The sequence below is a fragment of the Podarcis raffonei genome, chromosome 14 (genome assembly GCF_027172205.1).
Source record: "Podarcis raffonei isolate rPodRaf1 chromosome 14, rPodRaf1.pri, whole genome shotgun sequence".
Lineage (NCBI taxonomy): Eukaryota > Metazoa > Chordata > Lepidosauria > Squamata > Lacertidae > Podarcis > Podarcis raffonei.
In genome coordinates, this window is record NC_070615.1 from 6,167,300 (window position 1) to 6,381,789 (window position 214,490).

General features: G+C 41.5%; 2 protein-coding genes across 13 annotated transcripts; one reads left to right on the plus strand and one right to left on the minus strand.

The window, feature by feature from the left end:
• Nucleotides 1-7,616: 7,616 nt before the first annotated feature.
• Nucleotides 7,617-147,660, minus strand: TCF12 (transcription factor 12). Of its 8 annotated transcripts, XM_053365390.1 has the most exons (22): nt 147,558-147,660; nt 146,015-146,150; nt 145,143-145,215; nt 103,154-103,227; nt 99,635-99,703; nt 94,802-94,904; nt 72,821-72,885; nt 66,096-66,228; nt 63,850-63,902; nt 43,921-44,023; nt 42,257-42,396; nt 40,565-40,712; nt 37,784-37,848; nt 35,254-35,332; nt 31,389-31,462; nt 29,393-29,464; nt 27,980-28,186; nt 19,261-19,375; nt 16,328-16,499; nt 15,201-15,433; nt 11,412-11,565; nt 7,617-9,290 (listed from the first exon to the last, which is right to left on the minus strand). In XM_053365390.1, exons 2-21 carry the CDS (start codon nt 146,132-146,134, stop codon nt 11,423-11,425), a joined length of 2,241 nt encoding a protein of 746 aa, XP_053221365.1. In that variant the 5' UTR covers nt 146,135-146,150; nt 147,558-147,660; the 3' UTR covers nt 7,617-9,290; nt 11,412-11,422. The 8 variants fall into 8 exon arrangements, with proteins under 8 accessions (XP_053221365.1, XP_053221366.1, XP_053221370.1 ...); XM_053365391.1 differs by lacking the exon at nt 99,635-99,703; XM_053365395.1 differs by lacking the exons at nt 99,635-99,703; nt 147,558-147,660 and adding an exon at nt 147,047-147,077 and having other exon boundaries at nt 27,980-28,183; nt 146,054-146,150.
• A 12,123-nt stretch (nt 147,661-159,783) lies between these two features.
• ZNF280D (zinc finger protein 280D) lies at nt 159,784-198,299 on the plus strand. Of its 5 annotated transcripts, none has more exons than XM_053365377.1 (22): nt 159,784-159,928; nt 160,887-161,017; nt 166,528-166,676; nt 167,373-167,438; nt 167,536-167,834; nt 169,561-169,654; nt 170,466-170,489; nt 173,374-173,505; nt 178,782-178,885; nt 179,996-180,222; nt 180,767-180,924; nt 181,479-181,579; nt 181,679-181,825; nt 184,942-185,076; nt 185,846-186,147; nt 187,740-187,877; nt 189,088-189,150; nt 189,825-189,943; nt 190,037-190,073; nt 193,140-193,188; nt 194,225-194,289; nt 195,028-198,299. In XM_053365377.1, exons 3-22 carry the CDS (start codon nt 166,532-166,534, stop codon nt 197,327-197,329), a joined length of 4,707 nt encoding a protein of 1,568 aa, XP_053221352.1. In that variant the 5' UTR covers nt 159,784-159,928; nt 160,887-161,017; nt 166,528-166,531; the 3' UTR covers nt 197,330-198,299. The 5 variants fall into 5 exon arrangements, with proteins under 5 accessions (XP_053221352.1, XP_053221353.1, XP_053221354.1 ...); XM_053365378.1 differs by having other exon boundaries at nt 160,934-161,017; XM_053365379.1 differs by lacking the exon at nt 160,887-161,017.
• The last annotated feature ends 16,191 nt before the right edge of the window (nt 198,300-214,490 follow it).

Sequence of the window (214,490 nt, forward strand, 5' to 3'; positions counted from 1 at the left end):
GGAGACTCCCGACTGAAGGCCAGAAATCAAAGCAACTTTGGGGAGCAGCTTAGGCAGGTGGGTATTTATCAAGCCGCCTGCTGGAAGAAACAAAAAAGCGGGGGAGCTATTTGCCTGTTGCTTTGAGAAATGTGCAGTCATAAATGCTTTCCCAGGGGAACACAGCAAAAGCAAAAGCAGAATTAATTTTGCAGTTGTTAAGCAGAGAAGCTGACAGGATCTGGAAGTCCCAGAAGGAATTTCTCTCTTTGTCTCTCTCTCTCACACACACAGTCTAGGGTTGCAATATTTTGAAGAACAAAAAAGAGGACACATTTGCCAACTTCTGCTTTTAACTATGGATCACCATCATGACTCTCATTTTACATACCCATGAAAAAGAGGACATGTCCTGGAAAAAGAGGACATGCGTGCGCGCACACACACACACACACACACACACACACACACACAGTGTTGGCACTGGCTTTTTGGTGTCATGTGTTATAAGAATTCTAAGGTCTCAGATATAGAATAAATGTTCATAAATGCACAAGGCAATCACACATACATGAGTATATAAACCACATGTCTGAAATAGTACAAGAGAGCAATCCCGAAGCCATTTTGGCTCTCCCAAATTGACCTCAGATATTCCTCTGCAGTAAGGGAGGCAAATGGGCTCAGCCTTCCCATTGTCTTTTCGCTTACAAATCCTGTCTTAAGGGCGTATTTGTGCATGAAAAGGGTGAGCCTGCGACCTGAATTCAGAAACTAAAGCATTCAACCATCACAAAAGAATGGCCAGACCGTCCAGGTAATGTAACCAGTGACCATTATCAGGTCTCCTCTGCTGTAGATCACCTCCTTCTGTGATGTACCCTATGTATGAAGTTTTTTTGGGGGGGGTCTTGGGCTACAGGGTGGGCAGTTTCAAAAGTCTATATAAGGGCTTGCGCACCATTGTTCTGGGTTCAGCCCGCCCTCCTGCATGTGAGGAGTAGGGACCCTGTTGCAACAGTTAATAAAGATCAGGCTTACTAGCCGATTTGCTTCTCAATATACCATACTCTGGTTGGCCTCTGTTATTTTCTCCTATCAATAGGGAACCCACTTAAGGACTCTATAACAGGCTCTTGGATACCCCTTAAGGGAAAAGGAGTTTTTTCTTGTAGCGCATGAATCCGATTCTCACTTTTGACATAGAAGCCTGTCAAAGAACACAGGAATGTCTGAGTCCTTTAGCTCTCCATCCACACAGGTGACATAACAAGAAGAAGAGAAGAGTTTGGATTTGATATCCCGCTTTATCACTACCCGAAGGAGTCTCAAAGCGGCTAACATTCTCCTTTCCCTTCCTCCCCCACAACAAACACTCTGTGAGGTGAGTGAGGCTGAGAGACTTCAGAGAAGTGTGACTGGCCCAAGGTCACCCAGCAGCTGCATGTGGAGGAGCGGAGATGCGAACCCGGTTCTCCAGATTACGAGACTACCGCTCTTAACCACTACACCACAAAAGTGTGGCCTTCCATTTTGTGACCAATAGCTCCTGCTGCATAATGTAACCAGTCTTCTCTGTCGTTTAGCACATGGTTTCACATCACTTGTATCTTTTTTTTAAAAAAAGAAAAGCAGGAAGAGATCGAGATAATGGCACATGCAGAGGGTTTTGAACAGATTCCTCCTCTACTTGAGTCCCAGAGAATATCACCCCCACCTTCGTAAAGCTGCTATTTGACACAAGAGGACTCTCCTCCCTGGGATAACAAGGGCGTAGCCAGGATTGGGGGCGGGACGGACAGGCATTATGGTGGGGGGCGGGAAGAACCGAGTTATCTGCAACGCAGTTGGTCAGTCAGTTAAGTATTAAGAATAGCCCCTCTTTATGTTTCATATTTCCAAGTGGAGAAGGGCTCAAGCAGTAGCTGGCCTCATCACCAGTTCCAGAATCCAACAAGCTCAGAGCCAGCTCTAGGGCAGGTTGCCCCATCCTGCAAGGGGTCCTGTGATCTGCTGAATGTGGCTACCTGTAGGTTTTAACCTGGTGGTCTTGTTCTGGCAGTTTATAGGCTTGTGGGGGTGTTAGTAAAAGCTAGCAGCACAGCTGAAAAGATATACAGTTGGTACCTGATTCTGTAGAATGAATGCTGATTTTTTCCCCTTTTGGTATGTACACCCTGTGCTGTTTTACAAACAGTGGCTCAGGAAAAGGTCTTCCTTATTCCCTACAGAACAGCTGTGAAGGCTGCAATTGACAGAGAACTGCCCTCCTCCATTCTAAGCTATTGCTTTGGATGCTATGTTGCTAGGATCAGAATTCCAGAACTACACTGTCCCGTTGACTTCAAGGCTCCCTGCAGCTTCTTCATTGTCTGAATCAGTTCACCGTTCTCTTTCCACTGAGCCCCCCCCCAAGTCATTCTCATTAGTAATCAGGAGCTTGTCTGTTTACATTAAAATCTGTTGTGAAATAACAAGCAACAGTCATTTGAAGAGAGCAGCAAGGAGAAGATCAAACATCATCGGTATTCTTTAACCCTCCATAGTAGAGCTGGTGGCAGGTTCACAGGGTGTAAATCCATCACCAGTGGGAACAGGATGCCCCAAGGCTTGGCATCTCCCAGGGGGCCAGACCCCAGCAGGAGCTCCCCTTACAGTGAGGAGGTAGATTCACAGAGGGAGGGTGTATTCTGAAAGGCCCATCGAAATCTAGAGCTGACAATGTGGCAGAATTTCAGATACCCTTGCAAAATAAACAAGTTCTAAGGCAAACAAGCTGTCCGGGAAGGTAGCCCTCTGGCCCCACTTCCTCCTCATCCTTTCTGTGGTCTTAGAGCAGGTGGGCAGACAGGGTGCTCTATCGGTGCAGCACCCACCAAGCCAAGCTGCCTGCCTCCTCTTCCTTTTTTCTTTAATAATTTTTATTAGTTTTTCATTAATAACAATCCAATATAGACCATATTAATACAATACCAAATCATAATTCAATTAAAGAAGCCAATTGTCAGATTCCAAATTAAACATTTTGGTTGACTTCCCATGTTCTGATTTTAGTTTTTTAGGACTGCTCCAATTCCTGCTCCAATCCGCTTATTTAATCCAAATAATACAGTTCCGATGTTGATCCTTTATTTTAACAGCCATTGATGTGTTGACTTTCGTTCGTTTTAAATTGTTCCATATCCTTTAATTTGCAAGAGGAGTTTATATCTGGTAACTTTCTGTGTGGAATGTTTTTTTTTTAATGTTTGACTTTCCTTTCTTGTTGCAATCAATCATTTTCAACATTCCTCCCCGCCCCCCACTCCAAGGACTCAATTTTACTGCGTAGTGACCTTTCGCCATCTTGCTTTTCTCAAAACCGAAAGTGGTCTGGCGTCTGGTGAATGGCCATTACTCCGGGCAGACTTCCAGAGTTTTCTTTGAAAACTTTCCCATCCGATAACAAGCTGATATCTTGCCAACACCATAATAAATCAAAGTTACGAGTTCTCCGTAAGAGGGTATTGCCACAGAACATCCCAATATTTTCCACACAATTCCATTGTTTCAGTTAATCCATAAGCATTATAAAGTTCTTGCTGATTCCCTCTTGCAGTCCATTAATAATTGCAATCCATTAATAATTACAATCCATTAGTAGCTAATTTTTTCTTCGGTGAAGAGCTGCCAAATCATAAAACAGCATAGTGAATATATAAAGAGAAAACAAAGGCTTCTCTCTACCACATACCAATCCAATTATGACAAAAATCTTCTCCAGATAGAGACCTTGGCACTCAGTGGCTGATTCATTTAGCAAGTTAACTTGTCTCCTTCTTCCAGAACATGCCTGTTTCTTAAGTCCAAATTCTGATATATCTTAAAAAACAGAAGCATCTCTGCTCACGTTTCCGATGTGTGCAGTGCTATGCACTCAGCGTCCCCTCCCCCCTGCCTGCCTGCTCTTTCTGAGACGCTCCAGCCTCATATGTGCGAGGGCTGTCCTCTGGGCCCACATTATATTCAGCAGTAAGTAACAAGACATGGGCTGAATATGGGTGTTTCTGAGCACAATAAGAGTTCCATTCCCCACTCTGCAAGCAGCTCCGGGAAGCCCCAGGGTTGAGAAGTTCTGGGAAGCTTTGAGCAAAGAAGTGTAGCTTCTAGAAGGCCCTCTGGAGTTGACTGCTAATCGAAGGATGCAGGCAATTTCATTTCTCAAGGTTTTGTTTTTCTTGCATATTGTAATTGTTGTTAATAAATTATTTTTATTTTTATTATTACTATATGACTTTCTTTTGGCACCCTCAAAGCAACCGTTCTAGCTAGCTACAAAGTACCTCAGAACAGGCTCCCTGGTGGTGCTCACATCTTTTGAAACCCACCACAGAGAAGCCAAGAATGCAGGGATATTTTTCATCGTCAAGAACTTTGTGGTTCTTAATAGCTGCCAAATGAGTTCTGCTTGCAGTCCTTTGATGAAGGTGGCCTTTTGCTATGAGAGGGGTGAGGAAGGGGGCTGCACATTTCTGCTGCTCCGGAACCTGTTTCTTCTGGCCAACCTTTGCCTTTCCTGATTCGTGCAATGAAAAAGCACATAAAATAGAAAAGCTAAACTTTTAACTGTTCCAGGATTCAGCTATGCTCTCTGGCTAGTTGCTGTTGCTACAGAACATTTCACAGAGAGCTGGCTCTACATCTGTGCTTCTAAGATTCTCACCCACCTTAATCTCAAACACTTTTGCCCATATTTCAGTGAGGTTGGGGCCCAATCCAACCTTTTGTCATATGTGGTGGACCTGTAGAGTAGCTGAGGAATATTGGGAAATGATACATAATGAGTTGAAAAAAATATTTAAAGTGGGGGTGGAGGTTGTTGGGTCAGGTTAGCCATATTGATTTGTATGTGTGTGGGGTTTTTTTTGGGGGGGGAGATATGTCATTGTCCTGTTGTGCTGGGTATGTGATTAAGGGGAACCACACCAGGGTGAAGGCATCCTTTTGGCTTGTCCCTGTGCTAATTTAAATTTGTTAGTTACCTTTTCTAGTAGGCAGTTTCCCATACATTTTGGTACCAGTGGTCTATGTTCACTCCTGATAGGTCTTTCCAGTGTCTAGTGTTTCTTGCTGCTGAAGAGTAAGCAACTTATGAGTTCCTTGTTATGTGTGTGTACATTGTTGTTCTGGAAGATATTTAATAAGGTTAGTTCTGGAGTTACGTCTATTATGTGTTTTGCTATTGTGGAGATTTCCTGCAGCTCTGATATCCAAAAGGATTGAACTTTGGGGCATTCCCACCACATGTGGAGGTATGTGCCTATGAAGGTGCAGCCTCTCCAGCATTCTGAGAAACCCATGGTGAGTTTTAGTAATCACAGCATCCTGACTGACCGAACCCAAAGGGTGCTCATCAATGGTTCCTCTTCATCCTGGAGAAGAGTGACTAGTGGGGTGCCACAGGGTTCTGTCTTGGGCCCGGTCTTATTCAACATCTTTATCAACGACTTGGATGATGGACTCAAGGGCATCCTGATCAAATTTGCAGATGACACCAAACTGGGAGGGGTGGCTAACACCCCAGAGGACAGGATCACACTTCAAAACGACCTTGACAGATTAGAGAACTGGGCCAAAACAAACAAGATGAATTTTAACAGGGAGAAATGTAAAGTATTGCACTTGGGCAAAAAAAATGAGAGGCACAAATACAAGATGGGTGACACCTGGCTTGAGAGCAGTACATGTGAAAGGATCTAGGAGTCTTGGTTGACCACAAACTTGATATGAGCCAACAGTGTGACGCGGCAGCTAAAAAAGCCAATGCAATTCTGGGCTGCATCAATAGGAGTATAGCATCTCCTATAGCATCTAGATCAAGGGAAGTAATAGTGCCACTGTATTCTGCTCTGGTCAGACCTCACCTGGAGTACTGTGTCCAGTTCTGGGCACCACAGTTCAAGAAGGACACTGACAAACTGGAACGTGTCCAGAGGAGGGCAACCAAAATGGTCAAAGGCCTGGAAACGATGCCTTATGAGGAACGGCTAAGGGAGCTGGGCATGTTTAGCCTGGAGAAGAGGAGGTTAAGGGGTGATATGATAGCCATGTTCAAATATGTAAAAGGATGTCACATAGAGGAGGGAGAAAGGTTGTTTTCTGCTGCTCCAGAGAAGCGGACATGGAGCAATGGTTCCAAACTACAAGAAAGAAGATTCCACCTAAACATTAGGAAGAACTTCCTGACAGTAAGAGCTGTTCGACAGTGGAATTTGCTGCCAAGGAGTGTGGTGGAGTCTCCTTCTTTGGAGGTCTTTAAGCAGAGGCTTGACAACCATATGTCAGGAGTGCTCTGATGGTGTTTCCTGCTTGGCAGGGGGTTGGACTCGATGGCCCTTGTGGTCTCTTCCAACTCTATGATTATATGATCCTTTTCTAAGTGCTCATAGTCTGTCTAATTATCTGTTCTAGGATCTTTCCTGTATTGTGTCAAGCCCACACTTGAGACTGCTCTTACATCCATCCCCATGATGAATGCCCTCCATCATTCATCATTCTTAGGTAAAAGTGGAAATTGGTCTTAGCATGAATTCTGTTTACTGAGAATGATGAATGACATTCCACCCACCTCTCCTTCTTCTGTTGGCAAGCTGAGGGGTGTGGGTTTTGACTCTTGCCACAGCCATACATATGGTTAGGAGTTTTGCCTGTCAGTGTATGTTCCATTCATTGGGGGGGTATCTGTTCTACTTTGCTGTGGATAAGCCCTTTTTATGCTTCTCTGTTTAGCGCTGGTTTCTCTTTTGCTGTTCAGTACAGTTTCTCAACTGCTAGGTTTCAGTCAATGGCAGAGTTAAAGTTGAAATGTTGGTGTGGGGTCAAGTTGTCCGTTCTGCTAGGCAATCTGATGTGAGGCATAACGTCTGCCCCTGGGGAGGAGGCAAAAAGCTTCAGTGGCCCCTGCCTGTTCCTCCCAGGAGGAGGCATGTCCCTTTGAGGAATGTTATCAATCATTCCCAGTAAACAGAAAAATTCAGGGTAAGACCAATTTCTTTCTTTTTCTTTCTTTCTTTCTTTCTTTCTTTCTTTCTTTCTTTCTTTCTTTCTTTCTTATAAATCAAACACACAACAGCATAAGAAAAGTGTTAAAATAACTGATTTACAAAGGCTTTTTTTTAAAAAAAAGATGGCACATTTATTGCTACATAAATGTTATATACATAGTGTTTTCTGTTACATTTGACAGAAAAAATGTTGAACTTCTTTCTGCTGGTTGAAAAAGTTTATCAGTAACATCCTGAAATTTGACACAGGGTACAAATTTTCAATAAACCAACAATGGAAACCGGGTAACAAGATGAGAAGCAATTCATCTCGGACAAGTAGCTCTTACAATACTCCATAAGGTACTACACAGTATGCTAGAACCCTACTATGCTCTTACAATGCTATTGTAAATTTATGGTATTAATGGACAGATTACGGTAAATAACCCTACATTTTTTACTACCTAATATAGTAAAATAAAGTAAGAAATTTTTTTTACTGAAAACTTTTTTGATTTCAAAAATCTAGAAAGAGTAATATTTAGAATTCAAGACACTTTCTTACAAGATTATTGTATAAAAGACTAGCTACAGTGAAAAATAAGCCAAATGTTTTCTTTTTCTCTCTCTCTTTCTATTTTATGAAGGAAAGCTTCTGGGCATACCACAAATTCTAATACAGCCAAGAGACAACAAGCTTGGAAGGAAAAAGGTCAGGCAGCGGCAGGTGAGCACTTTCACATGTCATCATAAGCAGAAGTTCATTGAGACAAGAAGCACTGAAATGAAGAACAAGGCCACAGAAGTTGGGTCAGGTGTTACTGGAGAACTGATAAATAATCCAGTCAGTCACTTCACAAACCAGTTGATTTTCTAGGAACCATCTAAGACGTGATCTAAAATTCTTAAGCCTGTTGTAGCAACATTTTTGTTCTTTCAAATGTGGTGAGATTATTCAGATGGCTAGTTGATCTATTTCTTTAGTGAGTACAAGCAGATGGCAGCCAGGAAGAGAGTTAGGAAAGTTGTGTTTTGATTGTCCCTTCCTCTCTGCCACACTCTGGGGTGCTACAGTGGAAGACAGCTTTTATGGAAGTTCAAAAGAGCTGGGATATCCCCAAAAGAGGGAGCAAGAAGGGAAGACTTAAGGACCACTCAGGTCAAGCTGCAGCATATTCTGAGATTGCTGTTGCAGCTTATTTTCTAGGACAAAGACGTATGGCAAGAAGTTGATAGGATCCCATCCCAACCTTCTCTGCAGGTAAACTAGATGATAATTTTTAAGCTAAAGTGTAAGGACAGACTGGCTGTTGCTCTTGTATCCCAGTGGTCAGATCCACTCACCCTACTCCTGCCACAACAAACTTCAGATCGGACTGCTCACCAGACTTTACAACAGGTAAGTAAGTCTCCTTTGCATTTTAATATATTTTATGCTTACAACCATTTACTTATACTTACTGCTTAGAAAACAAAGCAGTTCTAAGTTGGTTGTCCCCCCCCAATTTACACATTGTAAGTTATACTAGGAACCCCAACTGTCTAAAGGGTTTGAGAAATCAATAGTACATCACTTCTTTTCATTCCAAGAATGCTGTGACCATAGTATGGTTCATGCCTTGCACTTGGAACAGGAACACCTTTGCAATAAGGAACTGTGCCTGAGAGGGCTGGCAAGCATTTAAAAATAAAAAGACATACTAAGGAAAACATGCACCAAACAGCCAAAGGAATGGGAAGAATGACAGAAGCCCTTGTCCCTTCTTTCTTTTAAGACATTCACAAGTATGCTGGGAATGTGAAGGGTTAGAAGTTTTTGTAGTTTTGCTCTCTTAACACCAACCTCTCAGCTGAACTCCCATCAGCTTCGAACAGCTTAACATTTCCCTTCATATGTAGACCTTCACAGTTCCATTACAAATAAATAACAATTTGTAGTTACAATGCATTTGTCAATTCAGTTTAGGCACAAGGCAACTTCCACGGCGAGTGGAGGAATCAAAGAGTCTCTGATTGTGCTGGAGCGGCATGCTGCTTGCAAGAGGACAAGGAGGAGGAGGAGGAGGAGGAGAAGCACAGAATATTTCTGGTGCTGAAATTCTATCAGGAGGAGATGCTGTTGGCATCATCACACTGACGCAGTTGGTCACCAGTTACTTTAACCATATAATTGCGTTTGGGTTTCTTGTGTCTCCTATCAGATGTGTCTTTGTTCAATTTTGAGTCTGTGTCCTTGTGAAGAAAAGCAGGTCACCTTCTAGGTTTCCTCCCCATGATTCTGGAATTCTGGTGTGAAAATCATAGAAAATATTAGCAAAGGATGGTGGCACCATGAATGTCTGCTAAATCTACTAATAGTTACTATTTTCACCAGCAAAGCCTGGCTGATCTGCAGCTGGCCGAAACACCAGCCAGCCCCAGCAAGCCATGTAGGACAGCATCCAGTTTTATGTGGAAGATCAGATTCTGTTTCTCTTGAAGCAGTTTATCCCATAGCACTGAGGCCCAATGGCCCCAGCCAAGAAACTAGAGGCAGATCTACACTAAACATTAAAACCATATCCAACACACATTTAGCCCCCCCCCCCAAATCCTGTGAACAGCTCCCATGATTTGGGGGGGAAGTCATGTGCTTTGAAAGTGCACTGAATGTGCTTTAAATGTATAGTGTGGATCTGCCCCGCATAGAAATTGGTCTATTGCACTAGCCAATAGATCAAGTAGGACTTGAAATGGCTTGACTTCCTTCCATTTTGTGTGGAGGTAGAGCAAAGTCAGCACCAAAGCATCAACTTATACTTATACCGACCTGGCCACAGTGATCCATGCGACGGTCATCTCCAGGCTTGACTACTGTAATTCGCTCTACGCGGGGCTGCCCTTGAAGCTGTCCCAGAAACTCCAGCGGGTACAGAATGCTGCAGCGAGGCTCCTCACGGGGTCTCTGCCATGGGAGCATATTCACCCAGTGCTTTTCAAGCTGCACTGGCTCCCGGTGGAGTACAGGGTCAGATTTAAGGTGCTGCTTTTGACCTTTAAAGCCCTTCACGGCCTAGGACCCTCGTACCTACGGGACCGCCTCTCCCGGTATGCCCCACGGAGAGCCTCAAGGTCCATAAATAACAACACTCTAGTGGTCCCGGGCCCTAAGGAAGTTAGATTGGCCTCAACCAGAGCCAGGGCCTTTTCAACACTGGCTCCGGCCTGGTGGAACGCCCTGCCTCACGAGACCAGGGCCCTGCAGGATCTGATTTCTTTCCGCAGGGCCTGTAAGACAGAGTTGTTCCACCTGGCCTTTGGCTTGGAGCCAATTTGATTCCCTCCTTCCCTCTCTTTCTTTTTTCTTTTCCTACATTTTAATATTTTAATGTTCCATTATTTTAATGTTGTATTTTATTTTTGTTTTTAAGTTGTAATCATTCATCTTGTTTTTATTATTGCTTGTAAGCCACTCTGAGCCCGGCCTTGGCTGGGGAGGGCGGGGTATAAATAAAATATTATTATTATTATTATTATTATTATTATTATTATTAATATTATTATTAACTGTGCAAAGGAAAATACTCTACTCAAAAGAATCTCTCTGTCATGACAAGCTCATGGAGAAAATATGCCCAAGAGCCCATTTGCATTACCAGCTACTGGTCTATTTGCAGATGACCCCCTCAAAACTGGATGGACCACCTGCTGTAACCAAGACAGGCACACAACAGAGACCATTCCTATACTAAGCAATCAGTCTAGTTTGCATGGACAGAATTTTAGCCTTGGTCTACCCTCTTCAAAACTGTTCTGTCTTCACAATATATACATACTTTGTGGTTAATCCTCACAATGAGTTTTACAGTAGCACAAAAGAGCCAGGTGACAAAATGCTTGGCACTCAGCTACTTTTGTGCAAAACTGATGTAGCAAGGGGGAAAGTGAAGGATGCCATAATAACAAAACAGCTACATCAAGTCATGAGGGCCAATCGGGGAGCTCACTTGGATGTTTCTTCCACAAAATTGGTTCTTTTGTGATTGTTTTTAGTTGCGTCTCTCATCTCTCCCGGCTAAAAAGTGGTACAAGTGACTTACGCAAACACCTACACAGGCTGAAGATCCGGTGCTTCTTAAGGTGAGCTCTCAGTAGATTTTTAGTAATGGCAAGTCCTAAAGGTTTTTGTTGAGTATTGCTATTCATTTTAACAAAACTATATTAGATGTGGTAAAATGGTAAAGGACTTTATAGCATTTGAAAACAACAACTAGATCTGGGTCTCATGGCAATATTTAAAACAAGCACAAAGAGTAGTCAAATCATTTTCATACTTTAACTATGTCCTGTGTCCTACACCCAAATTTCAATTCTAGATATTCAAAAGAGCTTTCTTTAACTCACACAGATGTGCAATGTTTCACTTACCTGGCTGGTGTTTACATATGACCCATAGGGTTGGTAGTTTCACTAAGTCCAGGGTGGCTTCCTGGATGTGATGCTGGTGGCTCTGCCGATACGGCAGAAACTTTTTCTTCTTCCCTTCTCTTAAGGCAGGCTGCTTTTGGGTTTAGGTTCCTCTCTAAGAGTAACATAAAAAACACCACCTCTGTTAATGCATGAAAGGCATGGTTTTGATTGGTGACTAGTTCTCAATATGGAAGCAAACCAAAGATCTATCTACCTGGCATTATCAAGCATGCTGAACTCCACAGATAGTTCTTACAGATGTTTATTTATTTTAATCTAGATATGCCATCTTTCTGAGCCAAGGCATTGCAAGGCAGCTTGTATAATGGCATTTGAAATACATTGTTTTATGATTCACCAATTTTGCACAAAACAACAGTTTCAAAAATAAAAAATCTGTTTCTTTGCTGTACTCAGCCCCAACCAGATAGAGAACCAGCAGTCCACCAAGAGTTCAGAGATAGCCTGGGAAGTTTCCACAGAAGCTCTGCACATTTCTAGTGGCATCTGATTCTGGTGTGGAAACTCATGGTGCAAAACAGAAGGACCATGTTGATTTACTGTTTTTCACATTTATACCCCAAATATGGTTTCAGCTGGTCCCTGAGGCAGTACAAGTCACAACTAAAAACTTTTAAAACAGTATTTAATAAAACAAACAACACCATGTTAAACATTTTTCATAAGATACTCCAAAACACAATGGAGACATTGTGACGTGTTACTGGGTTGTTGTTTTAATTTTGATTATATATTATATAGTTTTGCTAATGAAGCTTAAATTCACATTAGCTTTTTTTGCATCTGTATCACACTAGTGACTCATGTGCAGCTTGTGATTGATTAAAACCTCAATAACCCTTTCAGATATACAGTGGTTAAGTACTTAATTCGTTCGGGTTATACCTCGGGTTAAGTACTTAATTCGTTCCTGAGGTCCGTTCTTAACCTGAAACTGTTCTTAACCTGAAGCACCACTTTAGCTAATGGGGCCTCCTGCTGCCGCCACACCGCCAGAGCCCGATTTCTGTTCTTATCCTGAAGCAAAGCTCTTAACCTGAAGCACTATTTCTGGCTTAGTGGAGTGTGTAACCTGAAGCGTATGTAACCTGAAGTGTATGTAACCCAAGGTACCACTGTACCAGTGTCAAGATATTCTCCAATCTATATATCTGTGTATTTTATTGATTTTTGTCTAAATGCAGAAGTTTGCATTTGGTTCTGTTGAATTTCATTTTGTTAGTTTTGGCTCAGATTTCCATTTTGTCAAGATCAGGACTGTTTTCTACACTTGATCTTAGCTGATAGGCTAGGCGATTCCTGTTTTCTGAGATATTACTGATTCCTCCCAGTTTCATTTCTCATGTACAAATCTGCTAAGGATTCCATTCACCTGTTCATTCAAGTCGGCCATCCTCAACTTTGTGCCCTCAAATATGTTTGAGACTACAACTTCCATAAATCCCAACCAGCACAGCTGTGTGGTTCATCTGGAGGGCACCAGGTTGGGGAAGCCTGATCTAAGCCATTGATATAAATACTGCTATTGAATATTCCATTTCCATGTTCAGCTGTTAATTCCGTCACTTCCAAGATAAACACTCTCATCCTTGTTTTCTTACAACGTAACAGAAAAAAAGAATACAAAATGAGGCCCAAGTTGCTGGCATAAGCAACAGAACAGATGAGATGTCACTTGGTGATTTAGACCACTGAGCAGATATTAATGTTGACACCTTCTGCATCTCGAAGACATTTATATGTACACCCTGGAAATGCATCAGATGAGAAAGCACAATACAAAACACAGCTGTGTCCAGGCGGCCCACAAGGAGAAATAAACAAGGGAGGGAGAAACACATCCTCTTTAGTGGGAGATGGTGTGGCTCTGATGTCCGTTTCATCATTTCTTTGACACAGATATAAAAGGAGTTGCATACGAGAGGTCAACAGTCGCTCCAGTTCGACAGGAGAATGTGATTATAAAGAACTGTGCTTATTTTATAACCCAACCTCAAGAGAGGACTTTTCAAGGTTGACATGGATATGGATTTGTTGCTAAGGGTTAACTCTGCTTCCAGTGGCAGCTGGTGCCCCCTCAAAGTCAGGCAAACCCCATAAGGATTATGATAAATGGACTTGACAGAATGTAATTTAAATAAAAAATTATCGCCTATGGTTAGGATTTAAAGCACTCAGGGCATTGGTGTGCACACAGAGCTCAGCAGGAACATTCCTGACACGGAAGACAAGGGGACAGCCCTTCCTTGCACAGAGCTCCAGGCACGCAGTGGATCCTCCTCCTATGAACCCGCACTGCAAACACCACACAAGCTGAATTCATGATCATTAGTGAAGATTATCAATGTATTTTCAGTTGCATCTATCCTTTGCTTTCTTTATTCAGCTTTAGTATTTCGATTTGTAGATATAGCCAAACACCCAGAGGTTAGGGAGGACTTGGACCTGAGAGAGGAAGCTTAAATTCTCAGTTCAGTCATGAAGCTCCTAGCCTGCCTTGGGCAAGTAGATCAACATCTAAAATTGCCTGCCTGCATCATGGGAACGGTGGTGGCTGGCACAAGAGTGCTGCTCACCTGCCTTCCCAGCATGGAGGTTGCTGCCAGGAGCTAAGGGAGCAGGGAGGTCGGTGTTGTGGGGGTATAGCTGCAGAGCCAATCAGATAATCCCGGGGCCATGTTCTGCACCTCGCCGCCACCCCCCCGCCCCGGTTACCAGCAGTGACCTCTGCATTGGGCAGCCAGGTCAGCAATGGTGCTCCACCCTGTTTTGCCAGCTACTCCTGCCTGGGAATAACAACTGACCTTATGTTAACTTACGTTTACTGATATCATGCCTGCAGTAACAATGAAATAAGCCCAGACAGAAAATCACCACAGAGTGACTGCATGAAGTAACTGTGAAGCCCTAGCACACACTTTGAAGGAAGAATGAGGTACACAAACCAAAAAAATCACAAATGGACCTACAAAGACTTTATGGTAAACATAAATTGAATTATAAAAGCAAAACAATTATACAAAACACACAGCACATAAATAGTATAACACTAATGGAGAAGAAAATACATGCTCCCCCCGCATGGCACTTTACCCCCCTTTTCCTGAAAAAGAGCCCCAATCATAACTGATAAAATGCTACCGCCTGCTTATAGAGAAGGGGAACTGAGGCAGGGGGCTGCTGGCCTTGGCTTAAAGTTACTGCGCTCTGCCCCAAGCAGCACCAGGCCAACCCCAGAGGGTCCAGATGCCTGTGCTGAACTGTGATTTATTTATTTAAAAAAATTATATACCACTTCATTGTTAAAGAAATCTCTAAGCGGTTTACAACAATATTAAGCAGTATGTGATACATGGGCATTTTCTTGCCTCTGTGATATTTCTGGGGGACGGGGTGGGGTTTGGGGGAGAAGCAGATACAGTAGCCTGGGCCCTTTTGTTAAAAAGCAATAAAATCTGAGTGCGTTCCCAGGTTTATGTTGCATCTTACTGAAAAATGGAACTCTTAAAAGTTATACATGCTCAGTTCTCCCACTAAATATGCTGGAACTCAAAAAGGGTTAGGTCTGGCCATCCTAAGTTTATACACAACAAATGCAAATTTGTTACACAATGCAAATTAGAACATGGCTTAAGGAATGACATTCAAACTTGGATGAAGAAGGCAACACAAAAACTGGGACAAAGAAGGAAAGAAGAGACACACACTGTGCCCAGCCAAGCTCACCTCTGACTTGCTGCTCGAGACTGAGGATGACTGCCACAGCCTGGTGAAGAATAAGCAGCTTGGTCTGAGGTTTCTCACTCTTCAGATGAAGCTGACACATCCGGCCCAGCTCTTTGAATGCTTCGTTAATATCTCGGACCCGCAAGCGCTCACGAGCGTTGTTGGCCATCCGCCTCTCTCGCTCCCGCTCCAGCTTTTGTTCCGGATTTAAGTCCTCATCTTCATTAGTGCTGCTGTTGAAACACAGGCAGGTAAAGTGCCTGGAGTAAGCACCCTGGCAATCATCCCTGTTCATATCATATCACAGAACTTTTTACTGCTGCCTGCATTCCTCCTTTTCAAGTGTCTTCCATGCAAGGAATTGGCCTCTGCAAACCAGAACAATGAGCCCTAATTTCTCACTCTAACCCCACCCCCACCCCGCTTTTGCACTTTTGGCCAACCTGTCTCTCACACAAGTAGAACATTTGCATGAATAGTGTAGCCTGCAGTGAGGTTATGGCAACCTGAAGACAGTGTTCCAAAAATGTTGCCAGAGTTGAGATCTGTGAGCAACCTGGCTTTTAGTTTATGCAAGCATGTTGTGAGCAAGTTCACCCCAAAGTAATTAACAAGAGAAATTACTGCCGCCAAGGTGAATTTGCTGAAGTGATCCTTCTTTTTGCCTTACTAGTCATTCCCTCCAAACCAGAAGCAGATCTTTCAGAGGTTCACGAAGCTCACATGAACAGTTCAGGATGGAAGGTATACACAACAAAGACTCAGGGCTTACTTAAGAATGACAGCTTATCAGGAAGAGCAAAAAATACCTACACCTGGCAACTCACTCCTGACTTGAAAAGCTGCCCACTTCTCCATGTGTGGTGCCTGTCATCCTTTGTGGTGTTACCAGAAATAGTGGACCTTATTCTGAGGGGTCAATAACAGTTTGCATGAACTACTGAGCCTTAGAAGACACTGAAAGAAAACTTCCATATTGAACTTTCCGTTATTTGTACACTGAACTGACACCTGAAATCATATATGCTCTTTTTGATTATGCCCCCCAAATCACTCTAAGAGTTTTTCTCACCCCAGGCAGAGGGTACTGACAGAGAACCTGACCTCTGAGGAGTGGGCTGCTATACCTTGTTCTTCCTCTTGATGAGATTTTGATATCCTTTTGGGAGGACTCATCATCAGATTTCATATCATCAGAGGAGGCAGGTTCATGTGTGTTTTCATCTTTCTCCTTGTGCTCTGACTTGATCTCAGCCGGACCTAATGCCACTGAGTGGTTCGGCAACCCAGATGACAGCACTGCATGCAAACACAACAAAGTGTAACTGGCAATAAGAAGACCACCACCTCCCTTATTTTTGTCCAAAGACAACCTGGCTAAGAAAATGGGTAGCAAGTGGCTCCCACCCAGATAGAGAAGACATAGGAAAATGTTGAAAAAGGAACTAAGCTCAGGAGGAAGGTCATAAGGTAGTATTAGAAACGCCTCCCTTCTTTTGCTCCAAACTAAACATAAGTGTTTCAAGGTGACAATGTGGGAGGCTCTAATGTTGAGTCCATTAGCGGTCTGAAATAGCTACTTGATGGGTTGGGTGCATTTGTGTTTTGTGGGGAAGATGATGCAATTTAATATAATAGATACAAACAGTTTGCTTTTTCACTTGAACTCCAACACTGATGCTTTTATTGGCTGCTCAACATGCCACCCATTAGACTTTTTTCTTGATAAAAAAACCCCCAAAACTTGCAGCTTTTAGTTAAGAGTCTCTCACAATTCCAGAAAATCTTTGAAATGTAATTGCTGTCTACAATAAATTAGAGGTCCATTCCAGAACAGAAGAAATTTAAGACCGTGCTTATTTCAGCAAGTGTCACTAAAGACCAGGACCAGTTCACAACAATTCTGAAGTGAGAAAAAGAGCCTCTAGGAACTCTGCTGGATACTTCTGGCTTGCCCCTGTTTTGGCTTCAAATAAGTGATCATGTAAAGCCCTGGGCAATAATAATTCTCCTTGCAAAGACAAAAGCAAATTGCTTTGGGAGGGGGAGGTAGGAACTTTCCCAGATTCCAGTCGCCTTGCCCTGCTAGCATCATGGGCACGTCTCAAGTGGAACTAAGTGTGGCTCTCATCCCAAACCCTTTTCAGTGCAACATGAATGGTTCTCATTTCCCCATATCCCTACTCTTGAGAACCTGAAATACATGGCACAGGTCCATATGCACCGCCTCCTGCAGCAGACTCATATTAAGTGATCCTTGAGGGGATATAACCTCTCCATAGTGCCCTACTGTCTATGAGAAATGTTGAGAGAATAAAACATTTTTGTGATGTACCTAATAAATGATTACTGCAGGTTGAAAGGCAAAGGGTAAGAAATTATTCAGTATTTACATGATATGGGGCAGCGGGTAGGGTAGGGAACAAGCAGAGATCTTATTAGCTGTAAGAGTAACGACTCTTGGTGTTGACCAAGCACACAGACTATCGTTCTTTTCAGGACCCACAACCCAAATCACTGTGCTTTGGATTTATAAGATGCCATTCAAAGAAATATTATTTTAAGAGACCATTTGGAGAATTGTTGGCAAACACCATATGAATAAATCAGGGACCAGAATGGGCAGTCCTTGTGCACTGTGGCTGTAAGTTCCAACTAGTCCAGAAAATGACGCATTCTACCCCCTCTGTGCATAAGACCTACTCAAAGAAGCCATCTGTGGTACTGCTCATTTTACTGTGTGATCTAAAGGGAAAAAGGAGGGAATCCATCCATTCAGGCCAGCAAAACTTCTCATGCCTTAGCTTGTTTCAGCTGAGAATTGAAAGTGCTCTTAAAGGTACCTGCTATGAATGGGTGTGTTCTGCCAAGGCTGGGATATCAGTTCAGCTTGTTACTGTATAAACATCATTTTTAAGAACAGGAAGTCTACACAAGTCCATTTCAGTTTATAGGGAACCACTTCTGCAGGTGGAAAACTATCTCCAAAAGTGGTTGTGCAGATTTAATCCCCTTCTTTAAAAATTTAATAGATAGGCTGACACATGCAGTTTGGAATGAAAGACAGACAACTATTATGGGGAATGCTACATTAATTTACTAACTTGCATCCACATGGCCGTGTGTGTGTGTGTGTGCGCGCGCGCACTTAAGCAGAAGTGGGGAACTTCCAGCATGCACATCAAACTTAGCCTAACTAAACTCCCCATTTGGCCCCCAAGGTCATTTTGGCCAAGCCATTCCCATGTGCCCTACACCTGATATCATATAGGATGTCAGGTGTGGAGCAGGTAACGGTGGGGTTAAAAGAGGCATCCCACAATCAGCTGGTTGTTGGGCTTATTACTGATTGAGAAGTATGTGCAAAGTACTTATTGAGCTCAGCACTGCCCAAACACCAACTAGAGCAGAGCTTTCCAAACTGTGTGTCTGACCTGTTAGTGTGTCGGCTGCAATGTGAGGTGAATGCTCTTATAAGGGGTTAGTTTAACCTCCGGTTTGCTACTAAAACTGAATCACTGTGAGCGAAATGAAACATATCTAAAAAGTGTCACCAACATGAAAAGTTTGGAAAGCTCTGGACTAGAGGGTTTGCAAAGCACCTTGTGCAGCAATTCTGAAGCAACCAGCTGATTGTTGGGTGCTTAGTAAACTCTGCACAAGGGTTATGCTTTGACAGGTCCTGTCTACTTGTCCAAGATGGCCTGCACAGGTGGAGTGGGGAGAAGATACAAGATCTGGCTTACCGGGACAAAAATGTTTCCCATCACTGTTTAAGACAGGTATACAAAGATTGCCAAAGCATGCCTGGGATCACAACAAACAGCAACCCAAACACAAGTTTTTAGGGAGAGGAATCAGTGGGGTTTACATGAAGAATTTTACTGCATATCACAAAGATTCCTCCAGCTACAGTATATTTCTCATTCATGAAGAGACAATTAAATACAGGCAAGTTTGTAGATTAGACTCCATAGGATGCTTAGATGGACTAGTCACCCAGAGTCCTGGGTTAGGAAAAATCCAGCTGGAATTCATCTTACCTCTGTACTTTTCTTACCTCTGTAGCTTTCTTGTGCTTTGTGGTTTAGTTCAGAATTCTGAGCAGAAAGGGCACTGGACAATCCCGAATGACTGCCACTGAGGCTGACACTGTCTTCTCGGTGCGCACTGACCTAGGACAAAAGAAGCACAATCACAGATAATCAGTCAGGCAATAGAAGCAGTCAACCCAAGGTCTTTCTCAGTGGCAGTGGCTCCTAGCACTGCTGACACAGGTTCTTCAACTAGTGGAACGGGGAATGAGTAGTGAGGTGGTTATGTTTGCTGATGATACTAAATTGTTCAATAAAACAAAAAGTGATTGTGAAGAGCTCCGAAAGGACATATCCAAACTGACCAAATGGGCAGTAAAATGGAATTCAGTGTAAATTCAATGTAAACAAGTGTAAAGTGATGTATGTAATGGCGGGGGGGATCATAATTGCACAAACAAAATAATCTGAACTGCCAGTGACTGACCAGGAATGAGACCTTGGAGTAAAAGTAGATAGCTCAACAAAGATGCTGACCCAGTGTGCAGCAGCTGTGAAAAAGGCAAATTCCACGCTGGAGTTAAGAAAAGAATTGAATTTGGAATACTTTGTACAGTTGCAGTCACCTCATCCCAAAAACAATATTGTAGTTGGAAAATGTTCAGAACAGGGTAACAAAATGATAAAGGGATAACAACTCCCTGTGAGGAAACATGGGAGGATTTTGGGCTCTTCAGCCCAGAGAAAAGGCAAATAAGAGGTTACATGATAGGTGTTTATGAATTATGTATGGTATGGAGAAGGAAGAAGAAAAGTTTTTCTTCTTGCATAGCACTAGAACTTGTGTACATTCAATAAAGCTGAATATTGGAAGATTTGGGACAGAAGAAAGTACTTCTTCACATACTGCATAGTTAATCTGCTATTGAATTTACACAACAAGAGGTAGTGATGGTCACCCAATTAAATGGCTTTAAAAGATAAATTCACGGAGGACAAAGCTATCAGTAGCTACTAGCCATGATGGCTATGCTCTGCCTTCACAGTCAGAGGCAATAATGTTTCTGAATGCCAGCTGCTGGAAACCACAAGAGAGGAGAGTGCTGTTGGGCTTGAATCCTCCTTGCAGTTTTTCACAAGTGTTTGGTTGGCCACTGTGAGAACAGGATGCTGGCCTAGATGGGCCATTAGCCTGATCTAGCAGGCTGTTCTGATGTTCTGCCAATGCAGAGTTATGGCTCCCCTCCTATGACACAATGCTTCTACCATTAATTGAAGAAGATCCAAGAGAAGTGAAGTTAAAAGTACCGTAAATGGGAAGGGAAATAATATCACTTCTCACAGCCAAGGTCCTGTTCTTATTCTTATTATAATTTATATACCGCCCTATACCTGCTGGTCTCAGAATATAAAACCACAAGGTACATAATCAAAATAGAATCATAGAATCATAAAAACAACAACCCCCCAACAACCCCCCCAAACATATTTTAAAAGGGCATAGGCTGTCAATCAAATAAACCAAAGGCCTGGTTAAAGAGGTGTATAATGAAGGCTCCAGGCCAACCTCCCTGGGGAGAGCATTCCATAGACGGGGAGCCACAGCCGAAAAGGCCCGTTCTCGTGTTGCCACCCTCTGGGTCTCTCTTGGAGGAGGTGGGTTCATATGGAAAGAGGCGGTCCTTGAGGTATAATGGTCCTGAGCACTTTAAGGCTTTATAGGTCAAAACCAGCACTTTGAATTGGGCCCGGAAAATAATTGGGAGCCAGTGCAGTCGACCAGGATTGGTGTAATACGCTCAAACCGTCTCACTGGCCTTGCAACAACAAACATTTGATTATTTGTACCCCACGCATCTGATGGGGTTGTATAGGCAGCTTCCACCATATACAAAAGCATAATTAAGCATTAAAAGCATTAAATATTAAGCACTTCCCGATACAGGGCTGCCTTCAGAGGTCTTCTAAAGGTTGTAACATATCTCAAGGGTTGAGAGTTGGGTTGGAACAGTTTGCCTCCTCACCCCTCATGAGAGATCCCTTCTTGCAACATCAGTGTCAATATCATACATTTTTTGCTGATTTGATGCCAGGATTGATGACGTGCTTCACAATGAACCCTTGGTTGCTGGGACTGGAAGGCCTATGCTAATAAGTTTGGCAGGTCAAAGGTCATCCCCCTCCTCCCCTTTAACACACGTATTCATGGGAGAATGAACAACAAATGCAAACCTGAAAGGTGGGGCATGCAATCAAGCACTACTATAGAGATGAAGCTTTTTTATAGGAATAAATAGCAGAGAACAGCAGCTAAAAGATTAAGCCTTTAATTAAATAGGTTTATTGCCCACAGTTACACATGAGAACCCCTGCTTTTCAATAAATCCTTCAAGCCTAGTAAACTGCTGAGCTTTGAATCCCTCTTGAGTAATTAATGCAGCTTTTCTCTTTAACATTTAGTGTGGGTTTTACTGAGACAGAGATAAATACCCTTATGCAAGTTCATGCTTTAATTTACTGTTTCCTGTGAACTCCAATTCATCCTGATTTGTTGTATTACTTTCCAAATGCAAGATTCTTCCACAAAGACAGATGCATACTAGTCAAATATTTTCTAGATGCTCTTATTTTCCTTTTAACATAGAACCGTGCCTCAGGTTAGTGTAAAGTTTCACAAGAATATCAATAGTCACCAGATAGAAATAGAAATACAAACAAGTTTCTATATGAAGAAAGTGTGAAACTCTCCGGGGGGGGGGGAGGGTTAAAAATAAAACTTTGTTAAATTCTGCCCTAGAAGTTTTGTATATCTTTATTCTAGTTGTGCTCAAATCCAAATAACATTCAAGCTGCTAATCATGAGATGTCTTAGGGGCGAAGTAGCTACAAAATATTATTAAATTTTTATTCTTCAAGCAATGTCCAAACCTAACAGCTACCAGATTCTTGATAATGTTAAAATCTAAGACTAATCCAACAATGACAGACAGATCAAATCTTAGATTCAGAAAACAGTCTGGAAACTTTGAAAGTGAAGTTGAACTTCTAGGAACATATGATAGGGGACTCAAGAAAATAATTTAGATTAAATATTTTGCCAGGAATGTCACTACACAGCAATGTAAGACATAGAATCATAGAATTGTGGAGTTGGAAGGGATGCTAAGGATCATCTAGTCCAACCCCCTGCAATGCAGGAATATGCAGCTGTCCCATATGGGGATCAAACTTGCAAGCACCATGCTCTAACCAACTGAACCACCCAGGCATGTTAACCAAGTACAATATCAAATCAACTTAAATGAGTTCTCAGGTTGATAACTAAACCCCATTAGATCATCAACTGAATTCAAACAGTTACTTTCTTAATAAGATACTTCAGGAAATACTAATTTTTGGAATTTCAAAACCTGGCCAGAATGTTAACTTTGCAACAATACTGGCAGTGTTTAGACATCACACTAAGCCACAGTTTAAGGTAAAGGTACCCCTGCCCATACGGGCCAGTCTTGACAGACTCTAGAGTTGTGCGCTCATCTCACTCTAAAGGCCGGGAGCCAGCGCTGTCCGCAGACACTTCCGGGTCATGTGGCCAGCGTGACGAAGCTGCTCCGGCGAACCAGCACCAGAGCAGCGCACAGAAATGCCATTTACCTTCCCGCTGGAGCGGTACCTATTTATCTACTTGCACTTTGATGTGCTAGGTGGGCAGGAGCTGGGACCGAAAGACGGGAGCTCACCCCGCCATGGGGATTCGAACCGCCGACCATGCGATCGGCAAGTCCTAGGCACTGAGGTTTTACCCACAGCGCCACCCGCGTCCCATAGTTTAGAGCAAACTTAGTCTGGATTACTCAGCTCTCACTCTAATGTAGCAATCCTAAAGTAACTGACACTGAAACCAGTAGGTTTCACATCTGATCAAGCTGACAAAAAGAGAGAGCAAAGGACAACTCCCCTGTTGAAAACAATCCTGGCATCCAACAAAATGAGGGCCCATTTAAGGGGGCACTTCCATGTAGGCAAAGCCAAGCCTATGAACACAAGGATCAAGCATAAAGAACCAACTGTCTCCCATGCATCAGAGATTTTTGAGGGGATATTTACTGAAACCTTATCAGGTGCGACACGAAACACCAGCAGGAGCACTAGCACCTGTGGGTGCTGCACTGGCAACCCCTGCACTATACATTTCTTGCAGCGGACTGAGAAAAGTACAGCATGTCCAAGCAGCTTGCAAAATAGGACTCTAACTTGTTATTGAGTACCGAGTACAAAAGGAAATACGTCAAAGAATAGAGAGACAGCCAACTTACTTGAAAGTGCTCAACATGTCTGGCAAGAGAGCTAGTGAAGGACTCTGCTCCCTACTTTAGCTTAAAGTTATTGTAGTTCATGCCAATGCCAGGCTTCTCCCAAAAAGCACAATGGAATCTAACAGTAATGTATGCTTCAAAACATGAAATAGAATGCAAAATGGTGGGTTGCTTTTAAGATTTAAAATGTTCATTGAGTAAAGAGCAGGGAAAGTGTAACAGCCAGCACAACAGAACACACCAAAACAACAATTAAGCAGAGATGCAGGAAATGGTTTTTTTAAAGCTGGCAGAAAACTTAAGCAAGTGTTACAATAAAACCATGCCTGGTTATGCAAGTCATAAAAAATAAGACTTACATTACTCATTTCCTTGTTTCTTCTGCCAAGGACATTTTCAAGGAAATTTAATTATTTTTTCTAAGAGTTAAGAAGTTAAAATGAGCTGCAATGGGATGTCCAAAATATATTGCTAAATCTTAATGAACTTTTTTTGGCCAAGGTTTACTCAGAAGGGCAAACTTTCCTACTTCATCAGTGCTTCAGTCAACATACATGATCTTCCCCAACCTAGTGTTCTCCAGATGTTTAGAACTGCAACTCCTTTCAGACCCAGCCAGCATAGAAGGCTTTGTCCTATGCATTCTATCGACTGAGAGCAGTCAGAATTCCATCAACAAAAATTATATGGAGAAGAAACTACTAGGCACCCATCCTTCACTCAGGCCAAGGGATTCAGATTGCTCAGCTGTGGATGCCTCCATATCCGACTGGTGAACCCTCCACAGTTTCTTCTTAGAGAGCAAGCTAGAATGAGAAAACCTTAGCTCTTCCTCCCTGGTGCTTCAGAGGTGATGAGAGGGGCAAGGAGGTTTGACCTTATAAAATTATTACTTTCATAATGTTATATTTGATTAAGAGCTATACTCGTAATGTTCACCAATTTTAGCATGTCTACTTGCACTAGTCAGCCAGCCCAACAAATCTGAGCACATTTTCTATCTCACCACTGAAGACAATCCTATACCAGACCCACCAGTCTGTTTCTCCCTTAGTACCTATGATGTAGAGCCCATCATTTCTGAATTAAATGGGGATTCAGGACAAGTTTCCAGTGATACACACAGACCATGACTGCATCTTCTACATAAATCACAATCTCTACACCCAATAAGTAGTTCAAAAAAATGAAATTGGTTCTTACTATTTCTATTTGCAGATTAGGTTGGAAGACATTTTATCTTGAGTATGCCACTTCCTACTGGATTTGATAGGCAGGGACCTAAGAATCTTTTGCCTCTTCCAGGGGGAGGAGTCATCTTGCCCCTCCAGATCAAACTGGCAGAGCAGAAATAACTCCTCAACCCTAAAAATCAAAACACAAAAACAGAACCATGCAAGGGAATAGGAAAGAGAAAACAATAACAGAAAGAAACAAGCTGAACAAACAGCATCACTAAGCACTGTGTACAGATTGAAGGATGCAGGTTGCAGCCATGATGCCCAAACACCGCAGAAGAGGGATGCAAAGTGTTTGCGAATATGGCAAACACTTACCGGTACTCCACAAAGACACCTTTTATAAGAATTACACAAAAACAAAAATCATCTGAATTAGGACTTTGGTAGCAGTCCAAGAATATCAAGTTAGAAGAGTATTAAAATTTAATTGTCAAGGGTAAGAAGCCTGATATCCACAAGAATATCAGAGTTTGACATTTTGCTCTTTGCTGACCACAACAAATGCAGCTTCTCTCTCTTCTTCTGTATTTCAGTGATTAGTTTGTTCCACCAGAGCACATCTGCAATGAATGGATACACAGCTGGCTGAGTTCCAGAAAATCTCAATATCCTTTCTACAAATGGCCAGGACAACATGGACCAATAGAAACAAAAAGGAATCCAGTTAGGGGTACCAGAAGAAACAAACTCTTAGGATATATGCAGAGAGGGGCAAAGTGGAAGGCGAGAATATACCCAGAGCCTTGCATAAGATTAAGAACAGTCTTTTACTTCCCATATAAGCCTGGTCAGTGAGTTTCATAAACTCAAAACCAAGTCCCCCATTTAACCTACTTTTCCAGTGTGAAGTGTTTGGTTCGCCCCCCCCACACTTTATTTCCTTCTTCATTATAGCTTCTCTCTGCACCAAAATGCATGAATAACAAAGGCATTCTAGTTTCAAGACAATCATACAGGAAGGAGGGAGGAATGGCATTATATGTACAGGATGTGTACACCTGTGAATAGATCCATGACCTGGAGCATGGAAAGCAGATTGAGAGAATATAGGTAAAAACTGTAGGAGAGAGAAACAACAGTGACCTTACTGTGGGTGTCTGCTATAGACCGCCAAGCCAGACTCAAGTCTTGGATGGTGCCTTTCTAGAGCAGATTACCAAACATTTGAAAAGGAGAAATACAGTGGTCATGGTAGACTTCAACTTCCCCGATATTGTTGGAACTCAAACACTGCCAAGAATGTAAGGACTGAAAAATTCCTCCATTGCCTTGCTATCAATTTCATTTCCCAGAAGGTGGAAGAAGCAACAAAGGAATCATCTATCTTGGACCTGGTCCTCACCAACAAGGAGGAACTATTCAACGAAATGGAAGTACAGTGGTACCTCACTTTAAGAACAGTCCGGTTTAAGAACGATTCGGTTAACAAACTCTGCAAAACTGGAAATAGTGTCCCGGTTTGAAAACTCTACCTCGGTCTAAGAACGGAATCCAAACGGTGGGAGGGCACCAGCGGCGGGAGGCCTCATTAGGGAAAGCACGCCTCAGTTTAAGAACCGTTTTGATTTAAGAATGGACTTCCGGAACAGATTAAGTTCATAAACCAAGGTACCACTGTACTGGGAAACTTGAGAGGAAGTGATCATGTCCTCCTGGGTTTCGTGATACAGAGGCAAGGAAAAGCTGAGTGTAGTTGCATGCACTCTGGACTTCAAGAAGGCCCAATTTCAAAAGCTTAAGGAACTACTGGATGAGATCCCATGGTCAGAAAAGAGAGTCCAAAATGGATGGGAGCTTCTTCAAGTTGAAATATTGAAGGCCCAAATGCAGACAATTCCAACAAGAAAGAATATTGGGAGGCATCTAAGGAAACCAGTGTTGATGTGTAAGTTTCTGACAGTAAGAGCTGTTCCGACAGTGGAATGGTCTGCCTCGGGTGTTTGTGGTCTCTCTTTCCATGGCGCTTTTTAAACAAAGGCTGGATGGCCATCTGCCAAAGATGCTTTTGTTGAGATTTCTGCATCACAGGGGGTTGGACTAGATGATCCTCAGGGACCCTTCCAACTCTAGAATCATAAATTTCCAACTCTAGAATCATAAACTTAGCCTGCTGATAATGTCTATCATGAAATTATATGAATGCCTGAAGCCAAACATGCCACTGGGGGGTGGAGTTTAACAGGAAACCAGCTAGTCTCCTTGATGCTTAACAGTATTAATATAAATGGAAGTGAAAGCCGTTCTGTTTTATATATTGTACCCCTTCACCAACTACTTTGATGGGAGGTGAAATCCTGCCTTCATTAAGAAATACCCAGCTGTGAACCTGTTTAAAAGGAAACATTCTCAGAATAGCCAGCAGCTTTGAAAACCAGACTGTAAACAAGCCACCCTAAACTGTTTGAGGGGAGAAATGAACAGAAGCAAATCTGCGATATCATTTTCTTACACAATGATTTCAGCGTCTCACTCTCATTCATGGCTGTCTTAAATCCATTTATGTAGAATGATTCATATATGTATTACTGACAGTGAGATATTTCTCTCTTCTGGGGATGAGGGAGAAGATTAGTCTAAGGACTTTGCTTTCCCATTGTTACATAAACTACAGTTGTGCTCAAAGTCATTACATTTACATTCTGAGTTTGGGCACAACCTGGTTTCACATACCAGCAGCTTCTTTCCAGGCTGGTTTGCCAGCATCTGTTACTAGAAGCTGGTTGCATTTTATAACCATTTTCCCAACCCAGAACACTTGAGACCAATTCCATCCTCCTTGACTGCTTTCCCAGTTCAATCTCCATGTTTGCTACTTCAAGCAGAACATGGCCTGCCAATTATTAAACATCTGGAAAAATCATATGTATAAGCTCAAGTACTATTAGCAAAAGTCTCCGGTTTCTGTATCGGTCAAAGCAGCAGGATTTTACGGAGCGTTCACCAGGCGAACCACTTTAGCTGTTCCCCTCTTTCTGCCCTCCCTTCCCCACCCTCTACATTCCTTCCAAATGGGAACTACCAGCAGATGCATCAGGCTGCCATTTCTTCTTCCACAATCACTATCACTAGTTTGGTTTCTGACAGACATTACTGATGCATGACATCAAATCTTCAAGCTTCAGTTCTACTAAAAATTAAATCAAGAGTCAGTCAGTTTAACACATTCAGTAGATTAAATAGCTACTTACTATTGAGGCTTGCCGACTGGTGGTTACAAGGCTGGATGCTCCATAATTTGAGTTCAAACTACTAACAGGCCCATTGTGGGAAGATCCCAGTAAACTATGTATCTCTCCATGGGCGCTCGGCAGGCTCGTTGAAGGCCCCACCGCATGGCTCCTCAGCACATTGATGGCATCATCGAGTCTGTCCAAGCGATCCTCCATCCGGGACTGCTGTTAGGATTTAGAAGGAGCACAAAGGTCATTTATTGTACACATCTGCTAAATCCATTATATACTGTCATGCTTTCTACAATGGAAGACATGAAAGGCAAGTGAAATGCAATATCAAAAGGATTTCAAACGCAGCTAAGCAGCACTATAAACAAATAGGTGGGTAGTGGGGGCAGGTAGCTGATCGGAGAGGATGTGGAATTACTTCTGTCTAAAAAAAGAAAAGGATGTTTTTCAACATTCGGTTATTTGTAAGATTAATGCTATTTGATATTTTAGGATGCAACTTGAAGAAAGAAAATCCAGCAAAAATGTCAAAATCCCAATTTGGATTTAAAAATAAAATTGCTGCATAATTTTGCTGAAATGAAATGTTGGCCTTTTCAGTCAAATGTTGGCCTTTTAGTCAGCAAATGACTGGTGGAGTAGATAAAATACTGAAGACCCAGGTACAAATCCTACCCACCCTACAAACTCCCTCCCAACTAAGCCACAAAGATCAAAAACCGTCCTTAAGACAACTCACAGTCCTTTAGCCCTAAACCCCAACTCATTTGATAGCTATGATAAAGCAAACATTTTAGAAATTAATCTGAGCTCAATCCAAATACAATTTACATACCAGAAGGAAATTTGGATTTCTCCCCCCGCCCCTTTTTTAAAAGGAAGTTTGGATTTCTTATTTCAATTTATCACTTTCCCAAAGAGCTCAGTATTTCAGTATTTCAAAACTACCATCCTGTAAAGTAGGTGAGGCTGAAATAGTAGCTTGCATTAGGCTAAGTGAATTTTGTGGCAGTGTGGGGATTTTGAATCTAGATTTTCTGTATCGAAAACCAACACTCTAGCCACTGCACCAACTATGGCGTTTTACTGTCCTTAACTTAGGTTTATTGTTTATTTAAACAGAGTAGACAAAAATCAGCTTAACCTTGGAAACTCTCTACAAAGTGACATAACAAAATGGTTGAAGGAAATGTGTTATCTACAGCTTTCACCAAACTAGCACCCTCCACATGTTTTGGAGCACCAATTCCCCAAGATGGCTAGGACTGATAGGTGTTCTAGTCCAAAATATCTGAAGGGCAGCTGGTTGGCAAAGGTTACCATACTATACTATATGGTATTTACTGCTACTTTAGGAAAGAATCTGTAAGTAGTGTTAACTGGAAAAATAAAAAGGCACCATCTAAAGAGAAATAGTACCTCACAGACATCCTTTAAGAATGACATAGCATCTTGCAAATGCTCGTGAAGTTGTTGCTCAACTCGATTTTTCTGGCAAAGTCAAGACAGAACAAGAAGCAAAGCACAGGTTAAGTAATTTTAAAGAGGTGAGATCAACAGCTAGTATGTGTGACAGCCTCAGTGGTTAGTTAAGTTAATTCAACAAAGATTTAAATTATACTGAGAAATGAGAAGATACAATACTGAATACTGTAGTAACATTGGAAACCTAATTTCCACATACTGCTTACATTTATTAGTAAAACGTATGGCAGTAACATAATACTCTTATTTGTTAGTTGCATGGAAAATGTTATTATTATTTTTTATCATTGTAGGTCTTTGTTCCATCCCCCCCCCCATTAGGAAATGGTACAGTGGTACCTCAGGTTACAGACGCTTCAGGTTACAGACTCCGCTAACCCAGAAATAGTACCTCGGGTTAAGAACTTTGCTTCAGGATAAGAACAGAAATCGCGCGGCGGCAGTGGGAGGCCCCATTAGCTAAAGTGGTGCTTCAGGTTAAGAACAGTTTCAGGTTAAGAACGGACCTCCAGAACGAATTAAGTTCTTAACCCGAGGTACCACTTTACTTTCAGCTAGACTTGATTACTGGTTGCCTGCAAGTGAATGTCCTCAGAATCCCGACCAAAGGCTATGTGCCATTTCTATGTAGCACACAACACAGAAGAATAGATGAGAAAAAAGCCCTACTCATTCTAGCAATCTGTTTCTCACAGGGCTAAACAGAGGCCTATGGGAATCTCCAGGCAGGCAAGGGAGCAATAAACTGCTCCTGATGTTATTCCCCAACTAGTATTCAGAAGTAGGCTGCCTCTGATCTTGGAGATAAAATGTGCCATCATGACTTGTAGCCACCGATAGTTTTATCCTCCATTAATATGTCTAGTCCCTTTTAAAGCCATTCAAGTTGAAGGCCATTACCACATTGTGTGGTAGCAAATTCCATAGTTTAACATTGTGTTGTGCAAACTAGTGCTTCCTCTTTGCATCTTCCACTATTCAGCTTTATTGGATGACCCTGGATTCTAGTTTCAAGAGGGAGGGAGAAAAACCTCAACAGCCACTTTCTTTACTTTTTTTGTTTACCATGGCATTTGCCTTCTTTTCTAAACCAAAAAACTCTAAATGCAACTTTTTCTCATATGAAAGTTGTTCTCATCACCTAATCACTTTGATTATCCATGTCCAACTCTATATTATTCTTGTTGAGATAAGTGCTCTGTAGATACGGCAGGTGATAAAAAAATATCAGAGATGGAAGTCACAGCAGCAGCGAAGGAAAGTTAGAATCCATCATCTCTATACCAATTTCCATATCAAATTATCAAGCCCTTATTTCCTAAATAAAGAGTTATCATACTTTTTTGTAGCAAGATGAGCAAGACATATTTTAATACTTTTCATAGAAACACAGAATAGTAGAATTGGAAGGAACTCCAAGGGTCATCATCATCTAGTCTAATCCCCTGCAATGCAGGAATCTCAACACACAGTTCCCCATCCAATTTGAAACCATACCAGACCCTGCTTAGCTTTGCAAATGTGCTAGCAGTTTTACTGCTGCACCACTAGTTCCATTGTTATGACAGTTTCATAGTCAAACACTGAAGACAAAAACAAAAAATGCAAGAATTTTTTTTTTTAATTGTGAAGTATTTGCACACCTTTTTTCTTGCATGAATTTGCTGATGGGTTACAAAAAGGTAGCATAATTTCTAACAAGACTATCACATAAGCTGTCTTTAATACAGAAGCTTGATGCCCAGCAAACAGATGGCCAAAGACCCACCCTACATATTTGGTATTGTTCATTTAAAGACAGCCATTTTTGTTAGCAAAAAATCAATTTGTAATGCTGTACTACTGCTTCCTTTAAGGACTGTAGAATTTATTAAAATTAAAGTGCTATCTTTTGGCAATGAAGTCATAACTAGCTTTAAATAATTCTTACCAAAGAGTGCAGAGAATTTTCATAGTTTGGAGAGGAAGGGGCTTGTCCTCCAGTCCTTGACCACTGACTGGCACCTGTCAAAATCAACCAGAAGTAATTCTGATGCAGGCAGGAGAAACAGGAAACAAAAAAGGCAATTTACTGTAGCAAAGTGAAGTTCCACATCATTTGTAACACAAGACTTCTTAGCTTCTAAAACTTGAGCTTTGGGAAGGACTGTAGTTCAGTGGCAGAGCACGTGCTTTGCTGGTAGAAGGTCCCAGGCTCAATCACCAGTGGGATCTCCAGGTAGAGCTTGGATATGCTCCTTCCTGAAACCATGGAGAGCTGTTGCTGGTTTGAGTACACAATACTGAGTGCTAGATGGCCTAGTGGTCTAATTCTGTATGACGCAGCTTCCTATGTCCTAGAATTCTATCACAGATGCTAGGAGTTTCCTAGATAGTATGGTAGTTTCCCAAGAGAGACAAATACGCGCCAACACAAATGTTATTTACTTATTTAGAAAACAATGGATGCTGCACATCGAGAGGGAGGGAGGAAATCATATAGAATCATAGAGTTGGAAGAGACCACAAGGGCCATCGAGTCCAACCCCCTGCCAAGCAGGAAACACCATCAGAGCACTCCTGACATATGGTTGTCAAGCCTCTGCTTAAAGACCTCCAAAGAAGGAGACTCCACCACACTCCTTGGCAGCAAATTCCACTGTCAAACAGCTCTTACTGTCAGGAAGTTCTTCCTAATGTTTAGGTGGAATCTTCTTTCTTGTAGTTTGGATCCATTGCTCCGTGTCCGCTTCTCTGGAGCAGCAGAAAACAACCTTTCTCCCTCCTCTATGTGACATCCTTTTATATATTTGAACATGGCTATCATATCACCCCTTAACCTCCTCTTCTCCAGGCTAAACATGCCCAGCTCCCTTAGCCGTTCCTCATAAGGCATCGTTTCCAGGCCTTTGACCATTTTGGTTGCCCTCCTCTGGACACGTTCCAGTTTGTCAGTGTCCTTCTTGAACTGTGGTGCCCAGAATTGGACACAGTACTCCAGGTGAGGTCTGACCAGAGCAGAATACAGTGGCACTATTACTTCCCTTGATCTAGATGCTATACTCCTATTGATGCAGCCCAGAATTGCATTGGCTTTTTTAGCTGCCGCGTCACACTGTTGGCTCATGTCAAGTTTGTGGTCAACCAAGACTCTTAGATCCTTTTCACATGTAGTGCTCTCAAGCCAGCATCTCAATCTTAGGGCAGTTTACAATAAAATAATAAAAGCAGATGGGGAAGCAATGAATATTCTAGTAGAGTTAGCAACTGAACATCTAGTGATGTTTCCCAAATGCTGGATACTCTTCGCTATGACCCTAAATCGAGGCAGATGAAATAACCTCCTGAGAGCCTAACATGGAATAAGATCAGATTGGCATGAAATCAGGAGTTCCTTTAAATAGCATGAATTATTTTAAATGAACGCAGCACTCAAAGCCAACATATTACATCAGAAAAGTTATGACTCTGCTGAAAACAGGAATCCTATGTAGAAATTAGCCTTGTCAAAAGACTCCCCCTTGCAGCCTCTTTCTTAGTGGTGGCTGGAAGCAGAGTTAAGGAGGATGCTACAGAATCCTCAGGACTCAGCGACTGAATCCTTCTGAATAAATGAAACAAAAACATTTTCTACCCAGACCCTGGAAAACTTCTCAACAAGAGAGATTCTATCCTCTGTCCAACTTGTTTAATTACTGCCACATTTTTATACCCATAACACCATTTGGGGGGAAAGACAGGCAATATAAGAAGAGTAAAGCAATCTATTACACCCCACACCCATAATAGATCAGGATTATTGTTAGGCTTCAGCATAGCAGACATCAGCTATTTTGTGTGGACATTTCACCAAGCAGCAAATGCAATACAGAGATTGCTATAAATTTTTTTGTATAAATTGTACGGACTATATACTTTAAGAGTTACATCATCCTGCCATTAGTTCTAATTCCTTGTTAAATAACAAATTTAAGTAAATTGGGCTTTCATAAGTATTCTCTGTGTGTTGAACAGCTGTTCAACATTTACTTGGCAGCTGAGGCCCTAGTATCAATGGAAGCAATGGTATCTGCTAAGAATGATGCAGCTGCCGAGAGTACCTCTCCCACACTAGACAACACTCAACCCGCTCCTGCAAGCAATTCACAAAACTCCTTTAGAGTATTTTGTTTTAAGGGCACAATAATGTAACACCCACAGCATTCTCTCTTCCCTTTCCAGAACACAGCAGCAAGGAGTAGAAATTAAACACACACACACATTTCACAGAAACACTTTTTCAAAAGGAAACTCAAGGTTTGTGTAGCATTATTAAAAGCAATCTCACCATCTTGTGTTGTTTATGCAAGGTTTTCCTGAAATGCCTCTAAATTCAAACAGGAGTAGTACTAAGTGTTAGTCCTACTCAGGGTAGATCCACCGAACATGACTAAATTAGGTTAATTTCAATGAGTCTACTCTGAGTAGGACTAAGTTGAAGATAATTTTTGATTTTTGTAAGTTACTTCATTATACAGCAATTTTAAGCAGCCAATGAACTAAAAAGTAGCTAACTATGCTATCCTAATGCATGCTGACTCAAAAGTAAATCCCATTGAATTAAATGATGTTTACCCTCAACTAAGTGTGTTTAGCACTGTAGCCCCAAGGTCTTTAAAATGTAGGTCTTTCTATTATCAAAAACGGTCATTATGACAGTTACATCTTGATTTTGCTTCATTTAATTAAGATTAGGAAAACTGTGAAAGAACAAATCATACAAACAAAAAAATCCATCAGCACAGAATCTATCAAGTCAAACTACCTAGGGTGAAACCAGAACCCTGGAAAGCAAGGTTGTTGCAATGGCCCCATTGTGTTAAGTTATGCCTGGGCCCCTTACAGTCTGGCTGAGCATGGCAGATCTCTGGGCTCTCCTTGTCAGGCTTGCGTCTATGGCTGTGATATCAGCAGAGAAACCAAATCAGCTGGCAGCCTGTCGGAAATTTGGCACACAGTGTAGCTCTGTGAAACCAGACTGCAACATCCAAATTTCTCTTAAGAAATAAACATATACCCATCCTTAAGAAGGATATGCAGAATACAATAAAGAGTAAAATGGGTAATCTAATCAGGAAGACATTAACTAAAAACTGTGAGCAGGGCTGGGCGATATCAGCTTTCCAACATCGCAGTATATCTGGAGATAGACCACAATGTTGAAAAAACAAGCTGCATTGACCCCTGCCCACAAGGTGCCGGGTGAAACTGTTGCAGCTCTCACTGCAGGAGCTGAGGCGGTTTCACCCCAGTGCTTCGTGGGCTGGGCAGCTTGTTTGCATGGCTCAACTGGGGTGCAGAAGGGCTCCGGATCCCCAGCTGAGCCAATCTCAGTGTTCCCCCTGCTTGCACACGATCCAGTGCTGGGCCGGGGGCTCCTTGATCTGCTCGGCTGATGGGAGTGGCAACCACGCTCCCCTCAGCTGAGTAGTTTCACGGAGCCCCCACCCAGTCGCCAGCCCATGCAGATGGGGGCTCCGTAAATCTGTTCAGCTCAGGCAAGGACAGCTTCACGTTCCTCAGCTGAGCAGTTTAAAGATGCAGAGGGAGTAACAAGCTGTATCACACTGTATGAGGGCAGAGTGGTATGGCGGTTACACCCAGCATGAGGAGTCAAGAGTCTTGACTTCCTCCAGTGGGCATTGCTAGCAGAGGGACTCAGGAGCGGCGGTGGTTTCACCAGCGATATAGCTGAGTGAAGCTGACATTGCAGTCTGCTCCTCATACTGGTCCTGAGCGATATATCACCCAGACCTAGCTGTGAGAGGTGACCTTACCTGTGAGAGGTGATGGTGATCCAACAGGTGTTGAAGGATTTGAAGGGAAACTACTGCTAGTGTGGTCAGGCGAATAAATCTAAAGGAGAAAAGGCACAAATGCAGTAATCTGAACTAATTATTATACATTAGCAAACTGTCAGTACATACAAGGTCATAGTTTCTGTTTGAACATTTTTGAAAGCATGTATTGATATATCACCCAGCCCTACCATGCAACTGATCTAGCACAATGAAGTGAATAACCAGAGTTGCACCATAGCTCTCATTCACTGAGACAGAGTCAGAATTTTCTAGTGCCAGTGTTCAAAACTCCCATTGTTCTAGGCACATTTTGCAAAGGACCAGACCATGTGAAAAATGAACATAATATTTTAGCTGCAGTTCATTCATTTTCAGCTTTGTATTCTTGTTATTAAAAAAGCGCACATAGACATTCCATTGTTGCGCCCAAAAACTAGGTTTAAGGTGCCATTTAGCTCCTAGCTTTCATATCTTGGTTCTTATCTCTGTCTTAGTGCATAGTGCCCTGTAAGTTTCGGATGCATAATACTCACTTTATAGTCTTTCTAATAAGCATCTAAGAAACTTGGGAAGGCAGAACAAAGCCTAATATAACCACAATCGGATAAGACATGATGCTTTTAAAAAATAGAAGAAAGAAAATGTGTATTTTTAAAAGCCCACAGTTAAAAGAGACCAATATTTCTTATGCAAGTGAGGGCTGCTACTTTTGCTGCTGATGACCAATGAGGAGGAATTTTCTGGGGCATTCTGCCTCTAACACCTTTTCTTGCAACAAATAAGAGCCCTCTTTTGATTAGTCATGGTCCATTCTAACCAGTGGGATGCCAATATGCCTGGCCAAATGAAAAGCCCTGCACACAAAGCCTAAACAACTGAGAGCCTGCAGCACCAAGCCTTAGAGCTGTTAGCACACTGTTTTAAAACACTTCAGAGTACATTTCAGTTAAGCTTTGTCATGCTAATGTCACTGGGCCTCAAGCAACAAAAGCCATTCAGGAATTACTTGGAAAAGTCAACTTCCAAACATTTTCTCCTCCTTTGTTCAAGGACTACTGGCCATTTAGCTATCTAAGCGGCACAAAGGCTGTTTCCCCCCTGGTTTGGAGGTAGGAATCAAAACACAGGTTCTGACAAAGAGATTTGATATAATCAACAAAGTTAAACAGCTCTCCACTTTGATCTCCTTTAAATTAAAGACCAAGTGTTTTGATTTGGCATTAAGCACTGAAATAAACCAGATGTTTCTCCTGCCATATAACCCTCCATGGGCACAATCTTAAAAAGGTTATTGTTTGGCAAATGTTCAGGGAAACACATTACAAATGGCACAAATACCCAGATTTTCTTTGCTTTCTATCTACACTGGTTCATTATCCAAACCAATGCATAATCCGTTGGGCTTTGGGAACTTTGTGTAAATACTTTCATGTACAATTCTCTTTCTTGCCTACTCTGAGATTAAGACCACAATTATCCAGGCTTAAACCTAAAATAAAAGAACCTTTGCAAACGTATTATCTGGCCTTACATGTTTAATCACATAGTGGTCTGTATGGTCTTTAATACTTAAACTGAGGGAGAATGTTGTATCTTCTGATGATTCACACATGAAAGGCTTTTGTTTTTGAAATGATGCACACCACCCGAATTTTACAATTAGACACTCTTTTTGTTGCTACTAACAATATTCAAAAGCTAGTAAAAAGAAGCAGAATTTCAAGAAGATTTAACTACTTCAGCAACAGTTCATAGTGCTATGAACCAGGTTAAAAAGAAAACTCAAGAACAAACACACCGTGATCCCTTTATATTACTATCTACTTCCTGAAGTATAGCTTGCATGACACTGTTTGGGTCAGTGGGAGCAGGTGGAGAAATACCAGAATTCCAAGTGTGCAGACGTTAGCATGAACTGTTGGAGGAGATGGAATGCATCACCATCAGCTATGACAGAAATGGTTTATGGAATGACCTACCAAGAACAGCACAGGATGGGAGACCTAAGTTACCACGACAACTGAAGTCCACCCTTCAGTTACATATACTTCTTCTTTCATCCAAACACAATAAATCTACACCCCTGCCACCTCCTGTCCTCTGTCCAACTGCCTAACAATACAAGCTAAGGTTACTTTGGGGGTTTGGGTTAGGAACTTGGCCTACTCCCTCCCATTTTTCCCCCAGAGGGCCTTGTTAGCCAAACTAGTAGCTGGGCAGGGATCAAATTCTGACCAACCCAAGCAAAAATGGCCTCTGTCAGAATAGCTAACTGGAGCCCAGGACAGCAAACAACAGGAGATAAAACAAGAAAAACAAATTTAAACAATTTCAATACAAATGCAGAATAAGAAAGATATCCACTTCAAATGCTTGCTGGAAGAGGAAGGACAACAGAGATGGCGGCAGTCTAATATTCAATGCATATGCCTGATATAAACAAAAGGACAAGAACTTGCATGCAGCTTAAATTATTCCAGAAAGTGCTTCAGATAGTATTGCTTACAGATGCCAAGGCTTTTCCAAGAGCATCCCCAGTCTGTGAGCTTCCGGCAGCATTGCCTCTGTTGACTGTAAAGAAAACACAATGTGAATGTGCAGAAGATAATTGTGGTATGCTGCTATTTAATACTCATGCTCTTTCAAAAGGATTACTATGATTTAAAAAGCAAAAATATGGGGAAGACCATAAGGGAAAATTGGATTCACTGGTGAATTGTTCTTCTCAGTGGTACAGGGGTGTGGGAGTCTTAATATTTGGGAACATACCTCATCTTAGTTGTGTTAGGTAGATTTAGGCTGTAAATACCAAGAGAAGGTATGGAGAGCTTTCCTTACCTATACACAAAACCCCAATAGGATTGACAAACTTCAGAATAGTTATAAAAGCCACCAGACTGTGTCAGCAAGTGAAAAACCATGAAGAGGATAGGACATATGGCCATCCCCAGGACTCTTAGATAGTTAGCCTATAACCCAGAGCCAGGTCAGTTCAACTTGGGTATTATATTCACTGTTATGTGGGATCAGGTGGCCTCCACCATCCTGATTCTACTGAGAACAGAAATTCAAATGCAAGACCAATCTTCCCTTTCTCCAGTGGTGCAGTCTTCATATCTGGAATATACTCACTCCTTTAGACAGCTAGAAAGCTACGTTTTTCCAATTATTAGGAGCCAGTCTTTGCAACATTTTCCTCCCAAATGCAGCACTGTAGACAATATACCTTTTAATGCTTTATACTTGTAAGTAGTACTAGCACCATGTAGTGAACACTGTCCAATAGCATTGCATGCTCAATCAGATTAAAATTTCCAGGAGATTGGAACTGTAGACATAATACCATCTGAGTAACTTGGAAAGACAGGCGAACTAATGTCAGTGTACTGTAAGAAGCAAAGATTGCCAGTGTTGAAGCAATGATTCTTCAACATCAACTTCATTGGACTGGTCATGTTGTTCAGATACCTAATTATTGTCTTCCAACTACTCTACTCCCAATTTAAGAATGGAAAGCATAATGCCGGTGGTCAACAAAAGAGGTTTAAAGATGCTCTCAGGGCAAATCTAAAAATGTAATATAAATGTAAAGGTACCCCTGACCGTTAGGTCCGGTCGCAGACGACTCTGGGGTTGCGGCACTCATCTTGCTCTATAGGCCGAAGGAGCCGGCATTTGTCCACAGACAGCTTCCAGGTCATGTGGCCAGCATGACTAAACCGCTTCTGGCAAACCAGAGCAGTGCGCGGAAACACCGTTTACCTTCCTGTCGGAGCGGTGCCTATTTATCTACTTGCACTTTGACGTGCTTTCGAACTGCTAGGTGGGAAGGAGCTGGGACCGAACAACGGGAGCTCACTCCGTTGCAGGGATTCGAACTGCCAACCTTCTGATTGGCAAGCCACACTGGCCTGTAAGCACTCCAATTGGAGAACAGCCTTTACTAAAGGTGTCATGGACTTTGAAGTAGCACGAACTTAGGGTGAAAAGGAGAAATGAGCTAAGAGGAAGGAATGTATGGCAAACCCTCACCGTGATCAACTCCCACCCAGAAACCCATATCCCCACTGTGGAAGGACGTGTGGATCCAGAATTGGCCTCCACAGTCACTTACAGACTCACTGTCAAGACTGTATTCATGGAAGACAGTCTTACTCAGCTATGAGGGATTGCCAAAGGAGAAGAAGAGTAATTTAACCTCCACTGCAGTTGTTGTTCAACACCAGACTGTTAATAGCTGAGAACTGCACAGTATTTCAGAATGAAGCTGTAAAGAATGTTGCTGACAAAGAAACCCTTTGTGTAAATCACCTTTGGGGAATGTGTGTGTATAAATTACTGTTTGGGAATCTCAGAATCTCCCACCACCAGATTATTTAGCAACCAACACACTGCTTGTGAGTTCAACAATGAGACCTACAATACAGCCCAAAGAGGTCTCTAACTCCTTCATTAAATCTACTCGAGCTGCCTTCAGCACCATTTGGTAAAAAGGTGAGATACAAATATAACAAATAAGCATTTTAATGCATTTCTCACAGAAGTTCTGTAATAAAACAAGTGTATTCACCAAGTTGGTCTACAATCTGACATTACAAAAAAAAAAATCCTCCAAATTGGGTACAGACAGCCACCATTTTAGGAGTGTCTGATATGTGGGCAACTGTGCACACATGCATCATGCCAAACCAGGAAGTGACCCCAAAACATCACAAAACCGTAACAAAAAGGGGAGGAATGAGGACTTTGCAGGCTTTTCCGATGGTGTTTCAAATATATGTGATCTCACTTAAACGTGCAGAGCGCTGGAACGTAACCCCTGCTTAAATATGCAGTTGTGTGTACTTTAGAAATAATGCCCACATCAATTAAACAATACTGTCAGAGTTTCCTCACCTTTAAGAATTATACACTACATTCTTGAATGAATCCATTAGTGGGGCGGGGGGGGGGATAAATTTTGGCTGAGCTCTCTCAGTGAAAAACAAAGTAATGAATTGGAAGCCCAGTTCTCACTTTGTATAATAATTCGCCCAGCACTAGAAAGTACTCCATACTACCAAATATACCCACCCACCCATCCTGCCCTGGAACCATCTCTTCAGGCAAAATTCCAGCAGTCAGCACTGACAATGCTGTAACCCCAAACGATGCAACAAAATCTTGTGAAATGACACATTCACTTTTACACTCCACATGGACCATTAAACAGCATCAGCTTGGACATACAGATTTCTAGATTAGCCATAATCTTCCCATGATGCTTTAGGGATTAAAAAAATCTCACCCAGTATGATGTTGTTATCTGATCCATTGACAGGTGGAGTGTGTGAGGCAACATACGACGAACTGCTGGTACTGCCCCGGTGGAAGCTGGACATTGGAGGAAGGCTGGCGTTTATATCCGATGGTGAGACTGAATGTGGGGGATAGCTCTAGGAAAAAGCAGAAAACGGGGATCACAACCGAAATATGTACCTTTGTTATTATTAACAAAATAAAAAGTAAACCAGAACATGCAAGTTAAGAATGTCAGAACTGTATATCTACAACAGACCAAAGTTTATCTAGCTCAGGAGTGGCTAGAAATGTGTCATGAATATCAAGATTCTATCCTCAGCTATTAGGGCTAACAGCCACAGATGGATTGAGAGACAATTCAGACACAATGCTTCCTGCTAAGTGAATGAGCCTTATGGTTATGTGGTCCCCACCCCTTCCTAAGCTATGAGGTGAAGTCTAGAAGTTTCCACTTCTGGCTGTAAATTAACCCCAGCTCCTCACTGGTTGAATTCAGATTATAAAAATCTTATGGTTTAAAGTTGGCTTCTGTCTCCCAGCTTCTTTGAAAGCCATTAACCAGTTCCCAGCCAGGACATAATGGGAGAATATGGTGAACTGCAACTTTCTGGGTTGTTTTACTAGTCACACAAAATGAGGAGTGATATGGCAACATGAGGGTGACTGAAGCTTATGCCTTAATTTTGGGAACTGTGGTATAAAAACAACCAGGATCCAAAACGATGGCTTGAGCCTGGCATGCTCTAACAAACCACCTTGATATAAGAGGAAGCTGAGGTTATATTAAAACTGTAAGCAAAAGCTTCCAATCTCCTCCTCTTCCTGTCAAGGAGGGTAGGGCACAAACCTAGGGCTTATGTAATCTCATTCATGTTTTGCGGAACTATAATTTCCTATAAGACCCAAAGTGATGTTTCCTGTTCTATTAGAACTTCAAGATAACTTATTGGATAGTCACAGCCCATTCGTATCCAGAGGTACCACTGTAAATATAAAATTAATGGGGAATATCATTGCTTACATCCCTTTAATGTGAAAACTCTTGGTAGAATGTAAGCCACTGCTTCCTGTCTATTTTATTATGAGTTACAGGCTCCTCAGACAAATTGCCATCACCCAGGATAAGAATGTGCAGGAAGACTGAAGAAAGTGAGACAAAACTTACAATATTAACAAACAAGAGCTTCCCCCAAGATTAAACTATTTTATTATTTATTTTATTTATTTCAAGTATTTATATGCTGCTTTTAATAAGAAAAGATCACAAATCAGTTTACAAAGAAATAGCAAAATAGGAGTATGTACAATATTAAAAATGAAATTCAGTATGGAAAACATCAAAACCCATAAATAATACCGTATGTACAACACCACCTCCATAACATAGAATTATATTCATTCAATACACTTACTCAATATCCTGTTTGTTTTTCCTTTTCCATTCTGTATTACAGCAACATACAAGGACCTAAGGAGCTTTTTAAAAAGTGAACACCTTTGTCCTTTTGTGCAGATTAAAATTTGTTCATGCTTGGCTATCATAGATCAATCAGCTAAAGGTTTAAATGACAATTTACTTATACCCATAATCCAGCAAAACCAGTCTCTTAAAGGATAGTAAACTTTAACAACTGTGTTTCAACTGACCAAACTGAAAGATCAAGAGTTACTGTCTTACCAAGCGGTCATGTGTGTGTCGACTGCCATAGCTGCTGGACTGTGACATGTGAGAGGAGGAACTTTCTAGCATTCCACCAAAGGCAGGCTGGCTCATTCCATTGGAAGGGCTCCAAAGGTCTGAAGCACTGTGAGTCCCATCTTTATTTGTAATAAAAACAAAATAGAAAAAGAATGATCTTAGATTAGTAAAACAGCACATGCTGTACCGGCACTTCATTCCTCATGTCATGTACATTTTATACCCTAGCTAAATTTTATTCTGAGTCAGTGGAGGCTGGTCCACGGGGGCTACTGGGGCACAGCCCTCTCACTGAAATAGTCCATTTTTTTAAAAAAAATCCTCAAAATCTCAAAGCCACACACTCTTTCCTGTCCCCCACATATTTTATGCTTCCTTGTATTTAGAGGCACTCCTGTCGATCTCCTGTTCCCTGGCCAATCAGCTCTCTGCACCACTCAATCAATCCTAATCCAAAAACATAGCTATGGCAAGAAGAGAGGGAACTCATAACTGTGATGTATGTCGCTACAACCTCCTGTTTAAAGAATAGCAACAGGCTCTATGTGAGGCAAATGAAGAAACATTCAGAAAGTGTAACTAGTAGACAGGTTGCTATTGCTGTCTGCACAGAATTTAGAATGTCAATTTCACATAAGCTCCATTTGTTGCCTGTTTCCAAACCAAATTGTGCTTTCAAAGTGGGTCTGGAAGGACCTTCTCAATTATGTAACCTCTTCACTTTCACCCATGAGAGGTCTAGTGGCAGCAGTTTACTGCAAGTGCCTACTGCAGTATTAGTGGGAGTGGTCCTGAGGGCTTTTCCTACTAAACTCGGAACCCACTGAACCATCTCCCCACAAGGAATCTGTCAGAGCCAGGAGACGGGTCTGCTTAAACAAGCCTTGTAACCTTTTTTTCATTCAGAATGGCTGGATCTGCAGCCCAGAGCCTGCAGTTGCTACTTGTCTCCATTCTTTTTTCTTCTTCGATTGTTGTATTAATTTTATCATAGCTTTTCTCCACCTTGGGAACATTTTATCGAAACATTTACTGAATAAATAAATCTTAGCCAAGGACCCTGGGGAGGGAAAGGGAAGATTGCCTTTGCATGGGACAAGAGAAAGGTATGGAGTGTGTGTCAGTCCTCTGGATGTACGGCTGTCATTTCACATTTGCTAGGAGAGAGGTTTGTGGGTGATGTTATTGGTTGGTAGATGCAAATTTGCTATGCTTTTTGTGGGAGTGGCTGTCACTGCTGATGGAGTTTTGCTATTCTTGCTAAGCAATTGGCATGTGTCTGAGCTTGTGTTGTGAGCAGATGATACTACAGACTTCACCAGCACCTGCACAGGGGCCAGCTATGCAATAGGAATGATAACTAGGCTGTTTTTAAGCTTTTAACCAAAACATGAAATTATAATCTGATATAGAAGAAGTGGGCCCTGAAATAACATGACCTATGAAATCCAAGCATATACTTAACTTCAGGTTAGCATAATGAAAATGAACCAGGAAGAAGCAATAGAACAATTTCATTTCCCACAAACTCTCCTATCATGTATGAATGTTTTCTCCCTCCCCAAATTCTAATCTCACTCAATAATATTTGTTTACTTGCTATGCTAGTCTTTTAAAAAGTTGCTCAGTTCACAACATCTTACCTTGCAAAAAGAAAGTGCTAGCGAACATACTGCTTGGTGGTTTAGGAGACGGGTAATTTGGAGATTCTCTATTAAAGTCATCTGAATTAGATGGCGCATAAACCTAAACCAATAAAATGGAAGGGAAAGGAAAGATAAACATGTAATTGTTAAAAGTGAAAATAAAGGTTCTAGTGGAACACAGGATAATTAAACAAGCACAGCCAGCTCTGAAGCTAAAACTTAATTCCTCAGTTGCAAATACCTTTCCTGGAAGTTAGAAAGTGACGTGAGCAGGCTTAGCTCCACCCAGCCATCTCCCCCACCCCTCCAGGGTACTAATTCAAAGAGGCAACCTGATAAAAGTCCAAACATGAGCAATTACTTAAATTAAAAAAGAAAAAGGAAGAACAAGCAGCAGGCTCCCTAAACAATATTTGAATTAGAGGCATTGAATTTGTTCATTGTTTGCTTAAGTTACAATTCCAGGGGTCAGGTAAAAATACAGAGTATCAAAGGGTAAACTTTAATGGACCATCATCTACTACATCAGATGCCATAATAAATTATCTAGTCTAAGGTGTCATAAACCTATTGTTGCACCACATTAAAGTGGCTACCCCTCTACAACTATTCAAAAGAGTACATGTGCAATCAGAGAGAGTAGACTTCAAGCTTGTTGGGTCTTCTTTTCTTTTTAGACCTCTGAAGTCCAAAAACCAGAGCAAGGTACAAAACACAAGAGAAGAAATCTAAGCCCAATAATTTGTTCTGAGTATCAGAATGGCACAAAGCTCACATGGAAAATATAAATTTATGAATATACAATGAAAATTTTACATGTTCTATCATTCATAATAGACAACCAATCAAAATTCTCGAGAGAATGATGTGTTTTTCTAGGGAGATTCAGAATTTAAGCTGATTTTGGTTTACACTATTTTATTCAAATTGTATAACATTTTATTTCATTTTAGTTGTTTTACTGTTTAAGAGTAGTAATCTTTTCCTTTTTAAGAGGCAAAGTTATGATTTTCCAAGGAAATTCAGCATTCTAAATCTGTCAGGTTGTAGTTTGCATCCAAGTTAATTTCTGCTACATTGTCTTACTTTCATATTGCTAAACTTCCAGAATCATCTAAAAACAACAAAGAAATTACTCTGAATCTTCTAAGCTCAAAATCCCTCCACACATAAATTCACTACCGCACCCCACTTCTTCATTGCAGCAGTGTAATTTGTAAATAAATTCATTTTCTATTTGCTCCTGCAATATACCACACTTCTGCAAGTAAAACAGAATTTCAACAAGCAAATTCTTACAAGTCTGGAAAGGCTACACACACACACACACACACACACACACACACACGGCTTACGGCTTCAGAATGTCATGCTTTAAATATTTCATGCTAATACAATGAGGAACATTATCATTTGAGAATCAGCCAGATACTTTCAACTGCAGTCAACAAGTGAACAACTGTGTCGTATAAAGTGAAGATATTTTGCTTACAAGGTGTATAGTAATTAGTGCTGCAATTTCAAATCTAGTCCAAAATGTATTCTAAAAAAACTTTTAATTATTGTGTGTGTGCACATGTACTACATGTTTTTGTTTAAGTTCTCTTACATACAACTTACATGAATCACTCAGTTACCTACTATTCGAGGAGCTCAAACCACTTCAAAATCTGGCATGTATGGCTTAACGTCATTATCTCATTCTGATAGATTCTTAAAATGTGCTGTGCTTTGAAATGCAATAAATATTCACAATGAAGGCTACTAATGACATCTCACAATTCCAATTACTTTTTCCTACCTGCATTTAAGAAGTCAATATTTGGCAAGCTCAAGTAATACATAACCTGATACATCAAAACAAAACTATTTCTTAGAAGATTAATTCATTAACATTCTATTAATTTATTTCACAATGAAATATCAATATATCAATTAACTACATCTTCCTACTAGAGAACAAAAAGATTAATAATAATAATAATAATAATAATAATAATAATAATATACTGCCCTATACCCGGAAGTCTCAGGGCAGTTCACAGAAAAAATCAACATAAAAATCACAATATATATGATCAAAATTACCCAATGCCGACTGAACCTTAATCACAGCTGTCTTCACTTTAACTATAATCCACGTTTCCTTTCTTGATACCAATCCACATTATTCTTATATAATTTACGTAATGTAATTGAATAGTAATTCCTTCCTTTTTATTTTTAAGAAGTTGTAAATATTTTTTACTTTTCAAGAAATTGTCAGGGGGGGAATAATCCTATGTAATGGCTGTTGAAACAGTAACAACTGCTAAAAGTAATATCTGAGTGTATATGTAGCAATATTTTGGGGTTTAGTCTACATCTGATGAGCTGCTGTGATCAAACTGGAGACTGTCAAATCCACCCATGGACTTTCCTGCTTATTTCCAAGTGTGCCACGCAGTCTGTTTGCCTGTGGTTTCTGCATCGTGTAATCCAAGAGTCTCTCTGCATCCAGTCTGCAAATGGCAATAACTTAAAGAACAACCTGCAACCTCCCTGACAGGGCTGCCCTCCCCTCACAGCTGTGGATCACCATTCTGACTTTGGAAAGAATGATTTTTCCTTGCTGGATAAATGAGAGCTGACAATAATGACACAGTCATCTTAGTTACTGTCTTCTTAAAAAGACTATGTAAGATCTTCTGCTTGTTTTACTGTTATAAAAGTAATAAAAAGGAACTGCACAACTGAACATTCTACACAGTAGTCAACTGATTTCAAAACTGTTTTGTGCACTTGGAAGAGGAGGATGACAGAAGCCACCAACTTTTAAAAGCAATTTAAAAAAACTCTGCAGTGGAGAGCCTGACAGATTTAATTTTGTACAGTACAGTTTGCTGCACTTTACAGGAAGTACACTAGTACATTCATAGCATGCATTGTATACACCCACACATATTTAGTAACCAAATGCCCAATTTTAAATCTTCAGAATCCAAAGACACCAGGCAGACAGAGAGAATACTTAATTTACAAGTTGAATCCTAAACATTTTAGCATGTACTGCAGTTCCTTCAATAAGACTTACAGAATGCAGAAATGGAGATGAATATTATTGTACTAAAGCCAACAGTGACAAAAACATGCTACTTTGAAACTGCACTGGGAAAATGCTCAACAATTCTTGTGAGCAAGTCTGAAGCTCAGTTTAATAATCAGTGCAAGGAGAAACTGAAAAGAAAAAAATTATCTGCAACAAATCTGTGACAGCAATATAATACAGACCACTTTTATAATAAAAAGTGGAGGAAAAGTGTCCTTTCAAAAAGGACCAGAAGTGTTCTAGTGCAGGCACACAACTTTATATAGTTTTGCTGTGTTCCAGTATCTTAAGTATAGCTTCCAAAAACATAGCTGCAGTGATATCAAGCTGCACTTCTTCCAGTCTGGATTCCGAAGATCAAAGAATTCTTGCAGCAGAACACAAGTGATGTGGTCTCAAAAGGCTTCATTAATTCCAGATGTGGTGAAAAAGTCTGCCAATTCCACAAAAAAGAGCAAGCTTTCCTTTGTTACAGTCAGAACTGCCCACAAATTAAAACCAGGTCTCTTAAGTCATTTGATCACCTGCAGATGACTGCCAGCTCACCCCCGCCCCACCTCTCAAGCTAAAAGCAGGTTTTATTTTTTGTTACTACAAACAAAAATTTTAAAATACAAGAACAGAAAAGAATTACTGGGATAGTGAGATTAGGCAGCCTATGAGTAAACAGATCTGCGCTTATAATTGCAACTTGACAATGAAGGTATTTTAGACTTTAAATATAGGCAGATGCTTCACTTTAAATAGAATCAAGGCATAGGTCCCAATCCAGCACAAAGTAGGCTCAGGTGAACAGATCCAAAGCCTTGCTCTTAAAGTTCTGCTCTCACCTCCTCATGGACTATTAATAATACAACTATTTCCCTTTTTTGCCTCCTATCTTCTGAGCACTTAGACCAGGACCCAGAAAAGGAACTACTGGGTACAATTCAGCCTGATTTAAACAAGCAAGAGTGCCAAGCTGCCAACTGATACTAGGCAGGCAGCCTCACTATATTGCTATCAACACCTGCTGCAAAAGTTTTTGTTTAGGCATGTGTACTCAGAAATGTAATTTTGATACATATTTTTAAAAAACTGCTGGCTTTACTTTTCAAAATTTTAGGTGAAGTTGTTTGCAACTTTTGAGTTTATCTGTATTTTAAATACCAGTATACATTTTATATTGTTTTTTGTAAACTGTTTAGATGTGTTGAAGATCCAGTGATACATAACTCTTCTTAAATAAATCTATGCTGCAGTACATTATTAATAAGATGTATGACTCTGAACCCTGAGATTTAATGAAAAGACATTCTCAAAAGCCAGTTCCCAGTTTGGGGGCTCCCTCATCCAGACATCTGGAAACGCCCAAGCCTCAGAATTTTTCAGAAGAAATGCCAAATCTTTTTTACTCAAGCACACACGCACAGAGGCTGTTGATAAACAGAGGAGCCTTCAGGGGGTAGCATGCTCTTTAAGTGTTTGGAGTACTTTCAAAATGGTAAACTATTCAAAACATTTGTGAGCAATGACCCACCTTCTGAAAATCATGTCTCTCTTACCCCTTTCAGAGGCTGTGCACAAGGCTCTACACTCACAGCTCTCGAAGTCTGTGGATTGCAGCAAAGCATATCTCAGAGCCCAAGACAACATCAAACAATGTTTAAACCCTTCTCTGGGAGGCTGAGCTAGCTCAACTTTTTTGTTTACAGAAAGCTGACCAGGCTTTCCAGCCTGCAATAAACAGCTAACCTGACCTCCCTGGCATCCCTGCAAGCTCTGAAGTGCTTAGCATCTCTTACCCTAATAAATGGGTATGTAAGAAAGGGTGACCCCCACCTCCCCACCCCCACCTCTCCCTCTCTCTCTCTCTCTCTCTCTCACACACACACACACACACACTTTATTGTCTTTGTCAGACCACAACAGTCAAGTTAAGCTCTGCCACATGCATCGTATTCCTTGGAATAATTACAAATCCAATGAACCCATCATGCATGACTTTGTATATAGCAGGCACAGCATTAAGAATTTAATTTTTTTATGAATTAGGAAAGCACCTCAAGCATGCAGTGCAGCAAATAGCTGGAATGCCAGGTAAATTATTTGGAAGGAAAATATTAAATATTCAGCACCTTCACATATAAAGAATATGGAACAACCAGATATTAATGCTGTCTTATCTGATGTCAAGAAACTACAAAAGAATACAAAATGTTCACTGAAAATTATCCATTCTAGAACACTGGACAATGAGGAAGCAAACCTTTAAATACCAAAAGAAATATAAGTTCTTTCGTGCTCACCCTTACAGGAGAGAGAGGAACACTTGAGTGCCCCGCTTGCTTTACCTGTAGATGGGCTTGGGAATGCAAAATGGGAAAAGGAAGCCAACAGGCAAACATTTGGGAGTTAAAGGCAGGTGGGAAGGACTGGTTAAGAAATGCAAGCAGGTTCTGTACTCTCAGACACTACCATTAAAGATAGACTAAATTCAGGAAAAATGTTCTGAAACAAAAGTGCTGAAGTCACTCTCCCCATTCCTAAAGAAAGGTCAAGGGCTGCTGAAGCCATTTAGAAAACAAGAACATGACTCTGCTCTCTTCTTCATCCCTCTCTTTAGTGTGGTCAATTGGTTTAAAGTCAATGTTGTTGCAGCTGCAGACAATGACAAAATGTATTTGAGGTAATGCAAGAGAGGGCAGGCAATGGGTATTTCTGACAAAATGGGTATTTCTGCAAAATGGGTATTTCTGCAAAAAATGCGGTACTTTAAAAAGAAGTTTGTGCCCAATAAGTTCATCTTTAAAAGCAGCAAAAAATATTTTCAAATTTGTGCTGTGTAAAGCCTACCTAATGAATTAAGTTCTTTTGAAATAACTAGCCCTGGCCTTATGTACTTAGAGGAGTATATATTGACAAATAGGGGTGGGGTGGATATATATTTCATGCAGCAGAACAGAAAATTGCAGTTTCTCTGGAAATTTCTCTCAAAAGTTTCTGACAAGGGAACACATTTTTTAAAAAATGCAGCTCTATCATTCTGTAAATGGCCAGCAAAAGTGAATTGTCCACACTATCTATATTTATACATCGTCTCATCAGTTTGAAAAGATCTGTAAGTCAGATGTCTGGAGCAGAGATAGAAACATTTTCCTGGGCTACTTCAGTACAATATCTACTAGAGACAACACAGCAGAGAGAATAATCAAACAGTGTAGTGCTACAAGCAAATTTGCTTCTGGAGATTCCTGGATGAGCCCCTTCTTAGTCTTGACTTGCAAATGTTTATTGTGATCCAGAGTCAGCCAAACACAACTGATACAGACGCTGAGTTCAGACAATCATATCCGATTTTCATAAGGCGATGAATGAATCAACCTTTTGCTCATACACTGAGACCCCCTGCTCTTCTGTTCACCACGATTAAACAAGGAAATATCTAATTAAGCATAGCTCCCTGTTTCAGATGGACTGAGAAACCACTGTTCCTTTAGCCTTGTAACACACCAAGTTCTTAATCCCAGCTGGTTCCAAATCTGTTAACCATAGTTACTTGATAAATATAGGCTGCAGTACTAACTACACTTACTTAGGACTTACTTGTGAGTAGACATGGTTAATATTGCACTATATGTTATATATGTTATGTACTGGTAAAAGAGGACACAAATATTTCTTGCAGCAATTGCATACGGCTGCCGCAAATTTTACTCCCCCTCCCCAAATCTACACATGAAGATATTTTCTCCTATTTCAACTTAGCATCTGTATAAGGAATTATGAGGGAATATGGCATACTAATAATTAAAAAATGTGAGATATCCAGTAATATATTAGTAAATCTAAAATGAAGATTGTTTTCTCTGCTCCCCACATGCTGATAGTCCTAGAAAATTAATATAATGTCTTTCTGAAAGCATGCCTTACCTTAACTCAAATTAATGGAGTTATGTCTTTTAAAAGAAAGAACAGGGTGGTGCTTCGGGTTTCTGAAACTTTCCCCCTAAAAATTTCAAGTATTTACAGTCAATCTGCTATGATGACTGTAGGTTCTTAAGATCGATCATGGGTGGTGTTCTCTTAACGAGTCCCATCAGCGTAGCAATTTTTTGCTTCTGCAGCAAGACTTTCTGTCCCTCTTCTTCCTCCATGTACACCCTAGGCTCTCTCCAAATCTGTTCTATGGGGTTGGTGATACTCCCTGAACAGATTTAAGGGGTGTGCAGGGAGTGGCGAGGGGGAAAGAACATTCTGTTGTGCAAGCCGAACTCCTTACACTGATGGAATAATTGCCTTGCTACTATGTTGGATTCCACCCCTTACCCTTGGCTAAGAGAGGCGTAAAACAATTTAATTTCAAAGGTCAAGTTTTTACAATCAGTCAAAGTGTTCAAACTTCCATGACTGTACCACTTTAGCCTTCAGGTGTGGGGGTGGGCAGCCTCCTCTCTAAAAATTTCCTTGCATACAGAAAAGAGAAATCTTCAGCCTCCTCTTTTCCTTTACATGCTATTTTTCTATATGCAGGTGCCCCCCCCATGGGAACAATTCAAAATCAACAACTTCTTTGCAGTTTACAGTTCAAGAAAAGCTTGATCCCTCCATCCCACTGATTATATAAATTTAACCCCAGTGTGTCTGATTCAGACTCTAAAGAACACTTACATTCATCATTAAAAGACTCTGATCCAAAATGCACAAGTGGCTCCATGACGGTGATGCTTGCCAGTCAACTCTTCCCTATTTACTGATATGTTAGGTACATCACCATAGTGTGTATGGATTCACTTTCTCAGATTTAGAATGTGTTTGGCCCAGTTGTCAGAAAGCTGCTCTCTCACCAGGGTTTGACAGCTGTCATGGGAATATTTGACACAGAGCCGGGGCAAGATATTACCTCAACTTCAGTTGTTAAAGTGGAATGAAGTGGCATACAACGAAGGCAACACAGAAGAAAAACTGCATTGATACAGTGATATTATTCTCTAACCACAACCCATTGTCTCCAGAATGTCAACAGGTTATTCTGTTTGGTAATTATTTGGTAATTCTTCACAGAACTCTAGCCCAATGGTTGCCATCAATTTGATTTGAACTGATTTTATAATGAATTGATTTTAGAATGCTGTATTATTTTACTGTTGTTAGCCGCTCTGAGCCCAGCTTCGGCTGGGGAGGGCGGGATATAAATAAATTATTATTATTATTATTATTATTATTATTATTATTATTATTATTATGAGACTGCAGACCACGGACCTCTTTATACAGTACAACAGTTCTTTCGAAAAAATAATCTGACACAGGTTGCCTAACAGATACAGACAGTGCAACACACTGTGATAGCATTTTACCTATTTCTGTAAACTGGCTTACCTACACTCACAATGCACATTTTGTTCCCAGAAGATGGATGCTTACTTTTTAAATAGGTAGAGCAAAATGTAAACAAAATTCTGTCTGAAAACTAGCTTGATAAATTGCTTGCATTGCATCTGTTTTCAGGGAGGGCCTTACTCGCCTTTTCATTTTAGAATTAAACTACTCAAAACTACCGTACTTCTTGTTCTATGGTTAAGCCACAAGGCTTTAATATGTTATGGCTTAATGAGGTATAGTTGATTTTTTAAATACCGATCTGTAGCAAAATATAAAGAGGCACATTTATTTCATTCTAACAAAATCTGATTTTTACTTTATTTCCATCCCAACACATTAGAGCCTATAAGGATTGCCTCCTTCATCTTATCCAGAGATAACTGAAAGAATCCCTTTCAGTTTTGTTCTTATATTGCATCTATTAGTTAACTTGATAACCTTTTGTCCTCCTTTAAAGATCAAAAGGGGACAGGTCAAGGAGTGCTACTGATTGGAACAGCAGGCCTTCCCATGGGCTCCAAAAAGCCCTAGTAGCTTTTTCCAAATCATACACTGCCACAGAAACTTTCAGTTCCTCACTGCATGGCGGAATCTTCTGATACTTAACAATTAAAACTGTTATTTATTTGAAGTTCGGAAACACGTAACCAGACTTTATTAACTATAGATTGGGCAAATACTACAAAGAAGGTGGCTGGACATGATTCAGTCTGATACAGTTTTAGGAGTGTATTAGCTATTCTTGACAAATATTAAGGCAAAAACATGCTTCAGAATGAAGCCCTGAATCAGAGCAGAAGAGAAGACAAGCCAACATTTTCCACTTAACACCACAAATATGAATTCCCCAATGAATCAGAATGATTTAACCTTTCTCTTTCCTACCCCCCTTTGAGTTGCTTCCATAAAGCCTAAACGCTGAAGTGTCACAACACAGAAGGGGCACCAGGATATGGAATTGTTATACAATTTCTAGCTCTTCAAGTTCATGAGCGTCACCCATGAACCATAACAAGCAGATGCTATCAATTCTTGAGGCTTGCTTCTTTACAGTACCAGCACTTCCATCCATTACAAGCCTGGAAATACTTAATAAGATCAAAGCTTTCCCCCTCGCTGCAGAACAAAGAGGAATGTTCAGAGCCAGAGAAAGAATAAAATCAACACTCCATGAAAGCCAGACTCCCATTGCTTCTGGAGAACTGCAGACTTCATTTTACTTCTTTCCAACATATACATCTTCACACAAAACTGCAAAACTACTTAAACTTAGGAGGCGACATAAAAAGAATCATTTTCCCATTTGGAGGGCTTGGGATGTTGACACCAAAGAAAATAAGTTTCCCTAAAGTTGCCTGAAACTCAGATGCACTTTATAATGATTTAGATATGTCCAGAGGGCAATTTACCAAACCTTTAGCATTTTGCAATGCTACTGAAGTTTGACTATGCTTTAAAAGACTAAAAACAAAACAAAACTGGATCACATCACTCAGATTGCTAATCAACGGCAATAAAATATGAGGCAATACTTTGAGAGGCAGAACATAGAAATGCCTCAACATTAATTGCAACTTATCTCTTCTAGTTAATGCCATTTGCCAATGTACATCGTTAGTAAAATCCTAAAAAAGACTAAAGCTTTTAAGTACTTTGCAGAGTGAGCAGCAGTCATTACATGACACATAACACGACTGGATTAGTTTTCTGCGGTGTCTAAAATCAGTTTTGATTACTATCAAACCCATAAAATGCACTTAAGGCTCCTATGAAATGTGGAAGGTTCAGTCTACATTACACAATAGCCATATGGACAAAACACCAACGCACAACACAATACTTATCAAACTCTAAAACGTACATATTGCTCCAGAACTTTACACATCTGAAGAGATGCAGATTTATAAACCATTCCTAAGCTATAGAAAGTATTTTTGTATAAAGGAGGATTCAACTTTATGGATCAGATTGAAGATTTTCAAAATGAAAACACACGGTATCACTGGAAGGACAGTATCTGAATGAAGCACAAACACTTAAGTGCGAAACAGCAGCCTGGTCAGCCAGTTGCTTTCTGAAATATTCCTCGCTTTTTGTACTCACTTTTTTAAAGCAAGTAACTGGAACGGTTTCAATTTCTTTCGCTGCTGCATGAAGCAGCAATAATGCCTTTCACATTTTCAAATGCATTGCTACATGAGTGAAATAATGACATTCTCAAGGCAACAGAACAGCTGCATAAAATAAAAGCAAGTTATGTGCAACGATCATAGCACTAACTGAAGCAATTTAGTCTAAGTATTCTAGTCTATACAAGTATATCTAGCTGCTAGACCAGTCCAGAGACTACAAACAACATTTCCAGCCACACTACTTTGGAAAGTATCAGAACAAAAGGAAAGTCCCCTTACCGTTTTTCCATTGTAGTAATACATCAAAGAGTTGCTGCTCATTCCAGGTACAGGATACGCACAATACATGTTCACTCTAAAAACAACACAGCGTGCAGTCTAAGAGCACAGCTTCCCTCCAAGACATCAATTCACCAAATGAAACACAGCAATTCTTCAGTCAGATACAAGCACACATGCATCTACTCAGAAAGAATTTATGCAAAATAGGACTGAACCATCTAATACAGGAGAATAGGGTGTGTGTGTTAGAAACTATGCTGTAAAATCTTCCTTCAAAAGTAATCCAGTTTTAGTTGTAATGCAAACAAACAAGGACTTCCATAAAGGATTTAAGAATTTACACCTTAGTCAAAAGGGCAGTAGTTTGCAGCTGCACTCAAATAAAAAAGCCATTTTTTCAGAGCCAAAAAGGGAAGCAATGGTAAATCCTTAGCAATTCAATCTTTTTTTTGTTTTAATTAAATGAGAGCTTTTGTGGAAGCAGAGACCAAACTTCATGCATCTCTAGCCATACTTCCATCTGGTTCTCTCTAAAGCTGCTTCCAACTTTCACGAATACGCCACTCACTGGTTTGAAATGCTGAATTACACGCTGGGAGAAGGAGGAGGAGGAGGACCTAGACAGCTAATTGCTTCCTGGACCAAAAAAAAGCAATAAGCCCTTCATCATTAGGTGCCTGTTAGAGCCCAGGGTCAGGGGACATCCAATGTCCTTTCAAAGAGCTGAGGGGGGGAAATGTGGTACTTTAGGACACAGAATTCACACATCAGTCTAATAGTTATGAACATACAAAAACAGACTATAACTAATATTTAAATTGACATAACAAAATAAGCTTGGCCTTGTAGTTGTCTGTTTTAAACATATTTTCCAATTCATTTTAGTGACATTTTTACTTTAAAATTTTTTAACGTTGGCTAATATTAAAATTAATATTTCTTTTCTTTTCTCCCTGATGTAATTCAGACCTTAAGATTTCATTTCAATGCACCCTTACAAAAATAAAGCAAGGTATAATAAAATAGGAAGGTTAAATGCAATCAATAAATACCCATATATCAGTCTTACTAAGAATTCTCAACTTGGGTAAACAGGAATTTATGTTGTGGGGGTGCAGCCTTCATGTTGCTGGGGGGGGCAGAACCTCAGTTAGTTAAGTATTTTTATTGATTTACTTGATTTGGGGGAGCAGCTGCCCCCCTGCCCCCTGGCTAGGCCCATGACTCTGTCCAAAGAATCACACAATATACTCAAATGCAGCTAAATGCTGAACATTTTAAAAACTATTTTTACTCATTTTATTTTAATAACATACATAGACTCAAATACAGTGCGTAGGCAGGATGGAGGGTTGCAGGGGGGAGTTTGTTCAAAATAAACTTGCATCCTTATTTTGTGGTTTCTTTCAGGTCATTTCTATGTTCTGATTTACTAACAGTTTTGAGCTGAAATGTGAATATTTTACCATGAATATTATGAACAATCAAGAACAGAAATGTATACATTTTAATGTTTATATTATATGGCAGGTTATATGGCAATATTATATGGCATCATAATTAAATGCAGACCAAAGGGATATTGTTTAAAAAAACTTAATATAGGTTGTTAGATCAGCCTTGAAGGCCCTGCTGTCAAGCCCATGCTAACTGGAAAGGAGTAGGCACAGGGCTTTCTCTGTGGTGGCACTACAGTTGTGGAATTCCTTCCATGGAAACAACCAATAGGCTCTGTTGCTTCCTGCTTTTGGATGGTCTTCAAAAACATTTTATTTCAATTAGCATTTGATGTACGATTTCTGCCATTGTGATCACTCTATGGCAGGGGTAGGCAATGTAAGGTCCATGGGCCGGATGCGGCCCAATCGCCTTCTCAATCCGGCCTGCGGACAGTTTGGGAATCAGTGTGTTTTTACACGAGTAGAATGTGTGCTTTTATTTAAAATGCATCTCTGGATTATTTGTGGGGCATAGGAATTCTTTCATTCCCCCCCCCCCAAATATAGTCCGACCCACCACATGGTCTGAGGGATGGTGGACTGGCCCACAGCTGAAAAAGGTTGCTGCCCCCTGCTCTTTGGTGAGGTTCATTATTAATTGTATTGCCTACATTTGTAGATAAAACAGAAATTACACTCAGGAAAGACAACAACAGCAACAGTATCATCATCATCAACAACAACAAATCCCATCTTTACAAGCCTTCAATTTGGCTTTGTAGATCTTCAAGTTGCTTTTTCCTAAAATTTACTATGCTGCTCTTTCCTGGATTGGTGCTAAAACATTTTTCTCCTGTTAATGATACTGTGCTGTTGAGAGCTATTCTTAATGCTGTTTATTGTTACGGTGATAATTATATATTTTAAGTGTTTTGATGAAGCATTTTGTGTTTTCATATGTTGGAAGCTGCCTAGTGAGGCCTTGGCCCTAAAGGGGGCCTAAACAAAAACAAACCAACTGAACAGGCTGAGGAACAGCTGCAAAACAGCATCAGGATACAGACTGCCAAGCGCAGGCGTGCCAAGCAGCTTGCAACTCTCTCTGTCCGCCCTCAGAGGCCACATGGATCCTCTTGGGTTCTCAAAGCACTGGCTAAGATGGCTTGATTTACAACAATGTCACTCTAGTGTTTTACTTCTGCAGGCAAGATATGTTAAATCTCTCTTTAGATCTTACTCAGGCTCTCCCCCAAAGGTTAGCAACTGTTCTAGGATTAAGATGTTTTTCAGAAGAATATACTCTATGTCAAAGTATGACAGAATGTTTAAGACCTACTTGACTGACAAAGACAGACAAATGTAAGAATTTCCATCTGGAAGAGTTCACAGGAACACTATCAGTCAAGTGATCCCTGGCAATCTCAGTACACTTCATGAAGCCTTGACAGATATTTTGCAGGGGTGAAAGAGTTCTTGCCAATCTTGACAGACTTTTTCGAGTGTAAGCATGTCAACCTGCTGTGTGACATGGCAGGATGTAATACTTAGTTACACGGAGATTCCCTTGCAGTTTGGGTTTCCTAGAAGCTACCGATCACAAAATGTGAGTAATTGTGTTGGCCACCCAACAAAAACCATTTTTGTACCTACAACTTTTAAAGTGAACTTTTAATCTGTGCAACAGCTACATCATACTCATATTTTTCAGGAACAGCAGAAACTGGAGCAGCAACCAAATTGGTGAACATGTTATTTTTAAAATACCTGTTTTGATATATTTTTTTCCACTATAAGAAACAGCCACCACATATGAAAATCACTTTCTTTCTCCCCCCACCTCTTTTCAATGCTTTTTATGCCAACTGTAACACATTCCTCTTCATTTAAAGGGTGCTTGAGACCACCAGCATATTTTCAAGCTCTCAAATGTGATGAGTACTGACTACTCATCACATTTAGAAGTCCTAAATCCTTTTCACAGGCTCCCATGACATGAAGCCCCCCCCGCCCCCCCATACAACATAGCTATTAAATTATAAAACCCTTATGCCTGAGAGTTCTATGTGAGATAGTGAGGCAAAGTAGAGTCTGGAAGGATGCCTTGATTATATGAAATGCTGCTATGGCAGACACCCCACATATTGCCCAGGACGGGAGGTGTCCAATACTTTGTTCTAAGTGGTGCCCATTTATTAAAAGACACCTGCAGATCCTATCTGAGTGTCTGGTGTAAAATGAGCAACAGGAGACAATGGAATATATTTGATCTTACCCTTTCCTGGAAAATGCCATGAACAAAATTAAAGAGCATCTCTGAAACAGCAACAGCCCAAGCCTACAACCAAGTAAAAACCCACTGAAGTGAATTAGCATGTATCCAGTATACAATGGTATTGAATATAAGAGCATATGTAAAGCCCTGCTGGACCAGGCTAGTGGCCCATCTAGTCCAACATCCTGTTCTCACAGTGACCAACCAGATGTCTGTGGAAACCACGCAAACAAGACCTGAGAGCAACAGCACTCTGCAACGATTTTTCAGCAGCTAGTATTCAGTAGGAATTTGCCTCCAACAGCGAAGGGAGAACACAATCATCATGGTTAGTAGCCACTGACAGCCAAATAATAGTTAGTGGTCACCATTGCCTCTTGCGTAAGCTAATTCCATAGTTCACCTGTGTGTTGAGTGAAGCACTTTCTTTTGTCTGTCCTGAATATTCCAACATTCAGCTTCATTAAAGGAAAAGGTAAAGGTACCCCTGCCCGTACGGGCCAGTCTTGACAGACTCTAGGGTTGTGCGCTCATCTCACTCTAGAGGCCGTGAGCCGGCGCCATCCGAAGACACTTCCGGGTCACGTGGCCAGCATGACAAGCTGCATCTGGCGAGCCAGCACCAGCGCAGCACACGGAAACGCCGTTTACCTTCCCGCTATAAAGCGGTACCTATTTATCTACTTGCACTTTAAGGGTGCTTTCGAACTGCTAGGTGGGCAGGAGCTGGGACCGAACGACGGGAGCTCACCCCGCCGCGGGGATTCGAACCGCCGACCATGCGATCGGCAAGTCCTAGGCGCTGAGGTTTTACCCACAGTGCCACCCGCGTCCCTCAGCTTCATTAGATGTCCCTGATTTCTAGGGTTATGGGGGGGGGGACTTTTCTCTATCAACTTCTTTCTCACTATCCATAATGTCTCTCCCATCTTGGGCTCTACAGGCACAGCAGGTGCAGAAACTCTCCCAACAGTTTGACTTATTCTATAATATTCAAGACAGACTGATGCCACCATCATCATGTCTCAGCCCCACTAAACTAAAATCATCCAAATATGACAAATGCACGCACCCCAACTAAAATAAAATCTTAAAACGTAAAGGGGAAAACAAATCCCTCTGCTAGCTCAACTCTGTAACTTTAGGTTTTCCTGTTTAAATCCTCTTAATAAACCATTGCATTGGTTACATGCCAAGATACATTCATTGGGTATCAAAGTACTGCTGCAGTTTCGGAAGTTTCCTGTAGATGGCTGTATAATCTAATCCTTCTCCCTAATCAGAACACCATACTGTACTTTTAATCAAAAGTATACCAAATCAAAACGATCATGTAGCAAGTTTTAAAGCAAGCAACAGGAAGTCTTATTTTGCAGAGCATTCTAGTGGCTTTTGGAAATCATGGCAATGGGAAGTGCTATGCTCAAATGGCATGAGGAGAGAAATGGAAAATGCAAAAAGGGGCTGCCAGGCTTCAAAGACACGATCGTCCTGGCACACTGGCACACAAATTTGAGACTGCTGGAAACTGGATATTGGCAGACACTAGAAAAGCCACTCAGTGTCCTTCCTCTTGCACATCCCAAATTTATTTTGGCATCACAGCACTCAGCAAACATAGTACCCCCCCCTACAAGCTTTTCCTTTGATGAAAGTCCTGGCAGCAGGACTTATGCCAGAGTCTGATGCAAAGTCCAAGGCCTTTTGAAATTATTTTAATCACATGAGTTCCTTCTATGTATATTCCTGTGTGCAAATGTTATCTGGCTAGAAGCCACCATCCGAAACACGATCTACATAATGTTCCATCAGCTTCCACATCTATTATCTGTCTCCTTAGCCAGAACTGCTTTAATGGGGCAGATAGAAGGTGGAACCCTAGAAAGCTTAGTAATAGTAGTAGTAATGTATTAGGCAAACATTTGGCTTTCTTAAAAAGGAAGTGCTGTGGGTCAAAAAACCCTTAATGATCTGGGACCCTGTTACTTAAATGACTGTATTTGCTCATATGAACCAACTAAATTTTTAAGGATCTGCTCTCCAGGCTTCCACTAAATTGAATGTGTTTGAGGAATATCAGAGACATTGCCTTCTCTGAAGCAGCAACAATTCCTTATCTAGGGAAATTTGCCAAGTCCTAAATGATTCCCCCCTCTTAGGAAATACACTGGAGAAAGCCACAGCTAAGATGAAGGCTTAAGTACCTTTGTGACGTCAGTGGCCAGTAGCCCTTCATCCCATCTTAACTACACGGGGCGTCCTTCTTCATCCCACCCTTAATTAAATGATTAGGGCACTGACTAGCAATAAGGCATTGGACAATCCTTGTTGATACTTCAAGAAGCTGCAGAACAACCAACAACATCACCCATGCCTCACATGAAGGAAGTTGCAAGTTCCATGAAGGAGGCAAACATTACCTTGCAGAACTGACATAGAAAGAAAAGACCATGGAATAACCAAGAGAGCAGCTTTCCTGGACACTCAATATAGCAAAGCAGGACTTTTACCAGGCAAAAACCATTGAGAAAACAGGACTTGAGAAGGACCCTGAGAATGCACACGCCCCTTGATGTGAAAGTCTCCCTTTCCTCTGAACAGCCTGAATGTTCTCAATTGGAGCAGCATTGAGAGACACCAAGTAAAATCAGGATGCTTACTGGTGAGTAAGCACCACAGAACAGTTAGGCTTCCTTTATAGTAAAGGTGCAAGAGACCAAAATTCTAAAGCTGCAGTCCTATGCATATCTACTGTTGGTGGAGCTTACTTCTGAGTAGATTGGCTGCTTGATGAAGTTTGGGGAGAGAAAAAAATGAAACTGTAGTTACATTTGGGACAGAAAGGGTTAAGGAGAAGGAGGGGAAACATTGTTGTAGATAACTGAGATTATGTCTGTGGAGCTCTTTTGAATGCAGGTGCCTTTTGCATCCAACCCTACCTACACACACAAATCCCTCAGTAATTCCCTCCTATTTCTTTTCCACATGCATCATTTGTATTAAATATTGACACTGATTTTTAATTGTATTTTCATTCCTTCTTTCATTCAACGAGGGGATTCAATGTTAACTGCTGGTCTATTTTTAGCTCCTGCTTGGGAACTGAAATGGGGGAGGGGAAGATTCCTGAGGTTGCCATTGTGACCCTGAGTTTACTGGGCAGCTATTCAGCCCATGAGCTTATGCAAGCAAAATCTGTTAAGAGTCTCTCCAGCTGTAAGCTGGCTTCCAGGTAAGCTGCAAGTTCATAACACAGCTGCCCTGCAGTCTGCCCAACATACATCTCACTGGAAGAAGGAGGAAAATGAAAACAGAAGCTTGGATTCACTTGTTTTGTGAAATACAATGGAGGGCATAAACAAACCAGAGTACCAGCTCCACTTCAGAACTAATGCCAAAGAAGGAAAGATCTGGCCCATTTTGCATCCACAGCTTTCCTCCTGCCTTTGCAACAGCAGCAGCCCATTCTATTCAGCCTGCACAGCTTTGAGTTATGACTCATCCAAGTGCACCTGCGCCATGTGTTAAGTACTGCTGAATAAAAGCCCAACACCTCCATTTACACAACAAAGAAACATGTTCTGCATCTCTCCCTCCTTTCTTGTTTCCTCTGAAAGGGAGGGATGGATGGAAAATCCTGCCTGCATTTGATGTGGATTTTAAATACAGATTAATGTATTAACCATTTTCTTTACAGAATAAGACACTTTTAATACCACAACACAACCAAAAAGCATTAGATTATCACATTTATTGATGATTTTTTACCAAGCCACGCCAACCAACCCTCCCAATTAAAGCCCTTTATTCTCAAAGGACACATTTTGGAGCAAGGGAGATGAACAAACCGGTTGCTTGAAAGCATTCGTGATGTTAGGCTCAAGTTAGAAAAGACTTAATGAAGGCATGAAAATCCACAAGGGCTTCATAAGGAACATCTGACTTGGTGATTTATGCATATTAATAACAGTCCTATTGAGGCAAGCCAAGCTGCACATGTCCTACGAATCTTAATGTCTTCAGCTCCACTGGGATTATTACCAATGTAAATTTCTAGGATTCTCAGCTATTAATCTGTCTGTCCTCCTGTTCAGCAACATAATGACTAATTAAACATCAAAAGACATGAACAGAAGATAGTTCCTGGGTCACCCCTCTTCCCATGAGAGAAATGTGCATGACAGGGACAAGCAGGTAAAAGTGTACAAATATTTTACAAATCATTGCTATCAGATGTTTAAAAGCACTACAAAGGTGTAGCTAAACCAGGGGCAAAACACTCACTTCACCCTAAAGGCCACTTTAGCATTATTGATGACTCAAGAGGGATAAATCTAAGTTACACATAGAAAATCACTACCACAATTTTAAGTTTGCATTTTGTGTGTTTGCATTCTGTTAACTCCCCTTTACTCTGTGCATGATCACAGGTCATTTTGAAGCCCTTTATCCATGCTCATCTCTGCTTCCCATTCTTTATTTCACGAATCGTGCTTCCCATCTCCTCCCCTCTGTGCGTGCATAGGACTGGTCTGCAATCTGCATCCCAGTTTGTCATTTTTTTTCTGCTTTCCTGCCCACAGATGTTTCAACAGCTGCAGTCCCTTCTTCTCTGTGCACCCCACAGCACACTCTTCTCTTTTTGTCCAATCCATTTGTTCCTTACTTCTTCCTCCTCCTCCTCCTCACTCCATTCCTTAGATTCCAATTTTCCTTCAATCACTCTTTCACTCTTTCCCCTTCTCCTCACTGACTTGGGTCACAGCAGCACAGAAGGCTTTCCCTCTTCCAACAGTTCATGGTAAGGGAGACTCAGGACTCAGCAACATTAGTAAAGACAGTGTTTTATATGCATTATAACACTGTGACACCAGATGCTGCTGTGAAGTCCTGTCTTTCTCCAACATGATTTCCCACTATGAGGTTTACAAATCATTTTCCTGAATTTTTTTTTAATGTGTCTAGATCCAGCCTAAGTAAAAGCGGACTGTTCAACATGTCCGGCTAATCACAAGAGGATGAAAAACTTGACCAACTCCAACATGTCACCTGCTCCAGAAAGAGGAAGAGCAGTGCAAATAATTACAGAGATGGCCACAATTGGTTGGTAGGCTTATGCTGTGCAAGCCTCAGTTAGATTTTCAAACAGCCCTCACATCAGCACAAGCCAGGTTGGCCACTGGTCAGGACTGATGGATCTTGAGTCCAGCAACTTATGGAGAACTACAGGTTAGTTATCCCTGCTTTATAACTTATTGCTGCTCAATTTTACTGTTTGTAACCGATACACAAAGAAAGCAATCCAATGGTAACTGTTTCCTGAAAGATAGAACAACCAACAATACTTACAGATGAAGGCAAACCTGGGGGCACTTTTCTTACTTTCTTGGTCTGTAGAGAATCTGCATATGAAAAGCCAAATTTTATCAACCAGCAGCATTAGTAACATTAACAGAGTAAGTAGCATTGCTGAAGAAAAACTGCCTAAATGAGAAAAGAACTAGAAAAATGTAGTCCTAAAGAGCAGAATAGTAGCAGGTGCTGTTATAAAACTCTTTTGCCCAGCTACTTATCTTCCAGATTCAAATACAAATTGTTTTTTAAAAGGACACCAAGAATTATGAATTAATTTCCAGGATCTAGTTTAAGAGTTGAACCCAGTAAACACACCCAAATAGAATTCACCTCCCAAAAGAACAAGGGATGGAATATCATACAAATGCTTGTATTTTGAAAATCATCACTATATAACCAAAGAAGGAAATGGCTCATATGCTAAGGAAAAGAGACCTAAGTATGTGGCTACTGTTGCCTATTTGAAATGAGACCCTTTGCATGGAATAGGTAATTGAACAAAACAAACTGGGAACAATATACAGTGGTACCTCCGGTTACGAACAGGATCCGTTCCGGAGGCCCGGCCTCATCCTGAAAACTTCGTAACTGGAGGCGCCCTTCTGCACATGTGCATGGCACAATTGAGCGCTTCTGCGCATGTGCGCACAGCGAAACCAGAAAGTATACATTTCCGGGTTTGCCGTCTTTGCAACCCGAAGTTTACGTATCCAGAGGGATATGAAAGCAGAGGTACGATTGTAGGGCGTTATGACTCAAAAACAGTGGAGATCAGGGCCTCCAATTTGGGCTTCTGCACTGTGGGTGCCCAACGTCACAGTGAGCACTGAAATAATGGCGTTGCGACATGACATCACATGTCGCAATGGTGGAACGGCGCACACGCTCCGACGCAGCAGTAGCAACTGTACTGGGGCCTGCACCTCTCCGCGGTGGGGGCCCACAGCAGAGGCGCAGACCCGGATCCAGTTGACACTGCTGCGCTGGAGTGTCAGAGGTAAGGTGGTGCTTGGCGGTGGTGGGTGGTGTGCAGCTGCTGTGGAGATGGCTGCGCAGCCACTGTGGGTGGCGCACAGCGGCTTTTGCAGTGGCAGCAGCACATAGAGGCAGCTGCAAAGGGTGGAGGCAGCCGGGCACCCACAGGAAAACCAATTATGGGAGCCAGGGCACCCAGGGCCCCATGAAGATGGCGCGCTTGCTGGAGATAGAGTGATAGATATCTATTGTGTATGGTTTGTACCTAGCAATTTTCAAGACTCTTGCATTCCATTTCCAGTTTTTAGCAGTGTGTGCCTGCACTTATATAGCCAAAATGGCAGCATTAATGCACAAGCACATATGTTTTCCAGTCACAAAGGTAACATTTCTTGATACCCTAAACAATTGTGTCCTCGAACAGTTGGTCACAGAACCAACCAGGTATATAGTAGGACAAGCTCTTGGTAAAGCAGAATAAACATGGCTTCTGCAAGGAACTGCCCAGTCTATTAGTGTTCTTTGGATGTCAAGAAAACTAGAGGATCAAGCTGATGTTCTGTACTTGAACTTTAAAAAAGCTTTGGACAAAGTACCTAATCAAAGACTCCTGAGTAAACTTGGGAGTCATGGAATAAGAAGCAACAGCTTATTGTGGATCAGGAACTGGTTAAGACAAGGAACAGGAAGTTACAGTATTCCTGATATGAAGGTAGATGGCCACCAAGTATTGGTATTGGGATCTGTGCTCTTTAACTTGCTTATAAACGATTTAGAGTTGAGAAGTGAGGTGGCCAGATTAGCTGATAATACTAAATTCTTCGGGGACTAAATAGGCCATTAGCCTGATCTAGCATGCTCGTAATGTGTCCTTATTGGGGAATGTTTAAGTACATGCTTCTGGGACATCATTCTGCTCTTGCAACTCTTTTGGGGTGGACTGCACATTACATGGGAAATGGATGACTGGGGAGGAGTTACAGAAGGAAAAAGGCAGCAGATGCTACCTAATTTTGCACCCAAAAGGGAAAAATGCAATGTCAAGCTGCTGGCTCCCTCCTACAGCCACTTCAATGCTCTCCCACTTTCAACTTATGTGAGTCCTAAGCCGCCAGGTTAAACAGAATATAAAATTCACAGAAGATAATCTATAATTAAACACATTTATTGGGGGAAATAATTGGACATCTTCCTGAAAAGAGTGCTCTCAAGCTTAAAAATGTGATGTGGGGAAAGCAGGATTCGCTAACGTATGATTGACTCACCAAGAGAAGATGAATCATGAAGTGATCTTCGTCGTGGATTTGTGGTAGGAAATGGATAATATGATGTTCCGGCTTTTCCTGAGGACATCAGACCTGGACTTCCAAGCCCAATATCTGATCGAATCAGACTTGACTGCAAAACAAACCAACAGGAGTAGGACATTAAAAGTCTCTCTTTCTCTGTGCCTAAAGGACTGGTACACACTAAGCTTTAAAGCAGGCATCCCCAAACTTGGCCCTCCAGCTGTTTTGGAACTACAACTCCCATCATCCCTAGCTAACAGGACCAGTGGTCAGTGGTGATGGGAATTGTAGTCCCAAAACAGCAGGCGGGCCAAGTTTGGGGATGCTTGCTTTAAAGAGATGAAGTACAAGAAGCACAAGAAAGCAAAAGCCACCATGATTCTTTGGCTTGTGCACTCTCCCCTCCCCACCCCTTCCTCCAACACAGCTATGAGAACAATGTTAGCAGATTCATTCATCCCTTTCCCAGAATCCTTGACTTGTTGTGTTGCCTAGACCAGGATTATTGTTTTTAAGAATGGTGACTGGTGCACCCACTGGCACCAGAGCTGGAGTCAATGACAAGTGGAGCTACTTAATTCTAGTTTTGTCCCCATTCTCCTCCATGCTGAGTTTTACAAGGGAAACACTGAGACGGAGGAGGTGGCAGCCAGGCTCCCCACCCCAGCACTCAGGCCTGTGCTGAGCTTGTCTGAGGCTCAGAGCTGGAGTCTTGTTAGAATAAAATTACAAACTCAAACAAAAAATCAGCCTGTTCCTGGTGGAGCCCCCTAACCGACTTAGTCCTTTGAGGCCCAGAGCAAGTGTACCTGGGTGGTTGCCCCCTCTCTGCACAGGCTGGGCTGCTCCCATAAGTAAGAAGGCAGACACCTGAGGGCCTGCTGAGGGCAGAGATTCATTTGCCCTAAGGGCTCAGCTTTCCACTGGTTTTTAACAAACTCTGATCAGTTGCAAAACAACTCAGCTTCCAAGTCTTTTTTAAGGAAAGTAAAAGCCGCGAAGTCCATCTCCTGGCTGTGTTTGAAAAGGGCTGGGGAAGTGTGTGGCACAAGCTTAAGACTGCTCCTTCCTGCTTGTGAGGCTTTGCTAAACCAATATACTATTAGCATAACATATTAGCATAGACTGGGCCTAAGTCTCAAATGATGTGGTTAATGCATCAACCAATGACTAGTGAAAACCGTGTATTCAGCTTCAATCTCATATCACTGTTCAGAGAAATGTTAATTGTGGTTTGGGGGGGGTTTAAGCCAAAGAATTATTTATTATTTTATTTGTTTGTTTCACAACATTTATGTGTCACTTGACTGCAAGGGTACCAACTTGGACCCCCGACTGTGGGTGCACAACGCGCCAAGCAGCATGTCATGACATGACGTGACGCATTATTTTCCTGGGGCAGAGGTCAACTGTGCCTTGTGCATGCTCCCCCACCACAAACAATGGGGCTTGTACCCTGAGAACTACAACCAAACTCCACTTCCAGATGACTTTTTAAAGCCATTTGAGGAAAATAATTTCAAACTAGTGGGGTAGGGGAAACATTAAAACACAGAAATAAATCCTGGTGTGGGTCTCCATAATTTCACTGACGTGATAAATTTAACTCATTAACAATTAGAAGCAATGTTTATGTAGTGATTGAAGCTGACACCTCCAATCAATGGATTAACAGCTACTGCAAAACCTGAAAGTTGCCATAGTTCGCCTGTCCCCTTCTCTGTTTTCTTCTACATGGCAGGGAATGACTCCTCTGTTAAATTAGCATAGTGCCATGACACCTTCCTAGATTTTGAGGATTCAGGGTAGTTTGTACTAGTTTTTAAAAGTCATTCCTCTAAAAATGTGAGTTATTTATTTTCCTGTATTATTGCTAATACTTGAAAAAGTTTTATTCAGCTTATTTGAAGTACTTCTGTTTGCCAAATCAAAATCAATACAAATGTAATTAATACATCTCATTGATTTTTCTGCCTAGCAGAACCAAGCAACCTTAAGATCTATCCTACCCTGAGGGCATCAGATAGAGATGGAATACTCCAACTCCAAGGATGATCATAACACTATGAAATAAGCTTTGTATTATCAATACCAGGCTCGCTCTTGACCAAGTGCCTGGGGTCTCTTCAAAAAGATAAGTTTGCTGACATGATACATGTAGCTTAGTTCCTAATGCTCTTAAAACTGAATTGGAGACTTCTCGCAAGCTGGAACCTCGTCTTCTAAACTCACATCCAATTACTAAAGGATAATCAATAGCAGGCAATTCTCCTGGAATACTGACTAGCACTGCTTGGATTACTGTCCTCAGTAATAAGCACTCACTGCTGTAAACTAATTCAAATATACCTAGCTAATCCACAAATAACCTCCAACAGACACCCAAAGAAAAAAGTCAGTGACTACACAAATACTGTGCCAACTATTCACCAACCAATGAATGACCAGAAACTATTTAAAATACCTAGGTGCTGACATCCATTTCCAAATAAACACGTTTAATTGAAATGGCAAGGAGAGTAAAGCTATCAATAAATTAAATATTTAAAATACTCAGGATACGGGTTTGGAAATCCACAGAACCTGCAGCCACAGACGACTCAAGAGTACTGGTAAGGATTCTTCTGTGGACTGCAGGACTACTGAATTCATTCTATTAAGCAAATATTTATAATGATCTACTATTTTAATACTATTCCAATAGAATTCTGTTGTATTTTTGTCACGTTTTCTCACTGCATAAGAAAGCTGCCTTATGAGGCATACGCCCCAAAGAGGTGGCTAAGATACACCTGTCATTTGAAGAACACTGTGTCTTCTTTTTCTTCCACTGTAAAACACCCACAATGTCCACTGAGGTGCAAGGCTATCCATCCAGCACCAAAAGAAACTTCGTTCTATTCATTATTTTGCACAGAACTCAAGGGATACAAAATTTGGATATAGTTTTAGGGGTACAGTCACTCCTATTGCTCAAAAAATATATAGTTTGTTGGGTTTTCACTTGTTTTATGCTGTATGAAATCTAATAGGATGAATAAGCTTACATTCTGCTTTGTTTTAATGTGTAAAGTGGCTTACAATAATAGAGCATCATACAATATATAAGAGCATATACAGCAAGCCATTCATAAAACAGCTATCACAATGGAGCACAACAAAACAATAAAATAGGAAAATCATCAAGAGGGAGTAGCATTAAAGTAATAAATAATGAAGGGTGATATACATTGTTTTATATAAATATAGTGGGTTGCAGCCAACCAAGTTCTACTCAGAGTAGACCCATTAGAATTAATGGATCTGACTTACTCATGTCTATTAATTTCAGTGGGTCCACTCTGAGTAGGACTAACATTGAATACAACCCAATATATACAGGATATAAATGCTGCATTTTAAACTGTTGAATGAAAAATAAAAGCATGGGAACATCAAACATGGGGAATAATGACATTTAGAAATTATATTATATTGCAAATTCATTCTGCATGAAAATGTTAGAAATAGGCTCACAATTATCTGTAGGTTGTTAAGAATTCACTCTGGAGAATATCATTAGATAGTGAAAAACAAAGGAACCTTGAATGAGTAATCAATAGCAACTGCCAGAAAATGAGATAGATTAAGATTCTCTCTGGTGGTTTGTCTTAGAAAGTTTTCATTAAATGCATTGTGCTAACAAGTCATTAGATAGGTACATGATCGCATAGCACTTAAAAATAAATGGGATCTGTTGGAAATCAAACAGTGAAGAATGAAATGTCTAATAAATTCTTGATTTGCTGATAATTTCATCGTCCAGAAGAACTGGTTGATGAGATGAAAGGAATGGGGACCTTGGGTGGAGGTGACCACATCACGATACTGAGGAAAAGGAAATCTTGGTCCAAGTCAGAAGCGCCTCAAATATGCACTAAAGGAGGTGCCTCAGAGTTCTGCTCTGGGCCTGGTGTGATTTAACGACTTTATAACATGACTTGGATGGAGTGGAGGAGATGATCATCAAATTTTCAGTGGACATCAAATCTTGGGACATTGTGGAGGCGTTGCAAACACCAGACATGATCTAAGATATTGACAGGATGGAGAACTGGTCAAACTAACAAAAATTATTTAAACAGAGATCAATAAAAAGTTTGGTATTTAAAGTATGAAAAATCAGATGTGCAAATACAGTATGGATGACACCTGGCTTGACAGAACACACAGAAAAAGGATCTAGGGGTTTTAGCAGACCATAAAGTCAGCAATGGAATGCAGCAGCTAAAAAGGGTAATGCAAATCTAGGCTGGATCAACAAAAAGACAGTGTCCAGTATAGGATTTTTACCTGTCCATAAAAAATGGAATCGTCCCATTTTTTGGAAGTAAATAGCTGTGTCCTGTTTTAATTTGAAATGGGACGCAGTTCTTCCATTTCTGAAATCGTCATCAAACTGTGAGGGTAGAGGTTGGGTCCTGTGATAAGAGAGTGAGTTTGCACAAAGCAAAACCAAGATGCGCTGGGAAGGAGCAGAGTACAGTGAGGTTGCCATTGTTCAAACTCGCTGCCTCCCTCCTGTGCCTGCTTGAAATGTGATGCCTAAGCCACCAATTGGAAGAGGAGCAAGAGGAAGAACCGCATCTCAGAGGAGGCAGAGTGTGATGGTGCTGACTGCCTGTAAGCTCCAGTCCTATGCTGCCAGAAGCGCCTGTGGAGGGCAGAGGAGGCTTGGGGCCTAATGTTGCGCTGGGTGCTCTATCTTGGTTTGGGGCGGCAGCAGAGAGTGAAGGCGAGATGGGCAGCATACGAAGCACCACCTCACATGAAACAAACATGACGTGAAATGTCCGCTGCTGCAGCTGTTGGGCCACCACTTCCTCCTTGGTAGCAGTGGCAGCAGCTGGCACAGGGATGGCACTGGGCTTCGACGTGGCACTCCAGGTCTCAGCCACCCCCAGCATCAACCTGTGCTGGTTCTGGGCTATCTGTTGGGCTGAGGCATGCAATGGAGAGGTGAGGAACAGGTGGCCAGGTGCACGGGGAGGGGAGGGATGGGGAGTGGGAGAAGGCGGCCCTTGCTCACTCGTATGGTGGAGGGGGAAAGCATGAGTGAACGCGGGGTGGCAAAGATGGGGCTTGCACCTGACAGAAAACCAGAAGCCTGGGCTACCGCAGGAGACTGACAGGCACCCCAGGATTCAAATTGCTGGTGCTGCTGTACAAGTGAGAATGCTTCCCTACCTGACTCCTGAGTAAGTTTGCTGCTGCCTGAGTGAAATGCCGTTTCTCCAGCCACAGTGTGGATCATCTGGCTGGCACTGAGGGTTTGGGGCTAGAAAAGTCACCCTGCACTACTCCAAAATAAAAACTGCTCTTAATTTTTCCAATTCATTTGAATACTGTGCTGTTAGAACAAAGGTTGAGGAAGAGGAAGAGCTGTAGCTGCCTGCTGCCCTTTTAAATGCACTCCCTGTCTCCCCTATCTGTCTCAGGGTGTGTGTGGGCAAACTTTGAGCCCCTCATTTCAGGGACTGTTCAGTCTTATTGATTTAGATAGATATTTGCTTCCCTTTGCTGTTTGGTGCTAAGCATCATGTATTTGTCTATTGATGTAGGTGGACTTATGCAGAAAGCATATTGTTGCTACATACAGATCTGAGAAATTTCAGTGGTGCAAATCTGTTTTGGATATTGTAAAAGGATCTTTCAGGCGTGCCTTTTTGCACATGCTCACTCCAGATCCTTGGCAATGTACAACAAAAGGTCTCAGGAAGTGCCAGTTACTATTGCCTTGCAAACTGAGAGAGCCCGAAATGTCCAACACAGATCATTTGTTGACAGAAGCATTGCAAAGCAAACTTTGGAAGCATTGAACAAAGCTTTTAACCTTATGTTCTGAGGCAAACCTAGCAGTCATGGAATTGGAGAACAAGACAACTTGCAGATTGCCTGAACCATAATATTAAATTATAGTAATAAACTCTAATAATTATAGTAATAAAATATTTATTTAACTGATTTATAAGCTGCCTTCTAGTGTGACTACCCTCACAAGGTAGCTTTCAGTCAATATTAAAATTCAAAAATACAGATGACTGCACACATATTACAAAAGCTTTTTCACACAAAAAGATAATGAGATAGAGCAGGAGGACTGTAGCTTCACAGAGGGGGAGGAGCATAGCAGAAGACTGGAAAACCAACAGGAAGTGAGCCAGAGCAAATGGCAGGCAGAGCCACCCCTCATTGGTTGTAAAGGCGGGCAGGTGGGGATTGGCTCAGGGCAGACTGAGGTTGGCAGAGCAGTGCCAGATGTGTCCCAAGAGCCAAGCCTCCATTGCTACTTAGAACTGATACACATCATGGTTACATCACTGATACCATGGTTAGAGCAAACCATGGCAAGAAAGAGATACAACAAGAGACTTTATAGCATGTCCCCAATCTCCTAACCAGGGTTAGAAAATCAAGACCTCCAGGTGGAGCATCGTAGAGGCATGATATTGATATATTGATAAATATGTTGATATATTGATATATCAATATATTGATATATTGATAAAATGGGAGAATTGCAGAGCAGAAAACTAACTTCAAACATACATATCCAGATCCTATACAATCACAAGCCATGTGCATTACCTCTGCATGCCCAGAAACACTAACAGCATTAGTTCTAATAAGCTGCTGAAATGTTTTAAAACTAAAACATTTACCTGACAGCCTGAGAGTCCTGGTTCTCGACCAAACAATGGAAATTGAGTTCTTTCTGATGTCTTTCCTATAAAATTAAAAATAAAAATGAACTACCTACATGCAGAGAACCTCATAAGTAGAGATTTAACAATACATCAATACAGCATAAAGGGTACATAAAAGAAAACAAGTACAAATGTTTCATACTTAAAAAGGTTGGTTTTTTTTTATCAGAAGCAAAAACTACAATTATTAATTTACACACTTTGGCTTAAAATGAGGAACTTGAAAAAAATACATTTGATACACTTGCTAAACCTGTAATGGAAAATGCTAGCTTTTGATGCCTTCCAAGTATGAAATTATTTTTGCTGTTTGATATTGAAAAAAATGTTATTTACAAATTGCTGCTTAAGACTGCAAGGCATGCAGGGGTTGAGACCCAGATAATCTATCCCTCTTGTAACACAGAACTGGAGTTTCTTGGGAGGTTAATAAGACTGACACATATTTCACTATCGCTTACTTGAAAAACGGACACATTACTGTTAAAAAAGCAAAAGAAAGTTACCAATTTTCTGCTCAAGCAATTTGCCCCCAGCAACTGTCAAGAGACCAAGCAAATAAAATACCTAGCTTGCAAAATTGTTTGAAGCAGTATGAATCATGCTGTTCATGTTAACTGCACTCAGCATTTTCTTTCCTGTAAATAAGAAGCCCTATACCAAATGATAAACAGCTTTGACTAAAGTATGCAATATTCCAGGCAGGGTTTATAAACAAAATATTTGCACAAGACTAAATTACAAGTACTGAAAAATTGCTGCGGCAGAGGACAAGCTGAAATCTACATCTCTACAACTTTGTGGGAGAAGACCTTCCCAAACATATATTAAATAGTCACTTCCTTTATTTAGAGACTGCTGCCATTGGGCCTTTGAGCTCCCAGGCAGTACAGATTCACTCTGAAATAGGTAACTCCAAGGGCCAGAACAACTAGACCCATAACCTCATTGAAAAAACCAGCACTGCATGGCTAAATTCTAGACCTGAGATGATTCAGCCCAAACATGTGACATCAACAGCTCTTAGGATAGAATATACTTCTATTTCAGTAGAAGGCAAGGTCTGGCTTTGGGGTGGAACTTATTGTCTGCAGTTTTTACTCTTGGAAAAGTGTACTTCTAACTTGCTAGTGTGTGAAAACTCTTAGGAGTGGTTAGAAGAATTTCCAATTAAACAAATTTTGTTTGTGTGCTATGTTAGTACCCTCTTTTTTTCAGTGCCCTACAATAATGCAAATATCTGGTTTCTCTTAACAGATCAATTTGACATCAGAGCTCTGTAACAGGAATTAAAAATGCAGAGCCTTCTAGATTTTGTTGGACTACAACTCCCAATGCTGGCTGGGGTTGATAGGAGTTTGAAGTCCATTCAACAACTGGAGGGTCATCCATCCCTGCTCTATAACAGGCATGTTCTTCAATACATAGAAGCCATTTTAGCAAGTAAACAGTGTATAAAATAACAGCAGCAGCAGCAGCAGCAGCAGCAGCAGCAACCACCACCACCACCACCATCATCATCATCATCAGATCAGGGGGTGCTGTGAATCCACAAGGTGGCTGTTAATTACTTTAAGTTGTTACTTTTCCTAAAGTATAGGAAACCATTTGCATTAATTTCCTGCAGCATTTTCTTGCCAGCTATTTTTGAAGAAAGATTTAATGGCATGCCATATGTGAAGCATGTATGCCCATGTAAAAGGTAGGAGTTAGAAACTGCATTATACAAGTTACTATTTTGTAATTTTTATAGGGTCAAAAGATTTATTTGTTCTCTAATTGCTCCCTTCCCAGAAAGATCTTTAGAGCAGCATATGGCCTTCCTGGTCATGGATATGCAATTCCATGCAGCTGACCGCCAATGTTATATTCCAGGCTCTTGAGATTTGTAAGCAACGTTTGAAGAACTGATAACAAGTACTGGTTGTTCAAATCTTGTTTCCATTTTTAACTATCAGAAATATGTTGGTAGTGAGCTTTTCTGTATTTTGGTTTTCCCTCCCCCCATATTGTATGGAATCTTTTATTTTTTTAAATGAAGGTGAGTGCATTATTAATAAAAGAATGTGGAAAGCCAAAGACCCATCTAGGTCAGCATCTTGTTCTCACAGTGGCCTATGGGAAACCCACAAACAGGACCTGAAGGCCACAGCACTTTCCCCACTTGCAATTCAAGCAAGTGCTATTCTGAGGCATACTTAGTAGGTTAGTAGTTATGGTTAGTAGACACTATGAGTTTGTGTAAACCTCTTTTGGAGCCATCGAAGTTGGTGACCACCATTACTTCTTGTGGGAACAAACTATGTGCTGTGCGAAGAAGTACTTAATTTTGCTGGAAATTTCCAACATTCAGCTGCACTGGGTGGCCCCATATTCTAGCATTATGGGATTGGGGCAAACTTTTTCCTATCCACTTTCTCTGCAACATGCAGTTTTACACACACAGAATTGTGTATTCTCTTATTTGCCTTTGCTCTAAACTAAAATGTCCAAATGCTGTAACCTTTCCTTACGGAGGAATTGCTCTTGAACTTGAACTCAGGTTTATCAAGCTTCTTCTCCAAAGAGCTCAGGGGTGGTTCTCCTGTGAGGCTGAGAAATCGTGACTGAGCCAAGATCACCTAGTGAACTTTGTGGCTAAGGGGGAATTTGAACCCAGGATTCCTTGGTCCTGATCCACGCTACAAGATCAGGCAGGGTTTCATGGCAACCCAAGGCCTCCTGCTCCTGCTGAGCATGAAGCATTTCAAACCCCATGCTCACAGGAAGCATCTCAGGAGAAGACGCTGCTTACATCTCCATTGCATTAATACAAAGAAGGGCAGGTGCCACTGCCATGAAACCAGGTAGTGGCTTCATGAAGTGGGATCAGCTGGGGATAAAACAAAGAGTACATTGGGAAAACCTTCTGCCCTCAACTTCCACTGAGCAACAGGCTGCCATTGAGTGCTGGCAAACAAGTGGTGGGGCAGGGGAGGCTGCTCCAATATATTCCTTCCACTCCAACCCTCTCTTTCTCTCTCATCTGCTCTGATCTTAACACAATGCCTGGTGATTTCTGCCTGCACATGGAAAACATCCAAGCTGGTTGGAGCACTGATGCAGAAGTAGACAGCTGAACACTTTGATCTTTCTTGAATACAGTGGTACCTCGGGTTACATACGCTTCAGGTTACAGACTCCACTAACCCAGAAATATTACCTCGGGTTAAGAACTTTGCTTCAGGATGAGAACAGAAATCATGCTCTGGCGGCGCGGTGGCAGTGGGATGCCCCATTAGCTAAAGTGGTGCTTCAGGTTAAGAACAGTTTCAGGTTAAGTACGGACCTCCGGAACAAATTAAGTACTTAACCTGAGGTACCACTGTACCGTATATGTGAGCATCCATAGATATCTGGTTGGCCACTATGGATGGCGTTTGGTTTGATCTAGCAGGGCTTTTATTTTGTTCATTTGGCTTCTCCTAAACATATTCCACTTCACATACACACCAATAAGCATCTAGGAGCAGGGGAAAACCACATACCTTCCCCCCAAAGGCATGAGATCCTAAAGTATAATGGATTGCTTCAGCTAAGGTGGAGGGGATGGAGGATAACACACTGGACAGGTACCATGTGCAAAATGTCTGAAATAGTTTTCATTTTCCAATACCTGCTTGTTTAAAATTTGAGCAGCCTATTTTTTTCTAGCCAGTGTGCAGAAAATGCTAATCAAACAAAACTCAATAGCAGTAAAGGATCCGACTATAAAAAGGCATGTAGGATTGCATGTTCCCTTGCTTTTATTTCTGCTTAATGTTGCACCTTAACATAACTGCTTCTTCCCAACAGGATGAATATTTCAAAAGATTTGTTGTGCTGTTTACATTTTGAGGCATTTGTTAACCGGTACTCTTCCCCTGGGCCAAAGATGAGCAAATACCCTCTCTTCTCATTGGGCCTATTATCATTTTAATTACGTTCTCTTCCCAGGTGGTCATGTTCCTGGATTGCTGCAGTTTATAAGCAGTTACTAAATACATGCAGAATGTTAACTAAGGTATAATTATTTTTCACAGCTTAATAAAAATAATTATGGTTGTAAGCATATTGTTACTTGAATACCCTCCTTTTGCTGACCTTTTAGTTGTGTGTTGGTTACTTTTATATGTGATGATTTTACAAAAGAGATAACTAGTGTTCTACTTTGCTTGGTAGTTCAGAGGTCCACAATTCCATTTCCTCTAAATGTCTAGAAGAGCCAAGCAAATAATTTGCCATGAATAATTTACATAGTGAATTTAGTTTTAGTTTTCTTGTGGAGCATCTGTGAGCTGACTGCATTTCTTCCCAATCTGTTTTTCAGTTATTAGGCCATTTTTGAGCTTTCCCCTCTTATCATTGTAACATTTATTTCAGGGGTTGCCAACCATAGTCCGCGAAGATTTTCTCTGGTGCCTTCAGGTGGGGGTCCCAGATTCTGAGCTTCCATTCTGAAAGAAAATGAAGCTTCCAGCCCTCCTAGAAAAAAAGGCTACGAAACAAAATATATAGGTGCCCTTCTAACCAAAATGAACTGGCTTAGCTGCTCCTGCCTGTCAGTGTTTGTAGCCAATAAATGAAATCACAGGTGTGGTTGACAAGCGAATTATTTGGACAGTAGAAACCACTGGTGTCCTAAAGAGTTACTGTTTCCTACTTCACTTTAGTTTACTTTAACTGTTTTTGTCTTATTTTCAAGTCATTGGAGCCACCTGTTTATTGCCCTGTTTGTTTTGTTGCCTGCCATCCACGTGGAACAGGCAGCAGACAGCTGCTTGAGATAATTCATGGGTAGCCAAACTAAGGCCTGGGAGCCGGAGCCGGCCCAATTGCCTTCTATATCTGGCCCATGGACGGTCCGGGAATCAGTGTGTTTTTACATGAGCAGAATGTGTCCTTTAATTAAAACTGCATCTCTGGGTTATTTGGGGGGCATTGGAATTCGTTCATTTTTAAAATATATATATAGTCCGCCCCCCCCCACAAGGTCTGAGGGACAGTGGACCGGCCCCCTGCCGAAAAGTTTGCTGACCCCTGAGATAATTTTTTTGAAAATTGGGGTGGAGGGGAGGAGGAATTCTTGTTATGTTCGTTTTGCTGCCTGCCTCTACATGGAGCATGCAGCTGTTTGGGAAAAACCACAGTTGAATATGAGGGTGGGATGTTGCATATGGGAACATTTTCTCATTTCTCATTTCCGCTGCATACCCTGCAGCAGGGATTGTTTCACAGTTGTGGGTGCAGTCTAGTGCAGAGGCATGCTGATGACAATAATAACGATCACCTTTTTCCTGCTTGTTGTTGAGGTGTTTGGGGGCAGGGGAGCATTTCAGGGGCATCATCACCACCTTTTCCTCCTGCCTGGCCCACAGCAGGGCATGTTCCCAAGTATTTGGGGGTGGGGAAAGAGCTCAGTGCAAAGATAGAAACATTATCACCATTATCTCCTCTACATCCTTAATTCTGAAAAGCTTGTAGAGGACACTCAGCTTCAAGCATCATACTAGTCTGGGCCAGTATTGTTCAAGTCCTTCTTCATGCAGTGCATGGTTAAACTATGGAACTCATGTCCACAGGAGGCAGAGACAGCTAATAGCTTGGATGACTTTAAAAGAGAATTGGACTAATTCAGCATCCCTAGCTGTGGGCCACAACCTGATTCAAGTAATTTTAAAAATCATAAGCAGCATCTAGCAGGGCCGTCTTAAGCATATACGGCGCCGTGGTGCAAAGTTCCCTCCGGCACCCCCCCCCAGAGTTGTCCCTTTTTTTAGGGAGGACGGCACTGCCAGCAGGGCTGGAGGAGGCGGGCAGTGGCTAGAGGATGGCTCCTCTGGCGGGGAAGAGGCCGAGGCTGGCCGCGGCTCAGCTGGCCGCTTCGTGCTGCGGTGGCCACGGCAGACGGAGGCTCCGGGCGTGGTGCTGCTTTGGCGTGGGCGGCATCGCGGAGGCAAGCAAGGGTGGCGAGCTGATGCCGGGAGGTGCCACATCCAGCCTCTGCCTCTTCCCTGGCACCCTCCAGAACTTGGCGCCCTGGCGCCCTGTGCCACTAGCCTCTATGGGTAAGACACCCCTGGCATCTAGCCTTGTTTGCTGAAGCAGGCACTAACTAACCCTTTGCTACTGGATTTTACATGCAGCATTAACTAGTCTGTTTGCAATGATAAATGAATACACATGACTGTTGAACTGGGAATAACTAGTAACAGTATTCTTAAATGCCAATGTTTTTAGGAGTGATTGATGAAAGGCTAAAACTAGTCTAACTTCCGGACTTCCGGTCAGCGCCAGCGACAATGGCGGATTCCCTCTGATCTTTCGGAGGAAACCGCTCCGGGAATTTAGGGTCTGCCGCTGCGGCGAAAGCGGCGACCCGATAGAAACCACAGGCAGAAGAAGCCTGCGGACCTGGGATCCGGATGGCACCTCCAGCGCCTCCCTTGCTCGCGAGGAGACCTCTCTCTGAGGCTCCGTCGTGAGGTGGGGTGAGTGCGCGGTGCTTTGGATCGACCGCTTCGTTCCCGGAGTGAAGCCGCACAGCTATTGTCGGAGAGCACTGATTTCTTTCTTGTCAATTCGGATTACAAAAACAACTACCCGTGAGTAGAACCAATTGAAGGAACTAAGATTTGAACAGAGACTTAAAGAAAGTAAATTTTAATTGGGAAATTTCAAGGGAAAAAAAGCTAATTTGGCATAAATAGCGGGAAGGTCTAAAAAGGAAGTCCACCTTCCGCTTTTGTATTTAATTGGAAGCAAAGGCACTACAAGCAAAGATCCTGCAAATTTCTTTTTTTGCAAGTTTAGATATTCGCAGTTTTAAAGTTTTTGCCCCCTTTGAAGGAAGTAGGGGGAAACTTTGTTTTTGAATAATCTTGGACCTAAAATCTCCTCATCACAGACCTGGGAACAGGCTGCCTGGAATGTTTTAATAGAAAAAGGATTTGTAAAATCATTTTTATTTGGATAAATGGATTTGACAGACGTTTAAAAGATACAGTCTCCCCTTTCTCTTTACTGCTTTCAAAATGGAGTATTGTAACTTTGTCTATCTCTGTTTACTTGGAACTGAGCTGACACTTTGAAATAACTTGTATCCCTCTAGTGGGGAACTTGGAAACTTGGAAACGGCTAAAGGAGTTAGTGTCAGTGGAAAGTTACAAGTAGAAGGGTGAGATCGACCTTGAATTAACCAAAATGCAAACCTCTGAAGTAATAACAAATCTACTTTACAAGATAAACTGCCAGCTGGAAGGCCTCAAAAAGAAAATTGACTACATAAATGGACGGGACAGTGAACAACAGGAACAGAATCTGCAACTGGCTGAAGTATTGGAAGAAGAGGAAGAGAGTGGAGTTATACGTGAGCCACTTTTGATTGCACAATTGCAAACTGTGGATTATAAAATAGGGACATACAGCAAAGACATAGTTGAAGGACAGGTGGTGACATCAGGATGCCAGTTTGGACTGATTGAGTGGAAAGATCCCACTTTTCAGGGGTCTACGGACAGTCGAATTATGGGTATGGACCTGAGTTTGGAAATGTCAGATGGATTTGGGGCCTATGGATATGGAGGTAATTTGATATGCCTCCAGAAAGAAAAAATTGACTACAATCTTATTTTTGGAAACTTGGAAAGTTTCCAAACTATGGAAAGGTCGCAACTTTGATGTTAAAATGCAATACTCCAGAGATGTGCCAGTGGGAATGAAAGAGTCTGAACAAAATAGGTGGAGGGGGCGGGCAGGAGACTTGAGGGCCTCTGATATCAGATTCCCAGATTGAGTGAAATTAGGGAGTAGTCGAAAAGGTCAGGCAGTCATTGGGACCAGGGGGGTGCTGAGGGGGAAAATATGGGAAAACCAAAGTGTGTAAATTTTTATATTAAGTACAAAGTTAAAGAAAATCGCCAAAATATTTGCCAGATTGAACAACAGTGAATATACCTTTATTGGACTTTGTATAAATTTGGTGAGAGGATACATAGTTACATGTGGATAAACTTGAAGTGTAATTGAGGATAAGGAAAGCATTACAAGTATATAAGCTAAATGAAGATGGGAGGATTTGCTGAAACAAAATTTTGAAGTGGAATACAAAAAAGGGAGGTGTGAGGAAGTCAAAGAAACAAGCAAATGAGAGTGGGTTATAAATGTTTTATTCTGTTTTTAATTTTTTTATCTTTTTGTAATTTTTTGTTGTTGTATTTTTCTTCTTTTTCTTTTCTGTTTTACTTTTTCTTATTGTGGAAATTCAATAAATATTATTTAAAAAAAAATAAAAATAAAAGTAGTCTAACTTCCATACATACAGCAAAATCTCCCTGGAATACTATCTCCATTCCTTCAGCAATATTTCTGTGGAAACCTTCATGGAAAAAATGGTGGGTGCTCACCAATAGTGCTTGCGCACAATGTTTCAAAATCTCCAGGAACCTGCTTATCTTGAACTTGAGTTTGGATTAAAATACGACTAATTCAGATATAAGGCTTTACTGATGCATGTCACATACTAAAATGTAAGGATTTCACTACTTCTTAGGTTGAATGAAATGGATAGCTTTAAAATTTATAGAAACTGAAGCTTAGAAGGGTGTATATGGGATATACAGAAGCTTTACCTTATTGACTGGGCAGTTCAGACAAAAAACCAATCATAGTCTATAGCAGAGCTTTCCAAACTGTGTATCACAACACGTTAGTGTGTTGGCTGCAGTGTCTAGGTGTGTCGTCCAAACGCTCCCCACGCTTTTATAAGGGGTTAGTTTGCTAGTAAAACTGAATTACTGTGTCGCAGTGTGTCAGCAACATGTAAAGTTTGGAAAGCTCTGTTCTATAGTGACAAGTTGTGTGTATGCACTGCCCTCTGCCTTCAAGTGCTCTAACTTCTTACATCTGAACTGGTCAAATTATGGTTTGTGAGTACCACTGTTTGCCAGCAAACCAGACTGTAAGCTATAATTAGGTGGCAAACTATGGCTTGCATGACACAGTCTGTCCAGTTCAACTGCACCAACAAACTAAGGCTTGTCACTAAATCAGAAATAAGGAGAGAAAATTGAGCATGTGAAGCAAGGTGGTAAACACATAGGTAAAGGGTTGGCACTATATTTGATCTAATCCACTATTAGATAGGTATATTTCTTCCTCTCAGTGAATGCAATGTTTACTATTGGTGCTACCTTAAAACAGGAGGGTGTGCTCCAATTACATGGCAAAAATTAGAAGTGCAACTCTTGTCAAGCAAATTCATCTGCATGTTAACTGAATTCTGTACTTGTGGCCCCCAACCAGAATGAGTAATAGTTAAGCTGCAGGCAAAATTGTCTCCATATACTACAATGTATTATCCCTGTCAAGTTAATGTTCTGTGTTGAACCATATGGCATGGGTACATATTCAACAAAGAAAATTCCTTAAACTTGTTATAATCAGCATTTGCAGTCATCCAAAAAAACCTGACACAAACAATAGCTATGGCAAAAGCCATGAACACAGCACAAAAATGAAGAACAGAAGAAGTGAAACTGCTGTGAAATGACTATATATTTTATAATTTTCCTAAGCAACTGATTTTCAATTACACTAAACTCAAACCTCCCAACACAAAATCATTTTGTTGAACAAATCTGTATTTGCATAATATACTGCATGCAAATAATACTCCTAAATCAATATAATGTGGTATGTGTAACAATGCTGTTAAAAATGAGCACTTTCTAATTCTCATGGTTCCTTCTTCCCCATAGTTGCTGCATAATTACAGAAGTCTAACAGTGCTTCATTAGAAATAAGGCCATTTAAATCAAATTTCTTCATATGTATTGAGGGTAGGTCATAGATGAATTAAAAACTCCCCAAAGTCTCTGGTACCTGGCACAACCCATCATATCAAGTCAGAAATGAGGCTCAGAGAAGAGCAGAACTTTGTTCCAGCCCCCAGAGTAGTAACAATAAAATGCTGAGAAAACACACCATCAAATCCTGAACACAGCATCAATTTCGGTTAATTACAGTCTTGTAAGCAATGTGATTATTCAAACAGCTCGTGCAAATGTTAATGAGTTCTTATTTGCATATTTATTTTTTCCTTTGTTGAAATGTCATTATTACATTCTACAGTGATGAATACTGCTGATGAAGTGGTCTGATATGTAATTAGTCATTAGATGGAATGAATAGATCAATTATGAAAAAACTGAGATTAAGAAATAGCAAACAAGACTGCCCAATATTATAAATGAATCTTTGAGAGAGAGAAAACTAAGACAACCACATAATATATTTTTTTTGCTATTTAGATTTCAAAATCGTTAACGATAAATAAAACAACCAATTAAAAAAAGTGAGGTTTTAAGGATAATAAATTAATCAGACAGTAGAAGTGTTCTGTGGAAATGGGGGTTAGATCTCTGATGCTGGTCCCTTAAACTATTTTTGATATCAACTATTATTTACAAATGATTGCTCAGCCTTCTAAAGTGTGTGTGAGCATACTGTCGTTGGTTTCTTTAAAACCAAAAACCAAAAATGCATACCACAGAAATGGGAGAAAGTATGGTCTGAAATCCTAGTCTATTTTGAAAAGGAACATCTTCCTTAGCCTTTTGCGACTACTTGCTATAGTTATTAAGGCAGCGCTTGCTATTTGCTGGGGGTGGGGGAGAACACATTACTACGGACCAGATGGGAACATTCCACATGACCAAACCAATCAATCACCTTGGTGGGGCGCAGGTGCAACACAGCCGTGTAGCAACACACCATTTCACAGTCTATCGGGCACAAACACATGGTCACCAATCAATGGCACCCTAAGGACCTCAGAGGGGGGAGGCTGCCTCGAGTCTTACTGGTCCATGCCTGGTGACTTCATAATCACACATCATTTCATTCACTGAAGGATGCAAACTAGCATTCTAATAACCTTCTATTGAAAGCATTTTAGGTTGTGCATATTAATAAGAGTGCAGTTTGAAGTACAGTCACGGAGTTGAAACTGTACGGAGTGGAGACTAAAGCGACTTGAAGCTGAAAACTTCTGCCTTGGAGGATATTTTGCTCAGTCCAAGATCAGTGATAAGATCATTCATTTTGAAGCAAAATCCACATACAATTCCATTTTCACACAAAGAAGCCATTAAAAAATACTAGGCTAGTGGAGCTAAAGGGGCAAATTTTAATGTGTGAATACACAAACACACCTCCCCTTAGACTACTGCAAAATATTTATTTTGACAACTTTTCTAGTGTAGTACCTATGCATTTTTTTATTATGATATACGAAGATAATTGATTAAAGCTTTTCCCACTCGTCAGTGTAGCCCCATACTGCCACTGTGTGGCATCTTGCATTCAGACCAATCATTCCTGTGGCAGAAGAGCAGAGCGGGACAGAGAATAAAAAAGTAAAATCTGGCAGCTAGTCTACAGAGTGCAAGTACTTATACTCGCTGGACGATTGCTTTTATCTCTTTATATCCCCTGAAGGTTTATATTGTTTTCCTTTTTTGACCAACACATATATGGCATCAAGAGGCAGCATAATGGGAACATATTTCATATTTCATCCAGATAGAATGGCAAGTGTCCACCTTTGTTTTACAATTATACATTAGGTTTCTCCCCAGATGCTAGTCCACTTTTTGATTGCTGGATTGATCTTTCCAACTTTGTACTAGAAGCCTCTCACTAACCACCAAAACTTCCCCTAACAAATTATTATCTCCTAAATTTTATGTCCATGAAATCCTAGGACCATACTTAGCTATACCAAGTGTCGTGAGGTTACTAAGATTATAAACTCCGAATACTTCCACTCATTACTTGTATTAATCCAGTCTTATTTCCAATGCACAGAAAAAGATATGTCAAAGAAGTTTTATGTCAGTGTCATGTTCTGCATCTCCACACTGCATTCATGCCTGCTGCTTCTATAGAAGGTAACAAATAATTTACTGTAACTTATTTCAATTATTGCTGTGACATCTCAAAGATCTCCAGTACTCTTAACTTGCCACAACACCAATGGGCCTTTAGTATAACATAGTTTTATTCTTTATATTTTTTTTAAAGTAAATTTTCATTGAATTTTAACAATAAACAGAAACTGCAAACGGTGTATCTCTCCCGCTTTTGCCTACAGAACTAAAATGTAAGAAGTGACATAGTCTGTACCAGGTCAGCACAGTATTTTTTTCTACAAGCAAATCCATACAAAAAGACAACTGAGAGGCTGGGGGCTGCAGCACATTGCCATTGCAAAATATCCACAATATCTAAAGAGAGAGAAAACACATGTAGCTTCTACATGTCTGGAGAGACTTGCCTCAACAAAAACATTTTAAGCAGGTCCCGAAAAAGAGTACAGCAAACCTGCCTGGTGTCAATGGGCAGGGAGTTCCAACGATCTCTTAGAAGTGCGGAATGGCTAGAGGACAATGATTTCTGCATGGTTACGTATTCCTTCCCTAATAATCCCTAATAAGTAAAGGTAAAGGTACCCCTGACAGTTAGGTCAGTCATGGACAACTCTGGGGTTGCGGCGCTCATCTCGCTCTATAGGCCGAGGGAGCCGGCATTTGTCCGCAGACATGTGGCCAGCATGACTAATTCGCTTCTGGTGAACCAGAGCAGCGCACAGAAACACCGTTTACCTTCCAGCCGGAGCAGTACCTATTTATCTACTTGCACTTTGACGGGGTTTTGAACTGCTAGGTGGGCAAGAGCTGGGACAGAACAAGGGGAGCTCACCCTGTTGCGGGGATTCGAACCGCCGACCTTCTGATCAGCAAGCCCTAGGATTTGCCTTTCTGAAAGATACATGGAAAATGACTCCAAGATCTTCCTTGAATGAATGCAGCTAATATAGAACTCCACTGGTGTATTCTGTTTAGTGTGCACTGATTTGCAGTTTTCATTCGTCATTTCGCTGTGTGTTGTCCCAGCTTTATAAGATCCTTCTGAAATGTCTTGGCAGAGGGCCTTCTTGGTAGTGGCGCCCACGCCGTGGAACACCCGTCCATCAGATGTCAAGGACATGGGTAGGCAAACTAAGGCCCGGGGACCAGATCCGGCCCAATTGCCTTCTAAATCTGGCCCATGGACAGTCCAGGAATCAGTGTGTTTTTACATCGAGTAGAATGTGTCCTTTTATTTAAAATGCATCTCTGGGTTATTTGTGGGGCCTGCCTGGTTTTTTTACATAAGTAAAATGTGTGCTTTTATTTGAAGTGCATCTCTGGGTTATTTGTGTGTCATAGGAATTCGTTCATTCCCCCCCCCCTAAAATATAGTCTGGCCCATGGACAGTCCAGGAATCAGTGTGTTTTTACATCAAGTAGAATGTGGTCTGAGGAACAATGAACCGGCCCTCTGCTGAAAAAGTTTGCTGACCCCTGGGTCAAGGAGATGAGTAACTATATAACCTTTAAAAGACATCTGAAGGTAGCCCTGTATAGGGAAGCTTTTTAAGGTTTAATGATTTATTATGTTTTTATATATGTTGGAAGTCACCCAGAGTAGCTAGGGCAACCCAGTCAAATGGGCGGAGTACAAATAAGAAATTATTATTAAAATTATTTTTTATTTGTTAATACTCAGTATTGCACTAAAATATATCTCACCTTCAAACAAACATTATCAATATTCAAAACACTTCACACTACATACAGGGCATATACCTCAAGCGGTCATCCCTTGGTTCCTTCCTTCCTATAGCAGTGAAAGCAAAAACACGAAGCCAGCTGGTTTAGCGTTACATGTGAACTAGTGCTCATGTGGTTTGCTTCTCCATATTAAACAAAGAAAAAGTTTTTGCTAGTCTTGTAGTAGGTTGGCCTAATTTTAAGAAATTGAAATAGTATGCAGCATTCTGAGCATTTTTACTGTTGATATTCAAATAAAGAAAAATAATGTTAGTTCTATGTTTTAAAAATTAAATAGGACACTTTTCAAAACTATAGTGGTATTTTTCTCTCTGAGCATATGTAACTGGCAGATCAAAATCTTCACTTGTCTTTTCAGATTATCTGTATGCTCCCTTGAGTGAAAAAACCCCTGTATCCTTACACCTGCTCACTCCACAATTTCTTTGCACTTGACTTCAAAGGCAATGTCTCTACAGTGCTGAGAGCAGCAAGATGGTCACAGAGGATGACCCCCTTAGAGGATTTGTAGCAAAGACAGAAATATCAACGTGGCAACTTCTTGTGACCTGTGAATTATAATGTCCTACACCTGATGGCGGTTGCTGTTCCTCAGACTGCCACAGCTGCTAACACTGGAGGAGGGGGGGCACAAATGGACACCTGCTGCAATATACAGATACATTTGTATAAAGCCTTCAGGTATTACTGTACTTAAAGGCATCTGACTGAAATATTACCATAAACGTGTGTGTGTGTGTGTGTGTGTGTGTGTGTGTGTGTGTAAAACAAGCTGAATGTACTCTTAGATGTATAAAAACCCAAGGGTAAAAAGGCTCTGTATACACTACCGGCACTGAATTATCATGTAATTTAATTTTCCTGAAACCCATTAAGTTTCCATAAAAGGAAAATGAAAAATAGATGACAGCATGTCTTCATTGTGAGCAAAATTCAATTCATGTAACACTTGGGGAGAAATAAATTATATGAGCATATTAGGCCACACCACGTCATCCCTTTCATCAGAGGCAAGTATAATTATGGCAAAGGCTGCTTTATCCATTAACAATTCATTTGGACTTGACTTTTTAAAGTCAGATCAAATGTATAAATTCAGAGTTTGAGCATGCAAGATGTCAATAAGGAGCTTTAATGGATTAAACCTACCCTAAGTGATAAAGGAGAGGGATTATACACAAACCAATATGAAAAGTTACATTATCATTATCATCATCATCATGCTCCTCGTCTTGCCCTTCACCCTAAAGCTCCAGGGTGTGTTACAACAATTCAAGCACAATGCAAAAACAGTTTTAAAAAACTTAAAATTGCAGAAATAAGGTGGCTGTGATGCATCCTCAAGTGTCAAACATCAGAGGAAAGTGGTGTGTCTTCAGCCTTTGCTGAAAACTGCATAGTGAAAAAGCCAGGAACCTCTGTGGGGAGGGAGTTTCATAATAGGGCCCCCTCTGAAGATTTCAACACCCAAGAGCATCCAGTAGAGAAGGAGGCAATCTTTCAGATATCTGGGGGCTTTGTCGTTTAGGGCTTAAATCACTTACGTTAGCACCTTTAATTGGGCCCAGAAACAAACTGGCAACCAGTGCAGCTATTTTAAATCAGGAGCTGAAATCTAAATAGAAACCCAGTCTGGTCGCTGCATTTTGAACCTATTGAAGTTTCAAAGTCATCTTCAAGGGTCGCTCCGCATAAAACATATTGCAAAAATCCAACCTGGAAGTTAGCACTGCATGGCGTATAGTATTTCTGTCCAAAAGGCGAACCATAGCTAGAAATCACAGTTATAGAGTTATAGAGTGTGACAAGAGGAAACAAACAAATATTTTTTAAAAGTTGTACAGTGGTACCTCAGGTTACATACGCTTCAGGTTACAGACTCCGCTAACCCAGAAATAGTGCTTCAGGTTAAGAACTTTGCTTCAGATTGAGAACAGAAATCGTGTTCCGGAGGCGCAGCGGCAGCAGGAGGCCCCATTAGCTAAAGTGGTGCTTCAGGTTAAGAACAGTTTCAGGTTAAGTACGGACCTCCGGAACGAATTAAGTACTTAACCCGAGGTACCACTGTACCTGGGCTTTCATTTCTAAATGTCTCAAGGTACTCGACAATAGTATATCATTTCCAGCTCAAATTCAACCCCTCCCCTTATTCTACACAGCAATGGAAAACAGGATTAAGCTAAAAGTCAGCTTCTACTGGTAAATCAAATCACAGATAGAGAAAATTATAACTGCAGGCCAGAGTAATTAATGCAGTTCTTAGAAGAAGGTAATTTGGTTCACCAGGGATTCACACACACACACCCCACTCAACATTTCTTCCAAATTGCATCATCAAGACATCCACCAACAACAGTTGTCTACTACAAAAGCTCAATATTATTTCCCCTTCTTTCATGTCAAACAGCCTTAAATCAGAATACTCATTTCTAACTGTTTACGTTATCTGATACCCAATTACGCAGCTTTCAGCAATTTGACACCATCAGATGTAACCTTTGATGGAAAATAGATGCACTGCAACCAACCAGAAGAAAGCATACATGTATGCATAACCCAGAAATAGTGCTCCCATCAATAGTGTGAGCCACACACTTGTTCAATCAAAAAGTACTGCATAAGGATTCCTTAAAAGCAAGCTGTAGTATGACCTAATTCCAGAATCAGATTAAATATCAGAAGCTTCCTTTATTTTTTATTTTTAAATAATATTTATTAAAGATTTTTTAAAATTATAAAAAAGAAAAAAACAGAAAAAAAGACAAAACAGAAAAATAGAAAGAAAAAATACATCCATCATTCTCAAATTTTTAACTTTCATTACCTTCTTTCTTTGACCTCTTCCTCCTCCCCTTCCTTGTATCCTGGTTAATAATTATCACAGCAAATCCTTTCCATAGTTCATAATATTTTGTCCTTACATTATCTTAATCTATTTTCATCTTGTCTTATAGCAAACCTTAAAACTTAAAACTTAAATCTTATTTTTACCAACTTCTCATAACCATATCATTAACCTAATTCTTTAAACATTTTTACTAGAACCAAGTAGTTCCATTTCAACATGTTTCTAACATTCATCAATTATTTTAAAACAGTCCTAATGATAAAAGAAAAAAAAAGTAAAACAATCCAATCTTCATCCAGCGTCCCTTCCTCCTGGTCCCGGATTTTGTCAGTCCTTTTTGTCCCATTAGTCTAGCGCATTAACCTGGTATCCTTATATCCGAGGCCCTCAAGTCTCTTCCATGTCCCTTCCGCGACTCTTCTTCATATTTTCCTTTCACTCGTGGGAACTCCAGCTTAGTAATGTTTTTGACCCTTTTCAGCAGATCAGCCCCATTTCCATAGTCCAGACTAAACTCCATGTGATATTTAAACACCTGTTTCAGATTCCCTCCAAAATTAAGAGCCCCCACAGCTCCAAACATCTGATGGCCCATTACCAGACTCAGAAAGTCCAAACATCCCTGCATGGGAGGGTCAGTCCAACCCCCCATTTCCAAACCAAACCAAACTTTATCTTTCCAAATCTGGTTTTTTCCAAATTCATTTATCAAATCCAAAGGCTCATGATCCTGCAGGGCCGCAACTCCCTCCATTTCTGGCACCCAGGATTCAGCAGTATCCTCTTCTCTCATCTGTGCTTTCATAGCACACTCCTGTTTTAGTTCCTTTAGTGTTAAATCTGTCCTGACAAAAGCAGGGTTAATATAGAGCAACCTTGTATTAATGTAGGGTAAGATGATTATTTATCTGAATGGGCAAAGGACTCAAAGACTTTTAAGGTCATTGCATTTTGGATAAAAAGCTGGTAGGCTCCGTTCTGACTAGGAGAGTTGGATTTTGCATGGATCTGTTTCTATTCAGATTCTATGGAACAGGGCAGACCTTGGAGCACCCCTGCACCACAGTATCAGTAACTACCCATTTCTTTACCAGATTATTTGCTAGCACTCACCCTTCCATGCATCTCTCTCTCATATGTTCCCTATCTCACCAGCAGGGATCCAGGCTGGGTCTTCCAAACCACCAGGAAGCTGATGCTCTTCATGGTTTGCTTGGCCTAATGTTTAATTGTCCTATTCTGCCTACTTGTAAATAGACTAGGAATATCACATTGAAGTGCATAAATCAGGAAATGTGAGTTTTAGAGCCACAGCACTCAGATTTATTTTGTATTCCGTTTGGCCTGTTGCCTGCCTTTTCCCTACCTGCTATTTCTAATAAAGTTTCACAACTAGGCTAGTGCAGTCAGTGTGTTTGGCAGTCTTGGGATTTCAGAACTGCCATGTGCCTAGATCGCTTTTGGTTACATGCTACTGGAAGTCTAAAAGCAGAGTGGATAAAGCCATGAAGACGCCCTTTTCTCTGGGAGAGGCAAAGGGCTGGAGAGCTGACTTTATCCTCTGTATAAACTGTAAGTGATTGGCTGGATGAATGAGGCACGCTCATCCCAGGATTTAACAATTAACATCCTGTTTTCCTTCCTGTATCTGGGACGACAGGTGACCAAAAAGGGTGGGGGCAGCAACTACCAGTCAGTAAGACCCAATGGGCAGGACTGCGGGGCTGTCGTGTAGCAGCTCAGCAGGAAAGGGGGTGCAAGAAGTTCTCTGGAGCATTCCTTCTTCTCCACAGCTGTATCGCCCAAACCTGGACAGTCTAGTTTATCTTTCATGGTTAGTGGATACAAGACAACTTCAAAACATCGTTGCAGACCCATATGCAGTGTAGCTGTGAGGGGTGCAAGCAAGCAGCCAATAACAACATGCACCATTTTAGGTTGGATAAAAATAAGACACAATTTACAGTGCAACAGGGTTGGCGTAGACATTAAGCCTGTATCCACATGACCAACCAGCCTGCTGGTTGATGAGCTGACTTTCAACAGCTAGGGTCGGACACTGCTGAGGTTCCCCACAGCAGGACCTGCTTATAGCAAACTTCCCCTGTCATGAGCTGGTCTTCTGGATAAAAACCCTCCAAACCCTCCCCTGACACTTCCTTTCAAAGGATCCAACCCAATGTCTCTTCTGTCAAAGGAAAGATGTGACAATCTGAAAACTGATTCAAAATTTAACAACGTTAACATTATAGGGTGGGAAGCTCAACCTTAATACCGAAGTGGAATCAGCTGAGTGGGTCTGCCTCTTTTATGCTCCTGGGGCAGGACAGATCTCTGAAGTCTTTTCTCTCTCTGGTCCAGAACCTATGCCCCCTGGAAGGTGAACAACAAGGGAATTGAATCAAAGGTCCCAGTTCCTACCCTCTAACTGGCTGCAAGGTGTGCATATCAGCTTGCATTGGGCAGAAGGTTCCCAATGCTGCATGCTTCCTCCACAAGCTGCACCAGGCCACAATGCCTGCTCCCAGTAAGCTGTGTACAGGGTGATTTAGGGTTCAGATGACAAAAGGCAAACATGGGTGGAACAGATATGACTCTTACCTTTGTACCAGAGACTTTATTTTAGATGTGCAAAAGTTTTCTTTCTACACACGCACATCTCTCCATCAAGGAAAGAGGCATTAACATAGCTCAATAACACACTCCAGCCAGGCGAAAACATTCACAGAGAGTGAAGAGCAGGGCTGGTGAGGCGTGTGGTTTGGGGAGGGTTTTCATTCTGGGCAAGTCTTGAAGGCTAGATGGAGAGGCCTGGGCCTGACATTCCTCATTCCTAGTTCAAAAGGTACTCACTGTGAACATTAGCCACAGTGCAGTCATAATGGCCACATTTGGCCAATCATATTTTGATTTAATATGTCAAGATATGGATGAGCCTCATGGTTTAAAGTTGACTTTATTTTCTGGCTTGTTTGGAAGCCATTAACAACAGTTCCCCAGTTTGAATGCAATGGAAAGTTATAATTAACTAAAGACTTCCCTGCTTGTTTGCTCACTCCTGCAAAAGAAGGAGCATAGCAGCTGCGTATGGGGAATGACTCTCAGCTCATTAAACTAAAAAATGGTTTTTAAAAAACTATACCTATGTTCACAATGAAAAGGGAACAGGAAAGGAAAATTCATGTGGGAGGGAGATGGAGCAAGTTCACATTCAAGCATGGTGAGGTCTGGAAGTGGGGAAATTCACATGAAAGGAAAAGTGAAGCCATGAACCTATGGAACACTGGTGACTTTTTAAAACATGTTTTCAACTGCCTTGTTGGTGTAATTTTGTATTGTCCAATATACAGTTGGTTTTGTGCATTGTACTCAGCTCTGGTATCTTATAGATGAAAGGCAAGTTACATTTGTACTGTACCTATTTTAATGAAAGAAATGAAATTCCAGATATGGCAACATTACCCTGAGCACATTTCAATCTGGTTACAAGTTCATATAATGCCATTATCTTACTCTGGTACCAGAACAACTCAATTGTGTTTCTTGAACTGCAAAGAAAACGCTTTTTTCACACTGACAACATAAACAGGATAATTCTGGAATTAGGAATGAACACAATTCAGTTCAACATAACAGCTTTACATCCTCTGACAAAAGCACTTTAAAATGTCTAAATGAATATTAAAATGCATCTTTCCACAGCAAATTGTTCATTACTGAATCACTATCAACTCTTGTTAGACAAAATTTCTAGCTCCTGCAATGTACAAGATAATTAAAGTGTTTAATAGCTCCATCATCAAAGACAGTGGCAATTCATAATCTGCTATCTTTTCAGGCAAACATGCTTATGGCTGAATATGATATACAGAAACAATATCCCGTTGACACATAATTCTCTGTTTTTAATAGTGCTTGTAAGCCAGGACAGAAATTATGAAATATGTTTGTTATCTCAGTTCTAATACTATATAGTTTAAAGAACTGTGAAAAGCAATTGTTGTACTCCAGTTGAGCAAGGGTGAGCAAATCTCCAAACTCAAATCACCAAAAACTGGAGCCTCAAGCAAACAGTCTGAGACTCTGGTACAATAAATGAGGCCAGCATCAAATTTGCTGTAATATTGTAAAACACATCAACTGCCTTTCTAAGAATATCTCACAACTCCAATGACACTTATATTAAAAAGTAAACATAAACATCAATACAGCCTTACACTTAAAGCTGTCATACAATCTTATAATACGAACAGCAGCCTAAAGAAAAATTTCACCTGCTGCCAGGCAAGAGTATGATAATAAATGCAGCAAAAGACATGTATGACAAATGTAGCAGGGATGATGGGAAGTAAATTCCTCAGAGTATGAAGCACAAAATTATAACCAAGAGTTTCACCTAACTTCAAGATCTTCTGGTTTAGACACTGTCTTCTATCTTTGGGGAGGTCAGCAGGGATGATGTTTGTGAGGTTTTAAACAACTCCCATTCTTACCATGAATGGGGGAGGGGGATTTCCAAACAGGATGCTAGCTTTGGAGAAAATGTTGCTACTGTTAAGATTTCACGCCATGGAACAGGCATTTGATGGTCAGCTCTGCTTATGAACATACTTTGTGCAACCCAGTCATTTGTTTCTCTGTTTGTGGAAGACTAAAGCAGAAAACAAAGGTAAAATGGAAAGATCTGCAGAAGACCACCAGGATTTGGATTTATGTAATCTACTTAGATTACTGTGGCAGTGTCTTAAAAGGACAATATCATCAAGAACACAAATATGTCACATGCACCAGACAACATCAGTTTAGCAGACGAAGTAACATTATGAAGAATTCCTAGGCTACAGGAACAAGCTAAACCAACTTGCCTCAACAAATATTCTACAAATCAGTGCAATTGCTACATTTAGGTCACACAAAAAAGAAAGCAATTAAAGCAGCATTTTAAGACAAAGAAAACAACCTATCCAACAGCTAAGCATTCTCTTAGCCATCTTCACAACACACAGGATGAAGCGGACCCTAGCTCACGAAAGCTCTTGTTCATCCTTGTTGTGCCTTTTTTGCTGGAATTGCTGTTACTAAGTCATCAAGATGTAACTATACTTTGAAAAACAGAAAAAAGCAGTTCCAAGTTTTGATAAAGCACAATAGAAAGCATTCAAATACTTTTCAAAGCAACAGAACAAAGATCCATATTAGATTTACTGTTGGTGGTTTGGCCTCTTTCACAAAGCAGTATAAAATCCCTAGACTAAGAAGTTGCCCTGTAAAGCAAATGTGAAGTGCAAATACCCTATGTTTACAGGAACTACTATCCATCTACTAAATGGGAAGAAAAATATCTCAAAGCCAGAGGGGCTTTGATGGGCTACTCACAAATAATTACCTACTTACCCATCAGATTTGAGTTCATGAAAGGTGTCGGGGACAATCCTTCATCGGGGCCTAATCGACTATCATTCAAGTGATCACCATAATGAGGGCTGTCTGTAAAACCCTATGGGAAAAGAACAGAGTATTTAACAGATTATTGGGCAGCACTACTCTTCTAATTAAATGCAGAGATACAGTCGGTCATTCTTCAGTGGGTTGGTCTTCAAATCTGCGAATCACAACAAACACACAAATGCTGAGCCTCTTAGCACTTCATAAACTCCCTTTCCCCTTTAATTGTACAAGAAAAACAACACTATAAATGAACTTCAAAAGAAGAGGCTCCAAAGGGTTTGATAGCACACTTAAAATAATAATAATAATAATAATAATAATAATAATAATAATAATAATAATAATAATTTGATCGCAAGGCTCACAAAGTGTCCTAAACGCAAATTTTGAGATTCAGGTCTAGCCACATCTACAAGCAGAAAAGTTCCTAGAAATTAATTAACAGTGGAAGAAATTATGGCATCATGACAGATTTAAAGAAGGAATTTCACTATTTTGAATGCCACATAGCCACATGAAGTTACCTATTGATTTGGAATCTTATAATATATATAGCACATGGTACTATCAAGACTGTATCATCCAGAGAAACTCTGGGATTGGGCCTAGGGACCATGTGCTCTCCCCACCTCCCAGGGATTTCTAGCCTGTTCCTCACCACAGAAGAAGTCACCAAACACATTTATTTCAGCACATTACTTCCACAATCATGGAATTATAAAGCATGCAGCAGTCACTAAGACCTTCAGTGGTGGTTCAACGCCACCTGTAGTGAGGCAGGATGAGAATAGTGCCAATGGCCTGCTCCTGCTATCTTTGCAAATGCAAACTCAGGGAGAAAATATAATATGAACAGAATCCAAGCCTCATCCCCAAATGCAGTTAAGCCTAAGTCCACGTAGCAGCAATGCTGACATTCATATTTTGCTAGCCACATTTATTCCTCCCCACCCACTGTCTCCTCCCCGCCATCTGACCAATACATACTGCTTCAATCTGCAGAACTGGCACTGTTACAGGTACTTGTTCCACGGTTGTGAAGAAAACAAAATATTTTCATGTGGCAGCACATATGCTTTGGAACTCCCTGCCTATTTGCATCAGGTAGGTGCAATCTCTGATAGTCAGTGTACTATTTCTGGTGCCTGCATAGAACATTTTTGTTTAGACAAGCCTATTGAGACATGTATAATAATAATAATAATAATAATAATAATAATAATAATAATAATAATAATTTTATTTATATCCCGCTCTCCCCAGCCAAAGCTGGGCTCAGAGCTTTGTTACAGATGTTTTAATCTTTTTTACTGTTAATTTAATTATTGTATATGTTTTTAGCTTTTAAAAGTTTTTTATTGGTAATTTTAATATCCCTTATAAGCTGCTTAGGTTTTACTCCAATCAAGTGGTGTAAAAAATTGTTAAATAACTTCAGGGATGGTGACAGGAAGCATCTACAAATTGCTGCTATTCTGTTTCATTGTACAAGAGTGGGGAGGTACCTTTTTCTAAGATCAGAATTTGAGGGCATAGGATTTGTAATGGGAGGAAACATAATTTTTGTATTTACTGATGTTTTGCTTAGAATGTCACATAACCAGGTTCGTTAAATCTCTTGGCATTGAAGCATTAAACAACTTCTAAGACAGGCTCAAGCAAGAGAGTAAATTGCTCTGGCCTGCAGCAATAAGAAACCACCCAGAATCCCTAAGGACTCTGAAATCATCAATCACTGAACATTCATCATTTTCCAGGCTGTGGGCTTGAATTCAAGACGACATTAATGGGGCTGAAATAGGCCTCCCTATCTTTGCAGGCGTGCTGTCAGTTCAACCAAAGGGCTAGTAACTAAGGGCTAAATATCTGTCAGATTCCTACAACTGCTTATAGATGCATGTCACAACTTTCTGCTATACTGCCTGAGCATTTATCTTCTGGGAGCCCCAGAAGATTACTCACTTTACCTACTTCAGAATCAGAGATACACATGTGATAGACATTCAGAAAAAATCTTAGTGACATTTACAACTTGCTTATGACTACAAGGGTGTCCTCCGGTATCCGTGACCTGGCCCCATCTGTCAGACAGCCAGCAAGTAGCAGCAGCTGCCCAGGAAATGAGAGGCTCCTAGCCAAGGTCACTGAACGCAGTTTATTTTATATTCAAGTACAGAAGAATATTATAAGACACTAGCTGAACAAAATAACTTGCAGAGTACACCATCTATCAAGCATAATTTTCTATTGATTTGATCTTTTATCTAATTAATGCAGAAAGACTCAAAGTAACAAGTCACAACTCTCAAGTTTTAAGAACCAAAAATAAAACACCGACAGTGGGGAGAAGTCAATCACCATCTATAGCTAACTGAAGCCACTAATACTGCTGCTTTGCTAAAGAATACAGTTGTGTTCTAGAGTCATCCTAGTTAGCAATGGCATGTTAATACAGGAGAAACAATGCACAATATTAAAACTAGTATTATCGGCTTTGCTAGAGCAGGAGAAAAGCATGCAAATAAAGACAGGAGCCCAGCTATTATAAACAGCCTGGAGGAAATGAATTTTAAAAACAATCAACAAAAGCTGGTTGACAGTCTTTGAAATAAAACATTAAAATGAGCGTCTAAATTTAAAATGAGGCGCTCATAGTTGTCTATATTCCCCTTCCCACTCACCTTTACTGCAGAACTTCAGATATTACTAAAATAAAGTAATAAGCTTGTATATGTAGTATGAACAGTGTGCTTGGCTCTCCACAAAACATAACATCCATATGGCTCTCTACTCAGAGGGTTCCACAACTCAAAAAACAGCTAACACAGGGTGGGAAAGACGTGGGAAACTAACACATTCATTGTGGGGGATGAGTGTAGAAGAAAACCAGTCAGTCACAGGAGCCCCTACCGTAGCACCCGCTCAGTGACAGGGAGTTACTGAGAAAGCCATTAAGATAAGGGAGATTGGGAAGGAAATTGTTTCTAAGAAACAGTTGGCAGGCTTCTCAAGTAACTATTGATAAAAACACAAGCCACCTGAATTGTACCCACAAAACTGTGCTTCAGAATGCCTTTTCCATTAGGTGACATCCCCTCCACCACCACGGAGCACAATCTGCAGCCAGTAAAGCCTTGAAGTTAGAAACTAGTGAACTGTAAAGTAAAGAATGAGGTCTTAACCACAGATCAGTTGGTGAAAAAGGACTCTTGCATCCAACTGATACCATTTTGTATATCATAGTTCCAGGAGTATATTCCAGCTACAGTGGTACCTCGGGTTACATACGCTTCAGGTTACATACGCTTCAGGTTACAGACTCCGCTAACCCAGAAATAGTGCTTCAGGTTAAGAACTTTGCTTCAGGTTGAGAACAGAAATCGTGTTCCGGCGGCGCAGCAGCAGCAGGAGGCCGCATTAGCTAAAGTGGTGCTTCAGGTTAAGAACAGTTTCAGGTTAAGAATGGACCTCCGGAACGAATTAAGTACTTAACCCGAGGTACCACTGTATATAACTAGCTGACCAGGTATAGCCTTGCTTCAGTTGGTCATATCCTGGTAACCTCTTGTGTGGAATACTACAGTATTTTGTACAAGGAACAGACTGGATATGGTCCAAAAATTTCAGCTGGTCTCAAATATGGCCGAAAGGTAACCAAACGGGGTTGGGTTCTACAAATTTATAATCCCTATAATGGCTCCCAGACTATTTCCAAGCACAAATCAGTGTTGATATTGACCTTTAACTTTTTGGTGCCAACAAGGCCCTTTTTATTTTCCAGACTTTGAGAGACTCAGCAAGATTTTAGATCATGTTCTTAGCTTTACTGTTTTATCCTCCATGCTTAACAACTCAAGAGTTGTTTTAATTCATTATACCAATTATTACATTACTTGTCTTATTGTTGTTTCTAAAAGTGATATTTTGCAAACTTCCCTGAGAAAACTTTGTTATACGGTGGACTATAAATGAAGAAGCGTGTATCATTTATTCAGTGTTCCTAAAAGTTTCTGCACTTGGGCCTTTGTCTTGGAATGTAAGAATTTGCTGATGTTCAGACTATTTGTCCATCTAGCCTAGAATTTATGTTGTGAACCAACCTGAAGGCTTCGGGTATAGTGCGGTATACACATTTAATTAAGTAATAACTGTCTCCTCTGAAAGGCTTCAGCTGCCCCGAGTTTCAGACAAGTAAAAGCCTTTCCCATCACTTGCTATCTGAACCTTTTGACTAGAGATGCCAGAACTAGAATCTGGGAACTGCTGTATGCAAAGCAGGTGCTCTGTGGCCTCTCCTCTAAACTCATACCATCCCTTCTGAAACAATCTGCCCCTTTTAAACTTACACTGTGTCTACCAGCCCCACCCAGCTGTGCATACAGAATCCTGCACACACAGTGATGTGTGCAACCTGCTGCTGACAAGGATCTGTGGACTGGTACATTAACATAACACTGGTATTTGAAGAAGACTAGGGCAGGGCATACCAGAGTTCTTCCTATGAAGAGAGGAGGATGGAGATGAAGTGTCTATAGCCAGCAGTACACTTTGTCCCTTGCCTGTGCTATGCAGCTTCCCTGCTTAGCATAGTAGTTTAGATGGCTGCAATAATACATTTCTGCTGCTAAGAGAAGAGTCTGTGGCTGTCTGCTGCACAAGCCTTTCTACTACTAGAACTCTGAACCCACCTTTGAGCAACTCAAACTTTTGAGAACCATCTTTTTTTTCACTTTAGAACTCCAGATGCAAGCAAATAATTACAGAGAAAACAAATCCCACCTCCTCATGTTTCAGCTTCTCAAGAGCTGTTGAGAGATCTGAGCTTTTTCCAAGGAGGCCACCATTTTCCTGTAAGAAAGGAAATATTCAGAAAAATTAGGGCAAAATTAAAATAACATTTGTTAAAAAAAATTAATATTGTACCTCACTTTAAAACAAAAGTCTGGCATTTAATGATTATGCTTAACAAAACAAAGAAAAAAGGTTGCTAACTGAACTGTTCAAGTGTTTGGTAGTTTGTTTCGCACTCCTATATATGGAGCTGCATTTGCACATGGACAAGAGGTGGAACCTTCCAGAAGTTCTAAAAGGAAGGTTTGGAGCTCCCCTGCTTTCAGCCATGTGCCTTGCGCAAAGCAAGGGACACTCTGTTCACCCTCTCCACAGTACAGGCACCCTTAATAGATATTACCACCTGGACTTGAGACAGAGTCCACATGATAGAGCAAGAAAGTGTGACATATGACTGGAAAAGAGTTGGTTCTAGGAACAGCTAGAGGTAAGCAACCCTGTTTTCTTCATGGTCCCTGTGCAGTCCCTCACATGAGAAATTAGCAGGCTTGTTTTGTCACACAAACCACCACCCTGGCCGAACCAATTCTTTCTTGAACGTGCAAAAAAATAGTAATAATCACAGATCTGGAGTATACAAACTAAAACAATCCTTTATGGATTGCTTGAATGAAGTCCCTGAATGTTGCATTGTAGAAGCAACACTGGAATAACCCTGGCACAATGGACCTTGAGAAGAACTAGGCACATTTTCCTCTAGAGACTACAAAACTCTAATTGCCCTCAGAAGCAACTGAAAACATGTCTGTAAAGAAATGCAATTGCCTTCCAGGTGTCTCTGCAGTCAACAAAATTGTTTTGATAACCGATATGGAATTAGGAGTGAGCAGTGGGATAGCCAGCCTTACTGATATCACCAAACTATTCAGGGATGTAAAAACAAAAAGTGATTGTGAGGAATTCCAAAAGGATATGGTCACCTCACCTCAAAAAGGATATTGTACTGCTGGAAAATATTCAGCAAAAGGCAAATAAAACGCTGATGGGGATGGAGCATTCTCTTATGAGGAAAGGTTGATGCTGTGCTTGGGACTTTTTAGTTTACAAAAAAGGCAAGTCAGAGCTGACATGATAGATGTTTATAAAATTATCCATGAATGGAGAAAGTGGATAGACAAAAGTTTTTCTCCCTCACTCACAACACTAGACCTCATGAACATCCAATGAAATGGAATGTTGGAAGATTCAGGACAGATAAAAAGGAAGTACTTCTTCATGCAACGTATAGTTAAGCTATGGAGTTCATTCCCACAGAAAGCAGTGATGACTATCAACTTGGATGGCTTTAAAAGGAGATTAGACAATTCATGGGGGAGAAGGCTATCGGTGGCTACTAGTCACAATGGCTGCGCTCTGCCTCCACTGTCAGCAGCAGTATGCAGTATGCTGCTGAGTACCAGTTTCTGGAAACCACAGAGGGGCAGAGTGCTCTTGTGCTCAGGTTCTGCTTGTGGGTTTCCCCACTGTGTCACTGTGAGAACAAGATGCTGGACTAGATGGGCCATCAGCCTGATCCAGCAAAGCTCTTCATGTTCTTATCTCACCCAACTGGGTGAATGGACAGTAAAATAGTAAATGCAATTCAATTCAAGTGTAAAGTGATGATTATGTATTTATAAAAGTATTTATATACTGCTAAATTACAAAACATATCAAAGTGGTTTATACATTAAAAAGAAAAGAGACATCGGGGCAAAAATCCTCATTTTACATATACACGCAGGGATTCTGAACTGCTGGTGATTGACCAGAGATGAGACCTTGAGATCACAGTGGATAGTCAATGCAGTGTACAGCAGCTGTGAAAATGTTGAATTCCATGTTAGGGAATGTTAGGAATTGGCTAAACTGTGGAATTCACTCCCCAAAGATGCAGTGATGGCCATCAATTTCAATGACTTTAAAAGAGGGTTAGATAAATTCATAAAGGCAACATAAACAACAACAAGGTTAACACAGTGGAGTAACCTCACAGGATCTCAATTCATTTTAGAGGAGACAAGGACTGAACTTAGAACAGGAAGAGACAAGACACCCAGGGACCATCTGCATGTCTATAGCAGTCAGTACCTTCTGTCACATAGCACACCGAAGTCTGTGACATTTTAAACTAATGCTCAATGAATGCACAAGTATCTGCCATATGGCAGGGGGAAATCTCTTGTATCTTACCAATGCAAAGCCAGCATCTCAAACTGTGTCTTGCCCAATATGACAAAAGCAAGAAAAAGATGTGCCTATGTCAGATATGACGCCCCTTGCGTTTGCAATTTTTGCCTACGCCTGGAATGCAAAGCTCTCTCTAATTCAACCACTGGTGCAATTTTATCTCTTGGTCTCACTGATGTATAGAGGACACTCTACAGCAGGGGTCAGCAACCTTTTTCAGCCATGGGCCGGTCCACCATCCCTCAGACCGTGTGGTGGGCCGGACTATATTTTGAAAAAGAAAAGAATGAATTCCTATGCCCCACAAATAACCCAGAGATGCATTTTAAATAAAAGCACACATTCTACTCATGTAAAAACACGCTGATTCCTGGACCGTCCGCAGGCCGGATTGAGAAGGCGACTGGGCCGGATCTGGCCCCTGGGCCTTAGGTTGCCCACTCCTGCTCTACAGGAGTGGTGGAGAACCTGTGCCACTCCATATGCTGCTAAGCTAAAACTCCCATCATTCCTGACCACTCGCCATGGTGGCCAGGGTTGTTAGGAATTGGGCTAAAACAACATCTTCATATCCAGAGGCTCCCCACCTCTGCCCTCCTGACGTATCCTAACTCAAAGTAAAAAGGTAATCATTTCCCCTTAAGTAAACAACTGTGATCTTTTATTTAACATTTATTAAACTATTTTAAATGTGCATACTATATTACTGATTCTGTAGAGCATTATGTTCACACTGTATTATATTTAAAATAACTGGAATTAACAAAGGCTACTATTGTTAAAAACTTTATAGTTTTATTGTATCTTAAATACATTACAGGAGATCCATGAACAGGATCTGCCACTTTTTAAAATGTCTGTAACTGTAATGTAAAGACGGGTGGTGACTGCCTGGGTACCTGGATATTTTGCAGAAAGTGGCAAGCTGTTCCATGAACAGATTTTACTCAGGTAACTGCGGGGAGGGGCGAGCCTAGATCTCCTGCATATCTGGATTGGTTTCCATTACTGATTATAAATAATCATTTTCTTTAAAGAAATTCTTTTAAAATGCAATTAATAATTAATTTGTGCAAAGATGTTCATCAATTCACCACTCAAGCAATCCTGCAAGATACAGGTATGGGCAGGAAGATTGCCTACTAATGTTTTCTTGTCTGCTGATAGATTAGTTCTAGGTACCACCTCTGAACCACAGACCGTATGCATATACAATAAATGCTCTTTTGTTAGCCATACTTCTGCCTATAATCAACTGTAGTCAAATTATACTCTTACCCTTGTAGGTTCATATGAAGGACTTGATTGACCACTTGCTCCCCAAGATGCAGCACCTGTTCGTTCTCCCATACCTAACAGTAGAAAGAAAGAGCACAGGCTATATAATATAATGCAAAGATTGGGGAAAATTAGATGTATACCATCATTCTATCACATGGAAGACAGAGCAAGCTTGTTGTTGTTAGCCGCCCTGAGCCTGGCTTCGGCTGGGGAGGGCGGGATATAAATAAAATTTATTTTTATTATTATTATTATTATTTTTCTCTTGCTCTGGAAGGTAGGATTCAAGCTTTAAGAAAGGAGATTCCGACTAAACACCAGGAAGAACTTTTTGATGGTAAGAACTGTTCAATAGTGGAATGGACTCCCCTGCAGGTGGTGGACTCTCCTTCACTGGAGGATTTTAAGCAGAGGTTGGATGGTCACCTGTCACAGATGTTGCAGGGGGTTAGAACAGGTGTCCCTTCCAATTCAAATTATACAATTCTATGATTCTATGCTTGTTAAGATAGAAAGCTAAGAGATTTTTTTCTATCTTTGAGTATTGATCAGAAGTACACCCAAGAGAAACAGGGTGTGATACCAATTCCCATCCTCTTTATTCACAGCGTTTGTAATCAAGAAATAGACATCCACTTTACCCAGTTGGAATTCTGGCCGTCATCGTTAATAGGCTTTGTACTGCTTCATTACCACCACCTTACACACATTTATTTATCCAATCTTTATTAAAAACCATTTATGCTAGTGGTTATCACAACCGTGTAAAGCAATTCATTCGTATTTTCATGATATGCTTGTATGACAAGGTACAGGCAGCCCCCCGTTTACGCAGGGGTTACATTCCGAGGCACCACGTGCATCAGTGAAATTGAGTATAATTGCAACACACTGGAAAAAAACGACAAACACTCTGCCACCATTCCACCCTTTTAGTGACAATTTAGTGACATATTTATGTTGTTTCCAGGTTCGGTGCAATGCATGTATATACACTCACACACATACTGCACGTGCATAAATGGGGGGGCTGCCTGTACCTCATTACCTAACGTTTTTCCCCCCAGTAAATGCTTCTAAGATCTTGTCTTTAAGAGATACTAAATCACCTTTTCATACATACAGTACTTTCTTCCTACTAGTATCTTTGGTGTACCCCAGTCCCATTTCTCTCTCTCTCTCTTTTAAAAGACTGCTCTTCTGTAATATGGTGTGCATTTGGTACGCAATTAACGTATTTTTCCGTGTATAAGACATCCCCATGTATAAGATGATCCCTATTTCTTTCAACCCAAAATTGAGAAATCAACATTTTGGATTTAGCTACTCAGTTTATTTTCTTAATTGGTTTACTTTGGCTCTGCTTGGATCATCGCCTGTTGTTGCAGACTTCACAACCTTGCAGCTGGGGACTTCCCTACCTGCTCAACCTCACATTCCCTCCCCTTTGCTAGCATCCTAGCCTTCAATCAACCTGAGCAGTGGGAGCTGGCTCGAGGCAGCACACTGAGGACGGGAACTTAAACAGCAGACACCTCCATGTTATTTCCAGGCTCCCCAGGAAGGAGTGTGCAGCTGAGGGTCTGGTGGGGTCAGTGATTGGTGAATCTTTCATGTGCTGTATGGAGAGTGACTGTCGTTTTTGGGGTGGCTGGGTGAGTGAATGAATTAGGGGCATGGGTGCTGGTTTGGGTTTAATCCTTGGACGTTTGCAAGCTGATTTAACTGGGGCTAGCACCCCTTAACCACAAAACATTTCTGCGCAGCGTGTGCAGCTTGTTTGTGTGGGCTCCAAGATCTAATTCCAAGATCTACTTGTTCTTGGGCTGGTGAGACTAAGCTCAGACGTGCTTTACCATACCAGGGGAGCCCATCCATCCCACCCCATTGGTTGTTGGCTTTGTGGTGTCTCTTTCCCCTCTCTGGGCTCAGAGGGCTTGCAAGCAACGGAGTGTGAGAGCACTGGGATTGGGTGTGTGTTAGTGGGTTTGCCTTCCTTCTTTCGTTGCTCACTTCGCGTCAGCTTGGTTGCTCTTCTGGGTTTGCTGTAGGGCTCCACAGAGTGTGCGTGCCTGCTTGCTGCGTGAGTTAAATTATCCCAGTTTTTTGGGCTGGCTGGCAAGCAACAGTGTGTTGGTTTTTTTTAACCCCTGTGCATTCAACATCTGTGTATAAGACGACCCCCAATTTTTGAATAATATTTTTTTTTAGCTAAAACCATTGTCTTACACGGAAAAATGTGGTGTCTGAGTTGCACTGGATATGGTATGCAATTATTTCACTTATTAGATATCCTCTTCTACAGAGAACCAAAGCCACCCACAGCATTGTAAATATAGACACACCAGATTCATAAAGGCTCAGTCTTTTCTCTCATCGTTCATTCCTCCTTACCGCCTGCCTTTTTCATTACTACACATGCTGTACTGACATTTCTGCCCTAAAGTCTTTCTCCTGGTTATTTCATGTCAAGTTAGACGCATCACCACCTCTGTCTCTCTCTCTGACTCTGGCTCTCTCTGTGTGTGTGTGTGTGTGTGTGTGTGTACACACACACACACAAACACACGTTTACCGATTAGTTCTGGAATTACAGAAATCATCCCATTTTCTGATTTGATCCCAGAATGTCCCGTTTTTCCTTAGGACATCCCTATTCAGAGAAATGTTGGAGAGTATCGTATGTGACCCCTGAGCCAAGAAGATAAGTAACTAAACAACCTTTAGAAGGCATCTGAAGGCAGCCCTATATGGGGAAGTTTTTAAATGTTTAATGTTTTATTATATTTTTATATGTGTTGAAAGCTGCCCAGAGTGGCTGAGGCAACCAGTAAGGTAATCAGGATACATATTAAAAAATATAATTAGTATTATCATCATCACCATCACTGAATAGGACATCCCTATTTTCATTTGAGAAATGTTAGAGGGTATGTGTTTATGCAGGGAGGGAGGGAGAGGGAAAATTATTTCCCCCACAGTATGCATTGCCTTATACCTGCCATTCTCTTATGCACTCACCCAGTTTGTAGGCATTATTCTAGGTGGGGAACTTGTGGCTCTCTATATGAGGTTGGACTTCAGCTCCATTCATCCCCAGGCAGCATGGCCAACAGTAAGGGGTAATGGGAGTTGTAGTTCAGTAACATCTGAATGGCACCATATTCCCTAACTCAGGTCTATAGTCTAACTATCCACAAAGTTTGCTGTTCTCAGTGAGCTTTGCTGGTTTAATTTTCCTAATCTCCAAATAGTTCAAGAACAAATTATAAAGCACCCAATTTTGGACCAGACAGTTACAAATGCCTAACCAGTCCTTTGCTTCCTTCTCTTCTATCCATTTGTTTTGAAATCATGTGATCCTCTTACCTAATAGCTACTAAGGTACCTTGAGAAACTTTAGTAAGTGATTGGGGCAAAGCTTTTTGCATTAAACAGGTTTATGCTATTTTTTCCCCTAAATATGATTTCATTTATTATTCTTATTCTTATTAATGCATATAACACCTATGTTGTACCCACTGTTCATTTTATGGAATCTCAGACACCACTACAACACAGTACCTCAGTATAGTATGACAATGGCATTCCCGGACTATTAATGGCATATAAATAGCTTTAAATTCTATACAAACCCACTTAGCATTGGCCCAATAGTCAGGTTTATACAAAATCAAGTTAGACAAATGTGTACACTCATGTGCAGGAGGTTAAACTGAACGATAGTTTATCTATTTCAGCATCTTCTTTCTAAGGGTGGACAGGCTGGAAACTCAGATTTGCTTTACATTATATACACAATGAATCTAACATGCTATTCTCATGACTATTAGACCAGGTTGGAGATTCTCTTTTCTAAATGCTTTCCAACCTGAATTATTTGGCAGCATCTTCAAAGTTGACTGTCTCACTGTCCAGCATGAACCCCACTTACTCATGAATATTAGGTGGCACCAGTCTCAATACAGAGCCTGATACCACATTCTTACATGTGAAAATGGTCTATTTATTTCTATTCTTTTTTGGAGTCCAAGTGTATAATATTTACCAATCTTCTCTACCTATATGCCAATGCTGTTGAAGAATTCTAAAAGCTAGGAAAATGGCTAATCTTCCATTTGTAAAAGCTATGCTGGTTTCTCCTCAGAAAGGTGCTATTTATATATATTTAGCTTCGGATAGCACTTTTCACCAATTTACCATGAACACAAGTTAAGCTGACAGTAATTCCTAGATCCACACTGATTTTTCTATTGCTTACCTTTCAGTCCTCCACTAAGGAGTTTGCTTTTAGTGATTAAAGGTAGTTGTTGCAAGTAAAAAAAAAAGGAAATGCATAAAATAAGCCTTTTTGCAAATGATAGAGCAATTATGCTATCTAATCCAAAAGCTGCAATGCCTGTATTAATGAAAGAACTAAGCAATTATGGTAAAGTGACTGGATTCAAAAATCAATGAATCCAAATAAAAAAGAATGTATATGGGTATTTCTCCCTCTGACCATTTAATCATGCAAAAACAGACAGGTTTTTAAATCTGCAGCAAGGTAATAAAATATATGGAACTGCAGATAACTAAAAATCTGTCAACTTTAAAAAACAAACTTCACATCATTTCTTTTACAGCTATGACAAGAACTTAGATCTTGAAAAGACCTACATTTATCATGGTCAGGACTCATAGCTTCTGTAAAGAAAGTTATCTGATGATGATGATGATGCTGTTCAAGTTATCTATTCAATTTATATACTGCCCTTTATCCGAAGATTCCAGGGCAGTCTTTCTTTTTCAAGTGCTGCCGAGTAGGATTACACCCCAACAATTTAAAATATGGCAGGGCTCAGTAAAAAAGTTCATACACAAAGGACAAAAAGTGCAACCAGGCTCCTGAATTATATGTATCCGTGTTTAAAGTGGCGGGTTCAGAATCCCACACCTCCAAACTTATTACAATGCCTTCCAATTAAAGCATTTGATATCACTGATCCACAGACAAAAGGGTAAACCACGGCTAGATACAGTCATACCTCGGGTTGAAGTAGCTTCGGGATAAGTATTTCCAGGTTGCACGCTGCGGCGACCCGGAAGTAACGGAGTGCGTTACTTCCAGGTTTCGCCACTCGCGCATGCGCAGACGGTCAAAATAACGTCACGTGCATCAGCAAAAGCAGCGAATCGCAACCCGCGCACGCATAGATGTGGGTTGGGTTCGCTTCTGGATGCGAACGGGGCTCCGGAACGGATCCCGTTCGCATGCAGAGGTACTACTGTATAGACATTTCAGATCCAGTATACAGAGCATGTCCTTTTCTGCCCTCTTTACTCACTGAAACCCATACCATTGCAAACCCTTTCCTCCACACCACACCGAATGTTTGGAAAACAGAAATTAAAAAATTGGCTTCTCTGATATCTCCCCTTATTCCTCTTCACTTCCAACTATCTTTTAAAAAAGCAGGACAATGCTTAGATTGAATGGCTGGGAACAGATGGCAGACTTTTATACACTAAAATACCTTTTTTTGCAAATGGTATTCCTCTATGAAAAGAACAATTCATAGCTGACATGCCAAACCTTAAATGGTCATGGTACCATTTCAATCAGCTGTTAAGATTCCTGTTAAATCCAGATATTTCCACTTAGGCAAACAGGAACCTAACAGCAACAGAACACATCTTTGTTAACCTCGCTCCTCTCTCCTTTCTCTAATGGCATAGCTTCCTCAATTTATAAAGCTTTAATAAACCTAGAATATGGCAATCTTTTGTACACAAAAATGACGTGGGAGATGGACCTAGAAGTCAAAATACGAAATGAAAAATGGATGTCTTTGTGGTCCAAGAGCCTGCTGAAATCGTTTTCTGCAAAAATCAGGGAATCCTTATGAACACTTTTGCATAAATGGCACTATAAACCAGTGATGCTATCCCAGATATGTAAGGTATTGGAGGGGATGCACAGTCAAAGGTACATATTTCCATATGTGGTGGTTTTGTAACATCATTAAACCCTTCTGGAGTGCTGTCTTCAAAGAAATAAGGTTGATATATAACAAAACAATTGAAATGTATGCACTAACACTACTTGGGCTTATGATCCCACCCACTGCTTTTTTCCTACAAAAATGTTTAGGGGTACTCTCATTTTGACTCAAGAAAATCACCATTTTATAGTTCAACTCAGGAAAAATAAATACAATAAATGGACAAAAGTACAAAGATTCACAAAATGTTTAGGGGTATGCATACCCCTGCGGGACCCCAGAAAAAAAGCACTGACCCAACCCATTCAAGATTAACCTAACAGTGACCACTTAGTCTTTCTATTGACAGCTGCCCATATGGAGATAGCCAGATATTGGAAAACTGGTCTTAACATCTATTCTAGGCACACCAGAGTATGGTCAATAGCATTGGCTGAGAAATTAACATGTCAGGTCAGAGCAGCAAAGAACAAACACAATCCCTATGGCAAATGTTTATTAAATACATCAATTGTATTCAGACTGTGGCAGGAATCCACCCAACACTCATGGGAAAATGTGGTGTGATATTTTAGACTAATCTAACAAAACTTTATTACACAGTGTGGCAAAAGTCTAATTTTATCAGGACAAGTTGTTTGCTGCCTGTTGTAACATGTGTTTTCTCAAAATGTATCTTCTGTACCATGAAAAATAAGCAACTTTTTTTTAAGAGAAAGAAAAGTTAATTGTTGTTCATTTCTTTCCCTCTCAGCTTGCATATATGTCAAATAGTTGGCTCATGGGTTAATAGCATAGCCAAAGGACAAAATATTCATGTTAACGCTCATTTAAGATTGGCCTAAAATGAGCAAGGCAGGTTGAAAGAGAAATTTCAAACTAAGAATGTCTGCTTTCAAGGAAGGTCTTTACAGTATCACCTGCTGAAAAGCGAAGTCATATTTATTGTTAATTGGCAGCTATAATGTAATGCCATAAGGTACAGCCACAGTACAGCTGTAAATCATCTGCATGGCACAAGGGTGTGATTTCCCAACCCTCTTGCCAGAGCAGAAAAACTCTACAACTTTGTCACATCTTGCAGCTGACAGTGCTGTATTAATTTTGCTGTACTTGATCCAGGAACTGAGGAAGTGTGGTGGCTGGCACTGACAAAGACAAAAGTAATCTCTTGGCATATATAACCTTTTTCTTCCTCAGACAAGAGAAGAAATAACACAACCACCACCACCACAACAAACACAAAACAAAAATATATTTGCTTGCCCAGTACCCAGAAAGTAGAAAACTGACTCATGAAAATATCAAGATTTAGCATAATCTGGAAACAGACTTTTTACAAAATCTAGCAGTATTTTTATTTTACTATTTTATTTATAAAAATATTCATGAATTGTCAACTCATAACAAAATCAAGGCAGTGTATACTAAAATGATTAAACAGCATAAAACTATAAAAACCTAAAATACAGAACAAATAACTAACAATGAGTCAGATTAATTCTTCTATATATAATAATATTTATTAGGGGAACATACATAAGTATAATAATGAACACTCAAATATGGATAGCTTGTGAACAGACCCTACCACCAAGAACAGGGCATTAAACTAGGAGGTTGCATTGAGCCCTTTCAGGCATTCCATAGCTGCTAGTGGGTGTTCCTGCAGGTCATAGGCATCAATGATGATGATGATGATGATGATGATGATTTTATATATATATATCCTGACTACCTGACTGGTTGCCCCAGCCACTCTGGGCAGCTTTCAACACATACGAAAACATAATAAAACATTAAACATTTAAAAACTTCCCTATATAGGGCTGCCTTCAGATGCCTTCTAAAGGTTGTATAGTTACTTCTCTTCTTGGCTCAGGGGTAGCATGCCATACCCTCCAACATTTCTGCGATGAAAATAGGGATGTCCTAAGGAAAAGCGGAACCTTCTGGGATCAAATCAGAAACTGGGACGTCTTCTCTAAATCAGAAACATCCCTGGAAAATAGACACACATGGAGGGTCTGGTATTCAGGCTTTGTAAGCCAAATCCATGCTGTGTGTATACCATTGCAGGTCTAGGTCTTATTGCCTCCTGGAGCTTCAGCTGCTTAACAAAAGACAGGAAGGATTCTAAAACTCTCCAATGTGATTCTTGGTAGCTGACAGGCAGCCAATCCCCTGCTGCGAAAGGACCAGTGTTGTGATTCGCTAGTTACAGAACAAGACAACCTATGGGGGGGTCATGTTGCCTAGGCTGGGTTAAGGTACATATACTAGGTTGTGTGCCCCCATTTGTCATTCTTGTTCCTGGTGTTTAAATAAGACTTTCTGAGCTTAATCTTGGTCTCAGGTTATTCTTGAACCCACCTACACTTCAGACACCACAAAGAGCAATAAGCTCCCATCTCTATAATGACTATTACCCATCCTTCTAACAGTCAAAAGTGGTTTCTATCTGCCTACTTCCTCAAAGGCTTCATACAACATAATGACTATTTAAGTTCTGGAAGTGGGGAAAGACAGGCCACCAATGCATATATATTTGGCAGGCTTTTATCAAGGTATGTGGGTTGTGTGAAATATGGACTGATTTATGAACAACCTTGCATGAAACAACCAGCAGCAGAGGAAAAGCAAATGGTGCATAGCAATAGCCCCTATTTTTGTTATCTGCCGTACAATACTTGTGTGTGATGCGAGGGACAGCTTCCACAGCCATCATTAGTGTGGTTATTTAATAAGAGATGTAGATGGAAGTTGTAATGTTCCAGTGGAATTCTACACCAGCCGCTCACAATGTTTCCAGCAGCTTTAGAACAATATTGCTTAAGCAGAATGAATTCAAGCTAGACCAGACAAGAATCAACTTTTTAAAAGACAGAATGTAAAATTATTGAATCCTTTTAAAAACCTGACTTAAAATTATTATTATTAATTCAATGTATATACCGCCCTTTATTGAAAGATCCCAAGGCGATGTACAACATTAAAAACATATTACAGAACATCAACGACAAAACATAGTCAGTTCGGTTTATTGTGTTTAGAGAATAGCCGTTACACACATAAAAATAGTAATAAGAATACTGCTACTAATAGTGGTTTACATTTCTACTCCCTGACTTTTAGTAGGTAAATCATTTCCCATTCCCCCTTTATGTTTTATTGCACAAATTTGTAAAGCCTTGGCAAGAAATTGGGATGTTCTAAGGGATATATACCTCTCAAAACATAATAAATAAACCTGACAAAACATAATAAAAAGCATGCTGACAGACAGCCTAGTAATAAAATAGTCTACATAATAACAGTCCTCTCCCCCACACTTTCAAGGTTTGTGATCAGCACAACAGCAGCAATGGAATACAGTAGGAAATAAACAATTCGTGTCAGTTTTACAAAGTTTCAGCATCAAAATTCAAAATCCTACCTATAACATAAGACAACTACAGGAACAATTGCGCTCCTTAATTTTTTAAAAGAATTGTTTACATTTCCTGCAATGAGGCCTACATATTATCTGTTTTACAACTCTTTTCACATAATATATTTCTCTAATGACAACATTCCGAAGCAACTGATAAAAATCTCTTATTACTTCTATTTATGTTATATTATAATCTGCTTCTTTACAGTGAAAAACCTCAGCACATCCAAATAGATCTGCAACTACAAAGAGTTATTTCAAAATCCATGTGCTAAATATGCTCCACCATATATTTAATTGATTTTGAAATAGTCCACGCAGACTTTGGAATTGAGAATCAAATTTTCCCATTGCCCCAGCCGGACAGCTGTTTGGACCAAGATTTCCAGAGCATTAGGGGTAGGCGAAATATTGATACTTTGTCCCTTACCAGTAGGAACTCCAGACTGCGATAAAGGTTTCATATTTTTTACACAAGAGTGTACTGCCCAGCTGGCCGTGCAGACCCTCCCCACTAGGCAGGCAGCAGCACTTCACTGCAAAGTAAAGCCTTTACTGCAGGGGTCACCAAGCTAAGGCCCATGGGCCAGAAGCAGCCCCCAGAGGTAATTTGACCGGCCCACGAGCTGCCCCTGAACCGAGTTGCCCACTTGCTGCGCTAAACCGGCACAGCGCAGCATGGGGACTCGCTTCCGTGGCGCCGGAAATCACGTCTGCACGCAATCTGGCCCACAGAGGGATCTCCGCGGGACCGATCCAGCCCAGGCAAGATAAACCTTGCCAACCCCTGCTTTACTGCAAAGTAAATGGCCATTTCCTGCCTGCAAGGCATAAGCCCCGGCCACCTCTCAGCTGGCATTGCAGAGTAAAGGACTGCACTCCATTCAGCAAATGATAAGATTCAGGTGGCTTTACTCTTGCTTTTGTTATGCAGGTTTAAGGCACACACCACTCCTCTTGCTAGGTGGAGTAGAGACCCAGCTTCCCTGCTGAGGGATGGAGATTCTGGTGGCCTCTAGAGCGATGCTCAAACAGTGGGTCTCAGGGCTGCAATCTGCCTCTCCTGTCACCCATTTGCCTGTCATGCTCCCCAGTCTTGCCAGCGCCTTTTGGTTGGATCAATGAAAGCACTAGCAACTCTCTGCATGCTGAGTAAAAGTGGCCAGGAAACAGAAGAAGGGGGGGGTTGAAGTGAGGAAAGAAAGGGCGAGAGGTGTTGAAAAGTGAGAGAAAAGGTTACTATTAAATAATAAACTGGCAATAGAAATTAATAGGATAAGAGAGGAAAGAAATGAATGTAAAAAGGATCAGGAAGAAGTGATGAAAGAAACCACTTCTCCACTTAGAACCTCCTGCCTAAAATGGGGAGGCTGAATCACCACACCTCCAGGCAGTGCTTTTTTTCTAGAAAAAGAGGTGCAGGAACTCCCACCTTTTGGGGACAGACAATTTTCCGTCACCCAATCGCAGAGCTGCCACAATCTCAGGACCATGCCGCCCGTTGCATCCAACGCGAGGTTACTAGTGCCGTTCCAACAGCAACGCTAAAGAGATGCCGGAATGCACCAAAAAGGGCAGGTGTCTGTACTTAGCTCAAGAAAAGATGAGCCATAGAACTCATTGCCTCAAGGAAAACACTGTGGCAAAGAATTTAGCAATTTCCAAATATGGATTAGATATCAGTAGAAAGTGCTGTCAGTAACTGTGCTTACATCTGCCACAATTTTGTGACTGGCTCTGCTCCTGCACCACCATTTCTGACTGGTGAGCCTCCGTAATTTTCAGCTGCCTCAAGTGAGTTCTGGGGATAGAAAGTTCGAGAACCCCTGCCCTAGATATTTTGGACTCCCAACTCTCAGCAGCTCTAGTCAGAATGACCAGTAGTCTGGGATGATAGGATAACTAGAAGGGCCTCACCTGCAGATCTATAATGGGAGGAAGCATTCTCTCAGATAGCATAGAACCAAGCGGTTTAGGGTTTTGTAAGTCATCAACATGTCATAAATTCTGGCCCAATCCAAAACTTTATTGCGGTCTTAGACCAGCATAAGGTAAGAGCACCTCCATACATAAAGAAAACATTCTAGATAGGCAATAAGGCAACTGCAGAAGTAGACAGTACTCATTCTCTCAATTACAGTAGACCGGCATAAGATAAAAACACATAAAACATGTAAATCAAACCTTGAATTTTAGACCTCCTATGACGTATGTCAATCATAGCAGCACTATATCTGGCAACTGAATATGTTATATCAGGATTTAAATCTTGGAGCAGTAAAGAGATATAGAATTGCCCTGTGTGTCCTGGAAATTTGTGTATTATTGACAGGATAAACCTAGCACGTATGTTTGTGTAATACTGGCAGTGCAGAAAAACATGTTCAATTGTTTCTATGTGCCCAGAGCTGTAGGGGCATTTTGTCTCCTCATAAGGTGTCTTCCTAAAACAGCCCTCCTGGATGGCTGGCAACGAGCCAGAGTGAAAGCTCTTCCATGTTTTGGTATTTCAAGATTAGTTAAATATGCTATTGGGGAGGTGATGTACCTACTTGTTTCATTAATGAGAATCCTGGCCCAGTAGCAAATTGACAGGCAGTTCTTTTCAGAAGTGGTATAATACGCTTGCAGTACATAGTTTCATTCAGGAATCCAGCTCTGGCCTTATGCACCAGCACCAGCATCAGCTTCCAACACAACCTTAAGGACAGCCCCAGATGCAGTACATTACAGCAGTGTTCCCCAACCTTGGGCCTCCAGCTGTTTTTGGACTACAATTCCCATCATCCCTCACTAGCAAGGCTAGTGGTCAAGGATGATGGGAATTGTAGTCCAAAAACAGCTGAAGGCCCAAGGTTGGGGAACACTGCATTACAGTAATCCAGTCTATATGTTACCACCACATGGGTCTCTGTGGCTCACCATGATCTCAGTGGCATGGCTATTCCTGTCCAGGAAAGTTTATAGCTGGTGCATCAGCCAAAGCTGGTAAAAGGCACTCCTGGCTACTCCAGCCTCCAGTAGCAGCATTGGATCAAGGAGTACCCTCAAACTACATGCCTGCTCCTTCAAAGGAACTGTAACAGGATCTAGTACAGGCAAATTACCCACTTCCTGGATCCAAGACCAACAAGGCCTCCTTCCTCCAGCCCACCACTGTATCCAGACACTGGCCCAGGACTTGCACAGCCCCACCTGACTAAGCTGTAACAGAGAAACAGAGCTCCAAATCTCCCAGTAACTGCTCTCAAAGGCTTCATATAGATGTTATGCAGCATTCGAGACAGGTCTGACCCTGTAGCAGTTAACACTCAGGGAACCGAGGGACAACCATCCAATACAACTCTGTGGTATAGATACCATGGCTGATAGCTTCAAAAGTTGCTGAAAGTTATTGTAGAAGCAATAGGTTCATACTCCCTTTACTGTCCTTCTCCCAGTAAAAGTCATTCAACAGGATGAACAAAGTTTATTCAGTCCTGTAACCAGGTGTGAACCGAGTCCTGAACAGGTCCATGTTGGGACCAATTCCTGGTTGGGGTCCTGGAAAAGCAGTGGAGAAAGGCAAGAGTGAATATCCTAATGCAATATTGAAATCTGGAGGTAAAACTGACAAGGCAAATAAGAAATGGAGTGTGTGGAACAAATCGTGAAAATCACACAAAACAGCACTAATCATAATACATCTAAAGCACAGCAGTTAGTGTAAAAAAATCACATCTACAAGCTCAACGAGGTCACAGGCTAGTAGTACACTGGATACAAGTATGAGGCACATACATTTCCGTTCAAAACCTGACTGTCCCTGAAACTGAAACTGTTCCATTATCTTCAAAACCTAGGCGTTTGTTGCATGAGGGTCCCATTGGGGCCAAAACCACCTATAAGAGGAAAAGCCTACTATATTAGGTCAAATAACTATTTAAGTCCCACACTCTGTTCTCCCAGTGACCACCAGATGTCTATGGGCAAAATCAGAGTGCCATAGTATTCTTCCCACTCAGGATTCCCAACAACTTCTATTCAGAGGCGTACTGTCATTCAACACTAGATCTTAGGCGTAGGTAGGTGTAGGTAGATCTTAGGTGTAAGCAGTCATTTGTCAATTCAGTTACATCCAGCCAGGTCTCTGTAACACATATCAGGCTGGCAGCTTAATCCAATTAAACAATGCATGGTGTTCTTATTTCTATCAATAGCTATTTGCAAAAAATGGAGCCTATAGATTCCGAGGCACAAGCCAACTAATGGCACACATCAGGGGAGGCTTGCTGCCTTCATGCCCTGTTTGTGGCCTTGAAGTGGGCTTTCGCAGAAGGTACAAGCAACAGATTACTGCTGTTCCTTCTGACAAATATACAGTTGGAAGAGAGAAAATACGCCCCTTCTTTACTTCTGGGTGGTGGGTGTGTAAGAGGGTTTGCCTCCCTCCTTTCCTGTTAAGTTTTGAATAAGAGGGAGCAACAGCAGTGGTGAGGCATTGCTGGCAAAATCTGCAGAAGCCCAATGAGTATCTTAAGGGCTGTCACATGGAAGACGGAGCAAGCTTGTTTTTTCTTGCTCTGGAGAGTAGGACTCAAACCAATGGCTTCAAGTTACAAGAAAGGAGATTCCGACTAAACATTTAGAAAAACTTTCTGACAGTAAGAGCTGTTCGACAGTGGAACAGTCTCTGTCGGGAATCTGTTGACTCTCCTTCCTTGGAGGTTTCTAAGCAGAGGTTGGATAGCCATCTGTCGTGGATGCTTTAGCTGAGATTCCTGCATTGCAGGGGGCTGGACTAGATGACCCTCAGGATCCCTTCCAACTCTACCATTATATGATTCTATGAACTCAAGGGACAGAAGCCATGTCTTCTTTCCTTCCCATTCTCTCTTGAAGAACAAGTAAATTTGTTCCCACAAGTTGCCAGCCATACCTCATTGCTGCTTCCAGCACAAAATAAATGGGAAAGGGGAGAAGCAACAGCTTACTTCATAGCTGTCAACTTTTCCCTTTTCTTGCAAGGAATCCTATTCGGAATAAGGGAATTTCCCTTTAAAAAAGGGAAACGTTGACAGCTATGGCTTATTTCCTCCATGGAGCAGAGTGAGTAAGAATTACACTGGTTTCTCTCTTTCCTCATTAGATGTTTGTGGGGGAAACAACTATAAATGAATACAATCAGGACCCAGCATACAAATACTGCCTAGCTCGAGAGACTGATAGGATGCAAGTATACTAACTACTCCCCTCCCATGCCACTTCAACTAACAATTAACTGAACACGCCATACTACTGAATTAAATAAATGCCAGGTGAAATTTAAGCTTTGCAACCTTTGTGAAAACTTGGCTGAGATTAAGACTTCCTTAGCATTCCAGAAGTGAGGGACAACTGTAGTAAAATACATGCTCCTAGTTGCTACCACCTTAAGCTGATTCAGTGATGAAAAACTAAATTTGGCCTACTGACTCAACCAAAACTGGCAGTCCAAGCTGATATGATATAGTCTTTCCTATATTCCCAAGCAACTCATAAATCTTGGCCAGTCCAAATCCCACATTCCTCTCACCAACACAAGGAAACAAACTCAAGAGACCTGATGCTCCTACAAGCACCTTCTTTTCCCAAAGACAAAGTGAGTTCCACCCTGAACATTAGAGTATGGATCTCTATACACACACATTCCAGCCTGCAAAGCCCATCATTTTTAGTGTTTCCCCTTTAGTGGAAATTAGTCTCCAACAGATGCCTCAGATAAGCATTTCTGGAACTATAGTTCAGGTACCATCAGTGGCTGCAGCCAACTTTCAGGTGGAACTCTACCTCACCCATCTACTTATCAACAGAAGAGCAGGGAGGCTGTTTGAATGTGTGTCTGTCTACCCATTTGAATATGTGAGGTGTGTGTGTGTGTTTGTTTAATATCAAGACAATTTCATAAGCATTAACTTACACCCAACTCAAACCACAATATTCAGTCATTAAAATAAGACATAACCGATCTGCAGTGAAGATAAAATAGAAGTCTCAGTGACGCCTCTCACCCAAATGTCTTTGACACTTGCAAAGTGAACACTTGCAAAGAGACACAATGAAACCTCCAATGGAAGGAGTTCAACAGCCAGGGGATCACCACAGAGAAGGCCCTACCAACGACAGTAACTATCTTGCTGATTGTGCCAATAGTCACTTCTATCTGCTACCATTATATTGCTGGCCCTAATCCTGTACTGCCATTCTGTGACTGGTGGCTTCAGTAATTTTCAGCCCTCTGGTATGCCCTGGGAGTAGAAAGCTAGAGAACTCATCTTTCAGAACAAGCCCCTACTGACAAACAATGCACCCAAAGCAGATCTGAGTTGGAATGAGAGGCCAATCTACACCCAGGGCTGCAGTTTTTGCAGGGTGGTGGCTCAACTTAGGTAGGTAGTCTCACCCCCACCATCTGCCAACTGATGGCACAATAAGTCAGAATGTGGAGACAATACTCTGAGGAAAACCCTGTTTAAGCATCATATATTCATCATTAACAAAGATGACAGTATTTCAAAGTAATTCATTTTTCCTATATACTTTCATTGGGAATTTTAGTACTTAGGTACATTTGCCAACCTAGCAGTTCGAAAGCACGTCATAGTGCAAGTAGATTAATAGGTCCCGCTCCGGCGGGAAGGAAAACGGCGTTTCCGTGCGCTGCTCTGGTTCGCCAGAAGTGGCTTAGTCATGCTGGCCACATGACCCAGAAGCTGTACACTGGCTCCCTCGGCCAATAAAGCGAGATGAGCGCCGCAACCCCAGAGTCAGTCACGACTGGACCTAATGGTCAGGGGTCCCTTTACCTTTACTTTTTTACATCTGCTATGCTCTGCTGAGATTAGTTTACATGGTAACAAAGGATTGCCCAAAAAAACTTTAAAGAATCTTTTTATTGCACCTCATGCTCTAGCAAGTCAGCTCAGAAACTGAGAAGGGGCAGGAGGAACTGGCCCAAATCACATGTCTACAATTCTCTCTACAACTAGCAGCATTCGATGGTTGAACAATATTTTACTATATTAGAATGCAGACACAAAGTTATTGAGAAAATGCCCATAACAGGTTTCCTATTCCCCATCTGGCTGCAGCTTAAAGTTGTAGTAGATCCAAGCCCCTTCCTCACTCTCTCTTCAACAGGAATTAAATTAGGTTTTCCAAGGGCTGTGTAAGTCAATCAAAATGACCAATGACCCATAAAAAGTGACACAATTTCATTAAATATTAAATAAGTAGATCAGCAAGAAATGTACAGCATATATAGTCTTCTATTTTTCCCCATATTATTTAAATTACATTATAAAGAGTGTATGCTACAAATTAATATTTAGAAACACTGCATTTCACTGGGCAGGCACAGTACTTGTTTGTAAGTTCAAGCATAAATAAGTAACAGGAAACCTAAAACTCAAGAGTAATATTACCTAAGTGACATTTTATAAGTTTCTAAATCTGCAGAAACGCACAGTTCTAGCATAAAATAATCCTTATGCTTGCATGTCATCTTAAAGTCCAACAGCAGCTAAACAAAATTAACATATATATCAGCAGGCAAACTTTCTTCCTAGCGTCCATCTCCCAAAAATCCTTTTATCAAGTGAAAAGCAGACAATTAATATAAAGCACAATTGATTTGGGTGGTAAAATTTATACACTGCAATGATACAGTGCCCTGGAAGGCCAGCAATCACTATAAGAAAGTCTAAGGGTATAATAGTAGGTATTTGTTTTACTCATATTCCCTCTTTGCTAGATCTAAAGTAGAAGCATGAAACAGAGTTTACTTTGGGTAGGATCCAAAGACCTGCTTAGGTTCTTGCAGGAGACTTTAACCTGATTAGTGGAGTTTTAAAAATTTTCATTGAATAGCTCACTACCATGTACCATCACAAACTGCTTTAGAAACTCCCTCCACGATTGTGGAGAGGGGAAGATTTTGCCAGTGAAAAGGTAATCTAAAGTCCTTGTTCCATGGGTTGCTGGCACTTTAAAAAAATTATTCTTGACTTTGGCTTTAGCTATATCCTGAGCAGCAGCTTCATGGACAGCACTAGCAAAAATATTTTTTTAAAAAAAATGGGTCACAGCATCTGATCTAAAATACGACTTTCCATTCTTTTCTCCCAGGGAAGTCTGGTTAGATGCCATGCTACATCTTTCAGTTCCATTGCCTCTACATTAGGGGGGAATCTCTTACTTGCTTATTCTGTTTCATGGAGTTCTTCTATATCATCCAAGACGCTTGGGTGCAGTTGTTCCCTGCAAGCAGATGGAGACAGCAACAAATAGAATTTTTTAATGGCGTCATCCCCTTATTCAAGGGGAGTTCACAGGCTCAAAATCCTACGTTTTCCAAGAAAAGTAAAAATAATAATACTATACCACACATATTACTTTGTAAATGTTTAAACCTCAAGTGATGGTAATACTAACTGATAAAAATATAGGAATTACAATCCATATGAAAGTTAAGTATCATTATGCAGACAAAACAAAAAAACTCAACTTACACTTGGTGAGGTACCAATTACTACTTGTTTATTAATACAGTAATATCTGAAAGAGGGAGAGGGAGGCGGACATTTTAATGCAGTTATCATCCCCATTTGATTACAGATATTACATTTGGTCACTCAAATGTTAGGAAATTGTACTATTTTGTGATTACACCCACCTCCATGTCTAATTAGCAGCACTTGCACTAGTCCAGTTTTCAACTGTCACCTTCTTTAAAAATGATTCTCTAGCAAACCTAATTCTGTTTCCAACTCTATAGTGCACTAGTTTGTAATAAAACTTAACCCTCCTACAGACTTTTAACACAGCTATGTGATCAGAAGAACCACCTCACATGCATTTTCTGACATACAGGCCCCTCCCCACTCATGAGCGGTCAACACGCACACCATTTTCAGTGTCAGTGCTAGAAATTAACCAGGCACATTTTGTGTCTGGCACAGGTCCAACTGCAACCACATCGAGATCTCTGGATGCCAGGTTGGTGCCAGGGGAAAACAAATGTCACTTAGAGAAAGACCTGAAATATTTTCCTTGAAGCTTGAATTTGTTTTATTCTGGATTGTTTTATTTGATGTTTTAATATGTTGCAAACTGCTTTAGGATTTGTAATTTTAAATATAAAGTGGTACAGAAATGAAATGAATAGCAACAACAAACCTCTTGGGTTGGGGGAAGGCCCTGGACATTCCACTGTGGCAACCGTAACCTAGGTTTAAGGTGCCATTTGGCGATTAGATGATATATCTGGGTTTTTAACACTGGTCAGTGCCGAAAGGGGGCTAGGCTGGGAACAGAAGGCATGAGGCATGAGGCAGTTTGGAACAGTAACCCCGCGTAAGCAGGGATTCTTCTGTAAACTATATACATTCTTAAGCAATGCTACTAACCACACACCCAGATATTTAATATTCTTTTCAATCTTTAAGCCTGAGAAACTTTGTAATGTATTTTTACTCTCAACATTCATATTTTTTACCAGGAGTTTGTTTTTATCTTTATTAATTTTAAGACCTGCTGTTTCTCCATATATATTTTTATCTCTTCCAGTGCTTTTGGGATTGACTCTATTGGTTCCTTTACAGATACCACCACGTCATCTGCAAAATCTTTTAATTTATAGTCTCTGCCCCACCCTTATTCCTTTAATTTCTTGATTACATCTTATTCTTTGCACCAAAACTTCTAAAACTGTTGTAAACAATAAAGGTGACGGCGGGCAACTTTATCTAGTTCTTTTAGTTATTTTACAATTCTCTGTCAATACATTATTTACTATCAATTTTGCTGATTGATCAGTATATATTAACTTAACTCCTTTTATAAAAGTGTCTCCACAACCCATATATTCCAAAACCTTAAAGATAAAGTCCCAGGAGACATTGTCAAATGCTTTTTCAGCATCTAAAAAGGCCCTACCTTTTGTTGGTGCTCCACTTCATGCCAGCTCTCTTAACCTGGCTGTCAAATTTACTGATATCGCAATGCTCCTTGGCAGTGTTAGAAACTCAGACCAAATGGATCTTAAACCTTGGTTCATAGCTGTCAACTTTTCCCTTCTTTAAAGGGAAATTCCCTTATTCCGAATAGGATTCCTCGCAAGAAAAGGGAAAGGTTGACAGCTATGCCTTGGTTGTGGTCGCCACAATGGAATGTCTATTTTTGCAATAAAGTTTTTTTCTATTTTTCATTTCATTTCTATTCTGCTTTATATTTTAAGGAAAACATCTCAAAGCGGTTTACAACACATTAAAATATAAAATTAAACAATCCAGAAAAAAACAAATTTATGCTTCAAGGGAAATATTTCAGATCCTTCTCTAAGTGACATTTTGCTTTCCCCTATTTATTTACCTACTTAATTTAAAAGCTGCCCCATGGCAGAAGTACTCTAGGGAGCCAGTGTGGTGTTGGGGTAAGAGATTCAGACCAGGACCTGGGAGATCAGAGTTCAAATCCCCACTCAGTCATGAAGCTCACTGGGTGACCTTGGGCCAATCACAGCCTCTTAACCTACCTCACAGGGTGGTTGTAGGGATTGAGGAGGGGTGAATCATGTGCTTTTTGGGGGGAAAGATGGGATATAATTGCAATAAATAAGCTCTTCTGCTTACCAGTTTAAGCTACCTGGGGAGGCCAGCTATATAAGCTGGCAAATATTTATTTAAAACACTAGTTCACGTAAAGGTAACAAAATTTCTGACATAACTAGTGGGAGATTGTTTGGCAACTGTGAGGCTAGTTCCTTTTCTCTCTGTGTGTGTTGAGTAATTCTATAAAATATTTTCATAAGCATTTATATAACCATTAAGGTTGAGATTTTCTGGTTAGATCCAACATCATTCCCAGGGCATTACATTCACTTTTGGAAGCAATTTTTGGAAGGAGACATATATGTGCATCAATCAGTGCCCAAGTAATTAACTTCAAAGCCACAATGCTTTAATTGTATTAGCAATGTAATTGTAAAGTATTAGAATGCTAATAAACACTCCCACTGCAGTATCCCTTAATCATTCAGGCGACTAATACGATGCCTGAATTCAAAATAGCAAACAAACAAGTGCAGCATGCGGCAGTTCCTTTTAAGGCGAAAACAGTTGTGAGACACTGTTCGTAGAATAGACAGTGGTGTCAGTCAAACAAAACATCAATTTTCCTCTTCCTGCCTAAGAATTCTTATATTTGTACCCAACTCGTGCTTTTCCCAAAAAGTGGAGAGAACATACATAAGATTCTCAAGGCACCTTCCAGTCAGGTGGAGCTATATCAGACACCTTCAGACCTCAACTTTTAGGATACAACAACTCCTGGCTCCATGCCTCCACATCATCCAAAAGAAAAGCGTAGGGGACCAAAGACAGGCCTTTTCACCCTGCATGTGTGACACAGTTCCCAGAGTTCTGCCAGGTGCAGCCTTCACTTTCTTTTCAGCATTACACTACAATGTTTTTACTTGCCCAGGCCTTTCAAGTTTGTTTTGTTCTTCTATGCTGCTGTTTTAGCTTCATGCTGTGACTTGTGGGATGTTACTGTATTTTTATGTGATTCTTTGTTAGCTCATCTGAGAGTCACAAATAAATATTTTAAATAAAATAAATACAGAAGATGAAACTCTTCTCCAGCAGTAGACAACCTGACAGCATAAGTTCTCATAGACCAATAATAATAACAATGGCCTAGCAACACAGACACCAAAGGAACTGCCCTCTGAATTTTTCATGTAATTATCACCTAAGACAAATATAGCCATTCTAAATATATATAAAAGTAGGTCCTACAGACATACATTGATGGAACGTATCTCGTAGCAGCAGAAGAAATTCCAGTCATTACAATTATTATATTTTTGCCATTCCAAAAAATATAAATGAACCTTAAGAACTGTTGGCCCTTCATTTCTTAAAACAAACAAACAAACAAACAAACATAGGGTAGGAGGAAAATAAGATGCTTGGGTCATTCCATATCAAGTGATCCAAATTTTTTTACCACGTCATCCAATTTTCTTAATATTTTGTACACTTGTTGAATTATCAAAACAAGTTTAAATCTAAAAATTTAAATTTTCATTTCATCCTGTTTGAGTTATAAGGGTTTGAAAATTCAAAAGAATGACAATTTTGGCCTTGCCTGACTACACACAAATGTCAAAAGCTCAGCCCAGAATTGAGATATTTCAAAACTAAAAATACCAATCTCTGTCATATGATTGATTTACTTTAATTTTTAAAGTTAAGTTACAAAATTTTAAATTTTAAAAAGTGATTTTAAAAATTTAGTATGATTAAAAATGTCAAAAATGTATTGCTTATTGATTATTTCTAGGAGCTACCTGCAAAATTTCGTATTGGGATCTCAATGGGAACCACATTTTTAAAAATATATTTTGTAAATACATGCCCTATTGGGTTCTAATTAGGATACCAATTCTTGGAGCAGAACATAAAAGAGTAAACAAGACATCAAACTATAATATCAGTTACTTCAGGCATTTTGTTAGAAAGCTAGTAAGACTTTTTTTTTACAAATGTGTGTTCCAAAGCAGCATAATAGCTTGCTGTTACACGACAGAATTTTTTTTTGGGGGGGGAGCTCAACAACCCGAGTGTTGGGTGACCTTGGGTGTTGGTGGGCCATGGTCCGCTGCTGCCCATGCACCACCACCACCTCGCTGCCCCAGAGACTGGCGGGGGTTGCTATGCCAGTGACTTGAATATTTAATAAAATATCAAGCTTGTTCTGTTTGATGTTTAAAATATTGATTTCTTGATTTTGGGTTCAAAAAAACAGGGGTTGTCTTATACATGGATAAATACGGGGGGTGTGCGCACACATGTATAACAAAAATTAAAAAATGAAATTAAGCACAACAGAATGAATATTGGTATCCTTCAGTATAATATAAAGTTTTGACTACAACATGCAGTTTTCAAGAAACAGATATAAAGAAATATTTGTGAATCGGCATCTTCAGCAGCTTGAGTTATCATGGCTTAAATATGTATGAAATCAGAACAGCCAAGTTAGCATTTTATAAGATTAAAAATGCGGGGGGGGGGGACTGTGGCAGCGGAACATCTTCAGATTTTTAATATCAAGAAAATACAACATTATATACATCTCGCTTTGTGCTTTATTATTCACCTGTAATCACCTTTTACAATCATCTCAAGGTGATATGCAATGAAACAGCAGTTACAAATTTTAGTAATATAATATAATTTTAATATACAGTAGCTCCATGTGTGATGTAACACCTCCCAGTTAAAGCTCCTCATCTAGCTTTCTTCATCAAACACATGTGAGGCTGTGAGTGTCCAGAACACAGATAGGATAGGATAGAGGTTTTCAACCTTTTTGAGTCCACAGCTCCCTTAATCAACTACATTCTTCCTGCGGAACCCCTATGGGGCTCAGGAGCCTAGTTATGTCACCCCTTGCATGCAGAGCGACCAGCCCCTCACCACTTTTTAAACACCCTCCCTTGTGGAGTGTTCCTTCAGCCTCCTCTCCTCTCGCCTCTCCTTGGGAGTCCTCTGGGAAGCTACTGCTGCCATCCCTGGTCTCTGAGCTGCCCCTCCTTGCCCCAAAGAGGGGTGCCTCCCAGAGGCACCATTTACTTGTGGAGCTTATAGCCAGGGCTGCTGCAATAAACAGCTGCGCAAGCCTTTGGGAGGCAGATGCAAGAGGGCATCAGAGAGAGGAAAGAAAGAGGGACAGAGGCACGCAGGTTGAAAACCCCTGGGATAGGACAAATACTCAATGCAAACAAGTTGGCTGGTGGTTCATTCACCCAGATGAAAGATGGAGTTATACTCTGAGTATGGAAAGACTTGCCTAATTGACCACAGATTTAGGCAGATGGAGCAACCTGCCCCTCAGCTTCTGCAGCAGAGTGACTCTGCTGAAAACAAACATTCTTCCCTATATATACCGCAATGACATTGCTAGTGCATCTCTTTTGCAAGTTTTTGTAGGAACTCCTCTAAGATTTTCACTTAAAAAAATGCAACTGGCAGAGGGCTTTGCTTTCTCTTGACTTCAAAATGTACTTCAGGATCTGCTTGTTGCTTAGCATTCAAAAGTAGCAATGGCTGCCACCAGCTGATGCTGTTCCTGCACAACCTTATACTGTGATTCTTTTATTTGACTCTGCTCTGAGGATTGAATGCTCTTGGATCCATGCATGTAAGGGGAAAAGTCATCCGACCTACCATGTCAGCAACACAGAAAACACACTGCTATACAATCCTTTACAACACTTTATAGAAGTGTCAATACATTTTGGGGTGAAAGGGCCTCAACACATGTGATCAATCAGTGGGTCAGCATGGAGAATTCTTTCCTTTCTCAAGATACCAAAAAACCCCAGCAACCCTTTTGTCCTCCTGTTCAATTCAAGTATCTCTAGACTACCCTGCTTCATCCTGAGGCCCTTAGTGCAGCTGAGCTCCTTGAATTATTGGAATATCTGCTCACCTCAACACATCTTTCAAAATCTGTTATTTCTATAAAAAGGTAAAGGTACCCCTGCCCGTACGGGCCAGTCTTGACAGACTCTGGGGTTGTGCGCTCATCTCACTCTATAGGCCGGGGGCCAGCGTTGTCCGCAGACACTTCCGGGTCACGTGGCCAGCGTGACAAGCTGCATCTGGCGAGCCAGCGCAGCACACGGAAACGCCGTTTACCATCCCGCTAGTAAGCGGTCCCTATTTATCTACTTGCACCCGGGGGTGCTTTCGAACTGCTAGGTTGGCAGGCACTGGGACCGAACGACGGGAGCGCACCCCGCCGCGGGGATTCGAACCGCCGACCTTTCGATCGGCAAGCCCTAGGCACTGAGGCTTTTACCCACAGCGCCACCCGCTCTAATTGACAAAACCAACTTTGATTTACGTGGATGAGAGGAATTGAATGAGCATTTAGAATGACATTTGGAGTGGCAATGTAAGGATATTCTGGTGTCTGTGCAATTACCGTATTTTTCGCTCTATAAGACGCACCAGACCACAAGACGCACCTAGTTTTTGGAGGAGGAAAACAAGGAAAAAAATATTCTGAATCTCAGAAGCCAGAACAGCAAGAGGGATCGCTGCACAGTGAAAGCAGCAATCCCTCTTGCTGTTCTGGCTTCTGGGATAGCTGCGCAGCCTGCATTCGCTCCATAAGATGCACACACATTTCCCCTTACTTTTTAGGAGGGAAAAAGTGAGTCTTATAGAGCAAAAAACACGGTAACTTCTTCAGATCTCAGATTGCACTTAATACAACAAAAATAATTATCCACCACCACCTCTTCCAGAACTTGATAGAGAAGCAGAGATTGGATGGTACTGATGGTGACAAAAACCTGGAAGAATGCTCTCCACTACTGACTGTGCAGTGCTTAGAAGATTTCTCAACATTAGTTGCATATGAGAAAGCAACCCAACAGCAGCAACTGGAAGGAAAATTGTCTGATATTTGGGCTTTGTATTTATATGAATTTTCATGAGGAAGTACTGACTGACAGGACTTGCTTACAGCTCCAAGTGGTGTGACTGGACTGAATCCCTAGCTTTCCGTTCTTGCATTGTTTAAAGGACTGATCACTGTCTGTTCAGTGTACATGTATGTGCTTTTGTTCTATGAGAAATTGTTTAAAACTGAATAAAAACATTGGATGGTATTCAACTGAGTTTTATCCTGAGCAGCCTCACTGAAATTAATGGCTCTACCTTAGACATGTTCATTAATTGCAGTTTGTTTACTCTGAGTAAAACTTAGCTGAATACCACCCACTGGTTAAAAAGTCATGGTGTGTTCTTACTAAATTCCTTGCTTAGGTTCTTTATTTGTTCTCCATCTCTGCTGGTAGTTAAACTTGGAGAGAAATGTAGTTTATTCAGGAGATTTGAAGCCTGTTGCATGAAACCTATTTCTGGCCTCTCCAATAATACATACAGGAGCTAAATCTCAGCTTTTTTTTTGTCATTAGACAAAAAAATTTATAACTTTGTCATCAACTTGCAACATGGCATACTGTAACACTAAAAAGGAAACACCTTAATCAACATTTCATTCCATGAAAGAAGAGGCAACACATATCAGGGTGAATGCTATCCATGCTAAACTTGTAGAGCAAAATATACATATTGCTTAAAGAATAAACAGACTTAATTGGGATATGCAGGGGGAAAGAAAGAGAACAAATTTATGGAACAACAGAAAGGGGGAGGGAAGTCGAAGATTGATATCTAAGAATTGTTTCCTTTTTTGCTGAAATGTTTATTTGTTATAAATGAAAATCATAATTTTTTTAATGTGTTTTGCTTAAACCAAAACATGCTAAATTTCAGTACAAACTTGTAGTTTTGTGATTAATTAGGGTAGAGAAATCAGAACTGGGAAATGTTACACAGTAGTATTATTCAGTAAAGACAATGTTGCAATTTTAGTAGTAGCATGAGCCAAGGAATCCGTATTAGATCTCACCTTGCCTTAAGTAAGCTACTACGGTAATGCCTCCGCGAACATCCACCACGTCTAGCATCCATTCCAGCGAATGTCTGCAGCAAACCCGGAAGTACCGGAACAAGTTACTTCCGGGTTTGCCACTCACACATGCGCAGAAGTGCTAAACTGCGCTTCACGCATGCACAGAAACGAGGTACGACTGTATGTTCTTAGCTCTTGCAAGTCCAATTGCAACAAAGAAGTGGAAGTAATCCTGACATCTCTTACTTACATGGCTATTTTAAGATTGATAATATAGGTAATAATACTTATACACCCTCAATCAAGTCCAGTAAGCCGTGGTGAGCTTTAAGCCACACAAACCCCAAGTTGAAATCTATAGATCAGACTGCACTCTTTGGTGTTATCTCTGCTTTGGCTAAACCCATGGTTTATGGTGACAAAAAATAGATGCAGAAAATCTCTGGTTCATGTACTGTTCCTTGCCTCTTCCAGTGCAGTTAGAAGGAGGGAATTGGAAACCTTCACTTCCATTTTTGATCAACCACAGTTAGTTAATCTTAACTACGGCTTGTTTCAACAAACATTAGCTATGATTTATTATTATTACTATTTATTAAATTTGTATACCACCATATCTCAGGGCTACTCACAAGATAAAAACAAAATAATAATAAAAACAAAAACAAAGCAAACAAATACCCCCCTTCCATCAACACATTTAAAAGGATATAGGATGTTAATGAGCCTGGTTGAAGAGCAATGTTTTCACCTGATGCCTAACAGGACTGCGGTTGTATGCTCAAACTATCTTGTCCTGGTGAGCAACCTGGTTGTACCAGCTGAAGTTCCTGAACTGTCTCCAGAGGCAGCCCTACATATAACACATTGCAGTAATCTAACCTAGAGGTTACCAGAGCATAGACAACAGTATTTAGGCTATTCCTGTCCAGATAGGGGCACAAGCTGGGCCACCAGCCAAAGCCAATGGAAGGCATTTCATGCCACTGAGGCCACCTTAGCCTCAAGAGACAGCAAAGGATCCAGAAGTACCAATCCAAGCACCTTGTCCACATCCTCAAACCTTACTAATGGAAACTAATCCAACACAACAGGATAGGGCAGTGCTGTGGACACCGCTTGAGATTCATCTGTAGTGGAGTTTGCCTTTAAAACCAGCTACTAAATTTATTTTTACTTTCAAACTCATGTAAAATCTCCATAAAGGTTGGTTTTAAAAATGTGAATGGGGGTTGGTACTCAACTAAAACCAATTATAGGAAGCTAACACTGTAAAATGTACAATATAAATATTTCTAAATCTAGAGAACCATACTTTATATCTTTGGTAGTTTAACAGATCTAGCAAATAGTGGCAATGTGAAGACATTTTATACCCATAGAACTTATCATTCTTTAAAAAGGACTCCTGCTTCTGATCAGAACCTGGAAGCTTAACTATGATAATGCTGAATTATTACTTCTGTGGTGTATTTTCTGTGTCATGTGAGCACCTTCCAACTGGCTTCCTATGCATTTTAGTATAAAAATCATGCATGCCACACAAGATAACATTAGCAGTGACTAGGCAGCTGTGCAAGGACTGTGTTCATCAAAATACATTTACTTACTACCATGGTTTTGTCCTGAAACTCACCAGCAAGTTAACCCAATTCAAAGCTACTCCAGTGCCATACATAACTAACACAAGTGTGAGGTTGGAGTAACACTAACACCAAGATAGATGTGCTGAAATGTGGTGCATGCCAAATCCTTTCTAGTGTTAAAAGGACTAGAAGCCCCATCTGATGTAGTCAAATTTTGAATATATTACATTCTATTTCCCACATACGTTCATCCTAAAGCTGTAACTACTATTACTGTAGACTGCATTTATAGAAAAGGCACCAGCAAAGCAATATGCCATATTTTTCCGTCTATAAGACACCCCCATGTATAAGACTATTTTGGGGGACTCCGATTTCAGAAAATGAAGGGAGATCTATCCATGTATAAGACGCCCCCAAATTTTGGATATCATTTTTTAGGGGGAAAACCTAGTCTTATACACTGAAAAATACGGTAATTACCGTATGTGTCTAACTGTAACCATGACAAAACATTTAACACAATTTTGAGGAGAGGGTATTTTGAATTATGAAATAAAGTTACACTGTTAGAATTTAATGCTTAACAGGGTAATCACTGAGGCCTTTGCAAAAGACATGAGGGGAAAGTGACAGTCAGGATAATATTGCCAACAGCTTTATGAACTGACTTTATTTACTGGTGACTCTCAAGGTCAAGTTAGAGTAAGGGGATTTGTTTTCCAAAACAAGTGAAGAAAATAATATTAAGAACAATTATGCAATAACTGTGAATTAAGCAAGTTGGAAGCAATATGAAAAATAACAGTACTACAAAAGCCCCAAATACAATTGTAGAGCATTAGTGTAATGAAAAGGAAATAATGTTATTCTTTAAAATAGCAGAATTTAATTCACATTAGGAAATCTGAGATGGTGGCTCACCAGACACATATTTTTTAAGCTTGTATTTCCCACCAAGGTTTTTAACATATCATATACATACAGGTGTAAAAAGAGAAAAAAAATAGAATGCAAATTTATTAAAGAAAAAAGAAAAAGAGGGGGGAAATGCAATGAGGGACCTTTCATTTCTACATACCTAGAGGCAGCGCCACCTACCAAAAATAGGTATTGAATATGCCCTCTCTATAATTACCCATGCTAGGGTATTCATAGAAAAAGAAATTCACCACAGATTCTAAAACGCTGTTTATCTGACAAGACTGAAACTAGTCATCTAATTTATTGGTTTATCAATGACAATTCTACTTGAGACAGCAGAGCTGGGACAGGTATTGAGGGCAGGAGTTAACCGTACAAGTTATGGAACTGTACAAGTTATGGAACAAATGTAAGAAACCATGCAACTATTGAGCCAAACAGAACAAAATATAATAATTTTCACTTACTCTTCACATACGAGTTATAGCATTTAAGAATCTCACCATTGAGGGGAACCAGTTGAGATCTGGGCGGCAGCTTTTTTAAAAAGCAGACACATGTGTTTCTCTACATAGGATCACAGACAGTAGATCAGTGACAATAACTGATTTTATCACTAATCAAATGAACAGCATTGCAACCAAGTAAAAGTCATTATGAAAGGTGGCTTTTGATATTCTCACCTATGAACAATCCTCACATACTTGCTCAGTTTTGAGATACCATGGCTTTTGTGAATTCACAGAAGCATTTGCAGAACAGAGACCCTACTATCATATAACATTTACTTTATAAAAGGCAAAAAAAAATCCACCCATTTCCATAACAGCAATATGGCTTCAGAATTTGTGTAAAATGAAGCTGACTATACAAACTATAGAAAATATACCTATAGAAAATAGCTGGTCAATTAACAGATTCGAAAGTAACCAATAAGTTGCTATTCTCTTAAAATGTTTGCGTTTCTTTCATGTTGTTAAAGAAAGTATTATAAATTAAATGAGAGATGCACACTAAGAAGCGGATGTGGTTAATCCCAAGAAGCAGTTGGACAGTTGTCCAACTTCACTTCCCATATGATTCAACCACTTTTAAGTTACCATGGAGGCATCTTCCAAATCATTAATCTCTCCCTCTCTCTATTAAAAGGTCAACTGTGTGCAATGCCTTTCATTTTTTCCACCTACTTTCTGGTCAGTCTTGGCTCACCGTGTCATTAAATGTCATTAAATGAGACTTCTTCTGCCTCTAAACTTCATCCCCCAATAACAAGCTAAGGAGAACTCATTGGGCTGGATCCAGGCTAAGTTAGCAGATTTCAATGGGATTCAATTACAACTGACTTAATTTGGAATCTGGATCCAATCCACTGAGTCAATCCCTTGATTTTTTAAGACTAGTTTCACCACCACTCCTCTTTTATGTAGAATAAAAAACGAGCAATACATTCTTATTAGCCAAATCCCGTTTTTGCAAGCAGAATACATTTGTCAAAAACAAACCCAACAACACCTTGATCACAGAATCTTTAGACAACTTGTTACCATACCCATGATTATTAGATCATGGCCACAGGCAAGACACTGGTACATGTCTCCAACTGTCAAAGTGAATTTAATCCATTAACTTCAGAAGATAACAATGGACAAGGCTGTTTTCCAGAGGAAATTGATTTGGGAATATTTTTCCCACCTGACAAGCAGTTTGTTGTGCCTACTCGGCTGCAAAGGTTTTAAACACCATGACTTTATAAAAGAATATATGCATATAATATTGATCAAGCATATAAATTCATTTGATTACATTTAACTGTAACAAGATTTATAATGTATAAATTTCATGTTTTCAGTTTAATATAATAAGGTTAATTTTAACTTGAAGAAAGACTCCTCAATTGTTGTATTAACATGATATTTTGTGTTATGGTAATATTAGCTGGCTGGAAAAGGTGCCTGAAAAAAATATTCTATGCCCTAGAATAAAACACCTATGCAAAATGGTTGCCGCCTGTATATTATTCTCAAATTCCAACCCTTTTATTGTAGAACAAGAACAGTAACAATTAAATACAAAGAAAACATAAGGTAAATAAACCAGTTTTGACCAGTTTTATAAAGGTTTTATAAAGGTTCACAGTGTTGAACAGATATCAGCAAGCTTCACTGGGAGAGACTCCCATAAAGTAGGAGCTGGAAGAGTCAGTTCCAGTTTATAGCCCAAACAACTCCTGTCCAAGATCACATCCGTTGAGGGCCCTCTAGCATCTCAACTGACAGGATGACTTGGGTTGGCAACAGTGTTAAATCAAGACCTTTTAGGGCTCTAAAAGGTAAAATCCAGCTTCTATGGCAGGATCTGCTGGAACTTAGGGATATCACTGGATATGATAAACCTGAACTCGTAAAGGCACACTTTTGGGATGTTTATAAGATATAATTTAAGAGGGACATCTACAGCACTGGTGAGGAACTTCCATGCCACTGGTTGGTAGTACTGAGTATGGAACGCAGGTAGGGCACTGTTGCTTCCAAACACTAAGCATTGCTGCCTGTCACTGAAAGGGAGTCACAGGAAGCTCACTACACTGCAGGAATGGTGACAGAAGTGTTGGATTGGCAGCATGTCACAACACACTGAACTCCCCACAGCTCTCCCTCTGAGGAACTGAAGACACTCAGTGTTTAGAAGGGAAAAGGGCAATGCCACCCTACCTGTACCACTCCACCAACCACAACTGCCACAATCCTATTTAGGCCCATCAGGCATTGGAGGTTGGGCTGCCAGGTTGCTTGGGGTGAAGTACCGCTACATTTCCCAGGTATGGTATCACATTCATATTCAATGAATGGCTGCAAAGGAAGGAAAACTAGGAGAACAATCCTAAGATTCTTACTTTGCAGGCAAAATTCAGCACTTTTAAAATTTGGAACCTTTTCCTGTCACTGCATATGCCACCAGAAAGAGTGTCATATTGAAACATCTCTGATCTCAGAGGCTCCAAAGAAAGAATCTTAAATTTTAGCAGTCAATTTTATCACTTGAAATTGGCAGCTGTCAATTTCAATTTATCATCACAGCTCCATTAGTAGGAGCTGCAAAATAACTTTCAAGGTGAGGTCATTAATCAACATTTTTTTACTGCATTTACATATGACATATGGCTCTATATAAGGAAGATTTCTGGAGGTCTTGTACCAGTGTAGTGAGAGACATTCCCACATCCATTTAAAAGATGGCCCGGGGGGGGGGAGCGTTGGTGGGAACCTTCAAGTGTGCTTTGTTCTAGCCTTCCTTTCCTGACAAAATGAGCCAACATTCTTGTGAAGCAACACACACAATGCCATTGCAATAGTGGTATCCTGCAACAAGCACATTTGAAACTAACTTTTAATTTCCCCAGGCCCCTTCCTTAAAGCAGAGCAGCACTTTATGCTTATAAATCACCCACTTGTCTCATTAGACATTCTAGATGTTTTACAATACTGCAAAAAATAGATTTAAAAGAATAAAAACAACAATAGTGATAAAATTAAATCCAAGTTAAATACAAAAACTGTTGGTTGGCAAGGAAAATAAAAAAGGTATATAAAAGGAGAATTCCTTGGATGCCAATACCCAGGTTTGGGAGAAGTACTCTTTGTCAAGAGAACCTGAGCAGAGATTTAAAATCAAATCTTCAAAAAATGGAAAAAGGAAGACGCAGGTAACTACCGACCTGTGAGTTTGACATCAATGCCATGGAAGGTCCTAGAACAGTTAATCCAACTGCCAGTCTGTGAGCATTTAGGAAAGGAAGCTGTGATTACCAAGACCCAGCATGGTCAAACCAATCTGATTTCTTTGGATGGAATTACAAACTTGGTGGATCAGGGAAATGCTGTGGACATAGTGTATCTTGATTTCAGTAAGGCTTTTGACAAATTCCCCCATGATATTCTCATGAGGGAAACTGGTAAAATGTGGGTTGAGTAAGGTGACAGGTGGATTTGTACCTGGTTGACTGACCAAACCCAATAAATACTCATTAATGGTTCCTCATAATCCTGGAAAATAGCGACAAGTGGGCTGCTGCAGAGTTCTGTCCTGGGCCCGTTATTGTTCAACATCTTTATAAATGACCTGGATGAAGGAATTGAGGGGATGTTCATCTAATCTGCAGATGATAGCAAACTGGGAGGGGTAGCTAATGCTGCAGAAGACTGTCAGAATTCAAAATGACCTGAACAGACTGGATATTGACAAGATGGAACATATGCAGAGAAGGGCAACCAAGATGATCACGGGTCTGGAAACTAAGCCTTACGAGGAGCGCTTGAAGGAGCTGGGTATTTCCAGGCTAAACATACTATCATTTCTCCTCTCGAGTCTCCACTTTTCCAGGCTAAAGAGGAGACTGAGAGGAGAAACGATAGTCATCTTCAAATATCTTAAGGACTGTCACATGAAAGAGGGAGCATGCTTGTTTTCTCCTGCTCTAGAGGGGATGACTCAATCCAATGGTTTCAAATTACAAGAAAGGAAAAACTTTCTGACAGTAACAGCTGTTCAGCAGTGGAACAGACTCCTACAAGAGGTGTTGGTCTCTCCTTCCTTAAAGGTTTTGAAACAGAGTTTGGATGGCCATCTGCCATGAATGCTTTAGCTAAGAGTCCTGCATCACGGGGGTTGGACTAGATGACCCTTGGGTCCCTTCCAACTCTACAATTCTATGAAAATATGCAGCAAAGGAAATCATGGAAATATAGGCCATTAGACCTTTCAAAATGCCCTTGTGAGTTCCTTCCAAAATTACCCTCTTCCTCTAGCATAGAAAAAGACCACATGTTTACTAAGTTGAAAATGATTTACTTACAAACTCTTTGCAGGTCAGGTCCATGTGCTTTTCCATACAACAGTAAGAAAAGAGGCGGTAAAACTTGGCTTAGTTACAGTGGTGAAAGTTTCTGAATTAGAACTCAATAATAGCTTGTAAAAGCCATGAGGTCTGAACTTGGAGCAATCAGTTTATACCACATCACCTTGAACTTTTCAAGTAGACTGAAGGAGAACAAAGGACTTGATTACTTTCCTCTCAAAGTGAGGGGGAGTGACCTAGCTAAGCCTGGCAAGACAGCTTACTCTGTGGCATTAACCCTTTCACAAACTTCAAGCACATTGGTTATATAAGGCTGGTTATCACGCAAAAAAACAGCAAAGATATTAAAATTACTCAAATCCTTTAAAAAACCAATGCGCTTACAAATCCAGATAAGCTTGAAAGTATGATCAAAAGGGACCCTTGGACCTAGCAGATAATGGAATTTTTCTATTTTATTTAGAAAATGTTAAGACTTTTCTTTCTTCAGCACAGCTCCCATACCATCCCCACAACATGTAAAAACCTAACAAGTTCTAAAAACTGGATACATTTAAACGCATGGCTAGCTCATACATAGCACCACATTATAAAATGTAACAAAAGCTTGTTTTGTTTCTTTTCCTTAGTATTCAGTTAACATCTTCACCAAAAGTATGTCCTTTATGGCTTTGAATGTTGTGTTTGTAACCACAGCTTTGTTTTCTAAATGCAGAGATACAAAACATTCATTCAAGTCATAAAATCATCAATTATCTCATCCTTGCTGCAAGAAAAGAAATTGACCATTACGGTTAGCCAAAAATCATTGTGTCACTCACAAAATGCTAAGATAAACTAAACTTTCAAAAGAATATGTTCAAAGTTAGAAACTGATGCATGCTATCTTACACTAGACTAGAGAGTGAAGCAATTACTAATACAGTCATACCTTGGGTTGAAGTTGCTTCAGGTTGAGCACTTTCAGGTTGCGCTCTGCGGCAACCCGGAAGTAACGGAACGCGTTACTTCCGGGTTTCGCCGCTCGTGCAGACGGTCAAAATGATGTCACGCGCATGCACGGAAGCGGCGAATCACAACCCGTGCACACGCAGACCTGAGGTACCACTGTATGAGTCATAAGCAGCATTCATCACCAAGAAAAGACAAGGGTTAGAGGCAGACAGACTCTTTATCTTTTGACATAGTAACAAGTTGGCTTATCTACAACTCTCTTTAAATTTTCCCATGGAAATATTCAGCACAACCCAAAGTCTCTCTAAAACAGGTATGTCTAATCAATGGCACTCCAGAGGTTGCTGGACTACAGCTCTCAGCATCACTGACCATTGGCCATAATGGCTGGGACGGATGGCAATTAGGAGTCCAACAATATCTGGAGGGCTGCAGTTTAGCTACCACTGCTTTAAATGCTTTCTAAAAAGACAACTACTGAATTCTCCAGAAAAATAATGAAGACCTACCTAAAGATCTCCCAGAGACCTCATGACATTAGACACAATCTCAGGCTCAAGTACTTCCTTAAAGTGTCAGATGCAACTCAAAACCCAAGTTTCAAAAGCCAAAATAAACAAAGAATTTGTCCTAGTATATTTATTTATACCCATCTCTTCCTCCAACAAATATAGAACAGATTATTTATGGTTCCAAGGCAACCCCCATTGCAAATTTTTTAACTTTAACATTTATAAATATATTAAACTAAAAAAGCCATAAATACAATATTCAAAGATGAAACAAGAACTAGCTGTCATCATCAAGTATTATGTAGATACAATGCAAACCAACAATCACATTTTTAACCCAGAGTAAAAACATGTTTGCAAAAATTTGCAAGTCCCATCATAATAGAAGTTTGTTGATGGCTTCAGAAGCCAGCCCACCCTTGGCAATCTTCCAGGGAACAGAAAATTTATGTGAGCCTGCTGTCAATCTGAAGATTACAGTAGCACACAGAGAATATTGTGCTTTCTTCAACTTGTAAAAGCCAAGTCCATGTTTTGCTTGTCAGATACTACTCACAGGCAGTAACTAGGAATTGAAGTGAAGAATGATGCACCAATATAATTTGCTCCCAGCAACCAATTATTGTAGGCTAGAAATTCCACCTACTTTTAGAATGCAATGTCTCATAACATTTTTAACACAACGAACAAACATATAACTCATATTTATTTAAAACACTTATATCCTGCCTTTCTTCAGAGGAGCTTGAGATAAAAACCACTTATTGACATTTAAACATGGAGAGCTAAAAATTCACTCACAATATGAATAAAGTCATAGAAGGTAGCAGGGATGGATAAAAGAAAAACTGAACAGTAAAGTTGTGCTTAGCTGTTTCAGGTGACTATTCATAGGAAGCATGTATATATTTATATTTATATTGTTAAGTATACCCCACTTACTAACTGAAGTTCTTGAGATGGCTTACCATGTATTTAAAACATAATGAAATAAACATTGACACAACAGAAACTACAGCAGACAAAGGTGTGTTTTTATTAAATCCCCTTGTTCTGTATGTTACAACAAATGCCATTCTGCAGTCTCCTGGCCTAGAACTGATGGCTGAAGCAGCTAGAAGTCAGTTCCACACAGACCACCACTTCCCCCTGGGTGGTTGCTGCCGATGTTTCTATTTGTCTCAGCCCTAGTGGCAGATGCACGAGGTGCTGAGGGAACAAAAATGTTACATGCTTCTCTCCCAGTTCCCAGATGAGTCAACTGCCACTTTGCTGCAGAATCTCTGGGGCACAGCAAGTCAACTAGGAAATAACCTCAGCCCAGACATGGCTGCCTAAGTATATTAGATTGCATACAAAGTGGTAAACCCTGAAATTGGGGTGGGGAGAAACAGGACTTTTTTCCTAGGCCTTCCCACCCCTGTTTTTCTAGTTTAAAAAGATGACATTTTGGTGGGGGAATAAATATTTGGCATTTAAAAAAAATAAATGAGATATTTTTAAAAGAAAGGTTTTCCTTACTCAAACTGAATGGTATACGAGTACTTTTTTACTCTACAACCTTAGAGCATGAGAGTTTGTGTTTACTACAGACACGTGCAACATTCAAGTCCAATATGCATCTCTATACCTGGAAGTGCTGCCATCTTCATACTACCATTCCTTTGCTGTTTGCAAATTCATCTTTGCCTTCTTTTGATTTAAATTTGAATATTCTAAAAGCTGCTCTACTGACCTGGCTCTTCCCTTGTGGTCAACCTTTTCACCTCTCCACTCAAACTACTATTACATAGGTACAAGTAAAGGCAAAGGACCCTTGGACGGTTAAGTCCAATCAAAGCGCTCATCTTGGTTTCCGGCTAAGGGAGCCGGTGATTGTCCACAAACAGCTTTCCAGGTCATGTGGCCGGCATGATTAAATTGCTTCTAGTGCAACAGGACACCGTGACAAGTGCCAGAGCACATGGAAATGCTGTTTACCTCCCCGCTGCAGCGGTACCTATTTATTTACTTGCAGTCATGTGCTTTTGAACTGCTAGGTTGGCAGAAGCTAGGACAGAGCAACAGGAGCTCACCATTGCATGGATTCAAACTGCTGACTTTCTGATCTGCAAGCCCAAGAGGCTCAGTAGTTTAGACCACATCCCTTTACTACATAAACATCCTGCTACAAAATTAACAAGAAGCCTATACATGTCTACTCAGAAGTAAACCCCACTGAATTCAATGGAGTTTACTGCCAGCTATGTGGGTACAGGATTGCAGCCCAAGACACTATACTTTTGAGGCTACAATCCTATGTACACTCACCACTAAACAAAGCAGGTCTTCCTTTTGAGTAAACCTGCAATGGATTGCTCTGTAAATGTCATAAATATGCTAGTATAATTGAATATTCTCGGTAAGTTATATATATTGTTAGTGAAGATTAGCTAACAAAGTAATGTATACATTTCTGGTTTTCAGCCCCCAGGAAAAAAATATTTTTCTCAGTGATTCCAAAATTTCCATAAATATTATATTATGTCTTTAGATGTTCAGGTATGATTTAAGTCAGCAATTTAAGGGTTCTTAACATCTTCACATTTTTTTAAAACTCTAATACTCTAATTGCCATTTTGAAATATTTCTAAACACCCCAACAGAAACAATTTCTAAGTAGAGCTTTGAATACAACGCTTAAACCACTAAGTGCACTATCTATCTATTTTCTAAACAAGTATCTCAATTATTTTGGCTACTAGAAAATGTTTCCAGATATTTAGAATCAAATTGAAAAATAGATATTTAGGGGGGGAAATACACTAAATGAGATCTGCATTCTTTCTGGACAGAACAACCCCCCCCAAAAAAATCCACATTACTGACATCAACTGATACTGCAGAAAGCAATGATACCCTGGTCTGTATCAAATACAGCTCTCAAACAGTGTATAAAGTGCCACTCCATCAAGCCAACTGCAACAGTCTAGCCTCAATGCTATGATGTCATGAACAGCTGTCACTAGCTTGACCCCACCCCCCAAGAAAGAATGTTACAGCCTTCTTCCCAGATTTCATTCATTAAAGTGTGTTTCTATACACTGCCAATGCCTGCTGTTCCAAAACGAGGGTGACTCCAGACACACCTTACATCAAACAAACAAACAAGTAAGAGAGGTTAATGCCATCATTGATGTAATTTCACTACTTTAGTTTAGACCACATCAGCCACCCTTATGCGGATTCAGTTTGTGTGTGTGCGTGAGTGTGCGCACACAAACATATATGTAATATATATCCTTATAGCCTGCATTTCCTCAGAGAAGCGCAAGAGGGCTAACAAGACATAAAACAATTTATCAGTGATTAAACATCAGGAAGCAAAACACAAGCAACAATATTTTTATAAGAACCATTCATGTGGCATCTGCCATAAAGTAAGAAACTTGCCATCTGAGACACAACTGCATGCCATGAGCATACTGATGGCATTTCGTTCCACATCTCTGTAAGAACCCCTTCCCCTTGAAGAAAACCTACACCTACAGAAACCCATGCAGGAGGCCCCAGGAAGCCAACATCCAACTGCCAATTCCCTGCGAAGGGAATGTGCTGCAAATATTCATGAAATCCCAGTAAGTGTATCATTATCACATCATGGTAACAGTAACAAGCCCCGAAGTACAACTGGGGATGAATCATCTATAGATTGAGGCAGTGTTTATGCCAGGGAGGAAATTCTCAGACGCAGGGTCCAAATACAGTGCTCTGGCCCCAAGGCCAGACCCCTCAACAGCCTTGCATCCTCTTCAAATTTGTTGTCCTGGCTGGAATGTGCCTTTGACCTGTGGTAATGCCTACAGGTGTTTAGAGGCTTTTGACATTTGCATGGCTGCAATGCAGCCTACTTAAGAGTTGTAGCCACTGCTCCAGCCACTTTTGCCTCTGGCCCCTTAAGGGGGACAAGTGGCCACTAAAAGCTGCCACAAGAGAACGCAGCCCCCAGGAACTGAAAAAGTATCTTCACTCCTGCTGCACACAGACTGAAAGCCAGGTAGGGACTAAGTACTTCAAAAACAAACTGGAATTGATCCCATTAACCAGGTAAGACTGTCTGAGTATTCAAGCTAAGCCCAGTCGTCAAATACAAGCTACTGTCTGTGAAGCAAATGGCAAGCTTCACACAAGAAGACAGTAGACCCTTAGACCTTAGTACAAATCATCCAGACTGGTGAAGACACATAGAAAGACAGAATGGCATTTTACAGAAACAACAGGAGAGACGAGGCATTCCAGAATTTATTTGGATCCTCAGCCATAAAGAGTTTTATGGGTTAAAACCAGCACTTTGAATTGGGCTTGGAAATCTACAGCCAGCCAGCATAGTCATAACAGAATTAGTATTATGTGATCTGTGTTATGGTTGCCTCACCTCAAAAAAAGGTTATTTTAGAGCTGGAATTTTTTCAGAAAACGGCAACCAAAATAATAAAGGGGCTGGAACAACTCCATGACGAAAAGTTACAACACCTGGGGCTTTTCAGTTTTGTGGTGGGGGGAGGATTAAGGGGGCATGATAGAGTTTATGATGTAGTGAAAGCAGATTGGAAGTTTTTCTCCCTCTCTCATAATACTAGAAGCTGCAACCATCCAATGAAGTTGAACGTTGGAGGATTCAGGGGAGACAAAAAAAGTATTTCTTCACACAGCATAGAGTTATACTATGGAATTTGCTCCCACAAGAGGTAGCCATGCCCTCCAATTTGGGTGGCTTTGAAAGTGGGTTAAACAAATTCGTTAATATGAGTCTACTAGCTATGGTGGTTATGTTCTGCCTCCACTGTCCGAGGCAATAGACCTCTGAATCTCACGTGGGTCTTGTTTGCAGGCTTCCCATAAGCATCTGGTTGGTCACTGTGAGAACAGGATGCTGGACATATGCTTTTGGCCTGATCTATCAGGGCTCTTCTTAGTAGCAGAACTTATTTCACCATCAGCAAGACACAAATGATGAAAGTTTTCTGTAGATGATAACTGAACTTTAATGTCTGCAGTAAATTTTACAGCCACAATCTTCCATGTTGACTTTTTTAAGTAGTCACTGAGTATTCAGTGTGACTTATTCTGATATAAATGTGCACAGGATTCCAAACTTACTTCATGTGACTGCAAATCATTTGCAACAAGTTAAAAAATTAATGTCTCTCACATGCACGTAAAATTCAACTACTGGAAGATTTGGTCAAGTCTCAGTTTTAGATTATAGGCTTTTGAAAGAGACAAATCCATTCAGGTTCATGTAACAGGTTTTTAACAAATTGAGCACAAAGCACAAAACCACTACTGAGATCCAGAAGATTTACATTAATATTTAACAGGAAGGACGCAGGCGTGAGGGTTACTTGTGAACATGAAATCCAGACATTTTGAAATTATAGACAAACCTCTCAAAATATATGTTTAAGGTTATATCATAAATATGGCATATATTTCAATACAATAAGCCTCTCACATATTTATGCTGAAAAACAGATTGTCATTCTCTGCTTCCATAACTCTGCTTCAGAAAACTGTGTATACTATGGTACAATTTCAGCTGCTATTTTCTAGGAAATTAGAAAGCCTTGGGAAGCTTCCTGTTTGCAGCCATATTCATTTCCCAAAGAAAAATGGCATATACTTGCAACTCCACATCAAGATGTACAGGAAAATTAAAACACAGTTATGTTTCTTTCTCTGTATTCTCCAGCAGCAGTCCAATAACCATAGCTACAAGTTTGAAAGTTATGTTTGGCTTAAATATGATTAACAATATCACTGATGTAGATACAATGCTATTAATAGTTATTTCTTAAATGAAGTAGGGGAAGAAATGTCCACATGACAAAGAAAACTGCAAGCACACAAGGCACTCCAAATCACTTCACTGTGATTAGACACCAGGTAGGTGTCTACACTGGGTCTATTATGAAATATATCAAAACCTTTTTAAAATTATCCGACAGCAATCTAAATATTAATTTTCATTCAACAATACTTGTTGAGAGTTTAATTCAGACTTTGCTGCAACAATATTAAAAGACTCAAAACTAGTAGACAGACCAGCTTGCTTTTTAGCCATTCAGAAGTTAATCTCCTTGGGTAATTCAAGTTTAGATAGAATACCAAAGATTTGTGAGGAAGGACAAAGATTCCCAGTTAAGATTATGGAAATACTTCCTAGATTACCCCTGACAATTAGAAGTCAACACAAATAAAAATGCAACAGTGCTTCCAAAACTAATAATGTAGCATTTGATAATATGTTTTATTTTCCTTATCTATAAAAGACAACAAGCACAACAGATCAACACAATTCTCCGAAAATGCTTTCCAATAATGCAATCTCATATCATTCTACACTGGTCAAACTAAAATAGTCATCTATTTTAAATCTGCAGCTCAATTATGCATACAGTGAATTTAAAGTAGGATATGAAAGTATACGTAACATATGCAGGAGAGAGAAGAATGCCAGAAAGCATGTTTTAGGCACAAGGTTCTAGGAGCACTGGAACACAGAATAACAGCTCTGCACTGCTGCCATTGCAATTTACAGCATTTTTAAGGAAAAGCATTATCTTCAATACAACTCAATTTCAAATTTTAATTCCTCAGCAAATACTTCATCTCCCAATTTAAATGGTTTATGCACACATAAATACACATCTGTTCAATCTGGTCAATATACACTATACATTTGCCTCTCTTTTCCTACTTAATTTGGCCAGGTGAACTCTAGAAACAAAACGCTGTTTTCCCTATTTAGCTGTACTTTATTCTAGTCTTGCTTTATGCCTTAATTTTGTATAAATTACACAAAAGGCTTTCAACTTCAATATTTTGAATTTATGTTAGTGTTACTTAAGTCACTAAAAGTTTTTTTAAAATTCAAAAGGAAATAATATCATCCCAAATTACTGATAAAAAACTGAATATCCACATTTTCACAAATACCTGTCTTCCTGCAAACCCAATATTCTCAATTGAATTAACCTTTAAACTCATTCCACAGCATCAACAAACTAGAGATTCCAGCAGAAAACTAACTCATTTCTAAAGTGTTTACAGCATTTGTTTTAACTCCTTGAAAACTATATATTTCATCCACAAAAGTTTGTCACATACAAATTAAGATTTTATATATAACATAATACAACAGCATTGCTCTTGAACTTTTATGTTTTTTAGCTGCCTCTTACCTGATCCACTGAACTGGCTGCTTCCTAGTGTTGTTGGTCTAGTTTTCCCACTATTAAGAGGTGGAGAAAACATCTGCAAAACAAATGGATGCATTTCAGTCAGCATGGAATGAAAACTAATTCAGTTATGTGTATTTGGAATATAAAAAAGCTGGGAATACATTCATAGAAAAATTAATAGCATTAACTGTGCTTAAAAATGTTTCATAACACAGAGAATTAGTGGTACAATTTTTAAGGTCGGTAACATGACCAGTTTATTACTCAATATAATAGGTCTATTAGTCAAAATACTACAAGTGCAGGATAACCTAACAAAGCCAAGTAAGTATTCTGTATTTTACTTTCACAAAATACACTTGATTTAAAAAATAATAATGTAAGACATTGTGGGACATCGTGACTTGCTTCCAATCTAATATTACAGTGCAAAACAGGAATAAAGATACTAGGGCTGCAATCCTACACAGACTTACCTGGGAGTAAGTCCAATTCAACTCAATGAGGTTTACTTCTGAGCAAACATGCGCAGAATTGAACTGAGACTACAACCCTAATTATGGATACATGAAGGCAGGTCCCACTCTTCTGAGCAAATAGGATTAGGGTTAAGCTGCTTGGGGTCCCCCTCCCCATTACCTACACTGCATTTTTACAGAAAAAAACAAACACCCTTTGAGCTACATGTGGAAAACAAACGAGAAAAGCTATCCAATGGCTATCTATGGGTCAGCTGGTTTTTAACCAGTTAAGATGACTGACCCAGAGCCTTCAATACGGGAGTCTACTTATTACATCCAAGTTTCCCCTTTGGCTGAGCCAGAAGCAACCAAGCCCTGCACGCAGCTGCCCCACTTCTCGGTCCGCTTTACCGTGGAGAAGCCATAAGAAGACTTCGAAGAATATCCTACCGCGCTGAAGTCCAGCAGGTCGCTCAATTCCTTGTCTGTCCCTATAGCGGCCATCCGCTGCTGCTGAGGATTCATCTTCATCCGCTTACGGAGAGTCCTAAACGGCAACAAAAGGAAAAGGAAGAGGCGCGTTAACCAAAACAAGGAAGACGGCATCCTCAGCCTTGAGCAGCCCCTCGCAAAGCCGAAGATCGTTCTCTCTCCTTTCCCCCGCATCTCAAAGGCACCCAAAAGCAGCAGCAGCAGCAGCAGAGCCAACTCCGTGGAAGTTTCTTTTCCCCCTCCCTCCTCCATCCCAGAGATGTTCGCATCCACAGAATCTAATCCTCGCCTTGGAGAAGAAAGGCGCGCCACTGAGTGGAAGCCCGGGCTCGGGAAGCGGGCAAGAGGGGATGCCGAACAGGAGCAGCCCAGAAGTGGAAGAAGGAAGAGCGCCGAGGCGGAGGCAAAGTCCTCCAAGCAGGCCGAGCGGGGAAGTGAGCGGCTGGGCCGAGGGAAAGGCGGGCAGGCGCTCGACTCCCTCCCCTCGACCAGGCTGCGAACAATAAGTCTCTCGCCCACCTCTCCGACAGCCACTTCCGCGCCAGCCAAGCGCCGCCAGGGACCCGAAGTTTCAGGGGTTTCTCGCGGGAAAGAGAACTGGAGAACGCGGCGTGTGTGGAGGAACAGGCGCCACTAGTTGGGGGCGCGGAGGGGCCGCTCTTCCCGGAACAACCCCGCCGTCCTGCGCCGAAGAGCCAGAGGAGCAGCCCTGCCGCCCCCGCGCGTCTCCTGCCCGCCCATCCCGCGGCCCCGGCCGCCTCCCAAAACAGGGCGCCGGAGCCTCTCAGCACCAGGCGCGATACTGCCCAGGCGCGCGCCCCGGGCCGTGCGCGTCCCCGCTTCTCCTCCCTCCGGCCGCCACCGGCTTCCCTTCCCCTCGGTCCCCACCCCTGTCCGCTTCTCCCGCTCCCTCCCTCCCTCCCTCCCTCCGTGACGCCTGCCTGCCTTTACCCGGTTCCCGGCCCCGCTGCCCGGGTCCAAGTGGCAGCAGCGTCGCCACCGCCCCGGAGTCAGTCAGGAGAGCAGCAGCAGCAGCGGAGGAAGACGGAGCGGAGGGGCGAGAATGCCGCGCGCTCTCCTCTCCCTCAGCGCGTCCTTCCTTTTCTTTCTTCCTCCTGCCCGCTTCGCGCTCGGCCGCTCCGTCGACTGCCGCCCGTGGCCTCCCTTTCCTTCCCCCGCCCGCGCCTGCCGGTCTGCCTTTCTTGCTCCCCCGCCCCGTCGCGACGGAACTTGCGGGGCCTCCCCTCAGGCAGACATTTTTGGGCTTCGGAGCCTCAGCACCGCCACGTTCAAGGTTCCTGCTCTGTATCCCTCCGCGCTTGGCGGCGGCGGCAGCAGCAACCTCAGCAGCAGCGCCGCGAAGAGCGCGGCGGCGATTAACCCTTCTCTGCCTGACGAGTGCTGCTGCTGCCGCCGCCGCCTTAATGAGGCCAGCGGCCCTCAGTCTCTGTGAGGTAAAGACCTGGAGCAGGGAGAAAGCGGGCGCTTCTTCTCCGGCGCTCGGCCTCGTCTCCTTGCCAGGTCCCGCCCGCCTCTTCTCCCCTCAGCGAGCGAAGAAGCGGGCGCCGAGGAGCCAGGAAGCCCAGGTGGGCGGGCGGCCCCGGCGCTACTTCCTCCCGCAGGCGCGCTTCAGGGACCTGGTCTCCAGCCGGCTTCCTCGGGAGTGAGTGCCGCTCTGAGCGCCACGGGACTTGCCCCCGCGTAAAGGCACCGAAGAGGGGCGCGGGGTTTTAAGCGTTCCGTTACAAATGGGCTACCTCAGTTAGTCTTGATTCTCGGCGGGAAGGGGAGGCTTCGCTTCTTTCCACAGGGCCCGCCGAGGAAAAAGAACCCCGAGCCTCGTGGCACCCTCAGAATAGCCAAGTCCTGGGGGGTCCACCAGATGCTGTGTTACTTCGACTTCTCCTGTTGGCTTTGTAACAAAAACATGCAACTTATCCTTAAGATCAGCCTCCATAAAGTGGCATCAATTTCCAAAAAGGAATGGTTTGGCCCTCTGGGTGTTGCAGAACTACAACTCCCATTAGCCCCAGCAACCATGGGAAGGAAAGATTGGAGTTCTTGTTCAACCACATCTGGATGGCCAAAAGTTCCCCAGTTACAGGCTGGTTAGCTTAAGGTCTGTTCTGGGGAAAGTGATGGAAAGCATGATTAAATACAGAATTATTGAGCCACTACAGCTTCTTCTTCACTAACCCTTTAGATGCCTTTGGGAATGTCAATAAGCATCTTGATATCTTACTATGTGTCTTTAGACTTACAAAAAGCTTTTGACAAAGTACAAAAAGGGATTGCAAGGAACTCCAAAAGGATTTCTCCTAACTGGCTGGACAGGAAGTAAAATGACAAATGCAACTCAATGCAAACAAGTGTAAAGGGCTACACCTGGGGCAAAAAATCCTCGTTTCACAGATATGCTCATAGGGTCTGAACTGGTGGTGCCTCCCCAGGAATAAAACACTGGGGTTGTAGTAGATACTCCGATGTAGATGTTGATCCATTGTGCAGCAGCTGAAAAAAAGGCAGACTCCACATTAAGAATCATTAGGAAAGGAACTGAAAATAAAAGTGATAATTACGTATTTCCGTGATACACACCTGTGGTGCAACTGAACGTCAAATTCTATGTACAATTCTAGTCATTTCACCTCAGAATGGCTATTGTGTGAGCTGGAAAGGGTTCAGAAAAGGGCAGCCAAAATTATCAGGAGGAAAAAGTCGCAACATATGGGACTTTTTTGTTTAGAAAAAAGGTGAGTAAGAGGTGACATAAGAGGTGTATAGAATTATACATGGTAGGAAGATTTAAGGGACGCGGGTGGTGCTGTGGGTTAAACCACAGAGCCTAGGACTTGCCGATCAGAAGGTCGGTGGTTCGAATCCCTGCGACGGGGTGAGCTCCCGTTGCTCGGTCCCTGCTCCTGCCAACCTAGCAGTTCGAAAGCACATCAAAGTCAAGTAGATAAATAGGTACCGCTCTGGCGGGAAGGTAAACGGTGTTTCCGTGCGCTGCTCTGGTTCACCAGAAGCGGCTTAGTCATGCTGGCCACATGACCCGGAAGCTGTACGCCGGCTCCCTCGGCCAATAAAGCGAGATGAGCGCCGCAACCCCAGAGTCGGTCATGACTGGACCTAATGGTCAGGCGTACCTTTACCTTTAGAAAGATTTAGGACAGTGACAAGTACTTCTTCACACAGTGCATACTTAAACTATAGAATTAGTTCCCACAAAAGGTAGTGATCCCATTTGTTGTTGTTGTTGTTTGGTCGTTTAGTCGTGTCCGACTCTTCGTGACCCCATGGACCAGAGCACGCCAGGCACTTCTGTCTTCCACTGCCTCCCGCAGTTTGGTCAGACTCATGTTTGTGGCTTCGAGAACACTGTCCAACCATCTCGTCCTCTGTCGTCCCCTTCTCCTTGTCCCCTCAATCTTTCCCAACGTCAGGGTCTTTTCCAGGGAGTCTTCTCTTCTCATGAGGTGGCCAAAATATTGGAGCCTCAGCTTCACGATCTGCCCTTCCAGTGACCACTCAGGGCTGATTTCCTTAAGAATGGATGTGTTTGATCTTCTTGCAGTCCATGGGACTCTCAAGAGTCTCCTCCAGCACCATAATTCAAAAGCATCAATTCTTCGGCGATCAGCCTTCTTTATGGTCCAGCTCTCACTTCCATACATCACTACTGGGAAAACCATGGCTTTAACTATACGGACCTTTGTTGGCAAGGTGACGTCTCTACTTCTCAAGATGCTGTCTAGGCCTGTCATTGCCCTTCTCCCAAGAAGCAGGCGTCTTTTAATTTTGTGGCTGCTGTCACCATCTGCAGTGATCATGGAGCCCAAGAAAGTAAAATCTCTCACTGCCTCCATTTCTTCCCCTTCTATTTGCCAGGAGGTGATGGGACCAGTGGCCATGATCTTCGTTTTTTTTATGTTGAGCTTCAGACCATATTTTGTACTTTCCTCTTTCACCCTCATTAAAAGGTTCTTTAATTCCTCTTCACTTTCTGCCATCAAGGTTGTATCATCTGCATATCTGAGGTTGTTGATATTTCTTCCGGCGATCTTAATTCCGGCTTGGGATTCATCCAGCCCAGCCTTTCGCATGATGAATTCTGCATATAAGTTAAATAAGCAGGGAGACAAAATACAGCCTTGTCGTACTCCTTTCCCAATTTTGAACCAATCAGTTGTTCCATATCCAGTTCTAACTGTAGCTTCTTGTCCCACATAGAGATTTCTCAGGAGACAGATGAGGTGATCAGGCACTCCCATTTCTTTAAGAACTTGCCATAGTTTGCTGTGGTCAACACAGTCAAAGGCTTTTGCATAGTCAATGAAGCAGAAGTAGATGTCTTTCTGGAACTCTCTAGCTTTCTCCATAATCCAGCGCATGTTTGCAATTTGGTCTCTGGTTCCTCTGCCCCTTCGAAATCCAGCTTGCACTTCTGGGAGTTCTCGGTCCACATACTGCTTAAAACTATAGAATTAGTTCCCACAAAAGGTAGTGATCCCATTGGATGGCTTTAAAAGAGGATTAGACAAATTCATGGAAGATAAGGCTATCGGTGTCTATTAGCCATAATGGCTATGTTCTATCTCCATTGTCCAAGGCAAAATGTATTTGAATGACAGTTATCTAAGAATCACGGGGGGGGGGAGGGTGCTGTACTCAGCATGCATGTGCATCTGTTTGGCCATGGTTCTTATAGTCTGCACAAATCTCTCCAAGGCATAGTAGCCCTGAGGGGGGTGGGCTGTGTATGTGATGGCAACTCTTTGTGCTGGCTTTCACTCAAACAGGAATCACCAAGGATGAGTTACTTTAAATTAGTTTTTTTAAAAAAGGTACAACAAAATACTTATTAGGATATTTGCATCTTATCCTTCCAAATTTCTTTTAACATAGCAGGGCTTTAAAATGGACAAGCATACAACATTAAAGCAAATGTGATGGCAGAGCCACAAAGATGGTGAGGGGGACTTGGAGACTAAGTCACAATGAGGAAAGGTTGAAGGTGTTGGGTGTGCTGAGCCTGGAAAAGAGGCTTCAAATACCGGTAGTTCAAGGGCTCTCACATAAATGATGGAGCAAATAGGTTTTCCATTGATCCAGTTGGTAGGAACCGAATGAATGACTTAAAATGCAGGAAAAAGGAGATAAACAAAACAGGAAGAATGGTGTGATTGTAAGAGTTGTTCAACAGTAAGCAGCCTACCTTGAAGAAAGGTAGAGATTTATTTGCAGAGAGGGGATGGTCAGCAATCAGGGATGCAATAGCAACAGATTTCATGCATTGACAGCAGTGGGGGTTAGATCACTAGGTGGTTTTAGAAGTATTAATTCTGTTAGTTACTTTATTTCATCTTAGTCATTCAAGTCTTTATTTTTGGTCCACCAAAATGCCTGAAGGTTGTTTATGTACAGTGCAGCTAGCATATTGTGTTTGGGTGTGGATATATTCAGACCCTTAGCTCTGACCCTGAGGTTGTTGTGAGCATAAAATGAGACAACCTCCTACATATATTGCTCTGAGCTTGAAAGAAGTATGGGATAAAAATGTGATAAACAGAAATTAATGAAAAGATTATTTGCACAAACTCAAGAGCTTGCATGTTACTGGAGGTGATCTACATGTGTCACAGGAGGTAGTGTGGGGCATGACACAAAGAAAGGAAAAAAACACATCAATGTCATCTGACATCTACTTGCTCTGGTACAGACACATCAATTTTACCAACAAAGGCATGTCAGCATTTTTAGGATTGGTGCATAAAAAGGTTTAAGTAACGATGACAACAGTATTTGCTTCAGATACAGGCAGTACATTATTTTTAATAGTCTGCTCTAAGCCTTTGTGCAACGTGGGGGTGGAAGGAAATCAAATGTGTCACTACCTTTTGAGTCAAGTGTGTGCCAGTGATGGATGAGGCAACGGTACCAATCAATAAGTCACTGCATCGTCAAAAAGCGAGATGACAAAATGTCTACAGCGTCTTGGCCACCAGCATGAGCAAATATCTACAGATAATTAACAAAAAATTAAAAACAGCTATGCACAACCCAATCTTGAGCAATTCTAACGTCTGAGGGATGTATTCCCAACTAAGTATGCACACAACTGTAGTCGTGCAGCACAATACTATAAATGTCTACTCAAAAGTTAAGACACATTGAGTTCAGTGAGGCTTGTATCCAGGAAACTGAGTATAGGGTTTGCAGCCCTAATCTGTAGGATCCATAGACTCATTAAAGGTTACAAATGACAAACTGACCTTTAGTGAAATAAATAACACTGCACTATTTCTCATTGTATAGTAACTGATTCTCGCCCATTTAAGTTCTTCCAAAGAACTTGGCCTTTTCCACTTCCAAATGAAAAGCAGGCTTTGTTAGAATTTTTTGAGGGAGCTTCAGATATAAGGAATGACCCATAAGCACCTATATATAAGCATTTATACATTGCCCCATTATTCAACTTTGCTTCTGTCACTAGTTGCCATTGTTAGCTGAGTGTAGATGTCAGCCATGGAAAATATACTGCAAATGGACCAGATCTCTTAAATATCGGTGCTATGTCCTTTGCAAATAATTTTGTCTGTATAAATGAAAATGAAAGCAAGGCAGTTGAACTGTCCATCAAAATTAAAAACTGGTAGATGCTGTAAGCATTCCCCGCTTTCATCCCATAATGTCCATGTAAGCAACTTCTTTCTGTGTAATTAGCATTGGGAATATTTTTAGATTTATTTATCATTTGTGCATTTGCTGTCCTGGGCTCCTTTGGAAGGAAGGGTGGGATAAAAATAATAATAAATAATAATAGTTTTAGTACAGATGGAAGGAACAGCATTTTACCTCATACAAAGAAATTGGTGATTTCTTAAATGGTTTCCTGATTGAATGGCTTGGCATTTAATACTTCAATTGGAACTGCAACAACTGCGAAGTCAAGTTCTCTTGAAAGTAGAGTGGCTTTATCCACCAAAAATATAACTAGTGGGTCCTTAAGGAGAACACAGGATCTTCCCCATACTGGGAGTTGGCAACCTCTGGACTGACTGAAAGTGTTCCGCTGACTGGCTATTTGAGGTTGCAGTGCAGTTTGCAAAATGTGTCGTCCTTGCCACCTGTACTGCAGCATGGTAAGCACAATTATGTGTTAACTGGTGTTTGGGCAACGTCAAAACAAGACTTGTATCACTTGTGCCCTAGTCATCATCTGGCTTGCTTTATAGCCTGCAGCTTCCCAGAATACTAAGAAGCGATAATGGCTCAGCAACACTGGAAGGAACAAGCATCCATTGTGGCAGCCACTCATCTCCTCTCACCATTCCACAGCAACAGAATAGTTGGCTTTCTTCATTATTTTTAATAGTTCTTTTATGATACTTGCTTTTTCCTATGTGAAATCTCATGGGGAAAAAAAAAAACAACCAAAGCAATATAAATGTGCCAGTCGTTATTGATGGTCAAATTTGGGTAATTAGAGCAGTGGGTGTTGATTGAGAGAGATTAATGCTTTATTGATCATACACACCATACTTTGCTGATTGAAGGTATTTCTCCAGTGCAATTGACCTTTTTTTCCCTTACTGCTGCATAGCTACACCCTGGGCTGGCCACCTGAATAGTTAATAGTTTGCATTTTATTCAGTTTATTGTTTTTTCTTTGTGTTAATTGTACTTCTTGACATGTATCTTTAATGAACCTCAGTAAAATAATTTTGAAAAATCAACTTTTGGGACTGAGATTATTTTGTGGGAGCAAGAAGAGTGCAGGGAGACTGCAGCTTGAAATTTGTTAGAATGCAGTGCAGGCATGGTGGCTCCAAATAATATCCACAACTTATCTCCAGATGTGATTAGAACGCTTTATTATATTTACATCCCATCTAGGTCACCAGTCACTGGCATTCATTGACAAACAGCAAGTGATCAGAAGCCATTAAGCAAGCATCTTCAGCTAAACTCATCAGCTAAGCATCATTGCCCATTACAAAGGTAGCAAGCTAAAAATAAATAAAAGGGGAAAAGGCTATCTCTCAATTGACACCCTAACCTTTTATATGCTGTAGTTTCCAGGAGGGGCATGTTACAGAAAACCATAGCAGCTTGTGAAATAGTCCCATTTGAAATAAAGAGCAAATTAAGAGTTATAAAGCTTTAGAGTGGAATGCCTTAACAAACAGAATTTATGTCAGAAAAATCTGTGCTGCTTTTTCTCTTTCTCCCATTCAGACACTCCTTGTCCCAGAAAATATGTGACTTGTTGAAAGTATAAGTTACAGTTGTTCCCTGATGTAACAATTCTGAATGGAAAGCAGCCTCAGAAGAAAGAATGCTGCCACCCTTTCCTGCCATTTATCTAGCCTTTTCAGCTGGCTGAAAAATAAAATATTAGCCTGTCTTCAATTGTCAAAGTGATGAGCTCTTTTCCACTGACTTGAACATGGTCTTCTGAAAAAACTAATTTTGGGGATTGGCAGATCTGGTGGGTAATCCTGGATTTGAGTAAAGTATACGAATAGCTTTCACACGGAAAATATGAATAAATATGACATTTTAAAGCATTGTCAAACTTGGATAAGTATCTATGTGTTGCAGAAGTTTGACATCTCCACTCCATCTGCCCAAATGTCCAGAACCAGCTTCCTGAGGCAGTGTTGAAAAATCCTTTGCACAAAAAGAAAGGTTGCAAGGGAAGGAAACACAGTAAATTCCATCAACTAGCTGGTTTATTTCATTAAAATAATACAGATTTTAAGAGGAGAGTTAATCTGAGTGGAGGCTTGTAGCTGAATCAGGCTGCAAATGTGAGCCCAAGAGGTTTAAGGGCAAAAAAGGCAGCCATTCAGCCATTTGGGACGCTATATATATATATATATATATATATATATATATATATATATGAATATTTATTAAAGTTTTAAAAGTTACATAAAGAAAAAGCAAAAAACACCTTTTTAAACATAAACAATACATCACATCACAATAAAGAAAAAATAAAGAATAGGAAAAAGAAAAAAACACAAAAAACAAGAAAAAATTAAAATCCATTAAAAAAGCAAAAAAGAAAAATACAACACATCTTCCCATAACTTATCTTTCATTAGCTTATTTCCTTGACCTCCTCACACCTCCCTTTTTTGTATTCTAGTTCGATTATCTGTTTCAGCAAATCCTTTCGATCTTTTCAAATTTTTGTCCTGTAATTTATCTTAATATAATGTAACTTTACTTTCCCTCCTTTCACCAATTAACAGTCAGTTTCCCCCAAATTCTTTATAACATTTCTGCTAAAGCCACATAACATCATTCCAACATCCTTCTAACATTCATTAATTTTGCAATGTTTCTGTAAATAGTCTTTAAATTTCTTCCAATCTTCCTCCACCGACTCTTCTCCCTGGTCTCGGATTCTGCCAGTCATTTTTGCCAATTCCATGTAGTCCATTACCTTCATCTGCCATTCTTCCAGAGTGGGTATATCTTGTGTCTTCCAGTACTTTGCAATAAGTATTCTTGCTGTTGTTGTGGCATACATAAAGAAAGTTCTATCCTTCTTTGGCACCAATTGGCCGACCATGCCCAGGAGAAAGGCCTCTGGTTTCTTCAGAAAGGTATATTTAAATACCTTTTTCATTTCATTATAGATCATCTCCCAGAAAGTCTTAATCCTTGGGCATGTCCACCAAAGGTGAAAGAATGTACCTTCAGTGTCTTTACATTTCCAACATTTATTATCGGGCAAATGGTAAATTTTTGCAAGCTTGACTGGGGTCATGTACCACCTGTAGATAATTTTCATTATATTCTCTCTTAAGGCATTGCATGCCGTAAACTTCATACCTGTGGTCCATAACTGTTCCCAGTCAGCCATCATAATATTATGTCCAACATCTTGTGCCCATTTAATCATGGCAGATTTCACCGTTTCATCCTGAGTATTCCATTTCAACAGCAAGTTATACATTCTTGACAAGTTCTTAATTTTAGGATCTAGCAGTTCTGTTTCCAATTTTGATTTTTCCACCTGGAAGCCAATTTTTTTGACCAAGTTATATGCCTCCATTATCTGGTAATAATGAAGCCAGTCTCGCACTCTATTTTTTAATTTTTCAAAACTCTGCAGTTTTAATCTGTCTCCCTCTTGTTCCAAAATTTCCCAATATTTCGGCCATTTGGCCTCCATATTGAGCTTTTTCTGAGCCTTCGCTTCCATTGGTGACAACCACCTTGGGGTTTTATTTTCAAGCAAATTCTTATATCTTATCCAAACATTAAACAGTGCTTTTCTGACAATATGGTTTTTAAACGCTTTATGTGCTTTGACCTTGTCGTACCATAAATATGCATGCCACCCAAATACATTGTTAAAACCTTCTAAATCCAGCACGTCAGTGTTTTCAAGAAGCATCCATTCTCTCAGCCAGCAAAAAGCAGCTGATTCATAATAAAGTTTTAAGTCTGGCAGGGCAAATCCGCCTCTTTCTTTAGCATCAGTTAATATCTTAAATTTTATTCGAGGCTTCTTGCCCTGCCAGACAAATCTAGAGATATCGCAGCAATTCGGCCTAGCAATGATAGCTTCAGGTTTGACCATATTTCTAAATCCTTTTTCACTTCCATCCAACATTTTTCATAGTTATCCTTAAATAAATTCACATTCTTAGCAGTCATGTTAACCCCTAGGTATTTCACTTTCTTAACCAGTGTTAATCCTGTCTCCTTCTGAAACCTTTCTCTCTCCATCACTGTTAAATTTTTCTCTAAAACCTTAGTTTTCATCTTATTCAACTTAAATCCCGCTACTTGTCCAAATTCTTGGATCAGTTCCAGTACTCTTTTGGTACTAGATTCTGGCTCCTGTAATGTCAATACCAAATCATCAGCAAATGCTTTCAATTTGTACTGTTTAGCTCCAACTTGTATACAGTGGTGACCCGCAAGACGAACGCCTCACAAGATGGAAAACCCGCTAGACGAAAGGGTTTTCCGTTTTGGAGGCGCTTCGCAAAACGAATTTCCCTATGGGCTTCCTTCGCAAGACGAAAGCCCATAGGGAAATCTCTGGGACAGCGGGGAAGCGCAGCGCGTCTTCCCCACTGTCCTCGGACCTCCTCCGAAGGCTGGCGGTGGGGCGGAAAGACCTCCTCCCGCCGCCAGCCTTCGGAAGGCTGCTCCGAAGGCTGGCGGTGGGGCGGAGAGACCTCCTCCCTGGCGGCGGGAGGAGGTCTCTCCGCCCCACCGCCAGGCTTCGGAAGGCTGCTCCGAAGGCTGGCGGTGGGGCGGAGAGACCTTCTCCCCACGCCAGCCTTCGGATGGCTGTCCTGAAGACTTGTGGTGGGAGGAGGGTTTTCATTCCCACCGCCAACATTCAGAATGCTGTTCTGAATGTTGGCGGTGGGGAGGAAAAACCCTCCTCCCACCGCAAGCCCCGGGAACAGAGGAGAAGCGCTGCGCGCCTTCCCCTCTGTTCCCGTACCTGTCCTGAAGGCTTGCGGTGGGGAGAAAAGCCCTTCTCCACACCGCCAGCCTGGCAAGCGGTCTCCATAGGAATGCATTAATTGATTTTCAATGCATTCCTATGGGAAACAGTGCTTCGCAAGACGAAAAACTCGCAAGAAGAAAAAACTTGCGGAACGAATTAATTTCGTCTTGCGAGGCACCACTGTACCTTTAACTGTTTGGTCCCTTCTAATCATGTTTAAAAGAACCTCCAGGACCGATATAAAAAGCAATGGAGAGATTGGGCAACCTTGTCGTGTTCCTTTCTCTATCTTAAATTCTTCCGTCACTACATTGTTCACAATTAATTTAGCCTTTTGTTCTGAATAAATTGCACCTATACCATTTTCAAATCCTTTATACGAGGGATGGGGGTGGGGGGAATTGAGGTTTCTCTTCATCTGTTTTCTCTTCACTTTCCCCAAGCCAGAAGGGAGTGTTGTGTCCTGGGTGGGTGTGTAGAACAAGATAGCAGCCACAAAAGGAAGAGTCCCAAGTGAATGTGGCATTCCTGGCAGCAGGGCTCCTATGCTTTGGACAGTTGCCTGGCAGGCAATTCAACAGGTTCAGCCTGACTGGCAAGTAGAGTCAGTGCCTCTGAGAGAGCATGAGAAGTGCACAGCTGCCAGATTAGGCCAAAGGGGCCATTCAGTCCGGCATCCACAGGGACCAACCAGGTGCCCATTATGGGAAGCCCACGAGCGAGAGACGCCCTCAAAATCAGTCGTTTGTCTGAGTTATTTGTCCCCTATAGCCTTTGTTCCCTATGACTTTTGCCTCACCCCTTTATAAAGCCCTCCAAGTTGGCCGCTGTTATGTACTGAGTTGAATAGGATCCAAAATGCAGCAGTCTGATTGGTCCTAGAACAACAGGATCCAGAATGCAGCAGTCTGATTCGTCCACAGGAGCCACCCAATCCAGCTCCAGGTGGAAGTGAATCTGCAACCTGATTGGCCTACAGGAGAATCCTGGAATTAGCCAATCACGTGGGGCCCATTGTGTAAATAATGTATATAAAGCAGACATTCTGGGGGAACTTCCATTCCTCCTCACTGCTATGAGTGGAATAAAGAACATGAAATACACTCTTGACTCTGAGCATATTTCAGCTGCCATCATCACACACCCCAAGGGCCGGATTTAGGTTTGATGAGACCCTAAGCTACTGAAGGTAATGGCACCCTTTATATATCCAGCTGTCCTTTGTCAACAACAAATTGTTGCTGTTTTTTGTGTTGAATATATGCTATATGGTAATTTATGGACCTAATAGGTATCCAAAGCCATTTGCCCATGTTGCCATGCAACCAGTCCATGCAGAATGTAGGCACCCTATACTGTATATAGAAATGATCAAACTAGTGATATTTTAGGGAGCGGGCTACCATGTGGTAAACCTTCGCCTCCAACCACTCGCCCCTCCCTCACCTGTCTTTGCTCTCCGGCCAGTCCAGGCTTCTTGAGCAGGGCTGGTAGGCGTGTTTACGTTTTACAGAAACAAGACCAAGTAAACCCGGTAGGGCTGCCACCACTCCCTCTGTTCCCGGGGACCCAGAACCACAACCCAGGGAGAAGGCTGTGACCCGTTGTCACTGGCTATCCCCACTCCACAAGTTGTATCCACAGACTTGCAGACAGAAATTCTACGGTAGAGCGTAACCAAGCGTATGGCTAGGAATTAGCTATTCCCTCGGAAAGGAAACCAAACATTACTTACATCATAGGAGCCTACACAACACAAACACTTTTGCTGTATGTAGGTTTTATTTTATTTGTTTTTTCTTATATTTTGGAAATGTACATCCAGTTTTTCCCCCTTTAATTTTTGGGGGGGCTCCCAAGAGAGTGAGGCCCTAAGCTATAGCTTGTTTAGCTTATACGTAAATCCCGCACCGACTGACGCGCCCCACTCCCTCGTCTTGTGGCGGCCAGTTCCGCAGCCTAAAACCCTCCGCGCTGCGTCGACAGCGCCTTCCTCTCGCGTTATTCGGCCTCCGGAGGGGGAAAGAAGGGAGGGCCGGCCTCCTCGCCTCTCCCAGCGGCTGGTACCCGGAGCTGCCTCCGCCCTCGCCAGGGACTGCGACCGCCCCGAGGGGAGCGGAGGGCGGCCCGGCGGCCTCACGCCCCGCCCCTCGCGCGCCCGCCCGCCCGCCGCCAGGAGGCCGCGAAGGAGGAGGAGGAGGAGGAGTTGGAGGCGGCGCTGCTGCTGCTGCTGCCGTCGTAGCTGCTGCCGCGGCGCCACCACAGGCTCGGCCTGCCCCGCTCTTTCCTCCACCCTCCCGGGCGGCCCGCGCGCCGCCTCCTTCCTCAGGCGCAGCACGGTAAGCCCCTTCCCTCCCTCCCTCGCCCGCCCGGCCCGGGCCTGCTCTCCCTCACGGTGGTCCCTCAGGAGGGATTGTTGCCTACGAGACCGCCGCCGCCGCCATCTTGGCTGGGAGGGAAGCCCGGCCTGGCGGTGACCCCGTGGCTTCGGCAGGCCAGCTCGCCATCGCCGCCGCCGCCTCCTCCTCCTCCTCGGCGGGCCTGCCTGCTGTGAGGCCTGGCCTGGATTTCGCCTGGCGAGGGGGCCCATTGGCCGGCTTGGTGAGGCGGGCGAGGGCTGGGCCTGGTTTGGCGGGAAGCTCCCTCTCTGGGGATGGGGAGATGGCTGGAGCCCCGGGGGAAGGGGGGCGGCGGCGGCCCTCCGCGCAGCATCGGCAGCATCTCGGGCCCAGACCCAAGCCAGGTCGGGGCTGCCCCGCTTTCACACAAAGGACATTCAGGTGTGCTTGGAAGGAAGCGGCGGGCGCTAAGCGGCTAGCTTTCTGCGCGCAGGGCCTTTTCCCTCCGCAGGGCCAGCCCCCCTCCGGCCCATGTACCGGTTCTGGCTGCTCCAGGAGACCTTGTCCCAGGAGGAACTTGAAGAAAGGCTTGCTGAGGCCGCTGTAGCAAAAGCAGCAGGGAGCCTTAGTTTGAGGGGCAAGGGTGAGGGGTTAAAACAGGTCTGCTCTTGTTGAAAAATGTGTTGTTGGAAGTGGGTTAGTTACACGTGTTTGTTGTTTTTCGTAGCAGACTTTCCTGGGAAAGGGGTTGGGGTGGTGGTGGTGGTGGTGGTGGTGGTGGTGGTGAGTTCACAAGAGAAAAAAATAAAGGCCAGGAACAAGCTTTCAGCTCTCCCCCGATGATCTGTGCAGGGCTGCTACACTTGCAACACTACTTCAAGGTGATCCCAGGATAGACAACAGTTTGTAGCCATTTCAGTTCAATAAATAGGATTTATAGAATCATATATTTGTACAGTTGGAGGAGACCCACAGTGTCATCTTGTCCAACTCCCTGCAACACAGGAATCACAGCTGAAGAATCTCTGGCAGATGGTCATCCACCTGTTTTAAGAACCTCCGATGAAGGAGAGCCCACCATCTTCCAAGGTAGTCTGTTCCACTGTCAAACAGCTCAGGCAGTTCCTAATGTTTATTTTGAATCTCCCCTCTTGTAATTTGAATCCATTGGTGTGTGTTCTACCCTCAGCAGCAACTGAAAACAATTCTTGCTTCATCTTTCATGTGACAGTCTTCTAGATATTTGAAGATGGCGATCATACCACCTCTCAGTCTTCTCTAGGCTAAACATATGCAAGTCCCTCAACAATTCCTCATAAGGCTTGGTTTCCATAACCTTGAGCTTGTTGGCCACCCTCCTCTGCACACATTCTAACTTGTCAGTGTCCTTTAATTGTGATGTCCAAAACTGGACACAGTACTCTAGGTGGGGTGTGACAAGAGGAAATGGAGTGGTCCTGTTACTTGCCTTGGCCTGTACACTAGACTTTATTAAACGTGGAACAAGCATTATGCCCATATCCTTCCTTCTGTTTGTTGCTTAATCAAATATCTTCTAAAAATTAGTTTTATTTATAAGAATATTTATAAACCGGTAACTCGTAACACAACCAAGTCAGTGTACATTAAAATCATTGGAACACAATAAAGCTTTAAAATTGCATAACAAAAGACCAACACTATTTATAAATACAAAAGGAAATTCAATATTTCAAAGACAATATTTAAAAATCCTGAGGTATTAACATAAGATTATTATAGAAATCATCTTAGAATAACCTTTCTCTTGTGTGAAAAAAAAATGCAGGGGGCCTGTTTCTTCTCATACACTACCAGCTGTATGAAATCCATTTTCATCTTAAATCTGAAGATATACAAACAAAACATTGAGTCTGCTGATGGCACCCTCACAAGAACTAAGGAATTGAAGTTAAACTGAGCACATACATACAAACAAAACACCTTACAGTCTTAAGACATTCAAGTTACTGATTGGAAGTATTTTATTGCTAAAACAGAACCGTTTAATTTAAAATTGGTCCAGTTCAGGCATAATTATCTATCTGAAAACACACTTTGCTGTTTTCAGTCAGTAATGTTTTATTTGGGACTGGGAAACATGTGGCTCTACAGATGCTTTCTAGCACTAATTGGAACTCTCCCATCATTTGTAAGACAGAGCACTTAGGGAGATACAGCTCTGTGCTGCTTATATGGAAAAAAACTATATTTAAAAAAATGCACACAGAACACTTGATCCAAAGCAAAGGAGTCCACATTACATTGTTTAAGAAGGACGTTAACATTTGTAATGTAACAGTTGCACTTTGCTTTGCCTCATGTGATTTGTATGCTCTAGTCAGTGATAGCAAAAGGACAGACAAAGCTAACTATCGGTTCTTATATTTTTAGCTCCTTTGCTTTGTTCCTGTGCAACCTGAGATCCTAATACAGTGGTACCTCGCAAGACGAATGCCTCGCAAGACGGAAAACTCGCAAGAAGAAAGAGTTTTTCGAGGTGCTTTGCCAGACGAATTTCCCTATGGGCTTGCTTCGCAAGAAGAAAGCCCATAGGGAAATCTCCGGGGACCTCTTTTAAAATGCTGGCGGTCGGGAGCAAAGACTTTCGCCCACCGCCGGCCTTCAGAAGAGGTCCTGGACCTCTTCTGAAGGCCGGCGGGGGGCAAAAGTCTTTGCTTCCCCCCGCCTGCCTTCCCGGGACAGCGGAGACTTCTCTGCTGTCCCGGGGCGATCTTAAAATGCTGGCGGGTGGCAGCGAAGCCTTCACTGCCGACCCCCAGCATTTTAAAAGCCCCCGGGACAGCGGAGAATTCTCCGCTGTCCCGGGGGCTTTTAAAATGCTGGTGGGCGGCAGCAAAGCCCTCCTGTCCCCGGAGCTTGTGGGGCGGGAGGTGGGGAGAAGGGCTTTTCTTCCCACCGCCAGCCTTCAGAACAGCCTTCTGAAGGCTGGCGGTGGGAAGAAAAGCCCTTGTCCCCCCCCCCCAGCCTTCAGACCAGCCTTGTCCCCGGACCTGGTCTGAAGGCGGTTTCCATAGGAACGCATTGATTGATTTTCAGTGCATTCCTATGGGAAACCGTGCTTCGCAAGACAAAAAACTCACAAGAAGAAAAAACTCGCGGAACGAATTAATTTCGTCTTGCGAGGTACCACTGTACCTTACACACAATGTTAAACATAATGTTAAGGATTCCTCCATTGGCATTTTTAGCAAGTTGTAGAGAGGAGCTTAGTGCAGTTCTTTCAGCTAAACATTTTTTTCATTTCAAAAAATCTAGGCAGAAGAGTTCTGTAACTCTTAAGATTTTTACACTGTGTTGTGAATTCTAACAAAGATGGTATGTTGTTACAGTGGTGGTGGTGGCTGTTGGCTTTTTTTAGATTACTGTTGTTTTAGATTACTGTTGTTTAGATTACTGTTGTTTCCCACCGCATCAGCTGTTACCTTAAAAGATGCTTCCACCTTGCTGGAGTAATGGATTTAACAGAAAATCACAAAATTTTTCAGTTTCATTTAGGGATATTCTTTCCTGACTGTAGTTATGTTTTCAGATGTTCTCAGCTTTATGTATCTCAAGCTTTCATTAAGTAACTGTTGACTTCGATAAAAACGTTACTTCATTTAAAATTGTTTTATTGTAATTTAAAATCATTCCTGCCATTGGCTGCCTTGGGTGCTTCTAAAATAATGTTATAGATTTGGGAGTGGGACCCCACCCCCTAAAACCTAGATATTAATAAATGGTAGGATTTGAATTTTTTGGGATGTGAAGGGAGAAATACAAACTGCAGAGGAATCTGGCCAAGGTAAGGCCATTAAGAAACAATTGAGGGTCATTGGCAATGCAAAATGACTGTCCTTCCCCCCTGCCCTGAGATGTGAACAGAGACTGGGGTAAGGAAGGTTGCCATGGTAACTCTATTTGAGGAAAAGGAAAAGGGAGTCTGGTAGCAAGAGGTTCTGGGAAGGAGGAGGAGGAGGAAGAGAGACTGGGATCCACCTGTGGGCAGACTGGCTACAGGCTGGCTTGGGGAGATTCCTTGGATTCCAGGGCTGCACTGCTGTGTGGACAAGCCCCACTTGAAATGATCAGTAAGATCTGGACTTTCCCCATTCAGACTGAAGGTGTAAATAGGTGGATAAACCATACTTCTTCAAGCTACAACAGTCTCTGCTGTGTCTCAATTCTCCAAAGGATCACAGATCCTGGGTGAGTTCCTAGAACCCCATGGGCTCTTGATTGGCGGGGGGGGTGGGGTGGAGAGGCACTCAACTTTTGTAACAATTATTAAATATGTTCTGATTTTACTTCTGTTGAAGAATTCAGCTGGCTGCCTTGTTTAGATTTGCTGGTCCTCTGCTACAAAGAGATTTCACTACCTTTCTGTTTATCCTTCTCTTTGCTGCATGCAAACTGCCCTGCCCCCCTGAGTGTTTTTCAAGGGACCACCACTCATTTGTTGTGTGTAAGGTTTGTGTTCAGCTGTTTCAATCCCTGGAATCAGTAGTTAGAGAAGTCCTGTGTCTGAAACCCTGGAAAGCTGTTGCCACTCGGTGTAGACAATACAGAATTTAGATGGACCAGTGATCTGATTGTGTATAAGGCAGCTTCCTATGTTCCAAAGTATGGTTTGTCAACATACAGTTATTAAGCCTTAAGCTCTACAGTAGAGACCTGGCCAATATTTGTTGTGATAAACCTGCTCTTGCTTACCTGAGGCAGACACAATATATAACTTGTGAAATGAGGAGATAGCAAGGCTGCTTCTGGAAAGAAACAGAATACCCTGGATGCAGAGGTTTATGATCACCACAACCCTGTCACAAATACACTCTTTCTTGGGAAGGTACTTGAGCAGGTGCAGGAAACTTGTTGCTGTCATCTATTGCCTTTTAATAGTCCTGGTTTCAAGACTGTGTTAGCCTTGGTTGCCCTAATGAATAATCTTTTTTGGGGGAAGTGTACAGCCCTCTTGCTTCTGTTCAAATCTTCTGGTAGCTTTTGATACCATTGACTACGGTATCTTAGACTGGGTTTTGGGTTGGGAGTGGTGTTACACTGGTTCCACTGCTACCTATAGGACAGTTTCAGTGGGTGGCATTGGGTTGCTGCACTTCATCTCCTTGGCAGTTGCTCTGTGGGATGTTACAGGTATCATTTTGACCCCAGAGCTGTTCCAACATCTATACAGTGGTACCTCGCAAGACAGAAAACTCGCAAGACGAAAGAGTTTTCCGTTTTTCGAGGTGCTTCGCCAGACGAATTTCCCTATGGGCTTGCTTCGCAAGAAGAAAGCCCATAGGGAAATCTCCGGGGACAGCGGGGAAGCTCAGCGCGCCTTCGCCTCTGTCCCCGGACCTCTTCTGAAGGCTGGCAGGGGGAGAAGGGCTTTCCTCCCCACCGCCAGCCTTCAGAAGGCTGTTCTGAAGGCTGGCAGTGGGAAGAAAAGCCCTTCTCCCCAGCCAGCCTTCAGAAGAGTTCCCGCAGGGCTGCCTAGGCTGTGGATAGCAGCCTGCTGCCCCGCGTGAGGGGCGCTCTGCTTCAGAGCGCCCCTCACGCCGGGCAGACATCCGCAGCTTGGGGAGCCCTGCAGGAGTTCCCCGCAGGGCTCTCCAAGCTGTGGATAGCAGCCTGCTGCCCCTATCCGCAGCTTGCGGATAGCAGCCTGCTGCCCCTATCCGCAGCTTGCGGATAGCAGCCTGCTACCCCTATCCGCAGCTTGGAGAGCCCTGTGGGGAAGTCCTGCAGGGCTCCCCAAGCTGCGAATGTCTGCCCCGCCCGAGGGGCGCTCTGAAGCAGAGCGCCCCTCGCGCGGGGCAGCAGGCTGCTATCCGCAGCTTGGAGAGCCCTGCGGGGAACTCCTGCAGGGCTCCCCAAGCTGCAGGTGTCTGCCCCGCACGAGGGGCGCTCTGCTTCAGAGCGCCCCTCGCGCCGGGCAGCAGGCTGCTATCCGCAGCCTAGGCAGCCCTGGGGAACTCTTCTGAAGGCTGGCGGCGGGAGAAGGGTCTCCATAGGAACGCATTAATTGATTTTCAATGCATTCCTATGGGAAACCGTGCTTCGCAAGACAAAAAACTCGCAAGAAGAAAAAACTTGCGGAACAAATTAATTTCGTCTTGCGAGGTACCACTGTATGAATGTGTTTGGAGCATCATTAGGAGATTGAGAGTGTGGTGCCATCAATTTGCATCAATAGGCCCATCTCTATTTCTCTTCTAAATCTGAGCTGGGTGTGACTATGCAAGCCCTGCACTGGCGCCTGGATTCAGTGGTTGGCTGGATGAGGACCAGTAAGCTGGGGGGGCGGGCAAATTTTGACATTACAAAGGCCTTGTGGGTGGCTAGTTCCTGGTTCTGGGATTTGGGCAGATTGTCTGTTCTAGATGGAGTTGCACTTGCCCTCAAGAGGCATGCGCTTAATCTCGTGGTTATTAATCTTCTTAATTATTTTTGTATTTGTTTATTAATATGTTTTGTTTTATTTTCCATGGTTTATATACCTCTTAATCATTAGAACCTCCAAGTGGTTTACATAAAACCTCTAAGTGGTTTACACAAAACTATTATTTGTTATCTAGTTCCATGATGGCAGAGCTATTTATGGAATGTGAAGAGGAAGAGCTTGAGCCATGGCAACAGAAAGTGAAACCAATTGTTGTGGATGATGATGATGACGATGAACCCATATTTGTCGGGGAGATCCTGAGCTCCAAACCATCCAATACCTGTAAGGTGACATTTTTTGAAAAATACCGCTCTTAGTGATATGTCTTATTGAACGCTTCTGTTCCAGTTGAGGGTTTTCTGGCACCTTGTTATAAATGAAGAGTGCCCCAAAATAAGTGATTTCTGAACAACTACCAGAATGTTTTTGCTTTTCTCTGTAACTCACAGTGGATGATTGGAACCTGATCATGTCCATATTTCTGACTTCAACGTAATTTACTTTTAATTAAGTGTGCAGTTGCACCCTTATTTTGACAGTTGAGATAAAGGATTACACAACTAGCACAATCCAAGCTCCTGGGATCCCATTTTAATGAATGACTTGCTCATACAGGTTTTAATTTTTTAGCAAGTGTTGGAGATGTTTTGGGAAACCCAACTGCATAGTTGTATATGTGTGTGGTAAAAACTGCAAGATAAAGATACTTTAATTAGACAGGCTTACTGAAGAGGACATGGCTATGATTGTCCTGCTTCATTCTTAGGGGGTATTTGAAAGGAATTTAGCAACTGGCTTTTCTTGTGTGAAGATTGCCAAACATTTGGGTACTTATTTTAGAATTGCTGTAACCTCATAGTGAGGAGTAGCTTGATTTGTTTGCATTCTCTTCCATATGTTCACACAAGTATATTTTACATCTCCTTACTTTCTAGTTGAACTAATCAACAGACTTAAACAACTCTCACTTTTAAACAGATATATTGAACAGAGTCAATCCCAGTTCACCACGGATTGGAATGCAGAATGGTGCACCAAAAAGAGGTATTCTGATGTACTCAATCTGGTGACTTTGTAAAACTGAACTCCTTATAGTCTGAATGTGGTGGAGTTTAATATATTTCATAATTCTTTGTGGCAGGTGCTGTGGCTGTTTCTCCAGGGTTTCCCTCTGCAACAAGACCCGTAACTAGTACTCTAGCTGTTCAGCCTCAGCCAAGGGTCAGTAACGTTTCAGGAACCTCTCAGGTCTTGCAGAGACCTCTTTCTGCGTGTTCCTCACTGCAGGAAGCAGCCAAGGCAAGCACTGGAATATCTCAGCCTATCAATAGATCTGCCACCACTCAATCATTAGCAAGGAACCTCGGCATACCTGTAATGGCTCAGTCTCCATCCAGGCCAGTGGCCACAGTAACAGCACAACCGGTATCATTAAATCGGGTGAGAATTGACCCTTTTATTCAAAGAGGGGTTTTCTTTTATTGTTTAACTGAACAGTGCTGGCATAATAGTACTCATTAAAGGCTCTGAAAGTCATTTGGTTTTGCTGACACAGTATAGCTTTGCCTGAAAATTAGCATGTTCAGTAAGAGTAATTTGGGAAAACAAACTGATCAAAAGTTGAACTCTTCAAGACTTTTAAAACAAAATTCTTTAATGTTCTTAAAATAGTAATCATGACTATTCATATGGCCTGTATCCTATCATCTCTTAACAATTAGTCATGCTGACTGAGGCTGATGGGAATTAGAGTCTTCTGGAGGACTGTAGTTTCCTTCTCTTTGACTTTTATAGATTTTAGAGTTGCAATGTTTAATTAATTAAAACATTTAATTGACTTAAAGAGCTCAGGCTGCAAATTTAAAAGCAAACAAATCATTACAAGATCTCATAAAAATTGCAGATGGCATTCCCCCCTCCCTTTTTCTTTTGCATAGGAGGAAGATGTCCTATAATATGATATCTTCTCTGCCATGAGCATGCATCATCTGAAACCAAAGTTTTCAAGAGTCCATGGCACATTCTTCACTCCTCCCTGATCCTAAATTGCAGAGCTAGTGAGGTACCCCTGCCCGTACGGGCCAGTCGTGTCCGACTCTAGGGTTGTGCGCTCATCTCACTTAAGAGGCCGGGAGCCAGCGCTGTCCGCAGACACTTCCGGGTCACTTGGCCAGCGTGACAAAGCTGCTCTGGCGAGCCAGCGCAGCACACGGAAACGCCGTTTACCTTCCCGCTATAAAGCGATACCTATTTATCTACTTGCACTTAGGGGTGCTTTAGAACTGCTAGGTGGGCAGGAGCTGGGACCGAAAGATGGGAGCTCACCCCGCCGCAGGATTCGAACCGCCGACCATACGATCGGCAAGTCCTAGGCACTGAGGTTTTACCCACAGCGCCACCCGCAAAGGAGGCAAAAAAATTAAATGTTTGCCTCCTTTCAAATATGTGCTCCCAGCATTTTATAGGTAGATATTCATTCCTTTCAGTTGCAAATGTTTGGTTTAATTTGCAGACTCAGTTACATTGGATATGAGAATTAAGAGGTTTTGCCAAAGACTTATTGGAAGCAATGAGTTCTAAGAAGGGAAGTAAGAGAGGTCCCATTGGAAGTGTGTGTGTGTGTGTGTGTGTGCCCATTACAAAAAAGAGGAAAAAAACAAAAAATGAAATCCCAACTCTTTCCCCCCCTCCCATTCCCAGGACAGATCAATCTAGTTAGGTTTGTCTAATCTATTGTTTCGGTAGTTGCCATTCTTCAGGGTTATCAGTAAAGTATTTTATGTATAAAAGGATGCCATCTGGCATATGGGACCATTGGACTATCGATGAATGAACAAAGATCCAGGGCAGTAATGCATCAGGATATAAGAATGAAGGACAAGGCAAGTTTCTGACTGAATCTTAGAATACAAGCTGTGATTTGTACAGATTTCTGCAGAAAGGAAAATATTTCTTGGCAGAAATTGGGTGACATATTTAGTTAGATTTGGATTTGGTTGATTTACCTATCAAACACAAACATTCCTAATTACTTTGGATTATTTTTAAAACCCTACTGAATTTATGCTTATGAAGGTAGCATTAAGTGTTGTTTTTGAAAAGATAACCCAAAAAGAGATTACTAATTGGAATATTACAGCTGAGCTAATTAACAAATTCTTTGCAGGTTATACCAAATAATCCTTTGCCTGTAGCTTTCGGTTTAAGGCAAAATCCAGGAGTAACTCAGTGCCAGAGTGGATCTGCAGTGACTACAACAGGTATGACTAGTACATTTTCAAAGTTTATTATTCATATCATTAAAAGCAAATCTATAATAAAAAGAAAAAAGAAGCATTGCCAAAACAACCAATAAAATGTGTTTTCCTGTTTTTTGGGGGGAGAGGAGAGGCGCTTTTTAAATTGTGCATACATTTGGTGCACTAGGATCATAATGACAAATGAAGGGTTATTGGACATAGTTGTAATGATCCTCGAAGTAAAGAGGATTGCTTGAGCCTCCATAAGTATAACTAATATAAAAACAGTCATTGAAATCCTTATTCTGGCACCTGACTGTATTCTTGAAGAGGTGTTTTGATGATGGAGTTGCTGGTCTTCTGATATGCATTGTCTGCAAGGTTTTTGAACATAAGGCATCTTTATTTTAGACTTCCTCCTCAGCTTTGCAGCCCCCCCCCTTACAGAGGTTATTTTCCGGGTGCCCACACACATAAATGAAATCGCATAAATTGGGGAGCACCCTCTAAAAAGCCTCTAAATGCCTATTTCCCCCTGCTCTACAGCTCCTTTTCCATGCAACTCTCTCTTCAATTAGAGTTGAAGCTCTGGGGCCAGTAAGAGGACGCGTGGGAAAGTGGCGGGTGGTAGCTGCTGTGCTTCGCCACACACCAGCTGTTAGGCAGGGAGGCTGAGCAGCCCGAACAAAGCCCCGCTGCACCTTAGGTCTTTTGAGGGCTTCATCTGCCTTCACTGACGTCCTCCTCTGGCTCCGGGGAGCCTTTCCTTGTGAGCCACAAGGACTCTCCTGCCATTTCCAGGTGTGATTCTATTTATTTATTTATTTCCCAGCACCATGTATATATGCAGTCACATGTGAGTATTTATTTCTTTGCTAGCGTGCTACTGATACGTCATTCTAAGTTTATTATACTTGCCTGCTGCTTGCCTAGTTCCAACTGAGATGCTAAACCGTGCAAACCTCCACCTGCAGACTTCTCATAACTGATGGCTCTTCCATATGGGGGGGGGGACTTTGAGGAAGGCCAGATTAGAACTGGACTTCCTAAGTGGCCAGTTTTCTACATGGTGATAATTTATTTTTATTCTATTTGTGGAGGATCATTCAGCCATGTAAGCTCCTTGTAATAATGGCTATATTTCACCTTCAGAATTAGAGACAGCATGCTTCTGAATACAAATTACTGAGGGAAAACCTTGAAGGTGGTGGTGGTGCATCCAGTCCTGGAAAAAACCCATCCTGGGCCCAGAGGTTTCTTCTAACTACCTCCTGGTCACTAGTCTGGGTTCATGCCTTGTTTTGAGACAGAATCAACCTTGGCTTTCTTGATGGATGACTTTCTTTGGAAGAGGAATAGCGAGAGTTCAACCCTGTGGAATCTTCTGCATCACTGAGTGGCTTTTGGGATCCTTGACTTTACGGTGACATCCTCCTGCACTATCTCCATGTGCTAGGAGCCGTTTTATGGTGGTTTCACTCCTACAGGGTTGGTTCCAGAGAGTAGTATTGGGTGACTGTGTCCTGGCCCTTTGGCAGTTGATTTGTGTGGTGCTGCAGGGCACAATTTTGTCCACAGTGCAATTTAATAGCTATAGCATTTGAGAGAAGATGTCACCAATATGTTGATGATGGTCAGCTCCATTTCTTTAGAACTTTTGTTTCAGGAGACGCTGTGCATGGGTTGCATGAGGACCTCATCCAGAGGCTGCAGCTGGATCTAATAAGGTGGAGACCATATGGAAGGGTGGTTCCCAGGTCCAGGCATTAGGTTATATACCTGTTTTGGATGGAGTTGCACTCTCTGAAGGAGCAGGTGCATCCTTTGGGAGTGCTCCTGGATCCATTGCTTTCCCTAGAGGCCCAGGTGAACTAATTAGTCTCTGCTAGATAGTGATAGCTTTACTGCAGTGGTCCATGCATTAGTAACATCACAATTAGACTACTGTAGAAGCACTCTATGTAGGGCTACTTTTGTGCCTGACTTGGAAACTACAATGAGTGCACAATGCAGCAGCTCAGTGAGACCTCCAGGTTTACGCATATTACACCAGTGTGAAGAATCTGAACTGGGCACCTATTAGCTACTAAGCCAAGTTGAAGGTTTTATTACAAACATTTAAAGTTGTAAACAACGTGGGATCACTGTATCTAGCAGAACCCCTCTCCTGCCCCGGTACAGACCCAGCTGATATTTTAAGATCTTTTAAGAATACCCTTGCTGGTCATTCTGCATAGGCACTGGTTTAAGGTGCCATTTGGCAATTAGATTGTATACCTGAGTTTCTAACACTGCATCTGAGGCCCTTCTTTGTGTGCCTCCTCCATGGAAGGTCCGGGGGGCAACAACACAATACATTTTTTTCTGAAGCAGCTCCCTGTTTGTGAAGGCTCACCTGGCACCTTCGTTACATATCTTTAGGCACCAGGCAAAAACATTCCTCTTCGCCCAGGCCGTTGGCTAATTAAGCAGTCTGCAGCCTTTTAAACTGAAGGGTTTTTTGTTTAGTTTGTTATTATGTTGTGTATTTTGTATTTTTAAACTGTAAACAACCCTGTGAAACTCAAAGTGTGGTATATAAATTTAACAACGACAACAACAGTAAGGCAGGCTCCTGCAACCTCAGTACTGCTTTGAATTCTAGACATGGCTGAGAACTGGATATGGGCCTACTGGTGGAGGCTGAAGTAATCGTGGTTACTGGATTAACTGGATTCAGCCCTTCTGGGCCTTCTTGAAAGCATGAGGAGCTCCTGAATTTGTTACTGGATTGTTTCAGTGGGTAGGAGCAGGGGTGTTCCGCTCTGGGTGGCATTCCAAAGGGGGGGGGGTGTCAAAATGCCGACACCCAATTGGCAGCACCTCGGACGAGCACCGTTCTGGGTGCTGGAGCAGATTGCTCTGCCTCTGGGTAGGAACAGCTGCACCAACTTTTGTCTGGTGGGAAAAGTGCATCTCTCTTTGTAAAGCTCAGATCACAGCAGACTTTCATCTGGTGATAGCCTCCAAAACCTTGCAATGCCCTTTGCCTTGGACAGCCTTGGACTAGTCAGAAACTTCAGCTAGAGTTGAATGTAGCAGGCTGTCTCACAGTGGGGTAGTGGATGGAGCACATGTCAGTGAGCTAGCACGTTAACTGGTTATGATTCAAGATGCTGGTTTTCACTTTTAAATTCCTAAAAAGCTTTGGATCAATGTTCTTGAAGCCTTGTTTCCTCCTTTCCTTGTTCTCTTGCGTTGCATTGTGATCTTTTAAATCATCCGCTAGTGCCTGCTCAGTAAAAATAACAGTTTACCAAATTATGTGCTTCTGTCTTGAATAAACTCTTGATACATCTACTGATGCTGAATGGCATGTTTGTCCTAAAGCTAATAAAACAATCAAATTTAATTAATTCAAACAAATAACATTTTGCACAGTTGTTATGACTCGATAACTCTGCTCACAGTGACCTTGCAAAATATGGTTTTATGGGTTGTGCCATTTTTGTTGACGATTGTACTCATTTCTGGGGTGCTGATTTCCTGCTTTAAGATGTTAGTCAAGGTTAGAGGACTTTTACTCCTCCACAAAGGCAGTGATCCTCCTAATTCTACCATACTTTGAAGGACTCTGCAGCTTGAAGCAGCTGGAATCAGAGTATTGGAGAAGAAAACAAGTCAAGGCTTGCTTGGGTTGGTTTTAGCAATAGTACCGTATATTAAATTAAGACTTACTTAATTTTCAAAACTATTTGTAGGCCTGTCCAAGCGTCCTTCCACTTCTGAAGCTCACAGTATTAATCCAAAAAAGGCCAAGGCTGATGAGGCAGTTTCTGGAAGTGATTCACCTTCAGTTATATCTCCAAATGGCACATCATTGCTTCAGAAAGGTAGGGAAGCGTCTTATTGTCCCAGCTGTTACCGCAGTTTCATGAAGAGATATATCAGAAATGTTTTTTTAAAAAACAGAACAAATGGTCTTTACAGGAAAAATTTAGTGTCATTATGCGGTGCATTGGTGTGGCAACTTTCCCAGTCCAAGAAGAATTCCACAATTTTTGGTGCAAAGAGTGACTGTTTAAAAATGTAAGAATAACTTTCTAGAACAATGAGAGAACATGTAGTGTAGGTGTGGAAACCTGGGGCATTGGACTTGGGAAGCCAGAGACAGGCAGGTACTACTCCCTTGCCCCAGGCAAAGGTGGGAGGCTTCCACAGAGAGGGCACCCCAACTGGGGATCCAGTGGCGTAGCATGGGTTTCTAGCACCCAGGGCGGGACAAGTGTTGCACCCCCTTGGTGGACTGGGCAGCTGGGGTGGAGGTGTACACCAAGGGGTGCACACCCTGAGCTCTTGTGAACAGAACCTGTGAGGACCCAGCGGTAAGCAGCTCTCGGTGACCACTCCCTGAAACACAGATGGGAGCATTAAAATAAGCTACTTTCAAAACTTCTTTGTGGGAGGGTGTTGCTGGTGGCCTGTATGTCACTTTGCAGTCACTTCAGCACCATCCTCAGCTGAAAAAGCAACTCTAAAAAAATCATTAAAAATGGGAGGGCAAAGGGCCTGGACATGCACCAAGGAGCTGTATGAGGTTGACATGGTGCCACATTGGGAACTCCAGGTATGTTGTTGTTGTTGTTTAGTCGTTTAGTCGTGTCCGACTCTTCGTGACCCCATGGACCAGAGCACGCCAGGCACCTCTGTCCTCCACTACCTCCCGCAGTTTGGTCAGACTCATGTTTGTGGCTTCGAGAACACTATCCAGCCATCTCATCCTCTGTCGCCCCCTTCTCCTTGTGCCCTCCATCTTTCCCAGCATCAGTGTCTTCTCCAGGGAGTCTTCTCTTCTCATGAGGTGGCCAAAGTACTGGAGCCTCAGCTTCACGATCTGTCCTTCCAGTGAGCACTCAGGGCTGATTTCCTTAAGAATGGATGCGTTTGATCTTCTTGCAGTCCATGGGACTCTCAAGAGTCTTCTCCAGCACCATAATTCAAAAGCATCAATTCTTCGGCGATCAGCCTTCTTTATGGTCCAACTCTCACTTCCATACATCACTACTGGGAAAACCATGGCTTTAACTAAACGGACCTTTGTTGGCAAGGTGACGTCTCTACTTCTCAAGATGCTGTCTAGGCCTGTCATTGCCCTTCTCCCAAGAAGCAGGCGTCTTTTAATTTCGTGGCTGCTGTCACCATCTGCAGTGATCATGGAGCCCAAGAAAGTAAAATCTCTCACTGCCTCCATTTCTTCCCCTTCTATTTGCCAGGAGGTGATGGGACCAGTGACCATGATCTTCGTTTTTTTGATGTTGAGCCTCAGACCATATTTTGCGCTCTCCTCTTTCACCCTCATTAAAAGGTTCTTTAATTCCTCCTCACTTTCTGCCATCAAGGTTGTGTCATCTGCATATCTGAGGTTGTTGATATTTCTTCCGGCAATCTTAATTCCAGCTTGGGATTCATCCAGCTCAGCCTTTCGCATGATGTATTCTGCGTATAAATTAAATAAGCAGGGAGACAAAATACAGCCTTGTCGTACGCCTTTCCCAATTTTGAACCAATCAGTTGTTCCATATCCAGTTCTAACTGTAGCTTCTTGTCCCACATAGAGATTTCTCAGGAGACAGATGAGGTGATCAGGCACTCCCATTTCTTTAAGAACTTGCCATAGTTTGCTGTGGTCGACACAGTCAAAGGCTTTTGCATAGTCAATGAAGCAGAAGTAGATGTCTTTCTGGAACTCTCTAGCTTTCTCCATAATCCAGCGCATGTTTGCAATTTGGTCTCTGGTTCCTCTGCCTCTTCTAAATCCAGCTTGCACTTCTGGGAGTTCTCGATCCACATACGGCTTGAGCCTTCCTTGTAGAATTTTAAGCATAACCTTGCTAGCGTGTGAAATGAGTGCAATTGTGCGGTAGTTGGAGCATTCTTTGGCACTGCCCTTCTTTGGGATTGGGATGTAGACTGATCTTCTCCAATCTTCTGGCCACTGCTGAGTTTTCCAAATTTGCTGGCATATTGAGTGTAGCACCTTAACAGCATCATCTTTTAACATTTTAAATAGTTCAGCTGGAATACCATCACTTCCACTGGCCTTGTTATTTGCAGTGCTTTCTAAGGCCCATTTGACTTCACTTTCCAGGATGTCTGGCTCAAGGTCAGCAGCCACACTACCTGGGGTGTACGAGACATCCATATCTTTCTGGTATAATTCCTCTGTGTATTCTTGCCACCTCTTCTTGATGTCTTCTGCTTCTGTTAGGTCCTTACCACTTTTGTCCTTTATTATGGTAATCTTTGTACGAAATGTTCCTTTCATATCTCCAGTTTTCTTGAACAGATCTCTGGTTCTTCCTATTCTGTTGTTTTCCTCTATTTGTTTGCATTGCTCGTTTAAGAAGGCCTTCTTGTCTCTCCTTGCTATTCTTTGGAAATCTGCATTCAATTTCCTGTATCTTTCACTATCTCCCTCGCATTTTGCTTGCCTTCTCTCCTCCGCTATTTGTAAGGCCTCGTTGGACAGCCACTTTGCTTTCTTGCCTTTCCTTTTCATTGGGATGGTTTTCGTTGCTGCCTCCTGTACAATGTTACGAGCCTCCATCCATAGTTCTTCAGGCACTCTGTCCACCAAATCTAAATCCTTAAACCTGTTCGTCACTTCCACTGTGTATTCATAAGGGATTTGACTTAGATTGTATCTTACCGGCCCAGTGGTTTTTCCTACTTTCTTCAGTTTAAGCTTGAGTTTTGCTATAAGAAGCTGATGATCTGAGCCACAGTCAGCTCCAGGTCTTGTTTTTGCTGACTGTATAGAGCTTCTCCGTCTTTGGCTGCAGAGAATATAATCAATCTGATTTCGATACTGCCCATCTGGTGATGTCCATGTGTAGAGTCGTCTCTTGTGTTGTTGGAAAAGCGTGTTTGTGATGACCAGCTTGTTCTCTTGACAGAACTCTATTAGCCTTTGCCCTGCTTCGTTTTGATCTCCAAGGCCAAACTTGCCAGTTGTTCCTTTTATCTCTTTATTCCCTACTTTAGCATTCCAATCCCCTATAATGAGAAGAACATCCTTCTTTGGTGTCACTTCTATAAGGTCTTGTAAGTCTTCATAGAATTGGTCTATTTCAGTTTCTTCAGCACCAGTGGTTGGTGCATAAACTTGGATTACCGTGATGTTAAAAGGTCTGCCTTGGATTCGTATCGAGATCATTCTATCATTTTTGAGATTGCATCCCAGTACAGCTTTCGCCACTCTTTTGTTGACTATGAGGGCCACTCCATTTCTTTTACGGGTTTCTTGCCCACAGTAGTAGATGTGATGGTCATCCGAACTCCAGGTATAAGGTGGCCATTTTGCCTAGAATACACCCCACCCCCCCGCAAATGTTGGCTGTGTCCCTAATATGCTTACCTTGCATTCACATCCAGAGTACAGAGTAACAAGAGTACAGAGTAACAAGAGTGTTGTTTGAAGGTGCACAATGCAGTGTGATTTTCAATTAAAATAAGGGTGAAACATCAGGGCTTAGATTGAAACATTTTAAATTTAGGCCATGCTGGAAATAGACAAACATGGTACAGAGCAAATGCCAGTATTCCACCAAGCTGCAGAGCAGAGAGAGAGATGGGGTGGTGGGGAAGAGGAAGGGAAGTGGCAAAGTTTTGACTGCTAGCCATGCAGCATAGCGCTTTTCTTTCTCCGCACAGATTTATACTTAAGGATTTGCTATGGTTAGGTTTCTTTTTTTAAAAAAAGCAAACAAACACAGGCTTGCTGTTTCAGAAATGGTTTTCAATTGAAGATAGGCAGGACTGTACCATTAGTTTTAGCAGGTTAGTGAAGGACTTCTCCTGCATTTATATATTTATTAAGCTTCGGGGGAAACTGAGTGTTGTTCACTCAGGTTTGTTTGAACAGAAGAGAGTGAGGCCAGAGGCCATTCAATGCAGGAAAGCAGCGTCGCTCCCACCACCTGCTTACCCAACCGTTGCCTTTTATTCGCTCAGGGTGGGAAGTTACTGCCACCCATTTGCCTCACTTTCTCCCAGCACCCTGCTCTGATTCTGCCCCTTGATCTGGCATATCCCCGCCCCCCCCAATTACCTGCCTCCACGACTTTGCGAGGAAGCACAGGGGAAGCAAGACAGAAAACAAGCTCCTCACTCGCAGCCTTCCCTTCAGCTCTAGGAATGACAGCTGCTATTAACCCTTGCAGAACTGAGCAGTAGGAACCTCTTTGCTGGTCCAGGCAGAGAGTGAGGAGAGGGACAAGGGACACTTGTGGGGTTTGCATTAATGAGGGAACCTGTCTCGGGGGTACCTGGAAGCACCTCTCTGAAACGTGTGCTGGGGCAATTGCCCCCTCGCCCGGCCCATGTTAAACCTCTCTTTGTGAATCCTTCTCTTTACAAGGAGTTGCTTGGTATCTACCCATCTTACCAAGCTTTAAAGATTGCACTTTAATCCTGTCAACTGTTTTATACCGTTTTTATGATTTTGTGCCTTTTAGTAATTTCTAGTTTTTGTATTTATATTTTAATTGATTTATTTTTGCAAGGCACCCAGAGAATTGATTTATTTTTGCAAAGCACCCAGAGAATATAAAGTGTAAAAATACTTACAAATTTAAGAGTCTTGGAACATAGCAACTGATTTTGATAGCATGTAGAATGCAATTATTCTCTCAAAATTATCACCCTTTCAGAAGGCCCATGGATGTAAGCATTGCTGTGTTCGACCTAAGAGCTCTTGATGCAGCAGGTCAAGCATAAATATAAGTCCAAAAAGTAATTAGTTTACTTTTGCATATCTACATTAATTAGTGATAACACATTGACAGCCTGCAACAGAAAAGATTCTTTCTGTTTACCAAAACTACAGTTCTTGTGCCACTTGGGGAAATGTTTTGCTTGTTACAGGCAAGCTATCAAATGACTTACGTGTTGCCTTTTGAGGAATATGCACACAAAGAGATGAGGCTTTTTTTTTTAAAGAACAAATTATAATGTTACTGGTTATATATCTTACTTATCTGCTTTTGTTGGTGAACTCTGTATGTTTGTCATAGTTACTCAAGTGGTACATCATAAATTTGTAAATTTGAAGAAAGTGTCTGTTCAGAAGTGATAATTAAGTCATAGGGTGTACTTTTCCTTTTTACAGGTATTGCTTCGAGCAATGTTAAACATGGAGCACCTTTTCCACAAGCATGTCCAAAGTGTAATATTCATTTCAATCTTTTGGAGCCATTAAAAAATCACATAAAGGTAAGGACGTGTTTTGGCAGAGGAAGGGGAACAAAATGAAATCATAGATGTGGCATTGAGTATTAATACGTTTTAAAGATGATAGAACTTCAGAGTTAATTGTACTTAAGCATGTAATGGTTCTGGCTAGTTGCTGTTCTGTGGTGCTTTGAACATTATCTGCTTTCAAAAGCAAATTTCATGCATAGCTGTCAAGATGATAAATAAGAATGGAAGAAGGGCCTGGCTGCTGAGTCGTGCCAAAGGCCCATCTAGCCAAGAACTCTGTTCTCCCAGAGGCCAACCATTGCCCTTTGTGAGAATAATGATTTTTGCTTTTAAAAAATAACTTCGTTTTGCATATTATTTTTTATGGCTGCTTGTGGTTTTCCCTGTGTGAAGAGCACTTTAAATGGCAGAATGTTCAGCTACAGCATTTTCTGTTTGCTATGTTTGTTTGTTTCTATGTATGTTATTAAGGATATTGTAACTCATAGAGAAAATACATATTAAATTAAGCTGACTAGTATTAGCCCTGTTAGTACAGAGTTAAAAAGAAGCCTGGGAATTATCATATAAATGTGCAGAATTCTGTACAGCTTGGACCTGTTATTTAGTAGCCCCTTCCCTTGAAACCATTCCAGCTTCGCTATAAATATATTATGAAGAGATCTTAAATTTTCTCTCGTTGCTTTTGATTCTTTGCATTGCTTCCTTATATGTGCATCCCATAGAAGTCAAAGCTGGTGCCACTGTTATGTAATTCATAGTAAGCTAAAGATGCATTCTTATAACAGATGGTTTATGGAATTGGGGACTTCATCAGTATTTATGCTAATCACATTTGGGTGGAATTAAGTACCCTTGATCTCAAGTTAAAAAAACCGTCACAATTCTAGGTGTGTTTCCTTAGAAGTTATCTGAAATCTGTGGCCCTTGCTTTGTTACAAATGTGTTAGAACTTCTGGCCCTACTTACATACATGCAACTTGCCTGGGCTCAAAATATCAGGTCTTGGGTTGGGAGGGGAGGGTTTACAAACATATTTTTGTTAGGTTCTAGGCTATACTTCAGTTATTTTCTTTAAAAGAGAAAATGGTTTAGTTGTTCTTTAACTTGCTTCTCTTTCAGTATTGCTGTCCAGAAATGGCACATACCTTTCTGGGAATAACCCAAACAGCCAGTTCAGGGACATCAACTAAAATGGCTGAAACTGAAAAAGGAAAACTGATCATGTTAGTTAATGACTTTTATTACGGCAAACATGAGGGTAACATCCAGCAGGTGCGTCAGGAGCAGAAGACACATACGACCTTCAAGTGTGCCAGCTGCATGAAGCTTCTCAAAAGCAATATCAGGTATTTTTATATCCTGAAAAATGTATATGTGATAAAAACTTTGGGCCCAGGTTTGGCTAGTGTGTAGCTCACAGTGTCACTGTAAGACATCTATAGGTAGTGTTTTTCCCCTTTTTGTTTTTTTGTGCAAAGCTGATTTTACATTCTTTCACAAAATGGTGTTTTCCTAATGCTACACTCAGAACGGTCTGAAGATCATACTAGAGATTGAGAGTTGATCTTTGGGAGTCCTTTCATAAGAGAGAAATGTAATCCCTGGGAATGGGGGAGTGACAGTGTTTCTCGGGAGAAGCTGCCCTATTTTTCATTTATAATCTTTGAGATCCCACTTGCACTAATCTGCTTGAAATGATAAATAGTGATAGCAGTGTATTTCAGGTTACTGTTTTTTCTATTTCCTTCCACGTGTTTGAGGAGCTTGCACAAAGGAAGGCACGGCAGTCCATGGCAGTGTCTTTAGCACCTGTCCAGTTTATTCATTAATGGGTTGTTGTTTTTTTAAAAAAAGGGTGGTCTATTGAGCTGTTCTTTGTGTCGCTCTCAGGTTTATGAACCACATGAAGCATCACTTGGAGCTGGAGAAACAGAATAGTGAGAGTTGGGAAAGTCACACCACCTGTCAGCACTGCTACCGTCAGTTTCCAACTCCTTTCCAACTCCAGTGCCACATTGAAAGCAGCCATACCCCTCACGAGTCATCGAGTAAGTTTCTCAGATGCTGTGTCTTGTACAGCAGCCATCGGTCTAGATCAGGGGTTGTCAACCTTTTTATACCTACCACCCACTAATGCATCTTTCTTGGTGGTAAAAATTTCCTTACCACCCACCAGTGCTCAATGGGAGGAGGATTCAGCTCGTGCTGTAGAACTCCCTACCACCCACCTAGAATCCTGAAATGCCCACTAGTGGGCAGTAGGGAACAGGTTGATGACTCCTGGTCTAGACGGCAGCCGTGCTATTTGGTCATGGTGGGGGCACATGCACTCTGCCCTAGTTGGGGCATGGGCATGCAGCAGCCCAAAGAGATATGGGATATTATGGTTAGAAATATTTGACTTTTGCGGCTTAAAAGCATTTCTACTTTTCATTGGGAGCAAAGTAATAGGCAACTATTTTTGCCACAGCATGATTTAAAAATTAGGCTGCCAAAAGACTTGAGAACTGTCCTTGGATTAATAGGCACCATCTACTTTGTCTTCCGCCGTGGTTCCGATTAAGAAAAAAAAAGTTCACCTCTTGTTTCTGCTCTTTTCTAGCTCTATGTAAAATATGTGAACTATCTTTTGAAACCGAGCAAGTTCTTTTGCAGCACATGAAGGACAATCACAAGCCTGGGGAGATGCCCTACGTCTGCCAGGTACCTCAGAGCATCCTCCCCCTTGTGCATGGCTGTTTGCCAAAGACTTGTTTCTAAAGAATGTTGCTTCAAGGCAGTCCATCTCTTTTTCCATTCTAGGTGTGCAATTACAGATCATCAGCATTTTCAGATGTGGAAAAACACTTTCGAGCTGTTCATGAAAATACAAAGAGCCTGCTGTGCCCATTTTGCCTCAAAGTTATTAAAGTTGGGGCACCATATATGCATCATTTCCTGAGACACCAGGTAAAAATACTTGATTATCTTTGGAGTATAAGCACTAGGCAAGAGGGATGTAAGATGTCTCTGCAGAAGCAACTAGTAGCTAATAAATTGTTAATCCCCCTTCCCCCAAAAGCCCTGGTCTTCTATAAGTTATGGTAACAATAGAGCTTAGAGCCTTATCCACAGTGAACATTTGCTGACCATTAGCATACTTGAGAAAAGTTCAGCTACGTTCACAAAGCTCCAGATGTCAATTGAAAATTGAATATGGCTAATGCAAAGGGTTTTTTCTATAAAAAAAAAGTTTCCAAGGTGAGATGGTGGCAGACGGAACTTGGAAGAAGTGTTTGATAGTAGAAATGGATGGTGCCTTAACCCATACTGTTTTCTTGCAAAAGTTTGGTTTAAGGAGCTGGAAACTATATGCTGTATCCAACATTCTGTGTCTGCTAGTGTGATTGTGAGTTTTAATCTTGCCTAACGGGAATCCAGTGCAGATCACTTCCTGGTGCAACTGGACTTCTCTGCGACCCATCCCCTCTGCAGGGAGGTGGGACCAATTCGGATGGTCCGCCCCCGCCACTTAATGGATCCAAATGGTTTCCAGAGAGTGGTAGGGGATGCTTTATCCCATGTTGATGGCCTTTCAGCTGATTCCCTGGTGGCCCGCTGGAATGTGGAGTTAATCAGGGCTATTGACTGTTTGGCTCCGAAGCGCCCACTCCGATTGCATGGAGCCCGGACAGCCCCGTGGTTTTCCACGGATCTGAGGGCAATGAAACAATCGTTGAGACGGCTAGAGCGCTGGTGGCGGATAACTCATTCCAAATCTGACCGGACACAGGTTAGAGCTCAACGTTGAGCCTACCAAGTGGCGATAGCGACGGCGAAGAATAATTAATTCGCCGCCTCTATCGCATCTGTAGAAAACAGCAGCAGGAGACTTTTTCAGGTGGTTCACAATTTAGCGGAACCACTTGGAACATTGGGGCCCAATACGGGCCACATGATCTCCTGCAATGATTTTGCAAAGTTTTTTGCAGATAAAATCGCTCAGATTTGGGAAGAAGTAGACTCCACCGTGGGAGCAGGGCCGGGGCGGGAGAGTGCTAGAGTTTTGTCTAGTCAAGTTGCGTGGGATCAATTCCAATCTGTTACCTCCGAGGATGTGGACAGGCTGCTTGGACGAGTGAAACCAACCACCTGTCTCCTGGATCCTTGCCCATCCTGGCTTATAAAAGCTTTGTGGGGTGGTGAATGCTTCCCTCCGTGAGGGAGCCTTCCCAGACCCGCTGAAAGAGGCGGTTATTAAACCGCTTCTTAAAAAAACATTTTTAGATGCGGTCACCATGGCCAACTATCGCCCAGTCTCAAATCTTCCATTCTTGGGCAAGGTGATTGAGCGAGTGGTTGCTGAACAACTCCAGGCACGCCTGGAAGAAGCGGACCATTTGGATCCCTTCCAGTCGGGATTCAGGCCTCATCATGGGACTGAAACTGCCTTGGTCGCACTGGTTGATGATCTCCGGCGGGCTAGGGACAAAGGTGAGAGCTGTTTCCTAGTTCTGCTGGATCTCTCAGCGGCGTTTGATACCATCGACCATAACATCCTTCTGGGCCGTCTTGAGGGGCTGGGAGCTGGGGGCACTCCTGGGCCGTGTTCAGAAAGTGGTGGTGGGGGATGAGTGTTCAGACCCCTGGGCTCTCACTTGTGGGGTGCCTCAGGGTTCTGTCCTCTCCCCCATGCTTTTCAACATTTACATGCAGCCGCTGGGAGAGATCATCAGGAGGTTTGGGCTGGGTGCTCATCAGTATGCGGATGATACCCAGCTCTACCTCTCTTTTAAATCAGAACCAGTGAAGGCGGTCCTGTGTGAGTGTCTGGAGGCGGTTGGAGGATGGATGGTGGCTAACAGATTAAGGTTGAATCCTGACAAGACAGAAGTACTGTTTTTGGGGGACAGGAGGCAGGCAGGTGTGGAGGATTCCCTGGTCCTGAATGGGGTAACTGCGCCCCTGAAGGACCAGGTGCGCAGCCTGGGAGTCATTTTGGACTCACAGCTGTCCATGGAGGCACAGGTCAAATCTGTGTCCAGGGCAGCTGTTTACCAGCTCCATCTGGTACGTAGCCTGAGACCCTATCAGCCTGTGGACTGTCTCGCCAGAGTGGTGCATGCTCTGGTTATCTCCTGCTTGGACTACTGCAATGCGCTCTACGTGGGGCTACCTTTGAAGGTGACTCGGAAACTACAACTAATCCAGAATGCGGCAGCTAGACTGGTGACTGGGGGTGGCCGCCGAGACCATATAACACCGGTCTTGAAAGACCTACATTGGCTCCCAGTACGTTTCCGAGCACAATTCAAAGTGTTGGTGCTGACCTTTAAAGCCCTAAACGGCCTCGGTCCAGTATACCTGAAGGAGCGTCTCCACCCCCATCATTCTGCCCGGACGCTGAGGTCCAGCGCCGAGGGCCTTCTGGCGGTTCCCTCATTGCGAGAAGCAAAGCTACAGGGAACCAGGCAGAGGGCCTTCTCGGTAGTGGCGCCCGCCCTGTGGAACGCCCTCCCACCAGATGTCAAAGCGATAAACAACTGCCTGACATTCAGTAGACATCTTAAGGCAGCCCTGTTCAGGGAAGTTTTTAACGTGATATTTTAGTGTATTTTTGGTTTCTATGGAAGCCGCACAGAGTGGCTGGGGAGGCCCAGCCAGATAGACGGGGTATAAATAATAAATTGTTGTTGTTGTTGTTGTTGTTTTGTTGTTGTTATAACAGTTGTGCTAGTAGAAACTCACTATGCAGCGCATTGCTGGTAACTTGGTGCCTTCTTTGGGGCAGCAAGGTTCCCTTGGTGCAGACATTTCACTAGTGGAACAAGTGTACTTAACATCACATTTGATACAACCTTATGTGATGGTGTGTAATTAATGTGAATTGTTTGTGATTATTTTCTATCAATAATTTAGTACAGGATTTTGTTGATACTGAATACAGTTAGTCCTTTATTGCTTGCAGCCACTGCTCATCACTTTTGCACTGTTTATGTTTTTGAAACCTCCTGGAATATTAAGCTTCTATTATCCATTTCATCAGTATGTTTTGGCTTAAATATATTTTTCTTTTTTAAAAAAAGAAAAAGGGAGTACATCGCTGTACCAAGTGTAGACTCCAGTTCTTGACATGCAAAGAAAAAATGGATCACAAATCTCAGCATCATCGGACATTTAAAAAACCTGCCCAGTTAGAGGGATTGCCTCCAGGAACCAAAGTAAGCTTAAAGCATCATGTAATGTTTATTCTGAAAAATGGCTACAGGGAAATGGCAGGAGAGAGTGGTGTGTGTTCATGTGTGTTCCCCACTGCTGCTGGGTTTTTTTGTGGGGAGGGGACTTGAAAATCACACTAAGGCTCTCTAGAGACTTGCAAAAAGGTTCAACTCTAAGCACCTTTTTAAGAACATTTAAAACCTTCCTGGGACTCAGATTTAAATCTGCAGCAGACAGGGGGTCTTCTTTGTGGTGGCACCTGTTCTGTTCTCCTGGATTTGCAGAAGTTCAGTCCTGCTTGGGTCGCCTGACCTGACCTTAGGTGGGTGACCAGCTACAAATAAATTTGGACATACACTATGCAAAACAGATAGTTTCAGCCATCATGGAGCCTTTAATGGATTTCCCCTTGCTGTGTTTGTGTGCTTTATATGAATAGGTGGGAGGGGAGTTTGCACATAGGCATGTGTGTGCTCGTCATTGCTTTACTGTGTATTTCAGCACAGGCTCTAGCTGTGATTGGATGGGCACTGATCTCATGGTGGGCATGCTGCCAGCCATTGCCCCTGACAAAGTAGTCTGAGGGTTACAATAACAGAATTGTAGCATTGGCAGGCACACCAAGGGTCATTTATTCCAGCCCCCTGCAGTGCAGCTTGCTCAGAACTGCTCAGCCTTGTGCCATCCATGCACTCTTCTTGCAAGTCTTTTCAGCAAGATAAATGATTGCCATTCATTTAGGAGAGAGTTAACCGGGTCTCATGTTTCTAGGTTACCATCAGAGCTTCTGCTGGATCTCTTCAGCCTGGATCAGCGACTGCATCTCCTGTCATCCCAAGTGCGTCTACTTTACACTTGTCCACCAGTGCAGCTAAAGTGACAAATGCTAAAACGACTCAGAACAAAACAAATGCAAATAAAGTAAAGCCAAAATTGAAACCATTGAGTGTACAGAAAAAGCAAGGTCTGGGGACCGTCCACAATAACAGTAGTAACAGCAGCAGCAGCAGCAGCAGTGGTGGCAACAGCAAAAGAAACAATAAAATTGCAAATACAGCATTAAATAATCTAAGGTAAGTCTTCTGGTAGCTTTCCAGAGTGTAGTTAACTGATTGGAATAAAAAAGGAAATAGAACTTGAGTTCTTCTGAATCAATAGAATGGTAACAAGATTAATTTTGACTGGAAGACTGGAATGGCCAACTGCTCAGTGGGTGGGTATATTCTGATCGTTAGCGGGTCGGCGATGCAAGTGTCACTTGGATCAGTTCCCCAGTATAAGGGTTACCTTTCTCCCAAATAGGACCTTTAGAGGCAGCAGTTTAAGTAGGAATTTCTTTCAATAGATCAGCTTAAGGACTGTACAAGTAACATCAGTATGTTTTTTTCTTAAATTGTGTAGGTTTTTAAACTTAAGGGCTATCTGCTTTCAAACACTTAGTGACAGCAGATAGCTTAATGTGGACCTTCTAGGATACACAGTAGGCTTAACTGAGCCAGCCTAAGACAGGGACTGGCACTGGTTCCTTTAAATTCCCAAAGCTTCCCCACTCTGCTCCTTTCTTTTGCTGTGACTGATTAAATAACCATGGCTATAAAAGTGTGTGCACAAGAGAGACTCTTTGCCCAAGAGCATGTGTCTCTGTAGGGAGACATTATTGGCATGGAGAGATGCAGTGAGATAGAATCAGAGTTGTTGAGTTCCAAGTGTCATCTAGTCCAACCCCCTGCAAGGAATCACAATCTCTTTGTTCCACTGTCAAACAGCTCTTACCATCAGAAAGTGCTTCTTGATGTTTAGTTTGAATTTCCTTTCTTGCAACTTTTGCAGCCATTGATTTGCATCCAACCCTTTGGAGCAGCAGAAAACAAGCTTGCTTCATCTTCCATGTAACGGCCCTTTAGATATTTGAAGATGGTTATCATATCTCCTCTCAGCCTCCCATTATCCAGGCTAAACTTACCCAGCTCCCTCAGCCATTCTTCATAAGACTTGGTTTCCAGACCTTTGATCACCTTGGTCACTCTTATCTGCACACGTTCCAGCTTGTCAAAATCCTTCATAAATTGTGGTGTCTGGAACTGGACACAGGACTCCAAGTGGGGTCTGATCAGAGTCTTGTATTGGTTCTCAGCTACAGTAGCAGTAAAAACTCTGCAGATAAAAGACATTTACAGTAAAAACAGTCTTGGGCATGTGCCTGAGCTGGAGCCAAGTGGAGGGCGCATCTATCCCATCGCTGATAAAAGCAAGAGAGAGGAAGACGTTCATATGAAGAACCTTTGACAGTTGCAACCTGTGTACACATTTGCAAACCTTTTCCACTGCTTGCAGTTGGTTAAGCATTGCAAACCTGTTTGCCCAGTATCCATAAGGCCTTGAAGTAAAGAAGGCTATTTTCAGAATGCCATGTGCCCCTTAGAGCTTCTCCCATCAGCTTCCCAGCTGCCCTTCCCACTTCGTCCCCTTGTGCCACATGGTGAGGTCCTCTGGAAAGCCTCTTTCTAAAGATTAGGCGACGTTATAAAGCAGAATTCAAAAGCCAGATTCTTTTTCTCCAGTGATATTAACTAAGCAAGCTTTTCTGGAAATAAATAATGATTTGAAACGGGAACTTACTTTTTTCTTAATACTGCATACTAATTCTGACATTGGTTCATATTAGATGCCCGAATATTCAGAAGTGCATTGAGTGTTATTCTGATATAAGGACATTCGCCAGCCACTTTCCAGCCTACGTTCGCTGTAGTTTATGCAGATACAGCACCAGCTGCAGTAAAGCCTACGTGAATCACATGATGAGGTAGGAAATCTTCAGCTTCAAGTTGTTAAATTATGTCTGTAGTTTGTTTCTCTTCTGGTAGATTTCTGGTCTTTTTTATATTGCAGCAAATCGGTGCCTCAGTGCAACCCTAACACCGCCTCCCCTTGTGTGGGCACTGAGCCTAACCAGGATTACTCCTGGGTAGGTTTCCCCCTTAAACAATATTTGAAATCTGCTTGTTGGTGGTTGGAAGCCTGGTTAGCGTTCAGTGTGGTTCAAGCTGAGGCTGGGGGCTTGTGGTCAGGGAGAGAAGAGGCAGGCAAGGAGCATACTGTCTCTCAGCCTGTGCTATACTGCAATGCCACAGCTGCATTAACGGAAGATTGGGGCTCTGCATGGCTTTAGTGTCCTCTGTTCCATGATTTATAAATTAGCATTTTATGCTTTTTTTAAAAAAATGCTAGACTGCTTTCCTCCACTAAGGAACTCAAAGCAGATTACAGTGTAAAAATAGAAAAATAATCAAAGCAATATCAGAGCAGCAAAATAAAATTCTGTAATAAAATCAGTAGTCAGAAAAGCAGTGAAGAAAATCCAGCTCATCAGAAGTAAAAAAGAAACCTCAGTTGGTTTAGCCTTCCCCAGAGATCTCTTCAAAGAATCAGGTTCTCACCTGGTTCTGGAAGGCCTTCCTAGGGAGAGCATTCTGAAGCATTGATGCCACAACTGAAAAAGCTCCTGTTCCTCGTGCCCATTTTAAAAAATTCAGGTTTTAGCCTAGAGCATATGGGTGAACAGGGTGCTTGAAGGCCAAATTTTTCTCCCATTTCAAAGAGGGGAAAACTTCCTCCATGTGAACATACTTACTGAAGTGAAGGCATTTTAACATTTCCCAGACATTTTTAAAAGTATTGCCATTTTAACATGCTACAATTTGTTATATTTTAGCTTTTTGTAAACCCACCCTGGAAGCATTGCTTCTGCTCTCCTCTCAAAAGTTGCTCTGGAGGAATCTCCGGTTCTTAACAGAGGTCTCTGGATAGTGGCTGACATCAGTGGCACACCCTCCTTCACCTAGTAGAAGCATCTCCCAGTCATGCAGCAGAATCTTTGGGCTCAGGAATGACTAGACATCTGCTTGTTTTTATACCTTAGATTGCAGTCTTATTGTTTAATGTTGTATTATATGATATGGGGGGACGGGACATTTCTTTAGGAAGTCCATTTCAGCTATTTTATTATCTTGTAGTTTTCACAGTGCTCGACAGAGTAAACGATTTTGGATTTATAAGACTCATTCAGAAGATCTGAGGTAACCATCTCCTTTTTCTTTTTTAAGGTGTACATTTTTTGCAACATGCATCACAGTGCTTGGATAAGTCCTGCTGTGTCTAATGAGGCTTTCTCCCCAAGTGTATTTTAGATTGCAATTTCAGTTACTGTTGAATTGGATTTAAGATGTGTGCATGTTATCTGGATTCCATCTAACTTTTATTTCTTATATAAAGCTTTATTTTCAGAATGCAAAGCTTTCTTCATAAAATGAAACAACCCTAAACTAATATCCAAGCCAAAATTCTTGATTTTTCCGATGTTCTGAGATGTGATACTGATTCTTTTGTTTGTTAAATTTTGCTTATCATCATGATTTGTTGTTTTAAATCCATTTTTCCACTTATCAGCAATTTCACATATCTAGAAGTTATAAGGAAAACCATCCAGGGAAGGGCAGGCACTGATAACTTTGCTTACTGAAAAAAGTACAACCTTTCCTTCTATAGTCTTGTTCTTTCCAATAATATTATTCATATATGCAATACTTATGAGAAATTCTTGGAACGAACATGTGTACCAGCTAGTATGTAATGAGTTTTACGTATATATTAGTCCAGTGCATAGTTGACTTCACATGACATGGTCAGAAGAAGCTTTTTGTAACCTTTTGCCTCCCTTGCACTCAGGGTTACGTCTTCCTTTTTCCCCTAGGGGTGTTACTCTTGTTTGTCTTAATTGTGAGTTCCTGACTGATGCTTCCGGCTTGGATAATATGGCTACGCACTTGAACGAAAACCTTACTCATACTTGTCAAGTGATTATCGAAAATGGTATGTGGCTCTTGTACCTCTGACATAAGCCAGATGTTAGCCTGTTGTCTTTTTGTTGGTTTTTAACACTACTGATCTTCTCTTTAATTCCAGTTCCCTCGGACTATCTGGTTGCTGACAACCTTTCTCAGTAAGTTTCTGAAATTAGCTTGATTGTCAGTTGGGTGGTTGTGTTGATGGTCTTCCAGCATAGAAACAAAGAGTAGACGCCTATTCTATGATACAGAAGCAAGTTTGGTTGTATTCCAGATAAAAAATGCAAATTCCCTTTTAAATATTTTTATTATGCTTTATTACATACACAAAGGCCAGGATAAAAAAACCCATGCAACTTGCTTCAAGTGTTTTTGGGGACTTAGGGTTTATGTTTTACGAATAGTAGCCCCAGTACTGTGTGTCAAGCCATATTTGAAGCATATGTGTTTGAGTGTGTGTATGATAGAGAGTTGTTCACCGGGGGGGGGGGGGTTAAATCTCTGCTTAGCATCCCTGAAGTGCCTTCTTTTGGAATCACAACCCAAGTCTAATTACAGTGCTTTGTCTAATAAATTGTAGTGTTCTGCTGCATCCTTATTAATGAAGAAGCAGCCACCCAACCCGGTGGAGTTCTTCTGTGTGCTGCATCAGGCCAAAGGGGGCCCATCTAATTCAGCCTCCTCTTTCCCAGAGTGGCCAAACCTGATGCCCCCAAAGGGCCTCTCAAAGCAGGACACGAAGGCAGCAGCCCTTCTCTGCTGATGCCCCCACCATCCACAATTGGCATTCGGGCTACACCGGCTCCAAATCTGGCGGTTCTGCCAGCAGTCGTAACAGTTGATAAATCTCTTCTTCATGATTTGTCTAAATCCACCTTTAAAACCATCTGAGCGAAACTGTTAGCCACCTTCCTGTCTTGTGGTAGTGAGTTCCAAAAGCATATTGTGCTTTGTATGAAGAAGTAGTTTGCTGTTGTCGAGCCTAGCCTGAGCCTGTTGCTGGTTGTTCAAATGCCTTCTGTTACACCCTGTTAAAAAATGAGTTCCCACCTATTTCCTGTAGTTCTAACCTGTTTGAGGGATGTGAAATTTACCATTGTTGCAGCACCTTTTATTCTTACTTAGTTGGTCAAATTAAATATGTTTAGTGTCTCCCATATACAGATTTTTTTAAATTTTATTTTTGCTATGTCAGACAAGTTTTAACATAAGACAGTTTATCATCCTTTTTTTTCAACCACAGTAACAAATTATCAACCTTCAATGTAAATAAAACAATCTTTTCTGTATGCTGCATCTCTGGACCAGCTGCTGGCACAGATAAAAGCATGTTTCTCCTTTCTGAGTATCAGTTGCATTTGGCAACTCGGGTTCCCCACAAAGCTGATATATAGCAATGCAAGAAAAGGAAGTCTCTTTTCTCTGGTCACTTACAGTAACAGTATTGATTGTAAAAGTTCCCTCCCCTTCCATATGGCTTTGACATAACATGTTTTGCACATGGTGGGTTGTCTTCCCCGAACTGCGTAGTAGAAACAATAAACATGTTTCACAATATACAATGTTTCACAATATAATGTGATTTGCATGTTCTGCAGATATTTTTAACATGTAATGCTGGTTCTATGTAGTATTTTAAAGTCATCAGTAAGACATTACAAGAAGTTAGATGTACTTTTAAATATATGCTTTTAAGGCCAATCCTATGAGGAATCTTTTGATAATTGTCGCTGCTAATGACATACATCCTTTTAAAGTTACAAAAAATGGAATGAGTTATGTCAGCCTGTTAGCACTGGCTCTCGCCCTCATAATTAAACACATGCAGCTCCTTATTATGCCAAGTACCTTGTATGTTGCTGCAGCCTTAGTAGGGTCATTAATCATTTAATTCATGATTAATAACATTTCTACCCAGGTGTAAGAGGTGCAGTTCCATACTTCAGCAGATTAAAATTCACTTCAGTGCCACATCAACAAAGAAGATACAATCACCAGAAATTTCTTTAAACAAAAGCCTTTGAAAGGTTAAATTGTATGTTAAAAATCATGAGTCCACAAGGTTTTATAGGAGAGGTGCACTTCTTGCTCTCTGCAGTAGAGTTGTTCTAGCATAAAATATAAAAATCAATCATGGTGATGTGATACGTTGCTTGTTTATTGTGGTTTAGAAGTCAATACATTTAAATAATGTGTAACTAATGAAGTATGCCCTGGGGAAATATTTGCAGAAAAATCTACCCTTTAAGTGATAGATTGAGGTCTATATTTATTAGCAAATACTACAGAAAAGCCCTTCATTGCGGTACAAAAATGCAGAGTTATGGCTGGAAGACTTTTTCCATGAACATCTCAGTTAAAAATAGGCAGGGAAATGGGAGCCCATTCTTTCCACAGAACAGCAAATCTGTGAACTTTTAGGTATGCATTTTGTGAATAATTTGGTTCAGGAATGGCAACAACCTTGCAGTTCAGAAAGTGCAGTTGCCTGGGCATTAGTGCTTTACAGAATGCAGAGGCAAAAGAAATGCAGGCCTTGCCGAAGAAGCTGAGTCTAACCTAGGTGTGAACAGGAGCTGCTATGCAGGTTGCTCACATGTTGGTCCCATTTCTATATAATTGGGTGGGATTAAACAAGCCTGGCTGCTCCCGTCTGATTTTGTTTAGCCCCAAAGTTGAATGGGAAAAACAGCAGAGGGGAGTGGAGTTTCCTCTTAAATTGAAATTAATTTACTTAATTTGAGCAATTCATACCTTATGCTTCTATTCCAATAGCAGCACTTGTGGTGACTTACAAAAGAAAAAATAATAAAAATTTGACCAACAATAGACTATTAAACTGAGACAAGCATCACAGATGAAAATACATTATGCTGCAGAGTTATCTGCTAAACCTTTTTGAAGTTGGCACACCAAATTCCTAACAAAGAACTACCCAGAACAAGCTGCTGAAGAGTAGAGAGGTGGAGCCATGTAGGCTTCTCTTTTCAGGTAGTTCCACAACATGCATGCAGAATGTTGTAGATGGAACATGCAAGGAGTAAAACAGCCATACTTCTCCTTGAGCTATTGTTTCATTAGGGAAGAAGGAAACCAATGACTCACAGTGGAGATTTTCAGAATAGTTGAAAAATTTAAATGTGTGTTAATATTAATTTCCTGCACTTTAACGTTGATGATAATATGCTGTCTGAGAATAACAGAAGTTTTTTCATTATTAGGCTGGTTAGTGATGCATCAGTGAACAGTGGAAGTGAAGAAACATCCCAGGTAGTGTACATTTGTGTTCTCAACCTTTTGAACTGGCATGCTCCTAGAGTGTATTTAGAAGTGTGTGTGTGGTTTGTGTGTGTGTGTGTGTGTAGCTTTATTTTTATTTATCTGCAGCATAATAATCTCCAGTGTGTATATATTCATTGTTCAAACCTGAATTTAGATTTTCAAAATGGTAGGTTTCATAACTAAAAAAATATTTAGTGGTCTATTAAGCCAACTTTCAACAGGGCCACTGCTACTTTCCTGTGTGTCTGTAGTGTGATATTAATGCTTTAACTATTTGGCATGTAAAAAAAGAATGCCAATATCCCAGATGGGCCCTGGCCATGTGGGTGGGGAGCAGAAGTTGCCACAGCACATTCACACTCTGCAGAAAGCTCTCTTTTAAACTAAGATATCTCAAACAGGAGGCATACGTAGGATGGAAGCAGGTGAGCAAGGTGGGCTAGCAATGTGCTTTTATCATTGGAAAGCTTAGGGTGTTACTGGCTTTGCTGAGTGAAGGAAATCTGAAGAACTTGCACTGCTGGGGTTCCTTAAATCTACAGGGCTAAGTGATATTTTGCAAGCAGGTCTGGTAATACCTTGTGTTCCCTAACCTGCATGAGGATGCGTGGCATGCCTCCATCTGCTAAGCCCAACTCCTGAGAGGCCATGTCCCCCTTTCCTCTTTTGCTACAATTCCTTCCCTCCCCTCCCAGGCAGAAATAAAATGGTTCTCTTTCTGATTCTGTCCTTGCCACAGATTTTGGGCCTGTGTGATCGCCAGTTATCTGTGCATGTCCCCACTGCTTCCTCCTTCGTCTTCTCATTTACTGCAGCTCTAGACTCATAATTACAAGAGCTTCTGGGATCCCAGTTGTTCTACAGGGGTTTCCTCCTAGATTCGTGCATGCAATCTTGTTAGATATTCACTGAAGGTCACTCTTCATTGGGAGCCCAGATTGTCTTTTGGAAACCCTCATTTCTCCTTAGCAATACCTAAAATTCACTGCATTGCACTGTAAAAATAATATTGTGTATATTTCAGAAAATTCCAAGGCTCAGTGCACCTGAAGAGCAAAAAGAGCAAAAAGAAACATCCATCTCTGCAAGGTAAATATAAGCACTGTGTCTTCTCACAGGGTAAAGTGAATCCAATATATTGCAGTTCCAAACTGATCTCCAAATTAAGTATCCCAGGTGGGAACTTGCAACAACCTTTTGCAGTTTATAATGCTGCTCTTCTTCTTCATGGTTCCAGAAAGTCATGTCCTTTTTCAGGGTAATCTACTCCTTTCTCCTGGTTTATTCTTTCCCTTCTCTATCCTGCCTCCTGCCAGAAATGAAGAGAAAAGAAAGAAAAACATTCCATGCCTTCTCGGCATGATCAGTCCTAATTTAGTTGTTTTGTGTTGTTGTTGTCATCGTCGTCCCCCTATGCTTGGACTCCCTCATGCTTGTTCATGGATGGTGCCTTTTTGTCTACATAAGAATCAGCACTCAGAGGGTTGAATTGGCTCTTGGTTTATAAGACTGCCTGAGCTGATGTCTCTCACATTGTAACTTGTTTTTAAGGTTGGGGCCTGAGCATATTTGAGAGAGAGAGAGAGAGAGAGAGAGAGAGAGAGAGAGAGAAGAAAGAAGTTTTAAAGTCTATCTCTTCCCCTCCTTCATTTTCTTTTCTATGTCTTAATGCACAATAATGGACAAAGTGGGGTGGATTTATCCCAAGGTTTGTATAGTAAGGGAGGAATTATTTAATTTCAAGGGTTGTTCTTTTTTAAAGGCACTACTAAAATATAAGCAGTATGTTTTCTTAAAGTACTAAAGTGTTGGATTTGCTTTTTTCAGCCCAGAAATAGAACACACTACAGAAGAAACAGATGAAGACCATCTGGAAAACCAAAGCGATGAAGCTGCTTTAGAAGTTGAGTGTGAAGAAAGTAAACCGCCTGTTCTAGAAAAGAGCCTTGGTTCAGAGCTTCAGGCCTGCTCAAATGACTTCACAGGCTCTGTAGATGGGGGAGAGACAGAGGGCCTTGGAAACCAAAGGGATGGAAGCCCTTTCACAGCTGAGTTCAAAGAAAAGATACCTCCATGTCCAGAAAACACTACTGGCCCAGTGTTCCAAGCATGCTCAGAAGATTCTTTGGGAGAAGGGAACTCAGATGACCTTGCAAATCAAGGTGATGAAAAAGGTTCTTTAGCTGCTGAGTGTGAAGAAAATCCAACATCTCCAGTTTTAGAAAACTCAAATAACCCAATAAACCCTGCAGAAAAAACAGACACAGAGAGCTTTGTAAATCAAGGAGATGAAGGTCCTCTACCTGCTGCTGCTTGTGTAGAAAATATGCCTATGTCACCCATGGAAGACTCCTCCATTTCAGAACATCATAGTTGTTCAAAAGGCTCTACAGAAGAAGGGGACCTTGCGGTTGACCTTGCAAATCAAGGAGATGAAGGTCCTCTAGCTGCAGGGTGTGAAGAAAGCACACTGCCTTTGGTTCTAGAAAACTCCTCTGGTTCAGGACTTGACTCAGCCAGCTCAAATGATCCTGCAAAAGAAGGGGACACAGGTGCCCTTGCAAATCAAACTGATGAAGGCCTTCCTGCTGCTGCTGCTTGTGTAGAAAATATACCTGTGTCACCCATGGAAGACTCCTCCATTTCAGAACATCATAGTTGTTCAAAAGGCTCTACGGGAGAAGGGGACCTTGCGGTTGACCTGGCAAATCAAGGAGATGAAGCTCCTCTAGCTGCAGGGTGTGAAGAAGGCACACTGCCTTTGGTTCTAGAAAACTCCTCTGGTTCAGGACTTGACTCAGCCAGCTCAAATGATCCTGCAAAAGAAGGGGACACAGGTGCCATTGCAAATCAAACTGATGAAGGCCTTCCTGCTGCTGCTTGTGTAGAAAACATGCCTATGTCACCCATGGAAGACTCCTCCATTTCAGAACATCATACTTGTTCAAAAGGCTCTGCAGGAGAAGGGGACCCTGCAATTGACCTTGCAAATCAAGGAGATGAAGCTCCTTTAGTGGCCAAATGCAAAGAAGAGAAATCTCCATGTCTAGAAAACATTTCTGATCCAGGGTTTCAAGCCTGCTCAAAAGACGGTTCAGGACAAGGAGAGACAGGTAACCTTGCAAATCAAGATGTTGAAGAAAATCCATTGCCTTCAGTTCTTGCAAATCAAGAAGTTAAAGAAAATCTATTGCCTTCAGTTCTAGAAAACTCCAAGTCAGAATTTGCAGCCTCCTCAAATGACTCCATAGACCCTGCGAGCAAAGACACAGAAGGCAGCCTTGCAAATCAGGACAGTGAATGTTATTCAGCAGCTGAGTGTGAAGAAAGTACATCAACTTTGGTTCAAGGAAACCTCTCTGGTTCAGGACTCTCAGACTGGCCAAATGATCCCATAGATCCTATGGAAGATGAAGATGCAGAGACTCCTGCAAATCAAAGTGATGAAGGTTTAGCTGCCAAGTGTAAAGAAAGTCCATCAGCTGGAGAAGAATCCTCCGTTTTAGAACCCCATGTCTGTGCAAAAGGCTCTGCAGAAGATGCTTCAAAGGACCATCTTGAAAATCAAACTGATGAGCATGAAGAAAGTACTTCTGTATCAGCTGTGAAAGACTCCTGTTCAGGATCCCAAGCCAGTTCAACTGAGACCTCTTGTGAAAGGACAGAATCTGATGATTTGGGTAATGGTGATCAGATAGAAGAAGGAAAATCTCCAAAAGATTCAGATAATAAAACCAACTCTTTCCAAAGTTCAAAGGATGCAGTCTCTGCTGCCGAGACAAAGGTGGCTGATTTGGATGAAGCTGAGCTAGAAGACATAAATTCTGACCACTCAAAATTGGCATCTGATGATGTCAGTTTTGAACAGTTTCTGAGGAGAAGTGAACCTGAATCTGTGAATTCTGATGCGAGTGAGCAAGGCAGTGTTCATCTGGAACCTCTGACACCATCAGAGGTCCTTGAATATGAAGCTACAGAGATTCTCCAGAAAGGTGGCGTTCCACCTTCAGCAAAGAAGGCTGAGCCAGGTTCTGAACTAGAGGATTCTGCTGATTCCGGAGAGAGCAGCCCTGCTAGCTGTGTGGAGTCACCAGTAAGCCAGGCAGAAGAGAGTGATGAAGCAAGCTGAAGCAGAATATTTGCATCACTTTGAACCAATTGCTGTGTATACTCTTACAGGTGCCAATTGGGAAAGAAAGCGGGGTAACAGAACCATGGACTATGTAATACTGCCGAAGCTCAGCAGTGACAAATGAGATATTAGACCCTCTGATATGAAAGAGCTATCAGAAGCCAGAACCATTGCCTGCAGTAACCCAACCCATGAAGCCAAGAGGGAGACATGTTATTTATTTGATTCAAAGTAAGATCCCGATAGGGGCCACAGTCTTTGTAGTACTTGGGGTACCGGTGTTTCTCTATAAAGGGCATTTGATCCACCGTCGCTTGGGTTTGATGTTGCGTTCCTGTCCCATCAAGTCATGCTAGGAAGGAAACTGTGTGAAGGTCTGGCACCTCAGGATTGATGTGATCTTACATGATGATAAGCTTACCTTAAACTTTCAGTGAAAGTGGAATTATTATTAAAAAAGTAAATATAGTTGTGAGTTTCCCAGTGTGCAAGGTGTGCAGAAACCTGACACTTTACTTGTTTGAAATAGGGCATGTGGTGGCCTCTTGTGTCTTCATTTTATTTTTATTTTTGTTAATTGGCAGCAGGCCCCCAAAACACAAGGTGGGTGGGAAGAGTTAAAAAACTAATACGGAAATGTGTAAACTGTTACAAAAAGAATAGGACCTGAGAGGCATTGATACACTCTTAGTTGAAATTTATGTAAAACAAGCAAAGGCGTGGGGGTGGGGGATGGCATGAAAATCATTTTTATACATAGTTAGGTTAAGGAATGTGTGTGACATCATTTAGAGTAGCTTGCCTTTTAAGTATTAAACTGAATTAAGTGCTCTATATGAACCTTTTCAGAAAGTGATTTTGAACTTGTTGAGAATTGTTTTCAATGGACATAAATGTTTTGAACTTCCGGTAGGACATCAATGTACATATTTTGGATTAAATATTTGCAAGAAAATATGATGAATTATTTTGTTGTTCCTGTGTGTGGTTTTTTTATTAATCACTTTGCTAGCTTGTGTTTTGCTCACATTTCTTTTATTACCCCCAGGCTATTATTAAACTGTTTTGCATCTCCTACCCATAATTACTGAAGGAAAACCATGTTTAAATAGTTAAAAGACCTTAAACTACACCCCGGACTGCAACGAAATGTGAATGTATCATAGGAACAGTGTTCAGTTTTATGCGCTTATGGCAGGTGTGAGGTTTTCTGAGTGGAAGCAATCCCTCTCTTCTCATGGGTCCTTCTCCTGCCTATGCTACAGTTGCCTGCCTATGCTACAGTTGCCTGTTCCACCAGCTTAAGTGGTAGAGAGAAGCATGTGGCGCTGAGTCATCTCGCACAGCAGGTGGGAGAGAGATTTCTCATAGTCCTTTCTCCCTGGGGTGAGTCCACTAGAGGCACCATTTTTTTAAGCACTAAAAACATCTGCATGCTCTCTGCTTTCCCCCTCCAACTTGCTGTCTGGGCCAAGAGTTGCCATATATTGAACCAGCTTGGCCATGACCATACTGTATTAGCAAAGTGGGGAGTTTCAGCCACTGAAGAACTAGGTTACACCATGGTTTGAGCTCTTGGAGGCTTGGACCAGTGTCCTGTCCTAAGGTACATGATTCTGTCAACCTTCCCTTTGCACTTGGAGGAGACATTTTGTGGGATAGGGTCTGTGGGAGTCATAACAGCCAACCACAGGCAATCCTCATTTTGTGCGGGGGATACATTCTGGATACCCACATGCATCAACAGAGCGCACATAAGCCTGTTCTGCCCCTTCTTGTGACATCTATATGACGTTTTGGGGCTGCTTCTGGGTTAGGCATGTTTGCGATTATGCGTCATTTGGCCACTCCTAAATCGGTCGTTGCCTGTGCATCCACTTTGGCTTCTTTTCCTGAAAATAGCCGACCTGTCAGGTCCACTGAAACTCTGGCCTGGGGGTGTTATTTCATGCACAAGTCCCTACATACTACACAATATATTTTTCTTGGCAGGCCACAGATCTGTGCCCATCATGGCTCTCCCCACCATCCAGCTGCCTGAGAAGAGCTGTGCATGGAATTGGGAGTATGCAGAGGTAACATTTTTGGGAGGCAAAGTGAGGCAGCCAACTCTGGCACAGTGGGTCTTTGGGCATTGGCGGGTGGTAGAGCGGAAGACTAACAGGACCCTGGAATAAGTGGGATTTGTATCATGGGAGTTTGTGCAGGGAGGTGTCCCAGTGGATTATGCCCCGTGTTGATTCTGGTGTAGGGGCTGCGGCCATGTGCCCTGCACCGCTCATTCCCTCTCCTAGGTGGAAACGCCGTGGAGAACTTGTGCTTAATAAGATGAGATTAGAGAGCTCAGTAATGTAACTGCTGCTGGCAGGCCAGAACATAATTTCAAATATTTGAACTATGTGGTACATAGTGCATATTTTTCTTTGTTTAAACGCAGCATCAGTCTCTGAGCATGAGACAGAATCTCAGCCAAGCTCCCCGAGGTCCAACTAATTCAGTAATGAGCTGCGACAGCTCAGTACGTGGTAGCTGTACCAATGCCTGAAACCGTAATATCTCTAGATAAAGATGTGTCTTTCTCTACTTTTCAGAATTCAAAAGGGAGGTCGATGTAATTGGGCCACCTTCACTTTGGGTGAAACACAGTGGCAAAATCGATAACAAATGAGTGCAGCCTAAGGCTGTGTAAAAACGTTTCTGGACTTCGGAAAATTAAGTCCAAGAGCCTTATTGTCAGTGAAACATGATAGGTTTATTAACGACTCAGCAGAAAACAGCATCTGAAATACAGCTTTTATCTGATGTGATTTTTCTCCTTAATTTGAATTGTGTATGCGATGGGTGTTTCAGAACATCTGGATGCGGCGATTTTTTTCTTCTTGCCTGCACCTGCAAGCAGAAGTACGCACATAAAACAAAAAAAGAAATTAAATATTTCACAAAGCAAGAGAGGAAGAAGAACTCTATCTAGCTATGAAGCTCAAGGGAACCTGATGACTAGAGCAGAGCTGTAAACATGTTTTAGATTTAATTCTTCTGACAAGTGCCAGTGGTGGCACCTCACACAGGCATAGCATATGCCCAAATTTCAGTGGAGGGATCATGGGAGGCTTCATGCAATTCTGAAAAGGCTCAGAGCACACGAGCCTCATTTTTATCTAAAAATAGCCTCACAAATCAGGAAGAACTTGTGTCATTATCTTTATTTCCTAGAATTAAAACAGACACTCTCCCCTGAAACCCCAGTGGCTACAGATGGCAATTCTCATATGCCCAGAAATATTGTAGTGTTCAAAAATTTACAACCAGCTTACTTGCCCATGGCTGTCTTTCAATGTAGTTTTCAATATAAAATAATTAAAATACAACGAGAAGAAAACTAATTATAGTTGAATCTGGATTACAGATCTTCCCTCTGGGTTTTGGGAGAGTGTTTAATGCTTTGCTCTGCAAGTGCCTCTTCCATTAGGGCTAATTCTAGCATCCACATTCGGGGGTTGTTACTCCAGTAAATAATTAGTAATAGTATGTTAAAATAATCTAGAATACAACATTACAAACTGTTTTAAAACAAAGTACAATCACAAAAATGGGGTGGATCCTAAAAGCATACAACTCTTAAGGAACCACCTAGCACCCGCTTTCAAGAGGTTTATGCTCTTGATCCTGAGCTCCAAATCATTGTGTCTCAGCACAATATCTGGGAGCACCACTTTAGATCCATCTTCACAGAGCCAATGACCAAACATCTGATTTTGACCCACATTGGAACATGTACCCAGTCCTACCAGCTTTTGTGAATTTGTTGTGTTTGTGTGTCTACAAACATGACATGAAGTCTGCCAACATCAACCCCACTGTGGGGGAATCTCCTGCAGACTCCTGCAGTGTCGAGCTGAGCATCCATAGCAGTGACCAAAGGAGAAATGACCACTGGGAGGAGCGCCAAGAAGAAAGGCCATGGTGCATCTGCAGAAGCACAGCCGGACGCCTCCATCTGCCCCAGCTGCAACAAAACATGTCTCATATGAGTCTCCACAGCCACAGCAGGCTCAGCAACCTTCCAAAAGTTTGATTTCAGCTGCAAAGGCATGCTCCATTGTCTCCCCAGACAGACATACGCCAGACAGACCTTTCAAGTGCTCCCAGAGTTAGCTTTGTGATGCAGGGAAAGAAAATGTATCTAAAGTCATATTGTCTGCTCGGTGGCCAAGTAAGAATTTAGACCTGGGTTTTGCAACAACCGCGCCTGCAATTTCTTTGAAGTGATTTACCGCAACGGCAAGAACATTGGATTGTTGTTGGTTTTTTTAAACCAAATCATCAGGATTTCCTGAGGGCTCTGAATGGAGGATTTGATGTTCTACATTCTTAACATGATTGCTTGTTCATAGTTCATACTGGCACCTGCCTTCAAATGCTTACTGCCAGTTCTGTCGTCATCATTTCAAATATCAGCCCCTGCCTCAATTCCATTTCCATTCATGTAGAATAATGCAGAGTGCAGTTCATATTTCTCCATGAGTAGCAAGATGTCTCAAAGGCTGGATGTACATGCTGTATAGCAGCGCTCCTCAACGTTTTCAGGTCAAGGACCTGTCTTTAGTCCAAATACGCATTTAGGAACCAACTTTTAAATTTTGCACACTATTTTGTATGTTGGTAGTGTTGCTGCCGCTCACTAGTTGCAACTTGCCAATCTTCTCTTAAAACATTCAGTGGTGTAGCGTGGGGGGTGCAGGGGGGGCCGGCCGCACCGGGCGCAACATCTGGGGGTTAGGGTTAGGGGGCGCAAATTACTTGCCTTGCCCCGGGTGCTGACAACCCACGCTACGCCACTGAAAACATTCATTCCCCAGCCCTGCTTATGTAGCACTACACCACTTTGCACCATGAGGTTGGGCTCTCTGCTGGCTGTTTGTAGACTTGTTTTATTTTTTCTGTCAATACTGCCTTCCTGCCTGCCATCGTCCTTAGTTCATAACACTAGTTCTACCCCATAGGAGAATGCAGCCATCATTCCATGCTTTTTCCAGGCCACCTAGTCTGCTTTCCACTTCAACGATCAATGGGGCAGCATTGGTGTCCTCCAGTCTACTTTTCAGTGATTTGTTTTTCATTTAAAAAAATAATACTTATATACCTCTAATTCATAAAGAAAACATCAGTGGTTCACAACATATTGAATGGTGTACATAAAACCATGCAATGAAAACCATTAGAAAGTTAAAATTAGAAATCAGCTAACTTGTGAAAACATTGAATGAATGAATTTATTAATACGGTCACAGACCAGCGTCAACACGCACAATATCACAGATCATAAAAAATATCAGAAATACAAGGGACAATATGAATATAGCAAGGATTTAAATATAGAAATTAAAATTAATTGTTAGCATGCCCCCTGTAATTAGCATTTAGGGGTTTATGCATTATGGGATATCACTTGCTTCCTGCGATTGATTGCAGACGCACAGAATTTAGCTACATTTAGTGTAGTCTTGGGATTCTTGTCCTCTAGCAGTAGTTTTAAACTATGGTATTCCGATTCTTTCCTGGACTTTTGCAAAACAGGTGTAATAAAAGTCAAACGTATATCCTCATAAAGACAACAACGTAATAGAACATGTGAAGCAGTTTCAACTTCCAACGAGCCACAAGGACAGACCCGTGCTGTATATGGTTTACCCTCAAATCTGCCCTGAAGTAAGGCAGAGGGGAGAACGTTAAATCTGGCGAGGGTAAAAGACTGTCTGTATTTGGGTACCTGAAGACCTGACAGATACAGAAAGGTAGCCGTGTTGGTCTGCCATAGTCAAAACAAAAATTTTTTTCCCTTCCAGTAGCACCTTAAAGACCAACTAAGTTAGTTCTTGGTATGAGCTTTCGTGTGCACTAGTGTATCTGAAGAAGTGTGCATGCACACGAAAGCTCATACCAAGAACTAACTTAGTTGGTCTTTAAGGTGCTACTGGAAGGAAAAGAATTTTTTTGTTTTGACCTGACAGATAGTTAGCTGGAGAGAAACCTCTCCCCTGGTCCCTTATAGCTTGATGTTTGACCATTTCGCTCATGTGGCATTGTAATTCTACGTCCCAGATACGCTGGCGAATTGTAGTCCTAGCTTTCTCGAAGCCTGTCGCTATCAAGGTCTGCTGTGGGATCCCCAAACCTTTAAGCTTTTCCAGCAGTGTAGCTTTCCATCTGGATTGGTAGGTATCTAATAAGGTTAAAGGTGCCAGCCCAACCAGGAAGAAAATAAGCTTTAGCCAATAATGGATCTTCAATATCCATATCCGAGTACTGATAGGCATTTGCCCAACCTCCAAATGGACCGCTGTGTTAGACACGCAGGAGGGGATCCCCAGCAGGCAGCGGAAAAACTTAGTTTGGAATGCCTCTAAGAGAGTAAGGTTTTTAAAGCTGCAGATCTGGGATCCATATAGCAATTGTGATAGTATTTTGGCAGCAAAGACCTGGGAGGCTGCCGGTGTGTGTTGGCCCCCTTTCCCATAAAATAATCTTATTAACGCTTTGGTAGATCTTTCTGCATTTGCAATAGTATTATTAATCTGAAAGCGCCAGGAGCCCTTTTCCTGGAAGGTTACACCCAGGTATTTAAAGGTTGCTACCTGTTCTATTGAGTGATTGTCTATTCTCCATTTGTGCCTCCTCCTTTTTTTAGAGAACACCATGACTTTGGATTTGTTGTAGTTAATTGTTAGTTGTTCAATACTGCAGTATTTGGTAAAGGATCTAAAAAGTTTTCTTAATCCAACACAAGAAAAAGAAATTAAAACTGTGTCATCCGCATTTAAAAGGACCGGGAGGGGCGTACCAGCCAATTTGGGGGGATGGGCATTTTCTTTCTCCATATTTCCTACTAGCGAGTTGATATAGAAGTTAAATAAAGTAGGCGCAAGGACACACCCTTGCCTGACCCCCTGGTGGATTTGGATTTCCTTGGATAAGTGGCCCTGTCGGTCACACCTTACCCTGATCCGTGTATTTTCATATAGACTGTGGATGAGATACAGTAGGCGTCTATTTATATTTGCGGCGCTTAGTTTTCCCCAAAGCCTGTCCCTCGGTATTAAATCAAAAGCAGATTTGAAATCTATAAAGGCCACGTATAGGGAACCTCCTTTTCTTGATGAATATTTCTCCGCAAGATGTTGGAGAACAAGGCCCTGGTCTAAGGTTGACCGGTTTGCCCTAAAACCCACCTGTGCTTCTGAAAGAATGTGGTTTTGTTCCAACCAGTCCACTAATTTATCGCATAGGTGGGCAGCGTACAATTTGCTAATGATACTTAGGAGGCTAATTGGCCTGTAATTAGCCGGATCTGATCGGCTCCCTTTCTTGAATAAAGGGATGATGATTGCTAATCCCCAGTCCTCAGGGATAGTGGCCGAATGATCTATGCTGGTAAATAGGGCAGCTAGCACAGGGGCCTACCATTCAACATTAGCCTTAAGGAGTTCCGGTGTAATGTTGTCTACGCCGGGTGCTTTTCCAGGTTTAAGGGATTGGATGAGCCTGTGGATCTCTTCAGTTGCTACTGGGGGCCATTCGGCGCCAATATCACTCGAAGCTGGGGGCATGGCCTGCAGATGTTGATTTGATGTATATAAAGATGGGAAGTAAGCCTCCCAAATCCCAACTGGTATAGTATAATCAATTTCAATCGGGGAGTCTTGCCAACTTTTCGCAACTATTTTCCAAAAAGTGGCTGAGTCTTTCCTTCGAGAGGCCTCTAATAAACGTTGCCACTCCCCCCTTTGGGCCTGAAGCTTTTTCTTTTTAATCAGATCTTTATATTTACGTTTGGCTTCGAACCATTCCGCAGGAAGCAAGGGTAAGTTCGCTGATTTGTAATTCCTGTACTTATCCAACAGAGAGCGCTTCATAGCAATATATTCCTGATCAAACCAAGGTTATGGAGAAGCAGACCTACTTGATAAACCTAATAGTAAATTCTGTTTCCATTAGTGGTTCCAGAGTGTAAAAATTCTGTGTGTATATTTAGCGAAGTTGAAAATAGTTTTGGAGAGAGCCTTGCTATTAACAATGCATGAAATTTTGGCTCTTAAGGAGATTTAACACTTTATTCAGTGCCTTTTCTATCTGAATTATTTAAAAACAGCTATTCTTTTTCAACTATGGCTCTGCATTAGGAATGCTATTGGCAATTTGCATCCTAAATAGAATCCTAGCCACAAGGACACACAGAGAATCAATGATACCATTTCCCTGTCACTGCCTGTAGGAAAGCTGTACTTAGTTGTCAAGAAAGATAGCTATAAACAGAAGACAAGCTTCTTAACCCCTCCTGCCCTCAGAGGAGTTCCAGAAAAATTCCCAAAGCTCTCCCAGATCAGCCAGGTTCCATTCCTTTGAGCTCTACTGCCATCTTTCGACAAAAATGCAGATTTGCAACCTTGATGTTTCTTTCCTGGTCTGCAGTAGATTACTTGGTGAACTCAGGTTGTTGCATTGAAGCAGCTGGAAGAAGATGAGACTTTGCATTCTGACCTTGGCTCTGGGCCGTTGGCAGGTGTGTGGTAAGGAGAAAAGGAGCAGGTACGGCTTTTGCCAACATCTTGTTAGAAAAAGCTTTACCTGTAATTTCAACTGCCAAACAGCTGGCGAAAGCTAGTGTGGTTTAGCCTAGGACCTGGGAGACCAGGGTTCAAAGCCTCATTTGGCCATGCAGCCCACTAGGTTACATTGGACCAGTCACTGCTTCTCATATTAAGCTTCCTCATGGGCTTGTTGTGGGAATTAAATGAGGAGAGAGGGAGAGAACTTTGTATGCCATCTTGGGCTCCTTGGAGAAAAAAATATGGGACGTATGTGCAATAAATAAAAGGTAGAGTGCTTCCATTTGGGAAAGAATAGTAGGGGTATCTGTCTCTAGCTGAAGTCATAAGGTGAAGGGAAAACATGTTCTGACAGTTAGCAACATCTGCAACCTAATTTACTTTTAACTCATCCATAGGTTCTCCATAGTTTGCAACTACTGTTAGTTATAAAATGAGAGATCTGTGCCTCTACTGGGCTCTGAACAAAAAGTAGACAGAGGAAGTTAATCTTTCTTCTTCTTGGTTTTCCTGTTTTGTACTCCACCCCTCCATATAGATACAAGTACAGGCCTCCCAGCTTCTCTTTGGGGGGAAACGGATAAAAAAAGACTAAGGCTGCGTTCAGACAACGTTTTCTATTGTCTTCCCCTTGTTGCCTTACCTATCAATTTTTTTTCTGGAAATCTAATCAGAGTTTAGCACTTACGCTGGGAGTGTAGTGGGGAATCTGCTTGCAAGCCTGGAAACCCAGGATATCACAGGAGTTTTGCATTTTAAGTTTTCTGTGGTTTTCCTGGATCACACCTACAACCATGTAATAAGTCAGCTCATTAAGGCCAGGTTCCACAGCAGCTGCTATTGGTGCTGGTGAAAGGGCAGGTGTCAACCTGTGATAATCTAGCATGGGTGGAAAATACAGGGAAGAGACTTGCCCGCCCTCAGTTTTCCAATCCCAGTTTGTGGATGCTCCCTGCAGCTCACAACCAAAGCAGGTGTGGCAATGAATGTGCTGAACTGACAACTCATACCCATCAACCATCCAGATTTGACTAGGTCATCCTATAATTTTTGTAAAAATTGCTTTGAGACTTTGTAAAGTTGATGAACAGGTGTAATAAATAATAACAGTGGAATCCACCTGCATCTGAGATGGGTGAGGAGCAAGGGCAACCTGAGGAATAGTGACGAATTTCCCTCCTCCTCTCGTTCCTTGCTTGCTTGTCCCATATGCTGGTATAGGCATACATGCACACCAGGTTCCAGACATCTAGGCCAGGTGTAAAGAGCACAGGCAGCTTCAAGTCAGAGGAGCCTTCATGGCATTTGCTATTTTGCAACAAAAGGACAGGCAGCATTTGCAAATTGAAAGCCAACCAGGATGGTACAGTGAGCTCCTTCTCCCTTGCAGAGTGAGCCAAGCTCCCTGGCTGGCTTCTCCACCCTCTTCATCTTCCTGTTTATTCCAAGTTTCATTAACGTCAATCTTCTGCAGACGGACTGTCATTCACGCTTGCACTGCCTGAGCCATGTCCTCTCTCCAGAGAGCTCCCTTCATCATTCTGATAAATGGGCTGTTAGCAGAGCGCATGATAAAACAGCAGAAATGAGAAGAGGGTTCTCTGCGGCCTATTTCTATGGGCTGCAATGAGGAAGGCAATTCAAGCTGGATTGGGACAAGGAGCTACTCAAGGCTAGTCCGATGAGTTAAGGCAGGCTCTTGTTAATTTAGCAATGCATGTGAGTAGCAAAGAGTTTTAAGAGAAGCCCAAGAAGAGACCTACACACTCCAGGTTGGGGCACTTACAAAAGGAAAGAAGGTAGCCTGCTCTATAGCAGGTAGGGAGCCAGCCTGGTCTGGTATTGGAGTTTTCTTGACCTCAACTTCCCACTCAGCAGGAAGGTCAAAATTATGCATGGAGACAGAAGAATCTCTTGACACCCGCGTTAAGGTAGGGGCTAATCATGGGCAGCTGGAGTGTGTGTCTCCAAAGTCCAAAGGGATCCATGTCCCTTCTAAGTGTGCAGTCTTGCCTGTGACACTTTTTCTAAATGGCAATCATATTCACACAATAAAAGTGTGTGTCCATCACTTGCAAACTGCGTAATTGTTTGCTTTTCCACAAGACAGATATAGTGTTCATTACCTACAAATGTTCAAACCTCTACATTGATTCCCAATACATGAAGGTCAGGTTTATAATAAATAATAACAAACCTCATTGGGAAGAATCGTGCATCAGCTTTCATTTGTGTACATTTATTCTAAGCCACCCAGAGCACTTAGTTGTGGGGTGACATGCAAACGGCATAAATAAGCAAATGTGTATGAACGGAAAATGGCCAGAGGCCTGGAAGCAGGCCTTTGTTCTGAATTTTTCTTCTTTATCAGACGTTGGCACAAGCTATCCCTGCTGCTATTGCTATTGTTGTTATTTATTTATTGCCTCTCACAAAGCACAGGGCAGTGCACAACATGATCAAACAGAATACAGCAATAATAATTAAAAGCAATTAATTACACCAACTCAACGAACAAGCAAAACAGCAAGACATAAAGAATAACACAGAATCAGCAAGTCTTGAGTGTTGCTGCTTTCTGTTTGTTTGATAGAAAAATTATATTAAATGTATCTTTGCTTATATTTCTAGTTCTTTGTCATTTTTGCAAGCTATCTGTGGAAAAGATTGTTAAAATTAATTGAACTGTATGATCAAACCAACCCCAGCTTGACCCATTAGATCTGCATTTTCTTAGCTTTCCCCTGGGTCTTGGGGGAAGAAGGCGGCTACGAGACAGGCGCCCCTGAGCTGATGTGAAGTGCTGCTTTATTCTCACAGTTAGGCTCTTAAGCAGAGGCTGAGTTAAGTGACTTGTAAAAGTAAGGTCCTTAATCCTTGAAGTTCAGGAAAAGCCCTTTTGAAGATGGCAGGTCTCCTGGCTCATGCATGTTTTATTCCCAAATAAAAATGGATAAAACAATGGCTTGCTAGGACCCCTAAAATCACAGGCGCGGAAGCCTGTGAGCAAGGAGACTCGGTGGGCACCTTAAGCGCCCCCCTTTACTGCGAAGGAGCCTTTTTAAAGGCTCCGGAGCGGCATCGGGTGAGAGCGCGGTGCTGAGAGTCGCTACCCAGCCTGTGGAGTGAAGCCGCGTCGCCATAAACGGAGAGTGTCGATTCCTTCCTGGCATTTGGATTTACAAAATACCTGTGAGTAGGATTGGAAAGTTTTTGGGACTTAAAGCAAAATTTTAAAAATTTGGCCGAAAACGGGAAAGGGCAAAAATAAGGAAGTCTGCCTTTCCCGGACTGCATGACAGCTAAAGCAACGAAATACAAAGCTGCAATTTGACGGAGGATAATTTTAAAACTTATTTAACCCAGGCATTGAACTTGAGCCTCCCCCCTTAGCAGCAGGAGTGGGGGGGAAGAATTTGAACTTGGATTACCTGCTTGAATGAGGCTAAAAGAAAAGGAACTTTCTGCTGCCTTGAACCCTTGGGAAGGACTGCCCAAAAGATAATAAGTCACCGGGACTAGAAACTGTCATTTGAAACTAGCTACAAAGTTGGTGTCTTGCTTGCTTGATACAAAGTTGGGACTTTGTTTGCTATTGTTAAGAATCCTGTTGAAGATACAAACTGACAGCCTTTTTAGTGGAAATTTACTGGAACTGCCATTTTTTTTGCTTCTTTGTACTTTCTACTGTGTGCTACTCCCTCTAGAGGGTTCTGGGGAAATAGCCATAAAGACAAGTCTGTAAAAAGCAAGTCAGTGGCGTTTTCCATCTGGAAATAATTCCTGTGGGAACGACCTTGGGACATGAGTGGCCAAGAAGATGAGATAAAAACAAGAGCTAAAACTGAAATTGCACAAAAGAAAAGGGGTTCTATATCAGGCTCAGTCCCTGCAGGTGCAGATGGGCAGGAAAAAGTGATGGATCCAGTGACACAAGCATTAATAAAGATAAATGAGGCCTTAGAAGCTTTGACTAAGCAAGGTACAGAAAATTCTAAACAGTTGACAGAGATATCAACGAAGTTAGACTTAAATACCAAAAGTGTTACATCCAATACAGAGACTATAAATAAATTAATTGAAGAAAATGTTACAATTTGTAAGACTGCTGATGAGGCAAAAACTATTGCGGAATCTACACAAGTAAAGTTAGTACCAGTTTGTAAAAAACTGGAGGAGCATGAGGCGGCCCTGTCTTTACTGGAACTTCAGAGAAAGGAGAGGAATCTGAGATTGAGATTAGTCCCAGAAAGCGAACAGGACAATTTGGCAGATTTTCTTACAAAAGAATTTTCAGAACGTTGGCAAGTAAATTTGAAAGAGGAGGAATTTAAGATAGTCACTGCTTTTAGACTGGGCAGAAGACAAAATAGAAAGAATCCAAGGGACTGCCTGATAACTTTGAGATCCAAGGAGGAGAGAGATAAAATACTAAGTTTACAATTTCAAAGATCTCTCGAGATTGAAAATTCTTTTGTGCAGATCTATAAGGACATTCCTAAATACATCTTGGAAGTGAGAACTTATTACAAGGACTTGACCACTTTGCTGAAGAAGAACAACATAATATATAGATGGGAGTTCCCACAAGGCTTGTCTTTTAATTACAAAGGGAAAAAAAATTAAAATAAAAACAGTGCAAGACAAAGAACAATTTCTGGAAAGAAACGAAGAGGACCTCGTGAAGGAAGTGGTGGACCTGACTACTGAGGCAAAGGATGCAACAGACATTTTGAACTTGACATTTGGACTTAAAACTCCGACAAAGGAAGAACAATTGCTTGGGGCAGTTGGAGGAGCAACTAAGTAAACAACAAGATGGCTTTACAATTTCTAAGTTGGAATTGTAATGGATTGAACCTTCCCAGAAAAAGACGTGAGGTTTTCCATATTTTAAAAAAGGAACAATTGGACTTGATTTGTTTACAAGAAACTCACGTGACTAGAATACATAGGAAATCACTTGTTAATGAAAGACTGGGACAGGAATTTATCTCATCAGACAAAGTGAAAAAAAGAGGAGTGGTGATTTATGCAAAGGAAAAATTGGCCCCCAAATTGATGTTTAAAGATGAACAAGGAAGATATTTGGCAATTGAAATACAAGTCCAAGGAGAAAAATTACTGATAATTGGGATTTATGCTCCGAATGAAGGGAAGTCAGAGTTTTTTAAGAAATTGCCTGGGACATTAATGGACTACTTGGATTACAATGTAATTATGATGGGAGATATGAATGGAGTGGTCTCTACAAATATGGACAAAGCACTAAGACAGGTGGTTTCCAAGGATGGGAGACTACCTAAGACTTTTTTTGAAATGACAGATAATATGGACTTGATTGACATTTGGAGAACAAGAAACCCTCTGGAGAGAGAGGGAACTTTCTTTTCAGAAGCAAAAATGACCTGGACTAGAATCGACCAAATTTGGGTAACTAGTGGGATGGCACCTAAGATAAAAAAAGTGGAAATCTGCCCAAAGACTTGCTCCGACCATAATGCCGTAAAGATGGAAATGAACATAACAACAGCTGGTTCTTTCAGATGGAGGATGAATGACTCCCTATTTAGAGATGAAGAGGTGTACAGAAAGGCCCAGAAAACTATGAAGGACTATTTTGAGATAAATCTGAAAACAGAGGTGGAGAAAAGAACAATTTGGGACGCAAGTAAAGCCGTTATGCGAGGATTCTTGATACAGCAGAATACTTTAAAAAAGAAGAGACAGAATGAAAAGAAAGATAAGATTCTGGAAAGAATAAAAGAAGGTGAAAAAAAATTGAGATCAAAGCCAAAGTCTCATGAAATTTTAAGAGAAATAAAGTTCTACCAGAGACAGTACATGGAACTGATGAACCAGGAGATAGAATGGAAAATAAAGCAAATGAGACAAAAGACATTTGAATCGGCAGATAAATGTGGGAAACTTCTGGCATGGCAATTGAAGAAAAGACAAAAGCTGAATATGGTTACAAGCTTAGAGGTTGAAGGAAATAACATTTTTAGGCCAAATGAGATTAGAAACTGCTTTCAGAGTTATTTCAGAAAACTTTATGCACAAGGGCCGGTGGATGAAAAAGAGATAGAAGAATTTCTTAAAAAATATGGATTACAAAAAATATCTGAAAAGTAAAGTGATTTTAAACCAGAAAATAACTGAGCAAGAAATAGAGGGAGCCATTCAAAACATGAAATTGGGAAAATCTCCAGGACCAGATGGCCTGACTTCCAGATACTACAAAGCTTTGAAAGATTGGTTGATTCAACCGTTTAAGGAAGTCTGCAATGAAATTTTAGAGGGGAAGAAGGCACCTGAATCGTGGAAAGAAGCATATATTACACTTATACCAAAATCTGAGACTGAAAAGAACCAGATTAAGAACTACCGCCCTATATCATTGCTTAATGTGGATTACAAAATTTTTGCAGACATTTTGGCAAAAAGACTGAAGAGGGTTTTGGTGGGTGAGATTCATAAAGACCAGGCTGGCTTTCTCCCAGGAAGACATTTATCTGACAATGTGAGGAATATAATAGACATTATGGAGTTACTCGAAAACAATATTAATACTAAGGCAGTATTAATATTTGTGGACGCTGAGAAAGCCTTTGACAATATCTCTTGGAGTTTTATGAAAAAGAATCTCAAAGGAATGGGGGTAGGCCAAGGTTTTGAGAATGGTATAGGTGCAATCTATTCTGAACAAAAAGCAAAACTAATTGTAAATAACGTGGTTACTGAAGAAATTGCTATTGAAAAAGGGACACGACAGGGGTGCCCAATATCCCCATTACTTTTCATATCTGTTCTGGAGGTGTTATTAAATATGATTAGAGGGGACCAGCTGGTTAAAGGGATTCAGGTCGGAGCTAAACAATACAAGTTGAGAGCGTTCGCAGATGATTTAGTACTAACTTTACAAGAGCCAGACACTAGTACCAAAAGAGTCTTGGAGATAATACAAATTTTTGGTCGAGTAGCAGGTTTTAAGCTAAACAAACAAAAAACAAAGGTATTGGGGGAAAATCTAACAGTTGTGGAAAGAGATAAGTTTCAGGGTGAAACTGGATTAATGGTAGCAAATAAAGTGAAATATCTGGGGGTTAATTTAACACCTAAGAATGTGAACTTATTTAAAGATAATTATGAGAAATGTTGGACAGAAATTAAGAAAGATTTAGAAATATGGTCTAATCTGAGACTTTCCTTGTTAGGCAGAATTGCGGTTATTAAGATGAATGTTTTGCCAAGAATGCTGTTTTTGTTTCAAACATTGCAGATTGTGGACAAGATGGACTGTTTCAAGAAGTGGCAGAAAGATATATCTAGATTTGTCTGGCAGGGCAAAAAGCCCAGAATAAAATTTAAGATATTAACTGATGCAAAAGAAAGAGGGGGGTTTGCCCTGCCGGACTTAAAATTGTACTATGAAGCAGCGGCTTTCTGCTGGCTGAAAGACTGGCTACTTCTTGAGAACACAGACATTTTGGATTTGGAAGGGTTCAATAATAGGTTTGGTTGGCATGCATATATATGGTATGACAAGGTAAAAATTCACAAAGGTTTTAAAAACCATATTGTTAGGAAAGCACTATATAATGTTTGGATTCGGTATAAAGATCTGTTGGAAAATAAAACCCCTAGGTGGTTGTCACCAATGGAGGCTAAGGAAGTGAAAAAACTTAATATGGAATCTAAATGGCCAAAATATTGGGAAATTATAGAACAAGAAGGTGGAAATGTGAAATTACAGAGCTATGAGAAATTGAAGTTTAAAGTAAGGGACTGGCTTCATTATTACCAGATAAATGAAGTATTTAAACAGGACAGGAAAATTGGCATCCAGGTGGAAAAGTCAAAGTTAGAAACAGAATTGTTAGAACCCAATACTAAGAATCTGTCAAGAATGTACAACTTGCTGTTGAAATGGAATACACAGGATGAAATGGTTAAATCAGCTATGATTAAATGGGCACAGGATATCGGACATGACATTATGTTCGCTGACTGGGAACAGTTATGGACCACAGGTATAAAGTTTACGGCATGTAATGCCTTAAGAGAGAATATTATGAAAATGATTTATAGGTGGTACATGACCCCAGTCAAGCTTGCAAAAATCTACCATTTGCCCAATAATAAATGTTGGAAGTGTAATGAATCTGAAGGTACTTTCTATCACCTTTGTTGGACGTGCCCAAGGATTAAGGCCTTCTGGGAAATGATCTATAATGAAATTAAGAAGGTGCTTAAGTGTACCTTTCATAAGAAACCAGAGGCTTTTCTCCTGGGCATGGTAGGCCAATTGGTGTCAAAGAAAGATAGGATGTTTTTTATGTATGCTACAACAGCAGCAAGAGTCCTTTTAGCAAAGTATTGGAAGACATAAGAACTACCCACGCTGGAAGAGTGGCAGACGAAGGTGATCGACTATATGGGACTGGCGGAGATGACGGGCAGAATCCGTGACCAAGGGAAAGAGACGGTGGAAGAAGACTGGAATAAATTTATATTTTATCTTAAAAATTGTTGTAAAATTAGTGAGTGTT

Bases quoted from the DNA above. Each gene is read 5' to 3' on its own strand.
- TCF12 (XM_053365390.1), bottom strand. From the start codon at position 146,134: ATGAAGATGAATCCTCAGCAGCAGCGGATGGCCGCTATAGGGACAGAC. The intron at 28,187-29,392 runs GTACTATTTCTC...AAATCCTAACAG, and splicing joins TCTTAAAGGATGTCTGTGAG to CAGTCCCGGATGGAGGATCG. The intron at 16,500-19,260 runs GTAAGAAAAGTA...GTTTGCATGCAG, and splicing joins AGCACAAGAAAGCTACAGAG to TGCTGTCATCTGGGTTGCCG.
- ZNF280D (XM_053365377.1), top strand. From the start codon at position 166,532: ATGATGGCAGAGCTATTTATGGAATGTGAAGAGGAAGAGCTTGAGCCA. The intron at 167,835-169,560 runs GTGAGAATTGAC...AATTCTTTGCAG, and splicing joins AACCGGTATCATTAAATCGG to GTTATACCAAATAATCCTTT. The intron at 180,925-181,478 runs GTAAGTTTCTCA...GCTCTTTTCTAG, and splicing joins TACCCCTCACGAGTCATCGA to CTCTATGTAAAATATGTGAA.